At 46.4% G+C, this 281,008-nt stretch overlaps 3 protein-coding genes and 2 long non-coding RNA genes across 11 annotated transcripts, besides 27 other annotated features; 2 read left to right on the plus strand and 3 right to left on the minus strand.

Annotated features, from left to right (window-relative positions):
- Positions 1-3,937: 3,937 nt before the first annotated feature.
- Positions 3,938-6,407, minus strand: MBD3L3 (methyl-CpG binding domain protein 3 like 3). The gene is made up of 2 exons (NM_001164425.4): positions 6,292-6,407; positions 3,938-4,634 (listed from the first exon to the last, which is right to left on the minus strand). Exons 1-2 carry the CDS (start codon positions 6,334-6,336, stop codon positions 4,053-4,055), a joined length of 627 nt encoding a protein of 208 aa, NP_001157897.1. The 5' UTR covers positions 6,337-6,407; the 3' UTR covers positions 3,938-4,052.
- Positions 6,408-17,433: 11,026 nt separating this feature from the next.
- Positions 17,434-35,699, plus strand: ZNF557 (zinc finger protein 557). Of its 4 annotated transcripts, none has more exons than NM_024341.3 (8): positions 17,434-17,504; positions 18,293-18,384; positions 22,727-22,836; positions 23,386-23,474; positions 24,112-24,238; positions 29,091-29,186; positions 29,701-29,783; positions 30,609-35,699. In NM_024341.3, the coding sequence occupies exons 3-8, from the start codon at positions 22,806-22,808 to the stop codon at positions 31,473-31,475; spliced, it is 1,293 nt and encodes a 430-aa protein (NP_077317.2). In that variant the 5' UTR covers positions 17,434-17,504; positions 18,293-18,384; positions 22,727-22,805; the 3' UTR covers positions 31,476-35,699. The 4 variants fall into 4 exon arrangements, with proteins under 4 accessions (NP_077317.2, NP_001037853.1, NP_001037852.1 ...); NM_001044388.2 differs by having other exon boundaries at positions 23,407-23,474; NM_001044387.2 differs by having other exon boundaries at positions 17,434-17,492.
- Positions 25,855-26,055: a silencer, noted in NCBI's record as "peak3311 fragment used in MPRA reporter construct". NCBI's record gives its function as "represses an SCP1 promoter by STARR-seq MPRAs in K562 erythroleukemia cells {active_cell/tissue: K562}" and the evidence as "EXISTENCE:reporter gene assay evidence [ECO:0000049][PMID:32103011]".
- Positions 30,655-30,855: a silencer, noted in NCBI's record as "peak3312 fragment used in MPRA reporter construct". NCBI's record gives its function as "represses an SCP1 promoter by STARR-seq MPRAs in K562 erythroleukemia cells {active_cell/tissue: K562}" and the evidence as "EXISTENCE:reporter gene assay evidence [ECO:0000049][PMID:32103011]".
- Positions 30,815-31,015: a silencer, noted in NCBI's record as "peak3313 fragment used in MPRA reporter construct". NCBI's record gives its function as "represses an SCP1 promoter by STARR-seq MPRAs in K562 erythroleukemia cells {active_cell/tissue: K562}" and the evidence as "EXISTENCE:reporter gene assay evidence [ECO:0000049][PMID:32103011]".
- A 74-nt stretch (positions 35,700-35,773) lies between the features above and the next one.
- Positions 35,774-47,293, minus strand: LOC124904625 (uncharacterized). The gene is made up of 3 exons (XR_007067110.1): positions 47,213-47,293; positions 40,026-40,182; positions 35,774-37,182 (listed from the first exon to the last, which is right to left on the minus strand). It is a non-coding gene; the product is annotated as an uncharacterized LOC124904625 (long non-coding RNA).
- Positions 47,000-47,369: a silencer, noted in NCBI's record as "silent region_9971". NCBI's record gives its function as "represses an Ori minimal core promoter by ATAC-STARR-seq in GM12878 lymphoblastoid cells {active_cell/tissue: GM12878}" and the evidence as "EXISTENCE:reporter gene assay evidence [ECO:0000049][PMID:35858748]".
- Positions 50,229-50,730: an enhancer, noted in NCBI's record as "H3K4me1 hESC enhancer chr19:7102509-7103010 (GRCh37/hg19 assembly coordinates)". NCBI's record gives its function as "activates a minimal SCP1, AML or CMV promoter by ChIP-STARR-seq in primed H9 embryonic stem cells {active_cell/tissue: H9 hESC(primed)}" and the evidence as "EXISTENCE:reporter gene assay evidence [ECO:0000049][PMID:30033119]".
- Positions 50,731-51,230: an enhancer, noted in NCBI's record as "H3K4me1 hESC enhancer chr19:7103011-7103510 (GRCh37/hg19 assembly coordinates)". NCBI's record gives its function as "activates a minimal SCP1, AML or CMV promoter by ChIP-STARR-seq in primed H9 embryonic stem cells {active_cell/tissue: H9 hESC(primed)}" and the evidence as "EXISTENCE:reporter gene assay evidence [ECO:0000049][PMID:30033119]".
- Positions 57,467-57,986: an enhancer, noted in NCBI's record as "NANOG-H3K27ac hESC enhancer chr19:7109747-7110266 (GRCh37/hg19 assembly coordinates)". NCBI's record gives its function as "activates a minimal SCP1, AML or CMV promoter by ChIP-STARR-seq in naive H9 embryonic stem cells {active_cell/tissue: H9 hESC(naive)}" and the evidence as "EXISTENCE:reporter gene assay evidence [ECO:0000049][PMID:30033119]".
- On the minus strand, positions 59,996-242,145 carry INSR (insulin receptor). Of its 4 annotated transcripts, none has more exons than XM_011527988.3 (22): positions 241,523-242,145; positions 215,076-215,627; positions 132,047-132,368; positions 122,314-122,462; positions 120,021-120,165; positions 118,268-118,482; positions 115,699-115,825; positions 113,885-114,135; positions 110,763-110,930; positions 100,457-100,658; positions 98,228-98,263; positions 90,547-90,821; positions 89,408-89,547; positions 79,889-80,048; positions 76,583-76,682; positions 74,315-74,382; positions 73,014-73,258; positions 70,610-70,720; positions 70,345-70,504; positions 68,351-68,480; positions 67,180-67,314; positions 59,996-65,141 (listed from the first exon to the last, which is right to left on the minus strand). In XM_011527988.3, exons 1-22 carry the CDS (start codon positions 241,620-241,622, stop codon positions 64,787-64,789), a joined length of 4,146 nt encoding a protein of 1,381 aa, XP_011526290.2. In that variant the 5' UTR covers positions 241,623-242,145; the 3' UTR covers positions 59,996-64,786. The 4 variants fall into 4 exon arrangements, with proteins under 4 accessions (XP_011526290.2, NP_000199.2, XP_011526291.2 ...); NM_000208.4 differs by having other exon boundaries at positions 76,583-76,685; XM_011527989.4 differs by lacking the exon at positions 98,228-98,263.
- Positions 61,096-61,296: a silencer, noted in NCBI's record as "peak3314 fragment used in MPRA reporter construct". NCBI's record gives its function as "represses an SCP1 promoter by STARR-seq MPRAs in K562 erythroleukemia cells {active_cell/tissue: K562}" and the evidence as "EXISTENCE:reporter gene assay evidence [ECO:0000049][PMID:32103011]".
- Positions 126,926-127,025: an enhancer, noted in NCBI's record as "active region_13870". NCBI's record gives its function as "activates an Ori minimal core promoter by ATAC-STARR-seq in GM12878 lymphoblastoid cells {active_cell/tissue: GM12878}" and the evidence as "EXISTENCE:reporter gene assay evidence [ECO:0000049][PMID:35858748]".
- Positions 140,114-140,203: an enhancer, noted in NCBI's record as "active region_13871". NCBI's record gives its function as "activates an Ori minimal core promoter by ATAC-STARR-seq in GM12878 lymphoblastoid cells {active_cell/tissue: GM12878}" and the evidence as "EXISTENCE:reporter gene assay evidence [ECO:0000049][PMID:35858748]".
- Positions 140,254-140,343: an enhancer, noted in NCBI's record as "active region_13872". NCBI's record gives its function as "activates an Ori minimal core promoter by ATAC-STARR-seq in GM12878 lymphoblastoid cells {active_cell/tissue: GM12878}" and the evidence as "EXISTENCE:reporter gene assay evidence [ECO:0000049][PMID:35858748]".
- Positions 145,067-145,266: an enhancer, noted in NCBI's record as "active region_13873". NCBI's record gives its function as "activates an Ori minimal core promoter by ATAC-STARR-seq in GM12878 lymphoblastoid cells {active_cell/tissue: GM12878}" and the evidence as "EXISTENCE:reporter gene assay evidence [ECO:0000049][PMID:35858748]".
- Positions 145,067-146,376: a biological region, named in NCBI's record as "H3K27ac hESC enhancer GRCh37_chr19:7197359-7198195".
- Positions 145,079-145,915: an enhancer, noted in NCBI's record as "H3K27ac hESC enhancer chr19:7197359-7198195 (GRCh37/hg19 assembly coordinates)". NCBI's record gives its function as "activates a minimal SCP1, AML or CMV promoter by ChIP-STARR-seq in naive H9 embryonic stem cells {active_cell/tissue: H9 hESC(naive)}" and the evidence as "EXISTENCE:reporter gene assay evidence [ECO:0000049][PMID:30033119]".
- Positions 145,747-146,376: a silencer, noted in NCBI's record as "silent region_9972". NCBI's record gives its function as "represses an Ori minimal core promoter by ATAC-STARR-seq in GM12878 lymphoblastoid cells {active_cell/tissue: GM12878}" and the evidence as "EXISTENCE:reporter gene assay evidence [ECO:0000049][PMID:35858748]".
- Positions 147,315-151,297, plus strand: LOC124904626 (uncharacterized). The gene is made up of 2 exons (XR_007067111.1): positions 147,315-147,447; positions 151,132-151,297. It is a non-coding gene; the product is annotated as an uncharacterized LOC124904626 (long non-coding RNA).
- Positions 160,297-160,843: an enhancer, noted in NCBI's record as "NANOG-H3K27ac-H3K4me1 hESC enhancer chr19:7212577-7213123 (GRCh37/hg19 assembly coordinates)". NCBI's record gives its function as "activates a minimal SCP1, AML or CMV promoter by ChIP-STARR-seq in naive and primed H9 embryonic stem cells {active_cell/tissue: H9 hESC(naive and primed)}" and the evidence as "EXISTENCE:reporter gene assay evidence [ECO:0000049][PMID:30033119]".
- Positions 160,844-161,389: an enhancer, noted in NCBI's record as "NANOG-H3K4me1 hESC enhancer chr19:7213124-7213669 (GRCh37/hg19 assembly coordinates)". NCBI's record gives its function as "activates a minimal SCP1, AML or CMV promoter by ChIP-STARR-seq in primed H9 embryonic stem cells {active_cell/tissue: H9 hESC(primed)}" and the evidence as "EXISTENCE:reporter gene assay evidence [ECO:0000049][PMID:30033119]".
- Positions 164,486-164,555: an enhancer, noted in NCBI's record as "active region_13874". NCBI's record gives its function as "activates an Ori minimal core promoter by ATAC-STARR-seq in GM12878 lymphoblastoid cells {active_cell/tissue: GM12878}" and the evidence as "EXISTENCE:reporter gene assay evidence [ECO:0000049][PMID:35858748]".
- Positions 169,895-170,095: a silencer, noted in NCBI's record as "peak3317 fragment used in MPRA reporter construct". NCBI's record gives its function as "represses an SCP1 promoter by STARR-seq MPRAs in K562 erythroleukemia cells {active_cell/tissue: K562}" and the evidence as "EXISTENCE:reporter gene assay evidence [ECO:0000049][PMID:32103011]".
- Positions 205,120-205,982: an enhancer, noted in NCBI's record as "H3K27ac hESC enhancer chr19:7257400-7258262 (GRCh37/hg19 assembly coordinates)". NCBI's record gives its function as "activates a minimal SCP1, AML or CMV promoter by ChIP-STARR-seq in primed H9 embryonic stem cells {active_cell/tissue: H9 hESC(primed)}" and the evidence as "EXISTENCE:reporter gene assay evidence [ECO:0000049][PMID:30033119]".
- Positions 236,183-236,684: an enhancer, noted in NCBI's record as "H3K4me1 hESC enhancer chr19:7288463-7288964 (GRCh37/hg19 assembly coordinates)". NCBI's record gives its function as "activates a minimal SCP1, AML or CMV promoter by ChIP-STARR-seq in naive H9 embryonic stem cells {active_cell/tissue: H9 hESC(naive)}" and the evidence as "EXISTENCE:reporter gene assay evidence [ECO:0000049][PMID:30033119]".
- Positions 240,587-241,345: an enhancer, noted in NCBI's record as "H3K27ac-H3K4me1 hESC enhancer chr19:7292867-7293625 (GRCh37/hg19 assembly coordinates)". NCBI's record gives its function as "activates a minimal SCP1, AML or CMV promoter by ChIP-STARR-seq in naive H9 embryonic stem cells {active_cell/tissue: H9 hESC(naive)}" and the evidence as "EXISTENCE:reporter gene assay evidence [ECO:0000049][PMID:30033119]".
- Positions 241,327-241,386: a silencer, noted in NCBI's record as "silent region_9973". NCBI's record gives its function as "represses an Ori minimal core promoter by ATAC-STARR-seq in GM12878 lymphoblastoid cells {active_cell/tissue: GM12878}" and the evidence as "EXISTENCE:reporter gene assay evidence [ECO:0000049][PMID:35858748]".
- Positions 241,437-241,576: a silencer, noted in NCBI's record as "silent region_9974". NCBI's record gives its function as "represses an Ori minimal core promoter by ATAC-STARR-seq in GM12878 lymphoblastoid cells {active_cell/tissue: GM12878}" and the evidence as "EXISTENCE:reporter gene assay evidence [ECO:0000049][PMID:35858748]".
- Positions 241,717-241,996: a silencer, noted in NCBI's record as "silent region_9975". NCBI's record gives its function as "represses an Ori minimal core promoter by ATAC-STARR-seq in GM12878 lymphoblastoid cells {active_cell/tissue: GM12878}" and the evidence as "EXISTENCE:reporter gene assay evidence [ECO:0000049][PMID:35858748]".
- Positions 242,017-242,406: a silencer, noted in NCBI's record as "silent region_9976". NCBI's record gives its function as "represses an Ori minimal core promoter by ATAC-STARR-seq in GM12878 lymphoblastoid cells {active_cell/tissue: GM12878}" and the evidence as "EXISTENCE:reporter gene assay evidence [ECO:0000049][PMID:35858748]".
- Positions 242,547-242,726: a silencer, noted in NCBI's record as "silent region_9977". NCBI's record gives its function as "represses an Ori minimal core promoter by ATAC-STARR-seq in GM12878 lymphoblastoid cells {active_cell/tissue: GM12878}" and the evidence as "EXISTENCE:reporter gene assay evidence [ECO:0000049][PMID:35858748]".

Consider the following 281,008-nt stretch of genomic DNA (forward strand, 5'->3'; position numbering starts at 1 on the left):
GAGGTCAGGAGTTCAGGACCAGCCTGGCCAATATGGCGAAACCCCATCTCTACTAAAAATAACTAATCAGGTGTGGGGGCGGATGCCTGTAATCCCAGCTACTGGAGAGGCTGAGGCAAGAGAATCGGTTGAACCAAGGAGGCAGAGGTTGCAGTGAGCCAAAATGGTGCCACTGTACTCCAGCCTTGGTGAAACTTTATCTCAAAACAAAAATTCTAATTTAATTTTCAAATGAAATCCTTTAAAAATGAAATTCTGTAATTTTAAATGAAACGAATACATTACATTATAATTTGTTAAAAATGTATTACATTTTCATTTTTAAATTGAGTTTTCATTGTTTGAAATTTTCGATTTAGGGGTACATGTGTACATGTTTGTTACATGGATATATCGCTTAACGGTGGGGGTTGGTTTTGTAGTTTATGGGTTACCCAAATACTAAACATCGTACCCAGTAGCTAAGTTTTCAACCCATGGGTAAATTCAATTAACCTAGCCTGAAGGATTATTCAGTGTTTAGACATTACATTTTCTCCCTATAATATACATTCTCAAGGCGAAGTTGGTACGTATCCCAAGATTTTTTTTTTAATGAAACATTTTTACCCCATTTACTCTGATGTGGTTATCAGACATTTTGTGCCTGTATCAAAATATCTCACGTACCACATAAATATATACACATACTACGTCCCTGCCCGCTGTTTGACTTTGAGTTTCCTTACCTCTTTCTCTTTATCGTTGATCAAAACATGGAATGGAATACTTCATGGTAATTATTTTATGCATCTCGGGTTAGGTGGAAACTACTGGTTGTTTTCACTCTAGCAGAGTTAGGGTGGCAGGAAGTGCCTATCAGCAGATGCTACTGCACACCAGCCCGGGCGACAGAGCAAGACTCTGTGTCTAAAAATAAATATATAATTTATATATAATTATAAATACATTATATATAATTTATATATAATTATAAATACATTATATATAATTTCTATATAATTATAAATACATTACACATAATGTATACATAATTATAAATACATTATGTATAATACAATTATATACTATATAATTATATTATATACTATAATATATTTCTTATATAATTATATTATAATATAATTTATATGTTATATAATTATATTTTATATTATAATATAATTTATATGCTATATAATTATATTATATATTATAATATAATTTATATGTTATATAATTATATTATATATAATATAATTTATATGTTATATAATTATATTATATATATAATATAATTTATATGTTATATAATTATATTATATATATAATATAATTTATATGTTATATAATTATATTATATATATAATATAATTTATATGTTATATAATTATATTATATATTATAATATAATTTATATATTATATACTTACATATATTATATATTAAAATATAATTTATATATTATGTAATTATATATTATATATTATAATTATATTTATATATCATATTTATATAATTATATAATATAATTGTATAATATATACTATATAGGTATATTATATAATTATATATAATTATATATATTATAATTATATAATATAATATATATTATATTATATAATATATAATTATACATAACTGTATTAAATATAATAATATATAATTATATATAATATATATAATATACTATAATATAATTATATATAATTATATTATATATTATGTATAATATATAATTTATATTATATAGTATATATAATATATATAATATATAATATGTAATATATAATATATAATATATATAATATGTAATATATAATATATAATATATATAATATAATATAATTATATAAAATTATATCATATTGTATTATAATTATATATTATATATAATATAGTTATGTATAATTATATATTATATAATATAATATATATTATATTATATAATTAATATATATAATTATATATAATAATTAGATACCTATATATTATATAATTATATTATATAATTAATAAATATATTACATATAATTATATAAATATAATATATAAATATAATTATAATACATAATATATATAATTATATAATATATAAATTATATTTTAATATATATAATTATATAATATACAAATTATAATTTAATATATAATATGTATAATTATATACTATATAAATTATATTATAATTTATAATATAATTATATAACATATAAATTATATTATAATATAAAATATAATTATATAACATATAAATTATATTATAATATATAATATAATTATATAACATATAAATTGTATTATAATATATAATATAATTATATAACATATAAATTATATTATAATATAAAATATAATTATATAACATATAAATTATATTATAATATAATTATATAAGAAATATATTACAGTATATAATATAATTATATAGTATATAATTTTATTATACATAATGTATTTATAATTATGTATAAATTATATATAATGTATTTATAATTATATATAAATTATATATTTATTTTTAGACACAGAGTCTTGCTCTGTCGCCCGGGCTGGTGTGCAGTAGCATCTGCTGATGGGCACTTCCTGCCACCCTAACTCTGCTAGAGTGAAAACAACCAGTAGTTTCCACCTAACCCGAGATGCATAAAATAATTACCATGAAGTATTCCATTCCATGTTTCGATCAATGATAAAGACGTAAGGAAACTCAAAGTCAAACAGCGGGCAGGGACGTAGTATGTGTATATATTTATGTGGTACGTGAGATATTTTGATACAGGCACAAAATGTCTGATAACCACATCAGAGTTAATGGGGTAAAAATGTTTCATTAAAAAAAAAATCTTGGGATACGTACCAACTTCGCCTTGAGAATGTATACTATAGGGAGAAAATGTAATGTCTAAACACTGAATAATCCTTCAGGCTAGGTTAATTGAGTTTACCCATGGGTTGAAAACTTAGCTACTGGGTACGATATTCAGTATTTGGGTAACCCATAAACTACAAAACCAACCCCCACCGTTAAGCGATATATCCATGTAACAAACATGTACATGTTCCCCTAATTCGAAAATTTCAAACAATGAAAACTCAATTTAAAAATGAAAATGTAATACATTTTTAACAAATTATAATGTAATGTATTCGTTTCATTTAAAATTACAGAATTTCATTTCATTTTTAAAGGATTTCATTTGAAAATTAAATTGGAATTTTTGTTTTGAGACAAAGTTTCACCAAGGCTGGAGTACAGTGGCACCATTTTGGCTCACTGCAACCTCTGCCTCCTTGGTTCAACCGATTCTCTTGCCTCAGCCTCTCCAGTAGCTGGGATTACAGGCATCCGCCCCCACACCTGATTAGTTATTTTTAGTAGAGATGGGGTTTCGCCATATTGGCCAGGCTGGTCCTGAACTCCTGACCTCAGACGATCTGCCCTGCTCCGCCTCCCAAAGTGCTGGGACTACAGGCATAAGCCACAGCGCCAGGCCAAAGATTAAATTAGAATTTAATACAAAAACTAATTAACGGCCAGGCAACGTGGCTTATGCCTGTAATCCCAGTACTTTGGAAGGCCGAGGTGGGCAGATTGCTGAGGTCAGCAGTTCAAGACCAGCCTGGCCAGCATGGTGAAACCCCATCTCAACTAAAAATACAAAAAATATCCGGGCATGGTGGTGGGCACCTGTAATCCCAGCTACTCGGGACGCTGAGGCAGGAGAATCACTTGAACCCGGGAGGTGGAGGTTGCAGTGAGCCGAGATCGCGCCATTGCACTCCAGCCTGGGCAACAGAGCAAGACTCCGTCTCAAAACAAACAAACAAACAAAAAAAACAATTAATTAAAATCATGGTAAACAGAAACTGAGATGTACAGTGACATGTAAAGGTCTCCTTCCTCATCCCATAAAACCCAATTTCTCACCACAAAACCATCCACTCCTTACACCTGTTGCCTTTCAAATACTTTTATTAAAGAACTGGTGGGGAAGGGAAAAGTGTGACAATTCAGAGTAGGAATGAGGATGGGCATTAAAAGAAAGGGACCGAAAGCCCAGGACTGCGCTTCATCTACATGTCAGCATTTCTGCCTGCCTGGCCAGCCTGTCTGCCTGCAAGGCCTTGGCCAGTCTCTCCCTGGCTTTCTTCACCCTCCTGGCCTGTCTCCGGATATCTGCAGGAGTCACCAATTGGCCAGAGAGGGGCGGTGGGAGCTGACAACCCATTCCTGGGGTTGGCCCCCCTGCCACAGCTGGAAACCGCCCAGGGGTGGGCTCAAGCGGGCTGCGCACACGCTCAGCACCAGCCCTGTCCAGAGATTCACCGGCCGTCCCCGGTGCAAGGATACTTAAGACGCTCTCCAAATGCAGTGGACTTGAACCTTCTCCTTGGCTGCTGCAGGGCTGCAGGGCCTGCAGTCTCCGGTAGGCGCAGAGTTGCTGCGGCTTCTCCAGGTGCTCGTCCCCTTTTCTGCGTCTGACCTGGTTGTCAGGATGAGACCTGATCCTTGTCACCGGCCTCCGGAAGATGCAGCTGGTGAGTCTCATGGGGAGAGCAGACCTCGCAGCTCGTCTCCGATGGGCCTTGGCCATGTGGATTTCTCGTTTCTTCTGTAAAGCCCAGGGCATCATGTTTCTTTTGAGCTTCCCCTTTCAAAAGAAAAGAAAAGAAAATGTGAAATTTCAACCAATTGGAGACAGGAGAAGATCAGCTGTGGGGGGCTTCTCTCAGCTCAGTGGAATCTTCCCACCAGCCTCTCTTTCTGGGGAAATGTGTCTCAAATGGCAGTGTACATCCTCAGCCCCTGCAGGGCTTGCTAAAGTCAGATATGTGGACCTGAACCCAAGTAAGTCTGGGGTGGACCCTAGAGTCTGCATTTCTCCGTGTGACCCTGATGCTGCTGGCAGGAGCTCCAGGCATTGACACTGGGTCCTGGGACCTCATCGGGCTGATGCGAGTCAAGGACTAAATGCTCAAGGTCATGACCCAGGGTCAGTTCCAGACCTTGTCCCTCCTCATCCTCCTCAGAGGACACCCCTCTCTTCTCTTCCCTGCCACTGTCAGCTACACAGATGCTGGTGGTGCCTCCTAACCCATCCCCAACAGGACACCGGGATCCCAGACTTCCCTGTTCACCAAGACCTCACGCTTCTCTGTATCTCTTTCTGCTGTGCTTCAGGACACAACGTCATTTTCATAGCTCCTTGACTCTCTGGTTTCCAAAGAAATCCTGCACTCGCCACCTTAAATACTCACTGCCACACCCAGATCCCACCTTCACCTGAACACCTCCTGCTCATGAAGAAAAACCTCAGAAACACCATGTTGCTTTCTGTTTCTAATAAGCTCAATTAACTAGAGGTATACCATGAGAGAATCTTTTGATGACATACTGAGAAAGATGATCAAGCGCCTCCTAAGATTTGACGTCCTTTCTTGCTCTAACTCAATTGGAAGACTCTAGTCTCATAAAGCTGTTTCCCCCACAAACCTCATCAGTGCACTTTCCATTTTAAAGCCTTTGTTTCTGTCCTCCTCATTTCATTTTTCGTTGTCCTGGCATAAAGATTAATACTACCCCTTACAGTACCCCTGGCATAAAGATTAATACTGACCCAAGATGTTCCCCTTTGGAGGGAAAATTATTTAGTCCCCTTAGTTACGGGGCACTTATGATGTGCCAAGCTGTGCAGTAGAACCCCTGATCCAGAAGTAAACTTCATAAATCACCACTCTGTTGATTTTCATCTTGGTGAGAAGGAAGACATAATAAACGCACTAAAAACAAATTTCTGGTGGAATATCAGATATAAGTAAGTTCCATGATGAAGAAGAAGGGAGTGACAGAGAGGGATGGAAGGAGGAGAAACAGAGAAACAGAAAAGAAATTCACTACAATGAATCGTGACAGTGAGTTTAGGGAATAAGCAACTCATCATGAAATTTTACCAGAGAACTAATTTTTTTTGTTTTTTGTTTTTTTAAAAAAACGGACCAAGCAATTTCTGGTTCAGGAGCTTTCCAGAGAAGGAGACAATTTGAAGACTGCAAGGCCAAATCATACTTCTTCCCTTTCCTAGTGATGTTGGATTTTTAAAAAAAAATTCAAAGCTATTATCCCCATACAGTTTCATGGGCAAAAATGAGAATACTTTGAACATTATTCAACAGATATTACCACCTGAGGTATAACTTTCCACAACATCCAGTTTTAAGAACAACCCACTGCTAACTGTAAAGCTGTCTTACAGAAGGAAAAAGGACACATATGGACATTCCTGTAATCAATAAATATCCCGTACTCACCAGAACAGGTGGGCTCGGAAAAGAGGTGAACGCAGGCTCTCCCATAGCCGTAGAGTTTCTCTTGCTGACCCCACTCTTGAGATGCAGACAACCCTTGGCTTGCCGGAAAATGCAGTGACTTCTGCATCTGGTTCCCCTTTTTATAGAGAAAGCGAGTGATAATGCAATCAGTGGATAATCCACAGGGAACACCCTGTCTCCGCCCATTGGATTTGAGGCATTTCTAAATCTTTATACAGAAACCAATGTGGTGTTACCTACACAGAGTGTTAGTAGAGAAAGAATTGAATACGTGTGTATGTGTGTGTGGCGGGGTGGTATTTACAGTTAATATCAGCATTTTAGATATGTTTCCCTTTTTCTCCCAGTTTTCCAAACATCTTTGAATACTTTCTATAGAAATAGGAATGGAATTGTCTATGTACATAAATGTTCACGTAATATTTGATTTAATAACAACAACTAAAGACCATTTAAATGTTCTTTAAGAAAAGAAAGCCCAAAACTTTTATTCACAATCCTATAGAATATATCACACAGTTGTTGCAAAGAAATTACTACTTTGGCCGGGAGAGGTGGCTTACGCCTATAATCCCAGCACTTTGGGAGACCAAGGCAGGTAGATCACCTGAGGTCAAGAGTTCGAGACCAGCCTGGCCAACATGGTGAAACCCCATTTCTACTAAAAATACAAAACTTACCCTGGTGTGGTGGCATGCACCTGTAATCCCAGCTACTCGGGAGGCTGAGGCAGGAGAATCGCTTGAACCTGGGAGGGAGAGGTTGCGGTGAGCCGAGATCGCACCACTGCAGCTCAGCATGGGCGACAGAGTGAGACTCCATCTCAAAAAAAAAAAAAAAAAAAAGTTCTATTTCGTGCATTTACATTTAATATAATTACCAGTAAATTTGAAATTGTTTCAATCATCTCATTTTTCCTAGGTTTTGACTTAACTGACTCACGTTCCTTTTGCCTTTACTTGACTGACTTTGAATTAAATATGTTTATTATTTTATTGTTATCTCCATGAACTTGCTAGTTACAGCCATACAAATCTGTGTAGTTATGCTAATAATTAAATCATATACTCTGATACAATTAATTACTTTAACCCCTCCCACAAAATGCTAATACTTTAGAACACTTTTAATTCTCTTTTTAGCTGTTTCTGACTTTTGTATTACCATTCTCATGCATATTAATTCTACACATATTTTACTCTCCAGGAGACATTTCTAGTATTGCTTCATAAAGCAATATGCACTAATATTTACCTACAGCTTATCTTGTGCATTCATCTTTGTTCCTTTCTGCATTTCTAGCATTCAATCTGGGATTATTTCCCTGTGGACTTGAGAATTCATTCTAGTATTTTTCTTCTAATTCAATGCTGCTAACAACTAATTGTTTTCCTTTACACTTTTATTTAGGCATCTTTATTTGGGGGCAATATTGCTGTCAGGTACGGGTGTCTGGTTTGACAAATTTCTTTCAGCATATTAGAAATGGTGCCCCACTGATGTCTATCTCATTTTACCTGTGTTGAGATGTCAGCTGTCAGGCTTTTCCTTGCTTCTTTGGTTTCCACATTCTCTAAACTCTTTCTCGTTGTGGTTGGTTTGTAGGCCACAGTGTAGCTCATTATTGCTTCCTGTGTATTTCCTTTGCCTAGAGGGTGTGGAGTCAATTGCATCTGTGGGTTGATGTCTTTCATTGGTTTGGAAGGTGCATATGTATCCTTCACTTCTGATATCCATTCTTGTCCAAGTTCTCTCTACTCTTCTTTTAATCACATCCCACTTGTCTCTGAAGTTTCCAATGTTGTTCATGCTTTGGTGGGAATATTTGCTCTTGAACCTTGTTCCACTTTGCTAATCTACCTTTTTTCTAGGTTCAGTCTCATTTTAATTTTCCTTCCTTCCTTCCTTCCTTCCTTCCTTCCTTCCTTCCTTCCTGTCTTCCTTCCTTCCTGTCTTCCTTTCTTTTCTCTCTTTTCTTTCGAGATGGGGTCTCACTCTGTCACCCAGGCTGGAGAGCAGTGGCGGGATCTCAGCTCACTGCAACCTCTGCCTCCCGGGTTCAATGATTCTCCTGCTTCAGCCTCCCAAGTAGCTGGGACTACAGGCACATGCCACCACACCCAGCTTATTTTTGTATTTTTTGTCGAGACGGGGTTTCACCATGTTGGCCAGGGTGGTCTCGAACTACTGACCTCAAGTGATTCACCTGCCTTGGCCTCTCAAAGTGCTAGGATTACAGGCGTGAGCCACCGTGCCTGGCCTAATTTCTTATACTCTTAGTTTCAGTTCTAAGCATAAAACACAGTAAATAGCTTTAATTAAAAACTAGGTAGAAGAACAGCTTCACAGTCAATGAGGAGATAATCTGCCTTCTTGATACAATGAAACTCTAAATAGAAAGGAGAAAATTCAAATTTGAACCATATTAAGATACATTAAGAGCAACTATTCATTCAAATACATCAGTAAGAGAGAAAGCGTGGAAAACCGGAGTGGGGGAAGAGGTTTGGATCCTGTACCCCCAGGAAAGTACATCAAGCCAGAGTATATATATAAAAAAAATCTTAATATTTAAAAAAAAGAGAATAATGTCAAACAAACAGAGAAAAATAATGAAAACACACTTGAAACTGGGTGAAAAACTTGAATGGATCCTACACAAAAGAATATAAACAAGTGACCGTAAAAAATTATTATTATCATTATTATTATTATAAATTTTCAGGTGGAGTCTTGTTCTGTCACCCAGGCTGGAGTGCAGTGGCACGATCTTGGCTCGCCGCAACTCTGCCTTCTGGGTTCAAGCGAGTCTCCTGCCTCAGCCTCCTGAGTAGGTGGGATTACAGGCTCCCACCACCACGTCCAGCTAATTTTTGTATTTTGAGTAGAAACAGGGTTTTACCGTGTTGCCCAGGCTGGTCTTGAACTCCTGACCTCAAGTGATCCACCTGCCTTGGCCTCCCAAATTGCTGAGATTACAGGCATGAGCTACCGCGCCCGGCCTAAATGACCAGCAAAATTTGAGCAAATGTTTAACCCTTTTAGCTTCAGGGAAATGCTAAAAAAATAAAAATTACAATGAGATACTATTATACAGATATCTATACATTATATTATAATATATAATTATATTATAATATTATATAATATAATTATATATAAATTATATATAATATAATTATATAATATATAAATTATATATAATATATAATAGAATTATATAATATATAATTATATTCTATATAGAATATAATTATATATAATTATATTCTATATAGAATATAATTATATATAATTATATTCTATATACAATATAAAATATAATTATAATATATAATATAATTATAATACATAATATAATTATATATTATATACTTATAGATAATATATAATAATATAATTATATAATATATTATTATATAATTATATATATAATATAATTAATATATAATTATATATTATATAATTAAATATAATTATATTATAAATTATAATATAATTATATTATATATAATTATATATATAATTATATTATATATAATTATATATATAATTATATTAAATATAATTATATATTATAATATATTATATATAATTATATATATAATATATTATATATAATTATATATATAATATATTATATATTATAATATATTATATATAATTATATTATAGATTATAATCCATAATTATATATATTATAATATATATAATTATATGATATATTATAATATATTATATTATATATAATTATATATTATAAATAATATATTATATTATTTATAATATATAATATTATATTATAATATATAATTATATATATTATAATATATAATTATATATATTATAATATATTATATATAATTATATTATAGATTATAATTAAATATATTTAAATTATACATTATAATATAATTAAATATATTTAATTATATTATACATTATAATATAATTAAATATATTTAATTATATTATAATGTATAATACAATTATATAATATAAATTATATTATAATATATAATTATATATTTTACATTTCATATATAATACAATATATTACATATAATGATAGTTATATATAATACATTATATATAAATATAATTATATACAATAGAATATGTTATATATAATTATAATTATATATATTATAGATAATAAATATATTCATTATGTATATTATATTTTTTATATTATATATTTACTATTATTGGAATTATAATTTATTTTATGTAATTGTATATTATATATTATAATTATATATTATATGTATAATTACAATATATAATATATAAATTATATATTATATATGTAGATTACATGTTATATATAATATATGTAAATTATATATTATATTTATATATTATATGTAAATTATATTTTTTTCATATATTATAATATATGTAAATTGTATATTATATTTATATATTATAATATATGTGAATTGTATATATCTATATATTATAATATATGTAAATTGTATATTATATTTATATATTATAATATATGTAAATTATATATTATATGTGTAAATTATATATATTTATATGTATAAATTATATATTATATTTATATAGTATAATATGTGTAAATTATATATTATGCAAGTATATATAGCTTATATATAGTATAATTATACAATTCTATATAATGTAATTATATATTAAATATATGTAATTTATATAATATATAATGTGTATTTAATTTATATTATATAATTACATTATGTGTTTATATATATTATTATAGAGAGAGATAAACAAGAATCTCCATGTGCTCCCCAAACTGTCTCTGGGTTTCCATCTGTGGGATGCCTTTCCCAGTGTCCTAAGGATCTTGGAGAGCTCCCTTCTGTGGCTCTCTGCAGGGAGACAGACTATCCCTAAATACAACTGCCAGACACAGAACAAAACTGTTGCCGTCATGCCAGGTACCACGTCAGTATCTTCAACCAAGATTGGAGCTCTTCTGGGGTGCTACAGAAGCCCACGGGTAAGGAGTTTGGGAATTCTACAGAGAAATATTTGGGTCTCCCCTAATGCCACTCTCTTACATCTCATCGAATGGAAAGGTGGACACTGAGCTTACATATCCATGAGAGTTATAACAGAGTTATAAACAGACCTTAGGGAATTCCCTGTATCATGAAATGATCATGATGGTGATGATGCTGATGATTATTATTATTATTTTGGAAAGAAGGTCTCACTCTGTCAACCAGGTTGGAGTGCAGTGGTACAATCACGGCTCACTGATGTCTCGACCTCCTGGCTCAGGTGATCCTCCCGCCTCAGCCTCATAAGGAACTGGGACTACAGATGCATGCCACCACACCTAGCTAATTTTGTTGTTGTTGAGAAGGGGTCTCACAATGTTGCCCAGGCTGGAGTGCAGTGGCATGTGGTATGATCATGGCTCACTGTAGTCTTAACCTCCTGAGCTCAGGTGATCTTCCTGCCTCAGCCTCCCAAGGAACTGTGACTACAGGCGCATGCCACCACACCTGGCTAATTTTTGTATTTTGGGTTTTTTTGGTAGAGATGGGGTCTCACTATGTTGCCCAGCCTGGCCTCAAACTGTTGGCCCCAAGTGATCCTCCCGCCCTGGCCTCCCAAACTGCTGAGATTACATGTGTGTGCCCAGTCAACATTATTAACAATAGCAAGGATGGGAATAAAACAGAACGTGCAGTGGATGCTGTGAGTCTCGACCCAGAGTCCTGTCCATGGCCAATGCCTCCATCCCCCAGCTGCTGAGAATACTGACTGCTGACAGTTCATAGCTGTGTGCCTTACTGGAAACATCAGGATTACAGGACGCCAGGAATTCCGCAACACAGAGAAGTACCCCATCCTAGAATATGACTTTCTCAGGGGCATCCAGAGACCAGGCTCACACCTATAATCCCAGCAATTTGGGAGGCCAAGGCGGGCAGATCACCTGAAGTCGGGAGTTTGAGACCAGCCTGACCAACATAGAGAAATCCCGTCTCTACTAAAAATACAAAATTAGCGGGCGTGGTGGTGCAGGCCTGTAATCCCAGCTACTTGGGAGGCTGAGGCAGGAGAATCGCTTGAACCCGGAAGGCGGAGGTTGTGGTGAGCTGAGACGGCGCCATTACAAACAAACAAAAAACCAAAACAAAACAAAAAAACCAGAGACCAATGACTGTCAGATGCTAGAGATACAAAGAGAAAATTTACTAAAGAATTTACTTCTGCCTTTCACACCAAAAGAGAGAAATCTCTGGTTTCCAACACTTCCTCAAGACAGTGAACCCTTTCCAATACACAGAAGACTTTTACTTTAGTAAATTCTGGATTGACCTTTTTTTTTTTTTTCCTACTTGCTGGATCGCAAGGTGGAAGAATTGTGGAGCTTGCCCATCAAATTCTGCCACTGCACTCCAGCCTGGGTGACAGAGGAGACTTGGTCTCAAAAATAAAAATAAATAATAAATGTATACATTTTGATGGGTTTGGACATATGCACACACTTATGGTGCCACCACCACAATCGAGGTACTAAATATATTCATTCATGTCATGCCCTTTTCAAAGTACAAGGACCAGGTCAGGAGCAGTGGTGGCTCATGCCTGTAATCCCAGCACTTTGGGAGGCCAAGGCAGGAAGATTGCTTGAGGCCAGGAGTTCAAAACCAGCCTAGGCAAAATAGCAAGAGCCTGTCTCCATAAAAAAGAAAAGAAAAAGAAAAAAATGAAAAATTAGCTGGGCATGGTGGCATACACCTGTAATCTCACCTACTCAGGAGGTCGAGGTGAGCAGATCACTTGAGGCTAGGAGTTCAAGACCAGCTGGATAACATAGCAAGACCCTATGTCTACAAAAATGTTTTAAATTAGCCAGATGTGGTGGTGTGCACCTGTAGTCCTAGCTCTTCAGGAGGCTGAGGCAGAAGGATCACTTGAGCCCAGAAATTCGAGGCTACAGTGAGCCATGATGGAGCCACTGCACTCCAGCCTGAGCAGCAGAGTGAGAGATCCTGTCTCAAAAATATATATATTATTACTGTTAGTAAAATTAGAAATTAGATGGTAAATTAAACTTTCTAACATTAATTTTTATAGGTTATAAATTTTTATAGGTATGCATCCATCTCTGTCTAGATATTAAATCTGATTTATTCGGCTGGGTCCACTGGCTCACGCCTGTAATCCCAGCACTTTGGGAGGCCGACGCAGGTGGATCACCTGAGGTCAGAAGTTCAAGACCAACCTGAGCAACATGGTAAAACCCTGCCTCTTTTTAAAAAATTAAAAAAAAAAAAAGACTACATAATATGACTATGTGTTAGTAGATGAGTGATTAAATAAATTTTGGTACAGCAATTAATTGGAATATCATACCACTTATTTAAGACTTGGCTAAACACTCATATCTACCTGGAAAAAAGTCCATGGTCTGTTAATTTTTTAAAGTAATCTCCAGAATAATTAGTATATAGTATTATAGTATTTTTAAAAACTATTTTAAAACTCTCAATATAGGAATATATATTGTGATAAAATGCTTTTTCTAGTATTTATGTAGTAAATTATATTATTACATGTCTTAAGTTTAATTTTTTGTAGAGCAAGGACTATAGTAATGGTCACCTCAAAGTCAAATTAGAGAAGGGAAAGGGAGTTTTATCTTATTTTTTACTTTAATTTTTTTTTTTGAGATGGAGTTTCACTCTTGTTGCCCAGTCTGGAGTGCAATGGCGTGATCTCGGCTCACTGCAACCTCTGCCTCCCAGGTTCAAGCAATTCTCCTGCCTGAGCCTCCCGAGTAGCTGAGATTACAGGCACCACACCCGGCTAATTTGTTTTGTAATTTTAGTAGAGACAGGGTTTCATCATGTTGGCCAGGCTGGTTTCGAGCTCCTGACCTCAAGTGATCCACCCACCTCTGCCTCCCAAAGTGCTGTGATTACAGGCATGAGCCACCACACCCGGGAAAGGGAGTTTTGAATTGTGTTTTACATACTCCATATTTGTGAGAATGAGCATATATTATTTTATTAATTTTAAAAATCTAATTAAAAACTTTTAAATAAAACAACATTAAGAACTATGAAATGTAGGGGCCAACCCCACAGGGTCAGTGGGTTTTTCTCCCTGTGTGTGGAGACAAGAGATTGTAGAAATAAAGACAAAGAGATAAAAGAAAAGACAGCTGGGACTGGGGGACCACTACCACCAAGATGCAGAGACTGGTAGAGGCCCTGAATGCCAGGCTGTGCTGATATTTATTGGATATAAGAAAAAGGAGCAGGGTAAGGAGTGTGAGCCATCTCCAATGATAGGTAAGGTCACGTGGGTCACGTGTCCACTGGACAGGGGGCCCTTCCCTGCCTGGCAGCCGAGGCAGAGAGAGAGAGGGAGAGAGAGAGACAGTTTACGCCATTATTTCTGCATATCGGAGACTTTTAGTACTTTCACTAATTTTGCCACTGCTATCTAGAAGGCAGAGCCAGGTGTACAGGATGGAACATGAAAGAGGACCAGGAGTGTGACCACTGAAGCACAGCATCACAGGGAGACCGTTAGGCCTCCAGATAACTGCAGGCGAGCCTGATTGATGTCAGGCCCTCCACAAGAGGTGGAGGAGTAGAGTCTTCTCTAAACTCCCCTGGGGAAAGGGAGACTCCCTTGCCCCGTCTGCTAAGTAGCGGGTGTTCTTCCTTGATACTGACACTACCGCTAGACCAAGGTCCGCTTGGCAACAGGCGTCTTCCCAGCCGCTGGCGTTACCGCTAGACCAAGGAGGCCTCTAGTGGCCCTGTCCGGGTATAACAGAAGGCTCGCACTCGTCTTCTGGTCACTTCTTACTATGTCCCCTCAGCTCCTATCTCTGTATGGCCTGGTTTTTCCTAGGTTATGATTGTAGAGTTAGGATTATTATAATATTGGAATAAAGAGTAATTGCTACAAACTAATGATTAATGCTATTCACATATAATCATATCTATGATCTGTATCTAGTATAACTATTCTTATTTTATATATTTTATTATACTGGAACAGCTCATGCCCTCGGTCTCTTGCCTCGGCACCTGGATGGCTTGTTGCCCACAATGAAATATGAAAAATTTAGCACACAGATCACCATATGTTTCCTCATCTATAAATAGTGATAGATAGTAACACCTTCCTTATAGGTCTCTGTGAAAATATTTAGGGATAATGTATGTAAAACTGTTTATTACCAGGCAGGTTGGAAAGTAATGTCCCATTCATTTGTCCACTAGGATGGCCATAGGGTTTTTGGTTTTTTTTCCTTTTAATTCTTGAATTCCAGAGTCTTCAAATACATTCCATTGTTGTAAAGTGAATCATATTCACATTTTTTCCCTAGAGTTTAGCGATTCCTTTTGCATACAAATTCAGGCTGTATGTGTTCACACATAGATCTCAAATAACATCTTAATTTTCACAACGAAAAGCTCCCTTCCTCACCCTGTAGCCTGGCTCCTAGAAGCAACTTTTTTTTTTTTCTGATAGTAATTACATATTTGTAAGTTAGGTATTTATACTGCTTTTTCATTTATCAGCTTTAAACTATATTGAATTACTTTCTTCTCCGAAACAATTAGCACATAACTCTTACGTACTGTAAAACTAATTTTCCTCACCAAACATAATCATTTAAGGAATCTGGATAAATCAAAATTCAATGTTTATCATTTTATGACATCAATATTTACCATTTGTAGCATCTAAACCTTAGCCAGACATGTAACAAGTAGTATGTCATTAATAATTTTTTCTCATTTTTTCTTTTGATCTCTTAAATTTTAAAATTTCCTTTTTTATTTCTTCCTATGAATCCAACACCTATTTTCTCCACCAGAAATGTAGTTCTCTTTTCAGTAGATCCAGATGTGCACTAGACAATTAATCAGCTTTGGCTTTCACTTGGAGACATCCCTCCCTAGTCCTCCCTCCCCTCGTCCCCCTCTGGATGGGAGAAATATGCATACATGATCCCATTTTTGAAAGAAATTAGGAAGCTCAAAATCACACAAAAAGGCTGGGTGTGGTGTGGCTCACACCTGTAATCTCAGCACTTTGGGAGGCCGAAGTGGGGTATGACTTGAGGCCATGAGTTCTAGACCATCCTGGGCAACACAGACCTCCTCTCTACAAACAAATACAAAAATAGTCAGGCTTGGTAGTGTGGGAGGCCCGGGTGGAAGGATGGCTTGAGCTCAGGAGGTCGAGGCTGCAGTGAGCTATGATTGCACCACTGCACTCCAGCCTGGGCCACAGAGTGAGACCCTGTCTCAAAACAAACAAACGAAAAGCCACACACACACACACACACACACACGCCCTAAATGTGTGGCTATATCATTTTAACAGGCGGTGAATGTGGAGAAATGACTGAAGAAAACTTTAAAGAGTTCATTTTGCATCCTGCTACCTGAACAGTTTTAAAATCCACAAAAAGCCCTACACCCAAAAACTGACCTCCACCAAGTCTTGTCCTCTCAGCCTACTAGCTCAACCCCATTCCATGCCCCACCACTGCCTTATCTTGTCCACATACTCGCCCACCAAACCTGGTATTAACCCACAGCAAGATCCGCCCATCAAACCTAATGCCCGCCCACAACCTCGCCCCGGAACTTAGTCTCTGTCCTGACAGCCCCGCCCCCATGCCTGGTACCGCCCACGGTCCCGCCCCAGAACTTCTCCCCACCCCCGGAGCTGATCTCCACCCACACTCAGCCCTGCCTCCAGGCCTGGTACCGCCCACAGCCCCGCTCCAGAGTTGGTCCCCGCCCCCGGAACTGGTCCCCGTCAACACTCAGGCCCGCCTCCAGGCCTGGTACCGCCCACAGCCCCGCTCAAGAGCTAGTTCCGCCCCCAACCCTGCCACAGACCCGCGCCAGGACGACCCTGCCTCCGCGGCTGTCCCTAGCCAGGGCCCAACCTGGTTCTATTAATAACTAAGCAAACTAGAACACCTCAGCCGGAGGCTGGGGTGCGCGGCTGCTGCACCTGCAGCCTGAACCCGGGGGTCCTGACACGCCGCATTTTGGGCTGGGACCAGCTGGAGCCGGAAGCGGAGGTGCAGTGTGGCTAGCCGGAGACCGGAAGCGGAAGCGCGCTTGTGTCTTGTGAGAAGAGCCGCGCTTGCAGCGTCTGGGAGAATCTTTCGGTCTCCGCGAGAGGTGCTTCATTCCGTGAGTCCGAGTCCAGAGAGGGGCCCCAGCCGCGGGCCTGCGTCCCTCCCGGGAGCCGGGTTTCCGCCCCTGAGGCCTCGGGCTGTGCGCTCAGTTAAGCCCGAAGCTGCTGTTTCCTCCGGTGTCCGGGCCCCGCGCCCCTGTCATCCTCACTCTGTCGTCCTCACCCTGTCGCCCTCACCCGGGGCGATTCTGCGCCCCAGGGGACTTTTGGCTATAGTTGGAGACGGTTTGGGATGTCACAAAATGGAGGGTAGGAGGGACTGTGCTACTACTGTAATCTAGAGGGTGGAGGCCAGGGATGCTAGCAGCTCAGCATCCTGCAGCGCGTAAAGCAGCCGCCGCCAGCAAAGACTCATCCAGCCCCAAATGTCATTAGTGCCCAGGTTGGGAAACCCTGCTGGAGGGCATTAAAATCTCTGCAGTCCTGAATACACTGTAGAAATTATTTAGAATTCAGCCGAGTCCACTTATAAGGCCTAAAGTGACGAATTTAAAGCATCTGGAGTCACCATACAATCTCCAGCCAAATGAGTTAAGCAAGTCAGATGAAAACAGCTTTAAGCTTCTTGTCCCATTTTAGGGACCAGATGGCTGGATAGGAATCTGGTGAATTCAGGCACAGCCAGTAGCCTGGGTTCTTATTCTTTAAATCAATTTTTTTTAAGTGAATGGGGTGGTCTTTCTATGCAACAACTGTATTAGTCTCAGTAAATACATTTTACTATACGTACATATTACTCCCTACAAAAGGCCTCATAAGCGATTTTTGTGCCCTTTTTATTTAGACGAAAAAAGTATAATTCAAGCTCAGATTTGTGTTGAAACCAGCCTCAAGTTTCACCTATCCTCACTGATCCGTGGACTTCTGTATGATCAGGTAGGTACCGTGTAGAACCTGCAAGTTGCAAGACTCCACTGTGTAGAAAACCTGTGAATGGATTTTTCCTGTGTTCAGGTTGTAAACACAAGGACTCACTAACAGTGAGGGTATTTTTTTTTTTTTTTTTGAGACAGAGTCTCACTCCGTTGCCCAGCCTGGAGTGCAGTGGTGCGATCTCAGCTCATTGCAACATCTGCCTCCCAGGTTCAAGCAGTTCTCCTGCCTCAGCCTCCCAAGTAGCTGGAATGACAAGGGTGCACCACCACGCCCAGCTAATTTTTGTATTTTTAGTAAAGATGGGGTGTTGCCATGTTGGCCAGGCTGGTCTCGAACTCCTGACTTCAGGTGATCCACCCACCTCGGCCTCCTAAAGTGCTGGGATTACAGGTGTGAGCCACGAGTGAGGGTATCTTAAAAATTATTTGTTTGATGCCTTATATTCAAGAGAAGGATACTAAGGGGTGTGTGATAATGTGTGTCAAAATAAGTCAGTAAATACAGCTATATGCAAATCAGTACACAAAACATGTAAACACTATTTAAAAGTTTTTTTTTCAACCTTCCAAGACATCTCAATTTTTCTTTTATTTTTTTCTTTTCCTAACAGGCCTGCCAGCCTGTAGACTTATGCTGTATAATAAGGTAGCTGCTGGTCCATGCGGTTGTTTTAATTTAAATGTAGACCAATTAAGATTCCATAAAATTTTAAATTCAGCTTCTCAGTCGCACTAACCACATTTCAAGTGCTTGACAGCGACATGTGGTTAATGCCCCTATTGAACAGCAAAGATTAAGATCATTTCCATCATCCCAGAAAGCCCTGCTGGGCGGCATTGTTCTAGTCTCTTCCCATCTGTCCATTGCAATGAAGCCAGAACGGCTATTGTAAAAGATAATTTGTGGCCAGGAGCAGTGGCTCAAGCCTGTCTGTAATCCCAGAACTTTGGGAGGCCGAGGTAGGTGGATCACCTGAGGTCAGGAGTTCAAGACCAGCCTGGCCAACAGGGTGAAACCCCGTCTGTACTAAAAATATATAAATTAGCTGGGTGTGGTGACTCTCTTGAGCCTGGGAGGCGGAGACTGCAGTGAGCCAAGATGGCACCGCTGCACTTCAGCCTGGGCAACAGAGCAAGACTGCATCTCAAAAAAAAAAAAAAAAAAAAAAAAAGCTGGGCATGGTGGCTCACGCCTGTAATCCCAGCACTTCGGGAGGCCAAGGCAGGCAGATCACGAGGTCAGGAGATCGAGACCATCCTGGCTAACGTGGTGAAACCCCGTCTGTACTAAAAATACAAAAAAAAAAAAAAAGATTACCCGGGCGTGGTGGCAGGCGCCTGTAGTCCCAGCTACTCGGGAGGCTGAGGCAAGGGAATGGCATAAACCCGGGAGGTGGAGCTTGCAGTGAGCCGAGATCATGCCAGTGCACTCCAGCCTGGGTGACAGAGCGAGACTCCGTCTCAAAAAAAAAAAAAAAAAAAAAAATACAGCCAGGCACAGTGGCTCACACCTGTAATCCCACCACTTTGGGAGGCTGAGGTGGGCAGATCGCCTGAGGTCAGGAGTTCGAGACCAGCCTGGCCAACATGGCAAAACACTGTCTCTACTAAAAATACAAAAATTAGCTGGGCATGGTGGTGGGCACCTATGATCCCAGCTACTCGGGAGGCTGAGGCAGACAGAATTGCTTGAACCCAGGAGGCGGAGGTTGCAGTGAGCCGAGATCTCACCATTGTACTCCAGCCTGGGTGACAGAGCAAGACTGTCTCAAAATAAATACATAAAGATAAATTTGCTTTAGTCACTCGCCTGCCTGAAAAGCCTTTGCTGGCTCTCCACTGCCTCTCATGTTCAAACTCCTCACCACTCTTTATAATACCTTTCAAAATACAACCTTTCCCGTGCACTCTGGCCCCTTATTTGTCCACATGCTCCAAACTGTGAACTTGGCTTCCTAAGCAGCTTGCTTTCCTGCCTCTGCACGTGCACTTTCCACTGAGCAAGACCCTACCTCGACTCTCAAGACTCAATTCAAATGTTCTTAGTGTTTTTCCTTCCAAGGCTTCCCAGTCCCCTTCTTCCCAGATCCTGGGTTGGATGCCATGTGCCCCTCTGCCATATCACATATCACTCTGAAATGCAGCAGCAGGTCTGTGTGTGTGTCCTGCTCCCAGAAAGCCAGTTCTTAGATGACAGGGATCTTCCTCCCCTCCATCTCCAGCACCCAGCTGGGGGCAGGTATCAATAAAACGTGAATGAGGGGTCAACGTCGGGACCCTAGGGCTGCAGAAGGGATTTGAGAGGAATAACTGGGTGAGGAAATGCTATGCCTGGTTTGGACTTGGGAGGGAAGAGGGGGCGACCCACCAGGGGCTCACCTGTGCAGAGTTCTCTTCTCTACCGTTTGTGCAACACAGCTGCTGGAAGAGCCCACTCACAAACAAGTATAAATACATGGAACTGTAGAGAAATAATACAGATATTTGTTTTTTTGGTTTTTTTTGTTTTTTTTTTTTTGAGATGGAGTCTTACTCTCACCCAGGCTAGAGTGCAGTGGCATGATCTGGTCTCACTGCAACCTCTGCCTCCTGGGTTCAAGCGATTCTCCTGCCTCATCCTCCCAAGTAGCTGGGATTACAGGCACCCACCACCATGCCCAGCTAATTTTTTAAATATATTTTTAGTAGAGACAAGGTTTCACCAACTTGGCCAGGCTGTTCTTGAACTGCTGACCTCAGGTGATCCGCCCACCTCGGCCTCCCAAAGTGCTGGGATTGCAGGCGTGAGCCACTGTGCCTGGCTATAATACAGATTTTCTTGCATGTCATAATACTAAAACTTTCAGGCTTTTACATATAAGTACAAATATATAAACTTTTCACATGTATATGTGAATTTTGGGGGTTCTGTTAACACCACAGAGACCAGATGTCAGAGACACTTGGCAGCTATATTAACTGGAGGGTGGGGGCTGTGAGGCTGCAGGCAGGAATGGGAAAGAGCCTCCCATCTCTGCTTGGCTCCAAGTACCAGCGAACAACTGGCCTGTGGGGAATGGCTCTCCATTCAGTCCTCTCCCAATCCTTCTCTCCCCGGAGATTGGGGGTATGGGGGTCACCCAGGATAAATTCCCTGGGCAAGAGATCTAGAAGGAAGCCAGGGCCTGAATGCTACATCTCAATACAAATTCCTAGAGAGACTGAGTGGCCCTGCCTTCCATGAATAGCCAGCACCGTCCACCCTCTACAGCTCTGTTTTGTCTACCTGGCCCAAACTCTTACAAGTCTCTAACTGCAGACAGCGCCTGCCCCCGCCCCCACCAACCCCTCCCACACACACCCTTGACCACTTTTTTTTTTTTTTTCCAAATGGAGTGTTGCTCTGTTGCCCAGGCTGGAGTGCAATGGTGCAATCCCGGCTCACTACAAGCTCTGCCTCCCAGGTTCACGCCATTCTCCTGCCTCAGCCTCCCAAATAGCTGGGATTCCAGGTGTGTGCCATCACGCCCAGCTAATTTTTTATTTTTATTTTTTTAGTAGAGATGGGGTTTCACCATGTTAGCCAGGATCGTCTCGATCTCCTGACCTCGTGATCCGCCCGCCTCGGCCTCCCAAAGTGCTGGGATTATAGACAGGAGCCACCGCGCCTGGCCAGCCGCTTTCATCTTTGTGTGTATATACACACACACACACACACACACACACAGCCCTTCTTTTCTCATAAAAAAGGAAACATTCCATATATGCTATTTGGTACTTTTTTTTCCCCTTAAATTTACTGACGATAATAACCTCTATTGATATCTAGAGATCTTCTCTCTTTTTTTTTTAATGGGTGCACTGTAATGCCACAGTGAATAATCTTACACAACTTTTACATTTGTGTATCTTACAGATCGATTCTTAGAAGTTGCAGGAACCTAGGGTCTCTGATAGAAAATGGCTGGAGCTCTGCTGGGCTGGCATGAGAGTGGGGAGTGGGGAGGAGGAAATCAACTGAAATGAGGGGTAGTGACATCTGAGCTGGGTGAGGTGGAAACCAGGAGGAGGGGGTGGTCAAGGCAGATCACAGGCTGGAGAGGGGGTGACCGAGGCAGGGCACGGGCTGGAGGGGGGTGACCGAGGCAGGGCACGGACTGGAGGGGGGGTGTGACCGAGGCAGGGCACGGGCTGGAGAGGGGGTGACCGAGGCAGGGCACGGGCAGGAGGGGGGGTGACCGAGGCAGGGCACGGGCAGGAGACGGGGTGACCGAGGCAGGGCACGGGCAGGAGACGGGGTGACCGACGCAGGGCACGGGCTGGAGGGGGTGACCGAGGCAGAGTGTTCCCCCCATTTCTTCCAGGGTGCTGTCCTGAGAGCGCTGCGGGATAAAGGAGGAGCGTCCTGCTTCCCGGCTGCCCTGTTGCTGTCGGAGTCACAGGATGGCGGCTGTCGTCCTGCCCCCAACTGCCGGTGAGTCATGGGGTCCTGGCAGTTCTCAGAGTCCAGGCTTGAAAGGTCCTGACCCACAGCATGGGATGGGAGGGGGTTGGGCAGAGCAGGTGAGGCAGGAGTGGAGCCCCAGGGGCCCAGAGGTCCTCCGTGTCTGATCGGGCGGCTCTTGGGACTTGGGACTTAGGCATTTGGGTGTCTGTGGATGTCACCTGTGTGGTGAATGTGCTGGAGCTTTTGAATTCTCCCTTCAGTTCTTTCTGTGAACCTGATAAAAACACAGTGACGCCCTCGGAACTTCAGTTTCCTCATCTGTGAAGTGGGAATAATCCCTTCCCCAAGTGCAGTCAGACCTTAAGCCCTGTTTCCTGGCGTGGATGCGGCAGGGCCATGCTCTGGTTTCCTTGGATTGCTGTGGGTTGGTGTTTGCTTGGAGTAGAGGTGGATGCTTTGTGGGTGACTGTGTATGCATGGGGACCTGGTCGATCGCAGGCAGGTGGGGAAGCCTCCAGATGTGTGAGTGGACACAGGGCAGGTGTGGATTCCTGGTACTCATTTCTCCTCCTCCAGCTCTGTCTTCCCTGTTCCCAGCCTCTCAGCGAGAAGGACACACAGAGGGCGGAGAGCTGGTTAATGAGCTCCTGAAAAGCTGGCTAAAGGTGAGTCGGATGTTCCTTTTTCCAAATCATGATTCCTTCAGCCAGAAGGTTGGACTTGATGCCTTTCAGTGGCCTGGAGCCCCACGGCCAAACTTGTTCCTCAGGCATCCCAGGGTCTCTGAGTGAGGGCTGCCCAGAAAATGTCAGTGTGTGTCAACGTTTACTGCAGGTTCAGAGCTCCCTCCAGAGTCCCTGAGTACATCATGTGCTCCTGAGAGTTTTAAGGGAAAGCCAAGTAAAGACGTGATGATGTTCTAAACCCAAGCAATTAATAAAGGCCATACGGAAATCATTCATTCACTTACCAAGTATTTCTCTGATTTCTGCCATGTCACGGGCCCATGATCCCCTGGAGACTGAGGGAAATAAGATCATAGGAGCTCCCAGTTTGAGTGAGAAAAGACAGCTGCTCTGCGGTACTGTGCGCTGGACCTGGGAGTAGCCTAAGGAGACAAGCATTGAGGGCTGAGCTCAGAAGCCAGGGAGAAGAGCTCAGAACCTCAGGAGAGGAGCTCAGAATCCCCCCACATCTCGTGCTCAGGTTTCCCCAGCCCTGGCTCTGTTCTCCTGGCCCCTCTTCCTGTGCACATTGGTGGGGGTGGTCCTTGGCTAAGCCGTGATGTTTGCAATGCTTTAGGGCTTGGTGACCTTTGAGGATGTGGCCGTGGAGTTCACCCAGGAGGAGTGGGCATTGCTGGACCCTGCCCAAAGGACACTGTACAGGGACGTGATGCTGGAGAACTGCAGGAACCTGGCCTCACTGGGTAAGCCTAATGTCATTCCTGCATTTATTTAATGACTCAGGAAGTCAGTCTTTTTTTTCTTTTTTTAAATTGAGGTAACACAGGACACAAAAGTCACCATTTAAACTATTTTAAAGTGTCCAATTTGGTGGCTTTTCGTAGGTTCACAGTGTAGTACAGCCATCACCACTAATTCCAGAACATAGTTGTCACACCAAAAATAAGCCCCATAGTCATGAAATGGTCTCTCCCCAGTTCTCCCTCCTGAACATCTTGGCAGGCACTAATCTTTCCGTCTCTATAGATGTGTCTCTTCTTTTTGAGGGGGTTGTTTTTAGACAGTGTCTCCCTCCGTCACCCAGGCTATAGTGCAGTGGCGTGATCCTGAGTAGCTGGGACCACAGGTGCGGACCACCACGCCCAGCTAATTTGTTTATTTTTTGTAGAGACAGGGTCTTGCTATGTTGCCCTGGCTGGTCTCAAACTCTTGGGCTCAGGTGATCCTCCTGCCTTAGCTTCCCAAAGTGCTGGGATTACAGATGTGAGCTACCATTCCTGGCCCAATTCTTGACATTTTATATAAATGAAATCATACAAAATGTGGTCTTTTGTGTCTCACTTTTTGCTTAGCATAATGTTTTCTTTCTTTTTTTTTTTTTTTTTTTTTGAGATGGAGTTTCACTCTGTTACCCAGGCTGGAGTGCAGTGGTGTGATCTCAGCTTACTGCAGCCTCCACCTTCCAGGTTCAATCTGTTCTCCTGCCTCAGCCTCCTCAACAGCTGGGACTAAAGGCATGCGCCACCACACTCAGCAAATTTTTGTGTTTTTAATAGAGATGGGGTTTCACCATGTTGGCCAGGCTGGTCTTGAACTCCTGGCCTCAAGTGATCCACCCACCTCAGCCTCCCAAATTGCTGGGATTACAGGGATGAGCCACCACGCCTGGCCGATGTTTTCAAAGTACAGCTGTGTTGTAGCACATAGCAGAACTTCATTCTTTTTATGGTTGAATATTATTCCGTTATGTGTATATACCACTTTTTATATATCATTTCATCAGCTGATGGAAATTTAGCCTGTTCTCATCTTTTGGCTATTGTGGGTAGTGCTGCTATGATCATTCATATACAAGATTTTGCTTGAGCACCTGTTTTCTCTTGGGTATATACCTAGGAGTGGAACTTCTGTGTCCTGTGGTAATTCTGTGTTTAATGTGTTGAGGAATGTCCAAACTTTTCTACAACTGCTACACCATTTTACATTCCTACCAGCAGTGCATGAGACCAGCAACGTATTAGTTTCTCTGCATCCTTACCAACATTTGTCTCTTTTCCTTTTTTTAAAAAATTATGATAGCCATTCTTGTGGTTGTCTGTCTCATTGTGGTTTTTATTTCTATTCCCTAAAAAAAATGATGAGATTGGCCATCTTTTCTTGTGCTTGTTGGCCATTTATACATCTTTTTTGAAGAAATGTTCATTCAAGTGCTTTTTCCATTTGGGGGGCATTGTTTGCCTTTTCGTTATTGAGTTGTAAGAGTTCTTTATATGTTCTGCATCCTAGACCTTTATCAAATATATCATTTTCAAAGATTTCCTCCCATTCAGTGGATTGCCTTTTTACTATCTTGAATGATAGTTTTGCAGGAGATAGAATTCTTGGTTGATATTTTTCTTTCAGTACTTGGAGTATGTCATCATCCCACTGGCTTGCGGCCTCCATGGTTTCTGGTGACAAATCAGCTGTTAATCTTGTACATGATGACTTATTTCTCCCTTGCCATTTTTCAGGATAGTCTGTCTTTGGCTTTTGACAGTTTAATGTTAAGGTATCTCAGTATGAGTTTTTAAGTGTATCCTATTGGGAGATCCTTGAGCTGCTTTGATGTGTAGACTTGTAATTTTCATCAAATTTGGGAAAGTTTGGCCATTATTTTTACATATATTCCTTTTTTTTTTTTTTTCCCGGAGTCTCACTCTGTCGCCCAGGCTGGAGTGCACTGGCACGATCTCAGCTCACTGCAACCTCTGCCTCCTGGGTTCAAGCAATTCTCCCTGCCTCAGCCTCCTCAGTAGCTAGGATTACAAACGCGCACCACCACAGCTAGCTAATTTTTGTATTTTTAGTAGAGACAGGGTTTCACCATGTTGGCTAGGCTGGTCTCGAACTCCTGACCTCAGGTGATCCTCCCACCTCGGCTTCCCAAAGTGCTGTAATTAGAGCGTGACCCATTGCACCTTGCCAATTTTTCCATATATTCCTTCTGCTCCTTTCTCTGTCTCCTCTCCAGTAGCAACTCCCATTATGTGTATTCAGATGTTTGATGGTATCTTCTGGGTTTCTTAGGCTCTGTTCATTTTTTTCCCTTTATTTTTAATTTCTGCTCTACAGATCAGGCAATCTTAATTGACCTGTCATCAAGTTCACTAATTGTGTCTTCTGCCTGATCAAGTCTTCTGATGAACCCCTCTAGTACATTTTTCATTTCAGATAATATATATTTTTCAATTTTAAAATTCCTATTTGGCTCCTTTTTATAATTTCCATCTCTTTATGATTTTCTCTATTTGGTGAGAATTCATTCTCATGGTTTCCATTAGTTCTTTGTACACAGTTTCCATTAACTCCTTGAGCATATTTGAAATAGTTGATTTGAAGTCGTTGCCTAATAAATCCAATGACTAGGTTTCCTTATGGAAAATTTCTGTTCATTTCTTTTTTCCTATAATGCAGTTTCATTCATTTTTTGTTTCTTTTTTTTTTTTTTTTTTTGAGATGGAGTCTCACTCTGTCACCCAGGCTGGAGTGCAGTGGTGCAATCTTGGCTAACTGCAAGCTCTGCCTCCCAGGTTCACGCCATTCTCCTGCCTCAGCCTCCCGAGTAGCTGGGACTACAGGCGCCCACCACCACGCCTCGCTAATTTTTTATATATTTAGTAGAGACAGGGTTCACCGTGTTAGCCAGGATGATCTCGATCTCCTGACCTTGTGATCCGCCCACCTTGGCCTCCCAAAGTGCTGGGATTACAGCCATGAGCCACCGCGCCCGGCCCATTTTTTTGTTTCTTTACATGCCTCATAATTTATTTGCTGAAAACTACTTTCAGAATATTACAATATGGCAGTTCTTTAAATCTGATTTCCCCCCTCCCCAAGGTTTGTTGTAGTTGGTATTGTTTCTTTGTTTAGTGACATTTCTGAACTAATTTTGTAACGTCTGTATTGGTCATGTGTGGCCACTGAAGTCTCTGTTCTGTTAGCTTAGTGTTCAGCTTGGGATTAATTTGTCAGAGATTTTTTTAAATACCTGGAACCCAAAAGATGACCAGTCTTTGCCAATGGATCTGAATTACATGTTGGAGCATGCCTTCAAAACTCAGCTAAAGCATCTTACAACTCTGACTTAGCCTTCAGTTCCTTCTTATGCAGAGCCTGAAGGTCAGTCAAAGGTGAGGGCTTGGTGCCTTCTCAGATCTTCTCTGAGCATGTGTTCATCCCTGGGTATGAGCATGGCCTTCTAGAAATGTGTGGAGGCCGGGCGCAGTGGCTCATGCCTGTAATCCCAGCACTTTGGGAGGCTGAGGTGGGCGGATCACCTGAGGTCAGGAGTTGGAGACCAGCCTGGCCAAGATGGTGAAACCACATCTTTACTAAAAATACAAAAAAATCAGCCAGGCGTGGTGGCAAATGCTTGTAATCCCAGCTACTTGGGAGGCTGAGGCAGGAGAATTGCTTGAACCCAGGAGGTGGAGGTTGCAGTGAGCCGAGATCACACCACTGCACTCTAGCCTGGGCGACAGAGCAAGACTCCATCTTGTGGGGGAAAAGAAGGTGTGGAAAGATGCTCTACTCCTCAGAGCATCTTGTTCCCAACTTCTCCTCCCAGGTTTTTTGGTTAGTCTTTTGTTTGCTTCACAGTTTTCCCTTGCCCCATTGAGCAGTGGCTGATTTGCCTTTAGATGTGTTGGGACACACTTCCCTCTCCACCCTCCAGCTTCCATAGGTGTAGCCTCTTCAGACCTGGGAGAGTTTGGAGTTACACAAATAAAGGGAAGCCCTTTGATCCAGCCCATCAGGGAGCCAGCAGACAGGTCAGAAGAGAACAGCCACAGGTTTTTGAGAATAAGGTGCATTCTGTTCCCTTCAGCACTAGAAACACAGGTTGTTGTCCTCAAGGCAAAATGGGGAATAGAGTGTGCAGCTAGAGTCAGTTAAAATGTCACAAATCTCTCTTACCCAGATTCAGCTGTTTGTCTTGATTAGGCATTCTCCTGTGGCTGTAAACTTTTGATGACATTCAAGAGCTCCAATGAAGTTGATTCTGTGTTTGCCCATTTACATACTGTTTTTGTGAAGGGATGGAGTTGTGGAGTTCCCTACTCCACTACCTTCACTGACATTACTTCGTTTAAGTCCTTCATAAGCACCTCTGTTCCTAGGTCTGTGCTGGGATGTGGGAGTAGTGAAGAATGCAACAGACATGCCCCCCACCCTCATGGAGCTGTCTGTCTAATGCTATCTGTATGAAATGAAGATCTCCTTCTTTCCCTGACTATATATTCTCTGTAGTTAAATCTTTTGGGCTTTCAGATTCTGTATTTAAACCTGGACAGGGGCTCCTGGGACCAGTTATCCTGCAACCACCCTAGATATTGCTTGTGGGGTGTGTGTGTGTGTGTGTGTGTGTGTGTGTGTGTGTGTGTGTGTGTGTGTGAGTGTTTAAGACGGTTGCTATATTTATTCAATTTTGGCATAATTATTTCTCTGCTCCTGAAGTCACACCTCTTCACCTTCAGAACTGATTTCAGTTTCATGGGAGAGCTTGTCTGCTGCACAGTCCCCCTACATCATGTGTCTTTTCTCCATGTACAGGGAACCAAGTTGATAAACCTAGGCTGATCTCCCAGCTGGAGCAAGAAGATAAAGTGATGACAGAAGAGAGAGGAATTCTCTCAGGTACCTGTCCAGGTGAGCACCAGGTGGATATAAGTCCTTGTGAGGAACAGCTCTGGCCAGGGACTGAGAAGTTGGGAGTATTATAATACATTAGGAAATATCAGTCAGAGAACTGTGTAAATGCCCCTTTTCCCAAGAAGGCCAAGAACGTTTGGTCTGAGCCCCCTCATGTACCTTCATGACTTCCAACTTTCTGTCATCTCATACTTTACTTGGGCCTCAGGGGAGAAAAAAAGACATCTCTTTTTCTGAAATTTAAGTCTCCTATGAGCTCTTTGATCAGTTTCAGTCCACCTTGCCTTCCTGACAATTCCTTCATTCTGTCAACATCAATCTCAATCTTCCTAGAGTCTTTCTTAAACATTGCCTAAAATTTTCACACCCATATCTCTTTCACCGAATGCCTTCTCAAAAACCCTCACCTCTCAGATTCTGCCTTCACTCACGTATGCATTTTACTATTTCACCATCAACTTAAAATTTGCCTCTTTTCTATCAACTTAAATTTCTTTTTAACTTGTTTCAGATGTGGAGAATCCATTTAAAGCCAAAGGGTTAACTCCTAAGCTGCATGTTTTTCGAAAAGAACAATCTAGAAATATGAAAATGGTAAGACTAACATGGGTGATTCCTGGTTTTTTTCATGGTAGAATGCCCTACATGAGAAAAGCCACAAGGACTGGCCTTGTTGGCCAGGCACAGTGGCTCATGCCTTTAATCCCAGCACCTTGGGAAGCTGAGGCAGTTGGATCATGAGGTCAGGTCAGGAGTTGGAGACCAGCCTGGCCAATACGGTGAAACCCCATCTCTACTAAAAATACAAAAAAAACTTAGCTGGGTGTGGTGATGCGCACCTGTAATCCCAAATACTTGGGAAGCTGAAACAGAAGAATCACTTGAACCCTGGAGGTGGAGCTTGCAGTGAGCCGAGATTGTGCCACTGCACTCCAGCCTGGCGACAGAGCAAGACTCTGTCTCAAAAAAAAAAAAAAAAAAAGTGGCTTTATTAAATAGTTATTAAAGGAAAGTGTCATTTTTTTCAAAGATAAAGTAGTACCTCTGGAGAGATACTGTGAAATTATTTTGAATTTGGAGAAAAGCATTAGTTAGCCCCAAACTTGTTTTTCCTGAGAATTCCCACAAGTAAATATTTCCAGTAGTCTGAGTCAGATATTGGATATTTGAAAAAGAAATTAGCCTTAAATTTATCAAAAATACTCTGTGAATATGATAAAGATTTGTAGAAAGAATCCATCTTCTTTAAATGCTAAGAATTCAAACTGACAGAAGCCATGTACCAGCACTCATGATGGCAAAAACATTAATTCCAATACTATGATACACAACAGAATTCCTGGGAGAGGAAATTCCTCTGACAGCATTCAATGTTAAAAATATTATAAATGGTACTTATTGTCATCTCTTAATCAATAGGAGAGGAATCATCTTGGAGCAACACTCAACGAATGTAATCAGTGTTTTAAAGTCTTCAGCACAAAATCTTCCCTTACACGGCACAGGAAGATTCATACTGGAGAAAGACCCTATGGCTGCAGTGAATGTGGGAAATCCTACAGCAGTAGATCTTACCTTGCTGTTCATAAGAGAATCCACAATGGGGAGAAACCCTATGAATGCAATGACTGTGGGAAAACCTTCAGCAGCAGATCTTACCTTACTGTTCATAAGAGAATCCACAATGGGGAGAAACCCTACGAATGCAGTGACTGTGGGAAAACCTTCAGCAATTCCTCATACCTCAGACCGCACTTGAGAATTCACACTGGAGAAAAACCGTACAAATGTAACCAGTGTTTTCGTGAGTTCCGCACTCAGTCAATCTTCACAAGGCACAAGAGAGTTCATACGGGGGAGGGTCATTATGTATGTAATCAGTGTGGAAAGGCTTTCGGCACGAGGTCATCTCTTTCTTCGCACTATAGCATTCATACAGGGGAGTACCCTTACGAATGCCACGATTGTGGGAGAACCTTCAGGAGGAGGTCGAATCTGACACAGCACATAAGAACTCATACTGGAGAAAAACCCTACACATGTAATGAGTGTGGGAAATCCTTTACCAATAGCTTTTCTCTTACAATTCACAGGAGAATACATAATGGAGAGAAATCCTATGAGTGCAGTGATTGTGGAAAATCCTTTAATGTTCTCTCATCCGTTAAGAAACACATGAGAACTCACACTGGAAAAAAACCCTATGAATGTAATTATTGCGGGAAATCCTTCACAAGTAACTCCTACCTTTCTGTGCATACGAGAATGCATAATAGGCAAATGTGAATTCAATAACTGTGGGAAAAGCATTCATTGATCTTTCATGCCTCAGATAACATGAGCAAACTCTAACAAGATGTATGAATCACCTGCTACTGTGTAACAAATTACCCCCCAAAATTTTGTGGCTTCAAACAAAAACACTTGTTATCTCAAAATTTTTGTAGGTCAGGAATTCAGAAACAACATAGCTCTATAGTTCTTCAGGATATCTCAAGAGGTTACAGTCCAGATGTCAGCAGAACTGTAATCATCCAGAATTGTTACTGGTGAAGGGACCACTTCCAAATGGCTTACAAGCCCGACAAGTGCATGCTAGCTGTTTCCAAGGGAGCTGCGCTTCCAAATCACGTAGGCCTCTCAACAGGGCTGAGTTTCTTTATGGAAGCAACTTCTCCCCAAAGCCAGTGATCTAAAGGAGCCAACACAGAAAGCATAATGTCTTTTATGACCTAGCTTCAGTGAGATATGTTTTCATGTCCCTGTTACATTGGTCATACACACCAATCCTGATACAATGTGGAAGAACACCACAGGAGGTATGAACAGTAGACATTTGGAACCATCTGGAAAACTTGCCATGAAATCAGTGGAGGAAAGCCTTCAGCTGACCCTCATTTTTTTTTTTTTAAGACAATGTCTCACTCTGTCACCCAGTCTGGAGCGCAGTGGTGTGATCACAGCTCACTGCAGCCTCTACTTCCTGGGATCAAGTAATTCTCCTGCCCCAGCCTCCAATGTAGCTGGGACTACAGGTGCATGACACCATGTCTGGCTAATTTGTTTTTTTTTAAACTAGAGGGAGGGTTTTGCCATGTTGCCCAGACTAGTCTCAAACTCCTAGGTTCAAGCAGTCCTTTCATCTTGGCCTCCAGAAGTACTGGGATTACAGGCATGAACCACCATGCCCAGCCAACTTCTAAACTGATCAATATGGGAGTAGCATTCAATCACCCACAGGTTAACTCACTCTAGAGAGAAATCTTGTGAGTGTAATCTGTATGGTAAAACTTTGAGCTCAAACTTTCCCCCTACCAAAAAAAAAGTATCTACTGGGGAGCTGCCCAGGTAATGCAGTAGCTGTAGGAAAGCCTTCAGTGATGGCTTCAGGGAGTCACATGACAACTCACAATAAGGGGAAACCCTGTGTGTGGCATCAAAAATGGAAAACCAGGGGACACTCATTCCTTAAGTCACATTTCGGAGATCATACAACAGAGGAATATGTTGAGTATACACAGTGTTGAAAAGCCTGTGACACAAACAGTCATATTACCAAGCACAAGACAGTATAGTTTGGTATGCTATAAAAGCCTTGAATATTCTCTCCATTTTTAAGAAGTGAGATTCATACTAGAAAAACCATTGAATTCCATCAGTATTAGAATGTCATTTTTCCACATTTTTAGGAACCTAACTCAGTGTAAGATAACAATTTATACAATTTATTTTTTGAGACAGGGTTTCATCTGTGCCCAGGCTGTAGTGCAGTGGTGCAATCTTGGCTTATTGTAACCTCTGCCTCCCAGGCTTAAGGGATCCTCCCACCTCAGCCTCCCAAGTAGCTGGGACTGTAGGCATGCACCACCATGCCTGTCTAGTTTTTGTAAAGATGGGGATTCACCATGTTTCCCAGGCTGCTCTCAAACTCCTGGGCTCAAGTGATCCACCTGCCTCAGCCTCCCAAAATGCTGGGAATACAGGAACGAGCTACCACTCTCAGCCAGAACTTCTTAAGATAAAGGATGAGGGAATGTTTTCAGTGATACCTCTTATATTAGGAAAAATATGTAAATGTTCCTTGGATGCAATACTCACGAGTGTATTAATTTCAGAAAAATTTTCAGTGATTCCTCCCTTTATGCATGAGAGAATTCATTTAGAGGAAGCCCTAGGAACGTAATCAATGTTAGGATGCCTCATCTCTTAACTGAGTGGCCACGCAGTAACTTAGAACAAAAGGTGTAAGTGCTATGAATGTGGAATTACCTTCATCAATGTCTCATTTGTAGGTTGGGCCACTAGCTCGTTCATTTTCAGTCTTTTAATATAAACATTTATGGCTATAGTGGTCCTGAAAATCTTACTACCTCGTTTTATATACAGTGTATTTATTATAATTCTAAAACATCAATACACCAAATATTCAGAAAGGTATTTCCAAACAGCTCCTGAGTGATCTAGTTTGTTATAATAGAAATTAGACATTTGCCAGGTGTGGTGGCTCACACCTATAAACCTAGCATTTTGGGAGGCTGAGGCGGGCAGATCACCGGAGGTAAGGAGCTTGAGACCAGCCTGGCCAACATGGTGAAACCCCGCTTCTACTAAAAAATACAAAAATTAGCCGGGTGTGGTGGCAGGCATCTATAATCCCAGCTACTCAAGAGGCTGAGGAAGGAGAATCACTTGAACCCGGGAAATGGAGGTTGCAGTGAGCCAAGATCATGCCACTTCACTCCAGCCTGGGCAAAAGAGTGCAACTCTGTCTCAAAAAAAAAAAAATCAGACAATATTTGATATATTTTTTTCTAATTTAATAGTATTTTGCCAGAGTACATGGACTTTGTGATTTTGGTTGTTTTCTCTTTGTGTCCTAATATAGCAAATACTGTTTCTTTTTTTTTTTTTTTTTTTTTTTGAGACGGAGTCTTGCTCTGTTGTCCAGGCTAGAATGCAGTGGCGCGATTGTGGCTCACTGCAAGCTCTGCCTCCCAGATTCACGCCATCCTCCTGCCTCAGCCTCCCGAGTAGCTGGGACTACAGGTGCCCATCACCATGCCCGGCTAATTTTTCATATTTTTAGTAGAAATGGGGTTTCACTGTGTTAGCCAGTATGGTCTCAATCTCCTGACCTCGTGATCCACCTGCCTCGGCCTCCCAAAGCACTGGGATTACAGGCGTGAGCCACCATGCCCGGCACAAATACTGTTTCTTAATGTTCATTCTCCCTACTTAAAGAAAAAGATAAGTTGTCAATGAGCAGTATTGAAAATGTACAGTGGGGCCAGGCGCCATGGCTCATGCCTGTAATCCCAGCACTTTGGGAGGCCGAGGCAGGCGGACCACCTGAGGTCAGGAGTTCAAGACTAGCTTGGCCAACGTGGTGAAACCTCGTCTCTACTAAAAAAAATACAAAAATTAGCTGGGCGTGATGACAGGTGCCTGTAATCCCAGCTACTTGGGAGGCTGAGGCAGGAGAATCGCTTGAGCCTGGGAAGCGGAGGTTGCAGTGAGCCGAGATTGCACAACCACACTCCAGCTTGGGCGACAGAGTGAGACTCCATCTCAAAAAAAGATGTACAGTGTACTAGGCTTTCCTGAAGCTTAGACAGGCTTTATCCCACTCTGCTGGCTAAAAGAAGTAGGAATAACGCACTGGGTGAGACACCGTCTGGCTTATTCTCATCTATTTTCTTTTCATTCTTTTGGAAAGTGGACACAAAGCATAGAGTTAAAAGAGCTTTTTTTTTTTTTTTTTTTTTTTTCTTCACTGTGGTGATAAAAACCACAGTGCAGGGGCTGGGCGTGGTGGCTCACGCCTGTAATCCCACCACTTTGGGAGGCCAAGGCAGGCGGATCACCTGAGGTGGGGAGTTCGAGACCAGCCTGATCAACATGGAGAAAACCTGTCTCTCCTAAAAATACAAAATTAACCGAGCATGTTGGCGCATGCCTGTAATCTCAGCTACTTGGAAGGCTGAGGCAGGAGAATTGCTTCAAACTGGGCAGAGGTTGCAGTGAGCCAAGGTTGACCCACTGCACTCCAGCCTGGGCAACAAGAGCAAAACTCCATCTCAAAAAAAAAAAAAAAGAAAGAAACAGTGCCGAAAAATCACAATGATTTGAGTTCTTCAAAAACCTTTGATTGGCTGCATTGGCTCTGTTCTGCATATTACTAGACTTCTTACATGATCACAAGTAACCACTAATTGGTTAAAACCAAAGAGAGAGAGAGAGAGAGTGTGTGTGTGTGTGTGTGTGTTTGGTTGGGGGGTGTTGTGTTAGCTTCCAGGTGAATGCATTATCTGTTAATCCTGTTTATTGATCTGTTTTTATAAGTGCTCCATGATTCTCTGAAAACAGTATACTATGTATCTAATTTTTGGATACAGGATGGACATACGTACTCAAACTGTGTTTTTCAATTTGTACTGTATTTGTTTCTCTCGACCTGACTTAGTGATAGAGGTATATTAAAGTCTTCCACTAGCATGGTAGATTAACAAATTCTTTCTGTAATTCTGTCATTTTTACTTTATATATGTTTATGTGTAATGTAACTAGGTGCGTAGAGGTTTAGATATTCTCCTGTGAATTTATTTATTTTCAGTAGGGGCCATACCTTTTCATACCAAATAATTGTAATATGAAAATATATTAACAAAAAGAGATCAAACATTTCGCTAGCCCATCCTATAGACCAGGCGCTCTTCAAAGTGCCTTATAAATATTAACTGCGTCCTCACTATAAGCTTGCAAACTGTGCTATTACTGTCTCCAACTTACAGATGGGAAAACTGGCATGGAAATGTCTAGGTTGCTTGCCTGAGTTCACCAGCTAGTAAGTGGTAGAGCACAGATTGGAATCCAGACAGGTGATTCTCATAACCACTAGCCTGTTCATTGAGTACATTCCATGTGGCTAAGCACTGTTTGAGATGCCATGTCTAGAGCAGTGAATGAAACTCAAGTTTTGCCATTGAGGCACTTACATCCTAACGGGGAGGGGTGAATTATAGAAAAATCAACAACATGGCCGGGCGCTGTGACTCACGCCTGTAATTCCAATACTTTGGGAGGCTGGGGCAGATCATGAGGTCAGGAGTTTGAGACCGGCCTGACCAACATGGTGAAACGCCATCTCTACTAAAAATACAAAAAAATTAGCTGGGTGTGGTGGTGCGCTCAGCTAATCAGGAGGCTGAGGCAGGAGAATCGCTTCATCCTGGGAGGTGGAGGTTGCAATGAGCCGAGATCGCGCCACTGCACTCCAGCCTGGGCAACAGAGCAAGACTCCATCGAAAAAGAAAAATCAACAATATTCATGTTGTGCAGAAAAATAAAGCATTGTGAGAGAGTTACGGAGGGCTGGGGACTTTCCATTTTATGTAGCATAGGAAGGAAAAGGCCCCCAGTTAAGGTGCATTTGAGGAGAGACTATTGAGTAGGAACTTGTGGCAAGAGGACTGTTGGCATGCAAAGACCCACAGCACAGAGGCCAGTATGACTCAGGTAAAATAGGGATTCAGGGATTAGAGGGTAATCGGAGATGCAGATCCTGATCTTGTGGGGTTTTATAGGTCATTGTTAGGGCTTTTCCTTACATGTTCAGGAAGTTGGAATATCAAGAGTCCCAGCAGGAAACAGTTGACACACACGTCAACTGGGATGATTCAAGCGCAGTTTATATCAAGGGGCTCCTCACAGAATTGTGAACAGGATGTAGGGAAACCACAAAAGGTACTTGAAATGGAACATCGGTCTTCTCCCCACCTCAGATACGGGTGCTTCTGGTTCTCCAGCCTTCAGACTCAGACTCGCAACTTACACCATTGGCCCTCCTGGTTCTCAAGCCTTTGGACTTCACACTGGGGTTTACACTGTTGGCTCCCCTGTTTTCAGGTCTTTGAGCTTGGACTGGAGCAAGACTACCAGCTTTCTTGGTTCTCCAGCTTCCAAACAAATGGCAGATCGTAGGACACCCATAAGCCTGAAGGGACAAAGGAAGAGAACTGCAAGTTGTTGTTCAAGCGAGGAGAGGGCTGCATTCCAGGAGCTGACAGGAGGTCAGTGAGGGGCAACATCCAGCCTCGAGTTCTGCAAGAAATAGTAAGGGTCGGCCAGGCACAGTGGCTCACACCTATAATTCTGGCACTTTGGGAGGCCGAGGTGGGTGGATCACTTGAGATCAGGAGTTCAAGACCAGCCTGGCCAACATGATGAAACCCATTCTCTACTGAAAATACAAAAACTAGCCGGGTGTGGTGGCATGCGCCTGTAGTCCCAGCTATTCAGGAGGCTGAGGCAGGAGAATTGCTTGAACCCGGTAGGTGGAGGTTGCAATGAGCCAAGATCATGCCATTGCACTCCAGCCTGGGTGACAGAGTGAAACTCCATCCCCACCCCCCCACCACCACCAAAAAAGAGAAAGAAATAGCCAGGGCCAGCCCTCCTTGTCCTTCATTCTTCTTATATCATATTTGGGTTCCCCATTTGCCAAACTCAACCAAAAGCCAATAAGGTAAGGGAGTTCGTTGATAGCATTCATAGTAACTAATCATCCCAAGTACAGCAGGGTAGAGGAGGTGAATCTGCTGGGGCGAATGGAAGATACCCAGTATTGGTCACTCCTTTTGCTTCTCAGAATCTACTCATGCCCATCACCTGGATGGAAAGTTCATATCCAAGCCCAGGAATTCTATCAGTTGCTCAGCTACCCTGGGGTGGTGTCCATGCACTGATACTCCCCGATGAAGCCTAACATAGTTGCCAACACCAGTGTTTCCTGTATAGGATGAGGAACAGAGCCATTGGGGAGGAAAGCAAAAGAAATAATTAACCTGGCCAGGCGCAGTGGCTTACCCCTGTAATCCCAGCACTTTGGGAGGCCGAGGTCGGTGGATCACGAGGTCAGGAGTTTGAGACCAGCCTGGCCAACATGGTGAAACCCCGTCTCTACTAAAAATACAAAATTAGCCAGGCACAGTGGTGGGCGCCTGTAATCCCAGCTACTCAGGAGGCTGAGGCAGGAGAATCTCTTGAACCCGGGAGGCGGAGATTGCAGTGAGCCGAGATCATGCCACTGCACTCTAGCCTGGGTGACAGAGTAAGACTTCATCTAAAAAAAAAGAAAAAAGAGAAGTAACCTAAAGGACTTGGTTCCCAGAGGGAAACACTTCCACCAAGAGACACAGTAAGAGTCTCATCGGATGTTAAACTGTGACTTCTATGAGACCAGCACACAAGGAAAGAAGTCACCATACTGACTTAGGTAATTAATGCTATCATCCATAGAATCTGAGGCTGCTGTTACATGATGAGTGCAGGGAGGAAAACATTTGGCATTCACGGAATCCATTGGGATGTCTCTTACTATTCTTTCCCCAATTTTAAAGATAAAAAAATTTTGGCCAGGCGTGGTGGGTCACGCTTGTAATCCCAGCACTTTGGGAGGCCGAGGTGGGCACATCACAAGGTCAGGAGATCGAGACCAGCCTGGCTAACATGGTGAAACCCTGTCTCTACAAAAAATACAAAAAAATTAACTGGGCGCGTTGGCAGGCGCCTGTAGTCCCAGCTACTTGGGAGGCTGACGCAGGAGAATGGCGTGAACCCAGGAGGCGGAGCTTGCAGTGAGCCGAGATCGCGCCACTGCACTCCAGCCTGGGCAACAGAGCGAGACTCTGTCTCCAAAAAAGAAAAAGATAAAAAAATTTCACCAGCTATGTCCTGAGAAGGGCATGGTGAAGACCCCGTAGGCATAAGGATCTGGAGCAGCTCTCCAGGTAAGCCACCTAGACCAGCAGGATCTAGGTGAGAAGGAAATCTAGAATTTTCACCCTAGTCAAGGGTAAAGGGAATCTGGAAGGTGCAAGTAAAGGAGTGTGATAAGCATCAATTGCATCTCTGAGACTTGTTCAGGTGGAAAGGGCTGTCTACAGTTTGTCCCACTGATCTTCCTCTTGTCAGTTTCTCCAGGCAACGGGACCAACCTGGATCCTGAGGGCACTTACTTTAAGAATCCTGGGGCCGGGCACAGTGGCTCACGCCTGTAATCCCAACACTTTGGGAGGCAGAGGCGGGCAGATCACTTGAGGTTAGGAGTTCGAGACCAGCTTAGCCAACATGGTGAAACCTCATTTCTACTAAAAATACAAAAAATAGCTGAGTATGGTGGCACATGCCTATAGTCCCAGCTACTCCAGAGGCTGAGGCAGGAGAATCACTTGAACTCAGGAGGCAGAGGTTGCAGTGAGCCAAGATGGTACCACTGCACTCCAGCCTGGGCAACAGAGGGAGACTCTGTCTCAAAAACAAAACAAACAAAATGAATGCAGGGCATCTGAGTGGCACACATGGTGGACCACAGTAGGTACAGTGGTGGCACTACCCAGCAAAAGAGCTCTTCACCCAATGTGCTAGAAGCCAATACTATGACATCAGATTTTTGAGAAAAGGAAAGGTTTGTATTGCAAGTTAACAAGGAGACAGGAGTCCAGCTCAAATTTGTCTTATGCTGACTTTAAGGCAATAATTTTCTTAGAAAAGGTGTAGGGCGTGGATTCTGGGATTAGCAGGCGATTGGTGGGAGGAAAGGTCTGTTAAGTCCTCAGGCAGGTGCAATGATCTCTTCATGCCTCCCCATGGGTTCCATGTGCAAAGTCATACTAACTCAAGGGAGTTTGTATGAAACACGTGGAAATTTGCACTGTGACATCAGCAAGCTCATTCTGCACAAACTCCATTTGGCCATGTGGGTTCTCACAGATTTTAGGCAGTTTTGTTACAAGTGGAGGCAGTTTCAGCGTTTTAGCAAGTTATTTCTTTTTTTACCTGCCATCCTGCAAACTCAATGAGAGGTGAAGCCAGCTGGACTTCCTGGGTCGAGTGGGGACTTGGAGAACTTTCCTGTTTTACAAGAGGATTGTAAAACACACCAATCAGCACTCTGTAGCTAGGATTGTAAACCGCACCAGTGAGCGCTCTGTAGCTAGCAAGAAGATTGTAAAATGCACCAATCAACAGTCTGTAAAACACACCAATCAGCAAGATCCTGAAAGCAGCCAATTGCAGGGAGGATTGAAAAAAGGGCACTCTGATAGGACAGAAACAGAACATGGGAGGGGTCAATAAGGGAATAAACGCTGGCCACTCCAGCCAGCAGCGGCAACCAGCTCGGGTCCCCTTCCAAGCTGTGGAAGCTTTGTTCTTTTGCTCTTCACAGTAATCCTTGCTACCGCTCACTCTTTGGGTCTGTGCCATCTTTAAGAGTGAAGGTCTGTGGCTTCTTTCTTGAAGTCAGCGAGACCACGAACCCACCAGAAGGAACCAGCTTCCAACACATCAAGAATTTCTGCTAGTCTTTGCTTTAACACTTTAGGCATGGTTTCAGTGGCATATTTCCCAGATTCTTCCTTTAAGACTAAGGCACTAAGGCCAGGCGTGGTGACTCACGCCTGTAATCCCAACACTTTGGGAGGCTGAGGCAGGTGGATCACGAGGTCAAGAGATCAAGACCATCCTGGCCAACATGGTGCAACCCCGTCTCTACTAAAACTACAAAAATTAGCTGGGCGTACCTGTAATCCCAGCACTTTGGGAGGCCAAGGCCGGCGGATCACGAGGTCAGGAGATAGAGACCATCCTGGCTAACACGGTGAAACCCCATCTCTACTAAAAATACAAAAAATTAGCCAGGCATGGTGGCGGGCACCTGTAGTCCCAGCTACTCGAGAGGCTGAGGCAGGAGAGTGGCGTGAACCTGGAAGGCGGAGCTTGCAGTGAGCCGAGATGGCGCCACTGCACTCCAGCCTGGGCGACAAAGACTCCATCTCAAAAAAAAAAAAAAAAATTAGCTGGGCGTGGTGGCGTGTGCCTGTAGTCCCAGCTACTCAGGAGGCTGAGGCTGGAGAATCGCTTGAACCTGGGAGGCGGAGGTTGCAGTGAGCCAAGATCTTGCCACTGCACGCCAGCCTGGTGACAAAGCAAGACTCCATCTAGAAAAAAGAAAAGACTAAGGCACTCCCCTAGCTGCTGGAGGTGTTGCCTGATGATGGTGATGCTGCTGTCCTCTCTGGGAACTCCCCAAGGCCCAGAGGAAAGTGCCCAACCCAAGATTATGCTCTCTCTCCAGGGGTTGCCTACTTCCAGTGACTGGTTGATGTAGGGGGTACAAAGGTCCAGTGCCTTTGTTTCAATGTAGGACACCCCTGAAGGGCAACCCCAGCACCAGAACTCCCTGTGGGATCGACGGCAGCCTCAGTTGACAAGTTACATGTCAGCCTCATCTGTCCCCTCCGCTTCTCGCATGCCTTTAAAGATGTTGTTCCCAGGAGTTTTATCCAATAAACAAAAAATTGCCAGCACAAAATCTGTTCCCAGAAAACCTGATCCGAGATAAGATCACTCTATCAGGGTAAAGAATCCATTCAGGGCCGGTCTCAGGAGATCGAGACCATCCTGGCTAACACAGTGAAACCCTGTCTGTACTAAAAATACAAAAAATTAGCCGGGCGTGGTGGCGGGCGCCTGTAGTCCCAGCTACTCAGGAGGCTGAGGCAGGAGAATGGCGTGAACCCGGGAGGCAGAGCTTTCAGTGAGCCGAGATCGCGCCGCTGCACTCCAGCCTGGGCGACAGAGTGAGACTCCATCCCAAAAAAAAATAAAAATAAAAATCCATTCAGATAAGGGACTGGCAGAGAGAAAGCAGAATGTGGAATGGATGTGGAAGAATTAAATTCAGTCCTGAAGACCAGGTCCCAAAGCAGGAATAGAAGACAGCTATGCTTTGGGTTTGGGTTTTTTAAAAAATCTTTAATTTTTTCCGCTTTTTCCCTGGTTCCCCACCACCACCATCACCATTTTATATGAAGAGTCCTGGTTGTGGCCAAAGCTTAAGGTTTCTGATGGGAATACGACCAAATGACATTATCCCAACAGTAGCTTCCTTTGTATCTCTTTTTTTTTTTTTTTTTTTTTGAGATGGAGTCTCACTCTGTCACACAGGCTGGAGTGCAATGGTGCCATCTCTGCTCACTACAACCTCCGCCTCCTGGATTCAAGCGACTCTCCTGCTTCAGCCTCCCGAGTAGCTGGGACTACAGGCACACGCCAGCACACCCGGCTAATTTTTGTATTTTTAGTAGAGATGGGGTTTCACTATGTTGGCCAGGCTGGTCTTGAATTCTTGACCTTGTGATCCGCCCACCTCGGCCTCCCAAAGTGCTAGGATTACAGGCGGGAGCCACCGCGCCCGGCCCCCTTTGTATCTTATGTAGGGACATGAACTTAGCGCCAAGTGAAGGACAAGAATTGATATCCAAAATCCAATAGATTTTTCTTTTAAATACCTGAAAGTGAAACTGGCCCAATTTTCCCATATTGCTGATGTTTATGGTTTCCTTGAATAAACAAACAAATTGATCTTCCCAATCTTAAAACTTAAGAAAGTTACATTTATCTTATCTGAGTTCCTTTCTCAGGAAACCAACCATCAGGCCTCCCAGATAGTATCTAGGAGCTGAAACGCACCAGAATACTGCATTTGTACAGTGAGACATCAGACCCATCACCCATCATGATTGCCTAACTGACCACCTGCTTCCTGTTGACCAACTCCTCTTCCTTACCCTTCCCTAATTCCTGTATTCCCACACATGGTAACATTTCTTCCCTGCTATATAAACCTCAAATTTTAGTTGGTCAGGGAGATGGATTTGAGATTGTTCTCCCACCTCCTCAGCTGCAGCAGCTGATTAAAGCCTTCTTCCTTGGCAATACTCATTGTCTCAGCGATAGGCTTTCTGTGCAGTGGTGAGCAGCAGGACCTAGATTGAACCCCTGGTGTTTCAGCAACAACATAGTTCATCACCAGCAGAACTGCACTTCAAGAAACACTAAAGAAAGTTTTGGGCCAGACACGGTGGCTCACACCTGTAATCCCAGCATTTTGGGAGGCTGAGGCAGGTGGATCACCTGAGGTCAGGAGTTCGAGACAAGGCTGGCCAACATGGCAAAACCCCATCTCTGCTAAAACTACAAAAAAAAAAAAAAATTAGCTGGGCGTAGTGGCGGTCGCCTATAATCCCAGCTACTTGGGAGGCTGAGGCAGGAGAATTGCTTGAACCCAGGAGGTGGAGGTTGCAGTGAGCTGAGATCGCACCGTTGCTTTCCAGCCTGGGCGATGGAGCGAGACTCTGTCTCAAAAAAAAAAAAGAAGGAAGGAGGGAGGGAGGGAAGGAAGGAAGGAAGGAAGGAGAAGGAAAGAAAGAAGGAAAGTTTTGGGGCTGGAGGAAAATTATTCCATGTGGAAGCAATTCCAGAAATATATAAGGATAATCAGGAAAGATAAAATGTGAGCAAATACAAATAAATATTGACTGTATAAATCAAGCCTGTATAGTTTTAACACTTTTATACGTCTAAATCTTTTTTTTTTTTTCAGACGGAGTCTCACTCTGTTGCCCACACTCACCTCACTGCAACTTCCGCCTCCTGGGTTCAAGCAATTCTCTTGCCTCAGCCTCCAAGTAGCTGCAACTACAGGTGTGCACCACCACGCCCAGCTAATTTTTGTATTTTTAGTAGAGATGGGGTTTCGCCATGGTGACCAGGCTGGTCTCAAACTCCTGACCTCAAGTGATCCATCTGCCTTGGCCTCCCAAAAGTGTTAGGATTATAGGCGTGAGCCAACGTGCCCAGCCCTAATTTTTTTTTTTTTTCAAATAAAAAGAGTTTTAAATCACATTGAACTGGTCCCTTAAAACTAGAGATAATAGAAAGCATGGCAAGCCATTTCCCAGTCCCCCTAAGACTAGAGATTATGGAAGCCCCAGCAAGTGATTCTCACAATCTGCATACAGCAGTAGAGCTGACAGAAGCCCTAGCAGGTAACCACCAGTCACCCTCAAAACAAGAGGCAACAGGATGCCAGATCTCCACCCCTCAATCACTTACAAACACAAAAGATGGAGTCCAAACATGAAGACCTCCGTCATCGCGAAACTACTCCAGCAAGCACCCCTCAGTCACGTCCAAAACTATAACAGAAGTCCCTGAAATGACCCCTTCAGATGCCCCTCAACACTAAAGAATGGGGACTCCAAGCCCAATGGCCTACCCAGTCTATACCAACAGTACAGGCAAGCGGAGACCCAGAATATGACCCTCCCCAACTAGAGATAAGTGGAACCCCATCCAATAATCCCTCCATCCTCTCCCCAAACAATACACAGTAAGGCCTCTATCTGATAAATGCTCTTGACCCTTCAACACTAGAAAAAAATGGAAGCCCCAGGCACTGGCCCTCCAGTTACCTCCAACATCAGAGACAATGAAAGCTTCGCCAAGTGATTCCCCGTATCGCTCCTACATTAATGATGGAAACTCCAAAAACCAATCAACCCTCAATCCTCTACACACTCAAGAAAGGAACTCCAGGCTGGGTATGGTGGCTCACGCCTGTAATCCCAGCACTTTGGGAGGCCAAGGCGGGTGGATCACGAGATCAGGAGTTCGAGACCAGCCTGACCAATATGGTGAAACCGTCTCTACTAAAAATACAAAAATTAGCCGGGCGTGGTGACACGTGCCTGTAGTCCTAGCTACTCAGGAGACTGAGGCAGGAGAATCTCTTGAACCCGGGAGGCAGAGTTTGCAGTGAGCCAAGATCACACCACTGCGCTCAAGCCTGGGAGACAGAGCAAGATTCTGTCTCAAAAAAAAAAAAAAAAAAAAAAAGAACTCCAGCAAATGCCACCATTCTTACCCACTACCGCTGCAACATGCATCCCTTGTCTTCCCAAGACTATAAATAAGTATCCCCAGCAATGACACCCAAAACAAGCAATGGTCAGAATCTCAACAGGCAGCCCCCCAGATTCTACAACATAAGTGACAAACTCATACCCCAGAAAACTATCTCTCTTCCCATTATCCCAAAGTAAGAGTTAATAGAAGCATCAGCAAGCAACACCCTTAACATAAACGAGGAGGGGAGCCCAGAATGCAAATCCCGTCTCCCCCAACATGAGTTGACTGCCCCTGCGGTGACCCCTCCTTTATCCCAAACACAAGGAATAATCTTAGCCCCAGCAGGCAACTCCTGCAGCCTCCCCTTGCAATATGAGTATCTCTACCCTCACAATATAGATTGATAGAGCCCTATCAAGCCAAGTGTCCCCTGCTAGGGGAATGTTGGGTACTCCAGTCTCAGAACATGGAAGACGATGGTAGTCCTGACAAGCTGGCAAATACTCTAAGCTCCCATAATACAGGAGGTGATACAGCCCAGCAAGCAAACCTTCCAACATTTCCTGCACCCAGCAGACCCTTATCAGCTGCATTCCCAGTTGACTCTCAGAGCATCTCCTGCTCGCTCACTAGAAGCAAAGAAAGACTAGAGTTGGGGGTAAGGCTGAGAGGAAGAGAGAGGGGAGAAGGGTAAAAGAAAGAGAAGAGGGGGAAAGGAGACCTTCCAAGTTGTTCTAAACCCGGCCATGAATTCCAGATGCCTCAAACAGCTACAATCAGATCAGGCACTCCAGCACAAAAAAAGAGATTCCGGGCTGATGAAAAGAGGTGGTCTGAAGGAAAGGTGGGTGTGTTGACTAGCCTTCAGAATGCTCACCAAAGACCCTTGCCACCTGATATTCCTGTCCTGTGTACCCCACCTCCAATATTGAATCATACACGACCCATATGATCAATACAGCACTGTTGCATGTGACATCTGAGGCTAGGTCATAAGACACACTGAAGCTTCCTCCTTGGTCTCTTCTATTGCTCTTTCTCTAGGAGAAGCCATCCGCCATGCCATGAGGAGACTCAAGCAGCCCCGTAACCAGTAACCAACTCACCAGCACCACATTGCTAGCCAGGGGATGAGCCACCTTAGATCTTCCAGCCCCAAATTTTGAACTCTAATTAATGATATGTAAGCTATCTGCAACCTACTTCAAAATGCATTTAAAAAGATGAATTGATGGATGATACAGAGATGTATATGACAAAGTATAGTAAAATGTTACTGATGAATGTTCCTGTACATTTTTTCAAAAATTATTTCCATGCTTGAACATTGCTCATAATAATTTGTTAGTATTCAAGAACTCCTACGAAGCAGTAAGAGAAAGACCAAGAGTTAATTAGAGAAAGGAGCAAATGCTAACAACAGTTCACAGAAATACAAGTGGCTCTCCTAAGAAAAATGGGAAGTAATACATTGAGATTCCCTTTTTCATTGATCAGGAATTTTTTTCTTTTAAAAAGATAACAGATTGACCAGGATGTGGAGACACTGGCACCTCCATATCATAATGACGGGAACTCAATTAGTGCAACTCCCCCGGACTAAGACAAGGACCCAACCAGACCCAGAGCCACGCCGAGCCCAGGGTGCCATGGGGAGACGCGGAAAGAGCCGAACTGAAGCGGCGAAATCGGAGAAAACTGAAGCCGGGCGGAGAAAGCCGAACTGAACGAACTGAGCCGAGGAGCGGCGGAGAAGCCAAGGCTGGGCGAGGGGAGCCAAAGACGGGTGGTGGGAGCCGAGGTCGGCCGAGAGGAACCGGAAAAGCCAAGGCCAATGGGAGGAGCCGAGGCCAGGCGGGAGGAGCCGAGCAGGGCCGAAAAGCAGCGGGAAGGGCGGCGGAGAAGCCGAGCCATGGCCAGGACGGAGGGAGGGGAAGTTTCAGGTCGGAGACAGAGAGGGACAGGCAGCGCCATGGTAGGACGCCAGGCGAGGACGGATGGGGAAGCCGAAGCTGGGCGGAAAGAGCCGAAGCCAGGCGCGAAGGAAGCCGAAGCTGGGCGGGGGAAGCCGAGGCTCGGCGGAAGAGCCGAGGCCGGGCGGGAGGATCCGAGCTGGACCGAAAAGCGGTGGCACTGGCGCCAAGCGCGGGAGGTCGCGGGGCAGAGAGGGCGAAGGGAGGGTAGCACCTGGGGTGAGGGCGGGCGGGAGAGTCGAGCTGGGCAGAAAGAGCGGAAGCCGAGAGCAAGTGCGGGGTTGAGGGCGGGCGAACCGAGGCAGGGCCCTGGAAGCCGAGGTCCAGCGGGTGGCGGAGAGGGTAACCGAGGCTGCGTGGGAGGAGCCGAGGTCGGGTGGGAGAAGTCGAAGCCCCGGTCGAAGGAGCTGATGCCAAGTGGGAGGAGCCAGTGCCGGGTGGGAGGAGCTAAGCGGGCGAAAAGCGCTGAGGTTGAGCCGGGACCCATCTTCTTGGGAGCAGGGGAAGGGAGGTCAGGGGACTGCAGTGGGGAAGGGGCCGTGGATGGTTGAGCCCGAAGCTGTCAACATGGCCAGAGTCATCTGCAGGGCCTCAAACTGCCTCTGCAAAAATTAATAACAGTGAGAAAATTATGACAGTGAAAGACACCTGACCCACTCCATCTCGCCTTTAACCTCCAAACTCTCCTCGGTCATTCCTAGGTGTGGGCCAAGCTAACCTTGGGAGAAATTTAGTTACAGTTTAAATAACAATAGCCTTTCCTAAAACTAAACCGCCTTATAAAAATAAGAGATCACCAAGTTATGATTAGAGCAGGGCCTGAATTCTGCTCAGATGTAGACTTCGTTAAGGATTACCAGCCCTTGCTCAGGTGATCACAAGATTTGTAACCCTTCCAATTACTCCTGTAAATAACATCACTATTGTAGAAGCTAAGATTGGCCTTTTGAGATGTCATTTAAGACTTTTGGGCCAGGCACAGTGGTTCATGCCTGTAATCCCACCACTTTGGGAGGCCGAGGCGGGTGGATCACCTGAGGTCAGGAGTTTGAGACTAGCCTGGCCAACATGGTGAAACCCCATCTCTACTAAAAATACAAAATTAGCCAGGCATGGTGATGCATGCCTGTAATCCCAGCTACTCAGGAGGCTGAGGCACGAGAATCGCTTAAACCTGGGAGGCGGAGGTTGCAGTGAGCCAAGACTGCGCCACTGCACTTCAGCCTGGGCAACAGAGCAAGAGACTGTTGGGGACCAGCCTCAACACCACCCGTAGGGTACTCTAAGTCCGGTGGCGTCAAAGGATTGAGAAGAGACAAGTTAAAGGTGGGGAGCCAGGGGGGCCAGATGCGAGGTAGGAGGCGGCAAAAGGCTCAGAGCTCTGGTCTCCACACTATTGAGTACAATCACTTAGATCTGAGAAGCAGATGTTCAGGGCAAAACAGTGAAAGGGAGGCAGTGCGTCATACGCGTAATCTATAGCAATAGTGGTTTAAATGATTCTCCGTTGTGCTCAAACAACATATCTTTAACTTATCGGAGAGTAGCTAGTGGGAGCAGGCTTTACTAGGAGCCTGCACGTCTGTCCACATTCCAGTGTTTCAAAGGAGTGTCTTTCTCCTTGAACACAGTGTTTACAGATAAGAGAGCAGGTCTCGCTCTGAGCATGTGAACATGATGGCAATTAGGAGGCTTTCCTCCTCAGAAGCCTTTTGTGGCTTTCCACAACTTATTGTCCCATATTTTTATGGCCAGTTTATACAGGCACCCCACAAGCCCTTTTCCCAACAGAGACTCTGTCTAAATAAATAAATAAATAAATAAATAAATAAATAAATAAATAAAGACTTTTGCATTTCTGACGACCGGATGATTCCTGTGGCCCCCACCCAGAAACAAACTCAGCACACAAGGACTGTTTATTTCCACGCATCCTGGACCAATTAACAGCACCTGTTCCCTGCCTCCCTGCCCACGAAACTATCTTTAAAAAACCCTAGCCTCCAAATTTTCAGGTTCCCCATTTAGCCGGCCGTGCATTTTGTTTGTTTGTTTGTATTTTCTGAGACGGAGTCTCGCTCTGTCGCCCAGGCTGGAGTGCAGTGGTGCAATCTCGGCTCACTGCCAGCTCCGCCTCCCGGCTTCATGACATTCTCCTGCCTCAGCCTCCCGAGTAGCTGGGATTACAGGCGCCCACCACCAAGCCCGGCTAATTTTTTGTATTTTTAGTAGAGACAGGGTTTCGCCGTGTTAGCCAGGATGGTCTCGATCTCCTGACCTCATGATCCGCCCGCCTCGGCCTCCCAAAGTTCTGGGATTACAGGCGTGAGCCACTGTGCCCGGCCAATGTGCATGTTTTGAATTCTTTCTCTATTCCAATTCTCCTGCCTTGATAAATCAGCTCTATATTGATGAGTAAGATGAACTTCTCCGGTGGTTTCAGGTCCTCCTGCCCTCCCGGTCCTGTTGCTCCGGCCCTGCCACCGTCCCCTGCGAGGGCTGCTCCATCGGCAACAGCTGCATGTTCTCTGCCCCCAGTGAATGCTCATTGGTGATATTTGCATAGGGACACCCCATCGGCCTGACAGACAGTTTCTCTGAACTGCGCTGAGACCTGGCCCCTCACCTGTTTATCCTCACATTGGAATTCTGTTTTGGTGTTTGCTTTTTGGAGGACTTGCATGATAACACTGTTTTACGAATGAGGAAACTGAAACACGAAGGCACAGAGGGGTTAAGTAACTTACCTAAGGTTACGCAGCTGGTAAGGGATTTAAATGGGATAGTCTCACTGCAGAATCAGTACCCTTAACCATCGCGCTATGAGCGAAAGAGACAATGAGAGAACCAAATCAAGATAAAAAAGAACATCCTTATCTTGATTTTGTGGTCTCCCTGAACTTTTTTTTTTTTTAATTTGAGACAGAGTTTCTCTCTTGTTGTCTAGGCTGGAGTGCAGTGGCGCCATCTCAGCTCACTGCAACCTCCACCTCCTGGATTCAAGCGATTCTCCTGCCTCAGCCTTCCAAGTAGCTGGGGTTACAGGCAAGCGCCACCATGCCTGGCTAATTTTTGTATTTTTTAGTAGAGACAGGGTTTCAACATGTTGGCCAGGATGGTCTCGAACTCGTGACCTCAGGTGATCCACCTGCCTCACCCTCCCAAAGTGCTGGGATTATAGGCATGAGCCACCGTGCCTAGCCTCCCTGGCCTCTTTCAATGAGGAGTTTCTAATACTTTCATCCGTTTTTCCCACGGCTGACACATCTAGAGTGCCGTTCTTTTTTTATTTCAAAATATGCCCTGAAGATGGCAGTATTGCACCACCCTAAATCCACAAGCTCTTTTCCAAATGTTTGCCCTGATGTCCATCTTCTGAAAACAATAATCACCAATTAGACATGTGAGCCAATTAGCATTAACTCCTTCCATGAAGAACAATGCAATTGTCTCCTAGAGAGCAACTATACAATTTATTCACTTTGTTTTTTGTTTGTTTTGAGATGGAGTCGTGGTCTGTCGCCCAGGCTGGAGTGCAGTGGCGTGATCTCAGCTCACTGCAGTCTCCACCTCCCCGGTTCAAACAACTCTCCTGCCTCAGGCCCCCTTAGTAGCTGGGATTACAGGCATGTGCCACCACGCCCAGCTCTTTTTTTTTTTTTTTTTTTTGTATTTTTAGTAGAGATGGAGTTTCTCCATGTTGGTCAGGCTGATCTCAAACTCCCGACCTCAGGTGATCCGCCCACCTCGGCCTCCCAAAGTGTTGGGATTACAGGCATGAGCCACCGCGCCCGGCCACAAATTTTTGTATTTTTAGTAGAGATGGGGTTTCACCATGTTGGCCAGGAGGGTCTCAAACCCCTGACCTCAGGTGATCCACACGCCTCGGCCTCCCAAAGTGCTGGGATTACAGGCGTGAGCCACCGAGCGTGGCCGTAACCAGGCTCAATGACTTTAACTCTTTTCCTCAATGATTTTCATTCCTCAATGGCTTTAACCTCTTCCAAATGATTGCGCTGATGGCTAACATATGTCTGTCTTCTGAAAACAATAATCACCAATTAAACATGTGAGCCAATTAGCATTTACTCCTTCCATTAAGAACAATACATTGGTCTCCTAGAATGCAATTTACAATTACTCACTTTGAACAAGGGAAATCTCTTCAACTCCACAGACAAGGGAGCCACTCCCTTTCTGATCACAGATTACAGTGAGCAATGGAAGTTTCATAATCGATGGCCTTCACTTTCTTCTCTGGAATGTAAAGTTGACTCAGCTGGGAAGAAGCCCATAAGAAAAAAAGATCAATATGAGACAAGGAGACTTGTCTGCAGTATGGCAGGCTAATTATCTTGAAAAACAGTCCTACTACACAACATTTAAAAAGATGAATACACACCTGTAATCCCAGCACTTTGGGAGGCCAAGGTGGGCTGATCACTTGAGGTCAGCAGTTTGAGACCAGCCTGGCCAACATGGCAAAACCCTGTCTCTGCTAAAAATTAAACAAAATTAGCCGGGCTTGGTGGCACATGCCAGTAGTCCCAGCTACTCGGGAGGCTGAGGCAGGAGAATCGCTTGAACCCAGGAGGCAGAGATTGCAATGAGCCGAGATCGTGCCACTGCACTCCAACCTGGGCAACAAGGGCGAGACTCCATCTCAAAAACAAAAAAAGAATACAAGGCCGGGTGCGGTGGCTCATGCCTGTAATCCCAGCACTTTGGGAGGCCAAGGCGGGCAGATCACCTGAGGTCGGGAGTTCGAGACCAGCCTGCCCATCATGGAGAAACCTTGTCTCTATTGAAAATAAAAAATTAGCCGGGCATGGTGGCACATGCCTGTAATCCCACCTACTTGGGAGGCTGAGGCAGGAGAATCACTTGAACCCAGGAGGCGGAGGTTTCAGTGAGCTGAGATTGCTCCATTGCACTCCAGCCTGGGCAACAAGAGCGAAACTCTATCTCAAAAGCAAACAAACAAAAATACTCCCCAGAAAAACCCTATTTCCAAATAAGGCCACATTCTGAGGTCCTGGGGACTAAGAGTTCAATATATTGGGGTTGCACAGTTGAATTCATCTCATTGTTTAGGCACGGGGACCAACCTGTCATACCCCATCAACCATCAAATGCGGCTGCTCTCTGGGAAGGGGGAATAACCTTGGACAAAATAGCTCCCTTAAGCCTGGGAAAGTTCCAGAAGAGGGACTCAGTTGTCCGCCCCCAGAAGACAACTTTCCTGGAAGTTGGAAGAGTGAGCACTTGGTTCTGAAGAGGTGATCTGGGTGGTGCATGACAGCATCCACGACAGTGGATGTGCCGTGGCTCTTGCTGCATCCACTACAGCATCCACTACAGCATCCGCTACCTCCACCTCAATATCCACTACCTCCACTACAGCATCCACTACCTCCACTACAGCATCTGCTACCTCCACTACAGCATCATGGATCCACCACAGCAATCACCACATCCACTACAGCATCCACTACAGAATCCACTACAGTGACTCCAACACAGTGGCCTCCCACTCCTGGGGTTATGCTTCAGGAAATGGGTCAGCAACCTCTAAGGAGCCTGGAGATCAACAGTTGAGAACATTAGACCATGGACTCATAGTCTAAACCACCCACCAACTATGTCAGCCCTATTAAAATTATGGCTTCCCTCTTTTGTGAAGTACTTTGAAGATGTTTTCTCTCACTTGTGTACTATCCTGATGACCACTGTCTCATCTGTGGTCATGCAGAACACACATGGAGCAGAGCCAAGGCCAGAATTTGCATTTCCTGGCTCCCAAGTCTGACTGTCTCAGCAACCCACATCCCCATTCTAACCCAGAGCCCAGCCAGAGTTCCTCCTCTGGTTGTGAGGCTGTGGTCTATGAAACCAAAGCCTGTGCCTTGCTTTCTCAGCCTGTCAGGGTCTTACCACTGGATAGGAGCCTTGGATGAAAGGACAGGCAGACAGATAAATTGATGGACAGACAAGAAGAGGGATAGATGATGGATGGATGGATGAATGGATGGATGGATGGATAGGTGGATGGATAAATGGATGGATGGGTGGATGAATGGACAGGTAGGTGGATAGATGATGAATGGATAGACAAGATGGATATACAGACAAATGGGTGGGTGGATGGATAGAAAGGAAGGAAAGAAGGACAGATAGATGGATGGGTGGATGAAGAGAAGGCAATAGACAAACATATAGGAAATTACAAATACAGATAGATAAAAAAAAAAAAGGCCCCAAGAGAAGTAGAGGTAGAAACAGAATGGTAGAAAAGGGGGAGGAGGTCAGAGATATGAGTGGGAGGAGGAAGGTGAAATGAGAGAGAAAGAAAAGCAAAGCCCAAATTATAGTGTGACAGGAAGATTGGGTAGCAGAAATACACAAGCAAAAAAAGAGAAACAAGTGAGACCAAAACTGGAGAAATAACTCAGAGAGAGTGACCAAGAAGGAGAGAAACTAAGGAACACACACAAGGGAAGCAAAGGGAGAGAAGAAAAATAAGACAAGAGTGGGAGGAGGAGAGGGGGAAATAGAGAAAAAAATGGGAAGACAGAAAAGTCCTACATAGAAGGAAAGACAGAGGGAAAGATGGGGTAAGGAGATACAGAAGTAATGTATAAAAGAAATAAAGTAGGTCAGGCGCACCTGTGGTCAGGAGTTCGAGACCAGCCTGGCCAACATGGTGAAACTCCGTCTCTACTAAAAATATAAACAATTAGCTGGGCATAGTGGCAGGTGCCTGTAATCCCAGCTACTCAGAAGGCCGAGGCAGGAGAATCACTTGAACCCTGGAGGGGGAGGTTGCAGTAAGCTGAGATTGTGCCATTGCACTCCAGCCTGAGCAACAAGAGTGAAACTCTGTCTCAAAAAAAAAAAAAAAAAAAAGAAAGAAAGAAAAAGAAAGAAAGAAAGAAAGTGAGGGAACCATGGTGGGTGCAAGAGGGGAGTAGATGGTGAGGATGGAGAGAGAAGGGAAAAAAAGAGGAGAAGCACAAATGAAGAGAGGCAGAAACATGGCTGACCACAAAGGGAAGCACACAGAAGGAGAAAGATTAAGAGAATAGGAGAAAAGAGCAGAAGGCAGATACAGAAAAAGATGGAGGAGAGGATGAAGCAGACTTGAAATAAATAAAACAGAGATAAAAGAGTGGCAAGAAGTAGAAAGTAGGACAGAAACAAGGAGGGAGCAGGGTGATGAAGAAACAATCAAGCAAACAAAAAAAAATCAAAACACAAGGAGAAACAGTGAGATAAATACAGAGAGAGGAAGGGAATTAAGGGGAGAAGTGAAAAGGGGAAGCCAGGGTGGAGGCAGCAAAGAAGAGGCCCACACTGAACAAGATACAGGAAAGAGAGCAGGGAAGAGGGAAAGAGAAGAAAGAGAAGTATTTCTTTCTTCTAGAAGGGTGGAAGAAGGAGGCAGAGATCCAAGGGTAGTAGCCAGCACTGGAAATGATCCTGAGGCATCAGATAATGATGAAGATAATGATGGTGATGATAAGAATGGCCATGATGGCGATGATAGTGATGGTAATGAGGGTGATGGTGATGAGATGGTGATGATGATGATGGTGATGAAGATGGTAAGGATGGTGATGATGATGATGGTGATGGTGATAGGATGGTGATGATGGTGATGGAGATGGTGATGATGGAGATAATGATGATGGTATAGTGATGGTGATGGTGATGGTGATGATGATGGTGATGATGGTGATGATTATGATGGTGATGATGGTGATGATGGTGATGGTAATGATGATGGTGAAGATGGTATGGTGATGGTGATAATGGTGGTGATGATGATGATGGTGATGATGGTGGCGATGGTGATGATGATGGTGATGAAGATGGTGATGATATAATGATGATGAGGGTGATGGTGACGATGGTAATGGTGATGAGGATGGTGATGATACTGATGATAATGATGAAGGTATGGTGATGGTGATGATGGTGATAGTGGTGATGATGTTAATGATGATGGTGATGATGACAGTGATGGAGATGATGATGACGCTATAATGATGATGAGGGTGATGATGGTAATGAAGATGGTGATGATGGTGATGATAGTGATGATGATGATGGCAGTGCTGATGATGGTGATGATGACAGTGATGGAGATGGTGATGATGATATAATGATAAGGGTGATGATGGCGATGGTGATGAGGATGGTGACGGTGATGATAGTGATGATGATGATGATGGTATGGTGACGATGGTGATGACCGTGATAATGATGGTGATGATGATGATGACAGTGATGGATATGGTGATGATAATATAATGATGATGAGGGTGATGGTGATGATGGTGAAGGTGATGAGGATGGTGATGATGGTGATGATGGTGATGATACTGATGATGATGGTATGGTGATGATGGTGATGATACTGACGATGATGGTGATGACGGTGATAATGATGATGGTGATGCTGATGACAGTGATGGAGATGGTAATGATGATATAATGATGAGGGTGATGGTGATCACGATCATGATGGTGATGATGATGATGATGGTGATAATTATGATGGTGATGATGTTAATGCTGGTGGAAGCAACAGCTGACACATACTAAGTGCTTACTGTGTGCCAGGCAACTTCTTTTAACTGAGGTATAATTTACATACAATAAAAGGGATAGGTTTTAAGCGTACAGCTCAGTGAACTGATAAATGCATATACCCATGTATTTGCTACCTCAGTCAAGGTACAGAACATGTCCATCACCCCAGAAAGTTCCCATGTACCCCTTTCACAACCAAGATCCCGTTACCCCCACCATAGGAAACCCATGATCTGGTTTCTGTCACCATCAATTACTTTAGCCATGCCCTGTGTAAGTGCTTTACACACACCACAAATTTATTTTATATCCCGCAACACCCGTAAGGAGCAGGGACCACTGTCATCCCCATACACAGGGAGATTCGTACAACTAATCATAGGAGAGCCATGGTTCAAAATGAGGCAGAGGGCTTCCGGGAGCTGACTTGAGCCACTAAGACAAATATAATATTTTGGGGGTCAGGTGAAGTAACCTTTCCCTCTCACCCTCTTAGAGTCTCTGACTGGGACTGACATAAGACAGATTAACAAGATAAATATACACATTTCATTTAGTTGAGGATTTTTGTTTAGTTTTGGGGACAGTGTCTCACTTTGTCGCCCAGGCTGGAGGACAGTGGCACAATCATAGCTCACTGCAGCCTGCAATTCCTGGGCTCAAGGAGTCCTCCCACTTCAGTCCTCTGAGCAGCTGGGACTACAGGTGTGCACCACTGTGCCTGGCTAATTTGTAAAATTTTTCGTAGAGATAGGGTCTCTCTATGTTGCCCAGGCTGGTCGTGAACTCCTGGCCTCAAGTGATCCTCCTGCCCTGACCTCCCAAAGTGGTAGAATTACAGGCCTGGGTCACTATGCCTGGTCTTTATTTAGTAATTTTTACATGTGCAGGGGAGATTTTGTAAGAAAAACGAAGACCTAAAGAAGCAGTTGGAGCTGAATGCTTATGTACTAGGTTGGACAAAATATAGTATGGTAGTTTCATCTCCTGCTTTCAGGAAGAAAAAGGAAAGTCAGAGTGTCCTTCTTGTTTGCTATTTTTCAAGCACCTTTAACTCAAAATAACCAATGTGCCAAAGTGGCATACTTTGTTGTTGTGAAGTGTTTTTTTTTTTTTTAGACAGAGTCTCGCTCTGTCATCCAGGCTTGAGTGCAGTGGCGTGATCTCGGCTCACTGCAACCTCCGCCTCCCGGGTTCAAGTGATTCTCCTGCCTCCTCCTGAGTTCAAGCGATTCTCCTGCCTCAGCCTCCCAAGTAGCTGGGATTACAGGTGTGCACCACCACACCCAGCTAATATTTGTATTTTTATTAGAGACAGGGTTTCACCATGTTGGCCTGGCTGGTCTCGAACTCCTGACCGCAGGTGATCCGCCTGCCTTGGCCTCCCAAAGTGCTGGGATTACAGGTGTGAGCCACTGTGCCCGGCCAAAAGTGGCATACTTTGGAGTGGCATATTTGGATCCCTTACACAGGCAAAGGCAGAATGGAAGCAAAGTTCCCGTGTTCTTGTCCTGAGTCAGCTGAGTCCAGTGGGGGAAGGGGAAGTTGTTAAAATGCAAGTTCCCAGGCCCTGCCCCATAGATGCTCATGGAGGAGGCCTGGGTGTGGCTTAGACAGACACACCTTTGTTTTTAATAAGTGGGATTCTGATAAGCACCCAAGGCCCAGGAGGAAGCTCCAGGAACCCAGTGCAGACACTCCCCACTCCAGGCCAGGGCGCCAGCTACCCTGCTAAAAGGTGCTGTGATCACTTGGCCAGGGCTTTCAAGGAATCCAAGTGGCTCCTCTGCACAGAGACCACACGGCCGTCCACCCTCCCTGAGACTGATGCCTTCCTTGATGAGCTTTCCTTGGAAGAAAAACATTTTCCATTTTCCAAGAGACTCACATTGAATTTCACAAACCCAGGGAAGCAGAATTTACGCTGCCACCACAGCCGATAAGCAGTAGCATCAATTTCTTGGAGAACAGGGAACTTGGAGGGACTTGGGGATATGGGAATGTCCATCCTGAAGGGAGCATGAGAGATCAATGTTACCTCATTTAATCTTTGCCATGGTCATATAAGGTAAGGTCTATCGTCAATAATAGGAGGGTAGGGCCTCTGTGGGCCATGATCAGCCTGCTAGCTGGATGGCAGAGAACTGGGAGCAGAAAGGAGGAGGGGAGAGAGCTGGAATGACCATTGGGATTCCAGAGCCCAGGGTTAGGACCACCGCCCTTTGTAAAACCAGCCACTTAGCCAGTTAGTTGCTTTGTGTGTCTTCAGGCTAATTTAACAACCCCATACTGCGGAACTCTGGGCCAGAGTTTGGAGGAATGTGAAGAATTCAGACGCAACTTTCATGCAGCCTCTGGAAAGCTCCCAGGATAATGGGGAAACACACACATTCAATAACCTCAACTTTCGATGGCCCAGCTCAGAACACTGCCAGCTGGAGGTAGGTGGTCTGGAGAAATCCAGAGACCGCCTGGAGGGGTTGGGGATTGAGTTCCATTGCCTTTGGGAGGGAGAGAGATTCCACAGCCCACATACTTTGCACTTTAGCTAAGGTCAACCCCTCCACCTGTGCCGTAGATCTCATCGTCACTTGTTTGCTTAAGGACATAGAGCTAGTGATCCCCTGCCTTCATCTCTTTTCCCTCTGATGACTGGATTATCCCTGTCATCATCCATACTGCTATTTCTCCCATCTCAAAAACAAGGAATAATAATAATAATAGGATGGTAAAGTGAGAACTTTACCTTTATATTATTATTAGTAGTAGTAGTAGTAGTATTTTTTTTTTTATTTTTGAGACAGAGTCTCACTCTGTTGCCCAGGCTGGAGTACAGTGGCATGATCTCAGATCACTGCAACCTCTGCCTCCCAGGTTCAAGCGATTCTCCTGCCTCAGCCTCCCGAGTAGCTGGGACTACAGGCGCCCGCCACCACGCCCAGCTAATTTTTGTGTTTTTAGTAGAGACGGGGTTTCACCATGTTGGCCAGGTGATCTCCTGGCCAAGGTCTCGATCTCCTGACCTTGTGATCGGCCCGCCTCAGCCTCCTAAAGTGCTAGGATTACAGGCATGAGCCACCGCGCCCGGCCCACTTTTATATTATTAAAAAAATATAATAATAATGATAGGAGGGTAAAGGAGTGGAAGATTATTGCAGGATTGGACTCTAGTTGGTTCACATCACCTTTTATCTGCATCCTTGGACAGTCCTCTCCAAAGCTGACTCTGGGTTTGGCCATGGGACTTACTTTGGGCAATGGGACAGTAGCAAATACCACACGAGCAGAAGTTTGGAAAATATTTACATTTGGGGGCTTTTTGTTCCTTCCGACTGGGTATCCCTGCAACCACCACCATATGAACAAGCCTGAGTGAACCTCCTAGAAGACAAGCAATCCTGGCTCTCCCAGCAGAGGCCTCAGCACAGGAGTGAGGCTGTTCCCGGAAGAACCACCCAACCAACACATAGAACTGTAAGAAACAGGCCAGGCACCGTGGCTCATGCCTGCAATCCCAGCACTTTGGGAGGCCGAGGCGGGCAGATCGCTTGAGAACAGTAGTTCGAGACCAGCCTGGGCAACATGGCGAAAACCCGTCTCTACTAAAAATACAAAAATAATCATCATAATGATAATAATAAGGCTGGGTGTGGTGGCTCACACCTGTAATCTCAGCACTTTGGGAGGCTGAGGCGGGCGGATCACCTGAGGTCAGGAGTTTGAGACGAGTCTGGCCAACATGATGAAACTAAAAATACAAAATTAGCTGGGAATGGTGGTACACGCCCGTAATCCCAGCTACTTGGGAGGCTGAGGCAGGAGAATTGCTTGAACCCGGAGACAGCGTTGCAGTGAGCTGAGATTGCACCACTGTCCTCCAGCCTGGGTGACAGAGTGAGACTCCATTTCAAAAAACAAACTAACAAAAACAAAAACAAACAAACAAAAAAAGAAAATAAATAAACAGTTGCTGTTTTAAGCCACTCAAGAAAGACTATTCAAAAGGCTTTCAATCCCATGGTCTAACCCATGGTCACTCACCTGTCCACCCAACCTGGGACAGGTCTCCACTCCCAGGATGACATTGAAAATACTTAACATATGAGTTTCCCGCATGTCAGAATAGAGCAAGATCTTGAAGGTTCATTGGTATTCTCGGAGTGAACCCTTTAGTGGTTGGACCATGGGGAGGTCTGGGAGCCCTTGGGGAAGCGCTTACTTACCAAATGGTATGGAAATAGTGCAATATTTAAACCACCAGTTTGGCCATACAAGTATGTCCCTACGAGTCATCAACTCTGCTGGTAGCAACTATTTAACCTCCCTTTTCATGTGTGGAAGAATCTAGGTGTTTTTCTCCTCTAAAAAAAGGCACCTACATATTCCAAGAGGTTTTCCTTAACACAGCCCAACTCATAGCCACATCCCCCGACCACACGACAGGTCCTTACCGGGACACCACACAAAAACAAGCGTATTCTCAGATAATTTAATCAGAATTTTAATATAAACAGGTCATTATCCCATATTTTACATGCAGAACGATTTCAATATTCCAAAAAAAAAGGCGTCTTCTGTACATGGTGCTACTTGGCTCTTGTAGGAAAACATTGAAAAAATAATAATTGAGCTGTTGGGGGGTTTTGTGTTTCTGAGTTGTTTTCTGCAAAAGCTGCAGCACATTTGATCCTGCGTTGCCAACGCACAGGGCCGAGGCCACCCAGGCACACAAAGGGACGAGGAGAAGCAACTTTCAGGCAAAGTGTAAAGACTAAACAAGCTGTTCCTGAATATGTGCATGGGTGCACACTTATTTTGAGGCTCTTCCTTCCTTCTCCAATGGGACCAAGAGCCCCAGATTTGTGATCTGGTTTTTAACAAGGATTTTCAGTGGCCCGCACCCAGATAGAAATTTGGCTGGTGGCTGGTTCTGGACCTTGACTAGTATCAGAAGGTAAAAGTAAGCTCAAAAAGCCATTGTGTCCCCTCCCCTCACTCCCATTTCTCGGGGACCCTTAAGGAAATATTCACCTTCCATTGCACTCCCTGAAAGTCCACCATGTTCTTTTGTATGTTCTAGGAAAAAAAAAAGTGCTGACCTGTTCTTTTCATTCCCAACCTCACCTCGCATATAAATTAATATTCTGAAGAACATGCTGGAAGATTTTCTGAAGTGACACCCCTCTCTGTGTACCATGTATATAAAATCGGCATTCCCTGTTCCCCATCCTCAACAAAACCATTGTTTCTGAAGAGCCTAAGGTGTCAAGGACTCACCAGGTGACATTCAAAGGACATTTAACCCTAAACTTCCACCCACTGTGAAGGAGAGAAATGATTAGCACTGGGACTACAGCACATCCATTTACCGGATGACCAGCGCAAGTCATATGCTGATGACGCTCCTGCTCTTTCACACGTGTTACAGCAGACTACAAATAAACACCTCCCAATCCAATAAGCACATTTCTTGGTGGACTACCTGCCCTGCTAGGATACAGTGAAAGATCTGTCTGTCAGTTGGTAACATAGTCCCCAGGGTCACAGGATGACCTATGCAGACCCTTGTGTCAGTTCCCACAGCTTCTCTCAATCATCCTCAGCCTATATCCAGACAAGCAGCAGTGCTTCTCTTTCTCACTGCTTCCAATGATGAAACAGCACCTAGGACAGCTCCTAAAACCTGAACATTTTCTGATGCGTATTTGACATCACTGATGCAGAGAGAAAGTGATGTGCTTGGTATTCTCCTCCTGGAAGAAGGAACTCCTGTGTGGCTTTCACTACATTAATGAAAAGGGTTTTAATCATAGTGAGACATCTTTAAGAACAAGCAACAAAAAGTGTTATCCTAAGCTGGTTTTGTTGCTTTTTGTTGTTGTTGTTGCAACTTAACACTACAAACTCCCAGGACAACCGTGTCTTTCTAGGACCAAAGTTTTATTGTTACAAAGTCAACATTTCCTAATGTCAAAGGAGGTTTGCAACCCAATAGCTGTTTGCTCTTTTCACTGTGGCAGTAGAGTCAAATAAATGAAACTGGTGAATCCCATTTGCAAGGGGCAGGCCCAGCACACCCTACCTTTCTCCAGGGCAGGTGGAGAAAGGTGAGTCTGCAAGGGCAGTGCCTAAAAGTACAAGAGCAGCAAGATTTGGGCCCCACTGGTCCTGCCTAGACTCTCACATGGGTTATCAAAGCTGCACAAGGTCCAATAATATCAGCTTGAGGTCAGTCAAACCCCAACACAGAGGTCCAAGGTGTTGTTGCAAAAAAAAAAAAAAAAAAAAAAAAAGCGTTCAGCACATTAATGGGTTTTGGATTGGAATTTCCCTCACATGCTCCCATCCCACTTGGAGAATTTAAAAAGACATTGCATTAGGTGTTTGTGTGTAAGGTGCATCACCAGCCTGAAAGGAGTGGGCATAAACCATCAGGGAGCCCAGGGCACCTTTGTGCTCACTTCAGGGGGATTCCATGGAACAGGTGGGAATGCTTGCTCTGAATCAAAGCCCGTCTTTGCCCCGGCAGCCATCTCTCACCAAAGGAAGGTACACCTTGCTGGGTTACCCCATATATCAGATACATCATGACAGCCTGGAACTTAGTTTATGTTTGGGGAACATAGTGACAATAGATGGAGGATTTTTTTTTAAAGGAAGATTAAATTCAGAGAAGAATATTACCAGCCAGGAAGAAAAGGATCTATGCTCGCATAAAGGCCATACCTTCTCCATCCCAACTCCCTCCCTCAAAATTCTTACTGGTCCCTGGCATTCGAATCAGCTGATACACACGTTCCCTGATTCAGACCGGTTCCAGGTAGAATTCTGAAATCTCAAAGATGTCCATGATTGAATCACATCTTAACAATACACTGAGGTAGACTGTGCTGAAAAAAGAAAATCACTATCCCCCATTCACCTGTTTATTTTTCTTTGATAAAAATTTACATGCGCTCCATTTTTTATGAGAGTGATTTTCAGAGTGATTTTATATATTAAAATAAATACTTTTTCCCCTAATATAAGAAAAACCTTTCTGAATTAGAAAAATGTGAAAATTGCAGCTAGTGTAGTATACAACCACTACAAATTTACTAAGAAGAGAACAAAATACCTAGTTCTACGTGTTTTTTTTTTAAATTTAGGTACAGACCCTCATATTTACAAAATAAATTTGGCAAAAATAATTTCTGTACTCTTGCTTCTTGTACCCAATCACTGAGGCTCCTCAGCAATATTTTTACATGCTGTATTTTCCCGAATCATATAAATAAGATAGCAATAGACAATTGGGATTCATGTCTACCTGTGTTCTTAATCAAGAATTGAGAGGGCTTGGAGGTTGCCATTATGACTCTATCCCATTCTTAAGCCCACAACTCTTAAGAGAAGAAGAAAAGGAAGCAGTCAAAAAGTTGTAAGAAAATGCACTCAGGAATAACGCATGGGCGATGATTTTTTGATGAACCAAAGTGATGAGTTCACTGTGTTCTTTGAGCAGCTGTGGTGGTTCTTTTTGCAAAGAGAAGAAACGGTGGATTCACGCCCATTCGGAAGTTCTTGGTGGTGTGTAAGGTCTTTTTCACGGTTTCTCCTCCAGACTCTACTCTCTTAGGGATTGCAACACTGTAAGCACCTGAGCATTCAGCTCAGGCACCACACCTGGCCCAGATGAGGTCACCGGGCTCAGAGCAGCTTCCGGGAGTTCAGTACTGAGGACCGTCAGATGCTCTCAGGGTGGAGGGGACCAAGACGTACTCTCAGTGCACCTCTCTCTTACATTGCTTAGATGTTCCCAAAGTCCATCCAGGTTGTTGTGCTTTGGGATCTGACGTTCTTGGGTTTGCACAATAACGGTTAGGATGTTCACACCCGGGAGAGGAAACGCCACAAGAGGTACACACAGAGAATCAGAGGATGAACACAGGTGTTCTTGAAGGCAGGCTCAGAGCTAGGTAGCTACCAGCTTATCCGAACAGGAACCTTCCAGCAGACCTGGTACCTGAACCAGACCATCCATAAAACCTAGTCTCTCACACACTCCACGTGGCCTCACAACATCCAAAAGTGTTAGCAGCGAACATGGCTTCATTCCCAGAAATGGATGCCTTTAAGACCAAACAAAGAGGCCACTTGTGCCTGACTCCCTCCCCTTCCCGGCCCCACAACAGGCAGACCAACTCATGTCCCCACTCCCCGCCAACCCCGGGGAATAGTCAATAACTTATGAGGCTAATACCAGAGACTTTAAAAATTAAATATGGTACAAATATATTCTCAAAACTCTGTCATCTCAGTTCTTTTTTTTTTTCCTTTTTCCATTTTGTTTTTTCTTTCTTTTTCTTTTTTTTTTTTTAATGTCCTAGCTTGGTTTGGTCTTGAAAAGATTCATAATCACTCCAAATGAAATGCTCCTCCCTTGGCCACCAATGTGAAGGGAGGGTAGAAACCTGAGGCTAGACTTCTGACACAAGAAGAATCTGTCGAGAGCACAGTCTCCCAGTCAATAAGAAGGAAGGAGAGAGGGGGATGAGCTCGCACCCTTGAGAAGAACCTTCATGAGCCAATTCCCAAAGCATCAACTCCGCATGGATACTTTGCACACACATCAGCCGTGTCTAATGGACACACACACGTGCATACACACGTGAGCACACGCCGGGACCACAGACCCTTATCCAAAATATGAAAGCAGCAGCTATTGGTCAATTTGAGGAACTCATTTTGTAAAGAAAAAAAAAATCCTTCAGCCTGGATGAGAGAAAAAAAAAAAACCAAAAAAACCATCTTGAAGCTCAACCTGTAAAACTTGAAATTCTCCTGGAACAGGGCTGGGTGTTTTTGTTTTGTTTTTTCTTTCGAACTTTTGTTCCACAAACAGGAAGTTTTGTCTTTTATACTGAAGCTCAGACACCAGCAAAAAAAAAAAAAAAAAAAAAGAATTTGTAAAAACAGGTGCTTTCTTTCCATCTGCTGGGGGCGGGTGGGGGGAACGAAAAAACACAAAATCCTGGTTTGAAACCGTCGTTGCCCCAAAGGAGCAGCAACTGTGGAAACCCCTTGCCCTCCAGGTTCACAGTTAAATCCTCTGCAGGACTAGTTAAATTGGTAACCAAACGAGTCCACCTTAAGATGAACAGAAATGTATAGGAACGATCTCTGAACTCCATTGGACATGGTAGAGTCGTGAGAATCCTGAGTTTTCCAGAGGCTTTCAAACCAGAGGAAAGCGAAAATGGGAACCCCTGCCCGCCCCCGCCACGGTAGGCACTGTTAGGAAGGATTGGACCGAGGCAAGGTCAGAATCCGCCCGTTTTTCTTGCCTCCGTTCATGTGTGTGTAAGGGATGTGTTCCTCGTAGCTCCGCTTGAAACCCAGCGAGGACCCTCCATCCCGGCCCCCCGCCTCCTCCCTCTGACAGTGCGAGGAACGGTCCAGGGGCACATTCTCCATGTCCTCAAACTCCATCTCCAGCTCCTCACTCTCGGGAGCCTTGTTCTCCTCGCTGTGGAAGAACGACACCTCTGGAAAGCTGGGGTGCAGGTCGTCCTTGAGCAGGTTGACAATCTCCAGGAAGGTTGGCCTCATCTTGGGGTTGAATTGCCAGCACATGCGCATGAGGTCAGTGCTGCGGGGCAGAAGGACACGTCCTGGGTGAGTCTGGGGGCCCTGCCACGCATCCTCCCAAACCCCCACTCTTGTCCCTGCAGCCGACACCCACGGACCACATGTGCTCACATCAGATGCTGGCTGTGTGTGTGGACAATTGTCAAGGCAGAAATAGCATTGCTAGAGGTGCTGAGAGATGGTGTTTTCTTTTTGCTTTTCTTCTTCTTATTTTGGACACAGCGTCTCATTCTGTCACCCAGGCTGGAGTGCAGTGGCATGATCATAGCTCACTGCAGCCTCTGCCTCCTAGGCTCGAGCAATCCTCTCACCTTGGCCTCCCAAGTAGCTGGGACCACAGGTGTGCACCACCATGCCTAGCTAATTTTTGTATTTTTTGCAGAGACAGGGTTTTGCTATGTTGCCCAGGCTGGCCTCAAACTCCTAGGCTCAAATGATCCACCCACCTTGGCCTCCCAAGGTGCTGGGATTACAGGTGTTAGCCACCATGCCTGGCCGCTTTTTTTTTTTTTTGAGACAGGGTTTCTCACTTTGTCACCCAGGATGGAGTGCAGTGGCGCAATCATAGCTCATTGCAGCCTTGAACTCCTGGGCTCAAGCCATCCTCCTGCCTCAACCTCCCAAAGTGCTGAGGTTCCAGGCATGAGCCATCCTGTCCAGCCTGAAAGATGGTTTTGAAAAGGGATTCCTCATTTCAAAACTGGCTCAAGAGTAATCCCAGCACTTTGGGAGGTTGAGCCAGGAGGCTGAGTCCAGGAGTTCAAGGTTGCAGTGAGCTGTGATTGTGCCACTGCGCTCTACCAGCCTGGGTGACACAGCGAGACTTCATCTAAATATATATATATGTACATATGCATATATATTTGGAGGGGGGAATATATAATATGTATGCCTGACAAAATTTTTGTGTGTCTGTGTTTGTTTTTGAGACAGAATCTCACTCTGTCACCCATGCTGCAGTGCAATGGTGCAGTCTCTGCTCACTGCAACCTCTGCCTCCCCGATTCAAGCAATTCTCCTGCCTCAGCCTCCTGAGTAGCTGGGATTACAGGCGCCCACGACCGCGCCTGGGTAATTTTTATATTTTTAATAGAGGCGGGGTTTCACCATGTTGGCCAGGCTGGTCTTGAACTCCTGACCTTAGGTGATCGTTCACCTCGGTCTCCCAAATTGCTTGGGATTACAGGCGTGAGCCACCCATGCCCAGCTACCTGACAAAATTTTAAGTGTATAAAGAATTAACAGGCGGCTGTAATCCCAGCACTTTGGGAAGCCAAGGTGGGTGGATCACGAGGTCAGGAGATCGAGACCACGGTGAAACCCCATTTCTACTAAAAATACAAAAAAAAAAAAAAATTAGCCAGGCGCGGTGGTGGGTGCCTGTAGTCCTAGCTACTCGGGAGGCTGAGGCAAGAGAATGGTGTGAACCCGGGAGGCGGAGCTTGAAGTCAGCCGAGCTCGCACCACTGCACTCCAGCCTGGGTGACAGAGCAAGATTCCGTCTCAAAAAAAAAAAAAAAAAAAAAAAAATTAACAGGCAAACAGGTCTCTCTCCCCCAACCCCAGGTCTCCAGTTCCCTTCTCCCAAGATAACTACCGCTATAGGTGTTTTGTGCAACCTTCCAAAGATACAATATGCAAGAAAATCATATGATTTGTGAACACAAGCAGGCAGGTAAAGACATAATATGTAAACATGTGTGCTTATAATATGTAAATGAGGTGTACATGTGCCATGATATGCTGATGCACACAGAAACATATAATATGCAAACATAAATACCTATGTAAATATATAATATGCAAACGTAAGCGTACATGTAGCACATATGGGAACTCAAGTGTGTGTACCACAATGCAATATGCAAATGCAAGCATGCATGTAAAGACAAGCTATGCAAACACAAACACACCTGTAACATACAGCATGCAAACACGGTGAGCGTGTAGACATAGGAAAGGCAAAACCAAGCACACGTGTAAAGGGCAATACCCTTTCAACGAACACCTCACACACCTTAAACCCTTTCTACACTTACACTCTCTCTGGACAGTTGTCGGGTTGATCCAGATACCCTCCATCCATGACAAATTTCAACACCTGTTCATTAGACAGGCCTTGGTAAGGCTGTTCTGCCAAGCTGGTGATTTCCCAAAGGACCACGCCAAAGGACCTGCCGATGACAGTTGATAGTAGTAACAAAGAAGCCATTTAGACACACACACACACGCGCGCGCGCAAACACACACACGCAAACGCACACACACACGCAAACACACATGCCAACACATACATGCAAACACACACATGCAAACACACACGCACATACACGTGCACACACATGCAAATACACACAAACACGCATGCGCACACATGCACACACAAATATGCAAACACACAAACACATATACACACACAAACACACACACCCAAACACACACACGCACACACATGCAAACACACACAAACACACATATGCACACACATACACACACAAACACACACACAAACACATCTCTTGGTTTCTAGAACATGGTTAGCCACTTAATAAAACAATTCATGCTGCAGTTCATAAATGCTGTGAAAGGAAAATCAATTTGGGGCTCCCAAATCACTAAACTCAAGGAAAAAGTCCAGCTAGGAACTGCTTGGACAAACCTGCTTCCCATTCTATTCAGAGTCCCCACTCTGCTCACTGAGATACCTGCATATCTGATTGGCTCCTTTGGAGAGGCGCATCAGAAACTCAAAAGAATGCAACCATTTGTCTCTTATCTACCTACAACCTGGAAGCTCCCTCCCCACTTCGAGTTGTCTCGTCTTTCCAGACCGAACCAATGTTCATCTTATATATGTTGACTGATGTCTCATGTCTCCCTAAAATGTATAAAACCAAACTGTGCTCTGACCACCTTGGGCACCTGTCCTCAGGACCACCTGAGGCTGTGCCACGGGCACACGTCCTCAACCTTGGCAAAATAAACTTCCTAAATTAACTGAGACCTGTCTCAGATTTTCGGGGTTCACAATGCCTACAGGATTAGTCAGGACATAAGAGTAGCCGTGGGAAGATCCTAAGACAGGACGCTGCCTTCCTTTCCTTGATGGGGCGTCCAGGAGGATGGCAGGCTTCCTTCCCCCGCTCTTGGCTCTCACTAGCACCTGGAATTCAAGCCCAGCGTCCATCCACCCATCCACACACAACTCACCACATGTCAGAAGAAGTGGTGAAGACCCCATCCTTCAGGGACTCCGGTGCCATCCACCGTACAGGGAGCAGACCCTTGCCCCCTTTCCGGTAGTAATCCGTTTCATAGATGTCTCTGGTCATTCCAAAGTCTGACAACACAAAAGGTTCACACGCTCTTAACCTTCAGCCTTGGTCCTAGCATCTGCCACCTTGACTGCCCCACCTCTCACAGAGCCCTAAGAGGGGTTCACCTGGCCCACGTCTGCGCTCACCTGGGTGGTGGCCAAATCCAGTAAGAATGGATTCTGAGGGTACGCATGGGGAAGTGAAGGGGGAAGATGGGCTACTGTTTAAAGGGAGGGAAAAGAAGGTACCAAATCACAAAGAAGCTACATTTTTCTTTTTTTTTTTCTTTGATATGGAGCCTCACTCTGTCCTCCAGGCTGGAGTGCAGTGGTGCAATCTTGGCTCACTGCAACCTCTACCTCCCTGATTCAAGCAATTCTCTTGCCTCAGCCTCCTGAGTAGCTAGGATTACAGCTGTCTGCCACCATGTCTAGCTAATGTTTTGTATTTTGAGTAGAGACAGGGTTTCACCGTGTTGACCAGGCTGGTCTCGAACTCCTGATCTCAGGTAATCTACCCACCTCAGCCTCCCAAAGTGCTGGGATTACAGGGGTGAGCCACCGCACCTGGCCAGGAGATGTCTTTTTGAGTCATAAATAGAATCATATCACTTCCTGCTGCCCCTTGCTAATGTAAGATAATGTCGAGATGACTTGCTGTGACACGCAAGGTCCTTCTGGGTCTGGTTTCTGCCTCTCTCCTCATCCTCACATCTCACGCTGCTCTGGTCCCCTCTATATTCCTTTTTTATTTGTTTTTTGAAATAGCGTCTCACTGTCACCCAGGCTGGAGTGCAGTGATGCTGTCACAGCTCACTGCAGCCTCCACCTCCTGGGCTCAAGCAATCCTCCCACCCCAGCCTCCTGAGTAGCTGGGACCACAGGTGTGCACCACCACACCCCACTTTTTAAAAAATCTTTTCAAGGAGATGGAGTCTCACTATGTTGCCCAGGCTGGTCTCAAACTCCTGGACTCAAGCAGTCTTTACACATTGGACTTCCAAAGCACTGAGATTACAGGCGGGACCCCCGGTCCTACAAACATATCTTTTAAAGAAGTGAATGGGTAAGTGAGTTTATCAATACATGCAATTAAATGACAGCTGGTGGGGGGTCCCCATCCAAAATCTTGCCCAGCCAGGCACAGTGGCTCATGCCTGTAATCCCAGTGCTTTGGGAGGCCAACACAGGTGGATCATATGAGGTCAGGAGTTTGAGACCATCTTGGCCAACACAGTGAAACTCCGTCTCTACTAAAAATACAAAAAGTAGCTGGGTGTGGTGGCGCACGCCTGTAATCCTAGCTACTCAGGAGGCTGAGGCAGGAGAATCGCTTGAACCCAAGAGGTGGAGGTTCAGTGAGCCGAGATCCTGTCACTGCACTCCAGCCTGGGCGACAGAGCAAGACTCCATGTCAGAAAAAAGAAAAAAAAAAAAAGCCGGTGCAGTGGCTCACGCCTGTAATCCCAGCACTTTGGGAGGCCGAGGCAGGAGGATCACGAGGTCAGGAGATCAAGACTATCCTGGCCAACATGGATGAAACCCCATCTCCACTAAAAATACAAAAATTAGCCAGGCATGGTGGCGCACACCTGTAGTCCCAGCTACTTGGAAGGCTGAGGCAGGTGAATCACTTGAACCTGGGAGGTGGAGGTTGCAGTGAGCTGAGATCACACCACTGCACTCCAGCCTGGGCAACAGACAGAGTAAGACTCCGTCTCAAAAACAAAAAGACAAAACAAAACAAAAAAAACCCCACAAAAAAAAAAGAAGTATCTTGCCCCTTTATATTATCAGAAAAGACTTAACGGCTCATTATAGACAACTTCCTTCTGAAATCAAACCTGGCCTGGGTCGTTATGTTTTCAAAGCAGAAAGCCAGACGAACCTCCAATTTTGACAGTAAAATCATGGGCGACCATGCAGTTTCTCGCTGCCAGGTCCCGATGCACAAACTTCTTGGCGTTCAGGTAGGCCATCCCGTCAGCAATCTCTGCCGCCATCTGAATCATCTCTTGAAGGGTAGGGGGAGGGCGGCCAGGATTATTCTAAAACAGAAACACGGGGTTGGTGTTTCAGCAGCACTGGGATCCGAGGAGGCCAGGAGCGGGTGCTCCACCGAGTACCCCGCTGGGTCCCCCGAAGCAGCTTACCTCAGCCTCTGGCCGCAGAGAACGGAGGTAGCTCTTCAGGTCTCCGTGAGCCATCAGCTCCATCACCACCAGCGTGGGCTGGCCCTTGGACACCACTCCCAGGAGGCGCACCTGCAGAGCAAGCAACCAGGGTTCTTGGAGGAGGGTCCGTGATTCGACTCACCAGGGTTCTCCTCCCTCCCTGGTGTCTATGTCACACACAGCACCCTGTGGCCTGGATGCAGCGTGCTCAGCCCTGGTCTAGGAGAGCAGACATACCTGCCCGGACAGCAGACAGATAGGCCTTTGTATTTTTTTTTTTTTAATTTTCGAGACGGAATCTTGCTGTTACCCAGGCTAGAGTGCAGTGGCGTGATCTCGGCTCACTGCAACCTTTGCCTCCCGGGTTCAAGCAATTCTCCTGCCTCAGTCTCCCGAGTAGCTGGGGTTACAGGTGCCCGCCTCCACACCCGGCTAATTTTTGTATTTTTAGTAGAGACAGGATTTCTCCATGTTGGTCAGGCTGGTCTTGAACTCCTGACCTCTGGTGATCCGCCTGCCTCAGCCTCCCAAAGTGCTGGGATTATAGCCACTGCACCCAGCCAGGCCTTTGTATTTTAATCATTCCCTCTGCCTGGCTCTCTGTTCCCTGCCACATCCACAGGGCCCAGCTCCTCATGTCCTCTAAGTCTTTGCTCAAATACACCCCTGTCCAACCCTCCTTTCCTCCCTTTCTTCATGTTTCCATAGCATTTGCTCCTAATGTATAAAGGGTTTGGAGTCAGCTGGGGGTGGTGGCTTATGCCTGTAATCCCAGCACTTTGGGAGGCTGAGGCCGGTGGATCACCTGAATTCAGGAGTTCGAGACCAGCCTGGCCAACATGGCGAAACCCCATCTCTACTAAAAATACAAAAATTAGCTGGGTGTGGTGGTGGGCTCCTGTTATCCCAGCTACTCAGGAGGCCGCGGCAGGAGAATTGCTTGAACCTGGGAGGCAGAGGTTGCAGTGAGCCGAGATTGTGCCACTGCACTCCACTCTGGGCGACAGAGAGAGACTCTGTCTTAAAAATATATAAAAATAGGCTGGGCGTGGTGGCTCACGCCTGTAATCCCAGCACTTTGGGAGGCCAAGGCAGGCGGATCATGAGGTCAGGAGATCGAGACCATCCTGGCTAACACAGTGAAACCCCGTCTCTACTGAAAATACAAAAAAATTAGCCAGGCACTGGGCGTGGTGGCTCACGCCTGTAATCCCAGCACTTTGGGAGGCCAAGGCGGGTGGATCACGAGGTCAGGAGTTCAAGACCAGCCTGGCCAGCATGGTGAAACCCCGTCTCTAATAAAAAAAAGTATAAAAAGCATTAGCTGGGCGTGGTGGCAGGCACCTGCAGTCCCAGCTACTCGGGAGGCTGAGGCAGGATAATTGCTTGAATCCAGCAGGCAGAGGTTGCAGTGAGCTGAGATCATGCCACTGCACTCCAGCCTGGGTGACAGAGTGAGACTCCATCTCAAAAAAAAAAAAAAAAAACAATCAGCCAGGCGTGGTAGCAGGCGCCTGTAGTCCCAGCTACTCGGGAGGCTGAGGCAGGAGAATAGTGTGAATCCAGGAGGTGGAGCTTGCAGTGAGCTGAGATTGTGCCACTGCACTCCAGCCTGCACAACAAAGCGAGACTCCGTTTCAGGAAAAAAAAAAAAAAAAAAAAAAAAAAAAAAAAAAAAAAAAAAAAAAAATATATATATATATATATATATATATATATATATATATATATATATATATGAAATAAAATAAAAATAAAGGTTTTGGAGTCTGTCTCCGCCTGCTGTTTTGGAAGCTCTACAGGGGCAGGTATCCACTGTATCACAGGGACAAGAGCAGGGCTTTAAATGCCCCATAAATATGTGTGGCAAGGATGAAAGCACATAGGACTCAAAGAGGAACAAAGGAGCAGAAAGGCAGGAAGAGTTGGTGCTGCCTTCAAAGGAGAGTAGGAACGAGGGCAGGTGGTATCAGGTGGACCTCTATGTGGTCCTGGGTTACAAAGGTGCCAGGAAAAAGCAAGAAATGGAAGAGTCTAAAAAGCAATGGAAGATTGTGGAAAATGATGGAAGATTCCGGAAAGTGGTGGAAGATTCCAGAAAATGATGGAAGATTCCAGAAAGTGATGAAAGATTCTGGAAAGCAATGAAACATTCCAGAAAGTGATGAGACAGTGATAGAGTCTGGTTCCAGGCGAAGTGGGAGAGGATGGGATTTGAGAAGGGAATGATCCCTCCTCACACCTCTAGGATGGGAAGCTTAGTGGAGTGAGGGGTGGGTAGGAGGTTACACCCTGTGTCCTCTGTCGCTCTGTGCAGGAGGAGGAGGCAGAGAAAGGGAAGGGTCAGGAAAGCCAGCCCATGTCCCACCCCCACTGGACTCACCACGTGATGGCAGGTGAAGCCCTTCATGACCGAGGCCTCATTGAGGAACTCAATCCGCTCTCGGAGACTGGCTGACTCGTTGACCGTCTTCACCGCCACGCGGGTCTCTGCCTCACCCTTGATGATGTCCCTGGCATTGCCCTCATACACCATGCCGAAGGAGCCCTGCCCCAGCTCTCGAAGGAGGGTGATCTTCTCTCGAGACACCTCCCACTCGTCCGGCACGTACACAGAGCATGGAAACACTACTTCTTACTTATCTACACAGCATCCTTGGAGGATCCCTTGGGGGTCTGCAGCCACCTTCCACCCAAGCCCTCACCCAAACCCCCTCGAAAACACTCATGAAATGAGTTCTGTGATCCAGGACCCATGCCGGGCACTGGGCATATGGCCGAGAACAGGACAGGCATCTGCACCCATGGAGAGGGCATGGCAGAGACTCAAGGAAGGAGCCACAACTGGTCCAAGATCCTGGCCAATATGTCCTGAGGCAAACCTGCATCCCCATCCTTCTTGTCTGATTTCAGACCCTTGCTATGGAATGATGCTACTTCCCACCTGAGACTACTGTTTCTGCAAAGTGCCAAGGGGATGGAAGACAGGTTGTAATAGGTTGGGGAAAAAAAAAGCCAGGATACTTGGAGCTCTTCCCATGAAAAGGTGGAGTCTATCTCACCACCCCTTGGCCCTGGGCATGGCCTTGTGAGTTATTTTGGTCAATGGGAATCAACAAGAATTGTCCAAGCAGAGATTTGGAATGGACTGTTGCCCTGGAGCTTGCCCTGGAGCTTTCTACTAGGAACCAACAGAGGACCATGGAATGAAGCCTGAGCCAGCCTGCTGGAGCCTAAGAGGCTAGATGGACAGAGTGAGGCTCAGCCTCCCCCAGCTTAGGGCCCCCACCTTGGGACCACCCAGCCTACTGACCACCAGACATGTGAGTGAAATCATCTAAGACTACCGAGTGCTAGCTGACACACCAGCAAAATGTAGCTACATGGGTGAAGCCAGGCAAGACCAGAAGAACTGCCCAGCTGAGCCCAGCCCAAGTGGTCGACCCTGCCCAAGGGTCCCAGACCGGCTAGATGAGCCCATTCAGGCAGGTGCCAAATACCATGTGTCCAGATGCACACAGTAATGAGGTTTCTGCAGCAAGGGCAGTTTGGCAAGCTCAAATGAATAAGAGGGCTTTTCTTGGCCTCCCTGGGGAACCCATCCTTCACTCTCACTCAATGGTGAAGGCAAAGGAAGCTGATGAGTAGGGTTCTGGCCACCCACAGGGAAGGGATGGTACTCACCATCACTGGCACTGAGATACTCAGGGTTTGAAGAAGCGTAAAGCGGTCCCAGCGGCCCATCTGGCTGCCTGGAGGAGGAAAACGAGGCACGTTAGCTTGAGATTCTCATGGGACTCTGCAGAAAGGTGTTTCATACAAGACTCCCCAAGGCAAATGGCAGCCCTTACCAGCAGAATCCCCATAATCCTAGATGCAGTCTAGGGCAGGGATGGGGGACCTTTATGTTTTGAATGGAAGCCCATCAGACAGGTATGTAAGTGCATCAACATGGGAGCACTCATCCCTCCCTGGGTGGTTTTTTTTTTGTTTTGTTTTTGTTTTTGTTTTTACATTTCAGAGTTGCAGTCTTGCTCTGTTGTGGCTGGAGGGCAGTGGTATAATCATAGCTCACTGCAGTCTTAACCTTCTGGGCTCCAGAGATCCTCCCACTTCAGCTTTCTGAATAGCTGGGAATACAGGTGCTCACCACCACACCTGGCTAATTTGTAAAATTTCATATAGACAGGGTCTCACTATGTTGCCCAGGCTGGTCTTGAACTCTTGGTCTCAAGTGATCCTCCTGCCTCATCCTCCCGAGCGGCTGGGACTACAGATATGCACGACCATGCAGGGCTCTGGCTGGCTTTTTAAATAATTTATGGCCATCCATGTAACACTTAAAAGCCACTCACCCAGTACTGTTCTAGAGCGAGCTCATCCCGACTGATGAGAAACAATTATTAAATTTTCAGGAAACTAGTGAGCCAGTTGTTAAATACAAGCATCATTAAAGATTAAATTGTACAATGCCTTCCAAATAGAACAAAAAATATAAATTATAGAGGCTTACAATTAAATAAATTATCCTAAAAGCAAAGACAATACATGTTCAAAACTCATCACTTCCTAACTCTCATACTACATTTAAATATGATCAATGCAGTTGAGGTTATTTACATTATATCATTTATACACCATATTGTATCCATAGGGTGGATTCAATGGGGAGCTATTATGTATCTCTTTCTAACACTGCACTCAGTAATATTATGTCTACAGCTTGAATTTAGACATCCTGGGAATATTTACATTACAGAAACTGGCAAATGCTATAACTCAGGACTGGATTTGTTGTTCTGTTGTTTGTCCAGGCTTGAGAAAGTGATGAGAAAAATATTTTTTTGTTTTGTTTTGTTTTTGAGACAAAGTCTCACTCTGTTGCCCAGGCTGGAGTGCAATGGTGCGATCTCGGCTCACTGCAACCTCTGCCTCCTGGGTTCAAGCGATTCTCCTGCCTCAGCCTCCTGAGAAGCTGGGATTACAGGCGCACATCACCACACCTTGCTAATTTTTGTATTTTTAGTAGAGACGGGGTTTCACCATGTTGGTCAGGCTGGTCTCGAACTCCTGACCTCATGATCCGCCCGCCTCGGCCTCCCAAAGTGTTGGGATTACAGGTGTGAGCCACCGTGCCCAGCTGAGAAAAATGTTTAATCATGTAGATTAAACTTAAAAGCGTGTCATGTCTGCAACTGTGATGTTGCATGTGGCACAAAATGTTCTTCTGATATTTAAAAATTACCATCTGACTCAGCAAAGACGTCACTCATATCACTGATGAACATATATGTCTTATTTCAGTTTTGTCCTACTTTTTTTTTTTTTCCCGAGACGGAGTCTCCCTCTGTCGCCCAGGCTAGAATGCAATGGTGCGATTTCAGCTCACTGCAACCTCCGCCACCAGGGTTCAGTAATTCTCCTGCCTCAGCCTCCTGAGTAGCTGGGATTACAGGCGCCCACCACCATGCCCGGTTAATTTTTTAGTATTTTTAGTAGAGACGAGGTTTCACCATGTTGGCCAGGCTGGTCTCAAACTCCTGACCTCAGGTGATTCACCCGCCTTGGCCTCCCAAAGTGCTAGCATTACAGGTGTGAGCCACTGTGCCCAGTCAAGTCCTACTCCTTAATGTAAATTTTGAAAAATTAATCAACATTCACATTGGAGCTTTACTTGTTTATCAATTGCAATAATAGGTTAGCTTCGGATATAAAGGTTTGGGCAAAAAAAAAAATCAATAAAAACATTCTGTGAGAATCAACTGTCTAGAGGGAATTTACAATAAAGAGTTGTGTATATCATATTATGACAATTATCTGTAAATTGCATGTTACACATCCTATATCAGCAAAATTCATAATAAACTTAAATATGCCTATACCTATATCAAGGCATGTTTTCCCCCAGAGAACCAACTGTTCCCAGCACACCACTGAACTCACTGAACTCACCTCTTTCTCAGGAATAGATAAATACTTCCAATCACAACACTGAAGAGAAAGACAAAGATGAGGGGGCCGATGATAATTTTTGCAATATTTGACGGGACGTCTACTGAAATAGAATAAGAAAATATATGTTTCATATCAATGTGTTTCCAACAAAGTTCACATCAAAAATCACATCCACTCCTGGAATGGGTGGGCCACCCTGTTCCTTCCCTCCCTTGTCCATAAACCTCTCTGCTGCTCTTCCACATCCTGATTTTCCAGCAGTCCCGAAACAGTCCCGTAGGTGCAGTGGGACCAGGCAGTGGGCTCAGAGGTCAGTATTCTGGAAGCACACTCTTCCCCACCCCTGCCCCAAATCACTGCTCATTTCCATCCCTCCCACATCTCAGGCAGTGGATGCAGGACCCTTTTCTGTCAGTTTAATGCTCTGCTGTTGCCCCTCTGAAATGCTTATTCATTTTATTTTAATTTTTATTTATTTACTTATTTTTGTGACAGAGTCTTGCTCTGACACCCAGGCTAGAGTTCAGTGGCACGATCTCGGCTCACTGGAACCTCCTCCTTTCGGGTTCAAGTGATTCTCCTGCCTCAGCCTCCCAAGTAGCTGGGACTACAGGCATGCACCACCACACCCGGCTAATTTTTGTATTTTTAATAGAGACAGGGTTTCACCTTGCTGGCCAGGCTGGCCTCAAACTCCTGACCTCAGGTGATCCTCCCGCCTCAGCCTCCGAAAGTACTGGGATGACAGGCGTGAGCCAACGTGCCCGGCCAAATTCTTAATAATTTTAAAGCAAGGAGTTCTGCATTTTCATTGTTCACTGGGTCTTGCAAATTACATAGCTAGTCCCGATCCCAGCATGACTTTTGACAGATGTAAACTTCTTTTAATTTTTATTTTTTAGAGACAGGGTCTTACTCTGTCACCCAGGCTGGAGTACAGTGGCACAATCACAGTTCACCGCAACCTCAAATTCCTGGGCCCAAGTGATCCCCCTGTCTCAGCCTCCCAAGTACCTGGGATTACAAGCATGCACCACCATAGCTGGCTAATTTTTGTATTTTTTTGTGGAGACAGAGTCTCGCTATGTTGCTCAGGCTGGTCTCTAATGCCTGTCCTCAAGCAATCCTGTTGCCTCAGCCTCCCAAAGTTCTGGGATTACAGGTGTGAGCCACCTCATCTAGCCAAAAAACTCTAGTAACAAAGATGGAGACACTAGCAACAGGTGCCAGGCACTTAACATTTGTGTCATTAAAATGTCCCTCCACCTCCTGAAGTGGTTCTGTTATTATCTCCATGTACAGATGAGGAAGTGCAGGATTGCCAGATAAAGAAAATGTGATACATACACACCATGGAATACTACACAGCCATGAAAAAGAATGAGATCATGTTCTTTGCAGCAACATGAATGGAGCTGGAGGTGATTATCCTAACTGAATTAACACAGGGACAGAAAACCAACTACCTCATGTTCTCACCCATAAGTGAGAGTGAGACACTGACCACACATGGACAGAAAGAAGTGAACAGTAGACACCGGGACTGCTATGGTTTGGATCTGTGTCCCCACCCAAAGCTCTTGTTGAAATGTAATCCCCAATGTTGGAGGAGTGGCCGGGTGGGAGGTGATTGGATCATGGAGGCGGTTTCTAATGGGTTAGCAACATCCCTACTGGGTACTGTATAATAAGTGGGTTCTCATGGGATCTGGTTGTTTAAGAAGTGTGTAGCACCATCTCCCCGTCTTAACACCTTGCTCCCACTTCACCTTCCACCATGATTGAAAGTTTCTTGAGGCTTCCTCAGAAGCTGAGCAGATGCCAGCATCATGGTTCCTGTACTGCCTGCAGAACTGGGAGCCAATTAAACCTCTTTTCTTTATAAATTACTGAGTCCCAGTCTCAGACCTCTTCCTCTTCCTCTCTCTCTTCTCTTCTTTCTTTTTCTTTCTTTTATCTCTCTTTTTCTCTCTTTCTTTCCTTTTCTTTCTTTTTCTTTTTCTTCTCTCTCTCTTTCACTCTTTCTTTCTTTTTTATTTTTTGAGACAGAGTCTCACTCTGTCACCCAGGCTGGAGTGCAGTGGCGTGATGTCGGCTCACTGCAACCTCCGCCTCCCGGGTTCAAGTGATTCTCCTGCCTCAGCCTCCTGAGTAGCTGGGACTGCGGGTGCACACCACTATGCCCAGCTAATTTTTGTATTTTTGGGTAGAGATGGGGTTTCACCATGTTGGTCAGGCTGGTCTCGAACTCCTGACCTCAAGTGATCCGCCCACCTCGGCCTCCCAAAGTGCTGGGATTACAGGTGTGAGCCACTGTGCCCGGCCAGGTATTTCTTTATTGCAGTGTAAGTACAGACTAACACAGGTGCCTACTTGAGAGTGGTGGGTGAGAAGAGGGAAAGGATCAAAAAACGACCTATCAGGTACTATGCTGATTACATGGGTGACAAAATTATCTGTACAGCAAACCCCCAACAACACCCAATTTACTTATTTTATTTTATTTTTTGAGACAGAGTCTCACTGTGTTGCCCAGGCTGGAGTGCAGTGGCACGATCTCGGTTCACTGCAAGCTCTGCTTCCCGGGTTCCTGAGGCTCCTGCCTCAGCCTCCTGAGTAGCTGGGACTACAGGCGCCCGCCACCATGCCTGGCTAATTTATTTTTGTATTTTTAGTAGAGATGGGGTTTCACCATGTTGGCCAGGATGGTCTCGATCTCCTGACCTTGTGATCTGCCCGCCTCGGCCTCCCAAAGTGCTGGGATTACAGGTGTGAGCCACCGTGCCCAGCCACAATTTACTTATATAATGAACTGCACAGGTACCTCTGAAACTTTTTTTTTTTTTTTTAAGTGCAGGATCAGGCCAGGCATGGTGGCTCATGCCTGTAATTCCAGCACTTTGGGAGGCCGAGGCGGGTGGATCACTTGAGGTCAGGAGTTTGAGACCAGCCTGGCCAACATGGTGAAATGCCATCTCTACTAAAAATACAAGAATTAGCCGGGCGTGGTGGTGGGCACCTGTAGTCCCAGCTACTGTGAGGCTGAGGTGGGAGAATCACTTGAACCCGGGAGGCGGAGGCTACAGTGAGCTGAGATTGTGCCAGTGCACTCCAAAGCAAGCCTCCATCTCAAAAAAAAAAAAAGTGCAGGATCAAAGAGGGCAAGCACCGCAGCAGCTGATAGGCCTGAGAGTCAAGGCCAGGGCCAGCACCTGCGGCCTCTCCAAGTCATCCCCTGCAATGTCCCACCATGCTCAGTGCTAAGCACAGCCCCAGTCAGCTGAGGCTGCCATGGAGACTTACAATAGTCTGTCACGTAGAAATAGGTGGGTTCCGTCCAAGAGCCGTTGCCCGCAAGGGAGGTGGCCCGGATTCGCACGCTGTAGTTCCCCGGTGACAGCCCACGCAGCCTGCAGCCCCGTTCCAGAGCGAAGTGCTTGCGGGAGACGCAGAGATGCAGCTCCTGGGAGGAAGAGAGGAGGAGAAGGAGGGTGGCTGAGCTTTGCACATCTGGGAGTGTCCACCCCTCGCAGGGAGCTCACAGCCAGGATCCTGCTCAGAAATGACGCCAAGGCAGCAAAGCACAGACTAAGACACATAAGCGACTTTGAGAATTGCAGAATTTTATAACCATAGTGCTATGGATAAAGATATATGCAGAGGTTATCATTATCGGTAAGAGCCAGACTTCCTAAGCCAGAAGCTGAGCATTAAACCCTGATGGTTTCTTTTCTTTTCCTTTTTTTTTTTTTTCCAGACGGAGTTTCACTCTTGTTGCCCAGGCTGGAGCGCAATGGCTTAATCTCGGCTCACTGCAACCTCTGCCTCCCGGGTTCAAGTGATTCTCCTGCCTCAGCCTCCCGAGTAGCTGGGATTACAGGCGCTCACCACCGCGCCTGCCTAATTTTGTATTTTCAGTAAAGACAGGGTTTTACCATGTTGGCCAGGCTGGTCTCAAACTCCTGACCTCAAGTGATCCGCCCACCTCGGCCTCCCAAAGTGCTGAGATTACAGGCGTGAGCCACAGCTCCCAGCCCTATTATCTATTTTCTATTAATATTAATTTCCATAATATTATCTTTCTAAAAATCATTTGTTTTATTTTTAATTGACAACAGTATTATAGGTCAGGCACAGTGGCTCGTGCCTGTAATCCCAGCCCTATGGGAGGCCGTGAAGGGAGGATTGCTGGAGCCCAGGAGTTAGAGACCAACCTGGGCAACATAGCCAGACCCCATTTCCACAGAAAATAGAACAATTAGCCGGGCACGATGGTTCGCACCTGTAGTCCCAGCTACTCAGGAGGCTAAGGCGGAAGAATCACTTGAGCCCAGGAGGTCAAGGGTGCAGTGAGCTATGAAGGCTCCACCGTACTCCAGCCTGGGTGACAGAGCTAGACCCTGTCTCTAAAATAAATAAACAAAAATAAAAATAATAGTTGTGTACACGTATGGGGTACAGTGTAAAGTTATGTTACAGTATAAATTGTGGAATGATTAAAACAAGCTAATTAAATCCTCATCACTTCATGTACTTATTTCTTTGTTGTGAGAACATTTAAAATCTATTCTTCTAGCCATTTTGCAATATGTGTTATTAGCTATAGTCACCATTCATCTACAGAGCAGTGGATTCCTAGAACGTATTCCTCCCATCTGAAACTTTGCACCCTTTGGTTCACGTCTCTCCTTGTTTTTCCTTTAATCATTTTAAAATGCAAAAGTGGGCAGGGCGTGGTGGCTCATGCCTGTAATCCCAATACTTTGGGAGGCCGAGGTGGGCGGATCACCTGAGGTCAGGAGTTCGAGACCAGCCTGGTCAAGATGGTGAAACCCCCACCTCTACCCAAAATACAAAAATTAGCTGGGCATGGCGGCACACGCCTGTAATCCCAGCTACTTGGAGGGTGAGACAGGAGAATTACTTGAACCCAGGAGGTGGAGGTTGCAGTGAGCCAAGATTGTGCCACTGCACTCCAGCCTGGGTGACAGAGCAAGACTCCATCTCAAAAATAAATACATAAATAAATAAAATGCAAAAGTGACTCCTAGCTCACAAATCATTAGAAATCAGGCAGCAGGCCACATTTAGCCTATGGGATATAGCTTACTGACTGACCCCTGGTTTAAGAGATTATATGGTTTGTCCGAGATCTCATAGCTGCAAAGTGGCAGGGCCAGCTCTTGAACTCAGAACTGTCTGGCTCTACAGCTACTTGGGAGGCTGAGGCAGGAGAATGGCGTGAACCCGGGAGGCGGAGCTTGTAGTGAGCCGAGATCGCGCCACTTAAGTCCAGCCTGGGTGACAGAGCAAGACTCCATCTCAAAAAAAATAAATAAATAAAAAGAAAGAAACTAAAAAAAGAGAACTGTCTGGCTCTAGAACTTCTCCTTAAGACCACTGCAGAATATTTTTGCCATGTATCCAGCAAAATTAGAAAAGAGTGGAAATGAAGGATCTGCAGGGCCTATGCCAGATTTCCTGCCTTTCCCTGCAACTCCCAGCCTCTGTCACATCAGAACCAAATGGATAAATGTGCTTAATGTCTAAGGACAAATAAAAAAGCTCTTTCTTTGCCACGGTGCTGCCTTTCGATTTTTTTTTTTTTAATCATTATAAAAACAGTTGAAGCCCGGGCACGGTGGCTCATGCCTGTAATTCCAGCACTTTCAGGGGCCAAGGCGGGCAGATCACGAGGTCAAGAGATTGAGACCATCCTTGCCAACATGGTGAAACCCCGTCTCCACTAAAAATACAAAAATTAGCCAGTTGTGGTGGTGTGCGCCTGTAATCCCAGCTACTCGAGAGGCTGAGGCAGGAGAATCACTTGAACCCGGGAGGCAGAGTTTGTAGTGAGTCGAGATCGTGACACTGCACTCCAGCCTGGGCAACAGAGCAAGACTGTCTCAAAAAGAAAAAGAAAATGTGGTATACTTTGCCTCAAAAATAAACACATAAAATAAAATAATAAATAAATAAATAAAACAGTTGGGATCCACCCAAATGGAGATTTGCAAAGTGGGAAACATACCCTGTGATAAGCACGTAACTAGAGATAATTCCAGAACTTATGAGAAGAGACAGGAGGCTCTTGGGAATAAGACCATGAAACCTGCAAGCATCGAGCCCAAAACTCTGAAAAGTTTTCGACACAGTTCCAAGCTAATAGTGCATGCAGAGAACCGGGCTGGAACATTTAGGAGGGGGGTGGAGAGTGGAGAAGAGAAAGAAATGTTAAAAAAAAAAAAAAAAAAAAAGCCAACAACCCCATGCTTATCGTGTGACAATAACAGCAAGAAAACAAATCAGTCTGGTGGCAGGGGTGGGGGCAGGGAACTCCAGTCCAAAGTTTCTTCCAAGTGGAATGAGTCACCGAGTAGAGAGGGACAAATAAGCAAATATAGAAACCCAAGGTAGCTGCTATCCAGGACAAAGGGGAAATGCATCTTCTTTTTTTTTTTTTTTTTTTTTTTTTTTGGAGACGGAGTTTCGCTCTTGTCACCCAGGCTGGAGTGCAGTGGCATGATCTTGGCTCACTGCGACCTCCGCCTCCCGAGTTCAAGCGATTCTCCTGCCTCAGCCTCCTGAGTAACTGGGATTATAGGCGTGTGCCACAAAGCGAGACTCCAGCCTGGGCAACAAAGCAAGACTCTGTTTGAAAAAAAAAAAAAAATTATCTGGGCATGGTGGCGGATGGCGGGCCTGGGTGACACACCATGACTCTGTCTCTGAAAAAAAAAATTTTTTTAACGGGAGATACTGAAAATGCAATTAAATAGCTAGAGGTGGCTTTGTTTATGAAACTAGCAAAAGAAAAAAAAAATACCTTCCACCAGCTGGGCACGGTGGTTCACGCCTATAATCCCAGCACTTTGGAAGGCCGAGGCGGGCAGATCACGAGGTCAGGAGTTTGAGACCAGCCTGACCAACATGGTGAAACCTCGTCTCTACTAAAAGACAAAAATTAGCCGGGCGAGGTCGTGGGTTCCTGTAGTCCCAGATACTCAAGAGGCTGAGGGAGGAGAATCACTTGAACCCAGGAAGCGGAGGTTGCAGTGAGCCAAGATCGTACCAATGCACCGTAGCCTGGGCTACAGAGATAGACTCCATCTCAAAAAAAAAAAAGAAAGAATGAAAGAAATGCCAAACTCTTTCCTAAAGCAGCTGTGCCATTTTATGTTCCCACCAGCAATGTATGAGGGTTCCGATTTCTCCTCATCCTCACCGACACTTGTTATTGTCCGTCTGTTTGTTTTTTGCCACGCTCGTGGGCATGAAGTGGTATTGCATCGTGGTCTTGATTTGCATTTTTGTCATGGCTAATTTGGGGCTGAGTTTTGTGTTTTGCCCTGGTACCAGGCTGGGGTTGAGAGTGGGAGGTGAGAGCCACTCAAGGGTGAGGAGCAGATTCCAGAGGAAGTTCGGGGCATTGTTGACAGCAAGAATACAGATTCTGCAGAGTGAACAATGCCCGTTTCCACTGCAGACCCTCCTTGATTTTTTTTCTGCTTCTGTGTCCAACTTGTCCCCATTTGCCCAGAACTTTCTGAGTGTGGACATTGAAAATCTCACATCCCAGGGAGCCCTCAGTCCTGGCTAAACCTAGACAACTGGTCACCCTGTTGGCACTGGATTTAACTCGAATCCTAACTTCTCCTAGCTTCTTCCCATGCCTTTGACTGGCCCGTGTCTCCTGTTCCTGGGACCCAAGGGTCACTATTAGGAATTCCCATCACGAATCCCCAACAGCCTCTGCCCCACACAGCACAACCCCAATCCCACCCAGACCAACTGTGTTCACCCTAGAGAGAAGCAGAGATGGGGGAGAAAATGAAAGGAGAATGTGAGGTTACAGTCACCTTCTTAAGAACCTTTTCATAGACACATTTCTGTTATTGCCAACAATGTCCTTAATTACCTAGCATTGCTTTGATCAAGAAAAAAAGTGATGTAAAACTTTATTTATTTATTTACATATATATATATATATATATTGAGATGGTGTCTCACTCTGTCACCCAGGCTGGAGTGCAGTGGTGTGATCTCGGAATCACTGCAACCTCTGCCTCCCGGGTTCAAGTGATTCTCTTGTCTTAGCCTCCCGAGTAGTTGGGATTACAGGCGTGCACCACCACGCCCGGCTAATTTTTGTATTTTTAGTAGATACGAAGTTTCACCATGCTGGCCAGGCTGGTCTTGAACCCTGACCTCAGGTGATCCACCCACCATGGCCTCTGAAGGTACTAGGATTACAGGCGTGAGCCACTGCTCCTGGCCTAAAACTTTATTTTTATGTGCACAATTTATACTGTTGGAGTGTAATTTTACTCCATTTACAAAATTCTCTCTAGCATGTGGTGGGAGTGAATATTATGGTATGTAAGTTACAGCTCAATAAAGCTGTTTCTAAATTAAAAAAAAAAAAAAAATCCCTCATGCCCAAGCCAATCAGCATACAGCATTCCTCTGGTCACATGATTGGGCACTGGATGTCACATGACCTCAGTCTAGCTGGGAATGCTGGGATGCACTCTGTCTTCCTCTGGGTTTGGCACTGCAAAGAAATGAGGTTTGGAACCACTACAACCACCGGTGGACAACCAGGGGCTACTGGGCTCACTGCCAGGAGCCGTTAAGATGCAACTGACCCAGGCTAGGCATGGTGGCTCACGCCTGTAATCCCAGCACTTTGGGATGCCAAGGTGGGTGGATTACCTGAGGTTAAGAGCTCGAGACCAGCCAGGCCAACATGGTGAAACCTCGTCTCCATTAAAAATACAAATATTAGCTGGGTGTGGTCGTGGGTGCCTGTAATCCCAGCTACTCAGGAGGCTGAGGCAGGAGAATCGCTTAAACAGGGAGGCAGAGGTTGCAGTGAGCTGAGACTGCACCACTGCACTCCAGCCCGGATGACAGGATGACAGAGTGAGTGAGACTCCATCTCAAAAAAAAAAAAAAAAAAAAAAAAAAGATGCAACCGACCCAAAGGAATCCTGGATCCAGCCATGTGAGAAGCTCTTCAGTTGTTCAACTCTGGGAGCTAAGAAGCTTTTCCTCTATCATAAGCTAGTCTGGATACAGGGGGATTCCTTTTTCTTCTTTTTTCTTTTTCTTTTTTTTTTTTTTTGAGATGGAGTCTCACTCTGTCGCCCAGGCTGGAGTGCAGTGGCGTGATCTCGGCTCACTGCAAGCTCCACCTCCTGGGTTCACGCCATTCTCCTGCCTCAGCCTCCCAAGTAGTTGGGACTACAGGCGCCCGCCACCATGCCCGGCTAATTTTTTTGTATTTTTAGTAGAGACGGGGTTTCACCGTGTTAGCCAGGATGGTCTCGATCTCCTGACCTCATGATCCACCCGCCTCAGCCTCCCAAAGTGCTGGGATTACAGGCGTGAGCCACTGCACCCAGCAGATACAGGGGGATTCTTAACTGCTGGGGGATAACAACACAAACGAACTAAACTCCAGAGCATGTAATTTTAACTTCTACATTACACTGAACAAAGGTCATCCCAAACATTTTATCTTATTTTTTTGGAGACAGAGTCTTCTTGCTCTGTCACCCAGTCTGCAGTGTAGTGAGTGAGTCACAGCCCACTATAACCTGGAGCTCCTGAGCTCAAGCAATTCTCTCCTCAGCCTCCCAAGTAGATGGGACTACAGGCATAGACCACCACACCTAGCTAATTTTGAAATTTTTTTTTTGCAGAGATGGGGTCTGGCTGTGTTGCCCAGGCTCAAACTCCTGGCCTCAAGCAATCCTCCCACCTCAGCTTCCTGAGTCACTGGAATTACAGGCATGAGCCACCATGCTTGGCCCCCAAACATCATTTTCAATGGCTCTTCATCCACCAATTCTATGGATGCACCGTCTTCCATGTGTCCATTCTCCAATGGATGGACATCTTAGTGGTTTGCATATTTTGCTACTGATGAAAATCTTATGCATAGAGCTTTGTTCCCTGCCCCAAATTTGAATTATTTCCTTAGGACCTACAGGATTAATACATATAGGATAATATATTAATAAACTTTGCAATTATGGCCCCCAGGGAATCATGACTTTCTGTGTCTATGAGACTCTGGAAGCCTCAGTATCCAGCTCACTGAGATACTCAGAGGATGTATTGTACTTCCTCATTCTGGGCTTAGCCATGGGCTCACTTTGCCAAAGGGACACTAGCAAATGTGATGCAAACAGAGTCCTAAGAAGTGTTTGTATATGGGGCATGTCCTTCCTTGCCTGGGCTAGCTCACTGGGCAGTGAGAGAACACATGAGGACAAAGCTCCAAGTGCCCCCAGCTGAGGCCCCAGCCATGTGAATGAGGCCATCCAGCCCCAGCCAAACTGGCCCAGGACAAAGGAATCACCCAGTGAACCTGCAGAATTGAGAGAAAGAATAAATGTCCTTTGTTTTAAACCAGTACCTTTGGGGGCAGTTTGTTACGCAGCAAGAACTGACTGAAACAATAACTAAAGCTGTCAATCCAAAAAGCTAAAATGGTTTCCAGATAAAATTAGTATTACCTAACATGGTAAAAACCAGAGGCAATCCAAATCCCCAAAAATAAATGATACCCCAATCATGAGATTAAATTCTATCTAGCAACTACAAATCATAATTCCAAAGGCTATTGTGGACAGAGACATCAAAAGGCAGAGGAAAGTAACTCATGAATATGGATTAGAGGCATATGCACGTTTCTGCCAATTAAAAACTAGCTGAGCTCTGTATGATAAGGAATTTTATTTTAAAAATGAATATTAAAAAAGGCAAATCAAGCCATTCATTTAGCAATTTTATTTTAAAAATGAATGTTAAAAAAGGCAAATCAAGCCATTCATTTAGCAAACAGGGCCCCAAAATAGGCCCAGAATGACAAGTTCAGTAAGGACACTTTCTATTTTTGAAAGTTTACTTTTTCTGTGAAGCTGTGAAGGGCCACATATAGTCTCTGTTGCGTATTCTTTTTTTTTTTTTTTTTTTTGAGACAGAGTCTTGTTCTGTCGCCCAGGCTGGAGTGCAGTGGCACGATCTTGGCTCACTGCAACCTTTGCGTCCCGGGTTCAAGCAATTCTCCCTGCTTCAGCATCCCGAGGAGCAGCTGGGATTATAGGCGCCCACCATTACGTCCAGCTAATTTCTGTATTTTTAGCAGAGACGGAGTTTCGCCATGTTGGCCAGGCTGGTCTTGAACTCCTGACCTCAACCCTGTTGCACATTCTTTACAATGCTCTGCAAGCCAGATTTGGCCCACAAGCCACAATAATTTAGAATTAGATCTCAATTGTAAATTATTGTCAAAGCCAAAATCTTTGGTTGCCAAGAGTAGATGTGGTCCCAGGAGGGGTAGAGGGAGGTCCACCTGGTTATAGGAGGACTCCCTCTCAAAGTTCCAGGAAATCAGACATTTTGCTGTAATCTCTGTTAGTTGTTGGCAAACTCTGGCCCACCAACTAAACCTGGTCCACCACGTGTTTTTGTAAATAAAGTTTTATTGGTACACAACCACATCCATTCATTTACATATCACCCATGGCAGCTTTCTCAGTAGAATGGTGGAATTGAGTAGTTGTAACAGAAATCATCTGGCCACGGAGTCAAACATGTTTACTATCCAGACCTTTATGGTAAAAAAAATTTGGCAGTTTCTGGATTGAAATATCAGTCATGCATTTGGATCATGATTCTATTCTTCCAGGTTTTGTGCAGCAACTTAAACTCTGGAAGCCTCAGTACCCAGCTCACTGGGATAATGTGAGGACGTATTGTACTTCCTCAGTCCCAAGAGGTATATTATTTTTGCATTTTGGCATTTCTGAAATTGGAATGCATCTTACAAGCAATGCATTTTACAAACACTTAACAGTACTCAGGATCTATATTCTACGAAAAAAATAAAATTAGAATTAACGGCCCTTTTTTTTTTTTTGCCTAGCTGTCCATAAAAATAATGGGGCCTCTCAAAATTTCCTAGAGGTAATAAAATGTGATCAATGAGATACTCTGTGTAACGTGCTGAATGTGTTTGGGACATACAGTGAGCCCTGGGAAGAGCTTAGCAACTGTTTGGGTTCTTTTGGGTTATTTGTCTTGGATTCTATGTCTTGTGCATCTCTGCACTCACCCAGCACCTTGCATGGTGTCTGGCTCAATGGAAGCATCTAATGAAAGTAACTTATAAGGTTTTTGTTGTTGCTGTTTTTGAGACAGAGTCTCACTCTGTCACCCAGGCTGGAGCGCAATGGTGCAATCTCTGCTCACTGCAACCTCCACCTCCTGGCTTCAAGTGATTCTCCTGCCTCAGCTTCCCACCTTGGCCTCCTGAGTAGCTGGGATTACAGGCACCCACCACCACGCCTGGCTAATTTTTGTATTTTTGTAGAGATGGGGTTTCACCATGTTGGCCAGGCTGGTCTCAAACTCCTGGCCTCAAGTGATCTGCCTGCCTCGGCCTCCCAAAGTGCTTGGATTACAGGTGTGAGCCACTGTACCCAGCAATTTATAAGGTTTTAAGACTCAAATAACTCCTTCTAAAGTGAAATGAGTCTCCTGTTGTGGTGGGAGGCAGACATCATTCAACTTAGAGGACACAGCTGGAAAGCAATGTGAGAAACTAAGAAAAGTAACAAGCTGGTAGATTGGCATTTCTGACCCATCTTCCTGCGAAGTCAGGTATCAAGGCTTTAAGTACTAATAGCACAGTACCTGATGAGAGAAGCACTGGAATCAAAATTTCAGCAGAGGAAGGAGGTACCAAGTGCAACTCTGAAGGGGCATGCTGAAGTGTGCAGGGGCATGCCCAAGAGTCAAGGGCCTTACCTCATCACCATATCGCCGATAACTCACTTCATACAGCACGATCAGACCATTGGGCTCCTTCGGCTCCTGCCACATCAAGTGGACGACGTTGTTCTCAAAGATTTCATGCGTCACAGGGCCAACAATGTCATCAGCCTTGGCTGTAAGGAGAGGAAGTGAGAGGCAGGGATGTAACTCTTGGATGAGATCCCACTTCTGCCACCTGTCCATGGTGCAACCTTGGGCTGGTGACGTCATTTTCCCACAACCCATTTTCCTCGTCAGAGAACGGACATCTAAAACTCATCCCACAAGATTGTTAGGAAGATTAAATGGGTTACTTTCTGCGTATAACTTTTTTTTTTTTTTGAGACAGAGTCTTGCTCTGTCACCCAGGCGGGAGTGCAGTGGTGTATTTTCTAAAGTTTACATAATGATTGCCTATGACTCATAATTTTAAAATATGACCTGGCATGGTGGCTCATGCCTGTAATCCCAGCACTTTGGGAGCTCAAGGTTGGCGGACCACTTGAGCTCAGGCATTGGAGACCAGCCTGGGCAACATGGTGGAACCATCTCTACTGAAAATACAGGTGTGGTGGCACACGCATGTAGTCCCAGCTACTCAGGAGGCTGAGGCAGGAGAATTGCTTGAACCAGGGAGGCGGAGATTGCAGTGAGCCAAGATTGCGCCATTGTACTCCAGCCTGGGCGACAGAGCAAGACTTCATCTCAAAAAAAAAAAAAAAAAAAAAAAAGGCCAGGTTCGGTGCTCATGCCTGTAATCCCAGCACTTTGAGAGGCCGATGTGGGTGGATCACTTGAGCCCAGGAGTTCAAGACCAGCCTGGGCAATATGGTGAAACCCCATCTCTACTAAAAATACAAAAATTAGCTGGGCGTGGTGGCAGACACCTGTAGTCCCAGCTACTTGGGAGGCTGAAGCAGGGAATCACTTGACATAGGTGGCAGAGGCTGGAGTGAGCTGAGGTCGCACCACTGTACTCCAGCCTGGGCGACAGAGCAAGGCTCCGTCTCAAACAAAAATGAAGGCCAATAAGGTAAAATACAGATATGCACTGCTTAGAGGGTGGAGAATCTGTCCTTGGTCAGCCTTGATGTCCCACCCATGACACTCGGACCCCGGAGCAGCAGCCCTACCTTCAGGCATGGTCCTCGCACTGACGTAGGCTGCCACACTGCACCGTTCCTCAGGGGTGTCCTGGTTGCAAGCCTGCAGCTCGATGCGATAGCCCGTGAAGTGTCGCAAGCCGGAGATGACCAGCGACTCCTTGTTCACCACCTTCTCAAAAGGCCTGTGCTCCTCCGGACTCGTGGGCACGCTGGTCGAGGAAGTGTTGGGGAAAGCTGCCACCGTGGGCACGGCCACCGTCACATTCCCAACATCGCCAAGGGACCTGCGTTTCCGAGATGGCCTGGAACGACAGTAGGACATGTATGATGACACCATCACCATCATTTTTTTTAAAAAAGTGACACTGGAGAATAAAAGGCTTGATTAAGAAGAAAGATCAGAGCGCAGGAGGGTGCAGCAATGGGGAACATGGATTACAATACAGACTGCCAGGAATGACCACTCAGAGCAGCTTTCAATATACCCTTGTGAGCATCTGAAGGATTAGAGCAGGCCCACCTCGTGAGGGATGAGTGCTTCTAAGACCGTCAATGGTAGACACACACCGATATTCCCCTCGACATGCTCGATTTCAGGTTTTTCATTTTGCAGATAAATAGGCCAGCCAGGGTCAGTGACAAAAATAAGACACCAAAAGCACGTAAGAGTCTAGCTTTTCAGGAAGCCCTGCCAAATGGCATTTGCTCATTGGCCCAAGCTACTGATCGACATCATCAGTTTAAATAGGAAAAAATACATCTTTTCCTTCTTATTGCTGCTTAGGGCACCTGTATAATTTGAGTGATTAAGCTGCAATTCTTAGAAAAGGAATCACATCACTCAGGTCAGGAAGATTAACTCCAAGAAACATCTATGCAATTGGCACACTTCTCCCCATCCCTTAAGAAGACATATTAAACAACAAAGGTTGATAGCTAACAAATTTTAAAATACAAAGAAAAAAGGATAAAGAAGAAAATGTAGGCTGGGCGAGGTGGCTCATGCCTATAATCCCAGTACTTTGGGAGGCCAAGGCGGGCAGATAACCTGAGGTTAGGAGTTCAAGACCAGTCTGGCCAACATGGGGAAACCCCGTCTCTACTAAAAATACAAAAATTAGCCGAGCCTGATGGTGCACAGCTTTAATCCCAGCTACTCAGGAGGCTGAGGCAAGAGAATTGCTTGAACCCGGGAGGCGGAGGTTGCAGTGAGCTGAGATCGTGTCACTGCACTCCAGCCTGGGCGACAGAGTGAGACTCTGTCTCAAAAAAAAAAAAAAGAAAAGAAAATATAAATCACTCATAAATCCACAGCCCACTGCTTCCTTTGGACAATTTTTTCCCTGTAAATATTATGTGTGAACATGATGAGGATCAAGCCTGTTTTATAAGTAAACTTTGTCTACTTATTATATTGGAAGCATTTACTAAATATTTTCCTTTCAACATAACATTTTAGGAGAGAATTTTGGGACTTTTCCTTTTTAATATTAGGGTTTTCCTCCATCATCTACAAAAGTAGCATGTGTTCCCTGCAGAAAACTTGGAAAACGATGAATGACTGTAAAATATTCCATTTGCTACGTGAGTCGTCACTCACTTAACCATCCTCCTTATTTATTTATTTATTTTGAGACAGAGTTTCACTCTTGTCGCCCAGGCTGGAGTGCGACGGCGTGATCTTGGCTCACTGCAACCTCCGCCTCCTGAGTTCATGCGATTCTCCTGCCTCAGCCTCCTGAGTAGCTGGGATTACAGGAGTCCGCCACCATGCCCAGCTAATTTTTGTATTTTTAGTAGAGACGGAGTTTCGCCATGTTGGCCAGGCTGGTCTCAAACTCCTGACCTCAGGTGATCTGCCCACCTCAGCCTCCCAAAGTGCCAGGATTACAGGCATGAGCCACCGCACATGGCTCTTTTTTTTTTTTTTTGCTGTTATAAATATTCCTTTGATCATTGTCTGATTGTCTTATTACTTCCCCAAAGTAGATTCCTAGAGGAAAATATTACTAGGTTCAGGGAGATAAGAAACTCTTTAAGCTTCTTAATACCTACAGCTAAATGGTTGTCCAGAAACTCTATATTGACTTGTGGTTGCACCAGCAGGCCATGAGACTGCATTCCAGGACAATCTCAGCAACCCCTAAGCCTTAATAGTTTTTTTTTTTCTTTCTATGTTTGTTTGTCTAGATCTTTAACCCAAGAGATTAAAAATATGCTATCACTCGACTACGTTATTTGCGGATCTTTATATTACTGAGTGTGACTTCATTTTTCCTTTATTGGTTCTCTGTGATTCTCCAAAGAATTGTCCCCTCCTTGTCTTTTGTCTGTTTTTCCATGAATTTCTTGTGTTTTCCTTACTCCTGTGTTGTTTATTCATTAAGGATATTAACCTTTTATGTATCGTGCTATACAACTTACTCTTTTCCATTTGCCAGTAAGCTTTCTTTAAATGATTTGAAACAGGCTTTCATGTTTATTTGTACAATTTAATATATCAGTAACACTTTAAAACGTGTTCCTTTATAAGTCATTCTAGATGGGGTTATTATGAGTTGTGCTAAGGTTTTACGGCAATTTTGAAAGGGATCTTTTCCCTTATTTTATATTCTAATTATTGCTTGTGTATCTACAGTCTTTTTGCTTATTTCTATGTACCTACTTTCCCAAACTCTAACTCATTTAAAAAGTTTCATAATTGGCTTTCCTGGGTTTTCAATGACACACTAGAAGAGGGGTCAACAAAATTTTCCCGTAAAGGGCTAGATAATAAATATTTTGGGTTTTGCAAGCCAAATGACCTCTGTCACAACTACTCTGTCATTGTAGCTTAAAGCAGCCCTACATGATGTGTAAACAAGTGGGTGGGGTTGCATTCCAATAAGAGTTCATTTACAAAAACAGGCAGCTAGCCCATGGGCCATAGTTTGCCTACCCTTGAGCTAGACGCTCTGCAAATAGCAATGACTTTATTTCCCACATTCCATTCTTTACAACTCTGATTTCTGTTTCTTGTCTTATTACATTGGCTGGATGCCCAGAGAAATGTTAATTAGTAATGATGAGATGGGGCTTCCTTGTTTTGTTCCTAACTCTGCTAAGAATAATTTTAAGAATGATGTTAGCTTGGCTGTTGGTTTAACCTAGGTAATATTTATCTTGTAGAAGAAATATTCTATTATGAGTTTTATGAAGCCTCTTTTTTTCCTCCCCTTTCTCTAAGTTAGGAATTTTAAATTAAGGTTATTGAAACAGATATGATCTTCCTTATTGCACCTCTTGATGAACTAGATGATGTTATCAAATCTTCTGATCTTAAACCATCCTTGCATTTTGGAGATAAACAATATTGCCAGTGCAGTGTTTTATTTGGGACATTTGAATCTAACATCACATATTAGCTTGGCCTGTGGCTTTTGTTCAGTGCAGTATCTTTGTCAAGTTCTTTTTTTTTTTTTTTTTTTTTTGAGACAGAGTTTTGCTCTGTTGCCAGGCTGGAGTGTGCAATGGCGCAACCTCGGTTCACTGCAACCTCTGCCTCCCAGGTTCAAGCGATTCTCCTGGCTCAGCCTCCCAAGTAGCTGGGATTACAGGCGTGTGCCACCATGTCTGGCTAATTTTTGTATTGTTAGTAGAGACAGTGTTTCACCATGTTGACCAGAATGTTCTCAATCTCTTGACCTTGTGATCCGCCCCCCACCTCAGCCTCCCAAAGTACTGGGATTACAGGCATGAGCCACCATGCTCAACCTCTTTGTCAAGTTCTTTAAGGGTGTTATGTTCATTTCATAAAATGAACTGGGATAACTTTTATAGATTTCTGTGCCCTAAAATAGTTTTTCTATTATAGGAAATAGTTGCTCTCTCACAATTTGAAAGAACGTGTCTATAAAACTCTCTGGGCCAAGGGACTTTTTTGAGGAAATTATTTGACACATATCTTTTTCCAAGGTTCATAACCACTTAATTTTTCTGCTTCTTTTTGAATCCATTTAGACAAGTTAAATTTTCCCACCTTACTGAAACTTTCAAATTTAGCAAGTGCACCATTGTCCAAAGAACTTAACACATTAAAATTTTCTTCAGACGCTAGTTTTATGTCATCTTCTTTCCTTCTGGTTTGTGTTTTCCCTTTGATTATGTTTACCATAGGCTTAGCTGTTATTGCTTTTCCCTTCCTAACACATTTATAGTTTTATAGTTTAAAGTTTATTTCTTAATTTATCAATCCATTTAAGTCTGCTAAGTAACATCAAAGCCAAGCTTTGACAATATTCTACAAGTTAAGGTATGTGATATTCACATTTTCATTATTTTCCAAAAGGACTTCAATGGAAGTTTCCATTTCTGCTTTGGCCCGATAGATATGTAAGTGTTTAACTTTTTAACTTTTTTTTTTTTTAGACAGAGTCTCGCTCTGTTGCCCAGGCTGGAGGGCAGTGGCGTGATCTCGGCTCACTGCAACCTCCACCTCCCAGGTTCAAGTGATTCTTCTGCCTCAGTCTCCTGAGTAGCTGGGACTACAGGCGCACGTTACCACATCTGGCTAATTTTTGTATTTTTAGTAGAGAAGGGGTTTCACCATATTGGCCAGGCTGGTCTCAAACTCCTGACCTCAGGTGATCCGCCTGCCTGGGCCTCCCAAAGTGCTGCGATTACAGGTGTGAGTCACTGCGCCCAGCCTGTAAGTGTTTAACTTTTAACCACCAAGAAGTGAAGTTTTCTGTTTAATCTTTTGAAATTAACTTTTAGTTTCTATTGCAGCGTCATCAGAAAATGTGTGGTCAGAAAACAAATCCTACTTTGGGGGCATTTCTTAAGATTCTCTTTATGGTCTTTTTGTATTAAAAGACTAACAACATTGTAGAATGGAAAAGAAAACAGCTCCACCACTTATCAAGCCAAAGATATGTCCGTATTAGCAAGATTCAGATAATTTCTATACAGGCACAAATGGGTCTCGTGAAAATAACCAAGACGTTGGTGCTTCATGAGTAACTACTGAGAAATTGGTATCTCAACAACCAGAGATGTAAAATGGGCTCATCAAACAGGCCAAATGAGTTTATATACCAAAAAGATTATAACCAAAAAGACCATGAAGTGGCAAAAGACAAAGCATCAACTGATTTTTTTTTTTGAGACAGAGTCTTGCTCTGTTGCCCAGGCTGGAGTGCAGTGGTGTGATCTTGGCTCACTGTAACTTCCAATTTCTGGGTTCAAGCGATTCTCCTGCCTCAGCCTCCCAAGTAGCTGGGATTACAGGCGTGCATCATCATGCCCGGCTAATTTTTGTATTTTTAGTAGAGACGGGGTTTCGCCATGTTGCCCAGGCTGGTTTCAAACTCTTGACCTCAGGTGATCTGCCTGCCTGGGCCTCCCAAAGTGCTGGGATTACAGGCATCAGGCATGAGCCACAGCACCTGGCCTAGGCAGCATTTTATTATCCAGCAATCCCACACTAACCTGGTCATCTCAACCAAGGGTCCTTCTGACCCCATCACCCAGGGGGATATTTAGCAATGTCTGAAGATATTTTTGGTTATTACTACTTTAGGGGGAAGACACACTACTGGCATCAGATGAGTGGAAGCCAGGGATGCTTCTCAGTGTTGTTGGACAGTGCCCTAGAATAATCTGACCCCAAATATTATTTATTATTATTATTAGTATTATGTATTTATTCTTTTTTTTTTTTTTTTTTGAGACAGAGTCTCGCTCTGTCACCCAGGCTGGAATGCAGTGGCGAGATCTCGGCTCACCGCAACCTCCGCCTCCAGAAATCAAGTGATTCTCCTGCCTCGGCCTCCCAAGTAGCTGGGACTACAGGCGTGTGTCACCATGCCCGGCTAATTTTTATATTTCTTGTAGTAACGGGGTTTCACCATCTTGGTCAGGCTGGTCTCGAACTCCTGGCCTCAAGTGATTGCCCCGCCTGGGCCTCTCAAAGTGTTGGGATTACAGGCGTGAGCTACCAAGTCCAGCTGTGGCCCCAAATATTATTTTATTTTTATTTTTTTTGAGACGGAGTCTCGCTCTGTGGCCCAGGCTGGAGTGCAGTGGCACGATCTTGGCTCACTGCAAGCTCCGCGTCCCAGGTTCACGCCATTCTCCTGCCTCAGCCTCCCGAGTAGCTGGGACTACAGGCGTGTGTCACCACGCCCGGCTAATTTTTATGTTTCTTGTAGTAACGGGGTTTCACCATCTTGGTCAGGCTGGTCTCGAACTCCTGGCCTCAAGTGATTGCCCCGCCTGGGGTAGCTGCGTCACCACGCCCAGCTAATTTCTTGTATTTTTAGTAGTGACGGGGTTTCACCGTGTTAGCCAGGATGGTCTCGATCTTCTGATCTCATGATCCGCCCGCCTCGGCCTCCCAAAGTGCTGGGATTACAGGCGTGAGCCACCCGAATATTATTAATAGCAGGACTGAGATTGAGATCTGCTTTGGACCAAGCCCGTACATTTTTAGACCCTTCTTGGCTACAGTTAGTATTGCAAATGGCCACTAGAGGGCAGATCAGGCCACACAGGTGCCTGGGAAAAAATAAATAAATAAACACTCTGCTAAAGGAAGAAAATCTCTCCAAGTGGTCCCAACTTGCCTCTTTAGTCTCACCTCCTGTTCCTCCCAAAAGCCACGACAGGTAAACATCTCCTTGCCTTTCTCCCAAGTTCTCCAAGCTTTTTCTCTCTCCCAGGACCATACTGCTTCATTCTCTTAAGACTCAAGTTGAAAAGAAACGTCCCTGGCCAGGGGCGGTGGCTCACGCCTGTAATTCCAGCACTTTGGGAGGCCGAGGCGGGCGGATCGCCTGAGGTCGGGAGATCGAGACCAGCCTGACCAACATGGAGAAACCCTGTCTCTACTAAAAGTACAAAAATTAGCCGGGCGTGGTGGCGCATGCCTGTAATCCCAGCTACTCAGGAGGCTGAGGCAGGAGAATTGCTTGAACCCGGGAGGTGGAGGTTGTGGAGAGCCGAGATCGCACCACTGCACTCTAGCCTGGGCAACAAGAGTGAAATTCCATCCAAAAAAAAAAGAAGAAGGAAAGAAGGAAGGGAGGGAGGGACGGACGGAGGGAGAGAGGGAGGGAATAAAGAAAAGAAAAGAAAGAAGGAAAGAAAGAAAGAAGGAAAAAAAGAAAGAAGGAAGGAAGGAAGGAAGGAAGGAAGGAAGGAAGGAAGGAAGGAAGGAAGAGATCCCTGACTCTCCTCCGTGGAATTCAGTGAGCGACACGGTGTTCTTTTGTTCATACCCTGTCGCCCTTTCATGAAAATATTCTGTTTCCAGATCAACCTCCATTCATGGTGTAGGAGCTGCTGGGTCGGGGCACCCAGCCGCGGGGAGCTCAGACTCCGGGGACCCCCACCCACCTCTGCAAATGCACGCGGGAGGTGCAGAGATGTTTAGTGAGCAAACAGTGGCTGCAAACAGAAGGCAGGGAGGGGGTACCCAGGAAGCACTCCCATGATTCTATGTTTTAGCAAGAGTGTGTTAGTGAAGGTTTCTCCCCACATTCATGCCCAGATTTCATTTCAGAGTGAAGGCATTGGATTTCTGAATTGGTGAAGCATCTGCTCTCCAGCACAGCTGCCCGCCGCATGCAAAAAGCCACAGAAACCCCTGGGTTCTCCGAGGCATCTGCCTGGCACGCCGCCGGCCCTGCGCGGAGCAGGCACCAGGGGTCGCACAGGTGAGTCATACCTAGGGTCCTCGGCACCAGTGCCTGAAGAGGTTTTTCTGTGGAAACAAAACCAACGCCTTTGAGGACAGAGGGAACTTCATTAGACAGACCACTGGGCTCTGACACTTGGAGGCCACATGTGTCCGAGTAAGGGCACCCTGGCTTTGACCCTGGACCACTCGCTCCCATCACTTGCTAGACGGAGTGAGCTACATCTTCCCCAGCAGGTGCAGGGGTCCAGCAAGGGAAGGGGAAGAAATCAGAGAAAATTCTCCCCAGAGACGGCCTGCTGAGGTGGCCCTGGGATGTCAAACGTGACTACATGTGGACATCACAACTGACTCAGCCACTTCTCCAAGTCTGGCAGAATTTTTCTTTTCTTTCCCTTCTTTCTTCTTTCTCTCTCTCTTTCTGGTTTCTTTCCTCTTTCTCCTTTTCTTTTCTCTTTCTCTTTTCTCTCTCCCTCTCTCTCCTTCCTTCCTTCTTTCCTCTTTTACTTTCTTTCTCTCTTTTTCCCTCTTTCCTTCCTTCATTTGCTTTCTTTCTCTTTCCTTCCTTCTTTTTTTCATTTTCTTTCTCTTTCTTTTCTTTCTTTTCCTTTTTTCCTTCCTTCCTTCCCTCCTCTCTCCCTCCCTTGCCCCCTTCCTTTCTCTGTCCTTTCTTTCTCTCTTTCCTTTCTTTCTTTCTCTTTCTTTCTTTCTTTCTTTCTTTCTTTCTTTCTTTCTTTCTTTCTTTTTCTTTCTCTCTTCCTTCCTTCCTCTTTCCCTCCCTCCCTCCATTCCTTTCTTTCTTTCTTTTTTTCCCTTCCTTCCTTTTTGAGACAGGGTCTTGCTCTGTTGCCCAGGCTGGAGTGCAATGGTGCCATCATAGCTCACAGCAGCCTCCAACTCCTGTGCTCCAGCAATTCTCCCGCCTCAGCCTCCGGAGTAGCTGGGACTACAAGGCATGCACCAACATGTCTGGCTATTTTTTTTTTTTTTTTCCTTTTTTAGTAGAGATAGGGTCTCACTCTGTTGCTCAGGCTGGTCTCCACCTTTGGCCTCAACTGATTCTCCCACTTCGGCCTCCCAAAGTGCTGGGATTACACGAGTGAGCCACTGTGCCTAGCCAACATTTTGTTTGTAACAGGTGAAACAGTAACCACTTTGAAGCCTTGGCTGTCCCCCTGAACATTCTTTTGGACTCAGGGTCATAGGGGAAACATGCAACAAAAAAAGAAAAAGAAAAGAAAAAAAAAAAAGAGGATTCTTACACACTGGTGGTTCTGGGAGAAAAGTCTGCTCGGATGAATAGCATTGGTAAACATCTGAACAGATACTTTTAATTTTTTTTTAGAGACAGGGTCTCACTCTGTCACCCAGGCTGGAGCGCAGTGGCGCCATCATCGCTTATCGTAGCCTCCATCTCCTGGCCTCTTGTGATCCTTCTTTCTCAGCCTCCCCATGGGCTAGGAGTTCAGACATGCATTACCATGCCTGACTAATTTTTAAACTGTTTTTTTTTTTTTTTGGTAGCGATGGGGTCTCATTATGTTGCCCAGGCTGGCCTCAAGCAACCCTACCACCTCGGCTTCCCAACTAGCTGGGACCACAGGCTTACACCACTGCGCTCAGCTAAAGCCTCAATAATCACGGCCAGGCACGGTGGCTCACACCTATAATCCCAGCACTCTGGGAGGCCGAGGCAGGCAGATCACCTGAGGTCAGGGGTTAGAGACCAGCCTAGCCAACATGGCAAAACCCCGTCTCTACTAAAAATATAAAAATTAGCTGGGCGTGGTGCTGCGCACCTGTAGTCCCAGCTACTTGGGAGGCTGAGGCACAAGAATCACTCGAACCCGGAAAGGGTGAGCTGAAATCGCACCACCGCACTCCAGCCTGGACGATAGAGTGAGACTCTGTCAAAAAAAAAAAAAAAAGAGAGAGAGAGAAAAAAAAAAATGTTAATCGTCTAACGGAGTTTGTTTTGGAACTCACGTGGAGACCAGCTCAGGAGAGGTAAGAAAGGCAAATGCTGAGTTTTGTCCATTTTTCCCCTTTTGTGCGATTATTTGCTCTTCCTGATAAAATTCCCCTCGAAATTTCGAAACTGCAAGATCTCTTCCTCCACCCAGGAAAGGGCTCCATTCAGACTCCACCCACCCTTCTGCCGTCTCTGGGTCCCACTACCTCTCGGTCCCTAAGTAATGACCTTCCACCAACACCAAGCCAATTGGCACCCACTAAGAGAGCCCAGCGCCAAGTCCTGACCTGGGGACGAAAACCACGTTGTGCAGGTAATCCTCAAACGTCTTCCTAAACGAGGACTCCTCCAGCTCCTTCAGGATCTGAGAGTCTGTCTTTGGACAGGAGCAGCATTCGCCGGCCGAATCCTCATACTCACTCTGGTTGTGCTTCTGAGAATCTTCAGACTCGAATGGTGGAGACCAGGTCCTCGAGGGCAGCTTCAGCCCTGGAGAAAGAAACAGAAAAGGGGGGCTCAAGTCTCTGCGGCTGAACACACATACACACACACACACACCCCACACACACACACACCACACACACACACCACACACACACACACCACACACCCCCCCACACACACACACCACACACATCACACAACACACCACACATACACACACCACAAACACACAACCACACACACACACCACACACCACACACACCACACAACACACCACACATACACACACCACAAACACACAACCACACACACACCACACACACCACACACCACACACACGCACCACACACACACCATACACGCACCACACACACACTACATGCACACCTCACACACCACACCACACACCGCACACACACCACACAAATCACACACACACCACACACACCCACGCCACACACCACAGACCACACACCACACACCCCACACACACCATACACGCACCACACACACACCACATACACACTTCACACACACCACACACCACACAAATCACACACACCACCACACCCACGCCACACACCACACACACACCACACACGCACCACACACACACACAGTGAAGGGGGCCTTCTCAGAGAGGCTGAGCTGAGACAGAGCCTAGATTTGAGCTCCGCTTTGGAAAAAAGCCAGACACTATGGTTCACGCCTGTGGTCCCAGCTACTTGGGAGGCTCAGGTGAGAGGATCGCTTGAGCCCAGGAGTTCGAGGCTGCAGTGAGCTATGATTGCACCCCTACACTTCAGCCTGGGTGACAGAGTAGAACCCTGTCTCAAAAGATTAAAAATATAGCCGAGCACAGTGGCTCACACCCTTAATCCTGGCACTTTCGGAGGCCGAGGTGTGAGGATCACGTGAGCCCAGGAGTTCAAGACCAGCCTGGGCAATGTGGTGAAACCCTGTCTCTACTAAAAATAAAGTAAAATAACCAATAAAAATAGGCCAGGCAGCTCACACCTGTAATCCCAGCACTTTGGGAGGCTGAGGTAGGCAGACCACCTGAGGTCAGGAGTTCGAGACCAGCCTGGCCAACATGGTGAAACCCCGTCTTTACTAAAAATACAAAAATTAGCCAGGTGTAGTGGCGCATGCCTGTAATCCCAGCTACTCAGGAGGTCGAGGCAGGAGAATCGCTTGAACCTGGGAGGTGGAGGTTGCAGTGAGCTGAGATGGCACCACTGCACTCCAGCCTGGGTGACAGAGCGAGACTCCGTCTCAAAAAAATAATAAATAAATAAATAAAATATCTGTATCTAGAGTGTCATCTGAGAAGTGCATGTCAACATGTTTTATTAGTTTAGTGCATAAGTAATTGCAGCTTTTGCTATTAAAAGTAATGGCAAAAAACCACAATTACTTTTTTTTTTTTTTTTTTTTGAGATGGAGTCTCGTTCTGTTACCCAGGCTGGAGTGCAGTGGCGCGATCTTGGCTCACTGCAAGCTCCACCGCTTGGGTTCATGGCATTCTCCTGCCTCAGCCTCCTGAGTAGCTGGGACTACAGGCGGCCGCTGCCACGCCCGGCTAATTTGTTGTATTTTTAGTAGAGATGGGGTTTCATTGTGTTAGCCAGGATGGTCTCGATCTCCTGACCTCGTGATCTGCCCGCCTTGGCCTCCCAAAGTGCTGGGATTACAGGCGTGAGCCACTGCACCCGGCCCACAATTACTTTTGCACCAACCTAATAGAAACTGCCAGGTGGCTGGGCGCGGTGGCTCACTCCTGTAATCCCAGCACTTTGGGAGGCCGAGGCGGGCAGATCACCTGAGGTCAGGAGGTCCGGACCATCCTAGCCAACATGGCGAAACCCCGTCTCTACTCAAAATACAAAAGTTAGCCGGGCGTGGTGGTGGGTGCCTGTAATCCCAGCTACTCAGGAGGCTGAGGCAGGAGGATTGTTTGAACCCGGGAAGCAGAGGTTGCAGTGAGCCGAGATTGAGCCATTGCACTCCAGCCTAGGCGACAACAGCGAGACTCTGTCTCAAAAAAAGGCAACAACTGCCCGACACCATAATCACAGGACTGAAGATTATAAGGTAACCAGACAATGCTTCTGTCTTCAGTGGACTTACAGTCTACAATAAACTCATAAATACACAGTCACAGGTCAGATGTTGGGGTAAAAGAACAGTGGGTGTCTGCGGGTGCCATTTTCATGAAGGGGTCTCAAAGAAAGTCACCACTGAGACATCCTGAATTCAGCAAAGGAAAGCACCATCCACATATCGTGGTGTAAAGCAATTCAGACATAGCAGAAACCCAGCAGAAAGGCCCCAGGACAGGAATTTTCTTGGCACATTAAAAAACGTCTGGCCAGGCGTGGTGGCCCTCTCCTGTAATCCCAGCACTTTGGGAAGCCGAGGCAGGAGGATCACTTGAGGTCAGGAGTTCGAGACCAGCCTGGCCAACATATAGTGAAACGCTGTCTCTACTAAAAAATCCAAAAATCAGCTGCACGTGGTGGCACATGCCTGTAGTCCCAGCTACTTGGGAGGCTGAGGCAGGAGAATCACTTGAACCTGGAAGGCGGAGGTTGCATTGAGCCAAGATTGCGCCACTGCACTCCAGCCTGGGTGACAGAGGAAGCATTCCATCTCTCAAAAAAAAAAAAAAAAATCTCTGGAAACCAATATAGCTGGAAGGGGGTGAGAGAGAGAATGGTGGGAGGGGGTTAGAAAAAGATAAAGGGGGCCAGGTACAGTGGCTCTTGCCTGTAATACCAGAACTTTGGGAGGCTGAGGGGGAAGGATCACTTGAGCCCAGGAGTTCAAGATAAGCCTGGCCAACAAGATGAAACTCCGTCTCTACCAAAAAATACAAAAATTAGCCAGGCATGGTGGTGTGCGCCTGTAATCCCAGCTACTCAGGAGGCTGAGGTAGGAGGATTGCTTGAGCCTGGGAAGTCGAGGCTGCAGTGAGCTGAGATGGGGCCACTGCACTCCAGCCTGGGCAACAGAGTGAAATCATGTTGAAGAAGAAGAAAAAGAAAGAAGAAGGAGAAGAAGGAGGAGGAGAAGGAGCCAGGTCACAGCTGCATGAAAATATCAATCAATCAATTAATCAACCACACAAATAAGATGGGAGGGCAGAGTAGAATGCCATATGGAATTCTTTTTTTTTTTTTTTTTTTTTTTTTTTTGAGACAGTCTTGCTCTGTCGCCCAGGCTGGAGTGCAGTGGCGTGATCTTGGCTCACTGCAGCCTCCGCCTCCTGGATTCAAGTGAGTCTCCTGCCTCAGCCTCTCAAGTAGCTGGGATTACAGGCGCCTGCCACCACCCTGGCTAATGTTTTGTATTTTTAGCAGAGACAGAGTTTCATCATGTTGGCCAGGCTGGTCTGGAACTCCTGACCTCATGTGATCTGCCCACCTCGGCCTCCCAAAGTGCTGGAATTACAGGCCTGGGTCACCACACTGGGCCTCCACATGGAATTCTAAGGGGTCCATTCATGAGTCCAGAAATCAGACTTGATCAGTGAATGGTTCTCACCCAGGGGGTGATTTTGTCTCCTACTAGGGACATTGGGCAACATCTGGAGATATTTTTAGGTGTCAGGACCTGGCTGGGGCGTCCTCCTGGAGCATGGAATGGGTGAAGACCAGAGATGCTGCTGAGCACCCTGAAGTGCTCGGGACAGTCCCACCCCAGAGAATGATCCAACGCCAGACAGAAAAAACACCAAGACAGAGAAACCCTGACCTAAAGGCATGAGAGGAGATAGAGGAAGGAACTTTTCAAACATGCATAGAAAAGGGAATTTAAAAATTAATAAATGAAGAAGAACACCAGTAGCTTATAAAGGTAGCAGTCCTAAAAATACAAAATACAATACTATTTCTCTCTTTTTTTTTTTTTTTTTTTTTTTTGAGATGGGGTCTTGCTCTGTCGCCCAGGCTGCAGTGCAGTGGCGCAATCTTGGCTCACTGCAACCTCTGCCTCCTGGGTTCAAGCGATTCTCCTGTCTCAGCTCCACTCCCCGTAACTGGGATTACAGGCATGCACCATCACACCTGGCTAATTTTTTGTTTGTTTGTTTGTTTTTTGTTTTTGTTTTTTTGGGATGGAGTCTCGCTCTTGTTGCCCAGGCCGGACTGCAGTGGCGCTATCTCGGCTCACTGCAAGCTCTGCCTCCCGGGTTCACGCCATTCTCCTGCCTCAGCCTCCCAAGTAGCTGGGACTACAGGCGTGCACCACCATGCCCGGCTAATTTTGTATTTTTAGTAGAGACGGGGTTTGGCCATGTTGGCCAGGCTGGTCTGAACTCCTGACCTCAGGTGGTCCACCCGCCTCAGCCTCCCAAAGTGCTGGGATTATAGGCTTGAGCCACTGCGCCTGGCATTTTTTTTGTATTTTTATTAGAGACGGGGTTTTGCCATGTTGGCCAGGCTGGTCTTGATCTCCCGACCTCAGGTGATCCACCCGCCTTGGCCTCCCAAAGTGCTGGGATTACAGGCGTGAGCCACTGCGCCCAGCCGATTTTTGTATTTTTTTTTTTTTTTTTTGGTAGAGACAGAGTTTTGCTGTGTTGGCCAGGCTGATCTCAAACTCCTGAGCTCGAACGATCTGCCCGCCTTGGCCTCCCAAAGTGCTGGGATTACAGGCATGAGCCATCGCACCCAGCCTACAATACTTAAGTACCGCAGCTGGTCATGTCTTAAGCCCCGAAGTCAAATCCCAGGGTTCTTGTGACCCACGGTGCAAGCACAGTTATGCCTCTGGTACAGCCACTGAGATGGACGGACACAGCTCTTTACAAGCAAAATCTGCAACAGTCCCTGGAGAGCCACCTCCCCTGCTGCCACTCTGCTTGGTGCCTGGTGACTGCTGAGCAAAGGAAATTCCATTTTCTCTCCTCCCCTTAATGCCTCGAGGATAGACAATAAGCTCTAAATCGTGTATCAAGTACCTTCCTGTGAATGGTGAGTATCCACTCGGAAACCCAAGTATTTACACAGCTTTAAAAGCCTATGAGAGACTGGAAAATACTTCTTAAGTTTATAAATAGACATAGAATACCCTGCCTGGGTTAACTCTGATGGGAGCTAGTTACAGCATTACAGATGGAAAAAAAAATGTAGAACTGCCTGAATAAGGGAAGCTCCTGGTATTATTATTATTATTATTATTATTATTATTATTATTATTATTATTTGGAGAGGAAGGGATATTTGTTCAGGCACAGGTATCATTCCTGATACCTGCTACCTCTTCCTAGAATCCACTGCATGAAACATGGTACACTGTGGTTTTCCTGAGATTAGAAAAATGAAGCATAATGGGCCAGGCGCGGTGACTCACGCCTGTAATCCCAGCACGTTGGGAGGCCAAGGTGGGCAGATCACGAGGTCAGGAGATCGAGACCATCCTGGCTAACATGGTGAAACCCCGTCTCTACTAAAAAATACAAAAAATTAGCCGGGCGTGGTGGCGGGCGCCTGTAGTCCCAGCTACTCGGGAGGCTGACGCAGGAGAATGGCGTGAACCCGGGAGGCGGAGCTTGCAGTGAGCCGAGATCACGCCACTGAACTCCAGCCTGGGTGACAGAGCGAGACTCCGTCTCAAAAAAATAAAAAGAAAAGAAAAGAAAAATGAGCATAATGAAGTCTCTAGAATCAGATTCACAGAGACAGAAAGGAGGATGGTGGGTGCTGGGGCTGGGGGAAGGAGAAGGGGAGTGAGTGTTTCATGGGGACAGAGTTTCAGTTTGAGAAGATGAGAAAGTTCTGGAGATGATGGTGGTAATGGCCGCACAACCACGGCAATGCACTTAATGCAGCTCAACTGTGCTCTTAAACATGGTTATAATAATAAATTGTATGTGATGTATATTTTACCGTGGTAACAACATATACACTAGTGATATTAACAGGAAGGGTTTGTAAGCTTATTTATTTGTGTGTGTGTGTGTTTGAAATTGTGGAAAAATAAGCATCACATAAAATATACCAATTTACCATCTCAATTTTTGTTTTGTTTTGTTTTTGGTGGAGTCTTGCTCTGTTGCCAGGCTGGAGTGCAATGGCGTGATCTCGGCTCACTGCAACCTCTGCCTCCCAGATTCAAGCGATTCTCCTGCCTCAGCCTCCTGAGTAGCTGGGATTACAGGCACCCACCACCACACCCAACTAATTTTTGTATTTTTAGTAGAGACGGGGTTTCACCATGTTGCCCAGGCTGGTCTCGAACTCCTGGCCTCAAAGTGATCCACCCCACCTCGGCCTCCCAGTGTGCTGGGATTACAGGCGTGAGCCACTGTGCCCGGTAAATCTCAACCATTTTAAGTGTGCAGTTCTGTGGTATTAAGTGCATTCACAATGTTGTGCAATCATCACCACCATCATCTCCGGAACTTTCTCATCTTCCCAAACTGAAACTCTGTCCTCAACCCGTCCCCTCCGCAGTCCCTGGCACTCCCCATTCTACTTTCTGTCTCTATGAATCTGAGGACTCTAGGGACCTCCTAGGAGTGAAATCACACAGAATTTGTCCTTAGTGAGTTTCCTTTTAATGATATTAACTTTGTGACAATTACAAATAAAACCATGTTTAAATGGTCCCTTGGTAATTACAGATTTAGACTTTCGGAATTAAAAAAAAAAAAAAGGAAGCTTCGAGTGACATTACTGGTGGCAGCTCTCACGGGTGGTTCTGGTTACTTGAATGCAGGGCCAACAGCTTACAGCGGAGCTGATGACTGGACTCGCCCTGGAGTTATATAAAGCATCAGAGCAGATAAATCACGTTTGCAACCCTCGGCTCAGGCGGGGATGATGTCACACACATACATATAGCATATGAGCTTAGAGCTGGGACAGCTCCCAGAGATCATCTGTCCTCCCGCCCCTTCTCCCAAAAAGGAGGCAGACGGTGACTTGCTTGGGAACTTAGCCAAAGCCCTTCAGCAGGTCAGGGCCAGAGCCAAGAGCAAATGTTGAGCTCCTGGCCTCAGCCACACCTCGCCAGTGGCCCCCTGGCCTTCTCCTCCAGGGTCATGGACCGAGGATATCACTAACAGAAAATATCTCAAGAAAAATACATCAAGATGCACAAGGAAACCAAAACTAAAGAAGGAAATGGGCCCAGCGCAGTGGCTCAGGTCTGTAATACCAGCACTTTGGGAGGCTGAGGCAGGAGGATCGCTTGTGGTCAGGAGTTCGAGACCACCCTGGGCAACATATCAAGATCCCCACCTCTAAAAAATTATTATTATTTTTATTATTATTATTTTTCTTAGATGGAGTTTTGCTTTTGTTACCCAGGCTGGAGTGCAATGGTGCAAGCTCGGCTCATTGCAACCTCCACCTCCCGGGTTCAAGCGATTCTTCTGCCTCAGCCTCCTGAGTAGCTGGGATTACAGGCCCACGCCTGGCTAATTTTTGTATTTTGAGTAGAGACGGGGTTTTGCCATATTGGCCAGGGTGGTCTCAAACTCCTGACCCCTGGTGATCCACCCGCCTCGGCCTCCCAAAGTGCTGGGATTACAGGCATGAGCCACTGTGCCCGGCCTAAAAAATTATTTTAAATAATTAGCCAGGTATAGTGTCTCAGGCCTGTAGTCCTGTGTAGTCCAGCTACTCAGGAGGCTGAGGCGGGAAGATCGTTTGAGCCCAGGAGTTCAAGCCTGCAGTGAGCTATGATTGTGCCACTGCACTCCAGCCTGGACAACAGAGTGAGACCCCATCTTAAAAAAGAAGAAGAAAAAGAAAAAGAAAAAAGTGACAGATGCTTCTCCAGTTTGGTGGGTTCTAAAAAAACCCAATGTTAAAATAATTTTAGGCTGGGCGCGGTGGCTCACGCCTGTAATCCCAGCACTTTGGGAGGCTGAGACGGGTGGATCATTTGAGGTCAGGAATTCAAGACCACCCTGGCCAACATGGTGAAACCCCGTCTCTACTAAAAATACAAAAATTAGCCGGTGTAGTGGCAGCACCTGTAATCCCAGCTATTCAGGAGGCTAAGGCACAAGAATCGCTTGAACCCAGCAGGCGGAGGTTGCAGTGAGCCAAGATCAAGCCACTGCACTCCAGCCTGGGTGACGGAGTGAGACTCCGTGTCAAAAAAAAAAAAAAAGAAAATAATAATAATAATAATTTTAAACTAATGTATACACACTAGTTTGAGACTTTAAATATTATTCCATTTTCCTTCAGATGGATGGAGGTCTATTAAGTAAACAAGATTAAGAAAAATTTGTCATTAAGTTTTATAATAAAATTATTTATATAATTATTTATAAATTTTATTTATAATTTTTATACAATAAAATGATTGCACAACATTGTGAATGCACTTAATGCCTTTTTTTTTTAATTTTGTATAATTTTTTTTATATATATAGAGACAGGGTCTCGCTCTGTCACCCAGGCTGGAGTGCACTGGAATAATCATAGCTCACTGCAGACTTGAACTCCTGGGCTCAAGAGATCCTCCCGCCTGGGCCTCCCAAGTAACTGGGACTACAGGTGTACACCACCATTTTTTTAAATTTTTTTAGAGATGGGATCTTGCTATGTTGCCCAGGCTGGTCTCAAACTCCCGGCCTCCAGTGATCCTCCCACCTTGGCCTCCCAATGTGCTGGGATTACAGGCATGAGCGCCAAGCCTGGCAGACATTTTTAATTGAAAGTATGGGGTGGGGGATATGAGATAACCAATTCTTGCTGCCTTCGATCCTTACAACTAAAGGATCTCAGTGGGGCCAAAATCCTTCCCTGACTTTGTCAATAACCATTAGTTGTGTTTCTAGCTTTGCACAGAAGTCTTGCGTGGGTTAACACAGCTGCATCCCCATCAGTGTGAGGAGGGATGAAGAGAACAAGGAAGGCAGGGAGGGAGAAAGAAGGAGAGACAAGAGGAGAAAATCCCAGAGGGAAATGGTGCCAAGACATGGGAAAAATCTGGTTTTGACACAAGTCTTCAGTGCGTGCTTGTGTTACGATGTTTAAAAATGTGTATGTATGAGCCGGTCATAGTGGCTCACGCCTGTAATCCCAGCGCTTTGGGAGGCTGAGGGGGGTGAATTGCTTGAAGCCAGGAGTTTGAGACCAGCCTGGGCAATATAAGGAGACTCCATCTCTACAAAAAGAAGTTTAAAAATTAGCCAGGGCCAGGCGTGGTGGCTCATGCCTGTAATCACAGCACTTTGGGAGGCCGAGGCGGGTGGATCATTTGAGGTCAGGAGTTCAAGACCAGCCTGGCCAACATGGTGAAACCCCATCTCTACTAAAAATACAAAAATTAGCCGGGTGTGGTGGCAGGCGCCTGTAGTCCCAGCTACTCAGGAGCCTGAGGCAGGAGAATCGCTTGCGCCTGGGAGGCAGAAGTTGCAATGAGCCGAGATCATGCCACTGCACTCCAGCCTGGGTGACAGAGTGAGACCCTGTCTCAAAAAAAAAAAAAAAAAAAAAAATTACCTGGGCATGCTGGTGCACACCTGCAGACAATTGTGGTGTTCCAGCAACTCATGAGGCTGAGGCAAGAGGATTGCTTGAGCCTGGGAGGTGGAGGTTGCAGTGAGCAGAGATCATGCCACTGCACTCCAGCCTGGGCAACAGAGTAAGACCCTGTCTCAAAAAAAAAAAAAAAATAGGCCGGGTGTGGTGGCTCATGCCTGTAATCCCAGCACTTTGGGAGGCCAAGGTGGGTGGATCACCTGAGGTCACCTGAGGTCGGGAGTTTGAGACCAGGCTGACCAACATGGAGAAACCCCGTCCCTACTAAAAATACCAAATTAGCCGGGCGTGGTGGCGCGTGCCTGTAATCCCAGCTACTCGGGAGGCTGATGCAGGAGAATCACTTGAACCCGAGAGGTGGAGGTTGCGATGAGCCAAGGTCGCGTCATTGCACTCCAGCCTGGGCAACAAGAGTGAAACTCCATCTCAAAAAAGTAAATAAATAAAAAATAAAATAAATAAATAAATAGATAAAAACATGTATGTGTGTTTTCATATGAGATAGAATGGAGTGTGTGTGTGTGTGCCTTCCGACACTGAGACACAGGAAGAGATAGCTGCTTCCCTAGAGGTGAAGCAAAGTGCATCAGACACACGTGTGCAAACCCCACCGATCCTAGCACAGCTGCCTGCACTCACCTTTGAGGCAATAATCCAGCTCGAACAGCTCACTGTCTTCCGCCTGCCTCTCCCAGAAAACCAGGTAGTGGGTGATGTTGCCATTGGGGTCGGAGGGTGGTTTCCACTTCAGAATAATCTGGGATGATGAGTTAGACACTGAGATTGGATCCAGGGGCACAGAGGGGTCTGTCAGGGAGAAAGGAAATGGGTCCATCATGAGAAACAGTGTGCAAAGAAAGCTGGTGGGAGGATGGCGGGGGACACACAAGTTAAAGACATCATGAGGGCACCCATCCCAGCATTTTGGGCGGCCAAGGCAGGCGGATCACGAGGTCAGGAGATCGAGACCATCCTGGTTAACACAGTGAAACCCCGTCTCTACTAAAAATACAAAAAATTAGCCAGGTGTGGTGGTGGGCGCCTGTAGTCCCAGCTACTTGGGAGGCTGAGGCAGGAGAATGGCGTGAACCTGGGAGGCGGAGCTTGCAGTGAGCCGAGATTGCGCCACTGCACTCCAGCCTGGGTGACAGAGCAAGAGTCCGTCTCAAAACAAAACAAAACAAAAAAGAAAAAAAAAACCACCACCAACCAACCAAACAAAACCCAAAAAACCCAAAGTAACGGAGGTGGCCGAGGGAGCTGGGGATGGGGAGGGAGTCCAAACACCTGGGAGCTAGAAGTTTCTGAAAACTGTAAGTCTTTTGGTGTCACTAAAAGATACAGGATGAATGAGCGGGGATTAACTGAAGAAGATAGGGTTGATTTATAAAGTTTGAATTCGAGGCCAGGCACAGTGGCTCATGCCTGTAATCCCAGCACTTTAGAAGGCCGAGGTGGGCGAATCATCTGAATCACCTGAGATCAGGAGTTCGAGACTACACCTGGCCAACATGGTGAAACCCTATCTCTACTAAAAAAAAAAAAAAAAAAAAAAAATTAGCTGGACATGGTGGTGGGCGCCTGTAATCTCAGCTTCCTGGGAGGCTGAGGCAGGAGAATCTTGAACCTGGGCAGAGGTTGCAGTGAGCTGAGAATGCGCCATTGAACTCCAGCCTGAGAGACAAGAGTGAAACTCCGTTAAAAAAAAAAAAAAAAAAAAAAAAGCTTGAATTTGAGCCTACAGGACGGGGTTTCTCACCCTTAGTACTATTGGCTTTTAGGACTGGATAATTCTTTGTCATGAAGGAGGGTGCATCCTGTGTGTTGCAGGACATGGAACAGCCTCTCTGGCTTCCGCCCACGAAATGCCAGTGGTTTCATCTCCACAGCTGTAACAACCAAAAATGTCTCCAGACATTGATTGGCAGCTGTTCCCTGGCAGAGCAGTTAACCTCCTTTGGGAACTACTGCTATAAGAGAAGCACTTAGGTTTTACAAAAATATAATTAGGCCGGGCCCAGTGGCTCATGCCTGTAATCCCAGCACTTTGGGAGGCCAAGGTGGGCGGATCATTTGAGGTCAGGAGTTCCAGAGCAGCCTGGCCAACATGGTGAAGCCCCATCTCTATTAAAAATACAAAAATGGCTGGGCGCGGTGGCTCATGCCTGTAATCCCAGCACTTTGGGAAGCCGAGGCAGGCGGATCACCTGAGGCTCGGAGTTCGAGACCAGCCTGACCAACATGGAGAAACCTTGTCTCTACAAAAAAAAAAAAAAAAAAAAAATTCGCCAATCGTGGTGGTGCATGCATGTAATCCCAGTTACTCGGGAGGCTGAGGCAGGAGAATCGCTTGAACCCGGGAGGCAGAGGTTGCAGTGAGCTGAGATAGGGCCATTGCACTCCAGCCTAGGCAACAAGAGCGAAACTCCATCTCAAAAAAAAAAAAAAAAAAAAAAAAGGCTGGCATGGTGGCTTATGCCTGTAATCCCAGCACTTTGGGAGGCCAAGGTGGGCAGATTGCAGGTCAAGAGATTGAGACCATCCTGGCCAACATGGTGAAATCCCATCTCTACTAAAAATACAAAAATTAGCTGGGCGTGGTGGCACGCCTGTAGTTGCAGCTACTTGGGAGACTGAGGCAGGAGAATCACTTGAACTGGGACGGGGAGGTTACAGTGAGCTGAGATCACACCACTGCACTCCAGCCTCAGTGACAGAGTGAGACTCTGTCTCAAAAAACAAAACAAAACAAAACAAAAATTAGCCAAGTGTGCTGTAATCCCAGCAACTTGGGAGGCTGAGGCAGGAGAATCACTTGAACCTGGGAGGTGGAGGTTGCAGTGAGTCCAGATGGCGCCACTGCACTCCAGCCTGGGTGACAGAGTGAGACTCCATCTCAAACAAACAAACATAATTAAATTGCTGTGAAATACTCCAGGCCAAAACAAACAACAAAACAAAAAGAAGTAACAAGTGGGAAGAGGGAACAGGCGTCGAGATGAAACAAAAATGACCAAAGGCTGAAGCTGGGAGGCGGCTAACTATGGGGTTTTGTTCTGTGTTGTGAATATTTGACAATTTTTCATAATAGGATGAAAAATATAAATATTCCCATCAAGTGGCTTGTTGCTACTGCCTCGTCTGAAACTATAAGCCTCAATACCCAGCTCCTTTAAAAGCCAATAACTGACTGGGCAAGGTGGCTCACACTTCTAATCCCAGGACTTTGGGAGGCCGAGGCAGGAGGATCACTTGAGGCCAGGGGTTCAAGACCAGCCTGGGTAACACAGCAACGTTCTGTCTCTACAAGAAATACAAAAATTAGCTGGGTATAGTGGTGCATGCCTGTAGTCCCAGCTACTCAGGAGGCTGAGGTGGGAGAATTACTTGAACCTGGGAGGCGGAGGTTGCAGTGAGCCGAGATCATGCCATTGCACTCCAGTCCGGGTGACAGAGTGAGACTTCATCTCAAAGAAAAAAAAAAAAAAAAGCCACACATGGTGGTATACTCTGGTAGTTCCTTCTACTTAGGAGGCTGAGGCAGAAGGATTGCTTGAGCCCAGGAGTTTGAGGCTGCAGTGAGCCATGATCACCCCACTGCATTGCACTCTAGCCTGGGTGACAAAGTAAGACCCTGTCTAAAAAAAAAAAAAAAGCCAATAACCATATCAAGGAGCATTTTATACAACCTCACTGCATCAGCCTATTAAAAGCAAGAGGTCTGATTCACATACGAATTCACATTCCCAAGACACACTCACTGGTGGCATCTGTCTGGACATAAATGATGTCACTCTTGGCCCCATAGGTCCGGCGTTCATCCGAAAAGGTGACCAGGGTCTTCACAAAGATGGCATACTGGGTCCAGGGCTTGAGACCCCGCATCAGCCACCCTGGGTGGTTCTGTGATTTGGGGTCGTTGGACCTCAGGGGTGGGTCAATGTCTACCACCGTCCAACTGTTGGAACCACACGCATCCTGCCCGTCGAACTCCGTCACATTCTGATAAGGGCTTTCAAGACAAAACAGCAGAAGGCAGTTACCCTTACAAGACCGTCACACTGAGTGCCGTGCAGATGAGGCCTGGGAAGTTACATCCCATAGGGTCACATGTTACTCACCCAACAATCTAATGCCACAAGAAAAAATAACTCGGGAACAGCCAAAGAGAAAGGAACTGTCAACCCTGACATCTCAATGAAAAAACACAGCTTGGGCATCCCTTATTCAAAACACTTGAGACTTGGCCAAGTGCAGTGGCTCACGCCTGTAATCCCAGCACTTTGGGAGGCCGAGAATGGCGGATCACCAGAAGTCAGGAGTTCGAGACCAGCCTGGCCAACATGGTGAAACCCCGTCTCTACTAAAAATACAAAAATTATCTGGGCATGGTGGCAGATGCTTGTAATCCCAGCTATTCAGGAGGTTGAGGCAGGAGAATTGCTTGAACCCGGGAGGCAGAGGTAGCATCAGCTGAGATCGCACCACTGCACTCCAGCCTGGGCGACAAAGGGAGACTCTGTTTCAAAAACATAAATAAATAAATAAATAAATAAATGCTTGGGACCAGAAGTGTTTTGGATTTTGGATATTTTGGGGTTTTGAAATATTTGCATTTTACTAGTTAATTTGCATTGTACTGGTTCAGCATCTCTAATCTAAAAATCTGAAATCTGAAATGCTCCAATAAGCATCTCCTTTGAGTATCAAGTCGGCCCACAAAAAGCTTTGGATTTTGGAGCATTATAAATTTCAGATTTTCAGATTAGGGATACTCAATCTGTAATAATAGTAATAGCAGGAGCTCCCTCACAAGTTACTGATAAGATTAGACTGTGTGTCAGTGCTCAGCAAGGCACAAGGTAAATCTTGAGGGCTAGAACTATTATTAATATTACTACTGGTCAGGTGCGGTGGCTCATGCCTGTAATCCCAGCACTTTGGGAGGCCAAGGTGGGCAGATCACCTGAGGTCAGGAGTTTGAGACCAGCCTGGCCAACATGGCAAAACCCGTCTCTATCAAAAATACACAAATTAGCTACGTGTGATGGTGTATGCCCATAATCTCAGCTACTCAAGAGACTGAGGCAGGAGAACTGCTTGAACCCGGGAGGCAGAGGTTGCAGTGAGCCAAGATCTGCCACTGCACTGTACCCTGGGCAACAGAGCAAGACTCTGTCTCAAAAAAAAAAAAAAAATTGGGGATAAAAAAGAAAAATAGATAAGCAATACATTTGATAACATCCACTTAGTAGACTGAGCTCCTGACTACTAAGGATGTCTGATGAGACATACACAGGCAAGGCAAAATAGAATATTGCCCCAGGAAACTGGCCAGTCCGGGCTTCTATGGGAAAGCTGTCTGCTTCCATTTTAGGCATTTGATAAAAGCAGACACTATTGACTTTGCATGCCATCGACTGGTGAGATTGTAAAAAGGAACCTAAGATATTTATTCCAGGAGGAGGAGGGAGATAGACAGGAACCCAAGAGGGGCAGATTGGAGCACAAACGTAGCAAGCACAGAGCCAGCCAGCCCTCGCCTCCTCAGCGTCTCTCTAACTCTTCTACTTACGCCTCTTTGTAGAACAGCATGAACCCCAAGAGGTCTCGGAAGTCGGGGGGCCAGTACGGCTCCCATCTCAGCAAGATCTTGTCAAAAGATGTCCGAATGTAAGAAAATTTAAGTAACTCATTTTCACCTGGAAAAGTTAAAACAAAAGGCAAAAATGAGCTATTTCAGTGTAGTTTCAGACCAAAGCCTGGGACCCCCACACTTCCTGGAGGGACCGTGAGAAGGCAGAGGTGACGCTGCTATTCCCTTAAGGGTCTCCTCCCCATGTGCCTGGCTGAGTATGAATGGGGGAAGATTCAAAGGTAAGAGCCAGTTTTGCAACTTGGCCACTCACACTCACGTAAGCCAATGACTTGACTCAGCCAGACAGTCAACTGAATAAGCGCAGTCTGTACCCGCGCAAGAAGGACAACCGGCCAATAGTTATTGGAGGAAGGGATTTCCAAGGGTGATGTTTGTCCTGACACAACGTTGTCTCGCATATGGACTTGTAAGACTGACCTGGAAGGAGGTGCAACTCCAGTGCAAATAAACCTATGCCAAGTGAGTTTAGAGACCCTGCAGATCATTAGACATCGGAGAGACGCATCTAAGTAATTCTCTCTGCCTAGAAGACAAACCCTCTCCTAAACCTCACCCCAACCTCGCTCTCTCTCCTTGCACTACATTTTTTTTGAGACAGTCTTGCTCTGTCACCAAGGCTGGAGTGCAGTCCACCTACCGGGTTTAAGCAATTCTCATGCCTCAGCCTCTCAAGTAGCTGGGATTACAGGCACCCACCACCACGTCCAGCTAGTTTTTGTATTTTTTTTTTTTAGTAGAGATGGAGTTTCACCACATTGGCCAGGCTGGTCTCGAACTCCTGACCTCAAGTGATCTGCCTGCCTCGGCCTCCCAGAGTGCTGGGATTCCAGGCGTGAGCCACCATGCCCAGCCCTTGCACTACATTTTGACATAAGTAACTAACTCCCCATGAAGGTATCCCAGAAGCCCTTGGCAGCTCACTGTTTAGAATCTGTCAGGGAAGTGCAGTCAGCAGGCAGCCTGCAGCTGCAGAAACTGCAGGACCTGCTGTAGCATTCCAGCCAAAACCTGACTCTCCCTGGACAGCCCCCACCTATGACTGAGCTTGGTAGATGCCTGGCCGTCCCTTTGCAATGCAGAACTTCCCTGCAGACAACCGTGGCCTTGATCTCTTTCTGGGTTTGGCCAAGACTCAGGGATGCATCACCATCTGAGACTCTCCCAGCCCTATCCTCCCTCCTTCCCGCTCTCTGTTCACAGAGGTCAGACACACGCTATTGTCAAAAGGCTCTTCATGGCTGAGCGTGGTGACTCACACCTGTAATCTCAGCACTTTGGGAGGCCGAGGCGGGAGGATCACCTGAGGTCAGGAGTTCAAGACCACCCTGGCCAACATGGCAAAACCCTGTCTCTACTAAAAATACAAAAAAAAAAATTAGCCGGGCTTGGTGGCATGTGCCTGTAATCCCAGCTATTCTGGAGGCTGAGGCGAGATAATTACCTGAACCCAGGGGAAGGAGGTTGCAGTGAGGCAAGATCACGCCACTGCACTCCAGCCCTGGGTGACAGAGCAAGACTCTGTCCCAAAAAAAAAAAAAAAAAAAAAAGAAGCTCTTCCTCTGTTTCATATTTTATGAATATTACCCTCAATACATTTTCTGCACTCCTAACTTCAACTTGGCAGTCACTTCCCAGGAGATGCAGACTGACATAGGTATTTTACTCAACTTTGAAGTCTTCAGCATCAGCCTGATACACATATAAGAAGGTGTCATCCATTCATCCATCATTCATTCATCCATTCATTCAGTGCTTGTATGACTTCATCCCGTATCCGGTACTATATGGCACAGTAAGCATAGTGATAATATTAATAAATGTGCAGAATCTGCCCTCAGTAAGAAAGCCTATCACACAGTGAGTTGTTAGAGGGAAGTAATACCCCCTGGGGGTGACTGTGATGGATGAGAGAGGACAGCCACATTATCTGGTTTGTGGACCACTTACAGCAGGGGTCCCCAGCCCCTGGGCCACAGACCAGTACTTATCCATGGCCTGTTACGAACAGGGCTGTACAGCAGGAGGTGAGTGATAGGTGAGCAAGTGAAGCTTCATCTGTATTTACAGTCACTCCCCATCGCTTGCATGACCACCTGAGTTCTGCCTCCTGTCAGATTAGCGGCGGCATTAGATTCTCACAGGGGTGTGAACCCTATTGTGAACTGTGTACATGAGGTACCTAGACTGCACACTCCTTATGAAAATCTAATGCCTGATGATCTGTCACTGTCTCCCATCACCCCCAGCTGGGACCATCTAGTTGCAGGAACACAAGCTCAGGGTTCCCATTGATTCTACATGATGGTGAGTTGTACAATTCTTTCATTATATATTACAATGTAATCATAATAGGAATAAAGTGCATAGTAAATGTAATGCACTTGAATCATGCTGAAACCATCCCCACCCACCACCAGTCCATGGAAAAACCATCTTCCACTACACCGGTCCCTCATGCCAAAAAGGTTGGGGACCAGTGACTTACAGGATGCCTGGTCCCCATTGGTCTTCAGGGCAATGTCGTTTCTCTCCTGGCGCCCCTTGGTTCCTGAAACTTCTTCCATCTTGTGGATTTCTGACAAGCAGAGTTTGGGGTTATAGTGGAAGAAGAGTTTCCCCTGAGTGATGGTGAGGTTGTGTTTGCTCCAGTCCCAGAGCTGCCTTAGGTTCTGGTTGTCCAAGGCATAGAAGGAGTAGTTCCTATGGAAAAAACACACACATCTAGTCATTCAACGGCTGGTCTTCTACAACTCCAAGATGGTGTGGCCATGCTCGGAGTTGATCTTGTTCAGTGCTACGTGCCTAATCCTCTCCACTTGCTTGGCACATACTCAACACATATTTGTTGAATGTGGATAACAGAGGAAGTTGAGGAAGTTTTCATGGCCAGGAAGGAGGCTCAGCTCAGTCTTGAAGAGGGGTGGTGAGTCTGTGATGGACTGAGGAATAGGTTTTGCAGAAACCAATTTCTGCAAATAGGGGAAATACTGATAACACAGAGGCACCTAAGCTGAGTTCAGGGAAGAGCAAAGTAGCCTGTTTTGGCCAATAGGTGACAGGAAATAGCTGTAGTTGCAATGGACCAGACCCTCTAGTATATTGCATGCCAGACCAAGACCAAGAACATGTGGCCATCCTTAATAAGGAGAAAGGAGCCATTGAAGGTTTTTGTTTGTTTGTTTGTTTGTTTTATTGAGATGGATTCTCACTCTGGTGCCTAGGCTGGAGTACAGATAATATAGTCTAAACTATATTGTTTAGACCACCTTCTCAAGTCACTTACCAGCTCATGTTGATTAACATGTCCTTTTGTCCCTTTCCCCATTTGCTGTCTGTTCTACAGATGTGAGGCTGGGGCTGAGGCAGCCATCTTGTGACCATGAGGAGCACAAAGATGGAAAGAATCTGGGTCTTCCACAGACCTCCTGCCTATGAGTCAATCTTGATCTAGCTAGTTTGAGTTTCTGCTGTTTTGCTAATAGAGTTTCTAGGACCTCAAGGAGAAGGTTGGAATATACTGGAATATACTGAGATGGAGTCCATCCCAGAAATTAGGATGGACAACCGGGACTAAGAGGGAATGTTCATTTTATGCATGCCAAACTCTACTCACAATGCAGCCCAAACAGCAAATTTAGCAAAAATTCCAGCCTGTACCCTTGGAGGATGGGCACCAAGGTTGGGCTGCTCCCACTTTTGTTTCTCAAGAATGACTATAAAAAAGCTTTTACAATTTTTGGCTGGATGGACCTTTAGGCACATTCCAAGTTCTTTTTTCCCGAGGTTTTGCCAGATATACTTTTATTTGTTTTTTATTTGTTTTTATTTGATTTTTAAAAAATCCTTAAGTTTTTCCTTTTCTTTTCTTTTTTTTTTTTTGGACAGAGTCTCACTCTGTCACCCAGGCTGGAGTGCAGTAGTGTGATCTTGGCTCACTGCAACCTCTGCCTCCCAGGTTCAAGCTATTCTCCTGCCTCAGCCTCCCAAGTAGCTGGGATTACAGGCATGCACTATCACACTTGGCTAATTTTTGTACTTTTAGTAGAGACAGGGTTTCACCATGTTGGCCAGGCTGGTCTTGAACTCCCCGCCTCAAGTGATTCACCCACGTTGGCCTCCTAAAATGCTGGGATTACAGGCATCAGCCACCACACCTGGCCAAAAAAATCCTTAAGTTGTTCTAATACACGAACTTCCTAGTTAGCACTCAGGCCATACACACAATCAGGCCCACGTACCCAATTTCCAAGGTCTCTCCTCGAATCAGACGTAACTTCCGGAAGAAGGAAAGTGACACCAGAGCGTAGGATCGGCGGATTTTTAGATACCCTGAAATTTCTTCAATGAGGCCGAGGTTGGCTTCTAGCTCAGCTGCCAGATTGTCTAAGGAAAGGAGAGAATATCCAGTGGGTTTCTATAGACATATTTCAATCTTCTCATGATTCTCCATGGTGAGAAGATAACCCTCAGGCTGCAAATGACTGGACATACCCAGCTCAAAACTCATCATGCTTAGAACACAATCTGAAGTCCTTAGCATTCCTTAAATGGGTCAAGCATACTTCTGCCCCAGGACCTTGGCACTGGCTGCGTCTGTTGCTCAGAATATTATTCCACCATATATCTCCTTGGCTTGTTCCATCATCATCTCAAACCCTCCTTTCCCATACCAGAGACTTCTCTAAAATAGCAACCCCCAGCTTGGTGCTGGTGGCTCATGCCTGTAATACCAGCACCTTGGGAGGGCGAGGCAGGTGGATCACTTGAGGTCAGGAGTTCAAGACCACCCTGGCCAACATGGTGAAACCCTGTCTCTACTAAAACTACAAAAAAAAAAAAAAATAGCAACCCCTGTTAGTCTCCATTTTAGAGGTTGACAAATGACAGCCCACTGGCCAAATTCTACCTGTTTTGTAAATAAAGTTTTATTGGAACAAAGCCATGCCTGCTAGCTGACATGGGTCTATGGCTGTTTTCATATTACAACGGCAGAGTTGAGTGGTTACGGCAGAGACTGCCCGGCCTGCCAGGCTGAATATATTCATGAAAGAGCCCTTTATAGGGAAAAGTTGCCCATTTCCATTCCACCTATTACCCTGCTGCACTTCCCTTCACAGCACAGACCACAACCTGACCTTACAATATCTGTCGATTTACTTATGCGCAAAAATCCATCAAGGTAAGGACTTTCCCTTACTCACTGTGAGTATTCAGTACATGTTCGCTAAAGAAATAAACAAAGGAATGCCTTTTTGCCTGACATGGTATTTCTTTTCTTTTTTTTTGAAATGGAGTCTTGGTCTATGGCCCAGGCTGGAGTGCAGTGGTGTGATCTCGGCTCACTGCAACCTCTGCCTCCCAGGTTCAAGTGATTCTCCTGCCTCAGCCTCCCAAGTAGCTAGGACTACAGGCATGTGCCACCGTGCCCAGCTAATTTTTGTATTTTTAGGAGAGACAAGGTTTCACCATGTTGGCTGGTCTCAAACTTCTGACCTCAAGTGATCCGCCCACCTCAGCCTCCCAAAGTGCTGGGATTACAGGCATGAGCCACAGCGCCTGGCTTTTTTTTTTTTTTTTTTTTTTTTTGAGATGGAGTCTCACTCTGTCGCCCAGGCTAGAGTGCAGTGGCGCGATCCCAGCTCATTGCAACCTCCACTTCCTGAGTTCAAACGATTCTCCTGCCTCAGCCTCCTGCGTAGCTGGGATTACAGGCACGCACCACCAAGCCTGGCTAATTTTTTTGTATTTTTAGTAGAGACAGGGTTTCACCATGTTGGCCAGGCTGGTCTTAAACTTCTCACCTCACGTGATCCACCTGCCTCGGCCTCCCAAACTGTTGGGATTACAGGCATGAGCCACTGCACCCGGCCCTGAGATTTATTTCTGAAAACACAGCCTGCAGTTCTGCAATAGGGCATATTGCTTGATTGTTAAAAACGACGATTCCAAAGCCAGGTGGGGTGGCTCATGCCTGTAATCCCTGCACTTTGAGAGGCTGAGGCAGGAAGATTGCTCGAGCCCAGGAGTTTGAGACCAGCCTGGGCAACATAGTGAGAACCTGGCCCTGGAAAAAAATTAAAAAAAAAAAAAATTAGCCCGGCACAGTGACACCTGCCTGTACTCCCAGCTACTTGGGAGGCTGAGGTAGGAGGACTGCATGAGCCCAAGAGTTTGAGGCTACAGTGAGCTAGAGTTGCCCCACTGTACTCCAGCCTGGGCAATGGAGCAAGACCCCATCTCTAAAAATAAAAATAAAAATAAAAATAAATGTAAATGCAGATTCCTGATGCCCCAACTCCCAAAGTAGAAAATGAGAATCTCAAGGTTAGTAAGGCCAAGACTGAGCTGTTCATTTCAGGTTTTGAGGCAGACTCCCAGCATGGTTCTATCCATGGGGGAGCCACTGAACGACCATCCTAAAAGTGCTGTAGGAGCACGCAGCAGGGTCTGCACTGCTTTTCTTCCCCGCTCACAGCTCAGAGGGACATGGAGCCCAACAGGCACCCCCGACGCCCACACAGAGACACTCACTGCCTCCTCGAATGTTGATGATCAGACTCCCGTTGATGACGGTGCATCCTCGGAGCTCCTGGGCAGACGTCACCGAGTCGATGGTCTTCTCGCCTTCTAGGAGGTGGCACACCTTGGGACAGGGACCCAGGCATGGGGTGCACAGCAAGCTAAGGACGGAGCAGAGAGAGAGAGAAAGAGAAAGGGGAGGGGGGTGTCACGGTATCCAAGGTCCTTCAGACATCTCAGGCATCTTTCTGCCTGATATGGTATTTCTTTGTGTGTGTGTGTGTGTTTGTGTGACAGAGTCTCGCTCTGTTGCCCAGGCTGGAGTGCAGTGGTGCGATCTCAGCTCACTGCAACCTCTGCCTTCTGGGTTCAAGAGATTCTCCTGCCTCAGCCTCCACAGTAGCTGGGATTATAGGTGCCCGCCACCGTGCCTGGCTAATTTTTGTATTTTTGAGTAGAGACGGGGTTTTACCATGTTGGCCAGGCTGGTCTCAAACTCCTGACCTCAAGTGATCCACCCGCCTCGGCCTCCCAAAGTGCTGGGATTACAGGTGTGAGCCACTGCACCCGGCCCTTTCTGCCTGAGATGATATTTCTGAAAACACAGTCTGCCGATCTGCAATAGGACATATCGCTTGATTGTTAAAAATGTAGATTCTGGAGCCGGGCGTGGTGGCTCCTGCCTGTCATTCCTGCACTTTGAGAGGCCAAGGAGGGAGGGTTGCTTGAGCCTGGGAGTTCAAGATCAGCCTGGGAAGACAGCACACTATGCAGGGTCTCAAGTGATGGCATAAGTCCATCATGCTACGGCAAGGTCTTCTGACCTCAGCATTGTTCACATTTGGGGCCAAGTAATTCTCCACTGTGGTAGTGGGGGTGGCGTCCTATGCATTGGAGGATATTGAGCGGCATCCCTAGGCTCCACTCACGAGCTGCCAGTAGCATCCCTCCCACAAGTTGTGGCAATTAAAAATGTCCTCCAGGCCAGGCAAAGTGGCTCACGCCTGTAATCCCAGCACTTTGGGAGTCCGAGGCGGGCAGATCACCTGAGGTCAGGAGTTCAAGACCAGCCTGGCCAACATGGTGAAACCCTGTCTCTACTAAAAATACAAAAATTAGCTGGGTGTGGTGGCACGTGCCTATAATCTCAGCTACTCAGGAGGCTGAGGTAGGAGAATCGCTTGAACCTGGGAGGCAGAGGTTGCAGTGAGCCGAGATAGCACCACTGCACTCCAGCTGGGAGACACAGTCAGACTCCATCTCAAAAAAAAAAAAAGTCTCCCAACATTGCCAAAAGTCCCCTGGGGAGGGAGGATGCCAGATTGTCCCCAGAAAAGAACCACTGCCTTAAGTGAGAGAATTATGCCATTACCCTATGGTTGCAGGTCCTCTTGCTTTTACCCCAAAGTGACAAGACTCATATTTTACCCCAAAGTGATGGGACAGGACTCCTGCTGGACCCCACAGTGATGGGATTCACACCATATCCCATGGAGGCAGGACCATGATCTACCCTGTGCGTGACAGCAATGGGACTCATAGCATTATCGTGGCGATATGTTTTGGATCTGTGTCCCCACCCAAATCTCATGTCAAATTGTAATCCCCAATGTGGGAGGTGGGGCCTGGTGGGAGATGACTGGATCATGGTGGGCGGAGTTCTCATGAATGGTCTGGCACCATACCCCTTGGCAGTGTATAGTGAGTGAGTTCTCACGAGATCTGGTTGTTTAAAAGTATGTAGCACCAGCCGGGCATGGTGGCTCATGCCTGTAATTCCGGCACTTTGGGAGGCCAAGGCGAGCGGATCACTTCAGGCCAGGAGTTCGAGACCAGCCTGGCCAACATGGTGAAACCCCGTCTCTACTAAAAATACAAAAATTAACCAGGTGTGGTGGTGCCCACCTGTAATCCCAGCTACTGGGGAGGCTGAGGCATGAGAATTGCTTGAACTCAGGAGGTGGAGGCTGCAGTGAGCCGAGATTGTGCCACTGCAGCCCAGCCTGGGTGACAGAGTGAGAATCTGTCTCAAAACAAACAAACAAAACTATGTAGCACCTTCCCCCTTTCTCTCTTCCTTCAGTCATGTAAGATGTGCCTACCTCCCCTTTGCTTTCCGCCACGATTGTAAGTTTCCTGAGGTCTCCCCAGAAGCAGAAGCTGCTATGCTTCCCGTACAGCCTGCAGAACTGTCAGCCAATTAAACCTCTTTTCTTTATAAATTACCCAGTTCCATGTATTCTTTATAGCAGTGCAGAAATGGACTAATGCATGTGGTAATAAGAATGTGCCGTTACCTTGAGATGATGGGCCTGATGTGGCAGAACTGACAGTTACCCCAACGTGGCAGAATTCAACCTGCTACTCCAAGGAGACAGGACATTTGCTGTTCTGTGTGGGATGTGATGCAACTACGGCTGTAACATGACCCCATGTTTAATGGCAAGTGACTTGGGCAGCCTTTGGTTTTGCCAGCCTGCAGCCTGATGCCATCAAACTCACAGCCCCCAGGAGTCCTTTGGGAACCAGTCCTCCCCAACACGGGGTCTCTGAGATCAGTTCTTGGTTGCCAAAGCCCTTCTAGATCCAGGATGGGCACAAGATCCAAGCCAAGCTGAGCACCACCTTCTATTCCTGTGGGGGCTCAGAGGTGGTGGGTACAGAACTTAAGTCAGTGCAGTGAGGGTTTTGCTAGAACATGCTGGAAGGGGAAATTGTCTTCCTTCTGGAGTATCTAAGGGTTTTGCCATCTTGCTAGCATGGGGTGAAGGGTGAGGGAGAAGCTGCCTGATAACAAAACCAACAAAGAGGAAAATAAAGATGAAGGAGACTGATCAGGTACATCGCTTAAGCTTCTTGATACAGCTATACCTGAACCAACTCCCTGAACTTTTTGGTTATGGGTACCAACAAACTCCTTTAATCTTGGTTAAGTCAATGGTTTTTTTGTTTTGTTTTTGTTTTTGTTTTTTTTAAGATGGAGTCTCACTCTTGTTGCCCAGGCTGGAGTACAATGGCACGATCTCGGCTCACTGCAAGCTCCGCCTCCCAGGTTCAAGTGATTCTCCTGCCTCAGCCTCCCGAGTAGCTGGGATTACAGGCATGCACCACCATGCCCCATCTAATTTTGTATTTTTTTTTTTTTTTTTTTTTTTTAGTAGAAACAGGGTTTCTCCATTTTGGTCAGGCTGGTCTCGAACTCCCAACCTCAGGTGATCCACCCGCCTCGGCCTCCCAAAGTGCTGGGATTACAGGTGTGAGCAACCGTGCCCGGCCAGTTAAGCCAATTTGAGTTGGGGTTCTGGTGCATGAAACCACAAGATTCCCAACTGTTACAGTCTCCATTTCTTCATCTGAAAATAACACCACCAACGCCACAGCTTGTGATGAGGAACTCAATGAAGCATACCACAAAAGCACTTCGCACACAGAACGCAATTTTATCCGTTGCTACAAGGGTCATTTTTTATTGGTGGCATCCTTGTTGCTGCTGCTGTTGTTCTCACACTCCTGGGTATTCAACTCTTCAGAGTGATTTTTGTGACTGTAGGATCATAAAGTATGTATCTGGTCTTCATCCCGGTTCTTGGCACAGAGCTTCAAAAACCCTTGGAACTTTCTGAGTCACAGGAATGCTTTTGTTAGGAGTGTTAGGAATGTCGGGGTGACTTGTGGGGGGGGGGGTGCCTAGATAACATGAGGGTGGGGGGCGGTCACCAGAAAGAACAACCCTGTGATCAGAGGGTTGGGGCTTTTAGGACCTCCAGGGAGATGAGGGGGCTGGAAATGGCAGTGTTGAATCACATGGTCAATGATTTCAATCAATCACGCCTAAGGAATGAGACTCCAATTAAAACTCTGGATACTGGGCCGGGTGCAGTGCCTCACGCCTGTAATCCTAGCACTTTGGGAGGCTGAGGCAGGTGAATCACGAAGTCAGGAGTTTGAGACCAGCCTGGCCAACATGGTGAAACCCTGTCTCTACTAAAAATACAAAAATTAGCCGTGCGTGATGGTGCATGCCTGTAGTCCCAGCTACTCGGGGGGCTGAGGCAGGAGAATTGTTTGAACCTGGGATGTGGAGGTTGCAGTGAGCTGAGATTGAGCCACTGCACTCCAGCCTGGGTGACAGAGTGAGACTCCGTCTCAAAACAAACAAACAAACAAACAAAAACTCTGGACGCTGAAGCTCAGTAGTACTTCCCAGCTGGTGGACACACCAGTATGTCAAGAGGGTGATACATGCTGTTGCCACGAGGAGGCAATATGGAAATTCTGCATCTAGAACTCTCCCAGATCTTGCCGTATGTGTATCCTTTATAATAAAACTGTAATTGTATAGCAGGGTTTTTAAATTTGAGACAAGATCTTGCTCTGCCACCCGGGCTGGGGTGCACTGGCACAATCTTAGCTCACTGCAGCCTCGAACTCCTGGGCTCAAGCGATCCTCCTGCTTAAGCCCCTCAAGTACCTGGGACTACAGGCATGCACCCCCTCACCTGGCTAATGTTTTTAAATTTTTGTAGAGATGGGATCTCACTATGTTGTCCAGGCTGGTCTCGAACCTCTGGGCTCAAGTGAGCCTCCCACCATGGCCTCCCAAAGTGCTGGGATTACAGGCATGAGCCACCACACCTGGCCAGGTTTATTTTCATTCTGTGAGTTCCTTCTAGTAAATTATGAAACCCAAACAGTTTGTGGGAATCCCCCAATTTAGAGCCAGTTAGTCAGAAGTGTGGGTGGCTGGGGGATCCCCAAGATGCTGCCAGTGTCTGAAGCAAGGGAAATCTCATGGAGGGCTGAGCCTTAAACTTGTGGCGTCTGATGCTAACTTTGGAGGAGGATGGTGTCAGAACGGTGTTGCAAGTACACCCAGGTAGTGGCAGAACAGCTGAGGCAGAAACAAAATACTGACCAAATGTTTGACTTCTTTTATTGCCTCTATTCTTATTATGTGGCAGGCAATGCTCTAAGCCTGGAGTTGGCAAACAGTGGGCTGGGAGCCAAATCCAGTAGGCCACCTGTTTTTGCAAATAATATCCTATTGGAATATGGCCACATTTATTGGTTAGTACATCGTCTAACCCTGCTTTCACGCTGCAAAGGCAGAGTTAAGTAGCTCCAACAGAGACCATATGGCCCTGAGAGCTGAAAATATTTACTATCTGGCCCTTGGCCAACCCCCGTTCTCAGCTGCCGGTATACATGAGTGAACAAAGCAGATAATATGCTTTCCCAGTGGGAAATTATAAATGACCATGAGTTCTTTGCAGCCTCTCCCACCAAGAAGTGGAGTCTATGTTCCCACCTGTTGAATCTGGGCTTGGCCATATGGCTTGCTTTGGCCAATGGAATATTTGCAAACGTGATACAAGCTGAGGCTTGAAAAGCACTTGAACATTGAGGTCTGCCCTTCCTGGCTGCTGGGGTAAGAGACTTATGGAGAGAGACCCCCACTGACCATCAAAGACACAAGAGGCTCCCCTAAACCATCAGCCGTAGCTAAACAGGCCCAGGCCAGACAAACCTTCAGTCAACACATGAAATCATCAGAGCTCCTAAAGGAGTGTTTTAAGCCACTAAGCACTGAGGTGGTTTTGTTACGCAACAAGAGCTAGCTGATACACTCACAAAGCTTATCATCTGGTTGGGGAGAGTGAATAAATTGACAACAAAGGCTAGGTACAGTGGCTCAGGCCCTGTAATCTCAGCACTTTGGGAAGCCAAGGTGGGAGGATCACTTAAACCCAGGAGTTCAAGACGAGCCTGGGGAATATAGCAAGACCCCCAACACTACAGAATTTTTTTTTAGCCAGGTGTGGTGGTGTGTGCCTATATAGTCCCAGCTACTCAGGAGGCTGTGGCAGGAGGATCTCTTGAGCCCAGGGGGTTGAGACCACAGTGAGCCATGTGGGTGCCACTGCACTCTAGCCTGGGTGACAGACCAAGACCTTGTCTCAAAAAAAAAAAAAAAAGACAAAAATATCAGCTAGTGACAAATCGAAGAGTTAAAACTAAATGATGTGACAGAGAGTGCACGGATGATTGACTCAGACGGGAAGGATTTGCCAAGGAGGTGACTTTTAAGCTGCCATCTAGATGACGAGGGGAAAAAGTGGATCATTCTCAAATGCAGGGACAAGCATTATAGGAAGAGGGAACAGCTAATTGAAAGGCACAGAGGAAAGCGGATGTAGCAAGTTGCAGGAAAAGCTCCTGCGGTAACGACCACCACGGCCAGGGGGCACCGGAATGAAATGAGAATGAGAACTGGCCGAGCCCTCCCGATGAGGAGTTTGGATTCTGTCCATTGGTCTTGGGAAGCCACCGGAGGGTTTTAGGGAAGGACATGGCATATGATCAGATGACCACTTTTATTTTTTCTTTTGAGACAGAGTCTCACTCTGTCACCGAGACTGCAGTGCAGTGGCACACTCTCGGCTCACTGCGACCTCCACCTCCCGGGTTCAAGCAATTCTGCTGTCTCAGCCTCCCGAGTAGCTGGGATTACAGGCGCCCACTGTAATCCCACGCCTGGCTAATTTTTGTATTTTTAGTAGAGATGGGGTTTCACCATGTTGGTCAGGCTGGTCTCGAACTCCTGACCTCAGGTGATCCACCCACCTCGGCCTCCCAAAGTGCTGGGGTTATAGGCGTGAGCCACCGCGCCTGGCCCAGGTGGCCACTTTTTACCAGTGTCACTAGAATGGAAGCAGGAGCAAAGAGATTGTTCAAGGGGACTGGGTCAGACCAGACATGATGGTGAAATAGATGGAGGTGTAGACAAATTTGAGACCTCAGCTTAATAGGAAGAAGTGAGAGAGGCCAAGAAGAATCAAGGATTTTAGGTAATTCTCCCCTTCCCAGTGGATACCCCATACGCATTGAAAATTTATTCATCACAAATATCTGGTCCTTCTCATCTCAGGAAGCAGCACTGTGCTATTACATCCCAGCAGGTACTTTGGAACGACAGTAGATGGTGAGACCTTTTTTTTTTTTTTTTTGGAGATGCAGTTTCACTCTTGTCACACTTGCCTGGGGGCTAACGTGCAATGGCGTGATCTCAGCTCACTGCAACCTCTGCCTCCTGGGTTCAAGCAATTCTCATGCCTCAGCCTCCCGAGTAGCTGGGATAACAGGTATGCATCACCATGCCCAGCTAATTTTTTTTTTGTTTTTGTATTTTTAGTAAAGACGGGGTTTCACCGTGGTGGCCAGGCTGACCTTGAACTCCTGCCCTCAGATGATCCGTCCACTTCGGCCTCCCAAAGTGCTGGGATTACAGGCATAAGCCACTGTGCCTGGCCAAGGCCTTTTAACATGGGTTCCCAGAACTCTGCTCTGAAAACATCAAGAACTCCTTCCCAGATAAGCCACCAGAATGGAAGAAAACATCTGGCCCTATTTGATATCAAACCACATTAGAAAATGCCACAGTACGATTAAGTCTTTCATAAGATAAAAAGAAAAGCTTCAGGCCAGGTGCGGTGGCTCATGCCTGTAATCCCAGCACTTTGGGAGGCCGAGGTGGGTGGATCACTTGAGGTCAGGAGTTCAAGACCAGCCTGGCCAACATGATGAAACCCGGTCTCTACTAAAAATACAAGAAAAATTTAGCTGGGTATGGTGACAGATGTCTGTAATCCCAGCTACTTAGAGGCTAAGGCAGGAGAATCACTTGAACCCGGGAGGCTGAGTTGCAGTGAGCCAAGATCGCACCATTGCACTTCAGTCTGGGCAACAAGAATGAAACTCCATCTCAAAAAAACAAAAGCACAAACAAAAAAAAATTGGCCAGGCTTGCTGCCTCACACCTGTAATCCCAGCTACTTGGGAGGCTGAGGCAGGAGAATGGCTTGAACCTGGAAGGCAGAGGTTGCAGTGAGCTGAGATCATGCCACTGCACTCCAGCCTGGGTGACAGAGTGAGGCTCTGTCTCAAAATAAATAAATTAATTAATTAAAAGCTTCAGAAATAAAAATATTAATTTTTTTAAACCTACGCAATAAAATACGGTGACAATGCACCCCCCTCTCCTTTGTTTTCTTCCGTTCAGGAAAGGTCCCAGATACCAAGGATGTGCGGTCAATTTCTCAGGGTTTCTGTTTTAGCATCTCCCGCATCATCAGTGAGAAAATCAAAGGAGGTTGCTATATTTCTCAGGCCATTGTTAAGGTGAGGGAAAAATGCCTTTTATTTAAGGCCAATGTCTTTTAAACAAACATCTTGCCAGAAGATATTAACCCATTTTTTTTATTTCAATTGTGATTTTAAAAAGAAAGAAATGAATCAAAAGGAATATGGTCATTTCCTCAATCTTGGGAATACACTGGCCAAAAAAAAAAAAAAAAACCTAAAACAAAAGTCTGTCTGGTATGAAAAGGTGATTTATAGACCCTTTTGGTCAATAAAGCCAAAAGGTTTTTTTGGTAGGTTTTTATCAACAACGAGCAAAACAAAACATATTGTACTTGCAGGTTTCACAAACACTCAAAGAAAGAGTCATAAGAACTGAAATTACAGCTTGTTTTCCTTCCCGCCCTCTCCACCCAGGGAAATACAATTTCCCACCCCAACACTCTCGCTTGGCTAATTCTCAAGTCTGAAGAGGAAGATACTTTACGTAAGCAGGTCAGCTCAAGGCCTCTTGATGTGTGTCTGTTTCTGATTTGTTTTTGTGTTGTTTTGTGGTGTGTGTGTGTGTGTGTGTGTGTGTGTGTGTGTGTTTTAAAACAAAACATAAAACCTCAATACAAAAACCAGGAAACAGATTTTTGCAACTCAGTTACGGCCCCAAAATAGCTCATGGAAGAAGCTCACAGTACGAACAGAAAGTCTGCGATGTGCGTAGGAAATCTGACTCTGTCGAAGAGAGAAAACCCTGCTATTTCTCACCCAAACGGCAGGAAATGGTTTGATTATACTGTCCTTCAGAGAACAGCAAAGCCCTGAGAATAATGCAGAAGCGAGTCTCTTCCTCCTGGAGACAGTATGTTCTGGGCTAATCTTGGCACACCACCAGGCTACAGGTCAGGGAAGACACGAAAGACCTTGGTATATCCTTTATGTGACAATGATGAAGCTACATCAGTGAGGACAGGCCACGTGGAGGATTTTAGGGAAAACCAAGGACTCTGTCCTTATTATATTTTCTTGTTCTGAAGCCAACCACAGAAAGCTTAGAACTGAGGTCCACAATGCCAGACTGGGTGCGGTGGCTCACACCTGCAATCACAGCACTTTGAGAGGCCAAGGCAGGTGGACCACCTGAGGTTGGGAGTTCGAGACCAGCCTGACCAACATGGCGAAACCCTGTCTCTATTAAAAATACAAAAATTAGCCGGGCATGGTGGCAGGCACCTGCAGTCCCAGCTGCTTGGGAGGCTGAGGCAGGAAAATCGCTTGAACCCAGGAGGCAGAGGTTGCAGTGAGCCAGGTTCGTGCCACTGCACTCCAGCTTGGGAGTCTTGCGGCAAGACTCCATCTCAAAAAAAAAAAAAAAGAATGGTGGGCACAATGCCAGAAGTATATACTATCTGGTCCTTTAGAGAAAAAGGTAGTCAACTCCCACTCCCAAGCCCAGGACCAAAACAGGGTGCAAAAGTAGCATCTGAGAGCAGAGACCTCACTCATAGCCAATTAACCCTGGGTTTGCACACAGTTTTAACAAGCGGCATCGTCACAACCAACCCCACGTTCCTTCTCCTCTCGGCTGCCCCCCAGACCCACATCCAGAACTCACTTGCTGGAATTCATCGTGTACCCGGAGGGACACTCAGGGATGCACTTGTTGTTGTGAATGACGTACTGGTGGCAGCCCTGCCTCCGCGAGTTCTTGCATTTGTGGTGCAGGTCCTGGCAGAAGCTGAAGTTCACACAGCGCCAGTCCTGGAAGTGGTAGTACGGGGGCGGGCAGGTCTCCACACACCTGCCGTCCAGGTAGAAGTTGCGGCAGGCCACGCACTTGGTGGGGTCGTCGGGCTGAGAACAGTTGCCCAGGCACTCGCTGTGGCAACAGAGGCCTTCGGCGGTGCAGCCGTGTGACTTACAGATGGTCGGGCAAACTGGAGAGAGAGAGAGAGAGAGAGGGAAATAAATAAATAAATAAATAAATAAATAAATAAATAAATAAATGGCTTTGTCCAATTCCTGTCTGCATATGCAGCAATTCTGGATCAGACAGTGAAAGCCAACCAAACACTAACAGTAAAAGCGGCACGTCTACATCATTACCCACATGTCAGACACATCTATTAACTGGTTTAAGCCTCCAAACCATTGGTGAGCTTGTAAATGTTTAACAGCTGCCTGAGGGAGGGGCCCAGGGAGGCCCAGATTTATATAGCATTTGCCGATTTCCATGGTGTAAATATTCCTACCAGTGGTGGATTTCAGGCCACCAACATGAAGTTACTAAACATAAGCTGACAAAAGATACACAGTAGCATTCCTCTAAGTAGTATTTATAAGTATACACAAAATGTATCTACTATTGACACAAAAGTAGTAAATAACCTCAACAGCACAAATAATAGGAAAACATCGTATGATATTAGGAGGTGGTGAGTTTTGAGTATTTGTTACTTTTAAAAAGCTTTGTTAATTTAAAAACTTTTGTTTTTAATGTAATTTGTTTAACTGTAGGTTTATGTAATTTTTATGAATATCTATGTTTAACAAATGGCTCACAAATTGCCTGAAAATTTCACCACTGGCTCCAGCAAGCCAACTCCAGCATGCTGCTGCACCCCACATGTGAAGTAGATACACTGTTAGCTCCTTTATTTTTTTGTTTTACAAATGGGGAAACTGAGGTACAGGGAGGTTAAGTAACTTGCCCCCAAACCACTGATTGCTTCAACAGACATTTGCTTGCACTAATCTAGATACTGTGGCCACTGTGGGGAAAAAAGTGGCTGCAGATCCTGCCTTTGGGAGCACAAGGTCTAATGGAGGAGACATGTTAGTTACTTAAACATGCAAATGTGGCTCGGTGTGGTGGCTCACGCCTGTAATCCTAGCAATTTGGGAGGTCGAGGCGGGTGGATCACCTGAGGTCAGGAGTTTGAGACCAGCCTGGTCAACATGGTGAAACCCTGTCTCTACTAAAAATACAAAAATTAGCTAGGTGTGCTGGTGCATGCCTGTAATCCCAGCTGCTCAGGAGGCTGAGGCACGAGAATCACTTGAATCTGGGAGGTGGAGGCTGCAGTGAGCCATGATCGTGCCACTATACTCCAGCCTGGGCAACAAGTGCAAAATTCTGTCAAAAAAAAAAAAAAAAAAGAGAGAGAGAGACAAAGAGAGAGAGAAAAGGAAGGAAGGAAGGAAAAAAAAAAGGCTGGTTGTGGTGGCTCATGCCTGTAATCCTAGCACTTTGGGAGGCCAAGGTGGGCGGATCACCTGAGGTCAGGAGTTTCAGACCAGCCTGGCCAACATGGTGAAACCCCATCTCTACTGATGATACAAACAATTAGCCGGGTGTGGTGGTGGGCGTCTGTAATCCCAGCTACTCAGGAGGCTGAGGCAGGAGAATCGCTTGAACCTGGGAGGGGAGGTTGCAGGGAGCCGAGATCATGCCACTGCACTCCAGCCTTGGTGACAGAGGGAGACTCTGTCTCAAAACAAAAAATGAAACAAAACAAAAAATAAGAAAGAAAGTTGGGGAGTGTTCTTCACCCCAAATCCCCAGACTGTGATTCTCAGCACAGTGGATCCCACCGGCCAAACTCAGGGAACAGAAGTGGCCCCAGAAGCTACATCCATATATGAACAGCACCATCTGGTCGAAATTTCTGCGATGACGGAAATGTTCTCTATCTGGGCCATCCAACATAGTAGCCACTTCTCCCCTGTGGCTTCTGAATGTGCTTAGTGCAACTAGGAAATCCAATTTTTTTTTTAATTGTGGTAAAATACACATAGCATAAAATTCACCATTGTAATCATGTTTAAATGTATAGTTCAGTGGTATTAAATACTTTTATGTGGCTATGCAACCATCACCACCACCCATCTCCAGAACTTTCTCACCTTAACCAAACTGAAACTCTGCCCCCATGAAACAGTCACACTCATCCTCCTCCCCAACTCCTGGCACCTGCCATTTTACTTTCTTTTTCTTTTCTTTTTTTTTATTTTTATTTTTTGAGATGGAGTCTTGCTTTGTTGCCCAGGCTGGGGTGCAGTGGCGCGATCTCAGCTCACTGTAACCTCTGCCTCCCGGGTTCAAGTGATTCTCCTGCCTCAGCCTCCAGAGTAGCTGGGATTACAGACGCCCACCACCACACCCAGCTAATTTTTGTATTTTTAGTAGAGATGGGGTTTCACCATGTTGGCCGGGCTGGTCTTGAACTCCTAACCTCGTGATCCTCCTGCCTCAGCCTCCCAAAGTGCAGGGATTACAGGTGTGAGCCACTGCGCCCGACATCCCATTTTACTTTCTGTCTCTGTGACTCTGATGACTCTAGGAACCTCATATAAGTGGAATAATATAGGATTTATTCTTTTTTAAAAAATTTATTTTGAGATGGAGTCTCACTCTGTCACTCAGGCTGGAGTGCAGTGACTCGATCTCGGCTCACTGCAACCTCCACCTCCTGGGTTCAAGGAATTCTCCTGCCTCAGCCTCGAGTAGCTGGGATTACAGGTGCCCACCACCACACCCCGCTAATTTTTTTGTATTTTTAGTAGAGACGGGGTTTCACCGTGTTGGCCAGGCTGGTCTCGAACTCCTGACCTCAAGTGATCCACTCACCCTGGCCCCCCAAAGTACTGGAATTACAGGTGTGAGCCACTGTGCCCAGCCTAGCTGCAGTATTTTACATTCCCACCAACAGTGTACCAGGGCTCCAATTTTTACCAAGGAACAAAACTTTTAACTGCATTTCATTTTAATTTCAGTTTAAAATTTTTAAAAAGTTTTACATTGATACAGAATATTTTACACATTTATGGGGTACTTGTGATATTTTGTCATATGGATAAAATGTGTAACGATTTCTTTTTTGGGTGTGTGATGGGGTCTGGCTCTGTCACTTAGGTTCTGGGGTACAGTGACACAGTGACAGTTCACTGCAGCCTCAATCTCCTGGGCTCAGGTGATCCTCCCACCTCGGCCTCTTGGGTAGCTGGAATAATGGACATGCGCCACCACGCCCAGCTAAGTGTTTAATTTTTTGTAGAAATGGGGTCTCACTATGTTGCCCAGGCTGGTCTCGAACTCCTGGCTCAAGCGATCCTCCCACCTCAGCCTCCCAAAGTGCTGAGATTACAAGTATGAGCCACTGTGCCTGACACAATTCCAATGTTTACTAGCCACAGATGACTACCGTCTCCCAGACGAGACAGTTCAGGCATACAGAATAAAAGCCAACTCCCTACAGGCCTTGGGGGGTCTAATCCCTGCCAGTCTTGCTAAATTCTTCTCCCAGGCTGGCCTCCTTTCTGCACCTCCCACCCACACACACCCAGGCTCAGCCCTACCTTAGGACCTTGCACAAGCTGTTCTGGGTGGAGCACCCTGGTCCCTTGTCCCCTTGTGACTTGCTCCTTTGCATCCTTCAGGTCCTTACACAGATCTTCCCTGACTTCCCCAGCAGAAGTCGCCCTTCCTGCTCCATTCATAAGCTAACACATTATCTCATTACATTTTCCTTATGGCATGGATCACTCTTGAAAATTATCTTGGGGCTGGGCGCGGGGGCTCACACCTATAATCCCAGCACTTTGGGAGGCTGAGGTGGGTGGATTATTTGAGGTCAGGAGTTCAAGACCAGCCTGGCCAACATGGTAAAACCCCGACTCTACTAAAAATACAGAAATTAGCTGGGCGTGGTGGTGGGCGCCTGTAATCCCAGCTACTCAGCTACTCAGAAGGCTGAGGCACAAGAATCACTTGAACCTGGGAGGTGGAGGTTGCAGTGAGCTGAGATCCACTGCACTCCAGGCTGGCTGACAGAGTGAGACTCCGTCCAAAAAAAAAAAAAAAACAAGAATATTAGGAAGTTCTAATAGGGCTAAGCACAGTGGCTGATGCTTGTAATCCCAGCACTTTGAGAGGCTGAGGTGGGTGGACCACTTGAGGTCAGGAGTTCAAGACGACCAGCCTGACCAACATGGTGAAACCCGTCTCTACTAAAAATACAAAAATTAGTCGGGTGTGGTGGTGCTTGCCTATAATCCCAGCTACTCGGGAGGCTGAGGCAGTAGAATCGCTTGAACGCAAGAGGAGTTTGCAGTGAGTCAAGATTGTGCCACTGAACTCCAGCCTAGGTGACAGAGCGAGACTCTATCTCAAAAAAAAAAAAAAAAAAAAAAAGGGAGGGGGGATTGTTAATAAGAGTCCCTTCCTTCCTTCTTAAGGCTGTTGCAAGAAATAAACAGGATGACGTCAGTAACACATCAGATTCTTTGATAGAGACATTTTTAGGCTTGATAGAAATTAACTACAGAGGGTATCTATAATTATCATAATTATCAACATCATTAACACTGATCTGTCTGTGGGAACCTGAGGGCTGAAATTCAATTGAAGGAAGCAATATACAAGGCAGACAACAATGATCCAGGACCCACGGAGTTCCAGCACTCTGGCAAGGAAACACACACACAAGAGGAAGGGGCTTGTTTCCTGGGCTGGAGCCACTTCAGAGGGTCAGCCCTTTCATTCAAAAGAGGCGTCATCAATGGCCTAACACAAACCTCTCAAACACATAAGTCCTTCCGGCCTAGACAATGGGAAGAAAAATTATCCAACCATTGCAAACAAGGCCAGAGGCTGCGAGACTTTGCAATCCTGTGTTGGAGCCCTAGCTGACAGGCCTATCTGAGCTATTTCATTTGTCAGCACAGGAGTTGGTCAACTTTTTCTGTAAAGGGCCACAAGCAAATACTTGAGGCTTTGCAGGACATATGGTGTTGGTTGAAACTACTCAACTCTGCCACGATGGCATGATAGCAGCCACAGACATATGTACATGAAGAGGCATGGCTAGGTCCAATAAAACTTTATTTATAAAAGCAAGTGATGGGCCAGATAGTTTATCAACCTGCACTAGTTAAATGTACCTGTAATTGATTTTACTATTACTTTTTTTTTTTTTTTTTGAAACCGAGTCTTGCTCTGTTGTCCAGGCTGAAGTACAGCGGTGCCATCTCCGCTCACTGTAAACTCTGTGTCCCAGGTTCAAGCAATTCTCCTGCCTCAGCCTCCTGAGTAGCTGGGATTACAGGCACCCACAACCATGCCTGGATAATTTTTGTATTTTTAGTAGAGACTGGGTTTCAGCATGTTGGCCAGTCTGGTCTTGAACTCCTGACCTCAAGTGATCTGCCCACCTTGGCCTCCCAAAGTGCTGGGATTATAGGCATGACCCACTACGCCTGGCCGATTTTACTATTTCTATTAGGAACTAGACTCAAGGAAATTAGAGTTAACTTACAGACAGATATGCTACAAATTATTTTCATCTCAGAGAAAAGATACTCTCAGCTGGGCATGGAGGCTCATGCCTGTAATCCCAGCACTTTGGGAGGCTGAGGCGGGAGGATTGCTTGAGCCCAGGCATTCGAGACCAGCCTGGGTAACAGAGTGAGATCCTATCTCTCCTTGCCGAAAAAAAAAAGAAAAAAATCATCCCCAAAGATTACAGTTTTATTGTCCTATGGGACATTAAGCAGCCTCACAGCTAACACTGCCTTCTTATTTCAGTGACTATACATGTTTTGGCTTTATAATCCTGCTGTTCCCTCACTAATGGGTTAAATAAACATGCTGACCTGTGTTCTTTGGTGGTTTTTTTTTTTTTTTTTTTTTGAGACAGAGTCTCACTCTGTTGTCCAGGCTGAAGTGCAATGGTGAGAACTCAGCTCACTGCAACCTCCGCCTCCCGGGTTCAAGCAATTCTCTGCCTCAGCCTCCTGAGTAGCTGGGATTACAGGCGCCCGTCATCACGCCCAGCTAATTTTTGTATTTTTAGTAGAGATGGGGTTTCACCACGTTGGCCAGGCTGGTCTTGAACTCCTGACCTCGGGATCCACCCATCTTGGCCTCCCAAAGTGCTGGGATTACAGGCGTGAGCCACCGCGCCCAACCAATTCTTTGAAGACTATCCTTCGAACACTATAAGCTCATTCCAGGTGTTTCCAACTCTGTAGGGAGATGTTGATCAAACTACAAAATTTCACTTAGGAGAAATAAGCTTTAGTTATGTATTGGACACAATGGTTGCTATAATAAGTAATAGTGCACTGGACATTTCAAAATTGCCAAAAATGTAGATATTTTTAACCATAAAACAATGATAAGTATGTGAGGTGATAGCTTTTAAATTGGCATGACTTAGTAATTCTACAATGTAAACAGATATCAAAACATCACATGGTACCCCATAAATATGTAACATATACAATTATTATTTGTCAATTTTAAAAAAATAGAGGCTGGGAACGGTGGCTCACGCCTGTAATCCCAGCACTTTGGGAGGCCGTGGCAGGTGGATCACCTGAGGTCAGGAGTTCGAGACCAGCCTGGCCGACATGGTGAAACCCCATCTCTACTAAAAATACAAAAATTATACAGGCGTGGTGGCAGGTGCCTGTAATCCCAGCTACTTGGGAGGCTGAGACAGCAGAATTGCTTGAACCCGGGAGGCGGGGGTTGCAGTGAGCCGAGATTGTGCCACTGCTGGAAGAGAGAGTGAGACTCTGTCTCAAAAAGAAAGAAAAGAAAAGAGAAAGAAAGAAAGAAAAAGAAAGAAAGAAAGAAAGAAAGGAGGGAGGGAGGGAGGGAAGGAGGGAAAGAAAAGAAAGAAAAGCCACTCGGGGTGGCCACTGCACCCCCTAGCTGAGTGGGAGTCCTCTAAACTGGTGCTGGACGTTTCCACATACTCTTGCTCCCCATACTGGTTCCTCTGAACTCGGATTGTTAGACAGAATGTGAAAAGCTCCACATGAAAATCACAAGCCTGCCAGGCGCAGTGGCTTGTGCATGTAATGGCACTTTGGGAGGCTAACACGGGAGGATCTCTTGAGTCCAGTAGTTCAAGACTAGCCTGGGCAAAATAGCCAGACCCCTGTCTCTACAAAAATAAAAAAATTAGCCAGGTGTGATGGTGCACACCCGTAAACCAATAGTCCCAGCTACTCGGGAGACTGAGGTGGGAGGATTGCTACAGCCCAGGGGTTTGAGGCTGCAGTGAGCTGTGACTGCACCACTGCACTCCAGCCTGGGCAATAAAGCAAGACCCTATCTTTAAAAAGAAGAGAGAGAGAAAAGAAAGAGAGAGTGAAAGAAGGAGGGAAGGAAGGAGGAAGGGAGAGAGAGAAAAGAAAGAGAAAGACAGAAAGAAGGAGGGAAGGAAGGAAGGAAGGAGAGAGATAAAAAGAAAGAAGGAGGGAAGGAAGGAGGGAGGGAGGGGAGAGAGAGAGAAAGAAAGAAGAGGGAGAAAGAAAGAGAAAGAAAGAGGCAGGAAGGGAGGGAGAAAGAAAGAAGGAAAGAAAGAGAGAAAGAAGAAAGAATACAGAAAGAGAAAAAAGAAAAGAAAGAGGGAGAAAGAAGAAAGATAAGAGAGAGAGAAAGAGAAAGAAAAAGAAAGACAGAGAAAGAAAAGAAAAAAGAAAGAAAAAGAAAGAAAGGAGAAAGAAAAGAAAGAGAAAGAAGGAAGGGAGGGAGGGAAGAAAAGAAAAGAAAAGAAAAGAAAAGAAAAGAAAAGAAAAGAAAAGAAAAGAAAAGAAAAAAATCACAGGCAGCCCAGGCTGGGGAAAGGGCATGACACAGATGAACTAGCCACAAAACAGCAGCTTCTTCTGGTGAGAGAGACCGCAAAGTGAAGACATTATGAAAGCCACGTGTCATGCAAGATGAGAAACAGCCCCAGTGGAGGACGGGGTTGACTTTCCTCTCCCTGTGCCCCTGACCTGATCCCCCTCATTGACACGTAATGAGCCCAAGTGTCCGTTCCTGCCCAAATTCTGGTTTGGGGTAGGGACAGTCAGCAGCCCAGGCTATGTCTGCCAGACAAGATGGCAGACTTGCAGGAAAATGCCAAACCGTCCGGGGGCTGTCACTCCCTCACACCTGCACACAAGTGCTGCTGTGTATGTAGGGAACATCTACCCAGACCTCCCCTCTCCAAAAATGCAAGTTCTGTGTCCATCCGCTGTCTCCCCTTCAAAGCCACATTGAGCTGCTGGTCCCAATTTTCCCCCAGTTCTCCCTAAACCTCCCAAAAGCTCCTGGGTGAGCACACAGAAGCAACTATCATCTTCCTGAAACTTTCAGCTGCGGTGGCTTTTTCACTATACACTGCTGAGAAGATCAGGGACTAAAATCTAACTAAGTTGACGGAGGAGAAAGGAGACCGCTGTGTCAGAGTCCTCTGGTGGACCCTCCCCAAGAAAGACAATGTCCCCACTAAAGGACCCCTTCCCTAGACAGAGGGAGTCACAGAAACACCAATTTGCTTCAGGGAGGCAGTTCAAAGCAAAGGAACGAATCTTGCACCAAGAGGCAAGTGCAATTTGATGCAGTATTTCTTTTTTTTCTTTTTTTTTTTTTCCCCAGATGGAGTCTCACTCTTGTCCCTCAGGCTGGAGTGCAGTGGCACGATCTCAGCTCACTGCAACCTCCGCCTCCCGGGTTCAAGAGATTCTTCTGCTCATGCCTGTAATCCCAGCAGGCTAAGGAGGCTAAGCCTGGGAGGCTAAGGTGAGCGGATCACGAGGTCAGGAGAGCCAAACCATCCTGACCAACATGGTGAGACTCCGTCTCCACGAAAAATATAAAAATTAGCTGAGCATGGTGTCGCGCACCTGTAGTCTCAGCTACATGGGAGGCTGAGGCAGGAAAATCACCTGAACCTGGGGAGCGGAAGTTGCAGTGAGCTGAGATCACGCTACTGCACTCCAGCCTGGCGACAGAGTGAGACTCCATCTCATAAAAAAACAAACAAAAAAATTAGGGGCAGGAGGGGGGAGGACACATGGGACATATGTCCCTCTGAAAGGGACACAAAAAAGTGCCCTATTTTATTTTTATTTTTTACTATGTATGTGTACTATCCTGTCAAAACTGACATATATTTGGAAATACATATTTTTTTCAAGTAGCTTCTTCTTTCATTTATTTATTTAGAGACAGTGTCTCACTCTGTCGCCCAGGCTGGAGTGCAGTGGCATGATCTTGGTTCACCGTAACCTCCGCCTCCCAGGTTCAAGTGCTCCTCCTACCTCAGCCTCCTGAGTAGCTGGGACTACAGGCGTACACCACCATGCTTGGCTAATTTTTGTATATGTATATATACATTTGGTAGAGATGAGGTCTCACAATATTGCCCAGGCTGGTCTTGAACTCCTAGGCTCAAGAGATCCGCTCTCCCCGAGCTCCCAAACTGGGCATAGGCGTAAGCCACAATGCCCAGCCAGGAAATACATTTTTCAAAAGCCTCTGCTAGACAGTAAACAATGTTATTGATCAGTTACATGATTCTACTCCCAAATATTCTAATAATGACAGGCATCGGTGAGAGCTTTTACAAAGGTTCTCTTAAAATCATCTTTGTTGGCTGGGCATGGTGGCTCACGCCTGTAATCCCAGCACTTTGGGAGGCTGATGCAGGAAGATCACTTGAGGTCAGGAGTTCGAGACCAGCCTGGCCAACATGGTGAAACACTCTCTATTCAAAATACAAAAATTAGCTGGGCGTGGTGGTAGGCACCTATAATCCCAGCTACTTGGGAGGCTGAGGCAGGAGAATTGCTTGAACCCAGGAGGCAGTCGTTGCAGTCAGCCAAGATCGTGCCACTGCACTCCAGCCTGGACGACAGAATGAGACTTCATCTCAAAAAAAGAAAAAAAAATTATCTTTGCCTTATTACAAAATCAATATGGGGCTCAGGGGTGAAGTGTGGAGTGTGTTTTAATAATAGCTTTGCTTTTTTTTTTTTTTTTTTTTTTGAGACAAAATCTCTTTCTGTCACCCAGGCTGGAGTGCAGTGGTGCAATCTTGGCTCACTGTAACCCCCATGTCCTGGGTTCAAGCGATTCTCCTGCCTCAGCCTCCTGAGTAGCTGGGATTACAGGCACACGCCACCACACCAACTGATTTTTTTTTTTTTTTTTTTTTTAGTGGAGAAGCGGTTTCACCATGTTGGCCAGGCTGGTCTCAAACACGTGACCTCCGTCTGCCTTGGCCTCTTAAAGTGCTGGTACAGGTGTGAGCCACCGCGCCAGGCCAGCTTTGCTCTTTTATGGACTATTCAACAAATTGTTAGCATTTCTCTTTTTTCTTTTTTTCATTCAACAAACACATGTCGAATGTCCCAGTGTGCCAAATCATAGGAAACCTGTTCTCGTATTAAATGAAAAAGCATCAGAACATAGATGACACAAAAACCCCATCCCCTGTCCTCGAGACATCCAGGTTTAGCATTGTCCTCAGCCCCCAGCAGCATCCCCTCCTGCAGGGGGAAAAGAAAAGGAAAAAATCCCACAGTACTAGAAAATGGCAAGAGTAAATCTTGTTGTGGGAAACTTTTCATTCAGGTATATGCATGTCTTGGGTACTGAGCCTTACGGGAAATGTATTTCTTCTTAAAAATTCTAGTTAAAAATACTTCAAGTAACATTGCCCACAATAGTGGGACAAGGCAACAACACGTACTTCCCATTATGAGGCAATGAAAAAGACAAAATATTTGTGTAGCTTTCTTTCCATATATTACTAACCCTAGCTTGAGGTCATTCGATAAAATAACTGGCCTGTGCTCTTCAAAACTGCCAATGTTGGCCAGGTGTGGTGGCTAACACGTGTAATCCCAGCACTTTGGGAGGCTGAGGCAGGAAGATCACTGGAGATCAGGAGTTCGAGACCAGCCTGGCCAACATGGTGAAACCCTTTCTCTACTAAAAACACAAAAATTAGCTGGGTGTGGTGGCGCATGCCTGTAATCCCGGCTACTTGGGGGCTGAGGCAGGAGAATCACTTGAACCCAGGAGACAGAGGTTGCAGTCAGCCAAGATCTCACCACTGCACTCTAGCCTGGGTGACAGAGTAAGACTCCGCCTCAAAAAAAAATAAAAATAAATAAATAAATAAATAAATAAAAGCCAATGTTGGGAAAGACACAGAAAACTGAGGAATTGTGCGGACTTAAGAGACAGCAGCATTCAAATGCAAAGTGTGATCCTAGATTGGAACCTTCGCCTAGGAAAAAAAATCTATATAGGGCAATATTGAGACAACAGATAAGATTATAGAAGACATTGGATTAAAATACTGTATCAATGTTAATTTCCTGATTTTGACAACGGCACCAGTACCATCATTATGTAAGAGAACTTTCTTTCTTTTCTTTCTTTTTTTTTTTTTTTTTGTTTGAGACGGAGTTTCGCTCTTGTTGCCCAGGCTGGAGTGCAATGGCACCATCTCGGCTCACTGCAACCTCTGCCTCCCAGGTTCAAGCGAACCTCCTGCCTCAGCCTCCCGAGTAGCTGGGATTACAGGCATGTGCCACCACGCCTGGCTAATTTTGTATTTTTAGTAGAGACGGGGCTTCTCCAAGTTGGTCAGGCTGGTCTCGAACTCCTGACCTCAGGTGATCCGCCCGCCTCAGCTTCCCAAAGTGCTGGGATTACAGGCATGAGCCACCACGCCTGGCCTCAGAACTTTCTTGTTCTTAGGAAATATCCACTGAAGAATTAAGGAGTATGTATCATGCCTGCAACTAACTCTCAAATAGTTCAGGGGAAAAAAATGTATATAATGTGTGTGCATAAATATATTAGAAAGGTAATAAAACAAGTAGAATAAAACGTAAACAATTGATTGATCTAGATATAATCTTGCAATTTTTCCGTAAGCTTGAAACGACATCAAAACAAAAAGCGACCAATTTGTCCAAAGCAAGGTTAAAAGCCAGAGAAATAGGAGACGCAGCGCTGCATTGTTAAATGACTTGCGCACAAAAATCCAGTCACTCTGACACTTTTTTGTTTGCCTCCCTTTTAAAGTTCAAATTAGTTTGGGTTTTTCTTAATTAAGAAGGTATGTGATAAAAAACAAAACAGAAAATACAGAAACCACCATTAAATGATTCGATAGCTCCACATATGTTAATAACATTTTGTTACATTCTTTCCAAAGCTTAAAACTTTCCGAAGTTTAAAAAAAACTTAAAAAAAAAAAGTTTAAAAACCTTTCCAAAGTTTAAAAAAAAAATACTCAAGATTTATGATTCCAAAAATTACTGCTTTCCAGAAATTTCCAAACGGAACAGTTGCGTCATGGGCCTGCTGGTACATTGACCACAGGGCCCCGCGGCTCTCCCTATAAGTGTGAGTTTTATAAACTCCTTAAAGTAATTTATTTTGTTTCCATTCAAGGCCTTTCTCTCCCACACTGGCCCCAGACCCTGACCTCAGAGGTTCGAGTCCCCGGAGCCAAATTCCTCTAGTTGGAATCTAGTAAATGATTTAATGGCAAAGGGGCAGGGGTTGGGGGCAGCCAAGGAGGTGAACTTTTGACAGCTTCGTGGTCAGCAGCGACGACCGCAGGAGCGCGTGTCCTTGAAGCGGGGAAGCGCCCCTTTTCCTTGCCTGACAATACCGCCCCACACGCGATGACGCCTTTGGAATAGAACTGCGCAGCTCTTTGGAGACATACGGCGCATATAGAGGCTAGAAAGGGAACAGAGTACCAGAGGGCCTTCCCGCTTCGGGAGCCGCAGGCTTCTTCTCTTCGGAGAGAGAGTGAGTGAGTGAGTAAGCGAGTGAGTGAGTGAGTGGGGAGGGAGTGAGTCCGTCCACGGGGGCGGGCCCTCTCCATGCTGCGGATCTCTTAGGAGATATACTGCGCACGCAGAGGCCCGGAAGGAGGCGGGGTCCCAGGGGTCTCCTCGCTAGAGCAGCCCCAGGATTGGCAGGTTCCAGAGTGGGAGTGGGGGTGTGTGTGTGTGTGTGTGTGTGTGTGTGTCAGGTTCCAGAGTGGGAGTGTGTGTGTTTGGGTGTGTGTGTGTGTGTGTGTGTCAGATTCCAGAGTGGGAGTGTGTGTGTGTTTGGCAGGTTCCAGAGTGGGAGTGTGTGTGTGTGTTTGGCAGGTTCCAGAGTGGGAGTGTGTGTGTGTGTTTGGCAGGTTCCAGAGTGGGAGTGTGTGTGTGTGTGTGATTGGCAGGTTCCAGAGTGGGAGTGTGTGTGTGTGTGTGTGTGTGTCCCCAGGATTGGTCGGTTCCAGAGTGGGAGAGAGAGCGAGAGAGAGAGAGAACGAGAGAGAGAGAGAGAGAACGAGAGAGAGTGTGTGCGCGTGTGTGTCTGTGCAGCCCCAGGATTGGTCGGTTCCAGAGTGAGAGTGTGTGTGTGTGTGTGTGTGTGTGTGTGTCCCCATGGTGGGAGTGTGTGTGTGTCCCCATGGTGGGAGTGTGTGTGTGTCCATGGTGGGCGAGCGTGTGTGTGTGTCCATGATGGGCGTGTGTGTGTGTCTGCGTGTGTGCCCGTGTCTGCGTGTGTGCCCATGGGGGCGAGGGAGGGAGCCCTAGGCGCTCAAGGCTCCGCCCCCTCGAGCCGGAGGCCTCAGCGCAGCACAAAGCCCGGGGCGCACTCCGCTCCGGGGAATCCGGCCCCGGCGGTTGCGGCGGCCGCAGCGCCGCCCTCGCGCTCAGCCAATGGGCGGGCGTGCTGCAGGGGCGCTGGCCCCGCCCCCCGGGTGCGCCGGGCTCCGCTCCCCAGACTGGCGCTCGGGCAGTGGCCGCCGCCGGGCGGTCCCGGCCAGAGGAAAGGGCGCCCTGGGAGGGCCCCTCGTGGCTGCAGACCCCGCAGGTCGAGTCTGCCACGGATGGAACTTTGGAAAAAGCTAGGGAAAAGGAGAAACCGAGCTTGCAAGGGCTCATCAAGCATCCACCGGGGTGGCTTAGGCTGCGCGCGGCGCTGGGCGTGTGCCCGGGAGGAGATCGGGTCACCGCGTGGCAGCTCCCGGGACTGCCGAGGGGCCCCCTGACCCCAGGCCTCCCTCGGGAGGGGTCCAGAAAGGTGCAGCGGCTCACTAGGGTCACACAGCAAAATTCCTCACATTGCAGGGGGGGAGGGTCCGCATCTCCGAACTCGCCGGGCCAGTGCACCCTCTATTCTCACCCACCACTCACCCAGAAAACGAGAACCATACTCATAAATACATTCTTAAAATCCACAGGCTACGTTTTTGGGGTAACCTCCAGCCAGTATTCCGCATGCATTTGAAAACTTGTGTGTCCCCATTGAATTTGCAGTTCCAGTAAACCAAGGCAGCGAGTGGACATTCTCATTTAACATTCACCCCCATAAATACACTTTTTTTGGGGGGGGGGTCTCACTCTGTCGCCTCAGGCTGGAGTGCAGTGGTGTGATCATCGCCCACTGCAGCCTCAAACTCCTGGGCTCAAGCCATCCTCCCACCTCAGCCTCCCGAGTAGCTGGGACTACAGGCGTGCATCACTATGCCTGGCTAATTTTTTCTATTTTTTTGTAGACATGGGGACTCGTTGCCCAGGCTGGTTTAGAACTCCTGGCCTCAAGTGATCCTCTTGCCTCAGTCTACCAAAGTGTTGGGATTACAGGCATGAATACACTTTAAAGTGTGTAATCTGTTTGCAGCACACACGGTCCAATCCATCAATGAGGTCATATTAACTCAATTATTCAAGCAATCATCACCATTAGAATTGGAGAAACCGAGGCATAGAGGGGCTACTTTGCCAATAACCAGCTCTGCCAGAACTCGAATCCAGGTCTCCCAGAGAGACCAGGAGAGGGTGTGGTATGGAGTTTGGGGGAGTGGGAGTTTGTTTGATTTTTTAAATTTGTTTGTTTGTTTGAAACAGGGTCTTACTCTGTGGCCCAGGCTGGAGTGCAATGGAGCCATCATAGCTCACTGCAGTCTAGGACTCCTGGGCTCAAGTGATCCTTCCGCTTCAGCCTCCCAAGGAGCTAGGACTACAGGAGAGTGCCACTGCGACAGCTTTTTTTTTTTTTTTTTTTTTTGAGAGCGGGTCTCTCTATGTTGCCTAGGCTGGTCTCAAACTCCTGGCTTCAAGCAATCCTCCCACTTTGGCTCCCCAAAGCGCTGCCATCACAGGCGTGAGGAACCCAGCCTGGCTGTAACACGGCATCACACTGTGAGTTATGTTTACCTGTTCCCTACCTCGACCCACCCAGATCTGACACCCTCTTGGCATTGGAATGCAGAAATGAATGGAGACCCTGTCCCTGCCCTCCCAGTATGCACGAGACACATACGCCCCGTGAAGGGAAAGATGTGTCTGTCTTGCTTATTACAGCATCCCAGAGCCATACACACAGTAGGTGCATAATAAATCTTGTAGGAAAAAAAAAATGCAACGGAGGGGCGGGGATTAGGTGACTGTCCCTTTATCACAGCAGGAGAGGAACAGTACATGCAAATGTGTGAATCACTCGGGCTATGTTCAGAGAACTATAAACAGTTCAGAGTTGATGAAGGGCAAAGTACAGGATGAGAGGAATAGAAGATTAGACCAGAGAGGAAAGACAGGGAACCAAGGGGCTTGGACTTTACCCCACAGCAGAAGCCAAAGAAAGATGTCAGGCAGAAAGAACACCATCGGATTCACATTTGGGGGTCATTTTTCTGGCTTATGGTAGATGGATGAGGAAGTTGAGAGGCAGAGGAAACAGAAAAGAAGAGGCTGGCTTCTGAAGCCATCGGGGAGGTGGAGGTGTCAGGACTTACCTGCTGGATGACGCCCAACTTTCCACCTTGGGCAACTGGATACAACTCACGAGAGAAACAGCAAACCAAAAAGACAGGTGCTCACATGTGGACAATCTGGGTTTGAGGTGTGGAGTTCAAGATATAGAGGCTGCACTTTGGAGGCTGAGGTGGGAGGATTGCTGGAGCCTAGGAGTTCAAGACCAGCCTGGGCAACAGAGCAAGACCTTATCTCTTTAAAAAAATAATAAATAAAAAATTAAAAATTAGCTGGGCATGATGATACACAAGTGTAGTTCCAGCTAATGGGGAGGCTGAGGCAGGAGGATTGCTTGAGCCTAGGAGTTCAAGACCAGCCTGGGCAACATAGCAAGACCTCATCTCTATTTCTTAAAAAAATTAAAGATTAAAAAAAATAAAACTTAGCTGGGCATGATGACACATGATTGTAGTTCCAGCTACTTGGGAAGCTGAGGCAGAAGGATTGCTCGAGTCCAGGAAGTTGAGGCTGCAGTGAGCTAGGATCACGCCACTGCACTCCAGCCTGGGTAACAGAGTGAGACCTTATCTCAAAAAAAAAAAAAAAAAAAAAAGGCTGAAGAGCCACACTTCCACACAAAAATGGTTGTGTTTGTGGTTGCCGAGTCACAGCTCTAACCACTCCGGCTTGCTCCAGAAAGCTACTCATGGCAAGGTGCAAAAACCCCTGTTTGTTGGGGGCATTTTGGAAGTTTTTATTCTCATTCATGTAGGCAATACACATTTTATGCAATTAAGTACAGGAGTAACTTTTTACAAGTTGTTGAGTTTCAACCTATTGATGTTTCCTGCATTTTGAGTCCATATAAATTTTACAGGCTATTTAGAAATTACTGATAATAAGAGAGTACAGCTTATGAGAGAGAATGGCATACCCATTCTCTGGGGCAAATTCAGAGCCTCAATTTCTGGTAAAGAGAAACAATTAAGCTAAATAAAAGTAACACTTGAATCAGTAAATGAAGTTATTTTTAATATTTCCAAAATTGTTAGTAGAGCTGTCTTTACAATTTTTTATGGATTTAAATGACATCTGTTTTTAATCCCAGCACTTTGGGAGGCCGAGGCGGGTGTATCACCTGAAGTCAGGAGTTCAAGACCAGCCTGGCCAACAGGGTGAAATCACTTCTCTACTAAAAATACAAAAATTAGCTGGGTGTGGTGGTGGGCGCCTGTAATCCCAGCTACTCGGGAGGCTGAGGCAGGAGAATCGCTTGAACCCTGGAGGCAGAGGTTACAGTGAGCTGAGATTGTACCACTGCACTCCAGCCTGGGCGACCAAGTGAGACTCTGTCTCAATCAATCAATCAATAATAAATAAATTACATCTATTTTCATTCTTTTTTTTTTTTTGAGTTGGAGTCTCACTCTGTCGCCCAGGCTGGAGTGCAGTGGCGCGATCTCGGCTCACGGCAAGCTCCCCCTCCCGGGTTCACGCCATTCCCCTGCCTCAGCCTCCCAAGTAGCTGGGACTACAGGCGCGGCCACCACGCCTAGCTAATTTTTTGTATTTTTAGTAGAGACGGGGTTTCACCGTGTTAACCAGGATGGTTTCGATCTCCTGACCTCGTGATCCACCCGCCTCGGCCTCCCAAAGTGTTGGGATTACAGGCGTGAGCCACCGCGCTAGGCCTTCATTCTTAATTTTATCTACAATATTTGTTCTCTCCCCCTCCTTTGTCTTAGTTTTTCTGTTTTATTGATTCCTCCCTCTAAAACAGCACTGTCCAACAAACGTTCAGCAGCTATGGAAAAGTTCTGTATCTGTTCTATCCATTTCAGTAGTCACTAACCATACATGGCCCCTAAGCAGTGGAAACTTGGCTCGTGCGACTGAGAAAATGAATTTTTAATTTAATTTTCACGTGGGTTGTGGCCACCCTACTGAGCAGCATCTCTCTAAAAGATCCAGCTTTTTGATTTTGTCAGTTCTATTTGTTTTCTAATCAGTTCGTCTGTGCTTATTATTTCCAATATTCATCATCTCATTTTTGTGATTTCTCTCTATATTCATATAATAAATTATCAAGCAAATTTCCTCTATAATCATTTAAACCTCTGCCTTTGTCTCCATGTTCACATCATTGTCATCTTCAAATAGTCTATCCTTGCAGTGTTTCGATCCTCCAACTTAAGACTTAGGGGTTGGTTGTTTTTTTGTTTTGTTTTGTGTTTTTTGTTTTTTTGAGATGGAGGTTAGCTCTTGTTGCCCAGGCTAGAAGAGTCCAATGGCACCATCTCGGCTCACTGCAACCTCTGCCCCCGGGGTTCAAGCGGTTCTCCTGCCTCAGCCTCCCAAGTAGCTAGGATTACAGGGTATGCGCCACCACCCTCAGCTAATTTTTGTACTTTTAGTAGAGACGGGGTTTCACCATGTTGGCCAGGCTGGTCTCGAACTCCTGACCTCAGGTGATCCGCTCGCCTCGGCCTCCCAAAGTGCTGGGATTACAGGCGTGAGCCATGGTGCCCAGCCCTTTTCGGTTTTTTTGTTTTTGTTTTTTTGGTTTTCATTTTCTTTTTAATTATCAAGTGGTAGGAGTCTCTCTTACATGCTTGTTCAGTTAAGCTTTTAAAAATTAATTCCAGTTATGCTTACTTGCAGCCAGAGATTAGAACCCGTACAATGTCTGCTTTTTTGGAATGTATTGGTTTGGGGTGGGGTTTTGTTGTTTTTTTTTTTTTTTTTTCAGATTTAACAGATGATTGATTTTTCTAACTATTCCAAGAGCACTTTAAAATGTATATTGTTTGCAGAGTGCAAAGTTCAGTCCTATCTGTTACCACAATCTTATTAACCATGTTATTCAAACTTTTTGTTACCTGAGTCTCATCTCCCAGATCCAGGCTGTGTTGGAGTCTTCTCCGAAGTTTCTCCTTGCATTTCCAACAATTTGCTCTCTACAGTTTAATTCTATTCTAGGTGACCCTCAACTCATTAAAGATCATCCCTTCAAACCATGCAAAAGCTCTCCCTCTCTCCCTGAAAACGCCTCGCGCCTTGAATTCTTTGCTTATTTTTCTCTGTTCAAATTTAGCCACACGTTGAAGTTTTCTGTGTCATTTTTGGAAATAGGTATGACAATCTGTAAGCGGCACAGAGAGAGAGAACCGCAGCCTCCATGGGAACGAGGAAGTGGGAACGGGATGAGAGTTTGGAATCGATCTCCGTGGAAGGTCTGAATTGCAAGGCGGGTTTCCCTGGGGACAATCTCAACCATAAAAAAGTTCTGCTCACATGACTGATGGCTTTTCAATAACAAGTATATGGCGGTCTTGAATGTGCACAGGTTGACAGTTTTCCCGGGAGCTTCTACATGCACGAGCTGGCAGAGTCTAGGGACAGGGACAAGGAATGGAGAAAATTTCCTCAACTCCTGAAGGACACAGGTGCCCATGGGGACGTACTGAATTTCTGCAGAGGCACCGTGAAACAGAATCATAAGTCAGAAGGAAAATGCACCTATTTCACATTCCATCGTGACAAAAGGGAGACGACTTTTAGCTTACCTCCTGATTCTGCGGGTTCCTAAAAGCCAGGATGACTGCTTTAACTTTTATATTTTATTTTATTTCAGATGGAGTTTCACTCTTGTCACCCAGGCTGGAGTGCAGTGGTGTGATCTTGGCTCACTGCAATCTCTGCCTCCCAGGTTCAAGGAATTCTCCTGCCTCAGCCTCCTGAGTAGCTGGGATTACAGGCTCCCGGCTCACTGCAATCTCTGCCTCCCGGGTTCAAGCAATTCTCCTGCCTCAGCCTCCTGAGTAGCTGGGATTACAGGCTCCCGGCTCACTGCAATCTCTGCCTCCCGGGTTCAAGCAATTCTCCTGCCTCAGCCTCCTGAGTAGCTGGGATTACAGGTGCCCAGCACCATGCCCAACTAATTTTTTTTTTTAATTTTTTATTTTTAGTAGAGTTGGGGTTTCACCATGTTGGCCAGGCTGGTCTCGAACTCCTGACCTCAGGTGATCCACCTGCCTCGGCCTCCCAAAGTGCTGGGATTACAGACGTGAGCCACCATGCCCAGCCTGGAATGACTGCTTTATTTTCCCCTCTATAAGTTACGAGAGTCTTCGTGTGTCATCTCCATGCCAGGAGCCTCATGGCCTCGTTTTCCCGGGGGGCCACTCCCCGTGTATATACCTCAGACACTGCTATTCTATTAGAAAAACATGTGAAGTTCTCTGATTGGGGGAAAGATCCATTTCCTGCTCATGTTGATTTCAACAAAAGAAAGGAATAAGTTTCCCTCTGGATCCTCAGACTTCACTGGCTAATCAAGACCCACCTTGCAGCTGCTCTTTGTCCACCAGAGCAAACAGCCCAGATACCTGGAACTTCCCAGTTCTACCTGGATTTATGCTACTGAGCCCTGGCACCTATGCGGGGAAAATGCAATAAGGAAAAAAAGGACAAACAATGCTCCCCTATCAGGCTGGCTGCTGAACATCATCATGTAAGAAAGATGGGTAGAGCCGGGCGCAGTGGCTCACGCCTGTAATCCCAGCACTTTGGGAGGCCGAGGCGGGCAGAGCACTTGAGGTCAGGAACTCGAGACCAGCCTGGCCAACATGGCAAAACCTCATTTCTACTAAATATACAAAAAAAATTAGCCGGGCATGGTGGCGGGTGCCTGTCATCCCAGCTGCTTGGGAGGCTGAGGCAGGAGAATCGCTTGAAGCCAGGAGGCAGAGGTTGCGGTGAGCCGAGAAGGCACCACTGCACTCCAGCTTGGGCAACAAAAGTGAAACTTCATCTCAAAAAAAGTTTACTAGGCAGCAAAACACCTCCTGTTGCTTGTCCCATTCTCTAGTGGCTTCTATCAACAGATCTGAGCTCCTACGGAGTGTCCGGCACCATCTGAGCTCCAGATACAAGCTAATGGTTAGAACAGACCTTTCCACAGCCTAGAGGGTAGACAGAGAGAAATCTTTAGCACTGGGCATGCAAGCACATTTCGTTACAAATTGTGACCATGCTCCAATCAAGTTCACAGGGGGCTGAAACGCCCGGGTTGTTAATTTCCTCAGAAGGTTATTCTATAAAAGCCAAAGTGTTACTTTCTTGCATTGAGAAACCAGAGCACCAAATGCCAACTTTCTAGCTCAGTTCTCACCTTCCTTCCTCATGTCTGCCATGCAATCAAACTAAGGAACGGATGGACAGCCAGCCATGCCTGTCAGTCCCGCAGTAGCCAGGCCTAAGATGGGGACAGTAGGAGGAGCGTGGAGAAATTCTACATTGTCCAAATCTGCTCTCTTGGCTTCCTGCAGTGGCTCTCTCATGCCTGTAATCCCGATACTTTGGGAGGCTGAAGCTGGAGGATCACCTGAGGTCAGGAGTTCAAGACCAGCCTGGGCAACATGGCAAGACCCCTCACACCCCCCACGCCCATCTCTACAGATAATACAAAAATTAGGTGGGCATTGTGGTGCACACCTGTAGTCCCAGCTATTCGGGAGGCTGAGGTGGGAGGATCAATTAGCCCAGGAGGTCAAAGCTGCAGTGGGTTATGACTGCATGACAGCACTCCAGCCTGGGTGACAGAGTGAGACACTGTCTGAGGCTCTCCCATCAGACCTGCGAGCCACAGCTTCAATAGCCAGCACGTGGAGTGCAAGGACTTATGGTATCAGGTCGACCTGAGTTTCGAGCAGACACAGCTACTTCCTGGTCACATGAGTCTGCTTTCTGTGCCTCGGTTTCCCCATGTGCAGACGGGAACCATCGAAGTACCTTGGGCTGACTTGAATACTGGAGGGGATGACGCACAAAATAGCACTCACAACTTCCTTTATTTCATGGGAAGAGAGGGTTGGATGGATTAAACCAGGGGTCCCCCACCCCTCAGGGAGTTGAGAGACAGAATCTCATTCTGTAACCCAGGCTGGAGTGCAGTGGGTGTGATCATAGCTCACTGCAGCTTCTACCTCTTGGGCTCACTCAATCTTCCCACCTCAGCCTCCCAAGTAGCTGGGACTACAGGCACACACTTGTGATCCACACTCAGCTAATTTTGGTATTTTTTGAGCAGACGGGGTTTGGCCATGTTGCCCAGTCTAGTTTCAAACCAGCCAGTTAGGAACCAGGCTGCACAGCAGTGGACGAGGGGCGGGCGAGCGATGGAAGCTTCATCTGTATTTACAGTCACTCCTCATTGCTTGCATGACCATCTGAGCTGCGCCTCCTGTCAGATCAGCAGCAGCATTAGATTCTCCTAGGAGCGTGAACCCTATTGTGAACTGTGCATGCGAGGGATCTGGGTTGCACGCTCTTTATGAGAATCTAATGCTTGATGATCTGTCACTGTCTCCCGTCACCACCAAATGGGACTGTCTATTTGCAAGAACCCAGGAGGAGGAGGTTTCAGTGAACAGAGATTGCACCAGTGCAGTCCAGCCTGGGTGGCAGAGTGAGACCCTGTCTCAACAACAACGACCACAACAAAAACAAACAAAAAAAGAGTCATCAAGGAATAAATAAAACGGGTGACACGCTGTTTTTCTAAAGCCCAAATATCACGTTGTCAACCACACTTCCTGATGACATCTAAATCCCCTTTGAAACTGCTTGGAAGTTTCTAGAAGAGCTCATCCACAGTAACAGAACACTCAAGTCTAAAAGGGAAAACACAAAATCCCCAATTTTCCTCTCAGAAATCAAGATTTAATAGCCTCCTAAGGAAACCATAATTTGAGGGCCATTGGGAGCATTACTCTCTGAGGCCTGTGATTATAGAATGCCGAGAATGATTGGGAACTTGAACCACCAGTGAATTTGGGCTCCAACTAAAATGAATGAGACCCGTGGCCAGGCACGGTGGTTCACGCCTGTAACCCCAGCACTTTGGGAGGCTGAGGCAAGCAGATCACCTGAGGTCGGGAGTTCGAGACCAGCCTGGCCAACATGGTGAAACCTTGTCTCTGCTAAAAATAGAAAAATTAGCCAGGCATGGTGGCATGCACCTGTAATCCCCAGCTGCTCGGGAGGCTGAGGCAGGAGAATCGCTTGAACCCGGGAGGCAGAGGTTGCAGTGAGCCAAGATGGTGCCACTGCACTCCAGCCTGGGCAACAGAGTGAGACTCCATCTCAAAACAAAACAAAACAAAACAAAATAAAAAATTAAAATGAATGAGACCCAAAGCAGAAGGTATACCAAAGCCCCCTCACCCACACACAGACACTAAGAGGAGGCTGGGGAGGGCTCAAGGAAGTTGGAAAGAGGGAAAATATCACGAGAATAAAGCAACCATCTCAAAAAACAACATGAGTTTCCCCACTTATGTCTCCCTAGCCTGGCTAAAGAAAGGAGAATGGGCCGGGCCAGTGGCTCACACCTGTAATCCCAGCACTTTGGGAGGCTGAGGCAGGAGGATCGCTTAAGACCAGAAGTTCGAGACAAGCCTGGGCAATATAGCAAGACCCATCTCTACAAACAAGTTTAAAAACTACTTGAGGGCCTGAGGCAGGAGGATCACTTGAGCACAGGGGTTTGAGGCTGCAATGAGCTATGACTGTGCCGTTGCACTCTAGCCTGGGTGATAGAGTGAGACCTTGTTTGAGAAGGAAGGAAGGAAAGGAAGGAAGGAAGGAAGGAAGGAAGGAAGGAAGGAAGGGAAGGAGGGAGGGAGGGAGGGAGGGAGGCAAAGAAAGAAAAGAGTTACAAGGAGCTTGGCCTTGGGCATGGAAAGGGATTTGTGGTTAAGAGCTGGCCCCTCTTCCAGCCCTTGTACCCCCCAGAAAACCACCTCGTGTTTGGCTCACGAACTTCTGCTTCTTGGAACTCATCTAAGTCAAAGACAACAACACCCTCTGAGATGCTACTGACCTCATGCCACGTAACTATTCTGTGGCTGCCAGGAGGAACCGCCCACTCGCTCTTCTTGGGTTTACTCCTAATTCCACGCCCACCTCACCTTGAACTTCCCACTTTGAAATCTAAAGATCAAAGGTGTTTCTTGGTTCTCACATAGAAATCCCCCCCTTGAACTTCCTTCCTATCTGTTTCCTCAGCCTATCTTCCCTCTGGCCGTGTATTATTCACAAAGAGTTCTACAGGATACAAAGATAAAATTTAATGTACTTTCCTTAGCAACCGGAAAAAAAAAATCCCTGAAAAATTAAACAGCAGATACCCAAATAGAAACTTTGCTTTAGAAAAATGGGATTTGACCACACACACGTGCACAGGCCACACAAACCGTCATAACCTTGACCAGCTTAAGAGAACAATTCTCAAGCCAGTGAGAAAACAACAGCTGTGGCCGGGCGCAGTGGCTCACACCTGTAATCCCAGCACTTTGGGAGGCCCAGGCGGGTGGATCGCTTGAGCCCAGGAGCTCGAGACCAGCTTAGATAACATGGCAAAACCCTGTCTCGGCTAGGGGTACAAAAATTAGGCTGGGCGCAGTGGCTCACGCCTGTAATCCCAGCACTTTGGGAGGCCGAAGTGGGCGGATCACGAGGTCAGGAAATCGAGACCATCCTGGCCAACATGCGAAACCCCCTCTCTACTAAAAATACAAAAATTAGCTGGGCATGGTGGCGCGTGCCTGTAATCCCAGCTACTCGAGAGGCAGAAGCAGGAGAATCGCTTGAACAGGGGAGTTGGAAGTTGCAGTGAGCCAAGATGGCGCCACTGCATTCCAGCCTGGCAACAGAGCAAGACTCCATTAAAAAAAAAAATTAGCTGGGCATAGTGGCACATGCCTGTGATCCCAGCTACTCAGGAGGCTGAGGCATGGGAACTGCTTGAACCCAGGAGGCAGAGGTTGCAGTGAGCCAAGATTGTGCCACTGCATTCCAGCCTGGGCGACAGAGCAAGATTCCATCTCTAAATAAATAAATAAAATTAGCTGGGCATAGTGGCACACACCTGTGGTCCCAGCTACTCAGGAAGCTGAAGCAGGAGGATTGCTTGTGCCCAGAAGGTCAAGGCTGCAGTGAGCTGTGATCACACCACTGCACTCCAGGCTGGGTGACCAATGCATCGCTCTCACCTCTCTCCAGGCAGCCTGCAGAAGCCAGATATTTATTTGAAACCTCCAGCTTCTGCTCCTCATGTGTATGCAAACGTTGAGCTCAACTCCATAAAAGTCATGTTTTGTTTTGTTTTTTGTTTTGAGACAGGGTCTTTCTCTGTCACCCAGGCTGCCTATCACAGCTCTCTGCAGCCTCGACTTCCCAGGCTTAACTGATCCTCCTGCCTCAGCCTCTCGAGTAACTGGGATTATAGGCACACACCACCATGCCCAGCTAATTTTTTTTTTTTAGAGAAGGGGTCTTGCTATGCTGCCCAGGCTGGTCTCGAACTCCTGGATTCAAGCGATCCTCCCGTCTCAGCCTCCCAAAGTGCTGGGATTACAGGTGTGAGCCATGACGCCTGGCCAAAGTCATGTATTTTATTCCATAATAGATGTACATGAGGGTAAAAATAACACTTGACTAATGTACAGGTTGAAATACAGAACATTTGCACCACCCCCATCTTTGAATACTATTTCATCCACCCTACTCCAATTCCAAGAGCAATGTCGTGGGTGTCTTAGCAATCAAGGATAGCACCTCCAGAACAAAAACGCTGTGAAAGTCAAAGAGAAGTTCTGTTTATACTAACAAAGGGCTGGAAATGTCTATTGGTTGTGGGTTGAATAAGTAAATTCCAAATGAACGTGACCACAGAAGAAACAGAGATTCAAAATGACCCCCAAGAAGTATTACTAAGGGAGAACGCCAAGAGCCAGGCGCAGTGGCTCACACCCGTAATCTCAGCACTTTAGGAGGCCGAGGCGGGTGGATCACCTGAGGTCAGGAGTTTGAGACCAGCCTGATCAACATGGGAAAACCCCATCTCTACTAAAAATACAAAAATTAGTCAGGTGTGGTGGTGTGTGACTGTAATCCCAGTTGCTCGGGAAGCTGAGGCAGGAGAATCGCTTGAACCCAGGAGGTGGAGGTTGCAGTGAGCCGAGATTGAGCCATTGCACTGCAGCCTGGTCAACAGAGACTCTGTCTCAAAAAAAAAAAAAAAAAAGTAAACAAGAGTGTCTCCTCTCCATAAACAAATTAACAGGAGAAACTCAGCCCCACTAAAACACACACAAATTTAGGAAATTGACAAAAACCTAAGAGCTGAGAAAATATGGGTTCTGGAGTCTCAGTGTTTGGCATCAAGTCATGGCTCCACTTTCTCCTCGCTGTGCGACTCCTGGAGGGGAACCTAGTGTGCCTGGTCCTCAGTTTCCCTGTCTGTAGAATGGGCTGGGAAAAACTATGCAGATTCTTGGAACCAGGGTGACACAAGCAAGGCACTGGCCTCTGGCATAAAAGTTAAGGCGTGCCAAAACCGTCTTCAAGATAAGTTATATATATAAATATATATGTATATATGGAGAGAGAGAGACAGAGACAGAGAGACAGAGAGAGACAGAGTCTTACTCTGTGGCCCAGGCTGGAGTGCAGTGGTACAGTCTCAGCTCACTGCAGCCTCTGCCTCGCGGTTTCAAGCAATTCTCCTGCCTCTGCCTCCCAAGTAGCTGGGATTACAGCCACCCACCACCATGCCCAGCTAATTATTATATTTTTAGTAGAGACAGGGTTTCACCATGTTGGCGAGGCTGGTCTCTAACTCCTGACCTCAAGTGATCCGTCCTCCCAAAGTACTGGGATTACAGGTGTTGATCAAACTGTTCTTGATACAATCAGGTAATTCCAGAAAAATTGTCCCCTTGGGGCCTGCTTGTTAGTTGGCTGGTTTGTTTGAAAGAGGATCTCGCTCAGCTGCATGGGCTGGAGTGCAGTAGCAAGTCACAGCTCACTGCAGCCTCGACTTCCTGGGCTTAAGCGATTCTCCCACCTCAGCCTCCCATGTAGCTGCGACTACAGGTGCATGTCACCATGCCCAGCTAATTTTTATATTTGTAGTAGAAATAGGCTCTTTCTGTATTGCCCAGGCTGGTTTTGAACTCCTGGCCTCGAGAATTCCTCCCACCTTGGCCTCTCTAAGCACCAAGATGACAGGTGCGAGGGAGGCACTGCGCTGTCTTATTTAGCAATAAGCTACATTCCATTTTCAGGAGGTGACGCTGTCATCCCACTGCCAGTACAATCCAGGTAAGGATTTCACTCCATCCTCTGTGTTTTCCAAAGGAGCCGGTATTTGAAAAGGACGTGCATTCCACCAAGCATTCTTAACGACCTGGGCCTTTGGGGTCAGGTAAGTTCCAGATTTTATTATTAGTAACAAATTAAATTGACTAACAACAAAAGAAAAGTGCACCATCAATGACCCCTCAGGAACCAAAACATGCACAATCCCATTGACACAGGGACAGAGTAAACTGCTCAACAGCTGACTCTACTCCCACAGACTGAAAGCTGCAGGGTCAGGGCCGGCAGCCGCGGAGAAGGAAGCTGTCCCCGTCAACACGGTCTGGAACAATCCACAACGCTTATCAGGGGAGATACCACAGGCAAGAGGGAACGAAAACACTTCTTCTGCCAAATAGAGCTTTGGAGGGAATATCGGTTTGTCTGGGGCAGGACTGGGTCACGGGCTACACGCCTTCTCCTTGTATTCTCACGAATTCAACACCTGGTAATGCCGGGGCCGTTTCCCAAGTCACAGACTCAGACTCTGGGGTGGATAATTCCCCCATCACTGTTATCTTAAAGTAGGGTTTCTCAGCCTCAGGACTGGTGGTATTCAGAGTCGGATCTTCATCTGGGGAGGGGCCGTCTTGTACATTGCAGGGTGCTGAGCAGTATCCCTGGCCTCCACCCACTCCATGTCAGGAGCATCTCCCCCCACCCCGACGTGTGACAACCACAGATGTCCCCAGAAATATCCAGACCCACCCTAGGGTGAGAACCACTTGGTGAGCGAGACTCTTGCCAGAGCCAGAGGGAAATCATCAAAGCCGATGGGGCTGAAATGGTTAAGTTGGTCCATCTGTCTGTCTGTTCATCAGGCCCTGATTTATAGCTTTGGGGGCTCCAGCACCCCATTCCCCTGGCTTCCCCACAGTCACACTGCCATTCCCCATCATCCCCGGGACCCAAGCCCTGCGATTCCCGCTCAGCTCCCACCTAGCAGACACATGTTGAATCGAATGCCCATTCATCTGTCCAAGATTTGCTGAGGGTCTGCCATGTTTTGGAGGCGCTTCAATAGCGACAAGACATCGTGGACCTTGACCTCATGGTGCTTCCAGTCTAGCAGGCAGGCAGGCAGAATCAGAGAGAAAATTTTTCTTTAAATTTATTTTTGGGTTTTTTTGAGATGGAGTTTCACTCTTGTTGCCCAGGCTGGAGTGCAATGGCATGATCTCGGCTCACTGCAAGCTCTACCTCCCGGGTTCAAGCGATTCTCCTGCCTCAGCCTCCCAAGTAGTTGGGACTACAGGCACCCACCCCCACGTCCTGCTAATTTTTTGTATTTTTAGTAAAGACGGGGCTTCACCATGTTGGCCAGGCTGGTCTCGAACTCCTGACCTCAGGTGATCCACCAACCTCAGCCTCCCAAAGTGCTGGGATTACAGGTGTGAGCTACTGTGTCCAGCCAGAGAGAAAGTTCCATCTGCTTCTGTACCACCCTCTAGCAGCCCTCTCCAGCCCCGCCCCCTCAGTGAATTCCTACAGCACACAAGGATCCCAGGCCAGCAATTAGAGTCCTTTTTCAGCTCTGTTTAAAATGTGAGGCTTAGAATAACAGTGAAGATGCTTTAAACCACTACAGGGGGCCGGGCGCGGTGGCTCACGCCTGTAATCCCAGCACTTTGGGAGGCCGAAGTGGGCGGATCACGAGGTCAGGAGATCGAGACCATCCTGGCTAACACGGTGAAACCCTGTCTCTACTAAAAATACAAAAATTAGCTGGGCGTGGTGGAGCACGTCTGTAGTCCCAGCTACTTGGCAGGCTGAGGCAGGAGAATCGCTTGAACCCGGGAGGCGGAGGTTGCAGTGAGCCAAGATCGCACCATTGCACTCCAGCCTGGGCTACAGAGCGACTCCATCTCAAAAAAAAAAAAAAAAAACAAACAAAAAACCCTACAGGGCACTGCAGGAACCCACCCTCCATAAAGTATGCAAAGAATTATTATGCAGCATTCACTTCCCCTTTGCTTCTCTCCCCCAAGGAATGCTCAAGATAAATTCTCTCTTGCAGGTCCTTTATTTATCAAGCCAAACAGCATCTCAGAGGGATAATTTATGCAACAAAGGTTGCAAATCATTTGCACATCTTCAAAGTATTATTGTCCATAGCCCAGTGCATGAGCGCCTCTAATTGTCTACAAAGAAAAGCAACACCTTCAACAACTCACGTCCAGCAGAGAAAGACTTCAGACAGGAAAAGTCAAATCACAAGTTAAAAAGTCAGAACTGGCTGGGCACAGTGGCTCACGCCTGTCATCCCAGCCCTTTGGGAGGCTGAGGCTGGTGAGTCACGAAGTCAGGAGTTCGAGACCAGCCTGACCAACATGGTGAAACCCCATCTCTAGTAAAGATACAAAAAATTAGCCAGGCGTGGTGGTGCACGCCTGCAATCTCAGCTACGCGGGAGGGCTGAGGCAGGAGAATCGCTTGAACCCGGGAGGCAGAGGTTTCAGTGAGCAGAGATTGTGCCATTGCACTCCAGGCTAGGTGACAGGGCAAGACTTTGTCTCAAAAAAAAAAAGGAAATGGGATACAGACACTTTAACTTCCCAAAACCCAGACAGGTTGGCTGTTAGCAACCTGGGCGAGAAGTCTATGAACCAGCTTCACAATAAATGCCTTTTAAGGATGGCTATGTGATGAAGGTGTTTTCTCTTTGTGATTAAACGCCTTACTCATCTGAAGGGGGAAATTCCATTTAAGAAGTGAACCAGGTATGAGAAGAGACATTTTCCCCAGAGGGAGGCAATGACCTCTTTCCTCCCTGGGGCTCGGAACTTGTTTCTTCACACGTCCTCCCAGAACTCTAGTTCTTATTCCCCCCTGTGCTGGCCCTCCATAAACATTTGCTGAACAAATAAACCCATGATGGAAGGCAAGAGAAACTTCAAGACAAGACGGCTAGGCCGCCGACTGCCTAACTGGAGGGAACCAGATGTTAGCATTAAAGTTAAAAGTTAAAAGCCTTCCCAAGGTCACCAAGCGAGGTCTCTCTAACCTGGCCTGAGGTCCTCATTCTTCTCTACCCTGTTTACCCAGGATGGAAAAATGACATTCTCTGCTGGTGGGCTGGTTGTCCACGTGAGAGATTTCAACACAGCGTTTGGAGGTTTTAAACCTCTATCATCGCTGCAGCCCAAGGAACAAAATCAGGGGCCAGGTATGCATTAGGGGATTTGCAAATGCTGTCTTATTTCATCCACTCAATGACCATAGAGGAAGATATGATGATGACTTATCCCTCTTTTTATAGATGAGGAAACAGAGATGTTCAGTAGTTCCAAAGTTCCTTCCCTTCCCTTTTTTTCTTCCCTCCCTCCCTCCTCCCTCCCCTCCCTCCCTTTCCTTCCTTCCCTCCCTCCTTCCTTCCTTCTTCCCTCCGTCCCCACCTCCTTCCTTCCTTCCTTGTTCCCTCCCTTTTTTTTCCTTCCTTCCTTCCCCTCTCCCTCCCTCCTTTCTTCCTTCCTTCTTCCCTGTCTTCCCAGCTTCTTTCTTTCTTCAGGGTCTGCTTCTGTTGCCCAGGCTGGAGTGCAGTGGTGCAATCATAGCTCACTACAGCCTCGACCCCTGGGCTCAATGGATCTTCCTGCCTCAGCCTCCCGAGTAGCTGGGGCTACAGGCACACGCCACTGTGCCTGGCTAAATTTTTATTTTTTGTAGACAAAGGTCATACAGCAAAGAAGTGGAAGAACTAGGATTCGAACCCAGGACCATGGGCTCTGAGTCTGTGCTTGTTCATGGAAGCACCAGCCAGTTCAGACACTCCCAGGCCTTGCCCAGATGGTCAAATGCTTCAAACAAGGACACCAGGGAAGGTCACTGTTCCTCGTATTTATGCCCCTTGTGTCACTGTCTATATCTGGGGTTAAGAATCACTCCAAAAACACCACAATGATCTCCCAGACTCTCAATTCCAGCAGAGCAGACAGCCGTCCCCACCACCACCCCCTCCACCCACTCAGTCCTCTCTCGGTTCCACTTCAGGATGACTCGAAAGACAGAAAAAGACTCAAAGCAAAATGCCTAAAGCTTGGAAACGCCAGCAGCCCCTGAAAACTACCGAGCTTCCTTTTCCTGTATTTATTTATTTATTTATTTATTTTTTTGAGATGGAGTCTTGCTCTGTCACCCAGGCTGGAGTGCAGTGGCATGATCTTGGCTCACTGCAACCTTCGCCTCCCGGGTTCAAGTGATTCTCCTGCCTCAGTCTCCCGAGTAGCTTGAATTACAGGCGCATGCCACCACGCCTGGCTAATTTTTGTAATTTTTAGTAGAGACAGGGTTTTACCATGTTGGCCTGGCTGGTCTCAAACTCCTGACCTCAGGTGATCCACTCACCTTGGCCTCCCAAAGTGCTGGGATTACAGGCGTGAGCCACCACACCCAACCCTGAGTCTCCTTTTCTGATAACATCCTTCATTTCTGCTTCCTTCTGCTTCCTTCTCTGAACATATTCGAATCACAAAGCCCCAGCTCTGTTGGGAAATTCCGACGGGAATTGAAACAGGTTCCTAATCTCATGGTCTCACCTGAGGGAAAAGTGGCTAAGAAGATGGAAGCAGGCTGGGCACGGTGGCTCACGCCTATAATCCCAGCACTTTGGGAGGCCAAGGTGAGTGGACCACCTGAGGTCAGGAGTTCTAGATCAGCCTGACCAACATGGTGAAACCCCGTCTCTACTAAAAGTACAAAAAATTAGCCAGGTGTGGTGGCGTGCACCTGTAATCCCAGCTACTTGGGAGGCTGAGTCAAGAGAATTGCTTAAACCCAGGAGGCAGAGGTTGCAGTGAGCTGAGATCGTGCCATTGCACTCCAGCCTGGGCAAGAGAGCAAGACTCTGTCTCAAAGACAAAAAGAAGATGGATGTAACTGACTGTGCCTCTGAAATCCTAAACAGAATATTACATGGCGTCTTGGACCTCCGTGATGTTATGCGGTACAAATGAGACGGCCCCTGAACTCCCACTGTGTACCAGGAGTTGGGGAGAGGTGCATAGTAGCAGGACAGACATCCAGAGGGTAACAGGGAACCACGGGGGATGTCCCCGGGCTCTGGGTTCGAAAATGCAGGCCCCTTGTATCCAGGGGGTCTGGGAAGGAACAAATTGCCACGGTGTAATGGAGCCACTGCAGGTGTCCCCAGAAGCCACAGCAAGGCCATCAGGATGCTGGGGCCCCGTATCCACCTCTCACCAAGGCCCTGCTCTGACTCCTGTTGGCCCCTGGCTAGAGACCCGCCCAGAGGGGGTTTCCAGGCCCAGGTGCTGGGTTTCTCACCGTATCCATTTCCCATTGCTGCTGTCACAAACGCCCACAAATGTAAAACGACATACATTTATTATTTTCTCCTGCATCGGGATCTTACTCTGTTGCCTAGGCTGGAGTGCAATGGTGCAATCATGGCTCACTGCAGCCTCGAACTCCTGGGCTCAAGCAATCCTCCCACCTCAACCTCCCAAGTAGCTGGGAATATAGATGTGTGCCACCAAGCCCAGCTAATTTTTCTTCTTCTTCTTCTTCTTTTTTTTTTTTTTGTAGAGATGGGGTCTTGCTATGTTGCCCACACTGGTCTCAAACTCCTAGCCTCAAGAAATCGTCCCACCTTGGCCTCCCAAAGTACTGGCATTACAGGCATGAACCATCATGGCCTGCCTATTTTCTTACAGTTTTGGTGGTGAAAAGCCCAAAATGAGTCTTACAGGGCTAAAATCAAGATGTTACAAAGGTTGGTTCCTTCTGGAGGCTCCAGAGAGAATCCAGCTTTTAAGGCAGCTCCTTTTTCTTGGCCGTAGCATTTCAATCTCTTGCCTCCCTCTTTCCTTGAAAAGGATCCCTGCGATGGCATTTGGTGCACCAGATAATCTAGGATCATCCCCCCGTCTCAAGATCCTCAACTTAATCACATCTGCAAAGAGCCTTGTGCCAAGTGAGGTACCAAATTCACAGGTGACAGGGATTACGATGTGGGCATCTCTGGGGGAAGGGAGAGGCATCATTCAACCGACCACATTCACCCTTTCTGGTATTTTCCTCTCCCAGCCACAGAATGTTTCGGTAGCAGTCATCGAGTGATATCTTTTTTCTTTTTTTCTTTTTTGAGACGGAGTCTCGCTCTGTCTGCCAGGCTGGAGTGCAGTGGGCACGATCTTGGCTCACCGCAAGCTCCGCCTCCCAGGTTCATGCCATTCTCCTGCCTCAGCCTCCCAAGTAGGTGGGACTACAGGAGCCCGCCACCACACCTGGCTAATTTTTTGTATTTTTAGTAGAGACGGGGTTTCACCGTGTTAGCCAGGATGGTCTCGATCTCCTGACCTCGTGATCCACCCGCCTTGGCCTCCCAAAGTGCTGGGATTACAGGCGTAAGCCACCGCACCCGGCCTTCTTTTTTTTCTTTTGTAAAAACAAAACAGAAAAGATGCAAGGGTGACACAGAAAGTTCTCATGTACCCATCACTCAGTAAAGAGATAAATTCCCCAGGAATGGAACAGAATGTGGCACCCAAGAATCTGCTGCTCAGGAGAGTCCCCAGAGCTGTCTCCACTGTGGGAGGATGGGATGGTGACGGAGATAGAAGAGTCCCTGCCTTGTGGCGGGGGAAGAGAGATTGCAAAACGGTGAGCAAAGAAATAAACACGTTCCACCTCCATAGGAAAACACAGGGGGAAGGGGAGAAATTCTGACCCCCCGGGGGTCACGTGGAAGTGTCTTGGAGACATTTCTGGTTGTTGCAACCAGTGTGGGGTGGGAGTGCTACTGGTATCTAGTGGGGGGAGGCCAGGGATGCTAGTAAACACCCTAAAATGCCCAGGACAGCTGCCACCAGAGAGATAATCCAGCTCCAAATGTCCTCAGTACTGTGGTTGAATAGGCAGGGAGTGAGGAAATTTCATCTAAGAGAAATCAAATCAGTTGCCTAATGTCACCCTGCTCAAAAGGGGCAGACCTGGGGTTAACAACCATGGGTTTTTCTCAGAGATTCTGCACACTGAACTTCTTGCCTCTTGTTTTTTGTTTTGTTGGTTTTTTCTGTTTGTTTGTTTTGTTGTTTTTTTCTGTTTGTTTGTTTCTTTGTTTTTATGAAACGAAGTCTCGCTCTGTTGCCCAGGCTGGAGTGCAGTGGCATGATCTCGGCTCACTGCAACCTCTGCCTCCTGGGTTTAAGTGATTCTCCTGCCTCAGCCACCCAAGTCCCTGGGATCAGAGGCACCCGCTGCCACATCTGGTTAATTTTTTGTATATTTTTTGTACAGATGGGGTTTCGCCATGTTGGCCAGGCTGGTCTCCAACTCCTGACCCCAGGTGATCCACCTGCCTTGGCCTCCCAAAGTGCTGAGATTACAGGTGTGAGATTAAGGCCCAGCCCTTGCCTGTTGTTTGAGCAAAGATAATCTGAGGAAATCGTATGAGGAAGTATCACAGGGAAAAGCATGTAGGTAGAGGGAACAGCAAGTGCCGAGGCTTACAGGTGGCAGGAAGGCAGCCAGTGAGCTCCAGCCAAGGGTCCCATGTCAGAGAAGTAGGTAACTGACTTGTTGGTGGCAGCAAAGAAGAAGGCATGAACCATTCGCTCTTCTGTGCAGCAGTCACTCTGTGTGTGGTTTTCAGACATATTTAAAGTGGATTTAAAAAACAAACAAACAAAAAGGACTTGCAATCCAACATCTGAGTAGGGGCTTTATTAGGCTTCCCAGGACCTGGGGAAATTACCCAGGATTCAGGATAAAACTGCAGGGGTGTCTGTTGCAGGGACCAGATATATTACTCTCTCCTGACCACAACCTTTCCAACCTCCACACTGGCCTCTGAAGCTCCGGGCTCCAGTTACTTTCACTGACCACCCCCGGGGCTGGAAGCCATGGAGGGGAGCTCTGCAGCTCTTTGGGCTTCACATGTTGCTCTGATTGTCATGCCTTGGATTAGCAAGACCTCTTTCAGTTTGTGAGAATAGAAAGCTCAGTTATACAGAGAGAAAGAAGAGAGAGAGAGAGAGAAAAGGGAGGGAGGGAAGGAAGGAAGGAGGGAGGGAGGGAACGAAGGAAAGAAGGAAGGAAGGAAGGGAGGGAGGGAGGGAAGGGGGAGAGAGAAGGAAGGAAGGAAGGGAGGGAAGAGAGAGAGAAGGAAGGAAGGGAGGGAGGGAAGGAGGGAGGGAAAGGAAAAGAAAGGAAAGGAAGGAGGGAAGGAGGGAAGGAAGGGAAAGAAAGAAAATGAAAAAAAAGAAAAGAACGATTGCTGGCTCATTTAACTAACAAGTCATAGGACAAGGACACTTTCAGGTACAGCTAGATCCAGGTGTCAAATGATGTCATGGGGACCCCATCTCTCTCCCTTTCCTTTTCGCAGTCCTGCTTCCTTCTATGGTGTCAGAAGTCTGAGACACGTGGTCTCTACATGGTGGCACCTGGATTATAGCTTCACAGCAAGGAAGATTTAGCAAGGAAAAATCTCTCTATCACTCCCACTAAAGTCCCAGAACTGAATCTTATGGAACCTTCTGGGGTCACATGCCCACCCCTGAACCAATCATGGAGGCTGGAGGAATTAAGAAAGCTGATTGGCCCAGTCTGAGTCATGTGCCTTCCCCTGAGCCAATCATAAGAGTCTGAAGGAATAAAGGAAGCTGGCTCTGGGAATAGAGTCCACACAATGAGGTCTGAGTGGCTTCCCAAGCAAAATATGATTCTAACCCATGCAAAATCTGGTTCTATCTCCAGGAATGCTGAGTAGGCAAATCTGAATGCCTCCTCTCCAGAGATGAGTAATCTTGTGTTTGCCTCCTTTTCAAGTTGGTGGCAAAAGTGAATCCTATTTTTTTGTTTTATTTTATTTTTGAGATGGAGTCTCGCTCTGTCGCCCAGCCTGGAGTGCAGTGGTGCGATCTTGGCTCACTGCAACCTCCGCCTCCCGGGTTCAAACGAGTCTCCTGCCTCAGTTTCCCGAGGAGCTGGGGCTACAGGCGCGCCACCACGCCTGGCTAATTTTTGTATTTTAAGTAGAGACGGGGTTTCGCCATGTTGGCCAGGCTGGTCTCGAACTCCTGACCTCAGGTGATCCTCCCGCCTTGGCCTCCTAAAGTGCTGGAATTACAAGTGTGAGCCACTGTGCCCGGCCACGGATCCTATTTTTACAACTTGTGCCAACTCTAGGTAGGTTCGGTCTTGTTATGCCCATTCGAAAAACTGGGACTAACAGAGCATATGTTATGCAGTGACCAAGAAAATTAAATAAAATAATAGATATAAAACACTTAGCACAGGGTCTAGTATTTGGTAAGTCTGCCACACATCGGCAATTATTATTCCTATATTTTAAATTTTACTGGTAACATAATAGTATGATTTGAATATTTGTCCCCTCCAAAACTCATGTTGAAATGTAATTCCTCATGTGGCAGCATTGAGAGGTGGGGCCTTTCAGAGGTGATTAAAAGGGCTGTGTCCTCATAAGTGGATTAATCCATTCATGGATTAATGGTTTATCATAGGAGTGGGACTGGTGGTTTTATAAGAAGAGGAAGAGAGACCTGAGCTGACACTCTCAGCTCCCTCGCCATGTGATGCCCTGCTCCCTGTCAGGACTCTGCAGAGTCCCCACCGGCAAGAAGGTCTTCACCAGGCCGAGCGCAGTGGCTCACGCCTGTAATCCCAGCACTTTGGGAGGCTGAGGCGGGCGGATCACTTGAGGTGAGGAGTTTGAGACTAACCTGGCCAACGTGGCGAGACCCCGTTTCTACCAAAAACACAAAAATTAACCGGCTGTGGTGTTGCGCACCTGTAATCCCAGCTACTCGGGAGGCTGAAGTGGGAGAATCTCTTGAACCCAGGAGGCAGAGGTTGCAGTGAGCTGAGATTGTGCCACTGCACTCGAGCCTGGGCAATAGAGTGAGACTCTGTCAAAAAAAAGGAGGAGGAGGAGGAGGAGGAGGAGGAAAGAAGAAGAAGAAGAAGAAGGCTGGGCGCAGTGGCCACGCCTGTAATCCCAGCACTTTGGGAGGCCGAGGCGGGCGGATCACCTGAGGTCAGGAGTTCGAGACCAGCCTGGCCAGCACGGCGAAACCCCGTCCCTACTAAAAACACAAAAATGAGCCGGTTGTGGTGGCACACGTCTGTAATCCCAGCTACTTGGGACGCTGAGGCAGGAGAATCGCTTGAACCTGAGAGGCGGAGGTTGCAGTGAGCCGAGATCACACCACTGCACTCCAGCCTGGGCTACAGAGTGAGATTCCATCTCAGAAAAAAAAAAAAAGAGATCCCTCCTTTCAGGATAAAGTTTGCATGGACTCTGGCATCACACTGGGTTTCAACTTTTCCTTTCTAGCTATGTCCCCTTCTCTAGGCAATTCAGCTACTCCAGGCCCCCCGTCCACTTACCAGGACACAGGAATCAGAGTAACACCCATCTGGCAGGGCTGTTGTCGGGATCAAGTACAATTATACAGCAGGCTTGGGGTTCTGAAGCAGCTGGGAAGATCCACAAGCCACGATATATTGAGCACCAACTGTTTACAGCTATCAAGCATGTACTATCCACCAGGCACATGATCCTCCTAGCAATTTTTTCATTTTTCTGCACAGCACCATTTGGGAAAGGCTAAGTCAGAGTCTGGGGTGGGTTGAAAGCTAGAAGACACTCTGAGCCTATGTCCTCGGTAAAAAAAAAAAAAAAAAAAATCAGGAGTGACCCATGCTCAGCTGATAGCATTAACGGGGAAGGAAAGAGGGCGACAGAGACTCTTCCCCAACATCTATCTAGCCCAGCTTGGCACTTTGGACCGCAGCCTGTATGGAAATTCCTGGCCTCTGATGACCTCAAGCTGTCTTGGTCTTTAATCCTGACTCTGAACCTGTTTCCTTACTCAGATAGAGGTCTGACTTTTGACATGTGTCCCGTACACCCAGCACCCATCTGGCTTCCTTATTTTTTTGTTTTTTTAAGAGACAGGGTCTTGCTCTGTTGTCCTGGCTGGTGTTCAGTGGTGTGACCGTAGCTCACTGCAGCATCAAACTCCTGCGGTCAAGCAATCCTCCTGCTTCAGCCTCTGGAGTAGCTGGGACTACAGCCATGGGCCACCACAGCTGGCTAATTTTTTTATTTGTTTAGAGACAGGGTCTTGCTACATTGCCCAGGTTGGTCTTGAATCCCTGGCCTCAAGTGATCCTCCCACCTCGGCCTCCCAAAGTGCTGGGATTACAGGCATGAGCCACGGTGTCCAGCCTGGCTTCCCTATTTGGCAGTGATTATGTCCACTCCTTGCTCTTGGTGGAGGAAACAGCTGTGTCCTTGGGGAGGGCCAGGCTGTAGGTAACTACGCTTCCTTAGAGGAAGCTATAGGTATAAGGAAGTTTGCTTACTCCAGGGACAGGGAGGCCAGCTCCCTTGCAAAAAAGGCAAAGAGGGAGGCCAGTGAAAAACTGGCTAAAACTGTCTGGGCACTGTGGCTCATGCCTGTAATGCCAGCACTTTGGGAGACTAAGGAGGGCGGATCACCTGAGGTCAGGAGTTTGAGACCAGCCTGGCCAGCATGGCAAAACACCATCTCTACTAACAATACAAAAATTAGCCCAGTGTGGTGGCGTGCACCTGTAATCCCAGCTACTCGGGAGGCTGAGGCAGGAGAATTGCTTGAACCTGGGAGGCAGAGGTTGCAGTGAGCTGAGACTGCGCCACTGCACTCCAGCGTGGGTGACAGAGTGAGACTCTGTCTCAAAGACAAACAAACAAAAAAAACCAACTGGCTAAAACTAAAGAGGTTACCATGTGCCACTCACTACACTTTACATGTCACAAGCATTAATTACCTCATTTGATTTTCACCCAAACCAAGAAATGGAAGTATCTAGAGAAAGAAGCCCAGCATAAAGACACAAGGGAGCATTTTTGGAGGTAACCATTGACAGAAATGAGTTAAAGAAAATTCAACTGGTGTCCAGGCTCTGGTGTAAAATTCTGCTTTGGGGTGAAACGCAGGGTTACCTGGGCACACTGTGATGGTCCTGGCTAACCAGTAGCAGGTGGGCTTTTGCAGAGATAATCCAGGGCCCTGTGATGAGTTGGTCACCCTAGTGACCCAATTTTGGCCTCCAGATATTGGCTTCTGGCCAATTCTAGGAGGATCAGGAAGCCAAATTTAGCACAGAATGTGCTGCTTCTTCATTGAACTCCTATTCACCCTTCAAAACCCAGTACAAAAGTTCCCTTCCTCTGTAAGGCAGAGTATAGCAAGAAAAGCTAGGGTTCTGAAGCCAGAGAGACTGTGGGTTCAAATCCTAGCTCTGTGAAAAGATTGTTGTGAGGACCATGTGCCTGGGAGACAATACATGCTCAATAACTCTATACAGCTGGTGCTCAGTAGTGACTTATGGATATTCCCAGGTGCTTCAAAGCCCTCAACCTGATGGATATTACTCTATTAAACCCAAAATTTCCCATCTTCCCTCCTCTAAGCCACCAGAATAGACTGGAACAAAAAAAAATTTTTTTTTTTTTTGAGACCAGTCTCGCTCTGCCACCCAGGCTGGAGTGCAGTGGCATGATCTCGGCTCACTGCAACCTCTCCCTCTTGGGTTCAAGCCGTTCTCCCACCTCAGCCTCCAGTAGCTGGGACTACAGGCGTACACCACCACACCCAGCTAATTTTTGTATTTTTAGTAGAGACGGGGTTTCACCACGTTGGCCAGGATGGTCTCGATCTCTTGACCTCGTGATCCGCCTGCCTCAGCCTCCCAAAGTGCTGGGATTACAGGAGTGAGCTACCACACCAGGCCAATTTTTTTTTTTTTTTTTTTAAAGACAAAGTCTTGTGACATGCTCAAACCAGCTCATGCAAATCTCCGTTTCAGTCTTTCTCCCTCAACCTCAAGCCCTGACACCAAGCAGGGCTGTTTTCCAATTGGCTTTTCCTCTGCCAAGAATTTCCCCAGAGCACAAACAGAGGCGTGCAGCGAAGTAAACACGGGAAGCTCTGAAAACCCATTCATGGGCAACTCAAAGGTGTCGAGACATCAGGGTGTGTGGCCGAGCTTTCCGCCATGGGGGCAGCGAGCCTCCACGAAGCCCAGGCGACTTGCCGACGGCCCCACTCCAGGTGACCAAGCCACATCTCGACCAGAGGAAGGAGAACATACAAAGAAAGACACTGTCTCTGCCGGAGGGCGATGGTCCAGGCAGTGCACCCTGGGCGAAGGGGCCAAGAAGCCGTAAGATGTGCGTCCCGAGGAAATGCACCGTGGTTATAAATACAGCAAAGAGTGTTTGGATGAAGCTGGTGTCTGAAAGTGGAGACAGTCCTGGCTAACCAATAGCAGGTGGGCTTTTGCAGAGATAATCCAGGGCCCTTTTCACAGAGACCTAGGGCTGTAAGGAAGTCCCCCAAACGCCCAATAAATATCCAGGTTCTTGTCTCTAAATTAGCTGGCTGAAGAAAACTTGGTCCAAACTGCATCAGAGGTGGGGGTGGGGGAACAGAGGAAAGAAAAGGGGATGAGAGAGAGACAGACAGACAGACAGACAGACAGAGACAGAGAGGGGAGTATCCCATTAAGGCAGCAGGGCAGCAGCAAAGAGGAGAGAGGAGGGGAGAGGGGAGGTTGTGGCCACATGCTGTGTAACACTTAGAGTTTCCTATGCACCCAGCACTATTCCAATTATTAACCATTTATTTCCCCCAACAATCCTAGATGTTCCCATTTTACAGAGGAGAAGACTGAGGCACAGAGAGGTTCAGTAACCTGCCCATGGTCACACAGCTATTGAGCGGCCGAGCCACAAGAAGACACTTGCTCCATCAATGTTACTGTGGGCCAGTTGCCGTTATAGGTGTAAGATGATTCCTCAGGGAGAAACGCTAATGTTCCCCTTCCCCGACACTTTCTCCAGATCAGCTTAGGGGTGCTTGAGTGCCTGACCCGCCACCCCCGCCCCACCACCAAGCCAAAATGCTTGAGTGACACTCTCTGATTCTCCAGTGTACCATGTCACCAATTAGGTGTTTCAAGAGGGGCTTCCAAGAGGGAAGGACCTTTCTGTTTTCTTCCCTGTGGCTATGTCCTGACTCCCCAGCCCAGCACTTGAGTAATACATAAACCCACCTTCATTAAATGACTATCATCATATTCCTCCAGATTCCTTGGTCCCCCAAGTCTAGGGACGTGGTTTTTGTCGGTAGCATGGCAGTGTCAAACCACAGAGCCACGAGGCTGATGATGGGCTCTTGGTTTCCATTTCCCCCCCCTCAAAAAAAGAGCAGAGAATAATTGCAGAGTGCCCCTCACCCCCATTCCAGCACCCTGGTCCAGGGGTCCTCAAATGGAGGCGATTCTGCCCACCAGGAGACACCTGGCAGTGTCTGGAGACATTTGTGTTTGCCATGCCTCGGGGGCGGCGCTCCAGGCATGGAATGGGTGGAAGCCAGGGATGCTGCTAGCACCCTCAGTGCCCAGGACGGCCCCACCCCAGAGAACAATCCAGCCCCAGTATCCGCAGGCCCCAGGTGGAGAAACCCCGTCCCGGAATGAGAAGCCCCTCTCCTCCACCACATCAAAGCCAAGATGACAACGTCTCTGAGTTTGACACAAGGTTAGGGGGAAGTCTCATTTTTCAAATGGCTGGCTGTAACACTAAAAAAGGAAAATTAAAAATGTCTGAGGATCGGCCTAGTGTGGTGCCTCACGCCTGTAATCCCAGCACTTTGGGAGGCCGAGGTGGGAGGATCACGAGGTCAAGAGATCGAGACCATCCTGGCCAACATGGTGAAACCACATCTCTACTAAAAATACAAAAAAAAATTAGCTGGGCATGGTGGCGTGTGCCTGTAGTCCCAGCTACTCAGGAGGCTGAGGCAGGAGAATGGTTTGAACCTAGGAGGTGGAGGTTGCAGTGAGCCAAGATCGCACCACTGCACTCCAGCCTGGCAACAGAGTGAGACTCCGTCTCAAGGGAAAAAAAAAAAAAAAAAAAACAACTCTAAGTACCAACTGCAGTGGCTCCTGCCTGTAATCCCAGCAATTTGGGAGGCCGAGGCAGGAGAGTTGCTTGAGCCTGAGAGGTCAAGACCATCCCTGGCAACATAGTGAGACCCCATCTCTACAAAAAATATATAAAAATTAGCCAGGTGCGATGGTGTACACCTGTGGTCCCAGCTACTCGGGAAGCTGAAGTGGGAGGATTGCTTGAGCCCAAGAGGTCAAGGCTACAGTAAGCCATGATCACGCCACTGCACACCAGCCTGGGCAACAGAGCCAGACCCTGTTTCCAAAAAAAAAAAAAAAATGCCTGAAGGAGGAGGTGAATCCTAGAAACAGCCCAATTTCATCTCCATATACCCCTACTCCAAACAGGTTTCCAAATTGCAAAAATGGCTGATAAAAAAAATTCTTTAAGCTGATGTAAAAACTAATGCCCTCCTCCTCCTGCCAATTTTGCTACTCTTGAGCAAGATCTCAGCAGCTCCACTTGGATGCTGGAAATATATGCCAGAGGAGACTTATGATGCTAATTTCCTTTAGTAAACAGTTCAAATCTTGTCTTGGACACCAATGAAATAAGAAAAGCTAGCCACAGGCTGTGTGGAATTCCTTCCTCTTAACACTAAGCATCAGGCATTCCATGACTTTTGCTCTTGGGATGGCAAACATGAATGTTTCTAGAACACTGAGTTTTCCAGCATATACCTTTTCTGGTTATTTTCAATAGGTTTGGTGTGAAAAATTAACGAATTCACTATTTGTTGCTGGACAGTCCCTCTGGAACAAAGAACTGTGTGTCAAATACCAGCTGAATAATCAAGCAAACATTTGCATTCTTTTTTTTTTTTTAAAGACAGGGTCTGGCTCTGTTGCCCAGGCTGGAGTGCAGTGGCGTGATCACAGCTCACCGCAGCCTCAACCTCCTGAGCTCAAGCAATCCTCTCAACTCAGCCTCTCAAGTAGCTGGGACTACAGGCATGCACTACCACACCTGGTTAATTTTTGTATTTTTTGTAGAGATGGGGTTTCACCAAGTTGCCCAGGCTGGTCTCAAACTTCTGGACTCAAGCGATCCGCTTGCCTCAGTCTCCCCAAATGCTGCAAATACAGGCATGAGCCACTGCACCCGGTCAACATTTGCATTCTCGTCGAAAGATCACGTGCTTTTTCCAAAGCATGTGAGAGTTTTGCATCGACTCCAGCCAGCTTAGACCTAATGTGGGTCCTCCCCTTTCACCAAGAGGACCCGGCTATTGCAGATGCCCTTGCAAGTTACAAAACATGTTCTCCATCAAGCCACACAGGGTTATGGATCGGAAAGGCAGCCCACCCTGATGAAAACCACAGTCGCGGTACAGATTGTTTTGTTTTTGTTTTTGTTTTTCCAGAACACTGATATGTATCCTCAATGGTTAACATTGTGTCCTAAAAGGTGTTTTTCTGTTTCTTAACATACCAGAAACAAGATGGTCTGAGACCGCGACCTTCACACTAGGGTCATATTTCAACACAGAAACCAGGGTAGCATCACCCAGAAAAAAAAAAGGGAGGGGAGGTAAATCAGACTGTCCCAAATCTAGGGCCTCTCTCAGGGCACAAGAAACAGCCCCAGAGGGCCCCCATGGGTCCTGCTCCCTAAGGCCATTTGTCCCTCTTCACTGTGGTACAGGGTGGTTCTGAAACGCACCCTAACTTTAGTGATGACACAGGGTCCGGCAAGTATCCAGACCTATAGTCCAGCAGACTTTCCATGAAGACCTGCCCTAAAATGAATATCGACACTTGGCCAGAAGCAACAAAATAACATTCCACTCTGCTGGAAAATTGAGGCGGGGGCTTAAAGGCTTATTTTAACAGCTTAACAGCTTAGCAAAATAAATCTGCTGTCATTATACACAGACAAATGTCGTTTATGTCTCTTGCATCTATGAGACAATCAAGATTTCATGATCACACCCCATTTACTCAGTGAGGCTAAAGACAGGAAGGTCAAGAGTATTAACAATTATATAATTATCCTCTGCAGTAAAACAATTGAGGCATTCCACTCAAATCAGAAATGAGACTGGGCTGACCATATTCAGCTGCGTCACTGAACACTGTTCTGGAAGTTCCTGCCATAACAAGGTTAACAGCAATAACTGGTCTAATTATTGGCAAAAGGCAAGAAGTCATCATTATCTGCAGATGCTGCAATTATAGAGTTGGAAAATTGAAGGGAATCAATTGCAGGGCTTTTAGAACTAGTAAGCATTTAATAAGGTAGCAGTAAGTAAAGAAAACACAATCCCTGTCCCCTATGCTACAAAATAATCACTTTTAATACTTCAAAACATCTCCCTTATATTAGATGATAGACACACGGATAGATGGAGAGATGAATGGACACATGGATGGGTGGATGAATGGGTGGGTGGAGGGATGGATGAATGAATAAGTGGATGTATGCATGGGTGGATAGATGGATGAGAAGATTGCTGGGTGAGTGGTTGGAAGGGATGGAGGGACAGGTGTGTGGATTGTTGGCAGAGTAGACAGAAGGATGGATGGATGGATGGATGGATGGACGTCTGGGTGGGTGGATGGATGGATGAATGGATGAGTGGATGTATGGATGGATGAATGGATGAGTGGATGTATGGATGGATGGGTGATTGGATGAGTGGATGGATGGATGGGTGAGTGAATGGATGAAGGGTGACTGAATGAATGGATGGGTGAGTGGATGGATGATGGATGAATGGGTGAGTGGATGAATGGATGGATGGATGGATGGATAATAGATGGTGGGTGGTGAATGGACTGGATGAATGGATAGATGGATGGATGGATGGGCAGATGAGCAAGTGGATGGAGGGATGATGGATGGATGGATGGATGGATGGATGGATAGATGGATGGATGGATGGATGGATGGATGGATGGATAGATGGATGGGCAGATGAGCAAGGGAGTGATAGATATAAAGCCAGCAATCTAAGAACAATGCTTACAAGAAGTAGACAAACTGTGTCTGAAGCAAAATCACAAAACATTTCTAAGAACAGGAAAGAACCCTTGGGAAAATGGAGAGGAAATCCATGACATAGGAGAGTACAAGTAAATACTGCCAAGGTGCTCCTTCTCTCCATCAATTTATGGACTTCACATACAATCAACCCCATAAAGGGCCTCTGGGTCTGTGTTTTCCTTTTCCTTTGCTTCCCTTTTTCTTTCTTGGAACTTAGCTACAGTTTTTAAACTTTTGGAAGCATAAACAAAGCAAGGATGCTTTTGAAAAATGAAAAAGAAGAATTACTCTGGAGGATACATTTACAGTCTTTTTTTTTTTTTTTTTTTTTTTGAGACAGGGTCTTGCTCTATTGCCCAGGCTGGAGTGCAGTGGCACAGTCATGGCTCACTGCAGCCTCGAACTCCTGGAGTCAAGTGATGCTCCCACCTCAGCCTCCCAAGTAGCTGAGACCACAAGTCAGTGCCACCATGCTCAGCTAATTTTTCTTTTTCTTTTTTTTGTTTGTTTGTTTTTGTTTTTGTAAAGATGGGGTCTTGCTGTGTTGTCCAGGCCGGCCTCAAACTCCTGGCTTCAAGGAAGTCTTCTGCCTCAACCTCCCAAAACACTGGGTTTACAGACATGAGTCAGCGTACCCGGCTCAGAACTTTTATCCATATTGTTCTCGGCCACATTCTCAGAGGCTCGCACAGCACCTGGCTCTCAGCAGATGGACAGAAGGCACAGGTCAATGAATGGGCAGCTTAGGTAGGGAAGATGGATTTGAAGGCCATGTAAGCAGTTAAAGGGATGGGACTCAGTAATTGATCAGGTGTAGCAATGAGGGAGAGAAAGATTCCCAGCTCTAGACTGAGGTCAGGCTGTGAGCTCAGAGCAAAGCCTGCAGTTCATCTTGGTAGCAGCTGGATCACTTTGAGCACAGTGCTGACCTTTCTGTCAGCCTCAACTTCTCCCTCTGCAAATTAGGAATCCTAACAGTGTCCACCTGGTGAGGTCACTGAGGCGATGACAGGATAAACCACACCAAGTGTCTAGCTCATAGCATGGTACTCCACCTTTCAGAAATATTACCTTGGCTGGGTGAGGTGCTTCATGCCTGTCATCCCAGCACTTTGGGAGGCCAAGGCAGGTGGATCACCTGAGGTCAGGAGTTCGAGACCAGCCTGGCCAACATGGTGAAACCCCATCTCGACTAAAAATACAAAAATTAGCCGGGTGTGGTGGCGGGCATCTGCAATCCCAGCTACTTGGGAGGCTGAGGCAGGGAGAATCGCTTGAATCCGAGAGGCGGAGATTGCAGTGGACTGAGATTGCACCACTGCACTCCAGCCTGGGTGACAGTGAGACTCCATCTCAAAAATAAAAAAAAAATAAAAAATATTAGCTCAAGGCCTCCTCTAGGAGAGATTAGGTCAGACTGTTCCTCCTGCAGCAAGGCCCTTTGCAGTATGGAAAAACCTCAGAGGTCTGTGCAGAAGAGAGACTATCTAGGGACAGATTTCAACAAAGCCAGTGCCAAGGAGGCGCGTGTCTACAGCGGAGCTGCGGCCTTTAGAAGCCTCCAGCCTCCCCTCCTGGCATGGACACAGGGAAGCCAACTCCCTTGGCCAGAGCCAGGAGCCAGGAGCCACACCAGCTCGCTGATTTCCAGAAACTCACAATTGCCCACTTACTCGGCACAGCCTGTGCGCCACGGAGGAAACTGGAAAGGAGGGATCTCCTTGGAACATTCTGGCAGCTCAGCAAAGAGGGGGGAAGAATTAATTTCGGATCCTGAATTTGCATCTGCAAATGCTGTTTTCGTTCAAACGCTTTGTGTTGTCTTGTTTTTGGTGGTGTTTTTTGTTTTTTTTTTTTTTTTTTTTTTTGAGATGGAGTCTCTCTCTTTCGCCCAGGCTCTAGTGCGGTGGTGTGATCTCTGCTCTCTGCAACCTCCATCTCCCAGGTTCAAGTGATTGTCCTGCCTCAGCCTCCTGAGTAGCTGGGATTACAGGTCCCCAACACCACGCCCTGCTAATTTTTGTATTTTTAGTAGAGACAGGGTTTCACCATGTTGGTCAGGCTGGTCTCGAACTGCTGACCACCAGTTATCTGCCCACCTTGGCCTCCCATTGTGCTGGGATTACAGACATGAGCCACGGCACCCGGCCCTGTGTTGTCTTGATAAGAGTTTAAAGTGACTGGATGTTGGGGCTATATATCCACCACCAACAACCTGCCATACATCCTTTTACCCTCAAATTTTTGCTCTTTGAATCCTAACTGCTCCTGGCAGTAAACCCCATCTAGGACTACCTGCCAACATACCTTAAACTTTTCTGTCTCTTTTTTTTTTTTTAATTATAGAGACAGAGTCTCACTATGTTGCCCAGGCTATTCTTGAACTCCTGAGCTCAAGCAATTCTCCCACCTCAGCCTCCCGAAGTGCTGGGATTACAGGCATAAGCCACCACACTCAGCCAAACTTCTCAAACAATACTCTTCTTAAGCCATATCTCAGGCTCTCATATGCCCTACTTTTTGCATGAGGCTAACTATTTCTTTCTCTACCCGCTTCTTCAATAAAACCAAACTAAACAATAATAATCAACAATGGTGATAGTAATCATTGTAACACCTCATTCCCGGGGGTACTGGGAATTCACTGGAAAGGGCTGGGATGAGGCAATGTCCTCCATTTTGTTTTCAGTGGTGGTTACACAGGTGCATATATTTTTTGTCAAAATTCATTGAACTCAATGCTTCAGATCTGTGCATTTTATTTTATTTTATTTATTTTGAGACAGAGTCTCCTTCTGTCACCCCGGCTGGAGTACAATGGCCTGATCTTGGCTCACTGCAACCTCCGCCTCCTGGGTTTAAGCGATTCTCCTGCCTCAGCCTCCTGAGTAGCTGGGATTACAGGAACGCACCATCACGTCTGGCTAATTTTTGTATTTTTAGTAGTTGGCCAGGCTGGTTTCAAATTCCCGACCTCAAGTGATCTGCCTGCCTCAGCCTGTCAAAGTGTTGGGATGACAGGCGTGAGCCACTGCACCCCGGCCATGTGCATTTTATTGTATGTTAAATATTTCAGTTGTTGGCCGGGCCCAGTGGCTCGCACCTGTAATCTCAGCACTTTGGGAGGCTGAGGGTGGATCACGAGGTCAGGAGATCGAGACCATCCTGGCTAACAAGATGAAACCCTGTCTCTACTTAAACTACAAAAAATCAGCCAGGCGTGGTGGCAGGCGCCTGTAGTCCCAGCTACTTGGGAGGCTGAGGCAGGAGAATGGCGTGAACCCGGGAGGCGGAGCTTGCAGTGAGCCGAGATCCCGCCACTGCACTCCAGCCTGGGCAACAGTGCAAGACTCCGTCTCAAAAAAAAAAAATTTCAGTTGCTAAACTTAATCAAAGAAATAACAGTAGCTACAATAGGTCACAATGTACAGCTGCAATATAACTACAATGCTAGCAACAATGTAACTACCATGTTTATCATTCCCGTATCCTCTTCTCTGATCCTCACAACGAGCTTGTGATACATGTTGGGTTTGGTTTTGGTGTTGATTTTTTGAGACAGTCTCCCTCTGTCACCCAGGCTAAAGTGCAGTGGCGCCACCTCGCCATCTCGGCTCACTGCAACCTCCGCTTCCTGGGTTCAAGTGATTCTCCTGCCTCAGCCTCCTGAGTAGCTGGGATTACAGGCACCAGCCACCACACCTGGCTAATTTTTGTATTTTTAATAGAGACGGGGTTTCACCATGTTGGCCAGGCTGGTCTTGGACTCCTGACCTCAGGTGATCCACCCACCTCAGCCTCCCAAAGTGCTGGGATTACAGGCGTGAGCCACCATGCCCAGCCTGTGATACCTTTTGGTTCCCATTTTACAAAAGAGGAAACAGATCCCGGAGAACTCCAGTGGACTTGCCCAGAGCCCCACGGCTACTAACAGGTTAAGCCTGGTTCCAAACCATCGTACTATGCTGTGTGGCCTGGCATGTGCTAGGTAGGGGGAGAAAGAAATGAAACATGACTGCAACTTTTCAGAAACTTCTACAAGCAAGCCCTGACCCCGAGTGCTGGGAACCACCCTATCAATGAAAGAAACCCCACACACTGCCCACTCTGCTGTCCTGCTACCCTGCACATCCTATGCCTTATACCAAGGATGGCCAATCCCTGCAACACTGGGTCACCCAGGAAAGCTAAACGTCTTTTGTTTTTTCTTTTTCTGTCTTTTTTTTTTTTTTTTTTTTTTTTTGAGACGCAGTCTCGCTGTGTTGCCCAGGCTGGAGTGCAGTGGCACGATCTCCGCTCACTGCAAGCTCCGCCCCCTGGGTTCACGCCATTCTCCTGCCTCAGCCTCCTGAGCAGCTGGGACTACAGGCGCCCGCCACCACACCCGGCTAATTTTTTTGTATTTTTAGTAGAGACAGGGTTTCACCATGTTCGCCAGGATGGTCTCGATCTCCTGATCTCGTGATGTGCCCGCATTCTGTCACATTCTGTCACACAGGCTGGAGTGGTGCAGTGGCGCAATCTCGGCTCACTGCAACCTCCACCTCCCAGGTTCAAGTGATTCTCCTGCCTCAGCCTCCCTAGTAGCTGGGACCACAGGCGCGCTATGGTGTCCAGCTAATTTTTTTTATTTTTAGTAGAGATGGGGTTTCACTATGTTGGGCAGGCTGGTCTCAAACTCCTGACCTCAAGTGATGATCCGCCCACCTCAGGCTCCCAAAGGGCTGGGATTACAGGCATCAGTCACTGCATCTGGCCCCTATTATTTTAAATGGAAATGGGGTCTTTCTTTGTTGCCCAGGCTGGAGTGTAGTGGTGCGATCATAACTCACTGCAGCCTGGAACTCCCTGGCTCAAGCAATCTTCCCGTCTCAGCCTCCTGAGTAGCTGGGACTACAGGCACATGCCACTACACCCAATTAATTTTTAAATTTTTTGTAGAGATGGGGGTCTCGCCATGTTGCCCAGGCTGGTCTTGAAGTCCTGGGCTCAAGTAATCCTCCCACCTCTGCTTCCCAATGTGCTGGGATTACAAGTGTGAGCCACACTGCCAGACCAAGATGATTTAAAGTATACAGGAGGATGTATGTAGGTTATGTACAAACACTACGCCATTTTATGTCAGGGACTGGATCCCCAGGGGGGTTTTGGAATCATTGAAGATACCAAGGCACAAGTGTACAATCTATCCAGGAGAAAATGAAAATGGGAGAATCGACAGTTCCGAGTATCAGGATCTAAGGAGGAGATTTCAAAACACTGCTTTTCATATCCTCCCATCATGAAAACAAGGGTTTTTCAAAAATCTCTTCTTAAAAATATTTCTGGGCCCGGCGCAGTGGCTCATGCCTGTAATCCCAACACTTTGGGAGGCCGAGGCGGGTGGACACGAGGTCAGGAGATCGACACCATCCTGACTAACATGATGAAACCCCATCTCTACGAAAAATACAAAAAATTAGCCAGGTGTGGTGGAGGGCACCTGTAGTCCCAGCTACTTGGGAGGCTGAGGCAGGAGAATGGCGTGAACCCGGGAGGCGGAGCTTGCAGTGAGCTGAAATTGCATCACTGCACTCCAGACTGGGCGACAGAGAAAGACTCCGTCTCAAAAAATAATAATAATAATAATAACAAAATAAAAAAAATTTCTGGAAATAGACTTTTCACAGATGGTTGTGAGGGCCAGTATTCAATCATCACTTGCAATCAGTCAGCCCTGACTTCTCCTTTGGCACTTATCTGCTTAACTACAAACTCAGTCAACAGTCTAAAAGCAAGGCAAGTTTCAACCTGCAGCTCGTCCACCCTTTGAGAACCCTGAGAAGATCATTAGACCACTGCTATGCTCTCCCCTCTCCAAACACAGTCACGAACTCCCTACATTCTTACTCCTTGTGTCTGAAGATGAATAACCACCCTAAAATTATCGCTCTCAACTCTCTCACAGGAAAGAAAATTTCCAGGACTCTAGAAAATAAGATTCTGCAAATATCCATGTGTCTGGCGCTAGAGCTTACGGAAGATTTTCAAAGCCACAGTGTGGAGCTAATTAAATTAATTACAACACCCTGTGAAAAATCAGCTGCTTTTCAAAGATACTGTTAAGAAAGTGAAAGGGGCCAGGCGCTGCAGCTCTCGCCTGTAATCCAACACTTTGGAAGGATGAGGAGGGAGATTGCTTGAGATCCCAGGGGTTCAAGACCAGCCTGGGCAAGGTAGTGAGACCTCATCTTTACAAAAATAAAATTAGCTGGGTGTAGTGATGTGTGCTTGTAATCCAAGCTACTCAGGAGGCCGAGGTGGGAGGATTACTTGAGCCCAGGAGTTCAGGGCTGCAGTGAACTCCAGCCTGGGCAACAGAGTAAGATCCTATCTCTAAAAATAATAATAACAATAATAATAATAAAGATTGACAATAAATATTAAGTGCTGCTAAGGATGTGGAGCAATTAGAACTCTCATACATTGCTGGTGGAAATATAACAGACTCCAACCACTTAGGAAAACAATCTGGCCTTTCCTTTTTTTTTTTTTTTTTTTAAAGACAGAGTCTTGCTTTGTTACCCAGGCTGGAGTGCAGTGGTGCGATCTCAGCTCACTGCAACCTCCACCTGCTGGATTCAAGCAATTCTCCCACCATAGCTTGGATTATAGGTGCCCACCACCACACCCGGCTAATTTTTGTATTTTGAGTAGAGACGGGGTTTCACCACGTTGGCCAGGCTGGTCTTGAACTGCTGACCTCAAGTGATCCACCCGCCTCAGCCTCCCAAAGTGCTAGGATTACAAGCATGAGCCACCGCACCTGGCCTGCCCACTCCTTATACACACTTCTACTACACAACTCATCCATTCTGCTCCAGGATATAACCTCAAGAGATATGAAGGCATTGGTCCACATAAAAGACTCCTACACAATTGTGTATAACAGGTTCATGCAGGTTTATGAATAATAGCCAAAAGTTGAAAACAACCCAAATGTCTCTCAACAGCTAAAATGGTGAAACTAAATGTCGTCTCTCCACACAATGGAATGCTACTGAACAACACAAAAGAAATACGCTATTGATAAATGCAAAACCATGGATGAATCTCAAAACATTACACCAAAGAAAAGATGCCAGACATTGGCCAGGCACCATGGCTCACGCCTCTAATCCCAGCGCTTTATAAATTACTTAGTCTCACTCTTATCCTAAGTGAAGTAAATCAGGAATGGAAAACCAAACATCTATGTTTTCACTCATAAGTGGGAGCTAACCTATGAGGATGCAAAGTCTTAAGAATGATACAAGGCCCGGCACGGTGGCTCATGCCTGTAATCTCAACACTTTGGGAGGCCGAGGCGGGCGGATCATGAGGTCAGGAGATCGAGACCATCCTGGCTAACACGGTGAAACCCTGTCTCTACTAAAAATACAAAAAAATTAGCCAGGCATGGTGGCAGGCGCCTGTAGTCCCAGCTACTCGGGAGGCTGAGGAAGGAGAATGGCATGAACCCAGGAGACAGAGCTTGCAGTGAGCCGAGATCGCGCCACTGCACTCCAGCCTGGGTGACAGCGTGAGACTCTGTCTCAAAAAAAAAAAAAAAAAGATACAATAGACTTTGGGGACTCAGGGGGAAAGGATAGGAAGTGAGTGAGGGATAAAAGACTACAAATTGGGTTCAGTGTATACTGCTCGGGTGATGGATCCACCAAAACTTACAAATCACCACGAAATAATTTACTCATATAACCAAATACCACCTGTTCCCCCAAAACCTATGGAAATAAACAAAAAAACAGGCCAGACGCGGTGGCTCACGCCTGTAATCCCAGCACATTAGGAGGCCAAGGCAGGTGGATCACGAGGTCAGGAGTTCCAGACCAGCCTGGCCAATATGGTGAAACCCCGTCTCTACTAAAACTATAAAAATTAGCCGGGCGTGGTGGCAGGCACCTGTAATCCCAGCTACTCAGGAGGCTGAGGCAGAAGAATCGCTTGAACCGGGGAGGTGGAGGTTGCAGTGAGCAGAGACCATGCCACTGCACTCCAACCTGGGCAACACAGGGAGACTCTGTCTCAAAAAAATAAATAAATAGGCTGGGCGTGGTGGCTCACGCCTGTAATCCCAGCACTTTGGAAGGCCGAGGCGGGTGGATCATGAGGTCAGGAGATCGAGACCATCCTGGCTAGCATGGTGAAATCCCGTCTCTATTTAAAAATACAAAAAATTAGCCAGGCATGGTGGCGGGTGCCTGTAGTCCCAGCAACTCGGGAGGCTGAGGCAGGAGAATGGCGTAAACCCGGGAGGTGGAGCTTACAGTGAGCGAAGATGGCGCCACTGGACTCCAGCCTGGGTGACAGAGCGAGACTCCATCTCAAAAAAATAAATAAATAAAATTAAATTAAATTAAATTAAATTAAATTTTTAAAAATTTAAAAAATACCCAGTCTCAGATAGTTCTTTATAGCAATGTGAGAATGAACTAATATCCTCTCATCCCAAAATCAAAATGTTCAGTTATGTACAAAACCAGGAAGAAAAAGGCAAAAAAGGGAAGGGGAGGTTTCCCTCCATCTTGGGCATGTTTTTATACTCATTCATTTCCCAGAGGAAGGATGGAAAGAAAATCCTCCTAGAACAGACTTGACCTGGCCAAACAAGCCCTGAAATCATTTGAAGAGACCAGGATTGAATGTAGAATCATAAAGTAAATCCATAACTGTTTCCCTCCCACACTAAGGAAGTTCTCCATCTCTCAAAATCCAAAAGCAAATGAAATAATAGAGGGAAAAAAAAAGCACCAAGTTCCTGGACAAATGCCACATTCCACATCAACATAGAAAACGTCCACGGGCAGGAGATGGACTTTCCATTGATGCAACAGAAAATGGAAAAAGAGGCCAGGCTCAGTGGCTCACGCCTGTAATCCCAGTACTTTGAGAGGCTGAGGTGCGTAGATCACTTGAGGTCATGAGTTCAAGACCAGCCTGGCCAACATGGTGAAACCCCATCTCTACTAAAAAATACAAAAATTAGCCGGGCGTGGTGGCATGCACCTGTAATTCCAGCTACCCGAGAGGCTGAGGCAGGAGAATCACTTGAACCCAGGAGGTAGAGGTTGCAATGAGCTGAGATCACGCCATTGCACTCCAGCCTGGGCAACAGAGTGCTCCATCTCAAAAAAAAAAAAAAAAAAAAAAGGAAAGGGAAAGTGAACCAAAAAGTGAACCCAGCCATGAGTCTCATCTCTCGTCTCAGCCTTCAAAGAATCACAAGGGTCCAGGCCGGAGAACTTTTGTACTGCCCTCCATTCCCTCCATATTCCTCACTGGAAAGAGGCTCCTATGGGCTAAGTCTCTCAATGGGCCCCATGCTTCAATCAGGAAGGGGTGGGCTTCCACTATGTGTCCCCAAAACTTGGGCAGCCACAAACAGATATTTGTAGACCCGTGTTTTTCCCAGCGTTAGTTACAATGGCCAGAAGGCGGAAACAACCCAAATGTCCATCAACAGATGAATTCTCAAAAAAAAAAAAAAAAAAAAAAAAGGTTAAGATGGTCAATTTTATGATGCATGTCCTATTATTACTACAAAAAAAAAATTACAGATTTAAAGAAGAGCAACTGAAGATATCCAAACATCAGCATCTCAAAGAGATTTAAAAAGATGGATGCTTATTAGTCTAACTGGGTTTCTATCTGGCCACAATTTCAAGTGAGAAAAGCAAAGCAAAGCACAATTGAAATGCTGGGTAAAGAAATGCAATGACAGCAGCAAAGCATTTCCGACACTTCAATCCCTTGTGCACCTCTTTGTGACGTTGCCAATGCAGAGTCCCTGAAGAAAAAGGCCCAGCCCCCCCACCCCAAAACAGCTCCCAGGGAAAGAGGAGGAAGAGGTAGGAAGACATGGCTAAGAAGCATACAGAGAGATTCCCAGTCTTACCAGGAATCAGGGAGATGCAAAAGAATACCATAGGATACCAATTTCCATGCACTGGAATTAACATAATTTTCCTGCAGCCTTGCCCACATTTGACATATACCTTAATGCATCACTGGTGAAACTGTCACAGCCACCTTGGAGACCATTCGGGGAGTATATACTAGATCTAAAAATGCACATACTCCATTCCCTGTGACTTCAATTCTGAACATCAATCCTAGAAAACCATTCACAAATGGGTAGGAGGAGATGGACACCAAGATGTTCATTGCAGCATTGTTTATAAAAGAAACAAACCGGAAACAATCTCAATGCCTCCCACTAGGGGAGCTGGTGAGTAGCATGTGGCTTATTCATACAAGATACTATGTAGCACTTAAAAGAATGAACTAGCAATACTGAATCAAGAGGCATAAACTTAAAGAACATAGTGGCTGAGAGGAAAAAAAAAAGCATTTGGCTTAAGAACTCATGCAGCAGGTGTAGCAATTGGAATCACAATCACAAAAATATCATATGTGTGCATGGTGAGGAAGATCGCAGAGTTTTTTGTTTTTTGGTTTTTTTTGAGACGGAGTCTCACTCTGTCGCCCAGGCTGGAGTGCAGTGGCGCCATCTCAGCTCACTGCAAGCTCTCGCGGAGTATTTTTAAAGACTAGATCCATTACAGCAGGACCAGCCACGTGTGGCCAGTCAGAACTGAAATGTGCTTTACGTGCAAAATACACAATGGCTTCCTAAGGGATAGTACTACTTAGCTTCCCAATATATGCAGATATTTAGAATACTCAAAAGTGTATTACAATATAAATGGCAGTGTTTAACACCAGTGAACTGTATACTGAAAAATAAATAAGATGGCAAATTTTATGATGTATATTTTATTACAGCAGCGAAAGATTTAAAGAAAGATTTATGCCAGGCGTGGTGGCTCATGCCTGTAATCCCAGCACTTTGGGAGGCTGAGGCAGGTGGATTACCTGAAGTCGGGAGTTTGAGACCAGCCAGGCCAACATGGTGAAACCCCATCTCTACAAAAATACATAAATTAGCCAGGCGTGGTGGTGCACACCTGTAATCTGAGCCACTAGAGAGCAGAATTGCTTGAGGCAAGGCGGAGGTTGCAGTAAGCCAAGATTGCGCCATTGCACTCCAGCCAGGGTGACAAGAGTGAAACTCGTTGTCAAATACAAATAAATAAATAAATAGATTTAAAGAACAACTGAAGATAACCCAAAATCCAAAATCTTAAATGCTCCAAAATTTCCTGGCCCGAAAATCCAAAATCCTAAATGCTCCAAAATTCAACTTTTTGAGCGCCGACATGATAGCAGTGGAAGAAAATTCCATTCCTGACCTCTTGTGACAGGTCACAGTCAGGGCGGTGAAAACCTTGTTTCCCGCACAATATTACTGAAAATATTGTATACAATTACCTCCAGGCTATGTGTATAAGATGTACATGAAACATAAATGAATTTAACGTTTAGACCTCGTTCTCAGCCCCACAGTATCTCATTACATATACGCACATATTCTAAAATCCCAAGTGGGAAACACTTCTGGTCCCAAGCATTTTGAATAAGGGATACTGAACCTGTATCTGGCATTGACGTGTGTACAAGGTTATGTGTCAAAATACATGCAGGGCTGGAAGTTTATGTACCAAACCTAAGAGAGTTGTTACCTCTGGGAAGAAGGGAGGAGAATATAGCAAGGGAAGATGACAAAGAGAACTCCAACTGTATCTTACATTTTATTACTTTCACTTATTCACTTTTTATTTTATTTTGTTTTTTTTTTTTTTTTTAAGAGATGAGGCCTTGCCCTGTTGTCCAGGCTGGAGTGCAGTGGTGTGATCGTAGCTCACTGCAGCCTCCAACTCCTGGGCTCAAATGATCCTCCCACTTTAGCCTCGTGAGTAGCCAGAACTACAAGAACATGCCGCCACCCCCGGCTAAATTTTTTTAAATTTTTGGTAGAGATGGGGTCTTGCTATATTGCCCAGGCGGGTGGATCACTGGAGGTCAGGAGTTCGAGACCAGCCTGCCAACATGGTGAAACCCCGTCTCTACAAAAATACAAAACTTTGCCAGGCATAGTGGCGTGCACCTATAATCCCAGCTACTTGGGAGGCTGAGGCAGGAGAATCACTTGAACCCGGGAGGCAGAGGTTGCAGTGAGCTGAGATCGTGCCAGTGCACTCCAGCCTGGGCGACAGAGCGAGACTGTCTCAAAAATAATAAAATAAAAATAAATCAGCTGGGCATGGTGGCACATGCCTGTGATCCCAGCACTTGGCAGTATCCGGAGACATTTTTGGTTGTCATGACTTGGGGTTGCTACTGGTATTGAGTGGAGGCCAGGGATGCTACTAAGCTTCCTGTAATGTACAGGGCAGTCCCCACCACGGAGAGGGGTTCAGCCCAGAATGCTAACACTGTTGAGGCTGAGAAACCCTGCCTAAACTCATTAAATTTAAAAAAAGAAGAAAACAAGCCAGGCACAGTGGCTCATGCCTGTGCACTCTGGAAGGCCGCAGTAGGAGGATCACTGGACGTCAGGAGTTCGGGACTGGCCAACATGGTGAAACCCCGTCTCTACTAAAAGTACAAAAATTAGCCAGGTATGGTGGTATGCACCTGTAATCCCAGCTGCTTAGGAGGCTGAGGCAGGAGAATTGCTTTGAACTCAGGAGGCAGAAATTGCAGTGAGCCAAGATCATGCCACTGCACTCTAGCCTGGGTGACAGAGTGAGACTCTTGTCTCAAAAAAAAAAAAAGAAGAAGGAGGAGGAGAAGGAGAAGGAAAAGGAGAAAGAGAAGGAGAAGGAGGCAAGCCAGATGTGGTGGTGTGTTCCTGTAGCCCCAGCTACTTGGGAGGCTGAAGCTTGAGGATCCCTTTAGCCCAGGAGTTTGAGGCTGTGGTGTACTATGGCTGTTTCTGAATAGCCACTGTACTGGGCAACATGGTACACATCTTTTTAAACATTCTTTCTAAAAACAGCAAATTTCATTTTATGTGTGACTTTTACTATAAATAAAAATGTTTTTAAAATAATAAAAGTTCAGCCGGGTGTGGTGGCTCATGCCTGTATTCCCAGCATTTGAAAGGCTGAGGAGGAGGGCAGATCACTTGAGGTCAGGAGTTCGAGACCAGCCTGGCCAACATGGTGAAACCCCGTCTCTACTAAAAACACAAAAATTAGCCAGGTGTGGTGTGGGCGCCTGTAATCCCAGCTACTCAGGAGGCTGAGACAAGAGAATTGCTTGAACCCGGGAGGTGGAGGTTACAGTGAGCCAAGATCGCACCACTGCTCTCCAGCCTGGGTGACACAGCGAGACTGCCTCAAAAAAAAAAAAAAAAAAAACAGCTACAACTCTGCAACTCTGGTGTAATATCATGAAACCAAAAATATTTGCATGTTGTGTACCACAGAAGCTATTTATAAATGAAAATTTTGGCCTAAAAAAAAAGAAAGAAAAGGAATCCAAATCAGAACTCCTCTAAAAAAGCAGTACCCTGTTTTCAGTGTTGGGCTACTGCTAAAGCAGAGAAAAATGAGGTTTTGGGAAGCGGGACAGATTCTTAGAGCCATGTTAGCAAAATTACCAAACCCCATCCCCCCAACACAGACACACACACCACTCTTAGTCTTGAACAATAAAGACATACAAGGAGCACAGACTCCAGATGGCAGACTAAAAAAACATTATTAGATTTCCAATGAAAACTTTTGCTGTAGTGGTTCTAACGTGACACAGCCCTACAAAAATAAAGATGAATCACGGCCCATTTCGAAGGAGAGGTCTGACTGCCTTACGTCACAGCCAGTCACACACTGTTTTGGTTTTTTTTTTTTTTTTTTTTTTTTTTTTTGAGATGCAGTCTAGCTCTACTGCCCAGGCTGGAGTGCAGTGGTGCGATCTCGGCTCACTGCAACCTCCGCTTCCTGGGTTCAAGTGATTCTCCTGCCTCAGCTTCCCGAGTAGCTGGGATTACAGGCGTGCGCCACCACACCTGGCTAATTTTTGTATTTTTAGTAGAGACGGGGTTTCACCATGTTGGCCAGGCTGGTCTCGAACCCCTGACCTCCAGTGATCTACCTGCCTCAGCCTCCCAAAGTGCTGGGATTACAGGCATGAGCCACCGCACCTGGCCTAAATTTTTTCTTAAGTTATCAAAGAATTGCTTCCCCCCAAAAGTTATGGCACCATAAAATTTGTCAATGAATACTCAGTTACCTGCTATTTCATTTTATGTGGCTAGAACACAATAAATAATCCAAACTGATGAAGACATTGCAAAATAAAACCAACCAAAAACATAGCCCAATTTCACTCATGAACACAGATGGCAAGAATTCAGAAAACGAAACAAAGCAAACCTAGCAAATCGAATTCAACGTTATGCTGAAAGAATAATTCATCACAACCAAGTAGGTTTTACCACAGGAAAGCAAGGATGATTTTATATTAGGAAATCTATTAAACATAGATGTCGGATAATACCATTGTTAAATATTTAATGTTAGTCTAGAAGCCCTGGTCAATAGAATAAGATTTAAAACCGAAACAAGAGGTATGATTTTAGACATAATTTTTTTCATGCTTCCAGAACTGAGCAGACATAATTTTTTTAAATGACCATAATTTGTAGAGGACGAAATTGCACACAATGAATAAAACAATTTAAAAACCTACCAATCAATTTCACTAAAGTATCTGGATTCAGGGTAAATATGCTATTCATAGTAGCCATAACTAACACAACAAAACTCTGTGATACAGAAATCAGGAACCATCGTCACAAAAATAATACAGGATAAAGATGAAGAAAGGACAATATAAAAGATTTGAACAAATTGGCTGGGCGCAGTGGCTCATGCCTGTCATCCCAGCACTTTGGGAGGCCGAAGTGGGCAGATGACTTGAGGCCAGGAATTCGAGACCAGCCTGGCCAACATGGTGAAACCCCGTCTCTACTAAAAATACAAAAATTAGCCGGGCATGGTGGTGTGTGCCTATAATCCCAGCTACTCAGGAGGCTGAGGCACAAGAATTGTTTGAACTTGGGAGGCAGAGGTTGCAGTGAGCCGAGATCGTGCCACTACTCTCCAGCCTGGGTGACAGGGCGAGACTCTGTCTCAAAAAGAAAAAAAAAGATTTGAGCAAATGGAAAAGGAGATCCCATACCTGCCCGGAAAGGAAAAATACGAAAGTATTGATTTCTTAATTTATGGATTTTAACCCATTTTTCCATTTGTCCCAAGAATAATCTATTCTCTAATCCTAATGTAACATTATAGACATTTCTGTTACATTAAGATTAGAGACAAGTTCTGTTTAGAAATAACTCCAAGAACCGTTTTATATTTTCTCATATTGAAAATCAGTCAGATTTGCTTCAGCCTCAAAGAACATGTTTATGTAAAATTAAAGGAGTGCTGGCAGCGAGCTGCACTTTTTTTCCTCTGGGAAATGGGTTATGTTTTTAATTAAATTTTTAAATCAATATCTCAATGGGTTTTTTTGTTTTTGTTTTTGCTTTTTTTTTTTTTTTTTTTTTCAAGATGGAGTCTCGCTCTGTCGCCCAGGCTGGAGTGCAGTGGCATGATCTCGGCTCACTGCAAGCTCCGCCTCCCAAGTTCACGCCATTCTCCTGCCTCAGCCTCCCGAGTAGCTGGGACTACAGGTGCCCACCACCATGCCCGGCTAATTTTTTTGTATTTTTAGTAGAGACAGGGTTTTACCGTGTTAGCCAGGATGGTCTCGATCTCCTGACCTCGTGATCCACCTGCCTCGGCCTCCCCAAGTGCTGGGATTACAGGCGTGAGCCACCGCGCCCAGCCCTCAATGGGTTTTATATGAGAGTGAGAGGAGGGAAATATTTAGTTCAACCAGAAAAGGAAACACTCTTCTAAAAGGTGTAATAGGGAAAAAACTAGATTTGCCACTTTATAAAGCATGTTCTTACCAGGCATGAGCTTGTAGTCCCAGCAACTTGGAGGCTAAGGAGGATCACTTGCACCCAGGAGTTTGAGTCCAGCCTAGGCAACACAGTGAGCCCCCATTCTTTTTTTGAAGACAGAATCTCGCTCTGTCACCCAGACTCAAGTGCAGTGGCACAATCTCGGCTCATTGAACCTCCACCTCCCAAGTTCAAGCAACTCTCCTGTCTCAGGTTCCCAAGTAGCTGGGACTACAGGCATGTGCCACCATGCCCGGCTAATTTTTGTATTTATAGTAGCGGGGTTTCACTGTGTTGGCCAGGCTGGTCTCGAACTCCTGACTTCAAGTGATCCAGCCACCTCGGCCTCCCAAAATGCTGGGATTGCAGGCATGAGCCACCACGCCCAGCCGAGCCCCACTTCTTTAAAAACAAAACGACAACAAAAACAAAACTAAAAAAACACATATTCTAAATCTATAAACAGTATGGTACTGGGATAAGATTAAGACACAGAGGACTTGAAATAGAATTGATATCCCAAAAGCAAATTCATGGTTTTGGTTGAATTTAATACCTGATGAAGAAAACATCAAGAATTACTGGGGAAGGAATTGGTTATTCAACAAGTGGAATTCATAAAGTTAAATTCCTACTCAAAAAAAAATCATTTAATGTCCTCAGTCACACCATACACAGTCCTGATGTCCAATTGAGCTCCAAATTCTGATTAAAATGTTATTGTACTCATGAACCTAAAATAAGAGGTTTTTAAAAAAATGTTTTATGAGCCCCACTGTTTCCCACTCCAGGGTTCTTTGGCAGATGGCAAACAGGGCCACAAATTCTTCCTCTTCCATCAACAGGTAAAGACTATATTCTCCCTTTCCCTCCCAGCTCACCTTAGCCAATGGGATGTTAGCACACAAGATGCAAACAGAAACTCAAAAGGCACTTTTGTACTGGAAATTGATCTCTTGCCACTCTTGGAACGCTGAGACTATCATGTAATCTAAGCCCAAACTAGCCAACTGGAGGATGAGCAGCTACAGGGAAGAAAACCAAGGCCTCCCAGCTGACAGCCAGCACCAACCACCAGACATGTGAGTGAGGCCATGCTAGACCATCCAGCTACCAGACAACCCACTGGTTGATCCCAGACATGAGAGAGAAAAGAGCCTGTGTTTGTGGTCAGCTGGTGGGTCTAAACAAGAAAACTTGCCCAGCGACCCAAAGAATCATGAGCTAAGTACATGATTGTTGATTAAGCCATTACGTTTCAGAGTAGTTTGTTACACAGCAAAAGTTAGCTGATAAAAGTTCCATGATTGAACGTGGATACAACAAGTTCCCAGTTTTATGTTTCAGGGTGGTTTGTTACACAGCAAAACTAGCTGATACAAGCTCCATGATTGAACTTGGATACAACAAGTTCTAAGTTCTATGTTTCAGGGTGGTTTGTTACACAGCAAAAATTAGCTGATACAAACTCCATGACTGAACTTGGATACAACAAGTTCCAAGTTGTATGTTTCAGGGTGGTTTGTTACACAGCAAAAGCTAGCTGATACAAGCTCCATGAATGAACTTGGATACAAGTTCCTAGTTCTATGTTTCAGAGTGGTTTGCTACACAGGAAAAGCTAGCTGATACAAGCTCCATGATTAAACTTGAATATAAATTCCAAGGTCTGTGTTTCAGAGTGGTTTGCTACACAGCAAAAGCTAGCTGATTCAAGCTGAGAGCCCTGTGTTGCCCCAGTTAACACACTGCCCCCACCTCATGGCTTAAGTGAATCCAAATAGATTCCCATTACTGGCATTCATGTGTTGACTGAGACACTCAGTGCTGAGCCAGGAAGACAAACTCAGGCTGGGGTTCTCTCCCACGGCCCCTTCCCCATCCTTAATCCACTTCCTCCAAACCCACACCCATTTTACTCCACTTAAGCTGCAATGCACTGTTCTCTGTTCCCAGAGAGGAGAAGCCAGGAAGGAGCTGACACATTCCTCATTCTTGGTGACCCACAGACAAGACACTCTGAGCCCCGGTCAACACACCTACTCCTTCCTTGTTCCTCTTCTCGATTAGATGTACCTATAATAGCCTCTTTGTTGTGATCAACTTTCCCAAGCCACTCCTTCCTCTCTATTCCAGGGACTCTCAAGGGGTGGAGAGGTTGAAAAAACATTCAACGGTATATTTTATATTTAGAGGAAAAAAGAACAAACTCCAAGTAGGGAAGAGGAACTGGATTTTTATTTTTATCGAAAGAGGGGATATACCAGTTCAAAGCTGAGGAAAACCTTGGAGACTGGTTCCCTTATCATGTCCTCATGATAGAAGAAAAAACAGACATTCAGAAAAGCTAGACAATTTGCCCAAGGTCACAAAACAGATATAGGCTTCAAATGCAGGCCTGTCTGACTCCAGAACAATCTTTCATCATGGAATGAAAAGTTCTAAGGCAGAGGTACCCAATACAAGTTTTTGCAGTGATAGCAACATTGTCTGTCTGCATTGTCTAAATATGGTGAGTACAACTGAGGGACAAATATCTAATTTTAATGAATTTCTACTTAAATTGCCACATGTGGCTGTGGCTGGCAGAGCTACCTTAGTGGACAGCGTCATTCTAGAATTTCACTAAGTTGGTTCTATATCACTACCAAAAGCAGGACCCAGACAGGTGCAGTGGCTCATGCCTATAATTCCAGAACTTTGGGAAGCCAAGGCAGGAGGATCACTTGAGCCCAGGAGTTCAAGACCAACCTGGGCAACACAGCAAGACTCCATCTTTTATTTTTTATTTTTTATTTTTTTATTTTTGGAGACAGGGTCTCGCTCTGTCACCCAGGCTGGAGTGCAGTGGCATGATCTTGGCTCACTGCAGCCTCAACCTCCCAGGCTCAAGCAATCCTCCCACCTCAGTCCCCCAGGTAGCTGGGACTACAGGCGTGCACCACCGCGCCTGGCTAATTTTGCAAAAATATTTTTTAAAAATTAGTCAGGCACGGTGGTTCATGCCTGTAGTGCCAGCTACTTGGGAGGCTGAGGTGGGAGGATCACTTAAGCCTGAGAGGTTGAGGCTTCAGTGAGGTGTGATTACATCACTGCACTCCAGCCTGGGCGACAGAGGGAGACCCCATCTCAAAAAAAAAAAAAAAAAAAAAAAGCATGACCCTCAACATACATACCCACCCACCCAGAAGAAGTGGCAACTGAAAGATTTCAGAAAGACTTTAAGGGACAAATAGCATGAGGAAAATGAAGTTATGAGTAAACCTGGGAAAGCCCTTCATAAATATTCTAATGTCCTCTAAAATACAGTAGACAACCCACGCCATTCGACACTTAACTGAGTTAGCAAGAACAAGTTCTGAAGAATGGATTATCCTGGACTATTCCCGGTTGGCCAGAATTTTTTTTTTTTTTTTTTTTTGAGACGGAGTCTCACTCTGTTGCCCAGGCTGGAGTGCAGTGGCGTGATCTTGGCTCACTGCAAACTCTGCCTCCCAGGTTCAAGCGATGGTCTCCTGCCTCAGCCTCCCACGTAGCTGGGACTACAGGCATGCGCCACCACGCCCAGCTAATTAAGTATTTTTAGTAGAGACAGGGTTTCTCCATGTTGATCAGGCTGGTCTCGAACTCCCCACCTCAGATGATCCGCCCACCTCGGCCTCCCAAAATGCTGGGATTACAGGCGTGAGTTACTGCGCCCATGTCCCCCAGTATCTTTTGAAGCCATCCTTTCAAAACTAAAAGTCTGTGAAGAATTACACTTTCCTCTGAACTACATTGACAAATTTAAGACCATCCTCTAACTTTTTTCCTGCATCAAATTCATCCTTCCCTGGGAACCTCTTTCCTTTCAGAGGTTCAGCTATCGCTCTCCCCGTGACATCTGTGATGACGTCTTCTGCCCATTCCATCTTCTTTACCACCAGGAATCCTAAGGTAAACCTCTTGCTTTTTTTCTCACCCCAGTAAAATTCCTTTGCAAATAACCTTCATACCTTTCTCGCTTATAAAAATAATTTTCTTAGCAAAACTTGCCTTCGTCAAGAACACAAAGTTTTGTTATGAAGTTCGGTCTGTGCCCTGTTTGTCAGACACTAAAAAAAGGGAGGCCCGTCGGCACCGTTTTACCGCAGAACCGAATTCCCAGATGGAACCTCATATAGCTTTATCACTCAAGTATGGATCTCTAGACAAATATTTAGTCTGGCCCATTTTTAAAAAATGGGTACACCTGTAATCCCATTGAATTGGGGGAGGCTAGTGTGCCAGAACTGCTTGAGCCCTGGAGTTCAAGACCAGCCTGGGCAATATAGTGAGACTCCATCTGTACAAAAAATAAATTAAAAAAAAATTAGCGGCTGGGCGCGGTGGCTCACGCCTGTAATCCCAGCACTTTGGGAGGCCAAGGAGGGTGGATCACGAGGTCAGGAGATCGAGACCATCCTGGCTAACAGGGTGAAACCCCGTCTCTACTAAAAATACAAAAAATTAGCCGGGCGTGGTGGCAGGTGCCTGTAGTCCCAGCTACTCAGGAGGCTGAGGCAGGAGAATCACTTGAGCCCAAGAGGTGGAGGTTACAGACAGCTGAGATCGCACCACTGCACTCCAACCTGGGCAACAGAGCCAGACTCTGTCTCAAAAAAAAATAAAATAAAATAACTGGGCATGGTGACAGGGGCCTGTAGTCCCAACTACTCTGGAGGCTGAGGTGGGAGGATGGCTTGAGACCAGGAGTTCCAGACTGCTGTTAGCTATGATCATGCTACTGCACTCCAGCCTGGGTGACAGAGCAAGACCCTGTCGAAAGAAAAGAAAGAAAGAAAAGAGAGGGAAAGGAAAGGAAAGGAGAAAAGAAAGAGAGAGGGAGGGAAAAGAAGGAAAGGAAGAAAAGGGAAGAGAGGGGATGGGAAGGAGGAGAGGGGAAGGAGGGGAGGAGAAGAAGGGGAGGGGAGGGGAGAAAAATGAAAGGAAGAGAGAGAAAAAGAAAGAGGAGGGAGAAAGGGAAAGAGGAAGGAGGAGGGAGAGAGGAAGGGAGAGAAGGAAGGGAGGTAAGAAATAAAAAGAAAGCAAGGAAGAAAGAAGAAAAGAAAGAAGAAAGAAAAGGAAGAAAAGAAAGAAAGAAAAGAAAGAGAAGGAAGGAAGGAAAGAGAGAAGGATAAAGGGAGGAAGGGAGAGGGAGGGAGAGAAGGAAGGAAGGGAGGAAATAAAGAAAAAGGAAGGAAGGAGGGAGGGAAGGAAGGAAGGAGAGGAGGGAGGGAGGGAGGGCAGGGAGGAAGAAGATGAGAGTTCGGGCAACCGTGTTTAAAAAACGGTGTGTTTTTCTTTAAAACAAAAGAAAAAGAAAAAAAATCAAAGAACACACCACCACTCAGAGCCATGTGCAAACGAACAGCATCAAGCATGGTCGCCTTTGAAAACAGCTGACTGCAGAGAGTGCTGAAATGGTACTTGTTAAATAAAGTCAGTCCAAGAGGTAGAACCTGAGTGTGACCCTAGCTCTGAGTCTGGAGCTCAGAGGGGCAAGCAGAACTGTCCCAGGAACGTACGATCAGCAACACTCAGACTGGGGACTGCACCCCAAGCCAGAAAGCCCAGCTCTTCAACAGAGAGAAGGTAAAAGGAAAGGGATGGAGGGAGAACCTGTGGACCAGGCTTTCTGCCCCTCAGCACTATTGACATTTGGGGCTGGATCATTCTTTGTGGCTGGGCTGTCTCTGCATTGCAGGACGTTGAACGGCATCCCTGGCCTCCATCTGCTCAATGAAAGCAGTACACACACATTCCCTGGAGTTGTGACAACCAAAAAATATCTCCAGACATTGCCAAATGTCCCCTGGGAGACAAAAAAAATCACCCTCAGTTCAAAACCACTGCTAGAGACCCAAACAAACACATCAATTTATTTTATTGTGTTAATTTTTGAGCCAGGGTCTTGCTCTGTCACGCAGGCTGGAGTGCAATATGCAATCTCGGCTCATTACAGCCTCAACCTTCTGTGCTCAAGCGATCCTCCCACCTCAGCCTCCCGAGTAGCTGGGACTACAGGCATGCACCACCATGCTCGGCTAATTTTTTATTTTATTTTTAGTAGAGATGGGGTCTCACTATGTTGTCCAGGCTGGTCTCCAACTCTTGGCTTCAAGTGATCCTCCCGCCTCAGCCTCCCAAAGTGCTGAGATTACAGGCATGAGCCACCATGCCCGGCCATCAATTTTTTTTTTTAATGGGCAAAGCTAAATATTTGTCTACAGATTCACACTTGGGTGATAAAACTATACAGAAAGAAGGAAGTGATGTCTACAAAAGACAGGACAGTGACTACTCTGGGGGAAGAGGCCTGTGACTAGGATGTGGTCCGTGGCATGGCTTTTGGAGGGGGTGTTCTGGCAAAGTACTATTTCTCAACCAGAGTTAGGGATTATATGAGTGTTGACGTTAGAGTGAACCATTAGGCTATTCATTTGTTTGGTGTGGCTTTTCTGAACCTGTGGTTTTTTTATGTAATAAGATAGAATTTTTTAAAGTAAAACCAAAAAAAGAAAAGAAAAAGAAATCTTGATTCCATTAATTAAATATAGAATTACCAACTGACCCAGCGATTCCACTCCTAGGTATAACTTCGAAAGAAGTGAAAATAGCCCAGGTGCGGTGGCTCACGCCTGTAATTGTAGCACTTTGGGTGGCTGAGGTGGGTGGATCACCTGAGGTCCGGAGTTCAAGACCAGCCTGGCCAACATGGCGAAACCCTGTCTCTACTGAAAATACAAAAATTTGCCAGTGCGTAGTGGCGCACGCCTGTAATCCCAGCACTTTGGGAGGTCGAGGTGGGTGGATCACTTGAGGTCAGGAGTTCAAGACCATTCTGGCCAACATGACGAAACCCCATCTCTACTAAAAATACAAAAAAAGTAGCCAGGCGTGGTGGTGTTCACCTATAATCCCAGTTACTCAGGAGGCTGAGGCAGGAGAATCGCTTGAATCCAGGAGGTTGCAGTGAGCTGAGATCACGCCACTGCACTCCAGCCTGGGTGACAGAGCAAGACTCCATCTCAAAAAAAAAACAAATTTAAAGAAAAGGAATCTTGACCACTTTGGATCAAACCCGTCTGCTAGGTTAGTCAATTTATTTGCAAATGAGGAAACTCTTAACATCATCACCACCAATGAGGCAGCCTGGGACAAGAGCCTTGTTCACCAGCCGACGGGCTTTGCAGGTGGTCAGTAAACAACGCCGTGCTTCGCACACCGCGTGTGGACATGACTAGCTGCCAGCGCTTTAAAGCCCATCCTTATCAGACCTCCGAGTAAAAATGTTTTCCTTCCCCAGGTAAGCCCTTGGAAACACTCGGTAATAAAGCCTATTAAACAACCATTCTTTCTGGGCTACACTCAATAAGCCATGGAGTCATTAAAGATCCAAGACCCTCCTCGCCTGGGACAAAACGAGAGGCAAAGAAACTTCTAGGATAAAGAAGCCACAGCCAGGCGCGGTGGCTCACGCCTGTAATCCCAGCACCCTGGGAGGCCAAGGCGGGCAGATCACAAGGTCAAGAGATTGAGACCATCCTGGCCAACATGGTGAAACCCTGTCTCTACTAAAATACAAAAAAATTAGCCGGGCGTGGTGGCGGGCGCCTGTAGTCCCAGCTACTCAGGAGGCTGAGGCGGGGGAATCCCTTGAACCCGGGAGGCGGAGGTTGCAGCGAGCCAAGATCGTGCCACAGCACTCCAGCCTGGTGACAGAGTGAGACTCCGCCAAAAAAAAAAAATAGAAGAAGCCACAGGACCCTCTACCCCAAACCCTCTAGGTAGGTACTTGACAATGGTGGGCTTCACCTACCACATGCCCTACAGTGTAATTTTTTATTTATTTATTTGTTTATTTATTTATTTAATTATTTGATACGAGGTTTTGCTTTTGTCACCCAGGCTGGAGTGCAGTGACGTGATCTCGACTCACTGCAACCTCCACCTCCCGGGTTCAAGCAATCCTCCTGCCTCAGCCCCCCGAGTAGCTGGGATTACAGGTTCCAACCACCAGCCCGGCTTATTTTTGTATTTTTAGTAGAGACGGGGTTTCACCACGTTGGCCAGGCTGGTCTCGAACTCCTGACCTCAAGTGATCTGCCCGCCTCAGCCTCCCCGAGTGCTGGGATTACAGGCGTGTGCCTGGCCCCTCCAGTGCAAATTTGATGATCATGCTAAGTCCAGTGTGTTGAAAGACTTTGGTCCACTTCCCAAACCTGTGATTGGAGGAAGGTGGCCCAATCTGCAGCCACTCCTCGGGCCCCAGGATGATAGGTAACCAGGGAGCAGAGGAGAGCAATGCTTTCAACACTTTCTTGTTTGCTTCCCACTCTTGACATCATTTATGTTTAAAAATGAGCAAACGGGCCGAGTGTGGTGGCTCACGCCTGTCATCCCAACACTTTGGGAGGCTGAGGCTGGTGGATCATTTGAGGCCAGGAGTTTGAGACTAGCCTGGCCAACCTGGTGAAACCCCGTCTTCACTAAAAAATACAAAAATCAGCCGGGCGTGGTGGCATGCCCCTGTAATCCCAGCACTCAGGAGGCTGAGGTAGGAGAATCGCTTGAACCTGGGAGGCAGAGGTTGCAGTGAGCCGAGATTGTGTCACTGTGCTCCAGCCTGGGTGACAGAGCGAAACTCCATCTCAAAAAAAAAAAGAAAAAAGAAAAGAAAAGAAAAAAGGAAAAGGAAAAATGAGCAAACAGGTCGGCCTGGTGGCTGACACCTGTAATCCTAACACTTTGGGCTTCCCAAAGTGGGAGGATTGCTTGAGTCTAAGAGTTCAAGACCAGCCTGGGCAACATAGCAAAATCCCCATCTCTACAAAAAGAAAAATTTAAAAAATAAATTAGCCAGGGATGGTGGTGCGCACCTGTAGTCTTAGCTAATGGGGGAGGCTGAAGCGAGAGGGTCACTTGAGGACAGGAATTTGTGAGCTGCCTGGGAAACATAGCAAGACTCCATCTCTTTAATAAATAAGTAAATAAGTAAATAAAATTAGCTGGGCGTGGTGGCATGCACCCATAGTTCCAGCTACTGGCCAGGCTGAGGCTGGAGGATTGCTTGAGCCCAAAAGGCTGAGGCTGCAGTGAGCTATGATCGCACCACTGCACTGCAGCCTGGGTGACAGAGCAAGACCCCATCTCAAAAACAAACAAACAAACAACAAAATAAAAAAGTAGAGAGGGAAGACAGAGGAAAGGGGAGATAGGATAAGGGGTACAATCTTGAAACTCCAGCACACACATCACCTCCTTTTACTGGGAAATGCACGGTTCTATCTGACACAGGCGCATTGAGAGAAACAGATCACTGAAGGACCTGGGCTGCCAGCCTGACGCACAGGCGCTCGCTGACTTCCTTGGGTCCTCCCCGGGGCATTTCAGGTGTTCAGTCACAAAGAACAGATTTTAATTCTGACAAAGGGTCGGGTGACATGGGAAGTAACCGGTCAGTGAGTATCAGGTAGGAGGAAGGAAAAGAAAAACTTGTCAGGCCAGTCACCAAGTTAGCAGACAGCCAAAGGGAAAGCCGCCTTTCCATTACGATGGATTTTAACTCTACCCGCCTTCTTCCCAAAAGGATTGGGCCAAAAGGTCAGTTTCAACTGATAGCCCTCAGCCTCCCCCGGCCCCCCTCCCCGGTCCCCGCACCCACCCGCTCCAGGAAGCCAGGCAATGGTGGGAATTGTAAATTCGTTATCTTCACCACTCAAGATTTAGACAGCATCATCTCTGGGGCAGCCAAGTGACCACACGGTCAACTGGTCTACCATCTTTCAGCGCAGCCTTGAACCCACCAAAACACTTTCTGCCCACCCATCAGCTTATCTAACCTGATAGTTACTTTGACTTCCTCCCTGACTCAGCAAGGACTTCGGGGACGCAACAAAAAGCCTGGCTCAGCAAGGCTGTCCACTCAGTATTGGTGGAAACAGCCCCTCCTAAACACAGCCCCTGTGTGACCTTCATGACGGCATTGGAGCCCATAAGGACCCTGCACTGGTCCAAGCCTCCCTTCCCGGCATGAGGCACCCTCTTCACTCTTGCCCACAAAACGCCTCTTGGCCTTCTCTTTGCCATTTCATCCACCCGAATACCCTTCCCTCTCACCCTGTCTTTTCTTTTTTTTTTTTTTTCTTGTCTTGTCTTTTCTCTTTCTTTCTTTCTTTCTTTCCTTCCTTCCTTCCTTCTGTTTTTGTTTGTTTGTTTTTGAGACAGGGTCTCACTCTGTTACCCAGGCTGGGGTACAGTGGTGTAATCATAGCTCATTGCAGCCTCAAAGTCCCAGGCTCAAGCGATCCTCCCACCTCAGACTCCTGAGTAGCTGGGACTATAGGCACACAGCACCATGCTTGGCTAATTTTTTAAAATTTTTTGTAGAGATGGGGTCTTGCTATGTTGCCCAGGCTGAGCTCGAATTCTAGGTTCAAGTGATCCTCCTGCCTCGGCCTCCCAAAGTGCTGGGTTTACAGGTATGACCCACCACACCCAACCTCATCTTCTTTCTTTGTGATCCTTGCCACCCAAACCAAAGCACATCTCTGCCACTCCAATCTGGAACAATCTCTCCTCTTTTACAAAGGCCAACGGCAATTCATCTTCAACCCCCGGAAGAGGAGCCGGGAGCCCAGAAACATACTCTCTAGGGTACTTGTTCTTTCCTGCTCTACAAAATCCAATCATCTCCAAAGTGAAAAGTTTGTTTAAAAAATTTCAATCAAATTTTTAAAATTTATTTTATTTTAAAATAAAATAAAAATGAATAAATAAGGGCTGGGCATGGCGGCTCACGCCTGTAATCCCAGCGCTTTGGGAGGCCAAAGTGGGAGGATCACCTGAGGTCAGGAGTTCGAGACCACCCTGGCCAACATAGTGAAACCCTGTCTCTACTAAAAATACAAAAAAAACACAACAATTAGCCGGGTGTGGTGGTGGGCGCCTGTAGTCCCAGCTACTTGGGAGGCTGAGGCAGGAGAATCACTTGAACCCGGGAGGCAGGGGTTGCAGTGAGCCGAGATTGCGCCACTGCACTTCAGCCTGGGCAACAGAGCAAGACTCCATCTCACTAAATAAATAAATAAATAATTCCAATCCTGGCTGGCACAGTGGCTCACACCTATAATATAATGCAACAGTTTGGGAGGTTGAAGCAGGTGGATTGCTTGGGCCCAGCAGTTCAAGACCAGCCTGGGTAACGTGGTGAAACCCCATGTCTACAAAAAATACAAAAATTAGCCAGCATGGTGGTGCGTGCCTGGAATTCCAGCTACTCAGGAGGCGGAAGTAAGCCAAGATTGCGCCACTGCACCCCAGCCTGGACAACAGAGTTGAGACCCTTGTCTCAAAAAGAAAAAACAAGAAAAAAAAATGCCAATCATCTGAGTGAAAAATGAATTACAACTACTGTGGAATTTTTTTCAGTACAGTTTTTTTTGTTTGTTTCTCTCCTAGATTTTTTTTTTAAAGATCTTTGACAACATAAAAGGGAAGAAAGACGAATGAGAGATTCAAGTGGGCCATCATTCACGTTACATGCTCTACCCTACCTTTTTTTTTTTTTTTTTTTTTCTTTTTTTGAGATGGAGTCTCGCTGTGACACCCAGGCTGGAGTGCAGTGGCACAATCTCGGCTCACTGCAACCTCCGCCTCCTGGGTTCAAGCGATTCTCCTGTCTCAGTCTCCCAAGCAGCTGGGATTACAGGTGCCCACCACCATACCCAGCTAATTTTTGTATTTTTAGTAGAGACGGGGTTTCACTATGTTGGCCCAGGGTGGTCTCGAACTCCTGACCTCAGTTGATCCACCCACCTTGGCTTCCCAAAGTGCTGGGATTACAGGCCTGAGCCACCGTGCCCGGCCTCCCCCACCTTATCTTTTTCTTTTTGTTGGATCCCCGTGTGCAGGCGTTACACTTTCCTGTCTTCTGTATGGACGACAGTGACATCGCCACAAGGGAATTTATCAATATTCCCTGTTATCTAGAGAACATCATGATTTCCAGGTGCTCTGCTCCAAACACGTCTAGAAGCACGGGTTCGATGACTCACTCGAAGGGGAAAGGCGGGGTGGGAGGAGGGAGGAGGGTGGAGTGGGGGCCTTGCCTTGTACATATACTGCCCTCCTCCACCCAAACAGAGAGCTCCAAAAAAAAAAAAAAAAAATGCTAATCATCTGAGTGAAAAATGAATTACAACTACTGTGGAATTTTTTTCAGTACAGTGCTCTACCCCACATTTTTTTTTCTTTTTTTCTTTTTTGAGACAGAGTCTCAAAAAGTAAGGAAGGAAGGAAGAAAGGAAGGAGGGAAGAAAGAAAAGGAAAGAAAGGAAGGAAAGAGGGAAGGAAGGAAGGAAGTACCAGCAAAGGGCAGCTGGGCTGTATGGCCTCAGGCCGTGGTGCTCCCAAGTCCCACTGAAACAGCCTCTATCCCTGAATGCTGAATGTCCAGCTCATATATAGACAGAGTCTCACCCTGTCACCCAGGCTGGAGTGCAGTGGCGCAATCTCCACTCATTGCAACTTCCGCCTCCCAGGTTCAAGTGATTCTCCTGCCTCAGCCTCCTGAGTAGCTGGGATTACAGGTGCCCGCCACCACGCTCAGCTAATGTTTGTACATTTTTTAGTAGAGATGGGGTTTCTCCATGTTGGCCAGGGTGGTCTTGAACTCCTGGCCTCGAGTGATCTGCCCGCTTCGGCCTCCCAAGGTGCTGGGATTACAGGCATGAGCCACCATGCCCGGCCAAAAATGTGAAAAAGCATTCTTAAGCCAGGCAAGCACAGTGGCTCACGCCTATAGTCCCAGCACTTTGGGAGGCCAAGAAAGGAGGATTGCTTGAACCCAATTGTTTGAGACCAGCCTGGGCAACATAGCAAGACCCCATCTCTACTAAAAAAATAAAAAGAAATTAGCTGGGCGTGGTGGTGCCTGCCTGTGGTTCCAGCTACTGAGGAGGCTGACTGAGGTGGCAGTGGCCTATGATCACCCCACTGCACTCCAGCCCAGGCGACAGAGTGAGACCCCATCTCTAAAAATAAAAATAAAATAAAAAATTCTTAGCTCATAGGTCATACAAAAATAGCAGCTGGCGGACTGGATTTGGCCCACAGGTCGTAGTTTGCTGATCACTGGGCAAAGGCCTTACGTCAGACAAGTCTGAAGTCAAACCATTCCCCAGCTAGGTCTCCTAGAGCAAGTCTCATAATTCCTAGCCATGCCTCAGTTCCCTCTTCTGTAAAATGAGGATAACAAACCCTCATAGGCTGTGATGGGATCCCCTAAGGCATTGCTTAGCACATAGTAAGTGCTCAGTAAACACTAGCTATTGATGAGTGTTAAGGATGTCATTGTCAACTGTGAGCCAGGTACTATGACAGGTGCTTGAGATACAACAAAGTCCCTGCCTTCAGGAGAGCTTAGTCTGATAGGAGAGGCCCTAAGTCAAGACAGAATGAGAAGGCTGATAAGAAGAGGCAACACACATGTTGGCAGGGGCAAATTCTAGATTTCCTCTCCAGTTTCTTTTCCTTCTTTCCTTCCTTCCTTCCCTCCTTCCTTTCCTTCTTCCTTCCTTCCTTCCCTCCTTCCTTTTTTTCTTTCCTCCTTCCTTCCTTCACTCCTTCTTTCATTTCTCCTTCCCTCCTTTCCTTCCCTCCTTCCTTCCTTTCTTTCTTCCTTCCTTTCTCCTTCCCTCCTTCTTTCCTTCCCGCCTTCCCTCCTTCCTTCCTTCCTTTCTTTCCTTTTATTTCTTCCCTCCTTCCTTTTTTCCTTCCTTTTCTTTTCTTTCTTCCCTCCTTCCTTCCTTCCCTCCTTCCTTCCTTTCTTTTTACAGTTTCCTGCATTTCACCAACTTCCCGCAATGACATCTATAAGACACAAAGGTAAAGAGCTTGGATTCTGAGCCAGAATCCCCAGCTTCAAATCCCATCTCCACTACTTACTACCCATGTGTGTGGGGTGCGCGGCGGAAGGGGTGGGCGGGGCAGTGTTGGAAGTAGAAGTTGCTTAACCTCTCGAAGCCTTAGTGGTCTCAACAATAAATAAGATTGTTGGGAAGATGGGATGCAATATCCTAATCAAAGCACCCAGAACCACGGCTGGCATGAAATCAGCATTTGCCACAAAGACAATTCCGATTGTTAAAATACCAAGGCAAGCCCAGAGTAGTGGTTCACACCTGTAATCCCAGCACTTTGGTAGGCCAAGGCAGGCGGATCACTTGAGGCCAGGAGTTCAAGACCAGCCTAGGCAACATGGCGAAACCCCATCTCTACTAAAAATACAAACATTAGCCAGGCATGGTGGCACGTGCCTGTAATCCCAGCTACTCAGGAGGTTGAGGCAGAAGAATCGCTTGAACCCAGGAGGCGGAGGTTGCAGTGAGCTCAGATCATGCCACTGCACTCCAGCCTGGACAACAGAGCGAGACTCTGTCTCAAAAAAAAAAAAAAGAAAAAGAAAACAAAATCAAGTCAAGTCCAGCGTGGTGGCTCACATGTGAAATCTCAGCACTTTGAGAGGCTGAGGTGGGGGGATTCCTTAGAGTCCAGGAGTTTGAGACCGACCTGAGCCACATAGCAAGACTCCCATCTCAATTTAAAAAAATATTAAAAACTAAATAAAAATGTAAAAAAATAAAATATCAAGGCAAACTTTTTAAATGGAAGAAGAAAAAGAAGCAGAGAGTTTCCATAGGCAGCTAAAAATTCTGCCAAAAATCAAACCCTCCAAGAGCATGCATTTAAACTCGTGCATTTAAATACGTGATATTTAATGTGGTAGGCACAATACCACACTTTGAGAGACTTTGACTCGGAGCTGTAATCTCAGACCCAGGGAGGAGGGATTTGCTGCTTTCAGCCTCCCCCTCCTGCTTTGGTGCCGACGTCCATATGTGGCATCTCGGGTTGGTTTCCCCTGGCACCCAGCATGTCCCGGCCTCACCCACCCCTCTGGCCGGCAGTGAGCAGCTGGGGTGACCTCCCAGAAAGAAAATGCCAGTGGGTTTGGCTAAAGCAGCTGGTCAGGCAAGCCCTGTGGCTTCTGGTCCCCTCAAAATGCCCAGAGCTGAGAATTTCCAGAGCATCCCATGCTGTTGGCACCCAAAAATCAGGGTGGTCTTCCCTCTGGGGCTGGAGGTGTGGCACCCATCCCTCATCAGCAGGTCGCAAGATACATGTTCCTCTGCCTGCCTCAAAACCAAAGTCAGAAATGAGGCTGAGCCCTGGTAGATATTCACCTGGAAGCTAGTCTGCCCAGATAGGGTGGGCCCATGGTGCTTACTTACTGGAAGCTTCCAGGACACTCACGGAGCACCTGAGGCTAGGTTAAGTGCCTCCCCCTGCACCATCTCATTCAACCCCCACACCACCACCCTAAGAAGCAGGTCCCATAATGACCCCCATTTTTCAGATGGAGAAACTGAGGCTTGAACCAGCTTGTGACCAGTCAATGGTAAAACGAGACTGGAAGCCGGTGCTGCTTGCCTCAAAGAACTTCTTTTTTTTTTTTTTAAAGACAGAGTCTCACCGAGTCTCACTCTGTCGCCCAGGCTGGAGTGCAGTGGTGTGATCTCAGCTCACTGCGACCTCCGCCCCCGGGGCCCATGCGATCCTCCCACCTCAGCCTTCCAAGTAGCTGGGGTTACAGGCACCTGCCACCATGCCTGGCTAATTTTTGTATTTTTTGTCGAGACGGGGTTTCTCCATGTTGCCCAGGCTGGTCTCGAACTCCTGAGCTCAAGCAGTCTGCCCTCCTCGGCCTCCCAAAGTGCTGGCATTACAAGCATGAGCCACCGCGTCCAGCTGGCTGAACTAATGTAGATCTCCCTCTAACTCTCCCCCTCTTCTGAGTGTACTTGGTTTGATCGTGAACATCTGCATTTGCCACTAGACTGGCCGCTCTGAGGAGGCAAAGGCTGGCTCCCTTCCTATGCCCTGAGCGCCCCAGAACATGACACCTAGTAGGCAGTCAATAAACGAACTGCATAGACCCCGTCTCCACTCTTCCCATGTAAGGCTTCGTGCATTGGACCTCTCCTGGTATCTTTGCCCCAAATCCATTGCAGGATAATGGAGAGAGGGTGTCCAGGCTATGGATCATTAGCACATGCCATGTTTTTTTGTTTTTCTTTTAATTCCCCTAACCATTTTTTTTTCTTTTTTTAAAAAATGGAGTTTCACTCTGTCGGCCAGGCTGGGGTGCAATGGCACGATCTCAGCTCACTGCAACCTCTGCCTCTCGGGTTCGAGTGATTCTCCTGCCTCAGCCTCCTAAGTAGCTGGGATTACAGGCGCCCACCACCACGCCTGGCTAATTTTCATATTTTTAGTAGAGACAGCGTTTTGCTATGTTAGCCAGGCTGGTCTCGAACTCCTGACCTCAAGCGATCCACCTACCTCGGCCTCCCAAAGTGCTGGGATTACAGGTGTGGGGCCTCCACACCCGGCCCCCTTAACCATTGAAAGCCTTTTTTTGGTCTCCCTGTAAAAAGTGCTTAAGGGACAGGTAGAAGAAGGGGTGGATGTTGCTCGGAATTGCTTAAACTAGGTCCAAAGGACAAACCAGCACCTTCATCCTAAATGTTGATGCATTCCCCTGATGCTTCCAGAAGCTGCCAAGTGTGGAAGACAAAAATAGCAACTACGGATGTTCACAGAAGTATCTGAAAAGACTCTGGGGGAAAAGAGGGGTTGATGGATAGTTTTCTCCAGCCCATTTCTGTCACCTAAGACAGGGGAGTATCCTCTGAAGGCTCAATCTATTCTGTATTCAAAAATCCCATCAGACATCAAATAAGCCTCCTAAGGCTGGGCGCGGTAGCTCACGCCTGTAATCCCAGCACTTTGGGAGGCCGAGGCCAGTGGATTATCTGAGGTCAGGAGTTCAAGACCAGCCTGGCCAACATGGTGAAACCCCATCTCTACTAAAAATCCAAAACATTAACTGGGCGTGGTGGCAGGTGCCCGTAATCCGAGCCACGCGGGAGGCTGAGGCAGGAGAATCGCTTGAACCCGGGAGGCAGAGGTTGCAGTGAGCTGAGATCGCACCATTGCAATCCAGCCTGGGCGACGAGAGCAAAACTCCGTCTCAAAAAATAAATAAATAAATAAGTTTCCTAAAGCCTCAGCAACAAGGTTAATGCAGGCATTGAAAAGCTAGATGCGTCAACAGCAGTGGCCCTGATTCACAATGGCAGAAATGTGAAAGCGACCAAGTGCCCGTAGATGGATGAATACACAGGCAAAATGTGCTCCCTCCATACAATGGAACATGATTCAGCCTTAAAAAGGAAAGAATTTCCGACACAGGCTACCACGTGGATGAACCTTGAGGACAACATGCTCAGTGAAATAAGCCAGGCACAAAAGGATAAATCCCGTCTGATTCCACTCACAGGAGGTCCCTACAGTCATCACATTCATAGAGACAGAAAATAGGATGGTAGGTGCCAGGGGGCTGGGAGAGGGAGATGGTGGAGTGAGTGTTTCATGGGGACAGAGTTTCAGTTTGGGAGGATGAGAAAGTTTGGGAGATGGTGGTGGTGATGGTTGCAAAACCACGTGAACGTGCTTAATGCCACTGAAAACTGTGGACTTAAAATGGTTAAGATGGGGCCAGGCGCGGTGGCACTCACCTGTAATCCCAGCACTTTGCGAGGCTGAGGTGGGTGTATTGCTCGAGGCCAGGGGTTTGAGACCATCCTGGCCAACATGGCAAAGCCCCCTCTGTCCTGAAAATACAAAACTTAGCCGGGCATGGTGGCTGGTGCCTATAAGTCCCAGTCACTCGGAAGGCTGAGGCAGGAGAATCATTTGAATCCAGGAGGCGGAGGTTGCAGTGAGCTGAGATCACACCACTGCCCCCCAGCCTAGGTGGCAGAGCAAGACTCCATCTCAAAAAAAAAAAAAGTTAAGATGAAAAATTTATTCTATGTGTATTTTATCACAATACAAGAAATTGAAGAGGGGAAAGAAAGCTGAAGCTGAGTTGCTCTCAAAGACAGGGGCAACAGTTCAAAAAACAATCATTTTTTGGCCCCCTGGGGATACTGCTACTAATGGATGGCTGAGATATATACCACATGCCAGGAACCCGGTACCCCGGGAAGTGTTAGTCGCACCTTCTCCGGGTAACAAAACCCCCAGTACTGGAAAAACAAGCCCGGTTCTTTTTATTGTTTTGTTTTGTGTTCATTTTTGTTTTTGTTTTCTTTTGTTTTTGAGATAGAGTCTCAGTTTGTCACCCAGGCTGGAGCTCAGTGGCATGAACAGGGCTCAGTGCAGCTTCGACCTCCTGGACACAAAAGCCTGGTTCTTAATAGCAAAGCAATTTTTAATTCACTCAAAACATCAGGCACAGCCAGGCACAGCCAGGCACAGTGGCCGATGCATGTAATCCCAGCACTTTGGGAAGCCGAGGTGCTTGAGCTCAGAAATTTGAGACCAGCCTGACCAACATGGCCAAACCCTGTCTCTACAACATACACAAAACTTAGCTAGGTGTTGGCCAGGCACGGTGGCTCACCCCTGTAATCCCAGCACTTTGGGAGGCCAAGGCGGGCAGATCACCTGAGGTCGGGAGTTCGAGACCAGCCTGGCCAACATGGAGAAATCCCATCTCTACTAAAAATACAAAATTAGCTGGGTGTGGTGGCGCATGCCTGTAATCCTAGCTACTCGGGAGGCTGAGGCAGGAGAATCGCTTGAAGCCAGGAGGCAGAAATTGCGGTGAGCCAAGATCATGCCATTGCACTCCAGCCTGGGCAACAAAAGCGAAACTCCATCTCAAAAAAAAAAAAAAAAAAGTAGCCGGATGTGGTGACACCTGTAATCCCAGCTACTTGGGAGGCTGAGGCAGGAAAATTGCTTGAACCTAGGAGGTGGAGGTTGCAGTGAGCCGAGATTGTGCCACTGTACTCCAGCCTGGGTGACAGAACGAGACTCTGTCTCAAAAACAAACAAACAAACAAACAACAGCAACAACAACTGAACACCCAGCAGGGAGCAGGAGACTCAATTGCAGATAACACCATTCTGGATATTTTGTCTAAAACAGATACAAAAATAAATTCATAGAGGAATGTCTTAAATTATATCTCAAGATAGGTAGGCCTAGAGCTTTTCAAACAAGCACTACATTTGGAAAACTCAGTAATAGAATAAAAGAATGTTCACTGTTTCCCCTGGTGTCCCAGCTAGAAGCAGCTCACTTGTTTCTAAACAGAGAGGACATCCTTCCCACTCCTCCAAAAAATCATAGCTTTTATTCTGGTGTATGTCTTGCATAAATTTGGCACAAACCCCAGTTCTGTCTTTTATTAGCTGTGTGGCTCTGGGCAAGTTAAGTAACCTCTCTGGTCATAGTTTAGCTTCTCCTTGCCCCTGACCTACAATATTCTCAGGATTTTTCCACAGTGCAATAATAACGGTCCCCTCTCCCACCACCCTTCACTAACCCATCTTCCTTTTTCAACTATCCCACTCCCGATTTCCAACCATCCAACATGTCCCATGGAAGGACTCATGCTGGGGGCTCCAAGGGAGTCCTCACAGACAATTCCAAGGATTCTATTTAGGTCTATTTAAGGACTCACTCACTCTGGGTGGCTTCCCCAGAGCGTTGGGCTCAGATAAGAAGATCCTCCTTTCTCCCCTCCCTTCTATCTTTTGTGATACAACCCTCAAGCCACCCACTTAACTTCTTCCCACCTCCATCGCATGTTCCCTAGTTCTTCCCAGGGAAATGTGAAAAGAAGTCCATGAAACAACAAACAAGTAATGTGTGAATGTGGAATTGCCTCCTTGAGCATGAAAACATGATAAAACTACCATGATCAGAACAGTCACTACCATGATCAGAACAGTCACCGCTCTGTGGCATGGAGAGGCAGATCTATGGACACACCAGAAACAGACCCCAAAGCAATGGCAAAGAGGTAGATTTCTATAATCAACAGCTGTCTGAGGCCCCCAGTTAGCTATTTGGGAGAGAAACGAAACGCCCGTTGAGTCACACACACAAACAGATCTCAAGTAGTGAGGATGAATTTTTTTAGATAATAATAATTAAAATATAGGCTGGGCGCGGTGGCTCACGCCTGTAATCCCAACACTTTGGGAGGCCGAGGTGGGTGGATCACCTGAGAGTTCGAGACCAGCCTGGTCAACGTAGTGAAATCTCGTCTCTACTAACAATACAAAAATTAGCTGGGCTTGGTGGTGGGTGCCTGTAATCCCAGCTACTTGGGAGGCTGGGGCAGGAGAACCGCTTGAACCCGGGAGGCAGAGGTTGCAGTGAGCCGAGATTGCACCATCGCACTCCAGTCTTAACAACAAGAGTGAAACTCCATCTCAAAAAAAAAAAAAAAATTAAAATATAAAATGTAGAGAAAAAAAACCTTTCATGGGTAGAAGAAGACTTTCTAAGTGTAAAGTACAGAAGTGGCACACTGAAATCCAGCTCTGAACTCCATAAACATTTTAAGCTTCTCCAGCAAAACACTTCCCAGAGCATTTAAACCACTGAACAACAAAAACAACAAAATGCAATTGGCAAAGGGTTAGTAGCCTTCACTGATGAAAACCACATACAGATTAATTTTGCAAAAGCTACTGAGGTACTAAAAGACAAATGGGCAAAGGATATGAACAGGAAGAGAAAACTCAAATGATAAATAAACATGTTTTAAAAGGTTCAACCCCGATAGCAATCAAAGAAATGCAAATAGAAACAATGACAACACGTCAGCTCCTCCCTCCCGCAGTAAATTATGAAAGATTTTTCAAATAACACTCAAAGCTGGCCAAGGTGTTCCCTCTCCTCCAAAGCTAGGAGGAGTGGCCGTTGGCACAACATTTCCGGAACACCATTTGTCAATCTGCACCAAGAGCCTCTGACCCAGAAATTGCACTTCTGGAAAGCAAGCCTAAAGAAACAACTGCTAGATAAAGCTTTGACTCTAAAATGTTCATCACTCTCTTTGTGAAAACTAGAAATTATCTTTTTTTTTTTTTTTTTTTGAGAAGGAGTTTCCCTCTGGTTGCCCAGGGTGGAGTGCAATGGCACAATCTCGGCTCACTGCAACCTCCGCCTCCCGGGTTCAAGTGATTCTCCTGCCTCAGCCTCCCAAGTAGCTGGGACTACAGGCGTGCACCGCCACGCCCGGCTAATTTTGTATTTTTAGTAGAGATGGGGTTTCACCGTGTTGGTCAGGTTGGTCTCGAACTCCTGACCTCAAGTGGTCCACCCGCCTCAGCCTCCCCAAGTGCTGGGATTACAGGCCTGAGCCACCGTGCCCGGCCTGGAAATCATCTTAATGCCCAATAACAGGAATGGTTAAGGAAACCTTCAGTAGACACGACAGATTCCTGAAGATCACTAGAAGGAACAACCCCCAATAAACTACTCTCGGCGACATGCGTTGTGGAATAAGATGAATGTTTTGCTTTTTTTTCGTTTACAAGTGTCTTTTTCCAAATGTCTATTATAAGCAATATCACTTCTATAATCAGATAAGAACTAAACTATTTTTTTAAAAAAACCGAATCTACAGTTTTCCACTCCTTTTCCTCTCCCAAGCAAGAAGAACATTCACTGACTAGCACAGGCGGTGGCAAACTGCTGCCCTCGAGCAAAATCCGGCCCACGACTTGTTTTTGTAAATAAAGTTTTATTGAAACACAGCCACAGTCATACATTTATGCATGCCTGTGGCTGCTTGTCCAATACAGTGGCAGAATTGAGTCGTTGCATCAGAGACCATATGGCCTGCAAAATCTGAAGTATCTACTATCTGAGTCTTTACAGAAAATGTCTGCCACTCCCTGGGCTAGTGAATGCCACCACCCACTATTCCCCGGCCCCTACCTAATGACCATTTAACATTTTTAAGCCATAAAACATTTTAAGCTTTCTAGAACAAGGCACGAGACACTGCTTAGAACCCTGTATCCCCGGCGTACCTTTCTGGCAGTGACTATGAGTCCAACATCGTTCGACAAACTGCCCGTTGATGACGGTGGCGGGGCAGTTGGTCTTGCCCTTCGCGGTACCCGGACAGATGTCTCCACACTCCTCGTTGTCATCTTTGTTCAACACGATGTAATTATCCTCCACGGAATCCAGGATACGGGACCAGTCGATAGTGGCCAAGTAACAGAGCTCATTGTTCTTCTCGATGCGGACAGAACCCCGGGTGATGTTCATCAGGTTGTAGAGGCCGAGTTCCTTGAGGTGAACCATCTCGAAGATGACCAGCGCGTAGTTAAAGAACAGTCGTGATCCCCGGATGACCGTGAGGTTGGGGAACAGGTCCTTCAGGCTCTCGAGCCCATAGACCCGGAAGAGCAGCAAGTAATCAGTGATCATGATGAGTTTGGGGAAACTGAGGTCTCGGAAATCTTCGGGCCTCGTTTTGAACATCAAGAGTATCTGCAAGTGTCCTTCGATGACAGAGCAATTCTCCAGCTCATGCAACCTAGTGAGGTTGTTCCGGATATCCATGCCGGGACACACTACAAGAGAAAATGAACAGAAAGCAAGACAGGTGAGCAGACGCACGGTGGATGCATCAGAAGGATCAGGGGCAGAGCCGGCTTCATGGACAGGAAACCTGGGCCCTGTGTTTTCATCCCGGGCCCTGTAAACTCTGCAGCCAGCCGGGATGAGTAGCTTTCTCTGTAAAGTACCCATGCCTAAGTAATTACTTTCAAAACGCCAAGAAAATAATTCTTTTGGCAAGCCCTGTTAAAATCCTTAAAATCACCACCTCTGAAATGATGCAGTCGGGACAATGGGATTACAGGGGATTGAGTAACGCGGCAGGTGCAGAAGGAGAAAGGGGAACTGTCTCCAGTGCGTCAACATAGAAGATCTTCAGGAGATAATTTACGGGGATAAAGGTGCCCGCGGTCAGAAATGGGGCAAGGAAAGCTAAATGTATTTGTTTTGTCAATCCTCCCACCTCGCTGGCTGACTTTCCTTCCCGGACTGCTCTCCTGACCTGCAATCAAGACCTAATTACCTTTTACCTGGGTGTGGTGAGGGCTTCCCAGGGAGCCCGATCTCCATTGCCCAAATGCCCTGAGTTCTCATTCTCCTGAAGGCGGTCCCTCCCAGGCCCCAACGCCCACCATGGCTCCCCATCATCCTGCACTTCCCTCAAGATTCTGCCCCTACATCCCCTGCACACCACTAAACAGGCCTGCCCACAACTCTTGCACAACTCCAAGACTCCTATCCTCCTCTGTAACATGGCTTATATGGAAGAAGAAGTGAAACAACTCAGGGCAAGCACTCAAACAGTGCCTGAGACATAGTAAGTGCTGCACTAATGTCAGCTATTTTGTTGTTTGTTGTTGTTGTTCTTCTTGCTGTTGTTTATTCCCCCAAACATATAACAGTCATCTCTAGGCTAGTCTATCTTTTGGCTGGCGAAGTGCTTTGTACCTTAGCTCCCTATTTCTAAATCCAGCCCATCATGCTTCAAGATATCCAGTTCAAATGCTGCCTCCTCCTCCAGGCAGCCGTCCCTGATTTCCTTTCCTTGGCACACCTATTTGCGTGTTTCTCCTCCTTGTGTCCCTTACACCTGAGTTAACGTTTTTCAAAATTGAAGTCTTTAGATGGCTTCTCTCTGCCAACACACCCACACACCCACACACACACACACACACACACCGCCTCCCCAACACACACACCACAGTCCTCAGCACCTAGAATATAAGGCTCAGTATACAACCCCTGCTTATTTTGTTCCAAAACACTAAACCTTCCACCAATATCTTTGAGGAAAACAGATTGTTCTAAAGAAGAATAGTAAATCCTCTAAAAAAAAAAAAAATCCACCCTGAGAATTACCCACAAAAGAAGCACAAATTAGAAAAAACAATAACAACGACAAAACACAGCAAAAGCAAACAAATGGGAAAAAAAAAGTAGCAGTGATCCTGGATCACATTCCATGCAGCAAATGGATTAGGCTAAGTCGAGAAAACACACACACACACACACACACACACACACACACACACACACACACACACTTGCTTGCTAGGAAGTTGGAGGAAAGCCCCAGTACACAACTATGGATTAATCTCCACCCTCCCCTCAACACTGGCTGCCTGGGGTCTGAACCAAGCAGGAACCCTGCAGGGACCAAGCTCAGGCTGGGAGGCAGCTTCAAGAGGACAAGGATGCCAGTCCCAGCCCCCCCACCCCTCCTAGTCAGGGACCCAACCCCAGTCTGAGGCTCCCAGTCAGTCACATCAACAGCTTCCACATCCAGAGATGTCAAAGAACCCCGCGTGCCATTGGTGCCTCCCAGCAAGTTCTGTCCCCATCCCATAGATGAGAAAACTGAAGCTCCAAGAGGCAAAGACCATCACTCAAGGACACACAACTCACCAGTGACTGGCAGGGTTGCCAGACTTAGCAAAGAAAAATGCAGAATGCCTAGTTGAATTTGAATTTCAGATAAGCAATAATACCTTTTTGAGGATAAGTATATCCCATGTAATGTTTGGGACATAACTTACCCTAAAAAAAATTACTCATTGTTTCTATGAAATTCTTGTGGGGTTTTTGTTGTTGTTGTTTTGATGTGGAGTCTCGTTCTGTTGCCCAGGCTGAAGTGCAGTGCCGTGATCTTGGCTCACTGCAACCTCCACCTCCTGGGTTCAAGTGATTTTCCTGCTTCAGCCTCCCAAGAAGTGTCCAACACCACGCCCAGCTAATTTTTGTATTTTTAGTAGAGACGGGATTTCACCATGTTGACCAGGATGATCCTGATCTCCTGACCTCGTGATCCACCCGCCTCAGCCTCCCAAATTGCTGGGATTACGGGCATAAACCACCATGCCTGGCTGGCATCCTAATCTTAGATTTGGCCATAGCCCTGGGCTTCTCAACCCTGAGTCCCACACTATATTTCATTTCTCTCTCTCTCTCTCTCTCTCTCACACACACACACACACACACACACACACACACACACACACTGCAGGTAGAAAGAACACTTGGCCGCCATCCTCCCCAGGCTATGGCAGAACCAAAATCAGACATGAATATGCATTCAAAGGTTAACTAGGGCTGGGCACAGTGGCTCATGCCTGTAATCCCAGCAGTTTGGGAGGCCACAGTGAGAGGATCGATTGAAGCCAGGAGTTTAAAGTCAGCCTGGGCAACATAGCAAGACCCCAACTCTAAAAAATAATAATAATAATTAAATATCCAGGCATGGTGGCATGTGGTTGTAATTCCAGCTACTTGGGAGGCTGAGACAGGAGGATCACTTGGGTCCAGGAATAGGAGGTTACAGTGAGCTGTGATCACACCACTGCACTCCAGCTTGGGCAACAGAGTGAGACCTCGTCTCGATTAAAAAAACACAACGGCTGGGCGTGGTGGCCAGCTCATGGCTGTAATCCCAGCACTTTGGGAGGCCAAGATGGGCTGATCACGAGGTCAGGAGATCAAAACCATCCTGGTTAACACGGTGAAACTCCGTCTCTACTAAAAAATACAAAAAAATTAGCCAGGCGTGGTGGCGGGCACCCGTAGTGGCAACTATTTGGGAGGCCGAGGCAGGAGAATGGCATGAACCCGGGAGGCGGAGCTTGCAGTGAGCCGAGATCACACCACTGCACTCCAGCCTGGGCGATGGAGCAAGACTCTGTCTCAAAAAAAAAACAGAAAAAAAGGAAAGATTAACTGGCTGTTGGACATTAGAGAAATACAAATTCAAACCACAGTGAGATACCACTTTATCCCCACTAGGATAGCTAAAACCAAAAAGAGTGACAATTACAAGTGCAAAGAATGTAAAGAAATGGGCCGGGCACCGTGGCTCACACTTGTAATCCCAGTTCTTTGGGAAGCCAAGATAGGCAGATCACCTGAGGTCAGGAGTTCAAGACCAGCCTGGCCAACACGGAGAAACCCCGTCTCTACTAAAAATACAAAAAACAACTAGCTGGGCGTGGTGGCAGGCGCATGTAGTTCCAGACACTTGGGAGTCTGAGGCAGGAGAATCACTTGAACCTGGGAGGTGGAGGTTGCAGTGAGCCAAGATCACTGCACTCCAGCCTGGGCGACAGAGCGAGACTCCATCTCAAAGAAAAAATAAAATGTAGAGAAACTGGTATCCTTTTGCATTCCTGATGGGGATGTAAAACAGTGCAGCCACTGTGGAAAACACTCTGGTAGTTCCTCAAAATATTAAACCAAGAATTGCCATATGACCTGGCAATTCCACTCCTAGGTAACTACCTAAGAGAAATGATACTATACGTCCACACAAAGACGTGTACACAAATGTCTATAGCAGCATTATTCATAATAGCTGAGGCTGAGTGCAGTGGCTCACGCCTGTAATCCCAGCACTTTGGGAGGTAGAGACGGAAGGATTGCTTAAACCCAAGAGTTCAAGACCAACCTGGGCAACATAGCGAGTCTCCATCTCTATAAAAATTTAAAACATTAGCTAGGAATGCTGGTGTGTGTCTCTGGTCCCAGCTACACGGGAGACTGAGGCAGGAGGATCGCTTGAGCCTAGGAGGTCAGGACTGCAGTGATCTGTGTTTGTACCCCTGCACTCCAGCCTGGGCAACAGAGCAATATCTTGTCTCAAAAGTAAATACAGGCTGGCCGCAGTGGCTCACGCCTGTAATCCCAGCACTGCGGGAGGCCGAGGTGGGCGGATCACGAGGTCAGGAGATTGAGACCATCCTGGCCAACATGGTGAAACCCCATCTCTACTAAACATACAAAAAAAATTAGCTGGGCATGGTGGCGAGTGCCTGTAGTCCCAGCTACTTGGGAAGCTAAGGCAGAAGAGTCACTTGAACCAGAGAGTTGGAGGTTTCAGTGAGCCAAGATTGCACCACTGCACTCCAGCCTGATGAAAGAGTGAGACTCCGTCTCTAAATAAATAAATAAATAAATGTAAATAAAAGGCCAGCCACAGTGGCTCACTCCTTTAATCCCAGCGCTTTGGGAGGCTGAGGCAGGTGGATCACCTGAGGTCGGGAGTTGGAGACCAGCTTGGCCAACGTGGTGAAAACCTGTCTCTACTAAAAATACAAAAATTAGCTGGGCGGGGTGGCGCATGCCTGTAATCCCAGCTGCTACGGAGGCTGAGGCAGGAGAATGGCTTGAACCTAGGAGGCGGACGTTGCAGTGAGCTGAGATCGTGCCTTTGCACTCCAGCCTGGGTGACAGAGCAAAACTCCATCTCAAAAAACAAAAAACAAAACCAAAAAAACCCCACGAAACAAAAACAAAAACAAACAAACAAACAAAAACAAAACAAAATTATGCCTCCAGTATAGCTGGAACCACAGACATGCACCACCATGCCCAGCTAATTTAAATTTGTTTTGTAGAGATAGTGGTCTCTCTATGTTGCCCAGGATGCTCTCAAACTCCTGAACTCAAGCAATCCTCCAGTCTTGGCCTCCCAAAGTGCTGGGATTACAGGTATGAACCTTCTCCATAAAAGAAGTCAAACAGAGAAGGCCACATGTTGTCTGACTCCATTCATACAAAAAAATCCGAAAGAGGCAAATCCATAGAGACAGAAAATAGATTCGTGGCTGCCAAGAGCTAGGGAAATGGGGGATGGAAAGTAGTAGCTAGAGGGTACAGGGTTTCTTTGAAGATGATGCAAATATTCTAAAACTGACTGTGGTCACAGTTGCACAACTGTAAATGTCCTCAAAACCACCTAACTGCACACTTAAAATGGGTGAATTGTATGTCATGTGAATTCTGTCTCACTAAAGTTGTTATGAGTAAAGATTAAACAGCTATAATTGTAGGGAACAATCAAGAATTGCTTTTCTTTTTAAATATCCTATGAATCTAACTCTTAATTCATTAAAGCCGTATGTGTCCCTATTAGTGAAAGACAATAGAGCAGTTTACCACTGGGACAGAAAATACCCAGAGGATGTTAGAAATGAAGGCAGAAATAGACACGAGGACTTCTGCTGGCTTTTAACATCTCTGAGTGGGCGTGAAGGATGCTTCAAGTTCTTCATAATGGGTACCTGGTTAATGGCCACTCTTTGTACAGGTAGAAAAAGGCAATGAGGAAGAGGGTGCTAAGTGACAGCTAATATTTTCTTTTTTCTTTTTTTTTTTTTCTTTAATTGAGACTTGAGTCTTACTCTGTTGCCCAGGCTGGAGTGCAGTGGCATGATCTTGGCTTGCTGCAAACTCCACTTCTGGGGTTCAAGCAATTCTCCTGCCTCAGCCTCCCGAGTAGCTGGGATTACAGGCGTGTGCCACCACACCTGGCTAATTTTGTATTTTTAGTAGAGATGGGATTTCATCATGTTGGCCAGGCTGGTCTCGAACTCTGACCTCAGGTGATCCGCCCACCTCGGCCTCCCAAAGTGCTGGGATTACAGGCGTGAGCCACCGTGCCTGACCACCATCTCCGTACTAAAATATGCCGAATGGGCCAGGTACCATGGCTCACACCTGTAATCCCAGCTACTCAGGAGGCTGAGGCAGGAGAATCGCTTGAACCCAGGAGATGGAAGTTGCAGTGAACTGAGATCATCCCGTCGCACTCCAGCCTAAGTAACAAAGCAAGACTCCATCTCAAAATAAATAAATAAATAAATAATTCCCACATATAATCAATCCTAAAAAAAAAATGATTAATGAGATAGTCCACAGCAGTGGTCCCCAACCTTTTTGGCACCAGGGACCAATGGTAGAAGACAATTTTTCCACGAACACGGGATGGGTGGTGATGGTTTTAGAATGAAACTGTTCCACCTCAGATCCTCAGGCATCAGTTAGATTCTCATAAGGAGCAGGCAACCTAGATCCCTTGTATGCACAGTTCACGACAGGATTCGAGCTCCTATCAGAATCTAATGCTGCCATTGTTCTGACACGAGGCGGAGCTCAGGCGGCAATGCTCACCTGCCCTCTGCTCACCTCTACTGTGCAGCCCAGCTCCTAACAGGACATGGACTGCTACTGGTCTGTGGCCTAAGGGTTGGGGATCCCTGGTCTGCAGGATTTTTTTCCCATGACGCCTACGAGATGTGGTGTGTGCTTTACCCTGGCAGCCCATCTCGAAACGGAGGCTCATTTTTCTTTAAAAATAATTGATTTGTCGCCCAGGCGTGGTGGCTCACGCCTGTAATCCCAGCACTTTGGGAGGCCGAGTCGGGTGGATCACGAGGTCAGGAGATCAAGACCATCCTGGCTAACCATGTGAAACCCCGTCTCTACTAAAAATACAAAAAAAAAATAGCTGGGCATGGTGGCAGGTGCCTGTAGTCCCAGCTACACTCGGGAGGCTGAGGCAGGAGAATGGCGTGAACCCAGGAGGCGGAGCTTGCAGTGAGCCAAGATCAGGCCACTGCACTCCAGCCTGGGCAACAGAGTGAGACTGTGTCTCAAAAAAAAAAAAAAAAAATTGATTTGTCTATGTAGATTTTATAAAGAGTATCATCGAAAATGTAGGTTTGATGTAGAAGAGGCAAGCCCCAAAATTGAGCCTTACCCCGGGAGGGTTTTTGGCTTCACCCAGGAAAGAATTCGAGGGTGAGCTGGTGGTGTTAGACAGCACTTTTTTTTTTTTTGGTCAGAGAGGGAGTTTCACTCTGTTGCCCAGGCTGGAATGCAATGACATGATCTCGGCTCACTGCAACCTCTGCCGCCTGGGTTCAAGTGATTCTCCTGCCTCAGCCTCCCGAGTAGTTGGTATTACAGGCATGCACTACCACATCCAGATAATTTTGTATTTTTAGTAGAGACAAGGTTTCACCATGTTGGCCAGGCTGGTCTCGAACTCCTGACCTCAGGTGATCCACCTGCCTTGGCCTCCCAAAGTGCTGGGATTACAGGCGTGAGCCACTGCGCCCGGCCAGCCCTGTCCTTGTGGCTAGTCCTCCATTTGGTCCAGGGCTGGATCCCCGCCTCTGGAGACGAGTCCCGCCTACTACCTCAAGTTCACATAACCAAGTTGTTCCAAATATATGGGAGAGTTTTCCAGTAACAGAACTGAGTACTAATTTTTTTTACATTTCCATGAATTAAATAAAAGTTTACATTGACATTTCAATGAATTAAAGTGAAAATAAAATTCAGTTTCAGCCAGGTGCGGTGGCTCACGCCTGTAATCCCAGCACTTTGGGAGGCCAAGGCGGGTGGATGACCCAAGGTCAGGAGTTTGAGATCAGCCTGGATAACATGGTGAAACCCCGTCTCTACTAAAAATACAAAACTTAGCGGGGTCGGGGGAGTGGCGCATGCCTGTAATCCCAGCTACTAGGGAGGCTGAGGCAGGAGAATCGCTTGAACCTGGGAGGCAGAGGTTGCAGTGAGCCGAGATTGTGCCATTACACTCCAGCCTGGATGACAGAGCGAGACTCCATCTCAAAAAAAAAAAAAAAGAATTCAGTCTTACCAGCCACAACTTCCAGGGCTCAAGAGCCACCCGTGGATGGTGGCTGCCATATTGGACAGAGCAGATACAGAGTATTTCCATCAAAGCAGAGCTGTATTGGACCGTGCTGGTCCTGAATCTGAGAATTTTCCAGAAGGAGAGAAGGCGGACATGAGAGCCATCTTAGGAAGTGTTCCTTTCTTCCCTGATTTTCTCTCCATCATGAAAACAGCAGGGGAGATGGGTTGGGAGCAGGGCAGAGAAAGAACTTTCTAGAAGATTCTGAAATCCTTTACAATGCTAAGAGTTTTCTACTTCCTGTTTTCAATCATAAAGGTCCTTGTTCTTCAGTTACAGGATTTTTTTTTTGAGACAGAGTCTTGCTATGTTGCCCAGGCTGGAGTGCAGTGGTGCAATCATAGCTCACTGCAGCCTCAAATTCCTGGGCTCAAGTGATCCTCCTGCCTCAGCCTCCCAAGTAGCTGGGACTACAGCTGCGTACCACCATGCCTGGCTAATTTTTGTATTTTTTGTAGAGATGGGGTTTCACCATGTTGCCCAGGCTGGTCTCAATATCCTGGGCTCAAGCAGTCCTGCGTCGGCCTCCCAGTGTGCTGGGAGTATGGGTGTGAGCCATCAAGCCCGGCCAGTAACAGCATTCTTAAAATGCTCCCTGCTGACCTATTCTGGGGCCCACACGTCCCTTTCCACATTCTTTCCAGTCCTCAAACTGCTTCCTCTTAAATTCAGGAGGTCCTGCCTCAACAAGTCTTGGGTTCTGGTGTCAGGCCACCACCTATACCAGTTTTGGGGCACACTAGAAATCTAACGAATCTGGCTTCCCAACCCAGCTCTGTCACCTGTCAACTGTGTGATCCTGGACAACATCTTCAACCCCTCTGCACGCCTTAGTTTCCTTTTTATTTATTTATTCATTTATTTATTTTTATTTTTGAGACGGAGTCTCACTCTGTCTCCCAGGCTGGAGTGCAGTAGCGTGATCTCGAATCACTGCAACCTCCATCTCCCGGGTTCAAGCGATTCTCCTGCCTCAGCCTTTTGAGTAGCTGAGATTACAGGCGCCCGCCACCACGCACAGCTAATTTTTGTATTTTTAGTAGAGACAGGGTTTTGCCAAGTTGGCCAGGCTAGTCTCAAACTCGTGACCTCAGGTGATCCACCCGTCTAGACCTCCCAAAGTGCTGGGATTACAGGTGTGAGCCACCGTGCCTGGCCTCAGTTTCCTTTAAATGATGACAACAGCATAATGAAACCTACAAAGAAGAGATGAGAACTGGGGTCTCTGGCTGTGTATACCTGTTCTGTCTCCCATCTGAGCCAGATGGAATCCATTCCCAGATTTATTACCTCCAGAAATTAGAGCTTGGACACACTGGGGTGTCAGAGATCCTTAAGATTCTCCACCTGCCTGCAAGAATAGCTTTCAAATCTACCTCTGCGAGAAGGAATGGAGGCGTCTGGATCAAATGCAGGTTCTGGACCCGGCAAGTCAGCTACATGGAAATCATTCCTGTATTCACTCAGCAAACGTTTGCTGGGCATCTCGGTGGGCCAGACATTGTGCCAGGCCCAGGGGGACTCTCAAGACAAATAAGGTTGCACTCTTACAGCAAGTAAAGGAAAGACGCACCTAAATAACTGTGATAAGCTACCACCAGAGCTAAAGGACAAAGTACTAAAACAAAGAACTGCAGAGATGTTGGCCGGGTGCAGTGGTCATGCCTGTAATCCCAACATATTGGGAGGCATAGGCGGGTGGACTGCTTGAGTCCGGGAGTTCAAGACCAGCCTGGGCAACTGGCAAAACCCTACCTCTACTAAAAATACAAAACATAGCCAGGCGTGGTGAGGCGCGTCTGTGCTCCCGGCTACTCAGGAGGCTTAGGCAGGAGAATTGCTTGAGCCCAAGAGGTTGAGGCTGCAGTGAGCTATGACTGCACCACTGCACTCCAGCCTGGGTGACAGAGTGAGACACTATTTCTAAAAAAAACCAAGGCCGGACACGGTGGCTCACGCCTGTAATCCCAGCACTTCAGGAGGCCCAGGCGGGCAGATCACTTGAGGTCAGGAGTTCGAGACCAGCCAGGCCAACATGGTGAAACCCCGTCTCTACTAAAAATACAAAAAAATTAGCCGGGCACGGTAGCGCTCGCCTGTAATCCCAGCTACTCAGGAGGCTGAGGCAGGAGAAACACTTGAACCTGGGAGGCAGAGGTTGCATTGAGCCAAGACTGTGCCACTACACTCCAGCCTGGGTGACAGAGTGAGACTCGGTCTCAAAAAAATTAAAAAATAAATTAAAAAATAAAAAATAAAACAACAACAAAAAGAAATGAGAACAGAAGAATGCAGATGGAAACAGTGAACCAGTGAAGACAAAGGATGAAGGAAGAAAACAAGTGTAATCTGTAGGACAGAACTGAAAGAGGACTGTGATGAAACCCTCATCATCCAGATCATAGTCCTTCCAGAAACTTATCATGTCATTAGTCTCAGAAGATGTACCGAGGACATCTTTGGAACAAACCAAGAAGCCAGCAAGGAGGAAGTCAGTGAAAGCCCTGGGACCTAAAAGCAAAGATGCCCCCTCAGGATTCTTCCTCCTTGGGAGAGAAAGGCAGATACCCAACTCTGGACATTCATAAGGCAGCAATTTCAAAAGGCCGGAGAAGACCAACAATTTCCAGGGATCATGGACCCACCAGGGAGGATGAGCTTGAGAAAACAGGATACCACAGGGTAACCAAAAGAGAGCCACACAGGCTGGGCACAGTGGCTCACGCCTGTAATCCCAGCACTTTGGGAGGTCAAGGGGGGTGGATCACCTGAGGTCAGGAGTTTGAGACCAGCCTGGCCAACATGGTGAAACCCCATGTCTACTAAAAATATGAAAATTAGCCTGGTGTGGTGGCGTGTGCCTGTAATCCCAGCACTTTGGGAGGCTGAGGTGGGAGGATCACCTGAGGTCAGGAGTTTGAGACCAGCCTGGCCAACAAAGTGAAACCCCATGTCTACTAAAAATACAAAAATGAGTCCGGTATGGTGGCGTATGCCTGTAATCGCAGCACTTTGGGAGCCTGAGGTGGGAGGATCACCTGAGGTCAGGAGTTCAAGACCAGCCTGGCCAACATGGGGAAACCTCATCTCTACTAAAAATACAAAAATTAGCCAGGGATGGTGGTGCACACCTGTAATCCCAGCTACTCAGGAAGCTGAAGCAGGACAATCTCTTAAACCCAGGAGGGAGAGGTTGAGTGAGCTGAGATCACGCCACTGCACTCTAGCCTGGGTGACAGAGTGACACTCCATCTCAAAAAAAGAAAAGAAATAAAATAAAATAAAATAAAATAAATATCCCTCTAGACAGGGCACAGTGGCTCACATCTATAATCCCAGCCCTTGGGGAGGCTGACGCAGGAGGATCACTTAAGTCCAGAAGTCTGAGACCAATCTGGGCAACACAGTAAGACCCCATGTCTATAAAAATAAAATTAAAAAATAAAAAAGAAAGAGAGAAACAGCCTTCTGGCAGCAGAATGAAGAAGGTACTGAAGACAGCATGCATAGCACCACAGAAACCAGGGGCAGTTTGTGTGAACAGGACTTCATACCCAGGAGAAATGGAAGAGAAGAGGGAGAAGAGAGTGAGGAGGGATCGTCAATGAGCCTGAAGCATTCGAGATAGGAACAGTTTAGAGTGGCAAGAACAACAGGCTGAGTTGGCAGCATATTGAGTCTGTGAGGGCTTTGGGATACTCAGGGATGTGGGTCCCGTGGGCATTGGGAAGATGGGGGAACAGGTACGGATGCTGGTGGACGCAGTGACAACAGGTGATATTGCAGGAAAGGTAGCACGGAGACAACTGAGAGAAGAAAATGATAGAAAGAGAGGCTCACGCCTGGAATCCCAGCACTTTGTGAGGCTGAGGTGGGTGGACTGCTTGAGCCCAGGAGTTTGAGATTGGCCTGGGTAACATAGCAAAACCCCATCTCTACCAAAAAAAAAAAAATTGGATGGGTGTGGTGGTGTGCACCTGTAGTCCCAGCTACTCGGGAGGTTGAGGATTGCTCGAGCCTGGGAGGTGGAGATTGCGGAGGCCTGACATCACACCACTACACTCCAGCCTAGGCGACAGTGCGAGGAGACCCTGTCTCAAAAACAAAACAAGGCCAGGCACGGTGGCTCACACCTGTAATCCCAGCACTTTGGGAGGCCGAGGCGGGCGGATCACGAGGTCAAGAGATTGAGACCATCCTGGCTAACAAGGTGAAACTCCGTCTCTACTAAAAATACAAAAATTAGCCGGGCGTGGTGGCAGGCGCCTGTAGTCCCAGCTACTCGGGAGGCTGAGGCAGGAGAATGGCGTGAACCCGGGAGGCGGAGCTTGCAGTGAGTCGAGACTGCGCCACTGCACTCCAGCCTGGGCAACAGAGCGAGACTCCGTCTCATAACAAAAAACAAAAAAACAAAACAAAACAAAGGCTGGGTGCGGTTGCTCACGCCTGTAATTCCAGCACTTTGGGAGGCCAAGGCAGGTGGATCACTTGAGGTCAGGAGTTCGAGCCCAGCCTGGCCAAAGTTTGAGACCCGTCTCTACCAAAAATATAAAAAATTAGCCAGGCCGGGCATGGTAGCTCACACCTGTAATCCCAGCACTTTGGGCAGCCGAGGCGGGTGGATCACCTGAGATCAGGAGTTCGAGACCAGCCTAACCAACATGGAGAAACCCCATCTCTACTAAGAATACAAAATTAGCTGGGCATGGTGGCGTATGCCTGTAGTCCCAGCTACTTGGGAGGCTGAGGCAGGAGAATCGCCTGAACCCGGGAGGCGGAGGTTGTGATGAGCCGATATCATGCCATTGCACTCCAGCCTGGGCAACAAGAGCGAAACTCCATCTCAAAAAAAAAAACAAAAAACCCAAAAATTAGTCAGGTATTGTGGTGCACACTTATAATCCCAGCTACTCAGGAGGCTGAGGCAGGAGAATCGCTTGAACCTGGAAGGCAGAGGTTGCAATCAGCCAAGATCGTGCCACTGCACTGCACTCCAGCCTGGGTGACAGAGCGAGACTCGATCTCCAAAAAAAAAGAAAAAAGAAAGAAAGAGGGGCTCCAGGGGGCACAGTATGAAAGGCCAGGGACTAGGAAGGGCACCTGTGTCCCACAGCCACCCGGACACCAACACCTTCTGTGAACTCTGGAATGTCTGACTCCTCTAGTCTATGACATAGTTTTGTAATCCTAACAATATCAAACATCAAACCACAGGATTAGAAGGGGGCTTCCGTGCTATTTCAGGAGTCCTGAAATTTATACAGACAAGAGCAGACAGGACACAGAAGACAGGAGGAAAAACAAGAGAAGTCCTGCCAGACCAGAAAGTCACTTTGTAACAGGTGGTATGGAGACCGTGTAACTGGGTATAATTAGGAGGGAACATATGAGGTCCTCCCTTTTCTGATCTTCTGCAAGGAAACAACAAGATACATCCTTGAGAGTAGAATGACAACAACAAACAAACACACACACACACACACAGACACATACACAGGCAGTCAGAAAACAGTTGTATCCCACCAGGCACAGTGGCTCACATCTGCAATCCCAGTGCTTTGGGAGGCTGAGGCGGGACGATCACTTAAGGTCTTGAGTTCGAGGCCAGCCTGGGCAACACAGCCAGACCCTGTCTCTGCAAAAAATAAAAATAAAAAAACTAGCCAGGCATGGTGGTGCATGCCTGTAGTCCCAGCTACTTGGGAGGAGGAAGCGCGAGAATCATTTGAGCCCAGGAGTTCAGGGCTGCAATGAGCCATAATCACACCACCGCACTCCAGCCGGGATGACAGAGCAAGACCCTGTCTCTAATGATAAGAATAAATGAGATTTTAAAATCAATTTAAAAAAGCAGTTGCATCCCTACTCTCGAGTCCCTTCCTGTCTGACTACTTTTGCCTGCATTGATAAAAAGGGTAATTTTTAGACAGTACCTATGGTTTCCACATTCCCACAAAGGCAAAGGAAATAAGAATCTCATGATAGCATCCTGCCTTTCCTGAACATACATCAGGGGCTTTTATATAAACCTGATGAGATATCCTACTTCTAAGGAACTGGAAGAAAATGCCAGATGTGAAATTAAACATTCATTCCCACAAGTCCGCTTTGAACTCCAACAGGAGCTTAGAGCCAGTCTGTACGTGGCACCGCAGGATAGCAAAGCTTGTTCTGCTGGAAACAAAATATGTTTCTAAAACCCCGCGAGCCGGCGGGGCACGGTGGCTCACACCAGTAATCCCAGCACTTTGGGAGGCCGAGGTGGGTGGATCATTTGAGGTCAGGGGTTCAAGACCAGCCTGGCCAACATGGTGAAACCCTGTCTCTACTAAAAATACAAAAATTAGCTGGGCGTGGTGGTGTACGCCTGTAATCCCAGCTACTCGGGAGGCTGAGGCAGGAGAATTGCTTGAACCCAGGAGGCAGAGGTTGCAGTGAGCCGAGATCGTGCCACTACACTCCAGCCTGGGCAACAGAGTGCGACTCCATCTCAAAATAATAGTAATAATAATAATAATCCTTCAAGCCAGCTGGACAAGGTGGCTCACACCAGTAATCCCAGCCCTTTGAGAGGCTGAGGCAGGTGGGTGGCTTGAGGTCAGGAGTTTGAGACCCACCTGGGCAACATGGGGAAACCCCATCTCTACTAAAATGCAAAAATTAGCTGGGCGTGGTGGCACATGCCTGTAGTCCCAGCTACTCAGGAGGCTGAGGCAGGAGAATTGCTTAAACCCTGGAGGCGGAGGTTGCAGTGAGCTGAGATCGTGACACTGCATTCCAGCCTGGGCAACGGAGTAAGACTGCTCAAAATAATAATAATAATAGGCAACATGGCCAGGCGCAGTGGCTCACGCCTGTAATCCCAGCACTTTGGGAGGCCGAGGTGGGGGATCACGAGGTCAGGAGATCGAGACCACGGTGAAACCCCGTCTCTACTAAAAATACAAAAAATTAGCCGGGGGCAGTGGCGGGCGCCTGTAGTCCCTGCTACTCAGGAGGCTGAGGCAGGAGAATGGCATGAACCCGGAAGGCGAAGCTTGCAGTAAGCTGAGATCACGCCACTGCACTCCAGCCTGGGCGACAGAGTGAGACTCCGCCTCAAAAAAAGTAATAATAATAATAATAATAATAGGCAACATGGTGAGACCCCATCTCTACTAAAATACAAAAATTAGCTAGTCGTGGTAGCACACGCCTGTAGTGCCAGCTACTCAGGAGGCTGAGGTGGGAGGACCACTTGAGCCCAGGAGGTCGAGGCTGCAGTGAGCTGTGATTGCGCCACTGCACTCCAGCCTGAGCAACAGTGCAAGACCCTTTCTCAAAAAAATGTAAATGAATAAATGAAATAAATAAAATCCCGAGAGCCACTGCTGCCTCTCCCTGCCACCAGTGTTGGCAGAGGGCAGGGATTCCCCTCCCTGAAACATGGGCCAGGGGTTTTTGGACATCTCATGAACTTTCCAAAAGGTATCAACCCAGCGGTTTCCACGCAGATGAAAATACAACAAAAAGGGCATTTGCATTCAAAGGATTCTAAACGGAAAATGACAAACCCACAGTTTTGTTTGGTTTGGTTTGGTTTTTTTAGATGGGGTCTTGCTCTGTTGCCCTGGCTGGAATGCAGTGGTGCAGTCTCGGCTCACTGCAACCTCTGCCTCCCGGGTTCCAGCAATTCTCCCGCCTCAGCCTCCTGAGTAGCTGGGACTACAGGCATGAGCCACCGTGCTCGGCTAATTTTTGTATTTTTAGTAGAGACGGGGTTTCACCATTTTGGCCAGGCTGGTCTCGAACTCACCACCTCAGGTGATCCACCTGCCTCGGCCTCCCAAAGTGCTGGGATTACGGGTATGAGCCACAGATTCACCAGTTTTAAACCACTTGCAGCCGATTCTTGTTATTGGTGGTAGTTTGGCTCTGTGAAATTCCCCTGAATGTTGAACTAGTGAATACTGAACCATTGTTCCTAGGAAAATGCGAGGGTAAGTACCTGCGAACTTCTGGCCACAACACATTTATCCATGGATCAATACCTAGCCTTGTTTTATGTGTGTTTCTGTTGAAAGACACTATTGAATCTATATTGTTGATTCATTAACACCGAACTCACGGCCAACAGTAATAGAACTCATGCCTGAACAAAGTTTATGTAACACATGCCTTTGTGTGTGTGTGTTGGTTTTGGAGTTTTTTTGTTTTTTTGGGTTTTTTTTGAGACAGGGTCTCACTCTGTTGCCCAGGCTGGAGTGCAGTGGCACCGCCTTGGCTCACTGCAACCTTCACCTCCTAGGCTCGAGCAATTCTTGTGCCTTAGCCTCCCAGGTAGCTGAGATTACAGGTGTGCGCCATCACGCCCAGCTAATTTTTGTATTTTTAGTAGAGATGGGGTTTCACCATGTTGCCCAGGCTGGTCTCAAACTCTGGCCTCAAGTGATCCACCTGCCTCAACCTCCCAAAGTGCTGGGATTGCAGATGTGAGCCACCGTGCCCCGCCACGCTGCCTTTTCTCCACAAGGGTGGTGACAGCCCTCCTTAGCCAAGGAAGAGTAGAGAGCAGGGCTTCAGCACCCTGGGGGGCATTTGAAACAGCCCCATCACCAACTGAAAGCACAAAAATGCTAAAAATGTGGCACCAAATAACCACAAAAAGGACTCAGGTTTTTTTGTTGTTGTTTTTTGTTTTGAGTCTCACCCTGTCACCCAGGCTGGAGTGCAGAGGCACAATCTCGGCTCACTGCAACCTCCACCTCCTGGGTCCAAGTGATTCTCCTGCCTCAGCCTCCGGAGTAGCTCGGACTACAGGCGCCCGCCACCACACCTGGCTAATTTTTTGTATTTTTAGTAGAGACAGGGTTTCACCATGTTAGCCAGGATGGTCTCGATCTCCTGACCTCGTGATCCACTCGCCTCGGACTCCCAAAGCGCTGGGCATGAGCCACTGCGCCTGCTCAAAAAGGACTAGTTTTAATCCTCAGTGTGCAGATTGTATGAATCTGACGCATAAGGGCTGAAGCAAGAAGGTGGAATGCCCTCTTACTTGACCTCACATTTGAGACTCGTACTTATGAGTGTCCTAAAATGACCAGAAAGGCACTGAGCATGCTGGTTTGAGGGTTACAAATACATTTGAGTGAGTAGGTGAATTCAAAAATACAGGGTCTGGGGCCAGGTGCAGTGGCTCATGCCTGTAATCCCAGTACTTTAGGAAGTCAAGATGGGAGGATCACTTGAGGCCAGGAGTTCGAGACCAGCCTGGGCAACATAGCGAGCCCTTATCCCTGCTGAAAAGTTAAAAATTAGGCCGGGCACAGTGGCTCGCGCCTGTAATCCCAGCACTTTGGGAGGCTGAAGTGGGCGGATCACTTGAAGCCAGGAGTTTGAGACCAGCCTGACCAACATGGTAAAACCCCATCTCTACTAAAAATAAAAAAAACTAGCCGGGCATGGTGGCGTGCCTGTAACCCCAGCTACTAGAAAGGCTGAGGCAGGAGAGTTGCTTGAGCCCAGGAAGCAGAGGTTGCAGTGAACCCAGATCACACCACTGCAGTCTGGCCTGGGCAACAGAGTTAGTGAGACTCCGTCTCAAAAATAAATAAATAAATAAATAACAATAAAAACTAGCTGAGCATGGTGGTGTGTGCCTGTAGTCCCAGCTACTCAGGAGGCTGAGGCAGGAGGATCGTTGATGCTCAAGAGTTGGAGGCTGCAGGGAATTAGGACCACACCACTGCACTCCAGCCTGGGTATCAGAGCAAGAACCTGCCTCTCAAAATAAAAATTTAAATTTTAAATTTTAAAAAGAAAATATGGGATCTGGGAATGATGAGGATCAACCAGACTCAAATTTAAAATTTCAACTTTAGGAATATTAATCCAATTATAAGATAAAATCTTTTAAAGTCTAGAGAAAACTATAGGGATGGAGAACAGATCTGTGGTTAGGGGTGGAGGTGGTTTAGTGATAAAGGGGTGAATTGAGGGAGTTTGGACAACAACGAGACTGTTCTCTATCCTAATTGTGGCAATAGCCATACAACTCTACACATGGCTTAAAAATCATAAAATGGTACACCTTTAAAAAGCCAATTTTACTGTATGATAATGTTTAAAATATTTTGTTGTTGTTGTTGTTACACAGTCTCACTATGTCACCCAGGCTGGATGCAGTGGTGCAATCACAGCTCACTGGCGCCTCGACTTCCCAGGCTCAGGTGATCCTCCCACCTCAGCCTCCCTAGTAGCTGGGACCACAGGTGCTCACCACTGTATCTGGATAATTTTTTTGTAGGGTTTTGTAGAGACGGGGTCTTGCTATGTTACCCAGGCTGGTCTTGAACTCCTGGGCTCAAGAGATCCACCTGCTTCGGCCTCCCAAAGTGCTGGGATTACAGGAGTGGCCCCATGACACCTAGCCTAAAAAATTACTAAACATCAAAAAGATACATAAACCAATGGCACAGTTACCTCCCTGGACATGAATGGAATGCTTTTGGGGACAGGGGGACAAGATTTTTTTTTATTATTTCTTTTCTTTTTGAGACAGGGTCGGGCTCTATCACCCAGGTTGGAGTGCAGTGGCATGAATATGGCTTACTGTAGCCTCAACCTTCTGGGCTCAAGCGATCCTCCCACCTCAGCCTCCTGAGTAGCTGGGACTACCGGTACACACCACCATGCTCAGCTAATTTTTAAACTTTTTCTAGAGATAATGTCTCATTATGTTGCCCAGGCTGGTCTCAAACTGCTGGCTTCAAGTGTTCCTCCCACCTCAGCTTCCTAAAAAGTCCAGGGATTACAGGTGTGAGCCACTGCACCCCACCACAAGATTTTGCAGAAGGACTTCTGTGTTTTTTTTTTCCTTTCTACACTTTTGTAATTTTTCTTTTTGCAATGAGAATGCATTACCCGTCACTATTTAATTAAAAACTGTAAATACCATGCAGCTGCAAAATATCAACCAGGCCACCCCAAGAAGTATTCTTTTTTTGTTTGAGACAGAGAGAGGATCTCACTGTTGCCCAGGCTGGAGTGCAGTGGTACAATCACAGCTCACTGCAGCCTTGCCCTTCCAGCCTCAAGAGGTCCTCCCATCTCAGCCTCCCAAGTAGCTGGGACTACAGACACATGCCACCATGCCCAGCTAATTTTTGTTTTATTGTTAGTGGAGACAGGGTCTTGCTGTGTTGTCCAGGCTGATCTGAAACTCCTGGACACATGTAATCCTCCCACCTCAGCCTCCCAGAGTGCTGGGATTGCAGGCATGAGCCACTGCACCTGGCCAAAAATATTCTTTTTTTTTTTTTTTTTTGAGATGGAGTTTCGCTCTGTCACCCAGGCTAGAGTGCAGTGGCGCAATCTCGGCTCACTGCAACCTCCACCTCCCAGGTTCAAGCGATTCTCCTGCCTCAGCCTCCCAACTAGCTGGGATTACAGGCATGCGCCACCACGCCTGGCTAATTTTGTATTTTTTCAGTAAAGATGGGGTTTCACCATGTTGGTCAGGCTGGTCTCGAACTCCTGACCTCAAGTGATCCACCCACCTCGGCCTCCCAAAGTGCTTGGGATTACAGGCGTGAGCCACCACACCTGGCCCAGAAGTATTCTTAACAGAAATTAACACAAGAGAGGCCTGAGAGAAAAAAAAAAAATCTCATTATATACACCAGTTATATTTTGGGTTCTAGATACAGGGTTGAGAGCATGAAATCCTCATTCAATGCCAATATAGCTGTTTAAATAAATACACATGGCTAAGTAGGCAACATCACGGTGATTTTTCTCATCCTTGGAATCCGTATATTCAGTGCAGCAAATGACACACGTTTCTTTAACATCTCTTGCGGTGTAAAGAGAAAGACATAGCGTTTCATTTCACTCACTTCATTCGAGTTGTACCAGGGACTGCACAAGCTATTAGGCATGCTATCATGAATGAAACCTCAAGGCGTCTGTTCCAGATCAGAGGTCAGCAAACGCTGTTCTGTAAAGGGCCAAAGTGTAAATATTTTGGCCATGGAATTCCTGTTTTAACTACTCAACCTGCCGTGTCGGGGCATTTTTGCGCAGTCATAGATGATGAGTAGACAAATGAGTGTGGTTGCATGCCAATAAAACTGCATTTACAAAAACCGTGGGATTTGGCCTGAGGGCCATAGTTTGCTGACCCCTGTTCAGATGAAGAAGTCGGAATCTATGTAAATTTCTTAGCTGGGCGCAATGGTTCCTCATGCCTATAATCCCAGCACTTGGGAGGCCCAGGAGGGAAGACTGCTTGAACTAGGAGTTCAAGACCAGCCTAGGCAACATAGCAAGACCCTGTTTCTACAAAAAAAAAAAAAAAGTTTTAATTAGCCAGGCATGGTGGTGACTGTCTGTGAGCCCAGGTACCCAGGAGGCGGAGGCAAGCAGGTTGCTTGAGGCCAGGAATTCAAGACCAGCATGGGCAACATAGCTAGACTCTGTCTCTACAAATAAATTTTAAAAATTAGCTAGTCATGGTGGTGCCTGCCTGTGATCCTAGTTTCTCAGAAGGCCAAGGCAGGAGGCTCACTTGAGGCCAGGAAATCAAGACCAGCCTGGGCAACATAGTGAGACTCTGTCTCTACAAACAAATTTTTCAATTAGCTGGGCATGGTGGCACCTGCCTGTGATTCCAGCTACTTGGGGAACCTAGGTGGGAGGACTGCTCCAGGCCATGACTTGGAGGCTGCAGTAAGCTAGGACTAAACCTCTGCACTCCAGCCTGGGTGACAGAGCAAAATCCTGTCTCTAAAAAGAAATAAAAATTGGAAAAAAAAAAAAAAAAAAAAAGGGCCGGACACGGTGGCTCATGCCCGTAATCCCAGCACTCTGGGAGGCTGAGGTAGGTGGATCTCTTGAGGTCAGGAGTTTGGGACCAGCCTGGCCAATGGGGTGAAACTCTGTCTCTACTAAAAGTACAAAAACTAGCCAGGCGGGGTGGCACATGCCTGTAATTCCAGCTACTGGAGAGGCTGAGGCAGGACCATTGCTTGAACCCAGGAGACGGAGGTTGTAGTGAGCCAAGATCATGCCATTGCACACCAGCCCGGGTGAAGAAGTGAAAAAAAAAAAAAAAAAAAAGTGAGCTGAGAGAAGATTAAAGGAAACACTGACCCTCTGGGAAGAGAGAGCCAACATCTTAGCCCAGGTAGAAGGAGAAGAGAACAGTAAAACAGAAGAACTTAGGCACAGGTGAGACGGGAGACACAGCCTTCCAGGAGGGGGGACTGGCAATGTCAAACCCAGAGGGGTCAAGTGAGGTGAGGCTGCAGGAGACGCAACTGGGAGATGAGAGATTAACTTCGAGAGCCATCGGTAAAGCAGCGGAGATGCAAGCCAGATGCTGGGGGCAGAACAGTGAGAAAAGAGTGAGATGGAAAGGGCAGGGAGGACTGGCCTGGGGAAGCTGGACAGGGTGGAGGCTGGAGGTCAGTGGTAGGTAATGGGGATTGGGGGGTACTGGGTGTTTAGAGGCTGAAAAAGCACGTGGGTAAATGAAGATTCTTTTTTCTTTTCTTTTTTTTTTTTTTTTTTGAGACAGAGTCTCTCTCTGTTGCCCAGGCTAGAATGCAATGGTGTGATCTCGGCTCACTGCAAGCTCTGCCTCCCAGGTTCAAGCGATTCTCCTGCCTCAGCCTCCCAAGTAGCTAGGATTACAAGGACCCGCCACCACACCTGGCTAATTTTTGCATTTTTAGTAGAGATGGGGTTTCACCATGTTGGCCAGGGTGGTCTCAAACTCCTGACCTCAGGGGATCCGCCCACCTCAGCCTCCCAAGGTGTTGGGATTACAGGCGTGAGCCACTGCACCCGGCCGAGGATTATTGAACAAAGAGAGGAGAAAGAGCAAGAGCCCAGATGGGTAAATGTCTCAGACAGGGAAAAGGTTAACTCCTGCAGAGACGTGCCTGGCAATGTCTGGAGACATTAGTGGTTGTCATGCCTGGGGGGAAGGGGATCCTCCCAGGACCACATGGGTGGAGACCATGGTTCCAGCTCAACACTCTACATACAGGACAGCCCCCACCACCAGGAATGATCCAGCCCCAAATGTCAGCAGTGCCAAGATTGAGAGTTCTGCTTAAACCAAAGAGGAATGGAAGTCAAGGGTAGAGTGGGGTGAGGTGGGGAGCCCTGGGGACTCAGCCCACACCCTGTGGTCTCTATGCATGAATGGGGAAGGGCAAGAAGCAGGTCTCCAGGAGAGAAGCAAAGAATAAGAATAACTGCAGAGGCCAGACACCGTGGCTCATGCCTGTGATCCCAGCACTTCGGGAGGCCAAGGCAGGCAGATCGCTTGAGGCCAGGAGTTTGAGACCAGCCTGGACAAAATAGCAAGACTTCAGCTCTACACATTAAAGTAAAAATTAGCCAGGCAGGGTGGCGTGTGCCTGTGGTCCCAGCTACTACGGAGGCTAAAATAGGAGGATGGCTTGCGTCCAGGAGGTCGAGGCTGCAGTGAGCCATCATTGCCCAACTGCACTCCAGCCTAAGCAACAGAGCAAGACCTCATCTCAAAAAATAATAGATAGCTAGAGAGATAGATACAAAAATCACACTGATTTTCCTCCACCCTTCATCCCAATCAAAATGCCATATTGGGCCCGGAGTGATGGCTCACACCTATAATCCCAGGTCTTTGGAAGGCCGAGGCAGGCAGATCACTTGAGGTCAGAAGTTTGAGACCAGCCTAACCAATATGGCGAAATCCCATCTCTACTAAAAATACAAAAATTAGCCAAGGGTGGTGATACACGACTGTAATCCCAGCTACTCAGGAGGCTGAGGCAGGAGATGCACTTGAACCTGAAAGGCGGAGGTCGCAAAGATCGTGTCACTGCACTCCAGCCCGGGTGACAGAGTGACACCCTGTCTCAAAAAAAAAAAAGAAAAAAAAAAAGGCCAGGTACGGTGGCTCACTCCTGTAATCCCAACACTTTGGGAGGCCGAGGCGGGTGGATCACAAGATCAGGAGGTCGAGACCATCCTGGCTAACACAGCAAAGCCCTGTCTCTACTAAAAATACAAAAAATAAGCCGGTGTTGTGGAACACGCCTGTAATCCCAGCTACTGGGGAGGCTGAGGCAGGAGAATCCCTTGAACCTGGGAGGTGGAGGTTGCAGTGAGCTGAGATCGTGCCACTGCACTCCAGCCTGGGTGACAGAGCAAGACTCCGTCTCAAAAAAAAAAAAGCCATATTGGTTGACATTAGAGATTAATGATCTGAAAAGTTCTTTGCCCCTCCCCAAGCCTTCAAGAGGCATCACAGCCCATTTATTTGACAGGATTTTGTTCACCATCACCCCAATCGTGGGGGGTACGGAGGCTCGGACTCAAAAGAACAAAGATTTGTTAAGAAACCATTGCTCTGCAGCCACACTAGCTAGATTGCAATCCCAGCCCTGCTGCCTGCTGGCCTCAAGCGAAGTTTTCTCACTTGTGAAAAGGGAAGATTAAACCGCACCTCGTGGGGTTTTGCCGTGAGGATTAACTGAGATTATATATGCAAAGCGCATAGAACAGCACCTGCTGAGAGCTTGCTCTTCTAATTCTTAGGAAGGTATTATGCAGAGAATAAGGAACTCCTTAAGATGATAAAGGAGCCCAGTACACCCAGGAACTCCACCACTTGTGCCCCACTGCAGAACAAATATTTACTGAACACCTACTATGTGCCAGGCATCGTTCTGGGCTCTAGAAATGCAACGGTGAACAACAACAAACCATAAACCCCTGCCCATATGGAAGCCATAAATGTGCAAAGAAATGGTAAATCCATTTACTGACCCTGAAAGCCCAGGCACAGATCCACAATTAATTACCAAAGCTACAAGGAACAGAAGAACAGGGAACCACACACACGCACACATAGAATCTGGCATAGTTCGAAACCACTCATCTTGGATTTTCTTTTTATTTATTTATTTATTTTTGAGACAGAGTCTCGCTCTGTCGCCCAGTGGCACGATCTTGGCTCACTGCAAGCTCCGCCTCCCGGGTTTACGCCATTCTCCTGCCTCAGCCTCCGGAATAGCTGGGACTACAGGCGCCCGCCACCACGCCCGGCTAATTTTTTCTATTTTTCAGTAGAGACAGGGTTTTACCGTGTTAGCCAGGATGGTCGTGATCTCCTGAACTGGTGATCCACCCGCCTCGGCCTCCCAAAGTGCTGGGATTACAAGCGTGAGCCACCACGCCCCGCCTTTTTTTTTATTTTTTTGAGACAAAGTCTCGCTCTTTGGCCAGGCTGGAGTGCAGTGGTGCCATCTGAGCTCACAGCAACCTCCTCCTCCCGGGTTCAAGCAATTGTCCCGCCTCAGCCTCCCAAGTAGCTGGGACTACAGGCGAACGCCACCAAACCCAGGTAATTTTTGTATTTTGAGCAGAGAAGGGAGTTTCACCATGTTGGCCAGGATGGTCTCCATCTCCTGACCTCGTGATCCGCCCGCCTCAGCCTCCCAAAATGCTGAGATTACAGGCTTGAGCCACCGCAGCTGGCCAGATTTTCTTAACAAGAACTCCAACTAACCGCCACCCTTCATTGAGCACCTACTGTCTCCCAGGCACCTGGGGGCGGGGCTGGGGGGGGGTGGGCCCGGGGCTTTTAGACATTATGTGATTGACAGAGTCGACTCAGCAAACCCGGTTGGTCCACTCTAGCACCTGATTTTACATGCACCCGTTTCCCCATCAATACATTTAAGAGCTTCAATTCCTTCCCTCCCTGACCCCTTCCTCATCACGACTGATTTCCTTTTATGGAGAAATCTGAAACAGTAACCCAACAGATATTTTTAAAGCAGGGCCTCAGACCCCACAGTGGGAAACCCAGGCTATATTCCTTAAATGATTGCGCCATCTTCATCTTACAACCCCAAAGGTGCCTATTGTCAAGCCCAAGGAAGATGCTGCCCACACGTGGGAGAGGGGCCCATGGGGTCAGGGGGAACGAAAGGCTCACTCAAGGTCAAAGGCTCCTTCATGAAGCGCAGGGCTGAGGGGAGAGGAGGGGTCAAGGAGACAGCAGACAAGGGACAGTAGTCCAGATTCTTGGGCAGAACGGGACACACAGAGGCTCAAGTCCTGGCTCTGGCACTGACTTTAGGGCAAGGGAGTTATGCGTCCTACATGAGCCTCAGTTTACTCCTCTGTGAAATGGGTGCATAACTGTATCTGCCTCCGGGGGCCACTGTGACAGTCCAGAGAGATAAGATAGACTAGGCTGTGGCGTGCGGTGATACCAATTACAATAAATAGGGTAAAAAACCGCCACTACTTCTGCTACAATTGCTGCTGTTGCTAAGGCTTTAGAATTTGCCTCCGGACATCTGGAAACAGAACCCAAAAGGGTAAACATGGACCTAGAGTCCGGGGTGGCCACGGGCCTAGATCCAAGGTAGTTGGGTAGAGGGGGGCTCTGCAGTCCCTGACCCCAGGCAGCGTCACCCACCGGTGAGGCACTCAGGGCGCTTGGCTCTACCTACACCATATGCGCTCGGGGGACTTGGCTGTTCGGGGCTGTCCAGACCCAGTGACCCCACTTCCCGGCCGCGACCCAAAGATGACGCGTGTCGTGTCTCCGGAGCGACTTGGGCTCGGAGGGGCCGGGGCACGGGTCGGAGGCGCGCTCCAGAGAGGAGCCCGCGGCGGGGCGGGCACCGGGGCAAGGTTCCTCGGGCTCAGGTCGGGCACGCAGGGCGCGGAGGCGCGAGCCCGGGCGGGCAAAGGCCAAGGTCAGAGGCTTCCCGCTCCCCCTACGCGATGCAGGAGCTACCGTCCTGGCCACCGCCCCCCGCCCCTGGGGAGGGTTCTCAGTCCACAAGCGGGGGCTCGATTTTGGCTTGGGTGGGGTCCTCTCCCCATCGCGGCGCTCCCCGCCCACGCCCGCGCCCCCAGACTCACCCTCTCCGGGGTACAGGTGGCCCGCGGCGCCCAGTAGCAGCGCGGCCACCGCCACCAGCAGCGGCGCGGCCGCCGCCCCCCGCCGGCCCCCGGTGGCCATGGCTGCGGGAGCGCGGGGTCTCCTCGGATCAGAGCGCGCGGCGCTGGCCCGCGGGGGTCATGCTCCGAGGCGGCCACCCAAGAGGCGCTGGGGGCCGCGCGTCCTTCTCTTCCACGCCCGCGACCCGCGGGCCGCAGCCCCCCTGCCGGGGAGGGCCCAGAGGCAGCCCCGGGAAGGGCGCGCGCGGCTTCGCCAGCTACAAATACTGAGCGGAGGCCCTTGCGGTGGTGGCCCCGACCCCCCGGCCGCTGCGGCCCGGGCCCCGTCCCAGGATCTCGGGGCCCGGAGCTCCGCGCTGCGCCCGGGACTGTCTCTCGGCTCTCGGCCCCGCGCGCTCTGGGTCGCGATCTGCGGGCTCCGGGACAGAGGGACGCGCGGACCGACGGACTAGCTGACTGGCGGGCGGGCACCTGGGCTGGCGGGTGGCGGGCGGGCGGCGGGAGAGAGGGCTGCTCGGGCCCGTAAACAACGCGGCCCGTCAGCTGGGCCCCGTGCGGGCCGCGGGAAAAGGCGGCGCGGATCTGGCCTAGGAAGGGACTCTGCGCCCGGGAGAGGCCCAGGAGAGGGAGGGAAAGCTTGCAGGGGAGGGAGGTGCCGCCCGGCCCCGCCCCGCCCCGCCCGCCTCCCCGCCTCCCTGTGCCGGGCCCCGCGCGGGAGGCCCTGGGCGCGCCGGGACCGAGGGCGCGCCCCAGATCCGCGCGCCCTACAGCCCCGAGTCTCCTCCAGTTTCAGACCCCCGGAGGCGCCCCACAGGCCCGACGCAGCGGCACAGATCCTTTCTCTACCATTTTGCTATTTTGTTCATAGTGGGCTTTGGAGGATTCCTGTTGATTTTTTAAAAAATACTGCATTAAAATGTTTATTTTGGTGACTCGAGGTGGTTTTGGTTTCTTTCTTTTTTTTTTTTTTTCACTCCCTTAAATTTTGCACCCCAGGCGAGTAGTGTCTCACTCGCCTTTCCTCAGTCCGGGCCTGGCCAGCGACACTCGTCCCAGAGCGCGTGGGCGCCCCCAGATGTCCCGCCCGCGAGTGCGCCCCGGCCCAGGGGCGAGACCCAAGCCAGGCCCCTGGGGACAGCCACGTGCCCGCGTGCCCAGTGCGCTCCCTGTGTTCAAGTTGGAGAAATGACACCTGGAAAAATGTGCAGACGCTTCTGAAAGGGCAAAGACGACGCCAAAGAAGACGCCGGAGACCTCGAATAGGGCGCAGGTGGACATCTCTGATTTTCAGCAGACCAGCCTGTATGTGTCTGAAGTCTAGCAACGACATTCACCAACAAGGCGGGACAGCGGTTCCACCTACCTTACTGCAGGAGAGGAAGGGGCTTTCAGTATAGGAAAGCCAGAACTCAATGGGAGGAGGGTTCCTCCACCCCTCACTCCTGTGTGGTCTTGGACCAGGGACTTTTCTGTCTCTGGGCCAGTTTCACTTGTGTAATGGGTTTAATAATACCTGCATGCCAGTTCTGGGGAGGTACCCGGGAAAGAAAACTTAAGAAAGCGCCCAGCACAACCCTAGACCCAAGGCATTCATTCTTCTTTCATTCAATAAACAGTTTGCTAGGAGCTGGACCCACTGTTCATGCAACAGGCCAAACCTATTCCTGCCTCTGGGCCTTTGCCCCAGCATTTCCCTTGCCCGTAACACTCCAGGATGGCTTCATCTCTGAAGTGCCATCCCTAACCATATTTTTGCAAATCCTCCCCCCAGTTCCGTTTCCTTCTCTCTCTCTCTCTCTCTGTTTTTTTTTTTTTTTTTTTTTTTTTTTTTTTTTTTTTTTTTTTAGATGGAGTTTTTCTCTGTTGCCCAGGCTGGAGTGCAATGGCCAGATCTCAGTTCACTGCAACATCACCTGCCTGGGTTCAAGTGATTCTCCTGCCTCAACCTCCCAAGTAACTTGGATTACAGGCATGCGCCAGCACACCCAGCTAATTTTCTGTATTTTTAGTAGAGACAGGATTTCACCATGTTGGCCTGGCCGGTCTCAAACTCCTGACCTCAGGTGATCCACCGGCCTTGGCCTCCCAAAGTGCTGGGATTACAGGCCTGAGCCACTGCGCCTGGCCCCTTCTCTCTCATTTTCATAGCATGTTTACCCCACTACCTGCAATTGTTTGTTTTTTTTTTTTCTTTTCTTTCTTTTTTTTTCCTTTTGACAGAATCTTGCTGTCACCCAGGCAGGAATGCAGTGGTGCAATCCTAGCTTACTGCAGCCTTGAACTCCTGGCCTCAAGCAATCCTCCTGCCTTGGCCTCCCAAGGTGCTAGGATTACAGGCATGCGCCACCATGATTGGCCTTGAAATTCTTATTCGTTTTCTGTGTCTTCTCCCCTTCCCGTGAAGGCGGAAATCTTTTCGGTCTTGTTTCACTGCTTAAACCCAGTGCCTGACAAATCTGTTGCTTAATAAATATTTGTTGAGTGGGAGAATCAACAAGCAATAAGTAATAGGGGATTTTTCAGTGAGCAAAATAAACATGACCCATTTCCTTATGGAGTTCACAACTGAGCCAGGGAGAGAGCCCTTAAAATAATTGAGTGTGTAATGAGCTGAGGGAAATGGGAGGTGCATAGGGAGGGGTTTGCTGAGGACATGGGGTTTTTTGTTTGTTTGTTTTTTGATGGATCTTACTCTGTTGCCCAGGCTGGAGTGCAGTGGCACGATCTTGGCTCACTGCAACCTCCGCCTCCCAGGTTCAAGCAATTCTCCTGCCTCAGCCTCCAGAGTAGCTGGGATTACAGGTGCATGCCACCACGCCTGCCTAATTTTTGTATTTTTAGTAGAGGCAGGGTTTCACCATATTGGACAGGCTGGTCTTGAACTCCTGACCTCAAGAGATCTGCCTGTCTCGGTCTCCCTAATTGCTGGGATTACAGACGCGTGAGCCACTGCACCTGACTGAGGATGTGATTTTGAGCTTAAGTCTGAAAATGAAGAGGAGCCATCCTAGGGAAGCCATAGGGATGTGTTTCAGGTGGGGGAAGGCATGAGCAAAGGCCCAGAGGAGAGTGGGCAAGGCATTCTTGCAACTGAACCAGGCATTCACTGTAGCTGCAGAAAAGAAAGAGGAGAAAGTGAAGCCATGGGTGAGAACTGCAGTGGGCCCTTGAACATGAGTTTGAACCGTGCACATCTTTTTTTTTTTTTTTTTTGAGGCAGAGTCTCGCTCTGTCACCCTGGCTGGAGTGCAGTGGAGCAATCTCAGCTCACTGCAATCTCCACCTCCAGGGTTCAAGCTATTCTCCTGCCTCAGCTTCCCAAGTATCTGGGACTACAGGCACACGCCACCTCACCCGGTTAATTTTTGTATTTTTAGTACAGACGGGATTTTACCATGTTGGCCAGGCTGGTATCGAACTCCTGACCTCAGCTGATCTGATCAGCCTCCCAAAGTGAGGTCATCTTTAAACAGAATGTTTTTCAATAAATATATTGGAAACATTTTTAGAGATTTGCAATAGTTTGAAAAGACTTGCAGATGAACTTGGTAGCCAAGAAATATTAAAAAAAAATTAGGTATGTCATGAATGCATAAAATATATGTAGATACTAGTCTGTTTTATTATTTTTGTTATTATTTTCTTTTAGAGACAGGGTCTTGCTCTGTTGCCCAGGCTGGAGAGCAGTGGCCCAATCATGGCTCACTGTAACCTCCAACTCCTGGGTTCAAGCGATCTTCCTGGCAAGCACCAACACGCCCGGCTAATTTTTTTACTTTTTATAGAGACGAGGTCTCACCATGTTGCCCAGGCTGGTCTCTAACTCCTGAACTCAAGTGATCCTCCTGCCTCTACCTCCCACAGTGCCGAGATTACAGGTATAAGCCACCATGTCCAGCCCTATTTTATAATTTGCTAACATAAAATATACACAAATCTGTTACAAAAAGTTAAAATGTATTAAAACGTACACACACACTTACAAACCATACATGGTGTTATTCCAAGTCAAGAGAAATGTAAATAAATGTAAAGATGCAGCATTCAATCATAACTGCATAAAATTAACTATAGAATATATTGTGTTATTGTAACAATTTCATAGCCACCTCCTGTTGCTACTGGAGTGAGTGCAAGTGTTGCAAGTATCCGCTTTAAATGCCATGTTACATTAATTATCTCCCTGTGGGCAGTTCACCTCTCCAGGAATTTGTGCCCCGGTAAAAAGGGATCTCTTGGCGGTTCCCGCGTATTTTTCACTGTGTTTAGTGCAATACCGCAAACATTGAATAACATCCTGAGACCCATGTAAAGTGCCACTAGTGATGCTGGAAATGCTCCCGAGAAGCAGAGAAAAGTCAGGACAGGACAAGAAAAAGTTGAATTGCTTGCTACGTAACATAAATGGAGCTCTACAGCTGCGGTTGTCTGCTTCAGACAGACAATTCATCTTGTAAACAAATTTATGGCATTGATAAATATTGTAGCGTTCTGTAACTGTAAATGTATTTTCTCTTCCTTGTGATTTTCTTTTTCTTTTTCTTTTTTTCTTCTTTTTGGAGACAGGGTTTCACTCTGCTGCCCAGACTGGAGTGCAGTGGCACCATCAGGGCTCACTGCAGCCTCTACCTCCTGATCTCGGGTGATCCTCCTGCCTCAGCCTCCCAGGGAGCTGGGATTACAGCCACATGACACCATGCCCAGCTGTGATTTTTTAAATAACATTTTCTCTTCTCTAACTTGCTTTATTCTAAGACTGTAGTGTGTAGAGGCTGGGCACAGTGGTTCACTCCTGTAATCCCAGCACTTTGCAAGACAGAGGGAGGCGGATCACTTGAGGTCAGGAGTTCGAGACCAGCCTGGCCAACATTACAAAACCCCATATTTACTAAAAATACAAAAATTAGCCAGGCGTGGTGTGCTTGTAATTCCAGCTACTCTGGAGGGCTGAGGCATGAGAATTACTTGAACCTAACAGGCGGAGGTTGCAGTGAGCCAAGATCATGCCACTAGCGCACTCCAGCCTAGGTGATGCAGTAAGACTCTATCTCAAAATAATAATAATAATAAAGTAAGAAAGAAAGAAATACAGTATGTAATACTTGTAACATACAAAATGCCTGTTAATCGGCTGTTTATGTTATTGCTAAGTCTTCAGGTCAACAGCAGGCTATAAGTAGTTAAGTTTTCAGGGAGTCAAAAGTTATATTCAGATTTTCAACTCTGTAGGGGTGAATTGGCACCAGTAGCCACAACACTATTGAAAGGTCAACTATAAAAAGTGCAGAACCTAGAATATGCCATGTTAAGATTTGCTTTGGGGCTGGGTATGGTGGTTCATGCTTGTAATCATAATCCCAGCACTTTGGGATGCCAAGGTGGGTGCATCACTTGAGCCCAGGAGTTCGAGACCAGCCTGGGCAACAAGGCAAAACCCTGTCTCTACCAAAAATACAAAAAAAATAGCCAGGCATGGTGGTGGGTGCCTATAGTCCCAGATACTCAGGAGGCTGAGGTAGGAGGATCGCTTGAGCCCAGGAGGCAGAGGCTGCAGTGAGCTGAGATCGCCCCACTGCACTCCAGCCTAAGCAACAGAGGGAGACTCCATCTCAAAAAAAAAAAAAAAGATTTGCATCTCCATGATACTAAAAATGCATTTGGTAAACTTCACAGCCATTCAGATATGAAACCATAAGACTTTATGATATGAAAATTTTATTTTATAATTTCAGACTGAGGAAAGTTTCTCCAAGCCAGACGTGAATCCCAAGTTTAACTTTGTAAAATAACAAACTTGGCTATGTAGAAATTAAGATTATAAGAATAGCCAAAAAAAAAGTCTCATATATCAAGTCAAAAGACAGATTTTTAAAGAAATTTTTCTTGGCCAGGTATAGTGGCTCACGCCTGTAATCCCGGCACTTTGGGAGGCCAAGGCAGGCGGATCACTTGAGGTCAGGAGTTTCAGACCAGCCTGACCAACATGGTGAAGCCCCGTCTCTACTAAATACAAAGAATTAGCTGGGCGTGGTGATGCATGCCTGTAATCCCAGCTACTTGAGAGGCTGAGGCAGGAGGCTCGCTTTAACCCGGGAGGCAGAGGTTGCAGTGAGCCGAGATCGCGCCATTGCACTCCAGCCTGAGCAACAAGAGCAAAACTCCATCTCAAAAGAGAAAAGAAAAAAAAAAGAAAAATTTTTCTGTTGATGCATAACAGACGTACATAGTTTTGGGGTACATGTGATAATTTAATACATTCATATAATTTGTAAAGATCAAATCAGTGCACTTGGGATATCCCTCACCTTAAATATTTGTCTTTTCTTTATGTTAGAAACAGTCAAATTCTTCTAGCTATTTTGAAATATTCAATAGGCTATTGTAAACTATAGTCACCCTACTGATCTAACAAACACTGTCTTATTTCTTCTATCAAATTGTACATTTGTACCTAGCAATCAGCTTCTCTTCATCTCCCTCTTTCTCCTACCCTTTCTGGTAAACCAACAATCTACTGTCTATCTTTTTTTTTTTTTTTTGAGACGGAGTCTCGCTCTGTTGCCCAGGCTGGAGTGCAGTGGCACGATCCCGGCTCACTGCAAACTCCACCTCCTGGGTTCACGCCATTCTCCTGCCTCAGCCTCCCGAGTAGCTGGGACTACAGGCGCCCGCCACCGAGTCCGGCTAATTTTTTGTATTTTTAGTAGAGACGGGCTTTCACCGTGGTCTCAATCTCTTGACCTTAGGTGATCTACCTGCCTTGGCCTCCCAAAGTGCTGGGATTACAGTTGTGAGCCACCGCGCCCAGCTACTGTCTATCTTTATGAGATCCACTTTTTTTTTGTTTTTGTTTTTGAGACAAAATCTCGCTCTGTCACCCAGGCTGCAGCGCAGTGGTGCGATCTTGGTTCACTGCAACCTTCACCTCCTGGATTCAAGCAATTCTCCTGCCTCAGCCTCCCGAGTAGCTGGGACTACAGGTGCTCACCACCACATCCGGTTAAATTTTTGTATTTTTAGTAGAGATGGGGTTTTACCATGTTGGCCAGGCTGGTCTCGAATTCCTGACCTCAAGTGATCCATCCACCTCGGCCTCCCAAAGTGCAGGGATTACAGGCATGAGCCACTGCGCCCGTCCGAGATCCACTTTTTTAGCTCCCACATAGGAGGGAGAACACGGGATATTTGTCCAAAAGACAGACGTTTTAAGTGAGGAAAGTATATGCAACAGATAAAAGGCATGCATTCAGTCTGGGCAACATAGCGAGACCTTGTCTCTACAAAGAATGTGAAAATTAGCTAAGTGTGGTGATGTGCACGGATCATCCCAGCTACATGGGAGGCTGAAGGGGGAGGATTGCTGGAGCCCAGGAATTCGAGGCTGCAGTGAGCTATGATTGCACCACTGCACTCCAGCCTGGACAACAGAGCAAGACCCTGTCTCTAGGAAAAAAAAAAAAAAAAAAAGCTTAAGGGTCAGAAATGAGATTTTTTTTTTATTTGTACAAATTTAAGTGGTACAAGTGCAATTTTGTTACATGGATATATTGCATCGTGGGGAAGCCTATGCCTCTGGTGTATCCATTACCCAAATAACATACATTGTGCCCCAGAAATTTAAAATGAAAGACTAAGAGAGCTTTTTGGGAGAATTGAAATATACCTCCTTGTTTTGGTTTATTATAGTAAAATACACATAACACAGAATTTATGATTTTAACCATTTTAAAGTGTACGACTCAGGAATATTCAGTACTTTCACGACGCTGTGCAACCGTTGTCACCATCTCATTGCAAAATGTTTTCATCACCCCAAACAGAAACCCTGTCCCCATGGGCACTCACTCCCCACCTCCCCTCCCCAGCCCCAGGCATCCACTAATCCACTTCCTATCTCTGTGGACTTGCCTGTTCTGCAAACTCCATATAAATGGAGCAATATAATATGCGAGCTTTGGGGACTAGCTACTTTTATTTGGCATAATGTGTTCAAAGTTCATCCTTGTCATTGCCTGAACCAGTGCTTTATTCCTTTTTATGGCTGAAGGATATTCCATCATTCCTTAGAGTTTGAATGATCAGACCCATTCCACACTCCTATTTTGAACTCATGCTTATTTATTTATTTATATATGTATTTATTGAGACAGGGTCTCACTCTTGTTGCTCAGGCTAGAGTGCAGTGGTGCTATCTCGGCTCACTGCAGCCTTCAACTCTCTGGTTCAAGCGATTCTCCTGCCTCAGCCTCCCAAGTAGCTGGGATTACAGAAGTGTGCTACCATGCCCCGCTAATTTTTGTATTTTTTGGTAGAGACAGGGTTTTGTCATGTTGGCCAGGCTGGTCTCCAACTCCTGACCTCAAGTGATCCTCCCGCCTTGGCCTCCCAAAAGTGCTGTGATTACAGGCGTGAGCCACTGTGCCCAAATAAACCCATGCTTTTTGAAGCCTGCAATGTGAAAGTGCAAACCACGATAGTCAATAATAATTTTATTGTACTTTTTAATTAATTAATTAATTTTTTTTGAGACAGAGTCTCACTCTGTAGCCCAGGCTGGAGTGCAGTGGTGCCACCTCGGCTCACTGCAACCTCCGCCTCCCAGGTTCAAGCGATTCTCCTGCCTCATCCTCCTGAGTAGCTGGGATTACAGGTGCCCACCACCACACCCGGCTAATTTTTGTATTTTTGTATTTTTAGTAGAGATGGGGTTTCACCATGTTGGCCAGGCTGGTCTCCAACTCCTGACCTCAAGTGATCTGCCGGGCTCAGCCTCCGAAAGTGTTGGGATTACAGGCGTGAGCCAGCACGCCCGGCTTAATTGCACATTTAAAAATAACTAAAAGAGTATAACTGGATTGTTTGTCACACAAAGGATAAATGCTTGAGGGGATGGAGACCCCATTCTCCATGAAGTGATGATTACACATTGCATGCCTGTGTCAAAACATCTCGTGTACTCTGTAAATATAATCAACCACTATGTACCCACAAAAATTAAAAACACAAATTTAAAAATAAAAGAAGTGCAACCCACAGGAATTTCTGGGCGATGAGCTTCCTCCAGTGTCTTATGCTGCTAGGGCCATGATCAGAATTGAGGCTTCATGTTAGAGTCTCAGCACAGATATTACCTGGGCTCAACATAGAAAACTCTTAGAAAATGATTGGGAGAGTCAGGCGCGGTGGCTCACGCCTGTAATCCCAGCACTTTGGGAGGCCGAGGAGGGTGGACCACCTGAGGTCAGGAGTTCAAGACCAGCCTGGGCAAGATGGTGAAACCCCATCTCTACTAAAAATACAAAAATTAGCTGGGTGTGGTGGCATGAGCCTGTAATACAAGCTATTCAGGAGGCTGAGGCAGGAGAGTCGCTTGAGCCCAGGAGGCAGACGTTGCAGTGAGCCAAGATTGTGCCATTGCACTCCAGCCTGGGCTATAGAGCGAGACTCCATCTGAAAATAAATAAATAAATAAAATGATTGAGAGGCCAAGGGGGGTGGATCACTTGAGTTCAGGAGTTCAAGACCAGCCTGGGCAACATGGTGAAACCCTGCCTCTACAAAAAGTACCAAAATTGCCACTGCACTCCAGCCTGAATGACAAAGTGAGACCCTGTCTCAAAAAAGAGAGAGAAAGGAAGAGAGAGAGAGAGAGAAAGAAAGAGAGAAAGAGAGAAGAGAGAGAGAAAGAGATAGAAAAAAGGAAATCAAAGGAAGGGGAGGGGGAGGGGGAGGGGAGGGGGAGGGAGGGGGAAGGGGAGAGGGGAGGGGAGGGGAGGAGAGGGAGGAAGGGAAGAAGAGAAGGGAAGGGCAGGGCTTCTATGTCAAACTATTTGTGCCTCAATCAGGCAAAGAATATAAAGGAAGTATTACCAATTTATCTGGAGATACTGGCGCAATGATCTTTGCTTCTCTCTCTTCCCATTTCCCTCTCCTCGGTGCACTTTTCAAGAAAGACGAAGACAAAATTTATGTAAAATATTCTCATTTCTCAAAAGCACTTCTTGGATTTGTTTCGCAAATGTACAAGACCCTTTCCCACTGGCTGAGAGAGGTAGTTACCCGAATCTAGGTAGAAAATGATTATATAAAATTTTATAAGTAAAATTATTTTTGCAACATAAACACTGAAAAGATATTCAGCGAAACAATGTCATGTTTCAAGAAAAGACCAAGCTACATCTACATGTCCTGAGATGAGAACTTCCTATATATATAACTACCTAAAAAGAATCAAATGCAGAACCATGTACCTGAAACACTATCATTTGCATTTTAAAGGGGGGTGAGGTACAGCCACGCACACTCACCTATACGCATTCACAGATATTTCCAGAATCTTGAAGTACGTCTCCAAAAACACATTCAAAACTGGCAATCTTTTTTTGTCTGTTTGAAGAGTTTTAACCATGTATATTAATTCCCTTTTTAAAACACAGCATGAGACAGTTAATTTTTTTTTTTTTTTTCAGAACAGCATCACCATAGCTACAAAATGACATAAAATAAAATACAAAGAGAGCCGGGCGTGGTATGCCCCGCCTGTAGTCCTGGCTACTCCGGAGGCTGAGGCGGAAGGAACGCTTGAGCCCGGGAGTTCAAGGATATAGAGAAACATGTTCCCGCCTCTGAGTACCACTGTATTCCAGCGTGGTTGACATAGGGAGACCCCACCTCCTAAGAAAAAAAAAAAAAAAAAAAACTTAGAAAAACAATTAACAGCAATGGCTCTGACCTAAATTTTTTAAAAAACTAATGCTTTATAACTTGAATAAATAAAGAAATGTGCCTTATTATTTCTGGGAAAAAGAACAGAATATTGGAGGCCAGGCACAGTGGCTCATGCCTATAATCCCAGCGCTTTGGGGGGCCCAGGCAAGAGGATCACATAAGGCCAGGAGTTCAAGACCAGCCTGGGCAACATAGCAAGACCCTGTCTCTACAAAAAAAAAAAAAAAAAAAAAAATTGTAAAAATTAGCTGAATGTGGTGGTGCCTGCCTGTGGTCCCAGCTACTCCAGAGGCTGAGGTGGGAGGATCACTTGAGTCTAGGATTTCAAGGCTGCAGTTAGCTATGATTGATTGTATCGTTGCACTTCAGCCTGGGTGACAGAGCCAGATCTTGTCTCAAAAAAAAAAAAAAAAAACTTCAAAATTATACCTAAAAGGTATAGAAAAATTATTCTGAAGTTCATCTGGCATAGGGTTTCTCAACCTCAGGGATATGGACACTGAGGCATGGATAACTCTTCGTTGTGGAAGGCTGTACTGCACATTGTAGAATGTTGTGTGTGTGTGTGTGTGTGTGTGTGTCCGAGTCTGGCTCTGTCACCCAGGCTGGACTATAGTGGCACAATCTCAGCTCACTGCAACCTCCACCTCCCAAGTTCAAGTGATTCTCCTGCCTCAGTCTCCCGAGAAGCTGGGATTACAGGTGCCCACCACCGTGTCCGGCTAATTTTGTTGTGTTTTTAGTAGAGACAGAGTTTCACCATGTTGGCCAGGCTGGTCTCGAACTCCTGACCTCAAGTGACCAGGAGCATGGACTCACATCCCAGTTCTGCTGCTAGACCAAGATGTTTGGCCAAGACCAAGTAGAGTACCTCAACCACTAGCTCTTTCTCCAGAAAAACTCTCTTGTGGCTGTGAACTGCCTCCATCAACCCAATCACCAATCTCAGACCCTGGATGTCCACCACAAGACCCGCTGCCTACTCTGCCCTCTGAACACCTCTCTACCTGCTTCCTTCACTTTCAGTTCTTTCTTATTTATTTATTTATTTTTGAGATTAAATCTTGCTATGTTGCCCAGGCTGGGGTGCAGTGGCACGTTCTCGGCTCACTGCAACCTCCTCCTCCCAGGTTCAAGCATTTCTCCTAACTCAGCCTCCCGAGTAGCTGGGACTACAAGCATGTGCCACCACACCCAGCTAATTTTTATATTTTTAGTCGAGATGAGGTTTTACCATGTTGGCCAGGCTGGTCTTGAACTCCTGACCTCGTTATCTGCCTGCCTCGGCCTCCCAAAGTGCTAGGATTGCAGGTGTGAGCCACTGCACACGGCCCTCCTTTTCAGTTTTTTAAAGACAGGGTCTCACTCTGTCACCCAGGCTGGAGTACAGTGGCACAAGCTCAGCCCACAGCAACCTCCGCCTCCGAGGTTCGAACGATTCTCCTGCCTCACCTTCCCAAGTAGCTAGGACTACAGGTGTGCACCACCACACCCAGCTAATTTTTGTATTTTTAATAGAGACGAGTTTTCACCATGTTGGCCACACTGGTCTTGACCACCTGACCTCAGGTGATCCACCCACCTCAGCCTCCCGAAGTGCTAGGATTATAGGCGTGAGCCACTGCACGCAGCCCCATCTGACTTCTTAAGTCACCTTGCCTTATTACCCATCAGAGGAAGACATTTCTACTCCCTTCCCTCTCTGAGATGCTCTATTTGCGTTAAAACAATCGTAACAGTCCATGCTTTCATTATGTGCAGTAGCTCAAAACTAGAAGCAACCCAGATTTTTATCAACAGGTGAATGGATAAACCAACAGTGATATAACCATGCCATGGATCACTGCTTCACAATAAAAAGGAAGGAACTATTGATACATCCAACAATAGGGATGTATCTCAAAATAATTCTGCTGACTTAGAAGTCAGGCCATAAAAAAATGCTTGGTACATGATTCCAGAAAATCTTAGAAATTCTGCTGACTTAGAAGAAGCCAGGCCAAAAAAAAAAAAAAAAATGCATGGTACATGATTCCATTTCCATGCCTGTAATCCCAGCACTTTGGGAGGCCAAGGCGGGTGGATCACAAGGTCAGGAGATCAAGACCATCCTGGCCAACATGGTGAAACCCCGTCTTTACTAAAACTTCAAAAATTAGCTAGGTGTAGTGGCAGGCACCTGTAATCCCAGCTACTCAGGAGGCTGAGGCAGTAGAATCGCTTGAACCTGGGAGGTAGAGGTTGCAGTGAGCCAAGATCAAGCCACTAAACTCCAGCCTGGGTGACAGAGCGAGACTCCATCTCAAAAAAATAAATAAATAAAACTCATCCATAATGACAGACAGCAAATCACGAGCTGCCAGGAGAGGGGAAAGAGGGAGGGGTTCCAAAGAAGCATGTAGAAACTTTCAGCTGGGCACAGTGGCTCACGCCTGTAATCCCAGCACTTTGGGAGGCAGAGGTGGGCAGATCACTTGAGGTCAGGAGTTCGAGACCAGCCTGGCCAAAATGGTGAACCCCGTCTGTACTAAAAAAAAAAAAAAAAATAGTGGGGCATGGTCGTGGGTGCCTGTAATCCCAGCTACTTGGGAGGCTGAGGCAGGAAAATCACTTGAACCCAGGAGGCAGAGGTCGTAATGAGCCGACATCACACCATTGCACTCCAGCCTGGGTGACAGAGTGAGACTCCATCAAAAAGAAAAAGAAAAAAAGAAAGAAAGAAGAAAAGAGAAGAAAAGAGAAAAGATCAAACTACTCTATAATGACAGACAGCAAATCACTAGGTGCCAGGAGAGGGAAAGAGGGAGGGGTTCCAAAGGAGCATGTAGAAACTTTCAGCTGGGCTCAATAGCTCATGCCTGTAATCCCAGCACTTTGGGAGGCAGAGGTGAGCAGATCACTTGAGGCCAGCAGTTCGAGACCAGCCTGGCCAAAATGGTGAAACCCCGTCTCTACTAAAAATACAAAAAAAAAAAAAAAAAAAAAATTGGCGGGGCGTGGTGGTGGGTGCCTGTAATTCCAGCTACTCAGGAGGCTGAGGCAAGAGAATCATTTAAACCCAGGAGGCAGAGGTTGTAATGAGCCAAGATTACACCATTGCACTCCAGCCTGGGTGACAGAGCGAGACTCTGTCTCAAAAAAAAAAAAAAGAAAGAAAGAAAGAAAAGAAACTTTCAGAGGTGATGGATGTGTTGCTGTCCTGATGGTGGTGGTGTTTTCACAGGTGTAGACATACAGCAAAGTGTATCATATTGTACACCTTAAATATGAGTGGTTTATTGTATGTCAATTACACTTTAATAAAGTTGTTTTTTAAGCAATAAAAGTTGCATTTTACAAGTTTCAACTGGCGATTTTTTTGTTAGTTTGTTTGAGACAGGGTCTGGTTCTGTTGCCCAGCCTGGAGTGCAGTGGTGCAATCATAGCTCACAGCAGCCTTGACCGCTTGGGTTCAAGCAATCCTCCCACCTCAGCCTTCCGAGTAGCTGGGATTGCAGGTGCTCGTCACCACACCCGGCTAATTATTTTATTTCTTGTAGAGACAAGGTTTTGCCATGTTATGTTGCCCAGGCTGGTCTTGAACTCCTGGGCTCAATAAATCCATCCACCTCAGCCTCCTAAAGTGCTGGGGTTACAGGTGTGAGCCACTTTCCCCGGCCTCCTAGACTGACGATCTTTTGATGGTGTTTGCTCTTCCCCACACTCTGAAGTTTAAGGACACAATCAATGAGACCAGTCTCTACAGCAGAACACGTTGGTGCTACCTGCTATTCTGTTGTGGAGTTGGTGGTTGGGAATTTCCTATTGAGTAGCTCTCATTCAAGGGGTTATAATTCCGTAAAAGCTGCCCCCATCCTATCTGATGTAAAAACCTTCAGAGTTGAAACCATCCATCACTAGTTACAAAGTAGCTCAACAAGAATCCAAGAGGCAGGCCGGATGTGCTGGCTCAGGCCTGTAATCCCAGCACTTTGGGAGGCCAAGGCAGGCGGATCAGGAGGTCAGGAGATCAAGACCATCCTGGCTAACACAGTGAAACCCCGTCTCTACTGAAAATACAAAAAAAGTAGCCAGGCGTGGTGGCATGTGCCTTGGGAGGCTGAGGCAGGAGAATCGCTTGAACCCGGGAGGCAGAGGCTGCAGTGAACCGAGATCGTGCCACTGCACTCCAGCCTGGGTGACAGAGCGAGACTCCATCTCAAAAAAAAAAAAAAAATCGAAGAGGCAGTAAACATCCCGAGCAAAGGAGACCACGACGAGGTAAGAGATTGTAACTCTGCACCAGACATTTCACAGGACTGAATTAAGCGTCACGGATTTGTGGTGAAAAGTGAGCATAACAAATTTCATCCAGCCAATGAACCTCTCCAGACAGGAATGCAACCAGCTTTTAAAGGGACAGCCGCAAGCAATATGAAGGTGTTTCCAGCTATTAAGGATGCACCTGGCCAGCATTATTCTAAGTGAAGTAACTCAGGAATGGAAAGGCGAATATCCTATGTTCTCATTGATAAGTGGGAGCTAAGTTAGGAGGATGCAAAGGCATAAGAGTGATATAATGGCCAGGCGCGGTGGCTCATGCCTATAATCCCAACACTTTGGGAGGCCGAGGTGGGCGGATCACGAGATCATGAGTTCGAGACCAGCCTGGCCAACATGGTGAAACCCCGTCTCTACTAAAAATACAAAAATTAGCCAGGCGTGGTGCTGCACACCTGTAATCCCAGCCACCAGAGAGGCTGAAGCAGGAGAATCGCTTGAAACCAGAGGGCGGAGGTTGCAGTGAGCCGAGACCGCACCACTGCACTCCAGCCTGGGCAAGAAGAGCAAAACTCTGTCTTTAAAAAAAAAAAAAAAAAAAAAAGTGATATAATGGACTTTGGGGACTTGGGCAGGGAAAATTGGGGGGAGAAGGATAGAAGACTACATATTAGGTACAGTGTACACTGCTTGGGTGACAGGTGCACCAAAAGCTCAGAAATTGCCACTAAAAAGCTTATCCATGTAACCAAAAACCACCTGCACCCTCAAAACTACTGAAATAAAAATAAAAATTTAAGAAATAAATAAATATACCTTCTTCCTAGGAAAATAAATAAATAATGCACCAGCCAGGCTCAGTGGCTCACGCCTATAATCCCGACACTTTGAGAGGCTGAGGCAGGTGGATCACCTGAGGTCAGGTGTTCAAGACCAGCCTGGCCAATGTGGTGAAACCCCGTCTCTACTAAAAATACAGCAGTTAGCCAGGCATGGTGGTGCACGCCTGTAATCCCAGCTAGTCCAGAGGCTGAGGCAGGAGAATCACTTGAACCTGGGAGGCAGAGGTTGCAGTGAGCTGAGCTCACGCCATTGCACTCCAGCCTGGGTGACAGAGCGAGACTCTGTCTCAATAATAATAATGATAATAATAATAATAATAATAATGCACGTATCCAGGTGCAGTGACTCACACCTGTAATCCACCACTTTGGAAAGCCAAGGTGAGAGTATCTCTAGAGGCCAGGAGTTCAAGACCCACTTGGGCAACATAGCAAGACCCCATCTCTTAAAGATTTCAAATTGGCCAGTCATGATGGTATATCCCTATAGTCCCAGCATTTTGGAAGGCTGAGGTAAGAGGATGACTTGAGCCCAGGAGGTCGAGGCTGCAGTGAGCAATGATCATACCACTGCACTCCAGCCTGGGTGACAGAGTGAGACCCTGTCTCTAAAAAAATTAATAAATAAATAAAATAAGGAGTCAGAGAGAGTTTTGACAGAAGAGAATAAGGTCATGTAAAGATAGTTGCAGAGACTGGAGTGATTTAGCCACAAACAAAAGAATGCCAATAGCCACCAGAAGTGAGAAGAAGCAAGAAATGTGTGCGTGTCTGTGTGTATGTGTGTGTGTGTGTGTGTGTGTATTTTCTTTTTTTGTTTGAGACAGACTTTCACTTTAGTCACCCAGGCTGGAGTGCAATGGCGTGACCTCGGCTCACTGCAACCTCCGCCTCCTGGGTTCAAGCGATTCTCCTGACTCAGCCTCCTGAGTAGCTGGGATTACAGGCGCACACCACAACACCTGGCTACTTTTATTTTTGGGAGACGGGATTTCACCATGTTGGTCAGGCTAGTCTCGAACTCCTGACCTCAGATGATCCATCCACCTTGGCCTCTCAAAGCCATGAGGCACCGCACCCAGCTGTATGTGTGTATTTTTTAATTGATGTGAAATTCCCATAAAATAAGATCGTGGATCTTAAAGTGAATAACTTAGTGGTATTTTGTACATTTACAATGTTGTACAACCACCACCTCTATCAAGTTCCTGAACATTTTCATCACCTTCAAAGGGAAACCTCACATATATTAAGTAGCTGTTCCCCATTCCACCCCCTCCGTGACAACTAGTAATTTACTTTCTGTCTCTGTGAATTTCCCTATGCCAGATTTTTTTTTTTTTTTTTGAGATGGAGTTTCACTCTTATTGCCCAGGCTGGAGTGCAGGGGTATGATCTCGGTTCACTGCAACCTCCGCCTCTCGAGTTCAAGTGATTCTCCTGCCTCAGCCTCCCAACTAGCTTGGATTACAGGCATGTGCCACCACGCCTGGCTAAGTTTTGTATTTTTAGTAGAGACGGGGTTTCATCATGTTGGCCAGGCTGGTCTCGAACTCCTGACTTCAAGTGATCTGCCCGCCTCGGACTCCCCGAGTGCTGGCATTACAGGTGTGAGCCACCGCAACTGGCCAGAGTTTCCTTCCTATTTATTTATTTATTTTATTTTTGAGATGGAGTTTTGCTTTTGTTGCCCAGGCTGGAGTACAGTGACGTGGTCTCGGCTCACTGCAACCTCCGCCTCCCGAATTCAAGTGATTCTTCTGCCTCAGCCTCCCAAGTAGCTGGGATTACAAGTGCCCGCCACCATGCCCAGCTAATTTTTGTATTTTGAGTAGAGACAGGGTTTCACCACATTGGCCAGGCTGGTCTCGAACTCCTGACCTCAAGTGATCCACCTGCCTCGGCCTTCCAAGTGCTGGGATTACAGGCATGAGCCACCGCGCCTGGCCGAATGTCCTTCCTTTTTAAGGCTGAATCCTATCCCACCCTACGGAGGGACCACATTGTTTATCCATTCGTCTCTTGCTGGGCACTTGGGTGCCTTCTGTCTTTGGCTGTTATGAATCACACTGCTGTGGACATGGGTGTACAAGTGTCTCTTTGAGTCCCTGCTTTCAAATCTCGTGCGTGTATACCCAGAAGCAGAATTTCTAGGTCATATGGTAATTCTATGTTTAATTTCTTTTTTTTTCTTTTATTTTTTTTGAGACTGTGTCTCATTCTGTCGCCCAGGCTGGAGTGCAATGGCGTGATCTCAGCTCACTGCAACCTCCACCTCCCAGGCTCAAGCGATTCTCGTGCCTCAGCCTCCTGAGTGGCTAAGATTACAAGGGCCCGCCACCCCACCTAGCTAATTTTTTTGTATTTTGAGTAGAGACAGGGTTTCACCACATTGCCCAGGCTGGTCTTGACTCAGGCAATCTTCCGGCCTCGGCCTCCCAAAGTGCTGGGATTACAGATGTGAGCCACCGTGCCCGGCCTGATTCTATGTTTAATTTCTTTAAGGAACCAGTGTACCCTTTTCCATAGCAGCGGCACCATTTTATATTCCCACCATCACTGCACCGGAATTTCGATTCTTCCCCATCCTTGCCTTGTGGCGTACACATCCCGCACCCCAACACCTTCTTGGTGTCTGCTTCCAGAGCACCCCACTGGGTGACCGTCAAGCTCCACAGCTGAGTTTCTGACCACTGTGCTTCCCAGATTCCCTCCTGAATGCTCCATCTTCCGAATGCCTTTGGGCCACAGATGGCCCGGGAAGGAGGCTTTCTGCTAGCATAAGTCACTGTAGTACAGTGTACATAGCAGATATCCAGGTCCTGGGAGCATCCTTTCCCTAGTTCTTTCTTTTTTTTTTTTTTTCCTGAGATGGATTCCACTCTTGCCACCCAGGCTAGAGTGCAGTGGCGTGATCTCTGCTCACCACAACCTCCGCCTCCTGGGTTCAAGCGATTCTCCCACCTCAGCCTCCCAAGTAACTGGGATTACAGGCATGCGCCACCATGCCCAGCTAATTTTTTTTTTAGTATTTTTTTTTTTAGTAGAGACGGAGTTTCTTCAAGTTGGTCAGGCTGGTCTTGAACTCCCGACCTTAGGTGATCTGCCCGCCTTGGCTTCCCAAAGTGCTGGGATTACAGGCATGAGCCAACGCGCCCAGCCTTCTTTCCCTAATTCTTGGTCAACCATCCCCACTCACTTTCCACAACCTGACTCAAGCCCTGCCATTCTTCTCAGCTCCCAAGACCTCCCACCCCTGCCTGAGACACACCAGCTGGTGGCCTTCCTCGCTCCCAAGAGGAAGAGCAGTCATGCGGTCCATTACCCGCCTTCCCAGTCTTTACCCGGAACTCCATCCGCACCCACCTCATGGCCTTCCTTCCTCCCTGTTCCCGGCTGTGATCAGCCCTTCCCCTCTATCCTGGGCCTGTCCCTTTGCAACTTCCAGGTTGGCATCCACCAGCCATTCTGTCTCTCCTGAGCCTCTCTGCTCCATTCCCCTGGCTGTGGACTCAGCCTTCTCAGATCCCAGCTCTTCCACATCCCGGCTGTGTGAGAGGCAGATGCACCTCTTCTGTAAAATGAGGAATAAAAAAAGAAATATGGGACCAGGCACAGTGCCTTATGCGTTAAGAGGCCAAGGCGGGAGGATTGCTTGAGCCCAGGAGTTTGAAACCAGCCTGGGCAACATAGTGAAAGCCCGTCTCTACTAAAAATATAAAAACTAGCTGGCCATGGTAGCGGGTGCCTGTAATCCCAGCTACTCGGGAGGCTGAGGCAGGAGAATCGTTTGAACCCAGGAGGCGGAGGTTGCAGTGAGCTGAGATCACACCACTGCACTCCAGCCTGGTGACAGAGCGAGACTCCATCTCAAAAAAAAAAAAGAATAAGAATAAATAAAATTAGCTGGGCATGGTGGCACATGCCTATAGTCCCAGCTACTCAGGAGGCTGAGGCAGGAGGATCGCTTGAGCCCAGGGGTTTAAGGATGCAGTGAGTCACGATCATGCCACTGCACTGCAGCCTGGGAGACAGAGTGAGACCCCATCTCAATAACAACAACATACAAACAAAAATGATGCCTCCGTATCCTTGTCACAAACAATTGGTGCTATTTTCTTAGTGCATAATTAACAAAATTCACCCATGCTTCCAGTTCACCAGATCAGTGGTGCCTGTACCATCCCACACAGAAGAAAATCTTATTTATTTTCTATCTTGATTTTTTTTTTTTAAGATGGAGTCTCACTCTGTCACCCAGGCTGGAGTGCAGTGGCATGATCTCAGCTCACTGCGACCTCTGCCTCCCGGGTTCAAGCGATTCTCCTTCCATAGCCTCCCAAGTATCTGGAACCAGGCAAGTGCCACCACACCTAGCTAATTTTTGTATTTTTATTAGAGACAGGGTTTCACCATGTTGGCCAGGCTGGTCTTAGAACTCCCGACCTCAAATAATCTGCTCACCTCGGCCTCCCAAAGTGCTAGGATTACAGGCGTGAGCCACCACAACAGACCTATTTTTAAATTGGGTGTAATTTACATGCAATAAGTTTATGTAAACTGTAAGCAGAAGGTTTGATGAGCCTTGATAGCATACACACCTTTTAACCATGACCCCTATCAAGATATAGAATATTTCTAAAAATAGTACTACCATTCCATCCAGCAATCCCACTACTGGGTATCTACCCAAAGGAAAAGAAATCAATATATCAAAAAGATACTTGCACCCATATGTTTATTGCAGCACCATTCACAATAGCAAAGACATGGAATCAACCTAAGTGTCCATCAATGGATGACTGAATAAAGAAAATGTGGTATACATACACCATAGAATACTGTTCAGCCATAAATAGTATAGTATTCTTTGCAAAATAATGAGATCATGTCTTTTGCAGGTTCATGGATGGAACTGTAGGCCATTCTCTCTCTCTCTTTCTTTCTTTTTTTTTTTTGAGACGGAGTCTGGCTCTGTCTCCCAGGCTGGAGTGCAGTGGCACAATCTCGGTTCACTGCAACCTCCGCCTCCGGGTTCAAGAGATTCTCCTGCTCAGCCTCCTGAGTAGCTGGGATTACAGGCACCCGCCACCACACCTGGCTAAATTTTGTATTTTTAGTAGAGACGGGGTTTCACCATGTTGGTCAGACTGGTCTCTAAGTCCTGACCTCATGATCTGCCCACCTCAGCCTCCCCGAGTGCTGGGATTACAGGCGTGAGCCACCGCGCCCGGCCCTGGAGGCCATTCTCTTATGTGAAACAAGCCAGACACAGACAGACAAATATCACATGTTCTTACTTATAAGTGGGAGCTAAACAATGTGTACACCTGGACGTAGAGACTGGGGTGATTGACAATAGAGACTCAAAAGGGTGGCGCAAGGCGGTGGGTGATGAGAAAATACATAATGTATATGATGTACATTATTTGGTAACGGATATCCTAAAAGCCCTGACTTTACCACTAGGAGCACAACTATGCATATCACAAAATGGCAAGGCTGAACGTGGTGACTCAGGCCTGTAATCCCAGCACTTCAGGAGGCCGAGGCAGGCTGATGGCTTGAGATCAGAAGTTGGAGACCAGCCTGGGCGAGTCCCCATCTCTACAAAAACTACAAAACTTAGCCAGGCGTGGTGGCACATGGCTGTGTTCCACCTACTCAGGAGGCTGAGGTTGGGAGGATCGCTTGAACCCAGGAGGTGGAGATTGCAGGGAGACAAGATGGCACCACTGCACTCCAGCCTGGGTGATAGAGTGAGATCCTGTCTCAGAATCAAAAATAGCACTTGTACCCCATACATTTACATATATTTTAAAAAAACGCTATATGTGTAAACTTGTTTTTTAAAAAGATGTGAAATATTGGCCAGGCACAGTGGCTCACGCCTGTAATCCTACCACTTTGGGAGGCTGAGAGAGGTGGATCACCTGAGGTCAGGAGTTTGATACCAGCCTAGCCAACATGGTGAAACCCGGTCTCTACTAAAAATACAAAAAAGCTAGCCAGGCAGCAGCTGTAAACTCAGGAGGCTGAGGCAGGAGAATCGCTTGAACCTGGGAGGTGGAGGTTGCAGAGAGCCGAGATCGCTCCACTGCACTCCAGCCTGGGCGACAGAGCAAGACTCTGCTTCAAAAATAAATAATAAAAAAAAAGATGCGGAGTATTTCCATTACCCCAAAAATCTTCCTCATGTCTCTTCCCTGTCTGTTGGGGTCCCCAACATCCAGAGGTAACTGTGATTCTCCATCATGTTAAACTCCTTTGATCTCTTAGAGGACTTTATAGAAATGGAATCTTGTGGTCTGGTACGGGTTGAGCTCCCTTTGCTCAACATAACGTCGGTAGCATTCAGCAGTATTGCTGAGGGGACAGAGGGTCATGTTCACAGCAGCACTATTCACAATAGCCAAGAGGTAAAAGCAACCCAAGTGTCCATCAATAGATGAATAGGTAAACACAATGTGGTATATCCATACAGTGGAAAATTATTTAGCCATTAAAAGGAAGGAAATCCCGACACATGGTAAAACATGGATGAACCTTGAGGACATTATGCTCAATGAAAAGAGCAATTAGCCAGTCTCAACAAATCCTGTCTTTTTTTTTTTTCATAGACTGAGTCTCACTCTGTCACCCAGGCTGGAGTGCAATGGCGCCATCTCGGCTCACTGCAACCTCTGCCTCCCGGGTTCAAGTGATTCTCCTGCCTCAGCCTCCCGAGTAGCTGGGATTACAGGTGCATGCCACCACGCCCAGCTAATTTTTGTATTTTTAGTAGAGACGGGGTTTCACCATCTTGGCCAGGCTGGTCTCCAACTCCTGACCTCGTGATCCACCCGCCTTGGCCTCCCAAAGTGCTGAGATTACAGGCGTGAGCCACTGCGCCCGGCCGGTCATGGCTTTTTATTGCTGTGTTCACAGCTCTGTCATCTTTCTGGCGCATTAGGCTTCCTGCAAGGCTTGGACTTCCAGCCTTGGCTCCTCTGCTCCAGTGCTGTGGACACGGACCAAGGAGTGCTCTCCTAGGAATGATCATGTCTCACCAGTGCCCTGGTGAAGAACCTTGCGCAGAGCCATCCATGACCAACTGTGGCATTTCCCGAGGTGCTGGGCATGGATTACTGTTAGTAAGATAAGTGACTCGAGGTGGCATAAAGGCGTGATGATGTCCTTTCACACAGCGAGGACGTGATTGCCTCTTAAATTCTCTCGGTTGACTCTGGGAATACGTCTCTATTTGGTGTTACTCCGGCTTTTCTTGTTTTGTTGTGGTAAAAAACATATAAAATTTACCATCCTAACTTTTTTTTTTTTTGAGATGGAGTCTCACTCTGTCACCCAGGTTGCAGTGCAGTGCACGATCTCAGCTCACTGCAACCTCCCGAATTCAAGAATTTCTCCTGCCTCAGCCTCCTGAGTAGCTGGGATTACAGGAATCTGCCACCATGCCTTGCTAATTTTTGTATTTTTAGTAGAGACGGGATTTCACCATGTTGGCCAGGCTGGTATTGAACTCCTGACCTCAAATGATCCTCCTGCCTCAGCCTCCCAAACTGCTGGGATCACAGGTGCCCACCACCACAGCCAGTTATTTTTTGTATATTTAGTAGAGGCAGGGTTTCACCATGTTGGCCAGGCTGGTCTCAAACTCCTGACCTCAAGTGATCCACCCACCTCAGCCTCCCAAAGTGCTGGGATTACAGCAGGCATGAGCCACAGCACCCGGCCATCCTAACCATCTTTTTTTTTTTTTTTTTTTTGAGTTGGAGTCTTGCTCTGTCACCCAGTCTGGAGTGCAGTGGTGCGATCTCAGCTCACTGCAACCTCTACCTCCCGGGTTCAAGCGATTCTCCTCCCTCAGCTTCCCAAGTAGCTGGGACTACAGGTGTGCACCACCATGCCCAGCTAATTTTTGTATTTTTTAGTAGACATGGGGTTTCACTACATGTTGCCCAGGCTGGTCTCGAGCTCCTGACCTCAGGTGATCTGCCTGCCTCGGCCTCCCAAAGTACTGAGATTATAGTCATGAGCACCACGCCCAGCCATCCTAATCATTGTGTGTGTGTTTGTGTGTATGTGTGTGTGACAAAGTTTTGCCCTTGTTGCCCAGGCTGGAGTGCCATGGCGCGATCTTGGCTCGCTGCAACCTCCACCTCCCGGGTTCAAGGGATTCTCCTGCGTCTGCCTCCTGAGTAGCTAGGATTACAGGCACCCGCCACCATGCCCAGCTATTTTTTGTATTTTTAGTAGAGACAGGTTTTCACCATGTTGGCCAGGCTGGTCTCGATCTCCTGACATCAGGTGATCCACACACCTTGGCCTCCCAAAGTGCTGGGATTATAGGTGTGAGGCACCGCGCCCGGCCATCCTGACCATTTTTAAGTGCATAGCTGAGTGGCATTGAATACATTCACCTGGTTGAGTGACCATCACCACCATCCATCTCCAGAACTTTCACACCTTCCCAAACTGAAACTCTTCCCATGAAACATTCACTCCCCACCCCCACTCCCCAGCCCCTGGCACCCTCTATCCTACTTTCTCTCTCTATGAATCTGACAACTCTAGGAATCTCATATGAGTGGGATGATACAGGATTTGTCCTTTGGAGACTGGCTAATTTCACTGAGCTATGACGTCCTCAAGATTTATCCACATTGTAGCATGTGTCAGAATTTCTTTCTTTTTTATGGCTAAATAATATTCCACTGTATGGATATACCACGTTGTTTTTATCCATTCATCTGTTGATGGACACTTGGGTTGCTTCCACCTCTTGGCTGTTGTGAATAGTGCTGCTATGAACATGGGTGTGCAAATATCTCTTTGATAGTCTAATTTAAACTCCTTGGGATATATACACATAAGTGGGATTGCTGGATCATAGGATGATTCTATTTACTTTTTTGAGGAAACGCCATACTGTTTTGCACAGTGGCTGCACCATTTTGCATTCCCACCAATAATGGGAATTTCCAACTTCTTCACATCTTCCCCCACACTTCTTATTTTCTAATATATATCATATATATATAATCATATATACAGTGTTATTATATTAGCATATTCGATCATATATAGTGTTATTAGTCACATAGATTATATATATATTTTTTATTTGTGTAAATTTACTGGGTACAAGTGCTATCTTTGTTTTTGTTTTCATTTTTATTTTGAGATGGAGTCTCACTCTGTCACCCAGGCTGGAGTGCAGTGGCATGATCTCGACTGACTGCAACCTCCACATCCAGGGTTCAAGCAATCCTCCCAACCTCAGCACCACGAGTAGCTAGGATTGCAGGCATGTGCCACCATGCCTGGCTAATTTTGTATTTTTAGTAGAGACAGGGTTTCACCATGTTGGCCAGGCTGGTCTCGAACTCCTGACCTCAGGTGATCTGCCTGCCTTAGCCTCCCAAAGTGCTGGGATTACAGGCATGAGCCATCATGCTTGGCCTCCTTTTTGTTTTTGAGACAAGGTCTGGTTCTATCGCTCAGGGTGGAGTGCAGTGGCGTGATCTCAGCTCCCTGCAACCTCCGCCTTCTGGGTTCAAGTGATCCTCCCAACCTTGGCCTCCTGACTAGCTGGGACATAGGCATGTGCCACCAAGCCTGGCTAAGTTTTGTATTTTTTGTAAAGAAGGGGTCCCGCTATGTTGCCCAGGCTAGTCTTGAACTCCTGAGCTCTGATATATACCATACATATATGATATATAATATATATCAGCATATATATTTACGAGGATATATATATGCATGTATATGTGTGTGTGAGGCAATATATCATTGCATTTCCCTAATGACTAATGATGTCGAGCATCTTTTTCATGTCCTTATTGGCCATTTATACATCTTCTTTGGAGAAATGTCTATTCAAGTCCTTTGCCCAGTTTTTAGTTGGATTATTGGATTTTTGTTGTTGAATTGCAGAAGGTATCCTTATGTATTATGGATACCAACCCCTCATCAGGTATATATTTGCGAATGTTTTCTCTCATTCTGTAGGTTGCCTTTTCGCTTTGTTGATTGTGTCCTTTGACACACAAAAAATTTTAAGTTTGAAGTAATCCCATTTGTCTATTTTTGGCTTTTATTGCCCATACTTTTGTGTCATATTCTTTTTTTAATTAATTAATTTATTTTTTGAGACAGGGTCTCACTCTGTCGCCCAGGCTGGAGTGCAGTGGTGCAGTCTCGTCTCACTGCAACCTCTGCCTCCTGGATTCAAGCAATTCTCCTGCCTCAGCCTCCCAAGTAGCTGGGACTACAGGCATACGCCACCACGCTCAGCTAATTTTTTTGTATTTTTAGTAGAGACGGGGTTTCACGAACTCCTGGCCTCAAGTGATCCACCCACCTTGGCCTCCCAGAGTGCTGGGATTACAGGCGTGAGCCACCATGCCCAGCCATTTTGTGTCATATTCAATAAACCATTGCAGAAGTGAACAGAACAAACTTTTTTCAGCCTCCTAACTTTTCTATGTGCTGCTCTTCTCCCTAAAAGGTCTCTTCTTTGGCCCAGCTAACTCTTATTTGTCTATTAATGCTAACTTCTTGTGGGAAGACTTCCCTGACTATCCCTGGGCCCAAACCTTGGGTGTACACCCAGAGGAATAGAAATCATTCTATCATAAAGATACACGGAAGTGTATGTTCATTATAGCACTATTCACGATAGCAAAGACATGGAATCAACATAAATGCCCATCAACGATAGACTGGATAAAGAAAATATGGTATATGGCCGGGCACGGTGGCTCATGCCTATAATCCTAGCACTTTGAGAGGCCAAGACGGGCGGATCACCTGAGGTCAGGAGTTTGAGACAAGCCTGGCCAACATGGTAAAACCCTGTCTCTACTAAAAATACAAAAATTAGCCAGGCATGGTGGTGGGCACCTGTAATCCCAGCTGCTCAGGAGGCTGAGGTGAGATAATCGCTTGAACCTGGGAGGTGGATGTTGCAGTGAGCTGAGATCACACCATTGCACTCTAGCCTGGGCGACAAAGTGAGACTGTGTCTCAAAAAAAAAAAAAAAAATCATAATAATCCATATAACAAACTCCCATGACACAAGTTTACCTATATAACGAATCTGCACATTTTCCCCTGAACTTAAAAGTTAATTTTTTTTTTTTGAGATGGAGTCTCGTTCTGTCACCCAGGCTGGAGTGCGGTGGTGGGGTCTCGACTCACTGCAAGCTCCGCCTCCCGGGTTTAAGCGATTTTCCTGCCTCAGCCTCCCAAGTAGCTGAGATTACAGGCACCTGCCGCTATGCCCGGCTAATTTTTTGTATTTTTAGTAGAGACGCGGTTTCACCATGTTGGCCAGGCTAGTCTCAAACCCCTGACCTCGTGATCCACCCGCCTCGGCCTCCCAAAGCGCTGGGATTGCAGGCGTGAGCCACCGCACCCGGCCAAAAGTTAAAATTTTAAAAAAAGAAAAACAACAGCCAGGGGTTATGTCTCGAGACCATCCACAGGGGGATAAAAAAATGTCTTCTCTAAATTGCAACAAAAAATAGACAATCATGAACAACCCCAGTCATAAAATCATCATCTCCGTGATCACCACCAGACCATCAGCAGCCAACCAACCCCCTAAAACAGCTCCGGCTTTACAGTTCTTGGGTCTGTCTGAGAGAGACCTCAATGCATGCATGTTCCAAACCAAGAGAACCCGAAGGTCACTTCTGAAGTCACATCCTCTATCCACCCGCCAGGCAAGGCCAAAACAAACAGGAGCTGATAAGCCGGCTCTATTCTGAGTAGAGAAGGGTCAGCTTATCACCCAGCCGGCCCTGCCCTAAATGGAAAGACACGTCCCTCTCCTTGGCCCAGAGACGGGAATGTGTTCAACAGCACAGAAAAATAAAAAAATGAAAGAAAGAAATAAAATGACTCCAAGTAGAGTTCATTCCGTTAGAATGGAGTTATCCAGCCTCAGCACTGTGGATACTTGGGACTGCATAATTCTTTGCATAGGGACCATTCTATGTGCATGGGAGGACATTGAATGGCACCCCGGCCTCTACCATCCCGATTCCGATAGCAGCTACACCCCAGTTGTGACAGAGTCTCGCTCTGTCTCCAGGCTGGAGTGCAGTGGTGCGATCTCGGCTCACTGCAACCTCCACCTCCTAGGTTCAAGTGATTCTCCTGCCTCAGCCTCCCGAGTAGCTGGGATTACAGGCACGTGCCACCATGCCCAGCTCGAGAGCAGCCTGGCCAACACGGTGAAACCCCGCCTCTACTAAAAATACAAAAGTTATCTGGGCATGGTGGCGGGCGCCTTCATCCCAGCTACTTGGAGGCTGACGAACTAGAGATTCGTCATACTTTTTTGACTTTTACCCATTAATAGATCTTGCTCATTTTTCAGGAAAAGCATAGAAAACAAGACTTAGAGTGTTACTTTTAAAAATGGTATATTATTATTATTATTATTATTATTATGTAAATTACTTTTTTTGAGACAGGGTCTTGCTCTTTTGCCCAGGCTGGAGTACAGTGGTGCCATCTCGGCTCACTGCAACCTCCGCCTCCTGGGCTCAAATGATTCTCCTGCCTCACCCTCCCAAGTAGCTGGGATGACAGGCGCCCGCCACCATGCCCAGATAACTTTTGTATTTTTAGTAGAGGCGGGGTTTCACCGTGTTGGCCAGGCTGCTCTCGAGCTGGGCATGGTGGCACGTGCCTGTAATCCCAGCTACTCGGGAGGGTGAGGCAGGAGAATCATTTGAGCCCAGGAGGCGGAGGTTGCAGTGAGCCGAGATGGCACCACTGTACTCCAGCCTGGGCAAAAGAGCAAGACCCTGTCTCAAAAAAAGTAATTTACATAATAATAATAATAATAATAATAATATACCATTTTTTAAAAGTAACACTCTAAGTCTTGTTTTCTATGCAATGACATGGAAAAATGAGCAAGATCTATTAATGGGTTAAAAGTGCAAAAAAGTATAAAGCGTGATCCCATTTTCACAAAATGTGGGTATTATATATTTATTTGGGTGTAGATAAAGAACATAAGGCAATACATATGTAGTTGTCTGTGTGTGTGTTTATAGCATTCTAGGAGGATATACAAATATTCATAGTGGTTGAGATCACTACAGGAGACTTCCACGTTCTACATTTTTGTGTCATTTCTTTTTAAAATGTGTATTGCTAAGGCTGGGCATGGTGGCTTGCACCTGTAATCCTAACGCTTGGGGTGGTCGAGGTGGGCAGATCACGTGAGGCCAGGAGTTTGAGACCAGCCTGGCCAACATGGTGAAACCCTAACTCTACTAACAATACAGAAATTAGCCGGGTGTGGTGGCAGGTGCCTGTAATCCCAACTACTCGCGAGGCTGAGGCATGAGAATCACTTGAACCCAGGAGGCGGAGGTTGCGGTGAGCCGAGATCACACCACTGCACTCCAGCCTGGGCGACAGAGCGAGACTCTGTCTCAAAATATGTGTGTGTGTGTGTGTGTGTGTGTGTGTGTGTGTATAATGTGTATATATATAATGTATATATCTATATAGTATTGCTTTTTTCAATACAGCAATTTTTTAAATTTTTACTTGTGGCAAATCACACATAACATAAAATGTATCATTGTAACTATTATTCAGTGCACAGTTCAGTGGCACTAAGTGCATTCACATGGCTGTCCAGCCATCACCACTATCATCTCCAGAACGTTCTCATCTTCCCAAACTGAAACTCTGTCTCCATGAGACACTCACTCCCCATCCCCCCTCCCCAGCCCCTGGCACCCACTGTCCTACTTTCTATCTCCATGAATCTGATGACTCTAGGGACCTCATGTAAGTGGAGGAAGGGGATATTTGAAAAACCTCAGAATCATCATTAGTGATTTGCGGGTTCCAGCTATACACGGGAGATCTCAGAGAGGCAAACTAATCCTATGGAATAAAGGAGTGCCCCTTTCCATCTTCTAGAGAGATGGGAACCAGGGATGAAGATTCCAAGAATCCCGACAGAGGCCAGAAACAATGGTCATGTTCCTGAATTGATTGTTTCTTGCTTTTTGGGAAGGGAGGATGAAAGAAACCAGGCCCACCATGCCCCAGAGCCCAGGCCAATTTAGGATAGGAGTGCAGCTTCCACATGGAATCTTGGCACAATCTGGACATCCTGGGGTCCAAACCCTCTTTGTGGGCAGGGAATCAGAGGCACTGTCCCAGTTGGCATGGGGTTGGGGTGCTCTCGAGCAGCCAGAGAGACCTGGACAAGGTTTCCTGGCCAGGCATGGTGACTCACACCTGTAATCCCAGCACTTTGGGAGGCCGAGGCGGGTGGATGACTTGAGGTCAGGAGTTCGAGACCAGCCTGGCCAACATAGTGAAACCCCATCTCTACTAAAAATACAAAACATTAACCGAGTGTGGTGGTGGGCGCCTGTAATCCCAGCTACCCAAGAGGCTGAGGCAGAAGCATTGCTTGAGCCCAGGAGGTGGAGGTTGCAGTGAGCTGAGATCGCGCCACTGCACTCCAGCCTGGGTGACAAAGTGAGACTCCATCACACACACACACACACACACACAAAAAGGTTTTCTCTCTCTGAGCCTCAGTTTCAACATCTGTAAAATGGCAGTATCCTAACAGGGCCCACAAAACCACAATCTATAAAAGACTGATAATTGGCTTTCACCAAAATTCAAACTCATGCTATTCAAAAGATACCAGTGGGAAAATGAAAAAGCAAGCACAGATCGAGAAAAAATATTTGCAAAGCATGTATCCCCACAAAGGGCATGGATATTAAACACGTAAAGAACTCTTACAACTCAACAGTAAGAGGACAAATCTGGCCAGGCGTGGTGGGTCACGTCTGTAATCCCAGCACTTCAGGAGGCAGAGGTGGGAGGAACGTTTTAGCTCAGGGGTTCAAGACCAGCCAGGACAACATAACAAGACCTCATCTCTACCTCGCTCTGTCTCCAGGCTGGAGTGCAGTGGTGTGAACTTGGCTCACCACAACCTCCACCTCCTGGGTTCAAGCAATTCTCCTAACATTTAAAAAAAAATTGTTTTTAATTAGCCAGGTGTAGTAGTGCATGCCTGTAGTGCCAGCTACTCAGAAGGCTGAGGCAGGGGGATCCCTTGAGCCCAGGAGGTCGAGGCTGCCATGAGCTGTGATTGTGCCACTGCACTCCAGCCTAGGGGACAGAGCAAGACCCTGTCTCAAAAAGAAGAGGAAGAAGAAGAGGAAGAGGGACAGGAACAGGAACAGGAAGAGGAGGAGGAGGAGGAGAACAAATCTAATATTGTTGACAATCTAGTTTTTTTTAACGTGCAAAAGATTTGAACAGGCACTTCCCCAACGAAGATATAGAGATGGCAAATAAACACCCGAAAAGGTGTTTACCATCATTATTCATTAAGAAAAAACAAATTAAACCCACAATTGAGATACCACTATAAGCCTACTAGAATGGCTAAGACTAAAAATAACACTATCAACTGCTGTCAAGGATGTGGAGAAACTGGAACTCCCATACACAGCTAAGGGGAATGTACAATGATACAACCACTTTGGAAGCACTTTGGTGGTTTCTTGAGAAGTTACACACACACTTACTGTACAAATCAACCATTCCAATCTTGATTGTCGACCTATGACAGGTAAAAGTATATATCCATACAAAGATTTGCAGGTGAATACTCATAGCTCCATTTATATTCACCAACAAATAAAAGCAAATCCAATGTCCATCAACAGGAGAATAAATAAACATACTATGGTATATTTGAACAATGGAACATTATTACTTAACCATTAAAAAAGAGAATAGGCCAGGCATGGTGGCTCATGCCTGTAATCGCAGCACTTTGGGAGGCCAAGGCGGGCAGATCACTTGAGGTCAGGAGTTCAAGACCAGCCTGTTCAACATAGTGAAACCCTGTCTCTATTAAAGATACAAAAATTAGCCAGACTTGGTGGCATGCCCTTAGTCCCAGCTACTCAGGAGGCTGAGGCAGAAGAATTGCTTAAACCTGGGAGGTGGAGGTTGCAGTGAGCCAAGATCGTGCCACTGCACTCCAGCCCGGGCAACACAGTGAGACCCTGCTTCAAAAAATATGTATATATAAATTAAAAAAAGAGAACAAACTATGGACACCAACAACAGCATGGATAAATCTCAAAATCACTATGTTGAGTGAGCATACTGTATGCTCAGACAAAAATTAGCACATGCACCTTGATTCTATTTATATGAAATACTAGAAAATGCAGGCTGAAATGTAATGGCACGATCTTGGCTCACTATCACCTCCGCCTCCCGGGTTCAAGCGATTCTCTTGCCTCAGCCTCTTGAGTACCTGGGATTACAGGCATGCACCACCACAACTGGCTAATTTTTGTATCTTTAGTAGAGACGGGACTTCACCATGTTGCCCAGGCTGGTCTCAAACCCCTGAACTCAGGTGATCCGCCCGCCTCGGCCTCCCAGAGTGCTGGGATTACAGGCATGAGCCACCGCTCCCAGCCTGGTTCACTTCTCTCCAAATCCTTCATGTCCCACCTGTACCAACCTGAGGCAGCTGCCTCCTCCTTGATGGCCTAGTGTCCACTCCTGCCCCCTAGAGTCCATTCTCATCACTACAGCCACGGAATTCTCTTTGTTTTAAGTACATAATAATCCATGGGGTGCTCCTCCCATTACTGGGCTGGGAAAGCCAGGTCCTGGAGTTGGCGCTAGAAAATGGTCCCTGCCCTCTTGGAGGTTACGGTTGAATCAAACAACTACACAAATAAATATACTCTTACAAATGGAAGTCTGTACCATTCACTGGTACATTCGACCCTATCATACTGGTGCTTCTTTCTAAAACTCAGCTGGCACTCCAGTTCTCTTTTGAGTAGAAAATAAAAAAGAAAACAATTTTTAAATAAAGTAAAACACAGCTGGTCTTTCATTCCTCTGCCACTGTCAGCTATTTCAACCAAAAAGAACCTCTCCTCCTGGAAAACTCTTATTCACCCGTCAAAACCCAGCTTAAAGTTTACTTCCCTTGACCCACTTTTCTACTACATCTCAGAAAATGAGATCTTCCTTTCACTGTGATACTATGGAAGTCAATAAACCTCTGAAGCATTCAACTCAAGAAGTCCTAGAGAAATAAGCTGAGAAAGGAATTTGTCCTGGGTAACAAAAGTGGAACTTTATCCATTAAAACACATAAAAACGCTAGAATAAAGAAAAAAATTTGGGAAATAGAATTTGTTTTCTTTTTCTGTTTCTTGAATAAACTCTAGCCAGTTTATTCAAGAAACAGAAAAAGAAAACAAATTCAATTTGCCACAACAGAAAGGTGGCTATAAACGCAGATTTAGAGTTTTTTAAAATAAAAGAGTATGATATACAACTCTATGCTGAAATTTAAAAAATCTCAATGAAACTGAGCTTTCTGTAAACATGTAAATTATCAAAATTAATTCAAGAAGGAATAGAGGTACTGAATGCATAACTAAATAATGACGAAAGAAACTAAAGATATTATGAAAAATAACCTCCAAAAAGGTCAATCCCAAATGGTTTATGGAATCATTTAACCTTCAAAAGTTCAAGAAATAGATAAAGATTTCTAAGGTTTATGGACTCATTAAACTTCAAAAGTTCAAGAAATAGATAAAGATTCCTAAAATAGATGAGAAATTTCCTAATCATTCTATAAACAGCTCAATCCTGGTACAAAACCTGACTATCTACCAAAAAATTTTTAAGACCAAGTTCTCTGTCTCTCTTTCTGTCTCTCTCTCTCATAGATACACACACACACACACACACACACACACACACACACGCAGCTAATTAAATAAAACTAGGTTCACTAACTCTTTTTTTTTGAAACGGGATCTCACTCTGCTGCTGAGGCTGGAGTGCAGTGGTTCGATCGTAGCTCATAGCAGCCTCCACCTCCCGGGCTCAAGCGATCCTCCCACATCAGCCTCCCAAGTAACTGGGACTACGGGCACACACCACCATGCCCGGCTAAGGTTCACAGACTCTTTTCGATAATTCTGAAAACCTAAATGCTCTGGGCACAACAAATATTTGGCATAAATTTGGCACCAAAACTAAGTTGGTAACCAACTTCACTAAAAGTGATATTGTCTATTTATATTATTTATGACACCTATATGAATATTCATGGATTTTCTCTGCTGAAATATTAATGTGCTTGATTATGAGGTCCCCCTATATACACCATAAGTGGTGTTAGGTAGTAACACACTATATGCACTCTATTGAATATATGTGTGTATTAAAATAATAAATGATATATAATTAATAAATTATAATAAATAATTAAGAAAAATAATTAACAAAAATTATTAATAAATAATAAAACTACATCCGAGTTTATGGCCACCTTTCTGTTGTTTAGATAATTGAATTTTTCTTTTTCTGTTTCTTGAATAGACTTTATTTAAGACCCTAGAGGTCTATACCAGGAACACATGTATGAATCAATGTAGGCAGCAATGTGTTGGAACTGGCTCAGAATGGGTCACACTGGCCAATGGGCAGCATCTCTTCCCAACCTACCCTTAGTGCCATCATCTTGGGTAGCTTGAATCACCCACAGTGGAAGTATTTACACCACTGGAATTGGCAAATGCTACAAATTTGGAACTCTCTTTTTTTCCATTGGCCAGCACCTTCTTAACACTGGGAAATCTTTTAAATAAAACTCACTGTCTGTAGGTAAAAGAAAAAAAAATAGTGCTTGTTCATCTCCAAAGAAGTCAAACAGTTGTTAGATAAAATCTCTTTTTTTTTTTTTTTTGAGATGAAGTCTCACTCTGTTGCCCAGGCTGGAGTGTAATGGTACCATCTCGGCTCACTGCAAACTCCACCTTCTGGATTCAAGCGATTCTTGTGCCTCAACCTCCCAAGTAGCTGGGATTACAGGCGCGTGCTACCACGCCTGGCTAATTTTTTTTTTTTTTTAGTACAGACAGGGTTTTGCCATGTTGGCCAGGCTGGTCTCAAACTCCTGACCTTATGATCCGCCCACCTCGGCCTCCCAAAGTGCTGAGATTATAGGCATGAGCCACACTGCTCAGCCATTGTTTGATAAAATCTTTATCCATTTCTGATATAAAAGTTTAGTAAATTAGTAGTGGGAGGATATTTTTATTGTCTAGTGGGGGCAGTATAGCCCAGGTAAACACCGGAGTTCTATTGCCTGTGTTTAAATTCTGATTCTTCCACTTTCTGGTTTTTCATGGGTTCTCTGAGCCTATGCTTTCTCCTATGCACATGAAATAATATTAGTACCTACCTCTGAAGGCTATCTGCAGGAATTAAGTGAAATAATTTCTGTAAAGTGCTTAGAAAAATGCCTGACGAATATTAATAGTAAGAACCTAGTAAATGGTAGCTAGTGCTATGAATTGTTAAATATAGGAAAAGATTATATTTTCTGGATAATAAGTGGTTCTACCTCAATCACTGCATCATGTTTAACAAGGAGTCCGTGTGCAGTGGCTCATGCCTATAATCCCAGTACGTTGGGAGGCTGAGGCGGGCAGACTGCTTGAGGTCAGGAATTCGAGACCTGCCTGGGCAACATGGCGAAACCCTGTCTCTACTAAAAATACAAAAATTAGCCGGGAGTGGTGGTGTGTACCTGTAGTCACAGCTACTTGGGAGGCTGAGGCAGGAGAATGTTTTGAACTGGGGAGATGGAGGCTGCAGTGAGCTGAGATCATGCCGCTGCACTCCAGCCTGGGTGACAGACCGACACTACATCTCAAAAAAATAAAAATAAAAATAAATAACAAGGGGGCTGGGTGTGGTGGCTCACGCCTGTAATCCCAGCACTTTGGGAGGCTGAGGTGGGCAGATCTCTTGAAGTCAGGAGTTTGAGACCAGCCTGGCCAACATAGTAAAACCCCGTCTCTACTAAAAATATAAAAAAAATTAGCCAGGCATGGTGGTATGCGCCTGTAATCCCAGCTACTCAGGAGGCTGAGGCTGGAGAACCACTTGAACCCAGTAGGTGGAGGTTGCAGTGAACCAAGATCATGCCACTCCACTCCAGCCTGGGTGACAAAGCGACACTCTGTCTTAAAAAAATAATAATAAAAATAAATAACAAGGAAACACAAGCTTTCTTGTTACAATTAGGGAAGTAATATGTTGTCATTATTAGAATTTCTGATTTCATCAGTTAACATTTAGATGTCCTGACCAGCATGGTATAGCACACACACACAAAAAGAAATAGTAGTACTAAGAGAAAAGGGCCTCAGATAATTTTTATTTACCGATAATTAACCTATTTGCCCTAGAAAACCTAGCTGAAAAACTATTCAAGTTAACAGGAATTTAGAAAGACAACAAGGTACAAAATACTTAAATATTAATAGCTTTCTGATAGACTACCCATAATCAGAAAATATAATGGGGAAATGAACTATTTTATAATAGCAGCCCAAAATATGTATAAACTAGGAATAGAATTGATAATAATTGTATAAGACTTATATGAATGAAATCACAAAATTTTAAGGAATCTAAGAAACTAAACAAATAAATATTCCTGGTTGGGAAGAATATTTTGAAGCTATCACTATGATACAGACAAGAAGAGAGAGAGATTAAAAAGAAAAGAACAGAAAATCCTTAAGCAGACCCTAATATGGATAACTATTTGTATTTATAAATGAACAACTTTAAATCAGAATGCAAATAGCTACTTATTCAATAAATGGGTCTTGGACAACTGAGTAAACATTTGGAAGAAAATAACTTTGACCTTCATGTCAACCCATACAACCAAATAAATACTATATGGATAAAAAAAAAAAGTTAAGTGTAGAAAATTTCCAAAAACACGCTGCTAAAAGAATACTTACCAACGGTATAAATCACAAAGGAATAGGCTGATTAATTTGATTAGATAGAATTTTTAAGCTTCTAGGGGCCAGAAACCACGTTCAAAATGTTAGAAGAGAAAAACAAGAAAAGAATATTTGAAACATATTTGCCAAAGGACACTTTATATATAAGAAATCTTAGAAAGCAAGCTGGGAGCAGTGGTTCACACCTGTAATCCCAGCACTTTGGGAGGCCGAGGCAGGTGGATGACTTGAGGTCAGGAGTTCGAGACCAGCCTAGCCAACATGGTGAAACCCAATCTCTACTAAAAACACAAAAATTAGCCAGGCGTGATGGCTCGTGCCTGTAATTCCAGCTACTTGGGAGGCTGAGGCACGAGAATCACTCGAACCAGCCATTTCTTGTTTCCTCATTTCCAAACTCCACAAGCCTGAGACAGAAAAAGCATGCACTTTAGACTGACTACCTTGAGATTCAAATCTTGGCTCTTCCACTTTTCAGCTCTGTGACTGTGACTAGGAATCATGTTTCATCTCTCAGAGTCTCTGTTTCCTCATTGTGTTGTTGGAGGAATGATAGCAATGGATGAAATATTGAATCATGTGCCTGGACATAATTATTGCATTATTGTTGCTACTCCTACCTACCATCATAATCATCACCACCATCATTACTGTCACCATCACCATCTCCACCACTATAATCACCAACATCACCAACATCAATATCACCATCATTGTCATCACCATCATCACCATCACCATTGCCATCTCCATCATCATCATCACCATCATCATCACCACTGTCATCACCACCATCACCATTACCGTCACCATCACCATTTCCATCATTATAATCATCAACATCAATATCACCATCATTGTCATCACCATCATGATCACCACCATCATCACCACCATCATCACTATGATCACCATCATCATCTTCATTATCATCATCACCACCATCATCATATCACCATTATCATCTCCACTGCCATTATCACCATCGCCACAGTCAATATCATCATCATTGTCATCACCGCCATCATCATTACTATCACCGTCATCATCTCCATCACCATTATCACCAGCATCATCACCATCAACACCATCGTCATTATCACCATCATCATCACCACCATTATAATCATCATCAATATCACCATCACCATCATAATCACCATCATTATTACCACTGCCATTATCATAATCATTATCATCACTGTGGATTACTATCATCATCACCATCATTAACTTCATCATCACCATCATCACTATCATAATCATCAATATCATCACCATCACCATTATCACCATCACCACCACCAACATCATTATTATAATTATCATTCTTGTTGCTGTTATTATGTTCTGTCATTAAGTTCATAATGATCCAGTTTGTGATAAGATGACACACTAGTGTGGGCTGCTAGCTTACTCCCTACAAAACGAACACAGGAGAGAGAGGGAAGCAAGGCATTGAGGGATTAATATAAAAACCATGAGAAACCCTGCTGGTGAACAGGTGCATGTGTCTGGGGGGCCACAGTAGATCATAGGACAGGAGGGAGGTGGGAAAAAGGAGATTTACATTCCGTTTGTGCCTTTCCCCTTTATTGTCCTGGGAGGGTCAGTGTTTGTTCCATGTCTCAGGTGGGATTCTTTGGAAGCAGACACAGAAAAAGAGTTTTAGGTGCAAGATATTTATTAGAGGCCAACACCTATGAAAGGAAGGGAGAGGAAGCAGAATCATCAGAGAGGGAAATCACAGTGCATGGTAGATTCTCAACAAAGATGGTTGAACGAATAAATACTTGAACTAATGGAGTTATATGCCCAGAGTGGGGCAGTTAACTTCCATTTCTTCCTTCCATGAAGGTTTTTTTAGGTGTGCACTTAATAATAAATAATAGTGAATATCATTTGAGTGCACACACACCAGACACTGTTTTCTAAGTACTTTACATGGGTTTGCTCTGAAGTAGGAATGATTATCATTGGCCAGGCGCAGTGACTCACACCTGTAATCCCAGCTCTTTGGGAGGCCAAGGTGGGTGGATCACTTGAGTCCAGGAGTTCAAGACCAGCCTGGCCAACATGGTGAAAAAATACAAAAAAATAGCCAGGCAGGGTGGTACATGCCTGTAATCCCAGCTACTTGAGAGGCTGAGGCACAAGAATCGCTTAAACCCAGGGAGTGGAGTTTGCAGTGAGCCAAGGTCGAGCCACTGCACTCCAGCCTGGGCAACAGAGCGAGACTCTGTCTCAAAAAAAAAAAAAGGCTGGGTGCAGTGGCTCACGCCTATAATCCCAGCACTTTGGGAGGCCAAGAAGGGCAGATCACTTGAGGTCAGGAGTTCAAGACCAGCCTGGCCAACATGGTGAAACCCTGTCTCTACTAAAAATACAAAAATTTAGCTAGGCGTGGTGGCATATGCCTGTAATTCCAGCTACTCGGGAGGCTGAGGCGAATGGCATGAACCCGGGAGGCAGAGCTTGCAGTGAGCTGAGATCGCCCCACTGCACTCCAGCCTGGGCGACAGAGCGAGACTCCCTCTCAAAAAAAAAGAAAAAAAAGAAAGAAATTAGCCAGGCATGGTGGCTCATGCCTATAATCCCAGCTACTCAGGAGGCTGGGGCAGGAGAATCACTTGAACCTGGGAGGTGGAGGTTATAGTGAGCTGAGATCACGCCATTGCACTTCAGCCTGGGCAACAAGAGCCAGACTCTGTTTAAA

This window comes from Homo sapiens, chromosome 19 (assembly GCF_000001405.40).
Source record: "Homo sapiens chromosome 19, GRCh38.p14 Primary Assembly".
Taxonomy (NCBI): domain Eukaryota; kingdom Metazoa; phylum Chordata; class Mammalia; order Primates; family Hominidae; genus Homo; species Homo sapiens.

Bases quoted from the DNA above. Each gene is read 5' to 3' on its own strand.
- ZNF557 (NM_024341.3), top strand. From the start codon at position 22,806: ATGGCGGCTGTCGTCCTGCCCCCAACTGCCG. The intron at 23,475-24,111 runs GTGAGTCGGATG...GCAATGCTTTAG, and splicing joins TCCTGAAAAGCTGGCTAAAG to GGCTTGGTGACCTTTGAGGA. The intron at 29,784-30,608 runs GTAAGACTAACA...CTTAATCAATAG, and splicing joins AATCTAGAAATATGAAAATG to GAGAGGAATCATCTTGGAGC.
- MBD3L3 (NM_001164425.4), bottom strand. From the start codon at position 6,336: ATGGGAGAGCCTGCGTTCACCTCTTTTCCGAGCCCACCTGTTCTG. The intron at 4,635-6,291 runs GTGAGTACGGGA...TTCTTTTGAAAG, and splicing joins TTCCGAGCCCACCTGTTCTG to GGGAAGCTCAAAAGAAACAT.
- INSR (NM_000208.4), bottom strand. From the start codon at position 241,622: ATGGCCACCGGGGGCCGGCGGGGGGCGGCGGCCGCGCCGCTGCTGGTG. The intron at 215,628-241,522 runs GTGAGTCTGGGG...TTTCTCTTGTAG, and splicing joins CCACCTGTACCCCGGAGAGG to TGTGTCCCGGCATGGATATC. The intron at 73,259-74,314 runs GTGAGTACCATC...AGTAAGAAGTAG, and splicing joins GTATCTCAGTGCCAGTGATG to TGTTTCCATGCTCTGTGTAC.